This window comes from Diuraphis noxia, unplaced genomic scaffold (genome assembly GCF_037042655.1).
Source record: "Diuraphis noxia isolate RWA-SAM2 unplaced genomic scaffold, SU_Dnox_SAM2 contig0001, whole genome shotgun sequence".
Taxonomy (NCBI): Eukaryota; Metazoa; Arthropoda; class Insecta; order Hemiptera; family Aphididae; genus Diuraphis; species Diuraphis noxia.
In genome coordinates, this window is record NW_028301711.1 from 52,184,288 (window position 1) to 52,450,762 (window position 266,475).

The window sequence follows — 266,475 nt, forward strand, 5'->3', positions numbered from 1 at the left end:
TTTTGACTCTGTGAAGTATACCAAAAAAAAAAATTACAAACAATTTACCGCCCCAATAAAACTTCTGCACGGGGAAAATTACCTTTCCCCCCCCCCCCCTTAATGTGCCCCTGGAAAAGGTCTAGGTACCTATTATAAATTTATACATAGGTACTAATTAATTTCATAAAATTAAATATACACACGCAGCATCAACCGACGATGATATAAGCGCTACCAACGATGTTTAGAGTTTTGAAGATGTGAACCGGAGAGCGCAGCGGTTCGTGTTCAAGCAGCGACGTTACGATCGCGTACCTGTTGCATTATAATGACTAGTTGTTAGCACTTGTTATTCAACCGTCCCGCGGTTATGTTCTTTATAGTTGTTTCTATAAAAATAAATAGTACCTAAAAATATTATAAAAATATAATTTTTTTTTTTTATTTCGAACAAGTGACTGTTAACGATTTTTAAAATTGATAACAGCATCTGTCTGTGTGTGCGTTTGTGTGCCATTGTATTGTTTCTTCTTATTATTATTATTATCACCACACCGTCGTCGTCGGACGTCGATCGTCGTAACTACGAACAGTACGAACTCATAAGTGGTTCTCACGGAAACTACACGGACGCGCTACGCCGTTTGACAACGTTAGCAATATCGTCCCGAATCTTTCTTTGAAAAATCGACACTTCTCCGTACTGCTGGTGCCTGATTTCACGCATCCCGTGACCGCTGTCACCGTCCAACGACGGTGCAGATAACACGAGACAAGACCAGGATTCGGTTTAGTTTTCAAAACACTATGATGCAGGCGGACAAGTATGAATTTTGATGCCGAAACCTCGGTGAGTTTGAGACGAACTTCTTTTCAATTATAAAATTCTATTCCACGTCACTGATTTGCGTGCTCGGCAACACTGCAGGAATCCCGGTGTAGGAGACTCGAAAAGGGCCAACTCAAAAGTAGGACGTCCCAATTTTAATTTATTCAATCGGGTCAGTGATGATTTGGCAGGAACCTATTTGTAATAGAGAAAGCTGTGCAAATCAAACTATACACATAAGTTTGGTTTACCATTTCATGTCTAGGGTGCTTATGATAATCGATACAAAGTGCGAGTGCCTATGTTTAAATTAATAGTTGAAAAATAAAAAATAAAATTTAATTGAACTCAGAACTCGTAGAGAATTAGAAATTGTGATAGATGCACTCACTTTATGGCTATTTTGAGAATATAAGTCATAGGTCCTTTTTTTTATCTACCTATCATTAAATCAACCAACAATATAAATTATGTACTTATTATTTTGGTTTTTAGCAGCCAACATGGAAATTATGGGGTGAAGAAAGAGAAGAAGGGGCTGTCTACACAATTTATTTAAAAAAAGTCCGGTATCAAAATCCTACAAAAACACTACTGTTGGTACGTTATTTTATAAACTAGTACCTAATTTGTTTTTAATTTATACCTGTTGGTTTATGATATTTTAATAAATAAATTATCTTGAATTTATTTTAGGAATCTGATGATGAACGATCACATTTAGAATGGGAGACGATTAGAGTAAAGTTCATTAAAGCTGGAACAATTGAAAAATTGGTTAATAGTTTAGCATCAGATGATGGTGAATTAGAATCTACATTTGTGAATATATTTCTTGCCACCTATAGAACTTTTGCATCACCTCATCATGTTTTGTCATTATTAATTGAAAGGTACCTATGAATATTGTTTTATTTCATCATAATGTTTTATATAAATATTTCTTTAAACATAGTATATTTTGTTTTATAAGCTAATAGTTGCGCCTATGCTGTGGACACACTGAAAATTGCTGTCCTAGAGACAGATCATTTATTCATATTCATTTTATTATTTAAATAAAATATCAATTTACTCCGATTTATTTTGTGATTCTGTTACATTTGTTTTGAATTTTATACTTTCTAGCTATTCAAGAAAATTAATTTAACTATTTATTATATATTTGAAAAATAACAGTTTTAGTTAAGAGGACGCTACACCCGCATGTGTCGTCTCCGTCTTACACGCGACTACATAACAAATTTTTGTTCGCTGGATTCAATATTGTGCTGTTAGTTTTGATATTAGAGTGAAGTGAATTATCAAGCGTTTAGGTAGGAACATTATCTATGTTCTCATGTTGGTTTTTTACAATATTTTAATTTTTAAATGAGTTATGTGAATTTTCAAATATTCACACTTAACATGCCCATAACTCATTTAAAAATTTAAATATTGTAAAAAAATCAACAGGAAAACACAGATAATGTTCCTATCTAAAAGTTTGATAGTGGGTCAATTCGCTCTAATTTCAAAACTAACAGCACACTATTGAATTTAGCGAAAGAAAATTTGCTATGTAGTACACGCGTAAGACGGAGACAACACATGTGGATTTAGTGTCCTCTTAAGGTAAATTAAAAATCTTAATAACTCGTATGTTAGATTCTGTAAACATTAAGATGAAAGATACCCTTGGAATTTATATTGAATTTTAGATTATTTATGGGGTTGAAAATTAATGATTTTGAGTGCTGTTATATTCATATAATCGAATCAAATTCATATTTCAATATTTTATATATTATATTGCAATAAAAATTATAAGTTATAACATTTTGTAATTTTACTATGCATGTTTTTATTTTATTCTTCTTAGGTATGAATATTTAGTAAATAACAAAGAAGCCTTATCAGAATCAATGATCGAACCACATAAAAAGTAATTTTTTGTTAAAAGTTTATATGCTCTTATATATCTAGTGTTATATATATCATTACTTTATAAAATATTTATTCAATTTTTATATGATTTGTATAATATTATGCCATGGTTATAAAATAAGTTTTATAAAAATAAAAATATAACCAAAATATAATTATATTTTTCATAATGTAAGTATAATATTAAATGGTATATCATTTTAGGACTGTTGTATCTGCATTACATGTTTGGTTGGATTCATATCCTGAAGACTTTCGTGATCCACCTTTACACACTTGTTTACGATGTTTACATTCCTTTACTTTTACATATTTGCCAAAAACTGAACTTCACATAAAAGCAACATATAGACTTGAACGATTCCTTAAAGAATGTAAACAATTAGGTTTGTTAAATTTTCTATTATTTTTTTTTTTTAATATTAAGCTAATTGTTTAAAAATTCTAGACACTACTACATTTATTAGTGATGATTTTGACTTAGTTATTGCAAACTCTCCACATTCTCCTTACAATTTTCCAAACATAGCAGAAAGGCATTTTGCTGAGCAGTTAACTCGAATGGACCGTGTATGTTATTATGTTATTACCTTATTTTATGTCAATATTTCTAACCTATATTTAATTTACATAGGATGTCTTAAGAAGTATGGTTGCTCATCAATGTTTAGGCGCCGTTTGGTCTAAGAATAAAAGAGCAGGATCTGCACCAACAGTCCTCGCTACAATTGATCAATTCAACGCTGTTTCACTAAGAGTTATCAGTACTGTGATATTGGCGATCAATTCAGATAGACCACGTGTTATTGAAACTTGGATTGACATTGCTCAAGTATAGTAATGATAATATTTAATAAGTTTATAAATTATCTTAATTATTTTTATAGGAATTAAGGGTGCTTAAGAATTTTTCCTCATTAAAAGCAATTATATCTGGCTTACAATCCAATTCAGTATTTAGATTAAAAAAAACGTGGCATTCGGTTCCTCGAGACAAGGTAATACTGATCAAATGAACTGTTTAAAATAATATTGGTAAAATATTTTAATACATAAATGTACATGAAAAAAATCCCTAGGTGGAGTTGTTTCAAGAACTTGCACGGATATTTAGCGAAGAAAATAATCAATGGGCGCAACGAAAATTATTAATAAGGGAAGGTACTGCGAAATTTGCTGACACATTTGGACACAATGATAGACATTTACAAAAAATTATTCAAAAGCAGCATAGTACAATGAGTGTGAGTTATATTGTGCATTTTATATACAACAAATAATATCCAATTATAATTTTTTCATATTTTAATAAAATAAATGAAATATTTTTAGAAGTTAAACATTGGAACTATACCATACTTGGGGACATTTCTAACTGATTTGACCATGATTGATGCTGCAACTCCTGATCTCTTGCCTGATGGTCTAATTAATTTTGATAAAAAAAGAAAAGAGTTTGAAGTATTAGCTCAAGTATGTACATACTTTTTAGATTCTGTCTTAATTTTTGATTTGATTTTAACTATCAGTTACTATCTTAAATATCTTAATTGTTTGGATATTAGATTAAACTTCTTCAAGGAGCAGCAAATTCATATAACATAACTGAAGATTCGGTATTTGATCAGTGGTTTCATTCAATTTTAGTTTTGGATGATAGAGAAGCGTTCAGAATTTCTTGTCAAATAGAACCATCAGATAATATACCATCATCATGTGCTAATTCATTAATAGGAACTGGAAAGAAACAAAAGTATATTAAGTATAGTGTGCACAAACTTTTAAATTATTAAATTAAAATATGTATGATTGATTACTATTCAAGCATATTTGTTCACAGTTATGAGCATAAAAAGAATGATTCAATTTCAAGTAATTGTAGCAGCAAAAGCTTGTATGGATTATCTGATGATGGTTTGCACTCACCAAACAACTCTTTAGATAAACAGGTAAAAATAAATACATCAATGATGTGGCACTTGGCCTTAAACTAAATTATTATTGTTAGTTAATCCTTTATATTGTGCTACTCAATAGAATATTTTTTTTTCTTGATTCCAAATATATGACTAGTATATTGGGTATGTAGAAATCCCACTGAATATGTGAGTATTATGATCCCGGGTCCTATTAACAAAACAGTATTTTATGAACCAATTGACCTGGTGTACCTTGTATTGCCAACAGTCAATGAATGTAGTAATACAATATAATACAATATAATACCTTTTAGCTACACTTAATTTATGATTTTAAGTATAACATAATAAAACGAAAACAAAAAATTGTATTAAGTTCAATAGTTCATTAGGATAATATAGGTATATAAAGAAAATAAATATAATAAAACTATAAAAATCAAGTATTTCAATGGTGTATCGCAAGCCTTAACCTAATATAAGATCCTCTGGGTAGCGTCATTTTTAAAAATATTCTTCTATATAACTAAAAAAAGTCGTGGATTAAAAAAAATTTTGACTCCAACGACCAACCAAATTTTTTTTCATAATAATATTTTTACTACACGGGTTTTAAATGACGGTAATTTACTCGACAACGACAACGACGACATTCGTACGATTATTTATATAATTTTCAGATAATGCCAACTAGGATTATTATTAAAGTACAACTGTCGTTCTCGCTCGTTTCCTACAGGGAATACCGTCGATATCCGATGCCGCCGTTATGTTTTTATTTTCCAAATATACACGGCGACCTGCTATCACATGCTGCTCAGTGAACAGTGAAAAAATATTATTACATAACTTTATTTAATGCGATTATTAAACGGTTCAAATGTTCAAATGAATATTTTTTTTATTTTTGCATATATCTATATGGTCATATATTTTATTTGTCACTAAATATTGTTTAATATACTAATGCTTGGACAAAGTTATTTTAAATCACACTAAAATTTATACTTAAAAATAAATATTGAAAAAGCGGAAAAGTGGATGTTGCTCTACTGTACAGGTTACAAGTGGGTTACTGTAATGGATGATATTAACAGGATGTGTTACTGAAACATGTAGCCATAGAACGCTCAGGAGATAACGTTGTTAGTCTTATAGCCGCCGTTTTTACAGGCCGTAATTTATCTACGGTTTTCTTATAAAACATACTTTACGGGTTCAAATAATATGGGTTATTGAGTGGTTTTATTGTAAAAACATCTATGAACAAAATTGTAGAAGAGGTTCATATCTGGTTCTGCAAGCAGCCCGATTTTTGGTATCTGTAAGACTTAGTATAATATTTCATATTTAATAATGCTTTTTTTTACCTTTTTTCATAATAAATAATAATAATTAATACAATAAAACCACTCAGTAACCCACATTCGTTGAATGCGCAAATGTGTTTTTAAAGGAAATTTTTCGTATACATATTTTGATGAGACGTCCTTTTAAAGTAATTGTAATTAAAAAAGTAAATATATTTATATGTTAATATAAGAGAAAAAAATGTGTGTTGTATAAGTTTGTATTTATGAATATTTTGTATCATAAAATATACATAAAAAAATCGGATTGGAATATTATTTTCCCGAATAAAATTATTATTATTATTATAAAAGCAGTTAAATACTGAGAAAAAAATTATTTGCTACATTTAACTCGAAACAATTAAATATTTGTTTAATTTTAATTATATTTTGCTATCAAATAATATTATTTTAATACTTTGGACTCAAATATTTGTTTAATATCTAAGGTGTTACAGAAATACCTAATAATTGTTATAACTTTATCAATATTTAATTTTTTTTTATATATATATATTTTATCAACAATAAAATAATTGTAAATAAAATTAAAATGTAGAAAAAACAATTTTAAAAATCATAAATTATAAAAGTTAAATACATTTATTAGTTTTGTCGGTTACACAAATTCAAAGTTAATATTTAATCAACATTTCAGACCAACTAGCATAAACCTGATAAGCTTACAAAGAATATTAATCATACAAAATATTCATTTTTTGAGTTTCAGGATTCATTACTAGACCTATCTTCTTCATCGAGTAGCTATTCTTTGCAATCTTTTGACATGTCATTAAATGGAAGCAATAACACTAATATATTAGTTAAAAATAGTGTTAATAACTCAACATTTAACACTTCGTCAGATTTTTATATTATTCGGATAACGGTTGATGCTGATAATGTGGAGACTGACGGTATGTAAAAATGTTAAATTAAATTATATTTTTAAGCTTAATGTAAATACTGGGCATAATTATATTATACTGTTATTAGTTATTTTTGAATAGTCTTTAAATTATTTAAAACATAATTGATTTTAAAATATGATCAAAATCAATATATTAAAAAAATATTTTTAATTTCTAAAAATCTGACTTTTTAAGTTCATATAATACCAGTAAGATCAGTGGCGTCAAACTATATTTTAAGAAGGGGAGCAAATGAAGAAGTAAATGTATTGCTATTCACTTGGTTCAAATATGCATTTTAAAAATAATAACAAGACATTTTTTATATTTTTAACTGATTTATTATCTTGAATAAATATATGTAGGTACCTCTACGAAATATTCGGGATTACCCATGATTAAGAAATTATTGTTTGGATTAGAAAAATATTAGTAAGTTTAAGAGGACGCCACACCCGCATGTGTTATCTTCGTCTTTCAAGTGCGTAACATGGCAAATTTTATGCTCAGCAGTTCCAATTTAACTCCGTTAGTTTACAACTTAGAGTAAATTGACTTCTTATAAGAATTAAAGGTAACATTATTAACTAGGTTTTCACAGAGGCTTTTTATTATATTTTAATTTTGAATTGAGTTATGAGTATTTTAAGATATACAAGCAATTCGCAGTTTTAAAAATACTCATAAGTTGCTTCAAAATTGAAATATAATAAAAAGCCTCTGTGAAAACCTAGATAATAATGTTACCTTTAATTCTTATATGAGGTCAATTTACTCGTAAGTTGTAAACTAACGGAGCTAAATTAGAACTGCTGAGCATAAAATTTGCCATGTTACGCACTTGAAAGACGAAGACAACACATGCGGGTGTGGCGTCCTCTTAAAAAAACTTTATTCAATGTAATCCGGATGTAGTCCAGTCTCATCTAGTCCGGATTAGCGAGACTTGTAATCAGTTGTATAAGCATTTTTATTAAATGTATGGCTGACATAGCTTTGTTTTAGACCAATAGAAAAAAAATTAAATGCCAACAAAATCCGAACTCTACATAAGAATTTTTGTGTTTTGTGGGTGATCTGGTTGGCATAAGTGTTGAATATGTAAGTTTCATAGGCAACATATTACCAAATCTGCAATATGATAAATATTGCAATATTGGCTCCACTGAGTAAAATTATTTGATTAATTTACCCAATAATGGATATTAAAAAATAGATAAACTAAAATCAAATTAATAATATTAACTCTTGTTCAGTGAATTTTCTAACTTTAACTATGACTAAAATTTACAAGTTATTCTATTAAGTAATTACAATTTCTTTTAATCACATAATAACCTAATTTGTTTAAGTTGTAAAGGCATAAAATGAATTTGCATAATATGTAGGAGTCATTTTCACCATGGGCTAATTTATCATTGGTCAAGTATAACTTTAATATAACCATAACAGAATTTTTTAGGGAAATTTTTAGTGGTTATTAATATAATCTAAATAAAAGAAATAAAGATTGCGCAATTTTATTTTATAAATAAATAAGATTAATTTAATTTTTATGTAAAAATATATTAACAATTTAATCTAATATTTCCTTGTTGATTCCTTAAAAACATTATAAATTAACCTAGTGTTGAAAGATTCTTGTAAACAATTTCAAAAAAATAGATTGCCCATTAATGTATGTAAATATAACTTATTGACGATCTATGTAGTGTTAAGCTTTTTGGCTCCCAGGGGCACTAATATAAGTTGAGAAGTCATTAACAGCAGTTAATCAAGATTAAGGCGCCCCAATACATACAATGTTTGAATTGAACCTGTAATTTCACTATGAGCCTTGACCACTGGTAGAATTAAACATAGTTTAACCTAGTTAATCTATCAAATATTTACAAAAATATTTTTTTTTAAGTAGCTGCATGTAACCCACAATGAAAATAAAAATTATTTCTTTAAAAAATGTGATTAATTACACCCAAAATGTATTTGATATACATTGTAAGATTTTTTTTTTATTAAGAAATATAAAATCTGTGCCCTTGGGGACAATAAAAATTTGTGATAAGCGTAAAATTAATAACAAAAAACACGTGAGAAAAGAAGCCAAGTGAAAAGTCACTACCTTTTTTTTTAGTTATTCATTAAGTACATTAATGTACTTAAAAAAAAATGTTGTTAGAAAATTAAAAAATATGTATACTCATTTTTTATTTATTTTAGGGGTTGTATTATACAAAAGTATTATGTTGAGTAACAATGAACGAACACCACAAGTTATTAGAAACGCTATGCTGAAATTTTGTATTGATGATGATCCAGAAAACTATACATTGTCTCAAGTTTTACCTGATAAAGGTTTGTTTAACTATTTTTGTATTTCATGTGTATATTCTTTACAAAATTTATTTTTCGATTTTGATATTTCAGAGATGATTTTACCAATGACAGCTAATGTGTACTATGCAGTAAATACAGAATATGATTTGAACTTTTTGTTACGTAAAAAGACATGGAAAAACAACACTATTCCTAAAAAATAAATATTTTCTTAAAACTGATGTGTGATATGTTGTTAAACATAATTAAGTTTAATATTTTATGTAATTGACTGTTTTGTGTATATAAAAGAAAAAAGACAATCAATAAAATTATTAAAAATCCTGTAAATAATGAATTTTGTTTGAGTATATTAAAATAGTATTGCTAGGATTAGGGTACACAGAAGTTAAATAAGGTGTACCAATGTATCTTGTAAATACTGATTAACATAAGTTTTCTCAATAAATAGATTTTTTTCCGTGCATACAATTATCATAAGTAACATTTGTTTTAATGTTTTCATTTATATTATTCATCTGATCAATTGAGCAACTTAAAATGTCAAATAACTGTTATTACATACTAGTAAAAAGATGCATTCCATTAATTCGCTATCAGGGAACAAGTTTATCCTTCATAATAACCTTGCTGAAATAAGACAGTGAATTTTGTAAATCTTGAAGACTAACAATAGAACTATATTTTTATTTTTTTAAATTGATGCCTTTCAGTTTTAGAGAACTTAATATTAACAATTGAAATTAACAAATGTAATGATACTTTTTATATCAGATAATTATTTAGGTATACACAATTATAATTAATCTAACAGGCAATATAAATATATTTTAAATATATATATGATATATTACTATATCAGAGATACAATAGTTAGTCAAAATGTGAAAAGTTATTCATTATTATTAGCTATTGACATCATCCATACTAGAAGTTAATTGATAGCTATTTTAGCCTTTCTTTTAATGAAACAATTTGATGGAAGGTTTTCTAGAATAGGTACATGATAACAGTGATTACACTATTACAGATTTTGTTTATATTAATTATTAGGGATATGACGATAAGTGTGCAATTTGGTGTTTGCTAACTTGACTTCTTCGTTTACTGTTTGGTAGCCTATTAGGACTTCCTAGTAGAAATTTAGTTAATAATTTGTTATTATTCTGTTGAAAATTTATATTTAATCATGGTAAATCTGGGTGTCTGTAGTCTGTCTATGTAGAAACGCCACTGTACTGTATTTTATATATTATTATAATAATACATTTAATATTTCCTATTGGAAGTCTTGTTAAGTATTTGAATAGTTGTAGTTGTAATATGCTCACATATCATGATTGTAAATTTATTATTATTATTTTTATTCAATAAAATAAATTACGGTAAAGTTGTCGCACGCAGGTAACCATTAAACCCCAATAAATGTATTTAATCACCGATGAAAGGAACGATTTGTATTGTCTGGTCACATAGGAACCCAGACGTAGTTGTGACAATGTGTCGCCACACGTGTAATTTATTTCGTGTACCGTCGGAGACAAAGGATGTACCAATGAGGGTCTCTGCTACCAAGGATAACGGTAAGTCTTTAGAAACGCAGACGCCTTTGATGGAGCCATAGACCTATTATACTTAGTTAATAGGTCTATGGATGGAGCCGCCTGCAAATCTGGCTGGCTTGACCACGTCGTTTTCTCTCATCAGTGTATGAACACCTATCACGAGTGTAAGGGCACCAGTAAAACAACCAAATCGGATCATGCCAGCAACAATTTTTAAGCGTTGTTCTTATTCCAATTTGAGTGTTTAAAATCTTTTTTTTAACCCTATTAAGTCACCTGAATAAATCAAATACAGCTGCGAATAAGGTAAGGTGCATGAGCATTATAATCTTACGTATAGTATATATAATATCATAAAAAATGTTAATTACTTACTTAAATCACATATTAAAATATAGTTTAATTTAATTTAATACAAAGTCCCGATAAAAATGAATGAAAATATATCAAAATTTAAGTATAAATAATAAATATGATAAAATTGTATTGAAAAATGCATTAAAGTTACATAAAAAGTCATATAATAAAATAATAAAATGTAATACAGTAATAAATAGTCAATAATAAATAAGTCAAATAGTCAATAATAAATACATTTAAGGTACCTACATAATTATAATAATAGTATTTTGGTAAATTTTCCAGTAAACTTTCTTTTCTATTATTTATTACTTATTATGGTAGATGACAAATATATAATAATATGTACAAGCATTTTATTCATTACACTTACACACTAAAATACGAAGCACAACTGACTTTTTTTTCCTAGTATGGGACTTTTTTTTCCGATTACCATTAAAATCAACTCGCTCCCCTATTCATAAATTAATTTTATTATAATTATTGACTATAGCCTTAATTGTAATTAATTAATTAATTTAATATTAACTTTCTCTCCCTTATTAATTTCAATATAACTATTGACAGGAGCCTTAGTAGTATTAGTTTATAATTAAATATTATTTAGTTGTTTTAATTAATAAATTAATAATTTGTATTTCTTTATTTTTGAGTTATTACAATACTGACTATTATTTTGAGAACTTTGTAGTTGTGATAATTTTTTTTTTTAAATTTTGATGTATGTTTTTTAAAGGAGAGTTAAAATCGAGTTATTTTGAAATATGTTGGTATCCCCTGCAAAAAATATCTTCGCACGCCCATGAGTCAGTACTCCTAGTAAAAACACCAAAACCCAAAGGTTAACACAATATTGAAGAAAATATTTTCTGTGTCGTAACTTTTTTATTTGTTTGATATCATTAATAAGAAAAAAGTTATTATATTTTTAAACTTTCCAAACTTCAATAACTTTTGATATATTGGTCTTACAAAAAAAATTAAAACTCCTTTTTTATGATGAACATTTGGTTTCTTAGTCTTAGTTATACCGAATCATCGACTTTTCGGTTCTTTCCTGTGCGAAACACTTTTTGCCATGTTACGCACTTGTAAGACGGAGACAGCACGTGCGGTGTAACGTCTTCTTAAATACAGATATTTTGAAAAGTAAGAATTTAAAATACAAATAATATGTGGGTACAAAAAAAATTTGAATACTCTTTGAAAAATACTTTAAAGACTGACATCAGGTCTCAGCCCTCAGCTGATATAAGAATGTATTAATTAATTTCCTGGATTTTTAATTTTGACAGCAATGATTCATTGACTTTATTTTTTCAATTAAAACCAGTGTTTTTATGGGCTAGCGACCCCATTATAATTTTGCTACTCCAAAAATATTTATATAATTTAATAAAAAAATCCACGTCAGTGAGTATTTTACTATTTATTTTATTTATCTTTAAGCAGTTATTAGGAAAAAATACGTTATTTGTGAATTTTATAAAACTGTAAGTATAATAATTATTTTTAGAATTATTTAGGAGGAACTGAGGAAGTTATGTGTAAGTGATACCCACCCATTATGTTAATTGGAGAAGGTGAAGCACATAAAAATGTTTGCTACCCTAAACATTTTATGTAATATAGTTACGCTACTGATTAAAACTAAATCACAAGTACCAACAATACCACACAGTTACTTTTAGTTTTATTTATCTTGTAATAATTCCTCCAATGTACTCGTATTTAATAATATCTATAATAAACTCTTATAAATTATAATCTTGTATAATTCTAGACCCACATGTGTATATTTAGAAACGCTTTAGCTTATGTTATTATTTACAATCGACGGTGCACACCGATTACGGACGGCACAAAAATGTATTTTTATAATAAGATTCTTGGACACTGTACACTGTCAATAAACGCAAATACATCTATTATTAATTACATAAAAATTAAATTTTAAACGTCCAAATTGAGTTTAATATAGGTAGGTAGACACTATTTTTATAGACAGTAGATATCAGATAGTAGATACATGTTATATTGCTATGCAATGTAGTATGTACTAGTATGTGTGCGTAAATACAAATATTTATTATATTATTTATTAGTTATTATAACAATTGAGTTATCGTGATTTATTTGTATACCTAGTACCTACTACAGTTATATTACTATAGATTACAGATAATATTATATACGATAGACATATTATTTTACTTAAGAGGACGCTACACCCACATGTGTTGTCTCCGTCTTACAAGTGCGTAACATTACAAAAACTGTTTCCCACGGGAAAGAACCGAGAAAGATACAGTTATAACTAAAAAACGAAATTTTCACCACATAGAAGGAGATTTGAACATATTGAACATAAATTATTTATTTAATAATTATATAAATATTAATAATATATAATTATAATAAATTATTTAATTAAATTATATTTAATATTATATTTATTATATAAATAAACACATCAAGACAACACAATATGTGGGTGTAGCGTCCTCTTAATAGGTTAATCGTTAATACTTAATGTGGAACCGTTGATTTATTAGAATTAAAAAGTTTTAAATACATTTTACATAATACAACTAGTACGGAGAGTTAAGGTCGCCACACACTACAGCGGTGGCGGTAAAATTCTTTTGTCTTGGCGGTGCCGCCGCGGTGGTGGTAAAATTGTCCCGCTTCATTTTGCCGTAACCGCCACCGCCACCGCTACAGCTGCTGTGTGTGCCGTGTGGCAACCTTTAGTCTTGTGTAATAAAATTCTTATTATTATCGTTTTCCGTTTGCCCCGAATTTGTCGCCAACATTTCTATCTATTTTATTCGCATACCTCATGGCGTTTGAAAGCCGTACATGTGCTGCTTGCATTCATAAAATCGTATTCCATTCTTACCTTAAGAGATCTCGAGAACAAAAAGAATTTCTCATTCTTTTCGTTTTTTTTTTTTTTTATAGGTATTTGTGATCTGTTCACGTTGTAAATGTCTTTTAAAGGCTGCTGGTATGCGGTAAGCCTTCGTGACCGACATGTCAGAAATATATGGTTTTTTTTATTCAAAAAAACAAGCTGATACCCAAACCCGTCCACTTCGTTGTCCATTAAAAATATCAAAAAAAAATTATTCAAAATATTCGTTTAATTCGTTATTTATTATTATCCGTCGTAGCTAGTGCACCATATTTATTCTCTATATATAGATGATGTTCAAATGGATTTACCCTATCTTAATCTCCATTAAATATTTTTAACAAAGTCATTTAAAATGTAATGCAGGACCAAGATTGCATTCAATAATAATAATTTCTCGAAATTTTACCTAAAGGAAAAAACATTTTAAAATCGGTGCCTATTAAAGTAATAACAAATTGCTAATTTCTTAATAAATTTTTAATATACAAAAATATCTTTATATTAATTATTATTATTGTATCTATTATTTCTATAAAAATTTCAAATTTGCAATTAAAAAATTAAGCGATACTTATCAAAATAAAATATAGCTTATATATCCATAGGATAGTAGAATTTAAATTGGTTTAAGCAGTTCCAGAGATTAAACACAACAAACTAACAATTTTGAGATTCTTCGAAATATAGACAGTGATGATTTGAAAAAAAAATTATCATGAAATTAATTAGCACTGAGTACATGACGTATTTCGTGCGATCGAACGAAATTGACTAAAATATACTTCAATAATAATGAGCATAAATAAAAATAAAATACTTTAATTTAAAGGAAAAAATGGCGCTATAATAATGCAAACAATTATTCATAATTTATAGTTAAATCTTAAATAAATTCAATTAGAATATTCATATTGTTTTATTTTAGTCTTCATTGCTTCAGGGCGTAAATTATAGGTTAAGTTCCGGTTTTCGACGCTCCGTAAGACCGTAAACGTAGAGTATACGCGTAGTCATTCAGACAACAGACTCAATCGAATGTCAATTGTAAAATAACAGAATAATCGTAGTATAAAAATAATATTATACTGCTAGTCAAAAAGTAGTGAATCTCGAATCGTCTAAGAATAAAGGAACCGTATTTACCATTTCACATACATTACGCATCACGATCATTCTATTTTAATTATTCTTGGCCACAGGAAATCCATTGATATTTCCTGCGGCTTGAAATACGTATAGAAAATAGAAATGTATACATTATTTTAAATAAAATTTATTACCTTACGATGAATTCGGTAACAGTTATCGTCGATCGTCAATCGCGTCGTGAATGGAAATTAATTTCAATTGTAAATTTGAGGTTTTAATATAACAATTTAAGTGTTAAATGTATTACAGTAGATACAGTGTCGGCCTGGGATCTAAAGGGTCTAAGAGGAAAATTATTCAAAAGGTCTCTCAAAAAAATAATTTTATTTTGAAAGCTTTCATTTTAGTAAAAAAATTTCAAATGTCAAGGTTAAAAATATCTAAATTACAATATATAACAACAAAATGTAATATCTATAAAAATTATAGAATTGAACAAAACTAGTTTGTTACAATTTATATTAGTAACCCTTGTAATTTTTGTGGGAGGGGTCCTTAGATATTATCTTAGAAGTTATAATATATTATAATATATATTATTAAGAAAATTAACAATCTATGCTAGCCTAGGACCCCCCCCCCTTGTAAAACCACCACTGGTAATTATCCTAGGTAGCCGTTTTACGGCACCAGATAAAAATGTTCGTTTATAAATTATTTTATTTTAACAATAAACAGTCAACATAAAATTGTATTGAACTAAATTATTAATAAAATTGATTAAAAATAAATAAATATACAAAATCAAAAGAAAATTAACTCAAGTGACTTCATGCTAATAGACAATAGACTAAGTATTTATTATTTTCAACACGGTGATTTTTCTGCACACGCAACAAAGTATAAATAAAACGAAAATACAATATAAATTATCAACAGTTTTTATTTTGCAGTCTGTAGGGAACACCGCACAGACGGTTTGCGCGCACACTTACATACTATATAGTATATATTATAAATAACAATATACCCAATAATTAATATGATGTATTTTCCAGTTCTGAAAATAGGCCTTGTATTTAATCGTCAATCGATACTGGTTTGTTACAGCTCCGCCATCCATTATCATTAATAATAATATTACACCGTACAAATAATATAATTCGGCGGAAAAACGTTAACATATTTTTATTTATTTAAAAAAAAAAACTAAACTAAAATTTAATGTTTAGATTAAACAAAATCAACCTATTTTGTGAAGAAACAGTTATATTTAAATCTAAAATAAAATTTTTATATTTAAAAAATTATATATTATGTAATTAGTAATTACGTTCTAATGTTCTATATAATACAGTTTTGATATTATAATTTAGTAGAATAGAAATCAAACTAAAAATGTATTTGTTTAACTTATAAATAAAACAAAAATCTATCCATTTAAAAATCAAATATATTAATTCACTTTAAAATATAAACTAAAAAATATAAAAATAAAAACGTATCATATAATAATTAATTCCATAAAAAATATTTTTTTAGTCATATTATGACAACATATTTCTATTATTAAAAAAAAAAACTATTAATTAAATTAAATTAAAATTTTTTATCATTATTATTATTTTTAATTTATTTATTTTCTGTTTTTTGAGTTATTACAATATTATATTTTATGTTTTAGTAACTTAGCACTTATCTATAATTTTATTAAAGAATCGATCTATAGACCCAGACAGTTTTTTTTTGTTCTTTTCCTAAATCAACTTTCCGCTTTGCCGTGCCGCTTAAATTCTGCCGCGACATATTTGTTATTGTTTGTTATTGCCTACCTAACTTTCAAAACAATTATATTTAAACTTTAAACAATATTTATGAAAAATTAAAAAAAAACAATTTCAAATATTCATTTTCACATTAATGCTCACCTATTTAAATACACACATGAGCGTACAAATTTATAAGCCACGGTACTGATAAATATCAATATTGAACTGCTAAAGAATAATATTCAAAATAATAAAACGATAAGATAATATTATTACCACGTTATGGTAAGGCGATCAGCGAACGTGAGTGCGAGCACAACGCTAACATATCTGGCAACATTGGACTTTAATAACTATATTGGTTTATGTACCAACAACATATTTTAATGTTTTTCTGTATTCATTTCCGTGAATAACGGAATGAAGCAAGCATATATATAATATTGTCAAAATCGAATGAAATATAAACTAGTTGTTCTAAAAATGGTAATTGTGTGAGCGAAATCCTCATAGCGTCACCAACGACAGGTTAATCGGTAAATACTGGACTCGAAGAAATCTATAAATAGTTATTAGGTATCAAATATTTCCCATGTTAAAACAATTTTCTATTATTATTATTTTAATATTTTAAACTGATTACTGGGGTGTGCAATGAAAATAAGAAAAATTCAACTGAAAAATATACAGAACTCTGAACATTGACAGTTGGTATTAAATTTTACTTTTTACAAGATAAATTTTTGTGGAATTAATTTGAAAAAAAAAAACAATTTTCTAAAACTTACGGAGACCGGGATCCCACAGAAATTGGGGGCCAAGTGCAAGTTCTCCATATGCACTTGGCGTAAATCAGGGCCTGTTCGTCTTACAAGTGCATAACATAACAAATTTACGCTCAGCAGATCACGTTTAGCTCTGTCACGGGCTACTAAATATCAGTATAAGTTAATATTGTCGCATATATGTAAACCAATGCAGTATAAAATGATGATGTTATGCCATTTCTAAATATCTAGTCGTACAAGATAAATAGATTAAATCTCTGACCTTTCAAAATGTATAAATTATAAACCATGTTAAAAACCAAACTATAAAAATTAGATTGTTGAGCCAGGTGCATGTATTGGAAATTCTGAACCGGTAGACCTTCTGAAATTCGGCGAATACACTTTTTTGAAAACAACAACAACATCTGCGAAATGCTAAGCGGTCAGAACAAAGGAGCCGTCAGCGTCTTTATAATATAAGGAAGCCTGGATCACTGCACAATTATATGTATCATAACTCCCCAGTGGCGTATTTAAAGTTTTTCCGCCTATAGGCACTTTCCAATTCGCTGCCTTCCCCCCCTTCATCCTTCCTACAATTTAATTTTTAAATTAATTACTACATAGGTACAATAAAATTCTGTCTTTTTTATAAGAAATCGAACCCGCGTTGAATGCGCGTGTTTTGTTATCTATGTGCTCGTACTGTGTTGCGTATGTGTATAATATTAATATAGTTGTAGGTACATGTAGATAGATGATTAATACATTTTGAGCGAACAAAAATTAGTCGAGTTTGATTTCATCAAATGAAAAATACTTTTTATAATTAAAAAAAACAAATCGTTGAAATTTACCGCCCTCCAATGTTGCCGCTCTAGACCCGGGCATATAGGGCCTGTGCCTAAATACACCTCTGTAACTACCATAACCGCTAAGACCTGAGCACCTTCACGCCGCTCAACCTCGTGAACTCACACTAGTCACACACTAACACACACCAACACACACAATTGTACGTTAACGTAATTTTGCTTATTAAAAATAAACGATCATTTATATAATAACTTGGACTTTGTCTATCAAAATCGTCACATAATTCGTCACTGGAAAGGCCGCAAGCAACAGCTCCGTTAGTTTAAACATTAGAGCGAATCGGCCTGTTATGAAACTTGATGTTAAAAACATTATCCGTGTTTGAATGTGGGTGTTTTACGATAGTTCAATTTTGTAGCAATAGCAAGTTATGCGATTATATAAAGTGTAAATTAAAAATCGTCGTAACTCATTTAAAAACTAAGTTATCATCAAAAAAACCCACATACAAATAATGTTCTTACCATCAAGTTTCATAATGGGTCGATACACTTTAATTTTTAAACTAACGGAGCTAAACGTGATGTGCTGAGCGTAAATTTGCAGTTACGTTGTAAGACGGAGATAAAAAATATGTGTGTGGCGTCCTCTTAAGAAGACGTGATAACCCGCATGTGTTGTCTCCGTCTTACAAGTGCATTATATTATGGTAAATTTTACGTTCAGCAGAACACGTGTAGCTCCGTTAGCTTAAAAATATTAGAGTGAACTGACCTCTTATAAAATTTAAAGGTATCTAGACAACCTCATATGCTTTTTATTTTATATTAAATTTAAAGCGAGTTATGAGTATTTTAAAATTGTAAATTTTTTGAGCATCTTAAAAATACTCCATAACTTGCTTTGAAATTTAAATATAACAAAAAGTATATCAAAATATTTTATTAGTACTCGTATTATGAAAATGTGAAATGTCTTGTGTGGATTATAAATAATATTATTTATTACTAACATTACATCATTCAATAGTCCGCAGCTATAAATAAATAGTTTTGACTGTTGTGTATTTCGTATTTCAGTACTTCTCACTTATAGATTATCATTCGATTATTTATAATGTAAACATTAAATAATATAATAAACTAGTTCAAAGCAATGTTCGAAAGAATCGTTCGGTGATTAGTTATTAGTTATCAGTTATTAATCATTTTGATTATACGATTATTTTTCTTTGATTACTAATCATTCGAGTATTAATTCCCATTACTCATTACTATGAATATGACGTGTCAACACCGATAATTATTACGGATACCTAATTAAAATTTGCTTGTAGTTTTTATCGAATCCATTTGGATTTTTGATATGTCCAGCCGGATAAATTATCATGGATTTCCGATAAGGTTATTATAATCCGCTGAATTACCTCCCTTCCGCCAGTTCGACCGGATTGACGAAACACGCTTAAATTAGGAACGCTTAATTCTAGCGGCCGACCAATTAATTGCCGTTACAGTTGTATAATATTACGCGTATTATTCATCACGTCATAATCATTTAATAATATTGTTCTATCGTACCAAGTTTTCTGGCACGACGTTGTCGCTCGGCAGTTGCTACCACTGTACTTTGGCGAACGGAGTTCCGTACGGACGCATGCGCACTTTCGTTTCTGTGTCCCGCGAACAGCCAGCGCTAGCTAGTCGCAACTTTCGTCATTCTCGCAGATCTGTCAGTCATCCGACATTTTCGAATTTTCGGTTGACTGTTACTGACGTTCGTCGCACGTGGTTGCAAATTTTGTTTTTGCTTATTGCGCAGACGTTTTTTTAATCCAGTTTTACTCGCAACACTCAGGTATGATTGTTTTATTTATGTTATAGCATTATAATTATGTTGTTAATCTTATCTTGTTTGACTTCAACGTCCGAACGGCGGCCGTCGGGGAAGCACACATGTTGGAAAAAACGTGGTTTTAATTTTTTTCCAAATCATTTTGCGTGTGCTACACGCTTCGTGCGCTAATCGAATTTTGTATTTCCCACGTTATTTTTATTGTATAGAGCTATGTCTTGAAAGGTTTTGATGAGTATTTTTACATTTTATTTTTCGTCAAAATTCGTAGGAACGAAAAAAAACGTTACACCGAAGGTCAAATGTTATTTTAGTTGTTGTTTTGATTACTTAAAAATGTTTATAAGAAATATCACGTCTAATTTATTGTTGACAGGTTTTAAACTCTAATATTTCAATTTTTTTCAAGTACAAAAAATCTTGGTAACAATTTAAAAAGTATGAATAAACTTAAATGGTTAGATTGTACATTTTGAATTTTGAGGGACTGCAGTGTGCATTCATCTCTCCCAAGATATAACGTCTATGTAAATTAAAAATATAACTTTATAAATCATCTATAGTTTTTGACCATTTTAAAGTCCTACAGGATAATTATAGGTTATTTTAAAAATATATTGGTACATCATATTAATATTTTGTTTTTATATCATACAAATATTGGATAAAATAAAAAAGGAATGATATATGGACGGTGGTTGGAAAATGTATATTATTTACTTACATTAATAGAATATATATATTGGTATAATCTATCTTAACTAATTATTCTAAAAAAAAAAAAAAACATTGAAAAAAAATATTATATTTTGTTTGCAACTACCTATGACCCTCATATTCTCAAACCTATCACTGATCACTGAGTCTCTACCTCTCTACATACAATATAATAACACTTAAATGTATGTCTTTTAGTTACTTACAATATTTTTTATGGTAACCACTATTTATTTTTATATAAAATTGCATACATTCTGTCTAATGTTACTTCTATGTATACTATTGTATAAAATAATCTTATGAATACCTAAATAATGAATGTAAGATGAATTAACAATAATACCTTGTATAATTAATAGAATAATGTAATAATATTTACATACCTATAAAAAATCACCCTTTTTCAGGTATCAACATGTTATCATTCTTTTGTTTTCTGCGAGCATTAGCTGAATAAGGCTTTAATGGCCTTATTGTGTCAATATCAGTACAATTTTTGATAAGACTGCTAAATAAAAATTTAATATTGAATATAATCTTGTAAATTATTTCGTATTTTAATGCTTACCAAATAAGATAAAATATGTGTTTAGTACTCAAAATACAAAATATTTTTTTCCCTTTTTACTAATTTTCTAAAATTGTGTGAACGAGTTGATGTGGTGAAATGATTTTGCCAAAATCTCCTTGGTCTTCCCACCTTCCAATTGCTGGGTTTCCAGTCAACTGGTCTGAATTAATTTTAAAAATATGTATTTAAAGTACATTAATGTTTCAAACAAATTAATACATATAATATATCAAATTATCAATATAGATATTGGAATAACGTAATATATATCAATAAATTATTTTTTAACAACTTAAGTTTAAAGCAATTTAACTCTTCAAAAGAATTACAAAAAGTTCAAGTTTCATCAATTAGTATGTAACATATTAACAACTAATATTACACTGATAATTATTACTGTAAAGCATAACTTTTTTTGTTGTTTCTCAATTCTATCTATTTTTGTTGTCATATTTTTAATTTCTATTTGATGTTGGCAACAGAACATATAAGGGATTTAAGTACTTCTAAAAACAAACAAAACATTATTAATTAGATATTAACATATATAATCCAAAATGTATCCGCTCTATTTTATTTATTTTAGTTCTACCCATTACTATTATTACTACTCATTATTAATAAATTAATATAAATAAGTAACTATTAAAAATTACCATTTATAAAAATTTGTTTTGAATCATTAGTAACATTATTCTCATTCATATTTGAGTTGGTTAACTTTTAGTGTGCTGGATCCTTAAAAATAATTTGATAAGTACCTACAATAAATATTAAAAATAAATAAATTCTAATCTTACTAAGATAATGGCTATAATATTATAATAGTGTGTTTTAAATTATAATTACATTCACTTGTTCTATTGTCACTGATATTACATTTAAATAAGTCATCTTGTATTTTATTGTCTCAAGGTGTAGATGTTTCATTAACATATTTTATGTGCCATATTGTTATTTATTTTATAATTAAAATATAGATCACTATCAACTAGTCCTTAAATTTAAAAATTTAAAATTGAGTTTTAATTTAAATATTATACATCCATATTCATTTAAACATTACTAATTTGTTTCAGTATTTTTGATATGATCAAATGTTAATAACCTATATTTTAAAAATAAATATGTTATAGGTACATTTAGGTCTAATTATTTACTATTAATATAATATTAGACTATAATAGAAATAACAACACATAACTACAAAATATGGAAGGTGTACAAGGCTGCCCGCAGACATTTTTCTCCGGGGGGGGGGGGGGGCAGAGTAAAAATATTATACACTTAATATAAATTCTGTTTTTTATATCACATCATAAAAGAAATATTTATTATAATATAGTAAGTGTATAATATTATGTTGTTGTTATAAATAAGCCTGTATAGTAAAAAAAAAAAAAAAATAATAAATTCATGATTCATTGATCATTATTGTCAAATAAAAATTGAACACACTGTTTCCATGCAGAAAAGCATAATTGTATGTGAATTCAATGTTAGATAGTTGACTTTTTAAAATATCACTATGAATGTACATTAGTTAGTTATTACATTATACATATATTATAATTAAAGACAGGATTTTGCATAAAACACATGTTGCTATTTTCAACATCACATGCATGCAGTCAATGAGAGTCCACAAATCATTACTTGATTGATTAAATATCAAAATGATATTTTGCATTTTTTTGCATATCTGACATTAATGCATGTTCTTCATATTTTTTGCATATTTTAACAAAAACCGTACAAATATGCACCTAACAATCCCAAAAGGTATTGAGCAAAAAAAAACACAGATCATAGGTATGTTTATATAATATCAAACATTTTTTGTCTCAAGAATATTCGGACGCTTTAAATAGTTCCATAGGTTGGTTGTACCTAAACTAACCTTGAAACCTCTAATTTGTCCCTTGCAGACTCGTTAAAAATTTTAGAGCAAGTGGAAAACTCTATCATTGAACTTCCTAATAGTGCAAATAATGAAATAATTAAATTAAAATGTAAAAACATTTTGAATAAAAATTAAGGATTAATGGTTTTAAAAGAAATTTCGAAAATACTTCAAAGTAACACTGCTAATTTCAACGATTTATCTGTTCCAAATTATTCGCCGGATATACTAGCCAATCTTAAATATGCTCCAATCACCAGTGTTGATGTTGAATGCAGTTTTTCATACAACAAGTACATTCTTACAGTTCGCCGTCATAATTTCACAGAAATAAACATGGAACATACTTTGATAACTTATTGTTTTTCTAATTAACTTACTACCTTAAATTGTTCGTACATTTTTTCTATTTATATCATCAATGTACCTGCTATTAATTTTAATAAAATATTTTTTATAATACATATATCAATGCTTAAAAATTAAATTACAATAAAAAAATCACATTTTAGTAATATATTATACATATTACTTTTTGTTTATGAAAAATGTAATACAATTAATAAATAAATATCAAATGTAAAATGAAATTTTATTTTGCATGTTTTGCATTTTTTCCTTGCATAATTTGTCTTTTTTTAGTGCATGTTTGCATGCATATTTTACAATTTAAAATGCATATAAATCCGGTCTTTAATTATAATTCTACAAAAATCAGTTTCTAAAATCTACATTTCTAAGTACTGTAGGTACTCGCATATATATTGTATTACCTTTGCTATTTTTATTAATTCCTCACTTCAGTTTGTGTAGCGCATTATTTTGAAAAGCTGTTTTTTACACCTAGGTAGCCATTATTACTGTTCATATTATTATCTTCTATGGAAAATTTCAATAATTTGAAGTATTAAAATAAATTATTAAACTATTTTTAAACAAATAGATATTACTTTTATTTTATTCACATCATATTCAGGCGAAGAATTAAGGATTGATTGGTTCTTATCTATTACAATTGAAGATTTACAATTTTCCCCTCGTTTACCCAAACTTTCTACTAGAACTTTACTTTTCACATTTCAATCTTCTAATAAATTTTTTTTTTTATTAGAATTTTCTATATTCAACAGATCAGAAGTGTCCTTTGATTGTTAATTATAATATGCTTCATTTAAGTTAGCTAAGATATATTTTAAAATAAATAATACATAATTTAAATTGTAATGAATTCGTAAGAGAACTCTATACCAGCATTTGTTGTTTTTGTTTTATTAGTTCATAACATAACAAATTTTACGCTTCAGCAGATCATGTTTAGCTCCATTAGTTTAAAATTTAGAGTGAGAGTTGACCTCTTATAAAAATGAAAGGTAACATTATTATGGAGTGCTTCTCATAGGCTTTTTATTATATTTTGATTTTAAAGCTAGTTATGAGTATTTTAAAATTGTAAATTGTTTGTATAATACATATAATACATTGTATACTCATAACTCGCTTTAAAATAAAAATATTAAAAAGCCTATGAGAAACCCTCCATAATAATGTTACCTTTAATTTTTATGAGAGATCAATTCACTCTAAATTTTAGACTAAACGTGATCTACTGAGCGTAAAATTTGTTATGTGACGCACTAAGAAGATGGAGACATCACATGTGGTTGTAGTGTCCACATAACTTATATTTCTTGTTAATAGCCGTGCTTCATATTAATTAAACTCAATTGAGTTAAGTGCCTGAACAGCACTCAACTGCTAATTAAGAGCTTATTTTGAAATCTTTATTTGGCTATGTGCATAATTTATTTTAAAACCAAAAATTTGTACACATTCAATAGTATTTTCATTGTTAAAATAAACTAATTTTCCACATTATATAAATATTTAAATCAAATAAAATTAAATTTCAACCCATCAATTATTTAAATAAAATAAAATTAAATTTCAACCCATCAATTATTTAAATATATTATGGTTTATACTTACTACACAAATATGATATTAAAATTATTAATAATGTGTTTAGTACTAGTCAAAATAATGTACCTATCCCATTACAATTATATTGTAAGTATTATGTTATATTGTATTAATTTATATACTTAACACCATATGAATATTACATAAGTTAATTTATTTATATTCAGTAGTTGTATTATTTGTATTTTTTGTATGTGCAATATTATGTACAACTTCTATAATTTTCATTGCTATATTAACATTATAAATATTTTTAAAATACATTCATTTTGCAAAATATGCTGTATGTGGTGTATTTAGTATGTCCAGTCTTAAAAATAATAAATCTGAGATCTCTAATTAAAATGTAGTTACATTGTGTGTCAAGTGTGTATTCAAAATTTTTTATAATGGATGATCCATTAATATATTTTTGGTCTATTAGCACTATTGGTGTTTAACTTCTAAAAATAAGGTGTGTCCACAGGGGCTGCACCTTCACCCCCTTTAAATTTAAGGTATGTCTGTGGGACTGGTATAATCACAGATTTACGTTAGGATCTGTGATCGACAAATTGTAGGAACAGTTTCCGCTTGCGTCGTCACCATCTCGTAATAACAAATAAATAAATAAAGTTTAATAAGAAAATTATAATAATAACACATTATGTAGCACCAGTGCACCTCAGATATGTTTGCACTCGCCTCCATTTATCGTGACCGCTGTTACTAATTGACATATTATATTTATTATTTATATCTAATTTTATTTTAATTGTTTATCGACTGACATCCGTTATGTTATATAATTTAAAATGGGAACAATATTATTTTTAAATTCATCATAGACATAATAATGACGAATTTGAGAATACCAAAAATTGTTTAAAAGGTGGGAGGATTTAATTTAATTTAATTACCCCTTAACCCCTGGGTACGCACCAGGTTGCACCTCCTGTGTCAAAGGTCTAGATACACCTATGTCAGAAAATTTAATTAATTTATAGCTATATATTGTATAAATTAGAAAATACTTGATAATTTAAAGTTAACTACCTTACTAAAAATTAAAAATAAATATTTACTTATCAATTATTTATATAATATATACATCTATATCTATATCATAACATTTAACATACCATATTATGAAAATTAATTAATAAATGTATTATGTAGACCATGACTAAATATAAAAGGTATGTTTGCAACAATACATATTTGAATCTTGTTAGCCCATTTCCACTGTTTTCTATGTGTATGGTTCTTCGATTTTCATGCTTTAATATATGCGACCAATGATTGGCAGAAAATGTAATGCACAGGAAAATTGAGGATAGCTTAATTTCGTTTTGTTCATTCATTATCCATGTTTTACAACCATACATTGAATTCAACATTTTTTTTCTTCCAATCTCAATATTAGATTTTATTTATTTTTTGTATAAATACATTTTTCGGTATATCTATTTGTTGGATAATATTCTTGAATTTTAAATTTTATTTTTTATCCAACCTACAATATTACTACCTAAGTAGTAAGTACTAATAGTAAAATAATATAAGTTAATATAATGGCAATATAAATGTATAATAAAATATACCTACTGAGTAATAATATAGGCTGACAGAAACCATCTATGAGAATTGATTTGTGTATTATGGAATGTTTTATCATTGAATTCAAATTAAATTGTTAAGTGTTTTGTTGTTTATGTTGAGCCACTGTTTTTAATTATACTATCTTAAATTAATTATTATGTTATCATATATTAGACATATTATTTATGTATTCTAATTTCTGCTGTGTCTAGATGGCTGACCATCTAGATAGGTATGCCCGACCATTGTCAATAGCCTATGTATTCAAATTAATAGAAATACAGTTATATATTATTTTGGGCATAATTTAGTCTTCAATCACATTTTACTGATAATATGATCTATACATAATAAAGTATATTATAATTTGATATTGTGATATCAATTTGAAACTATTAATGTAAAAATAAACCATTGTATCAAAATTGTATTTGTATAACGTGTATAGTACAGTCATGCTACAAAACCTCAAGTTTTAATGTTTATAAATGCTTTAAAACAATTTTTTTTAACTACAAGAGACAAACATTATTATTTTATTTAAGCTATTTTTCTCTGAAAAACAATTTTCGCCAACATATAGGTATTTGAAAAAACTTGAAAAATCCAAAATTTAATTTCGTATAAAATGGTAATATTAATATTATATTACACTGAAATGTTTTATTAACTGGCATTATAATAATTAATAACAAAAACTTATATTATAACCAGTTTTCCATTTGTGAATCCAATTTCCACAATCGTGTCAAATAAAACAATTGCTTATGATTTTTAAACAAGAATAAGAAATTAGGGTATAAATTAGTTATAATAAATAATATATAAATGTATAAACTAATTATAAATTAGTCATGTATTTCTTTACATCCTACCTACACCAACACTGACAAAGATATTATTAATGTTTACAGTTATTTGCTGACCTGTTATCGCCACAATTTATCAAATGTTTAAAATATTAAACTACTCCATTGTGAGTTAGACAATTAATTAAATGTGGTTAATAATGATATGTGAAATTGTTTAACTTCTATAGGGAACATAAAATCATTCTAAACACTGAGACTGAATGTGGTGATACTGAAATTTAACCTTAAATATTTTTTGTGTTTTAGGTACATTAATTATGTCATTTATATTAGGTCTATTAGGGTAAAAACGCCTACAATAAATGCCTTTATAAATCTTGTTAAAAATTGTTTTTTGGCAATAAGCTTGAAATGTGATTCTCTATGTATGAAAAGTTTTTTTTTAGATTTTTTATCATTTTGTTTCAAGTTGAAATTACAAAATCACATAAATAATATTCCTAGTACCAAAATAATATTTAATAATTGTTGTATTCTATTGATATATATATATATATATATTATGAAAGTTGTTGACACTGGTCGGCCGTTTATATTCTTTATCTTACCAACTATTGTCAGTTGAGTGTACCTTATCTTACTGACCATGGTTAGGTGTTTGTTTAGACACGGTATATAATTATTATTTAACCAGTTACATTTATATTAACTTCCCATTTATGTTGTGAGGATCTCAAATAACAGCACCATACTTAACAATAGGACTAACAATAATTGCACAATAAAGCACCTTTTATGGTTTTTTAAAACTAAATATTTATATTCTTTTCAACCAGTCTTTGTAAATGATTTGTTTTCATAATAATATTTAAAAAAATCAAATACATAAATATACTAAATACAAATTTATGTGTACAGTAAGTTAAACAATGCGTCATCATAGTAGCTTATTGATTAAGCTCAGTTAAACAACATTCTATGATATTTTATACTTATGATAGTATAATATTAAAATTAAAACTTAATTTTAGAATTATCATTGCAAATGGAGCCCATAAGACCATCAAGGGGAAAAGCTCGTGGGCGTCCCCAAATTCCAACCAATCAACCTGGTGCACCGGGTTTATCAAATTTACCTCCTCAAGGAATAAGAGTACCTAGACCAACCATATCGCAGCCTATACCTTCACAAACACCAGTTACAGGTGCAATGCCACGTCCACCTCGTCCAATGCCACCACGACCTACTGGCGCACCACAGCAAAGAGCTCCTAGACCACTAGGTCCAAGACTGGGAATGTCTGGTGATAATGTACCAAGACCTGGGATGTCTAGTGATAATATATCAAGACCTGGGATGTCTGGTGATAAAATATCTAGACCTGAGATGTCTGGTGATAATAAAGGCATTAAACAAGACCCTATGGCAGGAGTAAGAATCTATTTAAAATTTCATTTTATTTACATATATTTATATGCAATTTTATTTTAAAGGTACAACAAGTTACAGAAAGCCTTAAAAATTTGGGCACAGGTAATGTATCTTTTATATAGTTTGTGCTAATTCCTCTTTCGCTGCTATGGACTTACTACCTTAAAACATACTATTACGTTCTTTTGTCCATAAAATAATATAGATCAAAAAATAACTAAAGAATTTAACAGTAAAAAAAAGTCTTTTAACATTTAAAATTTAATTTCTAGTGAATACCGATATTACACTACTTCTAATAATAGTATGTTGTAATTTGCTGAGTGTATTTAGGTCCCTGGTTATTGTGATAATTTTTAAATTCCAGCCAATGCTTAATTTTTAACTACTAATTAATGTGACTTAATAAAATAAAACTTATCATTTAAGAGTATGAAAAATATTTTAATTTATTCAGTTGCAAAAGATATTTCTGGAAAAAAAACTTAGCTGTAGAAATGTAAAATTAATAAATTCCAAATAACAACCAACTTGTGTCTCATAAATTTAAGGAGATGCACTAGTACCGTTAGGGCGTGGAGCAGTACGAGGGCGAAGACAGATTGATCTGGAACATTTTAGGACACCAAGACCTCAATCTTCATTAGGTGATATTGGAAAACAAGGTAAGGTTTTACTATAATTTCATTTTTTGTAATATCTTGAAAATAAATTATACATTTGTGAGAGAATCGTCAAGGATGTTAAGTTAAAACACATTTAAAATCAAAAGATGCATATTTTATTACTTAGATGTAAAGGATATAATATTACGCCAAAATGTCATTATTTCTCCACAACATTTTTGCCGCATTTTAAAACCAGGGCACTAGTATTCAAAAACATGTATCAAATTTGATTTCTTCTACCTATTTCCTGAACAAATATGTAAATACATAAAGCCCCAAGCCCTGGTTATGATTGTGTAGCCCACTCGTTTTTTCCCGCGAATAACAGTTTTTCTATATTATACATTTATAAGGCTGTGATAATACATGTGGGTGTAATTGTGGCCTTTTTTGAAATCAAAATGACGAATGTGTTTGACTAGCAACAATTTTTCACCGACTAAAAATTATTTTGACCTATCTAATACTTATTTCTAGACTTACTTCCTTTATTTATTTTTTTTATTTTGTAGGTATGTTATTTTTCCATATCAAAATTAATTTTTTTCATATTTAGTAACCATTTAAAAATAATAATGTACAAAAATATTAATATGTCATTGCATAGTAATAAATTTAAATAAAATAACGAAATGACCGAGTATTGTGCATTTGAAAAACATTTATATCTTGAAAAGTATAAGGTCAAATATTCCTTAAACAAAATCTGAGCCCTAGAATAGATTTTTATATACTTAGACCAATGATACTTATTTGTTAACTATTCATGAATTAATTCACTAGAATTACTTTAAATTTTCTTGTTGTGATATTGTAAAATAGTATAATAGATGATTGTAGTGTCTTGATTTTATTTAAATCTTATAAAGTAAAATTTAAAACAGTATTAATAGTATTTACATTGTGACTATGTTTTATGTATTTTAGGAACTTCCGGACAGCCGGTAAAATTGTTGGCAAATTATTTTCCTATTACTTCATATACAAATTGGTGTTTGTACCAATATCGGGTTGATTTCAATCCAGAAGAAGACAGAATTAGTTCTAAAAGAGGGTTATTAGCTCAGCATCGAGAACGTTTGGGAGGATACTTATTCGATGGAACAATGTTGTTCTCTGGAAGTCGATTTGATCCACCTGTAAGTTGTTGTATAAAGTCAATGACAAACCAAATATTTTTAATTAATAGGTTATTTTTTTCATGGTATTAGCTGATAAAATATCTAAAAGTATTCTGCCAAGTGTGTCTTATGACAAATTATATAAATGATTGCCACTAATTTATGTTTAAGGAATTGTTATCCCACTATCATAAATAGACTTGTAAAAGTTTAGTGTGTTTATCAAAGCATTTTAATGTTAAAAATCAATTTAAATATTTTGGCTTAGACTTTTGAACTTACATCTACACGTCGCCAGGATGATCAAATTGTAATAATTACTGTGAAATTCACAAATGTAATAGAAACCGGTGATTATGCCAACATTCAAGTTTTCAACTTACTCTTGCGTAATTGTCTTCGACATCTTAAACTAACATTGATTGGAAGAAACTTTTATGATCCAGATGCCAAAGTAAATAAGTAATTTTATAAGAATTTTATTCGTTATTTACTGACTCCTTGTAATTGCTTTTAGATTGATATGTCTCAACATAAGCTTCAGCTTTGGCCAGGTTATGAAACAACTATTGGAAGGTATGAAGATAATATTTTATTATGTGCTGAAATATCAACTAAAGTCATGCGCCAAGAGACAGTATTGGACTTTTTAAATCAGTGTGCTAATGATAGAAATCGAAATAAAGATTGGATGGTGAGTTTAATATGATTTTGTAGGATTACAATATAATTGTCTTAACAAATAATAAAATTATTGATGTTTTGAATTTTTTAGATAAACTTTAAAAGTGGTGTCGTTGGTACTACAGTTATGACAAAATACAATAATGAAACTTATAGGATTGATGACATAGATGAAAGTTCTGACCCTAATTCTGAATTTACTAAAAAAGATGGGTCTAAAATGACTTATGTACAATATTACAAAGAAGTACATTTTTATATAATTAATGTTTATTCTTTGAGACCTACATTACATATTGATTATTGTATTAGAAATGGAACATAACAATTCGTGGCGGCAGACAACCAATGTTGATTTCAAAAAATAAGAAATCTGTTAGACGATTTGGAGTTGAAGATACGTTGGTATACCTTGTTCCAGAACTTTGCATTATGACTGGGATAACTGATGCCATGAGGTACTTATATAAATTAGTATTTTGATTCTTAATATTTTAATTGATGTATATTATTATTTTGTTTAAAAATATAGAAATAATTTCACACTTATGAAAGATATGGCCATACATACTCGTGTGAATCCCAAAGAACGCATGGATAGATTAACTAATTTCGCAAATCGACTTCTTTCTACACCTGACGTAAATTGTTTTCATTATTTTATATCTATAACTATATCAATTCATATGATTAGTTTTTGTTTGAATTTTAAACTCTTTTTTTATCTTAGTCTGTTAACGAATTGAAAAGATGGAATCTGACATTAAGTAACAAGCTGGTTGAACTCACGGGTCGTACTTTACAACCAGAGCCAATCCAAAGTCGTTCTAAAGGCTATAATGGAGGCGAAGAAGCTGATTGGACAAAACATTTACGCTCTTTACCAATGTTTACTTCTGCCACTGTAAAGAATTGGACTATTCTAGCTCCTAAAGATTGTTGTAGAGAAGTAGAAGCATTTGCTCAAAATCTTGCAAAAGCAGCTCAAGGAATGACATTTTTACTACCCAAGCCTGTCATGTAATTAATTTTTTATTGCATTAATTTTTGAAATTTAATCAGTATAATTTTTAGAGTCCCCATGATTGATGGAAGATCAAATACGTTTTTGAATGATCTAGAAAAAGTAATTAATGAATCAAATCCATCATTGATTTTATGTGTAATTCCATCATCCCGTGGTGATATTTATAGTATGATTAAAAGAAAACTGTGCATTGATAGAGCTGGTAAATTTTTAATGCATATGATTTTGGTTGTATATAATTCAATGTATTATGAATATTTTCAGTACCATCACAAGTAGTACTTTTGAAAAATGTGCAAAAAAACAATTTATCTGTTTGCACGAAAATTGCTATTCAATTAAATTGTAAACTTGGAGGTGCTCCTTGGCTTGTTACTATCCCTAAAAAAGTAACTTTTATTGAATTTACAATTTTAATTTCAGTTTTAATATTTGTATTCATTAATTTTTTTAGGGGATGATGATAGTTGGTTTTGATGTGTGTCATGACAGTCAAAGAAAAAATGTATCATTTGGAGCCTTAGTATCAACTATGAACGATGCTCATACTAGTTACTTTAGTTGTGTGGAACCTCATGAAAGTGGAGAAGAGCTTTCTGTTCATTTTGCTACTGGCATAAGCAGTAAGTATCTGATTATTCTTCCAAATGTAACTATTTACCAGTTACTATCCGAACAAATACACTTAAAACTAAATAAGTTAACTACAGTCAAGTTTATATTTCACTTACGATGTAGAATTAGTGTACTACCTATCTAATTTTTAGATCTTCTTTTTAGTTGATTAAATATTTTAAATAATATTAAAATTTTGATTTGACTCTTACTACTCTTAGCTTTTGATCCTGAACTTACGACATGACCCTCAGAAATGGTATGCCCTGGGTAAATGCGTTATTTATTATTTAATTACTTTTGTACATTGAATACAATTATGCATTCTCGTTTGTGAGGTTGTGTAAGTTTCGTAGTTTTCTATGTCAGTAAAATTGTATGTAATATTTTAGGATTTAACTGCCAACCACTAAACTAAAAGAATCCATAACAGCCTATCTATTCGAAGAATTAGATATGTGTGAAATAATTATATTTATAAAGTCACTAATCGTAAAGTTTTGATTTAATTTGAGTTTATTTTTAAAATTGTATAGTTGTTTAATTTATTTGTTTTTCCTCCTGATTATAGTAGAATTGTTAAAATAATATTCAGAATTCTGTAAATGTTAAGCTATTATTACAGCGTAGGCACAAGCAAAATAGTTGTAAAAAATGTATTTTATTATTTTTTCAGAGGCATTGGCCAAGTATAGGACTAAAAATGGCGCATTACCTACTTCCATAATCGTATATAGAGATGGAGTTGGAGAAGGCCAAATATCTCATGTCCATAAGACAGAAGTTAGACTTTTGCAGGTAGGTTGTTAAAATTTTTTTAAACTGTATATATAGTTGATAAACTTTTATTTTTTTTTGTAGACTGCTTGTGAACAATTTTATGGTGCAAGTTCTGTCCCATTAGCATTCGTTATAGTCACGAAACGAATAAGTGCACGATTTTTTGCTCCTAGTAATAGAGGCCCTGAAAATCCAAGACCTGGTACAATTATTGATAGTGTTGTTACAGACCCAACTAAGTATGTTATACGTAAATTATTTAATCCAAATATGTACATTTTATTGAAATGGGTTTAAAATAACTTAATTTAATTGTAACATTGGTGTATTATAGTTATTGTTTTTATACTGTTTTTGTTCACTTACAGTTCGGCACTACTGTGTAGCAGTAGTAGAAAAACAACCAAAAAATAAAAGTTTAATGCTCAAATATTTTGTATTGCAGGTACGATTTCTTTTTGGTGTCACAACATGTAAGACAGGGAACAGTAACTCCTACACATTACCAAGTGATTGAAGATACATTGAGACTTCCTCCTGACATAATGCAAAGACTTACATTCAAGTTGACTCATATGTACTACAATTGGTCGGTTAGTTCACCTTTTTATGATCTACTATTCTTATAGCATATACCCATAAATGTTGTTTAAATTATTCTTAGGGTACGGTTCGGGTTCCTGCCCCATGTCAGTTGGCTCATAAGTTGGCATTTCTCACTGGACAGAGTCTCAGACGTTCGCCTAACATTGGATTGGATGAGTTGCTGTTTTTCCTTTAACATACTTTTTTTTCTTCTTATAATATTGTTTATTGTCATTCATTATGATTACTATATGTGATTATAATTTTTTTTTTTTGAAAAAATATTAAAATTTAATTCTGTCAATCTTTTTTCAAGGGTCTTATAAAAGAATATTTTATTTTCATTTTTAGTAAGTTACTTATTATTATTATTTTTTTTTTTTTTTGACTCATTCTATAATTCTTTTAAAAGTTTAAACAGTTATTTTATTAATTAATAATAATAAACCTTTTTTGTTCTCTTATGTATTGTGTAGCATTTTAATTATTTGTTTTTTTTTGCTTAAGATATTATTTTATTAACTTATTAAAAATATGTGCAATTTGTTTTTTCATGACAAAGATTTCCACTCAAATGTTACGTGTTGTTCAATCATGAATAACATTTTTTTAATTCTTACAGTCATTGATAAAATGATGGTGCTTTAAAGGATGTAAGTGCACTATTTGTTTTCTCTCTAGCCCATGCTCAACATAGATAAAACGCATTTGTGCAGAATCGTTTTTCCTGTATTTTTAAGTTAGCTCAGAGTAAAATCACCCATTATAAAAAAGAGAATGACATTTATTTTAAATTTTATTGTTATTTGATTTTGTATTCGACTTTCAAACTAAATTAACAAATTGTGTAAATTAAAAAATGTATTAATTGTTTTAAGACTATTTAGATTGTTGGTTATTCCTTCTAAAAAATTATTCTCCATCTTTTTTGTAATTAGTGATTTTACACTAAGATACTTAAACACATGGACCATGTTCTATAGCATATTTATTATATCTACCTTCTATATATCACTCATAATTTATTATTTCCATATTAATTACTTTCTAATATTCTTGGACTATCGATAGTAGGGAGGGAGGAAGCTTCATCTGAAGCAGAAACTTTTGAATTGTTTTTGCCATTTGTATCCTTGAGAAAATTATGTTAACTTAGTTATAACATCTCATTTTATTCAATGTTAAAATTCATTCATTAAATGAATTAACAAATTTTGTTCATTATAAAAAAAAAGAAATTATTACTTTTGTTTGAATGAGATTTGCTATATAAATAGTTTTATTATATTTTAAAGCTTGGGAAACTACAATATTGATAATTTTATTCATTGTTAGGAGTAAGCTTATAATTTTTTTTTATGATTTTAACAAATTTGATCAATATTTAGTAGTATCTAAAATAATACAGTGGAACCTCGATAACTTAAACATCAATTAAAAATCGAATTTTTGATAACTCAAATTTTTTTTCGCCCACTATTGATTCGAGTTATCGGGATGCCACTATATATTAATGAAATAGTGATTAGAGTTTATATTTATAGAAATAGAACAAGATAGAGTTCTAGAATAAATTAGGGTGGGTTTTGTTACTTTTATGTAACTTTTCAATACCGCCAGAAATTTTAATTTAAGCTTCAGACGTTTCATAAAAATTATCTATGATGAGTAAAAACAATAATTCTCATAAACATACAATAATCCAGACTTGTTGCTCTATAATATTATATTCAATTTATCATCGTTTATATAATAAAGTTACAATTTACTCGTCACTCAAATAAAATTGTAATGAAATTACTTTTTAAATAAATAAGTAACAACTTATGGTTTTCTCGTTAAAAAAAGCAAAATTTCTAAGTAATTTATTTTCATTCTACAAGCACTTCACTAGAAATATAGTATAGTAAAACAAACAAACTAAATAGGTATAATTAGAAAAAAACGTAAAAAAAGATACATATAAATATTAAACACAAATACAAAATACAGACTTACAGCTGCTGACTGATGAATGCAACTGTGTAAAAGAGTTTGTCATCAAAAACCAACCACTGGTCGTTGTATGTAGATTTAAATAAATTGAGATTACAAAAATAAAATAAAAAGTTTTTGGTATTATACCTACACGCATTCAATTGAATATCTACACTGCTCAACAGGTTTACCTAATTTCGTCATCTAGATTCAACTTTAGAATTTTTAAAAAATCCACATAATATAAAATTTGACGAACTTCAACTTAATTTTTTTGAGTGGTCAAGTATTGAAAATTTTTTGAAATGGAATTGATAGAATATCAGGGAAGTAATATTTGGAGAAATAAATTTATTGATTTGAATAATGAGCTGAACAATAATCATAGGTAGTGAAATTGGTTGGAATATTAAATCAGAAAATTTGATTCTTAATGAGTAGAAAAGTCTTCCAAATTCAATTGCATCTATATGAAAAAACTAACTTTTTTTATCGACAATGTTTGGAATGTTTGGATCTACTCATGCGTGTGACCATCGTTATTCTTCAATGAATTTTATTAAGTCAAGAAGTCAACTGTAAGGTGAAGCTTGTGTTCAACTATAATCAACCAGTTATTGATTCATTATAGCCAATAAAATGCAGCAACCAATTTCTCATTAAAAATGCATGTATAACAATTTTATATTTTAACATTTTAATATTTTTTATTTTAATAAATTAAATTTTATTACATACTTACGTTGTTACGTGTTACTTATACATTTTGTATTTAATATATTTAAATTGTTTGATAATGTAATATTTGACTTATTTTTTATCATTTAAACTATGGATGTATGAATTTTTAAGTATAAAAAAGGGTTATCAAACTAGTTGACACGCAGGAAAACAAAATTTTTATTTGACACATATAATACATTAAATTGTATACAAAAAGTTGGCTACTGACTTGAGGTTATTTGAGGTTTCATAAATCAGTAGGTAACCAATAATTTAACAGTTTATAATGATTCGTAACCACAAATATGGAATTATATCTTGCCTCAAGTAGGATACTTAAACAGTCAAAATCAATTTTCCATTTACGTTTAACGGAGTTGACTTCAGCATCCTAAACCTACAAATCACCATTTTCTGAATTTGAATTGGATAAAACATTTCCCCCGGCCCACTTGGTTTTAATTTTTGCGAGTGCGATATTTGAGCAGGAATGGTGGCAGGAATTGGCAAGAATGGAGCACTAAATATTGACGTTGGAAAAAGTTGAAAAATCGAAATGGGTGGGGAGGTGGGGTTGGGGAAATGTACGTTATTTTATTTGTATTACTGTAATTTTTAAGTTATTGTTTTATTAGGTAATAACACGATAAGGTGATCACGATAATCGATCTGATCGTAAACCAGTCAGATAATTTTCTCACTTTCAGTTACTCGGTCGAAAGTGAAGTTAGCTAAAAACTTAGCTAGAACCTACGTAGGTAGTCTAGTATGTGTGTAAGCACAGAATTAATCAATTTTTCATAATTTATTCTGTGATGTAATTATCATCCCGTGTTGCTTTTTTCGTAATTCGTAGAAGTTAAATAAATATTATGTCTATGTGCACACCAATGCAGAACAGTGGCGGTGCGTTTGAACATGATAATACGTCATCACTATATGAGCTAAATAAGATAGCCAGTTAGCCACCAACTATTTCACCAATAAAAAATGAACAAAGGATAGAAATGAAGAAACTGATGATCCAGATATGAACTTTCTAAAAAGCTTACTACCAGATATCAAAACATTAAATTCTAAAGTAAAAAAAAATTTGAATATTACATGATGAAATTAGTTAATGATGCTAATGAAAAAATGTAAATGAGTCAACAAAAACAAAACACAACATAACAAATGGCACAGTTTAAGTACAAAGTAAGTACAAACAATAAATTAGTTATTCTTATTTATATGATTATAAAAATTAAAAATATAAACATAATGTATCTATTATATTTAAATATAATTTTTTTTATTCACTATATTAGAATAAAATGTAGAAGTTAATAAAACTTAGTGTAACTTACCTGAGTGTAATTAACAGTAGCTTTACAACTGATATGGATAAACGAAAATTTGTGTCTTTTTTGTAATTTGGGCGAACCATGTCTGAAAGTATATTGAAAGATTCTTGCGACATACTGTTAACATTTTTTAATATAATAATATAATAATTTTTTAATATAACACGTGTTTTCATGCACATGCTGTAATTGGGCTTAATGCCCGTTTATAATTTAAATTTAAAAAAAAATTGCAGTTGACCATTTGGACCACAACATTGAAAAAAAAAATATTTATCTTATATCTTAAAAGATTTATAGTCATTTTATTTGTAATTTTTTCCCCTCAGGTATGAGATATATAGTTATATCTATCCACGGTTTCAAAAAATATATATGTATTTCACTATCTCACATTTCTTAATTTTTAGCGTTATTTGACACTCATGAATACGAGACAAAGAAAAATATCAGTATGAGAAATGTATTTCTACATTAAAATATTTTCTTCATTCACATAATATAAATATAAATAATCATATATTATTCTATAAATTATTTATAGAATAATAAATAATATGTTGTTAAAAAATAAATACATTAGTAGGTATAAATAAATAATTAAACTAATTTTAATTTTTATAACATTTTTTAATATAGGTAACAAAATAATGATGATGCTGTATCGCAGATAAAGAGAAAATATTAAACTTTTCACACTATCTCCAACATAAAAAATCCCGAATACGCCACACAACTACACAAGTTGCAAATAATTGCAATATTGCTATATGATATAATATAGTGTTTTTACAAAAATGTAGGTGGGACTAATAATATATAATAATATATTGTATTATTATGTACATAATTACCACAGCAATAACAATGATGAAATTAAAACACGAGACGCCGTGATTTCCAAAATTTTACTTATAAATATAAATTGTAATTATTCACACATGTAAATTGAAAGTGTAACACGAGGGATAGGTATAGGTACGACGTATCTTTAAGGTATATTTTATGATGAAGTAAAATTTTAAAATGTATACGTTCGTTAATTTAACTGCATAGTGTACATTATAAAGTATAGTTAACAAGGTGAATTATTTCGTATTTTAATGAATTGCAGTGATGGTAAAACCCAATCATCGGACACTAACCACAACATTTTTAGACGCAGGAAACTTGAAAAAATTAAAGAATAATCTAAAATCATCAGGCATCCGAAACAAGTAAGTTATGAAATATTATTTATAATGGCGGTAAATATCTTGTCATTTGTTTTAAGATTTTTGTATACTTACAATATTTATAGGTAGGTATTATAGGCATTAACCCAAAGGGTTCGATAGGACTATACAACTAAAAAAATCATAATTTTTTTTATTGTGTGAAAATATAGTGCTTAAAAAAAGAAAAATTTTAGTGGTATAAAAATGTTTGTCGGACAATTGCTTCGGTGTTTATTTATAAGTCGCGTAAAACGCGTGACGTCATAAACTCACACCGTCTGCCGGGCCGTATCTAAAATACACGCGTTGTAGTTATTTCGCTCGATTAAAATAACTATAGAGAAAAATTGATTTAAGGTATAACCTGGGTTGGGCAAGATATACAAAAATCAGTTGGTATCGAGATACTAGATACAAGATACTTTGCTTTGGAGTATCGCGATACTAGATACTCGATACTTGGCTTTGGAGTATCGCGATACTCAATACTTCATACATTTTAATAAAATTAGTCACTGGTTTTTAAAAAAAATATGTTTATTATTATGGGGATGACCTCCTTCGTTAAATATGGCAAATAAAATAATAAAAATTGACACTTAATTCAGTAATAATAAAACAAATCAATTACGACATAACTTAATCTCGTGGTCGTCAACGATGCTATAATAACCACAATACAATTACAGAACAATTAAATAATAATTATTATATCAATAATAATTCTACATTAAAAATTATACAAATACATAATAAAAATAATTTTAGTAATAACATAATATCCTAAATCCTAATATATAATAAATAATAGTTTATAATTTAATGATTTATCGGTACTGAAAAATAATTTCCAAGGGCAAGATACTTAAAAAGCAGTATCGATATACTAGATACGAGATACTTTGCTTTGAAGTATAACGATACAAGATACTCGATATTTCATATAATTGTATCGAGATACAAGATACAATTGTATCTAAGATACGTATCTTAGATATTTGTATCGAAGATACTGCCCAATCCTGGGTATAACTTACTAAAGTACATTTATAAAAAGATTATAAATATCTTTAGATGATAATAATATTATTATTTTTACAGTATTAAAATTTGTTACAGGATAGTTTATAGGAAAGATAAAAAAATAGGGAATAGAGTTGTTATTCCATCATGTGTGGTCAAAAAAATGCATGAACGTTATCCTGAGAAGAACGAATTATATGTTGGTTTTCAAAACGCGTAATTCGTGTAATCCATTAGACATTTAACATTATAATTAATAATATATTATATAAAAAAAATAATATAAAATATGTAAGTTGTTTTATTGTAGTATAAACCTACTATATACTTACCCGTATTCAATTTTATGAACCTACCTTATTTGAATTAGTACCTGGGTATATTTTATTGGGACGCTCACAAATTGCCTTCCATCTGACACTCGAATTGCCTCCCGAAAAAAAAGTAGTTGGAAAAGTAGTGACCATCTTGTACTAGAATCACCTACGATAGTTATAATAAATCGATTTAGGTATAACCTTACATATTAAATTAAACTGAGAAAATAATACATAAAATAAATATTTTGGTAGACTGTCAGGTGTAATAATAATAAATAATAATACGTAGGTATAATGAATAAGTTTACTATTTTCGAACTGGATTACACTTATTAGTTTTTAAATAAGCAGAACATATTTTTTTTGTACTCGTCCATCGCTTAACGTCATTGGCTAAAGTTGTTTGGAATCCAAACTTTAACCATCACAAATTAAAATTGTTTTGTCTTTTTTACTAATTACACTAATAACGTTAATTTTTATAACACTACGTGTAATTGTTATTTACGAAACTGACTGTGTTGAACGGTGATGACGGACTAATCTTTAACTGATAATCAGTGATCGACAAGATTGTTGCATTTGGCAAATTAATCTGCCTGGGAAATACTGTAAGTCTTAAAATAATATTTTTGAACATTATGGAAATCGATATAATCGATATCATCGATAGTAAAAACTATCGATAATCTAAGTATACTATGGGAGACAATTCGAGTAGACTGTTTGGGTATAATTAAATTGCCTCCGAAAACATCCGAAGGCAATTCGAGTGTAACCTTTTATTGTAAGGTTTGTTTTACATAATATTTATTTTAGTTCTTAAACTATAAATTATAATAACAAATGTTGTTTAAATTTTAATTAACAGTGTATAATATCATTTAATATAATATATTTTAATTTGTTGTCTTTCTTGTAAACTGTCCTGAAACACGTTTTAATACTGTAAAAATCATATGATCATCTAAACTTTAGATTTAGATTCTAAAGAAATGTATAACCTTTTTATAAATGTACTTTAGTAATTTATACCTTGTATAAATGTTTCTATATAGTTATTTTAATCGAGCGAAATAACTACAATGCGTATATTTTAGATACAGCCAGGCGGACGGGACTGTGTGATTTTATGACGTCACGCGTTTTACGCGACTTGAAGCAATTGTCCGACAAAAATTTTTCTTTTTTTAAGCACTTTATTTTCACACAATAAAAAAATTAGGATTTTTTTAGTTGTATAATATAGTCCTTTAAATATGCAATTAATACAATATATTATACAAACGCGCAGGCAATTGAGTCATTATCTACAGACGACCTACAGAATAATCAACGACCTGGAATCGGCGCAGGCAGAACACCGTTGGTATCCGAAATTCGTACGACCTGCACATAAGGAGTACGTGAATACCATCGAATTCGTCCGACTTGTTGCTGATATCGTCTCCAGGCACATTTTGAATGCCGTGTGTGGAGGCAGTGAGCGCTTGCCAAAATCTGACAATGATGGCATAGCCGAACAGCTGTTGAACGAGTTGTTGAGTTATAAAGGGGTCGCAGACGAAGGTACTTCGAACCATACTCACGGAAATCACATCCTTTCAGGTGTGGCGAACGCAGTGGCCGAGTTGTTAGTCTCGGCCAAAGAAACAGGCGGTTTGCCGGGGATCGTAAATGCTGCGAAGACGACTCTTAGTCCCGAAGCCGAAGCCGATCGTCGACGGCGTGGGGCCGCAGCGGCTGCATTGTTAGCATCCGGTAAACTCAACTACGACTATTGCAACACCATTAAGTCAAATCAACGGACACAGACATCACAGAATAAAAAGTATGAAATCCCAAAGTTTGTAATGCGAAAATTGAATTATAGACATACTGAAGCCACCGCTGAGGACGAAAAACGGACGTCACAGGACGGCGTGAAAAACAATACAAATTTCAGAGCGGTAATAAAAGCTCCGGTTCGTTCGAAATTAGATAAATCGGAAAATGGAAAGGAGCAGAGAACTGAAAGTACAAAAAACGTCACACTTAATGGCCGGCTCAAAAAAACGGTCGACTCTCGAACAGACCAAAAACGACCGACAAATGTAATTAGGACAAGCTATGTATCGAAAGTGGACGCTCGGAAAACAGTAGGTGAAGTCGTCAAATCCAGAAACAGCAGAAATATCCTTGCAATAAAGACGAGAAGTCGCATACCACGGAAAACGGCAATCGGTGAAAACGCCGTAAAAAATACGAAATTGATAAAACAGAGCAAAGTAGTAAGCAGTGTGGGTTCACAATTGCAGAAAAACATATTTAAGAACAAACGGGTGGAGGTGGATGAACCGGATAAAGCACGCAAAGCTCAGATCGAAAAAACGATTGGCTCTCTAACACACCAAAAACCACCAACAAACGGTATTAAGACAAAAATCGCGTCGAAAGTGAACGTCCAGAAAGGCGAAGACGTCAAGTCCGGAATAAATAAAATTGGTGACAACTTCGAAAATAACATGCGATCACAAAAACGGACCAGAGCAGTGATGAAAGACAACCGGAAAAAAATTGACGATTCGGTGCCCGCATTAACTACGGATAATAATCGGAAACCGGTAACGTCCGAAGCGCTGCTAAAAGAAGTTGTGAGAACGAGTGGAACTCGGAGGAAAATCGATCCGTCGACTACCGTTGGGGAAAATAACAAGCACAGAAAGTTGTTTGACAGCAAAAGAAACATCCTTGGTGCTAACGGTGTTGCGGAAAAATCAAAAACCACTGGGACAAGAAACATTAGCTCTATTGAGAAAAAATCAAACAACTTAAGGACCAGAAATGTCGTTGACAAACCTCGAATAGTCGAAAAGAGAGATGAAACAACAATTTTGAAAACGTCCGCTCGCAACGGGATAAAGGAACTGGTCGATACGGGGAGAATATTTTCGGTGGAAGAGATTATCGACAGCCCACGTAAATCTGAAGGTGTACGAGGCTATGGTGGCGGCGGTGGTAGCAAGAAGGTGGAATCATCGGAAACCCAGATCTCTCCGACGATTGACTACCACGACGATACTTCGTTAACGGCCACCCGAGACCGGATAAATGAACCGATTGATTCGAAGAAAATATTATCAGTTTCAGAGACTATCGACATTCTACGTATATCTGTAGACGTACGAGACGATGATGGCAATGAAACTGAACGTAATCGTATCAGTGAGTGGAACCAGTGTGAAACTGAAAATAAAACGATTAAGCCAACGGCCATGGACGAGGCTGGCAGTCGTCGTATCGATAACAGCTGTACGAACGACGATATATTATACAACCTACGTATGGCTCGTGTTGTGGGTAAATCAGAACAATCCCAAAATAAAGTGAGCTATGAGTCATATTATACATGATATAACTTCCTATTTTATCATTTAAAGGATACAACTATTCTGTTTATATATTTTATTGATCTTAAGCGCAGGAATTAGTGACACCGATCAATGCTTGCATGCTGAACACGTTTCGTGATCATGACTGAATAAAACCTCTGCAGCACTGTATATTTTTATATTTAATTCATAAACATTTTATTAGTAACTAATAATGTTCGCGCCAAGCTATTAGCGAATCGTGGTGTGCAATTCTGTGCGGCGACGACGACCGTCTCCTATCAGCCCATACACCTCTCGTTCCGTTAATTGTGAATTATTATAATTGTTATGTTTATTTAATATCTTTGTGTTGTTTAATGTAAGTTATCGGTCAGCCTGTTGCTTTATATACTTATTATATTATCTTTATTGAAAACTGTTGTGTACATTCTGCGGCCAAGGCCCTTATTATTATTACTATTATAATTTTTTTTTTTTTGATATCATTATAATTATTTACGTCGTATTGTTGAGCATCAACGTCCGTCCAGTCTGTCGTTTTTTTGTTTTTTTTTGTTGGTCCGCTATTACAGCAGCCTATAGTGAATTTTGTTGGTCCATTATTAAAGCTACCTATTAGTTATTAGTATTAGCTATTAGTATTCGTTATTAAAGCGAGTTTTTGTTTTTCTGTGAGTTCGCTAATAAAGCGATCACCTCAATTATTATTTTTATTGTGCACACGGTTGCATTATTATTTTATTACTATTTGTTATTCGTGTTTGAGATAGATAAATAAAGACATTACAACCGTAAGTCTATACTTATTTCTATTATTATTATTATTATTATCGCCACCACACCTGGCAACGTTTTGTTGTCAACGTCGGAGTTGTCGGTCGTGCCCGCATAAGTCCGCCAACAACGACCTTACGTTGTGTGAGAGGCCACCCAAGTCGTCCAGGTCATCGTCGGTCAATCATCAACATATGACTTCAGTAGATATAACGATAGTTCTAAGTACTGTCCCTGTTTTTTGTGAGCTCTGTGGTCATTTCACCAGATCGAATCGACCACAGAGACTCCTTCCCCATAATTAGCTTGGACCGTTCTAATTCCTTTGGTAGGCCTCTCCCGTCCTGGTCGTTGTTGTCGTCGTTCGTAGAATTGCCTACCCGTACAATTTCAGGCGAAGACATATATAGTTGCCTACCCACTCCAATAGTCGGCGTTAGTGGTGGCATTGTCCATATTTACAGACATACACTGTTCTCGGGTATCACCGAGTGGTCCTTCGGATCACATCTATTTTTAGGGCGCTTACATATAATAATATTTAAAATCATTATATATTTATATGAAATTTAAAGAAAATTTATGTCGTCTCAAGATTTCCTTAATCTTTAATACTGTCTATAGGAAAAAGATAATTATTTTCTTATAATTTTTAATATTTGATGCATAAATATTATTTTTAATCTTTAGAATAAGGTTGTTGGAACACTAGTTTTCGTACTTAGTAGTTACGTTTTTTAAATTTAAATCCTTTCCTCATTATCCTCAATAAATTATTCAATAAAATCGTTTAAAAAAAACCTAATGAATTCGGAATTTAATGAATAATTAAAAATTTTGATTTACTTGTTCTATTAGGAAACCTACCTATATCAAGCTATAAAAAAAGGAAGTAAATATGAAGTAACAGATCTTACCAAGGAGGAATATTGTAAACTGAAAAATATGTAAGACAGTATGTTAATTAAATATATTTATTTAATAAAAGTATGCTAATTAATTGGAAAGTAAGTAGCTCTAATTCAAAATATAATAATATTTATTGTTTATATTTAAATGGTACCTATATTGTTATATATTATTATACATATTAATATGGTCTTTGTAATGCAATATACCTATGACTATAGAATGAAAGAAATTCTCTTTTAACATGGTGTAAAAAAATTAAAAATACGCTTACATTTTTAATAAATTAGAAAAAAAAGCGGGTAAGTGGATGTCGTTCTTCAGTACTGTAGGTTACAAGTGGGTTACTGTAATCATTACAGCGTAATGAATGGTATTAAATTTGAATCCAATGATGTAATATCATTGTATTATTTGTATACGAAAAACAATTCTGAGTGCAGACGGTTTATCTGTCTAGGATATATTATTATTATTAATAATTATTAAAATATTTGACTTTTCGGTTAAAATTAGTTTTCGATAATATTGTAAAAATCGTGAAACTCATCTAAGCCAGATAATTCAGGCCATTCAGGGCTATGAATAGTATTATGTAATTAAATGGGCAGTACTCATAACTCTCTTCTTTTCCTCACAGAGGTAAAGTCACTTACATGAGGAAGAGTTAGGTTACTTCTGACTAATATTGATAAGAAAAATCCAAATTGTTTTGTGATGACAAATGGCTGTCAAGGTTAGCAATATTATATACATATTTAAAACATTTAAATATTTTAAACATGAGTCTGTTAGGATCAAACACACAAGGCTGAGCAAGTTAATGATATTTTTTAACTCAGTTAAGTTAAATTAAAATCTAAATCAAGTTAATCCAAAATGTTCTATCAATTGGACTAAGTTAAGAGTTTACCGACATTTAATATTAACTTTTTAACTCAAGTCAAGTTAGTTAAAAAAAAGTTTCTTGTTTTCATTTATAGGTAAAATTAAAATACTCAGTACCTAAAATTGTTCATGTCATTAGACCAAAGAACTATTATTGTTTTATGTGCTCCAAAAGGTAACACCACAAAGTTTGTTAGCATACTTATAAGTTATAACTTATAAAATGTGTACCAGCAATTTTTATTCCTACAATAGTTCACATAATTTAAAAATAAATGTATAATTTTTATAAATAAAAAAAATTCATTTGAAATTGTATTTATTGTTTTTCTGCAAACATTATAGTAAAATAAGTAAAATAAGTATTAATTGTTCATTATTTTCAATTTTATGATAGTAAAATAACATTACAAACTTTACTTTAAATTATACATTTAAATTGTATAAATATAATAAAATATATTTTATATAGCTAAAATCTAAAACTATCTTGTAAAGACAATAATTAAAAAGAAAAAAAAATGATAATACTTAACCAAATAAAAATACAATATTTAAAAGGTCCATAGAAAAAAAAAATTAAGATATTATATAGGTATTATTATAATTAGGGCTCGGAAGTTATAGGGAGTTAAAAAAGGCAAAATATGCACAAAAAAATTGTGAAATATGCATGAAAATATATTAAATATGCAAAAAAATGTACTACGTATATACAAAAAAATAAATATTTTTTATGTTTGGCTTGTATTTTGTGTTTGATGTATTGTAATTTTTCAATCTAAAAATATATACAGAATAAAAGTTGTTTGAAAAATTATATTAATTTATTTTTAATTCATTAAACATATTGATTATTGTAACCGTCATACCTGTATTGCAACCAGAACTTTTTTGATATTTTATATCTAGATTATTATCTCAAACGAACGACGGTTGTCTGTAAGTACATTTTTGTAGCGCGAAAAACTTCTTTCAACATCCGATGAAGTTATGGGTGATTATTTAAAGTGAGCCAAGTCATTCCCATTTAAGTTTTCTGGTAGTCCTTCCATTGACATTGCTTCACCAGTTAAAATGCTTGATATTTTGTTTCAATCATTAAAACCACAGTTTTTTTTCCAAAACATTTTTTAATTTTTCTTTGATTGCAGTGCCTGCCTCGTCAATAATGTGCTCTAACTTATTTTCGACGGATTTCACTGTCGCTATTGACTCATGTAACGGGTGTTTTTGTTTTTCGAGTTGTGTTATTGTTTTGCAATTCACTTTAACTTCACAGATCTTACAAAATAGAATAGTACCGTCTGTTGAAAAAAACATTGTCGCTGAATTCTAAAACTTTCTAGTTTGTGAAATTTTCGGCGTATTATAATTTTTTAAAACACTCAGGTAGATTTTACAGAGCATCACGGGCGAATTTATTACACGCGACAGTTCACACACGACTGACGGGGAAAATAAACTTGACGTACGTTACCCCAGCCCGCCCCCCCCACCAATTTGATTTTTGCAATTTTCTTCGCGCCAGCAATTAGTGCTTAATTCCTGCCGCAAACCCCGAAATTCCTGCTCAAAAACCGCACCCGTAAAAATTAAAAAACTATATGTGCGGCGGGGGAAACATTTCTCCACTTTTTTAATTCTTTTCTTTAAAATGTTAATTTATATATGGCGTTTCTGAGGAAATATATTATAAATTGTCATAGGACTTTAAATTATCGAATAAAATAGTGTTTGCAGTTAAAGCTTACAAATGATTATGAATTACAAGATAACTGCTGATTTTTTTTATAAAAAATTGTACTTCAAAATTATTATGCATTGGTAAATAGAAAAATGTTTATCTTACAATGTTATAAAAACTAAATCACCCCCCCCCCCCCCAAAAAAAAAAAAAAAAAAATTGAAAGGAACATAGTTTATCTAAATAACAAGTTTGGAAACCAAAATAATATGAGTTAATATGCTTTTAGCAGGGCTGATATTTTTTCTTTAGAATCTCTTTAGTCTGGTTAGCTTTAGCTTAAACCACTAGTACAGTAGTACCTATAATTTAGAAAATCTACTAGAATAATTTATTGAACAAATAAAGGAAGAGTTTAATTGCAACACCAGAAAGCAGTACATACCTACTGACAATTTTTATTACATTAATTATTACAATGTTAAAAATGTTGATTAGTAAAAAATAAAATTAAACTCCTATACTTTTTTAGTTTTATGACATAAGGAAATAATTTAGAAATTTAAATAAATTATTAATCATAATAAAAAAAAGTTAAAATATTTCAATATTCATGATATGTATTAAATAATAAATAGGTATGTATACTATATTTTACCTTTTATTTACCTCCTGTTGCTATTAAGTTTAATGTGTGGACTGCACAGCGCTGATGTGGAGGTAATGAGAAATTAAAAGTTTTCTCTATATTTACATTATTTAGTACATCAGAAATTTCAATTGATCTTGGAGTTTCTAGTTCATCAGATTTAGAATTTTCCTGTATACTATCACTAACACCATTATCATTTTTGATCACTCTAAAAAATATATTAAAATACACCATAGGTAATATAGTAATATTTGAAATCATGAAAATATGCAAATAAAAATATTGCAAATATGCAATAAATATTATAGTTAGTTAGTAACAACTTCACATTTTAATTATGTAGTTATACAATATACACTAAATATCTTTAATCGCCTAGGTATTATTAAACTCTACTATATAGAGGAAGCTGCATGCATGTGTTGTCTCTGTCTTAATAACGTACAACTTAGCAAATTGGCGTTCAGCAGAAACTGTGCAGTCTGGTTAGTTTTAATATAACAGTAAATTAATTGACCTATTATCAAGTTTTAAGGTAAGAAATTATTTATTACTTCTTGTTGGTCTTTTTATATTTTAATTATAAGCTTTTAAAAATGATCATTACTCGCTTAGGTCAATTTACTGTAATATGAAAACTAACTACATTACACAGTTTATGCTGAATACAAATTTGCCATGTTTTACATTAGTAAGACGAGATGTGAATGTGAACACATGTGAATGTAGCGTCCTCTTAACTATTAAGTTCTAACAAATACTATATAATTTAATAGTATCTGAAAGCTTTAAAAAAGTTTGCAGCATTGTCCGTAACTATGAGAGTAGATTTTTTATGAATTTTAAATGCACTAAGGATTTTATCAATATTATAGCTTCTGCAATATTATCATATGTATGTCAACCAATCATTCTTCTGCAAGCAAGTCCTTTAGAATTTTTTAGTAAAGTTTTAGGTTCAATCCAATGTACAGTGAAGCCTATGCATAATCTACAATAACAAAAATAATTAGTCAATGTAATATATGAAAAAAAAACATTTTGAATGAACAAACCTGTGAAATATACTCCAATAATCAGCTGTTAAGCACACATATTTTATATTTTCCAAGTCATTTATTAGTTGAAAAATCATTTGTTCATAAATGCATTGCACATTGCACATAAATGTTTTTCTTGAAAAAGGAACTTTATTACTGAAAATTTTAGTAATTTTACAGTATCTTAAAAATGTGGAGGGTGCTCTATAAAAGAAAAAGAAGACACAGTTTGCAGCATCAAATTTAGCTTGAGTTAATTTTTTCACAAATATTTTTCCAACTTCTTCTATCTTTAATTGTTGACTGCATTGATTTAAATTTATGTTTGACTTCTTCTTTGCACTGTTATTAAAATTATTCAAGTCATTAGGATGAAAAAGCTATATAAAAAGTAAAAACATTAAATATTTGGAGGATGTCATAGCAATGTTTGCTATTTGTTTTCTCTTTCTTTGACTCATTTGTAACATGGCGGGTTTGCATTTACTAGAACGCACCTTATGTTGTTAGCTCTAGTAAGGTAAATTGACCTATTAAAATCAAACATAAAGCTAAGAATATTATCTGTATTTGTATGTTGGCCTTTTTAAAATATTTAAAATTTAAAGCGATACATTATAAGTATTTTTTAAACTGTAATATTTAACTAAATTGTCAAACTTGGGCAAAAAAGTTATGCTATAGACTTACTTCATAGCGGTATCTAATAATTTAATTAAAGTGAAATAAATATTTTGTCGCTTGCTTAACAGTATTTAAAATCCTTTAGTAGTGACGGAGCATCAAATTATAAATGTAAGAATTAATTTTATGTTTAATATCTATCGTTTTGCTAACATCCAAAAACTTACACAATTACTCATTGAATAAGATATTTATATAAAAAATAATAACAAAATATGTTTGGATGTGTGTGAAAAGTACTACTCTATAAATAATAGTAATATCAATTATTCTAATCCTGAATAAATATCTGTAAATTACGGTTTACATTTTTAGTACAACTTGGGCAACTATTATTCAACCATTTAACCATTTTAATGTAATTTACAAATTATAAGACATCATTAACAAACAAGAAGGTTATTTAATATTGTATACATTATTATAATAAAAAATAAATAAAGATTGCTACGACTTACCACGAAACCGTGAAATTGTGGGAGTTATGGATCTGTATCACATAGCAAAATTAGGTGTTACAGATTACCTCCTATCCCACCAAGTGTGTTAGTAATTAATTTGTAAAATATTTAAGAGATCTGAGGACGGGATTTTTCTAACCGAAGGTTTTAGACAATATTTTGCAGATGTAGCGAGGAGATCAGCTACCTCGTTGCCTGAGATTCCAAAATGGCCTGGGACCCACAAAAATTCGATTATTATATATTATATATCAGTTGAATACAATTCGAAAGCGCAACTTTTCATTAAGAATAAGGGGAGATATGGCTGCAAAGATTGAGATAGAATTAATGTCGCTAAAAGCTGATTGGGAATCTGAGACTATCAAGCAATTTGTAATGTTTAAAGATTTTTATATACTCAAGAGCTGTTGTAATCGCAAAACTCAGCCGTAAAGGAACAAGTGACATGAGGTAATGTATCGGAATATTTGACCATCCTTTCAGTGATAAAGAATGAAAAGCCTGCAGAGTTGGTTGACACTGAGGCATCAAAATTAGATTTTATAAATTCATTGAAAATGTGATTAACTAAGAATGTAGACATATTGTTTCTTACAGTGTTTTATTTGCAGTCCTTATAAAGAAGTAATATGTGAATACGGGGAAGATATGTAAGAGCTTCAAAAGGGGTATCAAAACAATAAAATCGTTTTTGGGGTAAAATGACAGAAGAGGTGAAGTGATTAATAGAAAAGGTAATGGAAGTAAAAATTGAGAGTTTTGGGGACGTATCGCCAACGAGTAGCCAGAGATGAAAACATATTAAAGATTAAATTAGAGAAATTCGAAATATGCTTTAACAAAAACTTCCTGCAAGTCGGCGTGACCTAGTTTCTATAGGATGACAAACATATTCCATTTCCACAGTACGAAGGTAATAAGTTAACATTGCGTTCAGCTTGTTGTGATATGATCGGGACGCAGATGTTAACAGAAAAGAACCTTAATTGACTTAAGAGTGAATTATAGATTTGAATACTAATAAAAGTGACGAGGGGTTAGTACCCCACCAAGTGCCTACTAATGCTCTGAGAAAATTGGACCATTTAGAAATTATACATTTAAGATGTTTGAGATGAGGAACCCATCTAAGTTTTAAGTCAAAAATGAGTCCAAGATATATAATTTAATTGGATGGATTGATTACCTTGTTGTTGATGTGAACACGGAGTAAATCAAGCACTCTAGTAAATATCATTAATTGAGGGAGTGACTTCAAAAAACGCAGATGAAAGTTTATTGTTTAGCGAATCCAATATAGAATTTAAATGGAGAATAGAATAATTAAGAGATTTATTTACTGAGAAAATGACAATGTCGTCAATATAGAAAAGGCATAAATAATCGTGGGAGATAATCCTTTACTTATAGGGGCCATATAAACATTGAATAGAATAAGACAACTTTCTTGTGGCAGTCCCATATTTGATGAGCCAGCGTATTTTGCACTAGCTGGGGATGTGGAATGTAAAATCCGAACATGAAATAATTTATGTATGTAGTTACAGAAAACGTCGGAAACATTAAGATCCTGAAGACGAAATTTAAGTTGGAATATGGACGGAATCGTATGCACCTTTCACATAAATAAATGCAGCCGTAAGATACAATTGCAAAAAGTATCATAAATAGGACCAACAAGATTAGAAAGACATTCTATGGTGACAAGACCTCGTTGAAATCCTAACATGGGATGAGCCTCGGGTACTAATTTAATCAATTTTTCAGCATACGTTCTGTTAATTTGCAAAAACCCGATGATAGAGCGATTTGGTGTTACGCTAGATGTTTAGGATCAGTTTTAAGTATGGGGATTACATTGAAAAGTCTCCATGATTCAGGGACAATATTATTTAACCAAAGCCCAAAGGTCATTAAGTACTTTTAATAGAATGTCGAATGCTTTGATCGGAAGATGCTCAAACAGAAGTGGAGAGATGTTATCCAACCATAACTCCCCCCCCCCTTTCGAACACACACACACACACACACACGATTTGCATGAGTAAATAGCGAGAATCAATTCTTGGTGATTAAAAGTGGACAAAAAATGGGACAAAACGTAGCCAGATAACTGGTATCCGTTGGATTATGTATCGAGAGAAATTTCCACTTTGGAGGATACATATGATGGGGAAATCTTATTACAAAAATTCTCGATCCAATCCTGGTTGTTGGCCGTAGGAGGTGAATGGATGAATTTTTTCAATTTTTTCGCAGTCGCCCAAAACATAAACAGAGACGTAGTAGGATCTATTAGAACAACGTGATATGGCACACGAAATACATGTGCCGACCGTAAATGCAGTTTTAAGTCCGGTCGTTTATACTGAAGATGTCTGTTTATTTTCTTATATATATATATACAAATTTACAATTATGAGGGAGTCGGGCTAAGTGATAGATTATCACTTACGGACCCCATACAATAATAGGTATGTTTTTCTTTCAGCCTATATAATATTAATGGGAAGGGATCGAGTCTCGGCACGCCAAGTCCGCTTAGGCAAGTGGCGTTCGTTCGTGGTACTCGATCGGGAAAAGAATCGTGGCCTAAGCAGGCGCGATGGAGAGGTCGTGTTGGACTAAGTCGCCATGAAAAGGTCGATTTTTGATTGCCTCGTTAAGTAGCCGTCTAAAGATCAGCTGTTGATCAGCCCTCGGATGTGGGTCTTCAGTTTCTAGTCCATGGATTAATGACTTCCTTGGCCGGACGATCGTGAGCCTCGACCGGAAAAGCGTAGCCTATGTAGGCACACTAAGGAGTCAGCATAAGCCTTGCGGTACGTTATGAAATCATCATGAGAGCGCGGTGTTCTGAACTTTTAAAAATCAAAAAAATCGTGTCTTTACAGCAACGGTGCATAGCTTCCACCATGGGGGACTAGTAGAAAATGTATTTTTATTTATATGCTTTAGTGAAGTAGATTTTTTTTGTTGCACATAATTATACATTCATAAAGTTATTATAAATTTTTGAGCGGTGAGGACTCTTATGTGAACGATTCTAAGAGACTAGCGACCTGATAGGTAAATTGATACCAGTCTGTTGCATAGAAGTTGAATCTAGTAGGAGTATTATGGTTATTGCGTGAAGAATGAATATACGAAGATTTATTAGGTATGCTAATAAGAATAGGAAAATGGTCTCGCTTTCAAAGGGGTCTAACTACACGGACAAAGAGGAAGACAGGGATATATTAGACGAAGACACCGAGATGTCGACTATAGTATTGGGATACGGAGGATGATTGATTCTAGTAGCATTATCATTATTAAGTACGCAGATGTGATATCGGAGATCGCGGAGTAGATCAGATTGTCTCGAAAATCAGAAATGGAAGACCTCCAAACTGGATGATGGCCATTAAAATTTCCACCCATAATGGACGAACGACTAATGAGAGAATATATTAATGATAAGTTTCAGAAGAAAGGTTGGACGATGGAGGGATATATATTGACCATAAATCAAGACTTTTGTCGTTGATCGTGATCCCTAACCTATTGAATCGATAGAGTGATATTCAAACATGTACCTACTTAATATTATCGTTAGGAGTTTGAAATTAATGGATTGATGTGTGGTGATGGTAACCTCACCATATCCATCTAATCCATCTTGGCGGGTAACGTAGTTATTAGGAATAAATATGAGAGAGTTCGGGAAAAGCCATATTTTAAATAGAAGAGCGCATTGACTTTTCTGTCAACATAAAAGAAAAATTATTATGACGTGCTTTAAAACTACGACAGTTCCATAGTAAAATCAAAAACTTGTTCAAATGATCATTGATTTTTCTGCGATCCATTCTGTATGGAAGATAATTAATTAATAACATGAGACTCAATTATATTACTAAGAGAAGAAGTTGAAGAAAAATATGCTGTGTTATTAATTAATATATGAGTAAGCTAATTGAGATGATACAAGAGGCAAGAGATGATATCAAAAAGTACTTAGGTAAAGCATAAGTATACTAGGACTTATATATTTTATATAGGTACTATTTGGGGCGGGGAAATCCTTAGAGACAGGAGCTAGGCGAGAAAATTGTTTAGATGAAGGAATACAGTTATTTTTCTTAAGAGAAAAATTATGATTATGACTTTTTTTGTTTTTAACCTTACATGAGATTCTGCAATATTGGGAAAGTCTCATCTAAACTAACAATGTCGTTATTGCTCGATTGTTTTACATCATTATATTTAAGTCTAGCAACAACATAAGACAAATTAGAAGATTTATTAACAATATTATTTTTAATAATGAACACCGTATCCTTATAGGACACATTTTTCAGTGGCCATAATCATCTTTATGATTTTTTGATGAGACCATTCCGTACATTACCGACCAGTAGCTATATATATATGTCAGGGCTTTTACAGAGGAAAAAAGACGGGTCTCTTGGGTTGTCTCTTTAGTGGGGCAGTTGGAAAAAGAGCGATCGGGTAAGCCACAATATAAGCAGTTTGCTTTGCCACGACAAAATTCAGCAGTGTAATCATAACGGATACAATTTTGAAATATTACCGGAGATCGGATGCTGGGTGAAACATTAAATAGTACCTTATAAATTGAGACTTTTTCTGGGGGCTTTGGGGAGAGAAACTTCAACTTTACCATTTAGTTGGTGAGGCAGGATTTTACCATTTGTGCTGGTTGAGATGCAAGGGAGGCTGACCACTTGCACCGTTAAGTCTAAACCTTCCCAGAAATCTTTAGGAAATTAAATATCGAAATTTATTACCCCGAATGAATAACTAAGTGTAGACGGTATGTATGCTTGCAAACCCATACTAACTCTACCGATGATGAGCAGATATTGACGGAGATAGTAGAGTCGAACGCAACTTTTATCCTTACACCAATTGGATCAATACGCAAAATACCATTGAATTTATTTAAAAAAAATTTGCAACTTTCATAGGGTGTAGCTTTTCAATATTGTTTTTATCCAAAATTGCTTCTATTATAATAATATATGGACACCGGTAAATTTGTCAGAAAATTTACTTAAGTTAGAATCGTGACTTTATGAATTAAATTGTTCCGAGAAAGCGTGTGAAGGATTTGAATGGTTTGATATTATGTTGGTATTCATAGTAATATAGACGTACGTTGCACCAGGTATGTACCTGGTATTCCACGCCTGGAATAATTGGCCTATTAAAAAATGTTGACTTTTTATTTCATCAATAATTAGCACGCAATTAGCATGCACGACATTGGTGTCTCCGGAATAGTAAAAATCAACGGGCGGTGCTGGTGAAACATTTCGCCAACACCACTCGACTAAAAAAAGCAATTTTTTATATTTTTATATAACCTTCATTTAGCACGAATTTGTACAACTATCGCCGAAATTCGCACGATCGTCACATCCATGCCAAATCTCCAGTAATTTATTGTAATTCAAATTATAAAAAATCAAACTTAAATAAAAACCACAAGTGGAATATAAAATCTATATTTAATAAAAAAAAGTTACAATAATAGCAGAATTTTTCAGAAACCTCACAACAATGTTCAAATGGACTTACTGGACACTTGTTGGACCCCACTTTTTAAGTGAACCACCATATACATATTTTGTACTGCCAACTTCATACCTATAGCAATACATTTTTATTGAAACCGTTCAAAAACCTTCCAACAATGTTCAAAAGGACTTGTTGAACATTGTTGGAATTTGTTGCAGCCTACCCTCCTCCCACCATTTAGTTATTCAGTCATTAAAAAAAAATTTATAAATTCTCACCAAATTTTATTTAAAAAAATGAATTGATTAAATAATCAATATTTGATAAGAAATCAAAAATGTTGTAAAAAAACACTGTAATCATAAAAAATGAAGCTAAAAAAATAATATATTTAGTAAAAAATTTAAAGTGTTTTTTTAAAATATTTTTGATTCCTTATCAAATATTGATTTTTTATTGAATTAATATAATATCAAATACATTTTTTTATCAAATATAAATTTTTTTATTTAATATATATTTTTTTAGCATTTTTTATAAAAATAGAATATTTTTTATTCATCTTTAACTTTCAATATATACCTTATAAAAATTAACTGATTAAAAAATCAATATTTGATAAGAAATCAAAAATGTTGTAAAAAACTGTTATGAAAAAAAATGAAACTAAATAAAGAATTTAAAAAAAATATATTTAATTTTTTTATTGAATATTTTTTTTTTTAAATTTGCATTACACATCGGCTTGCAAATTGCAAAATTAGTCATGCAAATTTATGCTAATTGCGTGCTAATTATTGATGAAATAAGTTAAAAATGTTTAATGGGCGGTGCTGGTGCAACGTACGTGTAATATAGTCATTAGCGACTATCTATTTAATTATAATATCTATTTGCTAACTATCTACCATTCTAATTGCAGGAGTTATTGCATGAATTATCTATATCCATATCGACGGAGTGGAGGTCGGCTGAAATATTCGGAATGATATCCTACCCTTATTATTAATGTGTACCATATTAGAATCATTAAATTGAAATTGTGTACCTGGAGGTAGTTGAAGTTGAGAATTTTTGACGATAATGAGTTGAAAATTCGGCGAAATCGGTGTTGAAGGAGTACTATTCGACAACTTGTTATTTTTTTGGATTTTTGGAGGTTAACTTGAGTTTGAAATTTGGGATGTTAGGCTTATCGCCTGCTCCACCCGAAGTGGACGACAAGCGTTACACGACAGAGAATATACACAACTTAATTAGGTAGTGTTATCCTGAAAATACCGGTATAATTACTAATGTACAGATAGATAACGAAAACGATACTGTCACGCACAGAAGAACGCTACAACGGTTGAAACTGAATTGGTATTTAGGGGTATTCCTCTATAAAAGTAGTGAAAATGTCCCCGTTTCCGAAAAAATTTCCTCTTGTTAGAGTTGTCTGTTTAATGGACGTATCACTATAATTTCACTTATTAGCCTAATTCTTGAGAAAGGTTATATTCATTATCTAACATCACGTTATGAACCTTAGAAACAGAGCAAAAGACAAAATGTCATGTGGCCATGTTAATTATTATGGCGTTGGTTTTATTTATTTATTTATTTTAAGTGATTGCCATTGGTTATATCATATAGATTTTAATAGTAATAATAGGCATAATTTTAGACGTAAATCTCTAATCTCATAAGCTAACTACTGATACACTGTTTATAATCGAAAATGTGCGGATAGTTTTATTGTTATAGCCATTTATAGTTAGTCGTAAGTTTATCTCGAGACCTACCCAAGGTTTTTTTTTTATAGAAGCAATAAATCTAGGAATGTTGTCAATGACAAATGAGAGAGTTACCCAACAGTAGTGTAGACATGATTTCTGATAATAATTCATATAATGTATTTTCATAAATGAAAATAAGGGCTAATAATTCAGTTGATAGACCTTTTATTCTAGGAAACAAAAAAATTAAAAATAACAAAGGACAATTAAATGTTTAATCTGCAAGAGTATTTTTTAATTATAAGTATGTAAAACTATATTTTTAAAAGTGAATTTTTTTACATGAAAAAAAAATAAAAAAAAAACTTACAGCTATTAATACATAAGAACATATTAATTTATCCATAAACATAAACTGCAGCAATTTCAAACATTACAAATAATAAATTTGAAGTATATATTTGGTTGACTCACCATAATAACGATAGAAAATAATGACATTTTAAATAATGAATAATAACTGAAATCCTTTATTTTATGTTTATAGCTACTCTAATTTCAAAGTTCTAATTTTATTTTATCCAACATTTATGAATATAGATAAATCATAGGTTTATTTTCAAGTTCAGTAATTGCATTTAATACAGTTTATGGGTGTGCATATATTTTATATAGTAATTTTCTTTGAAATTAATTTAAGAAAAACCTCAATTCAAAATATGGCATCAAATCAAATAAAATTAATAAATAATTATTTTTTTGTATTTATTAATTAGTTGACAACAATCTCTAAGGATTTTCAAGACAATGTTTCATATAAAAAATATATAACAAACAAAATATCATGATTTTCCTTAAAATATAAATTTTAAAATTTGTACCAAATTCCTATTTAAATATTAAACTATCTCATACATAATGAATACTTACAAAATTAGACATAGATGGAGATTTAAATTTTATTATTTAATTTTTTGGATTTTTGAAAGTATCCATCTCATATATCAGATTTTTCTAGTCTTGATATTTATAAAGGTAATTCACTAGATTCCATAGCAACATTTTTAGAAGCCTTAGCTTTCTCTAATTTTTCAATTTGAGATTCCAAAATATTATTCTGTCGCTTTAGATTATCAATGTCTTGCTGGTGACTTAAATTTTTGCGCTTCATATATTGTATGTAATCAGCTGATTTTTGTAATATCTGTGCACGGCTAACAACTTTTACACCTCGTAGTGATGGAACTGAATCTCTAAGACTTGAAAAGCTGTCTTTGATATGGTCACGTCTTTTGCGTTCCAAAGCATTATGGTGAGCACGCCTTTCTGCAGTGTCCAGATCAATGTCACTATAATTACCACTCATCTTAAGTCTATATATTTTTTTTTAATCTAAATAAAAAAAATCCTAATTAATATGAAAATATTTAATGTATTAATGAACAGCATTTTGTAAAAAATCTATACTCAAAATGTTTATTTTATGAAGGGAAGGAAAAAATATTGCATCAAATAATCTCTAACAAAAAGAATACAATAAATTATTGTGTTATTCAACAACATAATAGTTAAAATCAAGAGAATGTAATATTACTTAATTTTGAGATCACAGTGGTGCCAAACTTGGAGTTCAAGCCTGATCACGACCAGACCAAATTTTTAGGGTTGGTGGTTATGGTATACGAGTAAAAAATTAATTAATCCTATAAATTATAAATTACTGACAATGTTTAATAATAATTATTATTTAAATTTTAAATAGGTACCTAAATTATATTGGAGAAAAAATGTGCAAATTAATGTTATTTTAACCAATGTAATACACTATTTAAATATAGTTAACAGAACATAGTATACAGGTGGGGATTTTTTGTTTGAACAAAATTATCTAAAGAAAAATAAATGGAATAATAAACTTAATTATAGAATAGACATATTATCTATGTATTTCATTGTCATACTATGCATGCAATAGTGTAATAAAACTATATACTATACTGACATACAACTAGACATACAGTGGCGGCGCGAATAGCTATTTTATGAGGCGGCCGCCTCATACAAAAGTGAGGGTGGGTATCCCAATGACTCCAGGACCTATAGGGCTAGTTTATAATTTACACTCACATAGTCACATAATCACATACCACAAAAATACTAGGGTAAATATTAGGTAATCTTCGTTACATTATCGAGATATGGATTTATTAGGTACTTTTGCCTCATGAAATAAAATAATTCACGCCGCCACTGTAGGGTGCCTTGCTATATTTAATTTATACAAGCAAATCAGGAAAACATTTATTTTAGAATACAGAAAATGTTAAACTGTAATTAATATGAAAATAGCATGTTGTCAATATAATTATCATTACAGGTATTCATTACAATTTGCCTACATCGTAATTCGTAATAACTTGTTTTTGTTGCATAGTTTACCATGTAATGGTTTATTTTAGTTGACTTCAAATTTTAAATGTCAATGTTGTTTAATTACCTAAAATCTAACATATCAATCTCTCTTAGTCTAATTGTGTGTCACTTATATAAACTGTTGCAGTAATTTATTATATCATTAGTTATGTACGAGATTATTAATGTATTGAGTTAATGTGAATTGTGAAGTGTTTCATACTTGTAAGCTATTTTAGTTGTTCATATTATGCATAATATTTTAAAATAGGTCCCTTTTCAAAAAAATGTTTTGGTGAAAGGGTGGTTATTAGTCTTAATATTATCAATATATGAGTACTTAACTGTCAAATATTATATTAGAAAAATAGTGAAAATTGCGAATACATTTTTTTTGCATGGTAGAAATCTATGGGTGGCCAATTAGAAATTCTGCCAAAATAGGCGTTTGAACTATGATTTTCTGCCTACTTCTGGACATATAGCGCCACTAGCAAAAAAAAAAAAAACTATTATAATTTTATACATTTTTCAAAACATATAAAAGATGAGTACTAACTAAAGGATATCATACAAAATCAGGGGTGTTTGGTCAATAACACAATATACAGCATGCCCCACAAATATCTTAATTTGTACCTTAGATTGAAATATGGTTTGCTTTAGTAGTTAGTGGGTACAAAAATAAACATTTTGCTAAATGTATTGATTTTACAATGATGTGTTTTTTTGTGTCTCTGTACAGCATAACTAGTCGAAATAATCATTCTATTTTAAACTTTGGGGGTGGTTTCTGATGTAAAAGTGAATATCCTTGGTGCATTATACAGGTCAAAAGTAAACATTTTCCAACAATTTTCAAAAAAATCTAGAAAACAAAAAAAAAAAAATGACAGAAAAACGGGAATTTTTATGCAATATCAGTTTTCGACCAACTCGATTTTTTTATATGGTTGTAAATGATGCGTACATTTTTTAAAGTTTATATTTTATTATTATAGTAGGTACCTATGTAATATTCTTAATTATATAATTCCTAATTATAAACTACCTACTAGATTCTTTCAATATATGTATGTTTGATAATATTTTTTTACAATAATAATAAAAAAAAAAAAAACATTAAATATCTACTTAAGTATAAATAAATAAATTTATTTAACATTAGGTTTCCTTGAGTTTTAAAAAATAATATCAATAGATGAAATATTAATATTTATGGCCGAGTTGTATGATATTTTGCTATATTTTTATAATCATAATTCATAATAAATTTAACAATAACACAAATTGGTCTGTGTGTGTGTGTTATTAGCCAGTATTATAATAGTGAGTGCAGCATTAGTCTTATAGTCGCTTATAGTCTTGTTTACCAACATTGTCTATAAAAAAAGTTACATAGGTGTATCTAAACTACAGATTAGGTTTAAAAAAATAAATTTTTTTTCAGTGGGGGGAGGGGAGAGAGGGCTAAAAATATGTTACCACAGTACAAGAAATACTGTGCCGTGTACAGTATAAAGTTCCACTTTCTCCCACCAAAAAAAAAAAAAAAAAAATTATGACGGTAATAATGAAATATTGTGCCACAGTAACGTATCAAGCTCACAGCATAATATTATGTGTCTTCCGACTGCCATTGGCATTAAAACACGCAAGTACAAAACGAAAGAAAAATGCATCAAATACTTACATCAGTATAATTTTCACAGACGAAGACTAGAAGTCGAAGGATACTTTTTGTGAAGTGAAAATCTTGTGGTGTATGCGGTTCACGTTTTTTGAAAACTGAAACGAAGAGAAATAATTGAATTTATTCGGCTTGTTACTTGTTAGTATATTATAAAAATATCAAATCAAATCGCATTTGATATTAATAAGCTATGTTCTTATCATAACATCGCCATACCACGATGTAAAGAAGGTGTATGGTGATAACATTTCGCTTGTCCGGGGGAAAAAAAGGCCTCTGTTTCGATGACAATATTGTTATTTAATATTTAAAATTTAAATACTGTCTACAGGAACACCACATGCTTCGAAGACCGGTTGTTTCAATGATGTCCATTATATTAACGTTTGTACATTAAATTTTAGTGAATAAATAAATAACTATTGTTTGAAAAATACCGGTGTGTGCCCATGTATATTTATTGTCTTATTGGTAATTATATCGATAGCTTATTTTGTTCATACCTATTGCATCAATTGAATCGACTTACCGATTTAACTTCGAATTTATTATTTAAATTAACTTATCGATAAACTTTATCGATTTATGAAATATTTTATTCAATTGCTTATTAGTCGACAATTAATAACTATATCAATATAAATTATAGAATATAACGATACAAATCACAGTAAAAGTAATCATTTCTGTACATCTACTTCTTGTCTAAAAAAAATTCAAAACTATTTATATTTACCTTTCAACTTTATTTATTACTAACTGATACAGTGCTATCCGTTGCCTGCTTATAATTCAAACTCTATATGACTCAAAATTTGTGTACAAACTTCATATAAACATTCATTATTTAATACCTGGTGTAGTGACGTTCAAAAATTCCTGTGAATTTAACCCATCTTAATCTTCATTAAAGATTTCTAACCCAGTCATAAACAACACAAATCTAAAATTATATTTAATCATTCTAATTATTTTTCCCCCAAATTTTTAGCTTGTATTGATAAACAATTTTTCAAAACAAAATTAGGTACGTAATAACCTATTGTTGATTTCTTATTCATCTAATTTAAACTAAATATTGTAAATAACCAATAGCAACCCTATAATGAACAAAAATATATCACTATTTATTGTTATTGTTATTTCTATTAATTCATGTATTTAATCTCAAATGTGTATTGAAAAAATTAAAGGCCACTTACTACTTAGGTATCAAGTTAAAATATACCTAATGTATTGATCCTATTGGTATACTGTAGCTTCCTGTTGGTATTTTTTTTTTTTTAATCTGTTACGTAGTTTCAGGGATTACTGTGAACAAAGTATTTTTCTTAGTTAGATTATATTTACATCTTATTCAAAACTTATCTAATATTTGAAGGTAGCTTCTCTTATGAATACTCAAATATGTTTAAAATATATAAAACTCTACAATAATAATAATAACCTAAATAAGTACCTAAATATAATGATAAACATGATTTTAGTCCTGAATTTGATTTTTGTTTTTATGAAGATGAATTCAAATATTTAAGAAGTTTCCGAGAAATTTATAGTATACATTTGGGTTTCAAAATTGGATTTTTACGTTTTGTAATCTTGTGTACTACTCCTCCTGGCACTTAAATTTCAAAATGTGTCTTTTATTTAGTTTTTAGTAATGTTATTATATATAATTATAACAGTTTTATACAAACAGGATAACTAATTTAACAATAAAATAGTAAGCCAGAAAAATACAAAAAAATTTAAAAACATCTGTTATCTTAAAAATTTTATGATAAAACCAGCTTCTAGGATAAAAAAGTGTCATTTCATCATCTTATTTAAAATGAAATGCACAAATATAATCCTTACGTTACATTTTTCAAAAATGTGCTCATGAAATCTTTCTTTCCCAAATGTTTAACAGTTAAATAGTTATTCTTAGATACCAATTTTATTAAATAATGATTACTAGTACAAAATGCATTAGTGTATGGTAGTGTATTATTTGTTATTTGTTAAGTGTTTTTACTTTATTTTTATTATTATGCACTTATCACTTATCATAAATGATAAATAGTTATTATAATACAATTTATAGTTTTTACCCAAGGTAAATATTAACCCTTATTGTTTTTACATATAAATATATATATATATTTGATTTTGTTTTATCTAGTCCAATTATTTTTTTCTTTTTACTGAGGATAAATTATATTGTGCCGAATTCAGTCAATTATGTATTTACTTTTTATTAATTAGTGAGTTTTTAAAAATTAAATATTTGTATTAAAATAATTTTGATTTACTATTGATTGCGTTATTGATCATAATTTATGATTTAGTTACGTAAATATATTCCCAAAAATATATTAAATTATTTGACCAAGGCTTGGTAAGTATAGTCTTAACTCATTCACTTAAGTTAATATAGAAATATATAAGTTAAATTTAAAATTTATAATTTCAAGTTTATTTTTTATTTAACTTGTAAAAATGAGAAATGGATTAGAAAAAAGTAACTTAATTTAGCTAAAAATCAATTACTTTATTTTCATATAACATTTAGAATTATAACTTTTTTTAAGCTGAATGTAAAGCATAGTAATATAAAATATTTTAAGGTCTTATAATTAAAAAAAAAAAAAAATTAGATTATTATTAAAATGAATTGCTGCAAGTACTTTAATGTTTTAATTAATGATGAATTCAAACAAAATAATTTTTATTACCTAATAGTTAACAACTTTTTGTTACTTAAGTGAAGAATTTATTGAAATTTCTATTTAAAACTTTTTTAAATTCAGTTTAAGTTTAAATAATCAGTTCAAATTCAATTGTTATTGTATTTTATTCAAATTAAACTTTGAATACATTTTCAGTTATAAGAGTAATTTTTTTAATCAATGGCTAAACTTTGTACAGAATATTTTTTAGATTTATACTATGTCTCTAAAATACATAATTTTTTTGGGCCGACAAAAATTATATTTACGAGTATTTACCTGAAGCATTCATACAACATTGCTGTTTTATTATAGACTACACTGAAATTAAGGCTCACCAGATTTTAGGCCACGTGTGCAGTAATTTAAGATAACGCCACCAGCCTCACTTCCTCTGGATGATTCCCAAGTGAACACAGCGAATACCGATGTTAGAGAATATCTATAAGTTAGGTTTGAAATTACACATGTATATATTAGGATGACATAATATATAGTTATTCGGGGATACAATAGATATTAGATGATGACCTGGAATTCGGGTCCTTGCTTTGTCGTGAGCTGATCTGCCGTTTCAATGCTGAGCTGCTGGTGTGGCTGATATGCCACGTCCTGAGTACCAAAAAGGACAAGAAGGTGATGAAAACGGATCAAGAACGCAAGGCGTAACGTTTGATATGAATTGCCAAGACTTTTAACAAGTGTGTAATTAACGTGGTTTATGAATTACATTGAGAATTGAGGTTATTGACAATACGAACAACAGTCGACATCAACAAAACCGGGAAAAAGAATAATGACCACAGGGTGATGTGCGCAGGGACGCACACAACAGTCGTACCGGCGGCCTAACACTTAATAGTCTTGCCAACAACCAGCAGTGCTGGTAATATCACACGCTACAGTGACAGCGGGGTGTGTGTAGACACTGCGTGTATTGGCCAAATTGGGTGATCGTGGCCTTGAACCTTGAACACGGTCTCTACTCTTTAGGAAAGTGTGACATACGCTATCAAACATGGATGACTACGAATTGGTTCCCGGGTTGTATACAGGTAACGTATGAATTGGTTTCCGCAAGCTTTCATGATAATATACATTATACAACCTTGTTAAATTAACTTTTCAAATTATTATATGACTGTCTAGAATTCAAATAATTTCGAATAGTTCAAACACTATCTGAATACCTAGGTATGGTTAAAAATATCGCTCAGTATAATATATTAATATATACATAATATACGCTACATACGTATTTGTCAATAATAATAATTGTGCTTGAAATAAATAAGTTATAATAATGTAAATAATTATTATACTTATTATTACCCACCCACCCACCCACCTGACCCACCCAAAAATAGTTCTGGGGAATTTTCCCCAGTTCATACCCGTGTTCGGCGCCACATTATGTAATAATAAGTCATAAAAGGTAAATAATATTAGAAAAAAATTGGTGTGGTAAGAATTTACAACGCACACTTTTAACGAACTGTAAATTTGATATTTGGCCCTCTTTCAATTTTTTAATATTTTCATCAATAAACTTTTCCTTTTCAGAAATTGTTTTTGACTTTAATTTAAGTGAGCTTCTTTGCTTTATATATGTTTCGCATCGTACCGCTTTTAATTGTTCAGTCAATAAAAAAATATTTGGGTAGGCAGAATAAAATCTAGAATTCAGTTTTCAATGAAACAATTTATTGTATCTGTGCTAAATCGGGTTCACCGATGATAACTGGTAACCATCGACTACGTCTTTTATCATGAACATAATATAGAATTTGGCGTTTAACGGGCAATTAAGTGCACGGATCAACCAGTTTCTATATAACGTAAATCTTTCCTACATATTTTAATAGTTATTCTGCTATTCGAGGTGGAGACGAATCTGTTCAAAGATCATCAACATCGGTACAGCCATTCTTGAGTTATAAATGGTATAACTAATCCGACTTAGGGTTATATATGCATAAAATATATATACAAGACTCGTTTACTAAAAGGTGGTTGTACTAACATTGTATGTGATGACTGCAGACAGGTGGAAGCAACGCGAAAACTTTAATGACATCGACAATATAGGTTTCTAAGTTTCTCAAAAATAATATTACATAATATTTTAAGTTTCACGATTCGGTATCCCTAACTAGGTTACTGCGGTTTATAGTTGCGTCTTTACCAGATTTAACTTACGGTCAGATTTTATGTGAGCGTCCAAAAACTTATTCCCAAATTTACAGCTCATGGTTGTCATTTATTATCATGGTATACTATTTTGTGCACCACAGTGCTTAATAATAGATCACAACTAACCCATAAAAAAGTATAAAGTAATATAACTAAATGAGTGTTAAGTGCGCATAATTAAAAATTGAACGTCAATAGCAAAAACTATAATGAGGAAAATGTTTCAACATATCAAATTTATTCTGGACACGATATACATAAATACATATGTACCATACATGGTAAGAACATTTCTCATGTTACGTTTAAAGTTGTTGGTTGTTGTCTTTCGCTGGTGGCTTACTAACCACGGCCAAGTAACAGAACGCTCCACACTTAGGTACAGGTTGTGCAGCCAAAAAGGCACCGCCGTCAGGGGATTGTCTGTACAACATGGGCTTTTCAGTCTCTTCACTGGATAAATCACACTCCCAGGCACCAGCGCCTTTCTTTCCGTCCTTGCCACTAGCGCTAGGCGAGCTGCCCGTCAACAGGTATGTCAGATTGCTGAGCGGCAACGACGGCGGATATTGGTTGAACGGTGCTGGGATCTCACCCTCCTGGACAGCTGTCACCAAGTGGAACATGAAATCATTTCGGAGTTTCATCTCAGCGACTGTTTTATTGCTCGCCAACAGTTTGTGCACCCATCGGTTTACGTTGTGTTTTTCTGTAATGAAAAAACAGTTATTATGAAGGAATGGTAAATGGTGATATATATTACATAGCAACTACATACTTCAGTATGCAAAAGAAGTGGCATCATCGTACAATAAATCATGGTTATATACATAGGTGTTATAGCTTGACGAAATAGTAAATACAAAAAAATGAATAAAGATATTAAACTGAGACGGTGGAAGTGTTTGTGTTCCGGATGGTAACATTTTTAAAATCTACTAAAATGGACATTTTATGTCCTATACGATGCAGAGGCAAAGAGGGATCCATATAACGTAAGGGACTCCATATATTAAAATTGTTTTTATTATCATGTTTGTATTATTATGATTCCATGACATTTCACCATATATTTTTTATGCCCTTGTTATAATTTATATTATTCCTTTTTTGTTGGTGAAACCTCAAACAATTATTTTATTTAAATAACAACCCCTTTAGCTTCTCAAAATTAGATTTTTTTTGAAGGCGCAATGGTATTATTCGTCTATAAAGACCAAGAGTAACATTTCGTAGTTCATACCTATCTTTGTCCAAACTAAATTATAACTATAGTCTATAGTAGCTTACCTATGACAAATACTTATTATCAATTGTCAAATTAATTCCCCCCCCCCCCACTGGGCCCACTGTCATACCCGCTCACAGATATTTAGCGACGCTTAGCCATATCCTAGCTGATTTGCACGCATTCAGGGATAAAGAAAATAGCTATTGTATTTTTTCACATGCGGGCAACGCAATGAGTGAGAACAGTATGATTGGAATGAAATCGCGAGGTACTCGCCCGCACTAGCTAGGACATTATCTTAAGAAAATATTCTTTTATGTTACCATAAGAGGTACTGATAAAACAAAAACATTTTTCGTGCTAATAAGTATCTACCTAAACTTACTATTTTGATATAGCCTCAAGCTCAACTATACTCTATTCCAAATAAGTCAGGAAAAACGATAACGCGTCCGGTTTCGCGCAGGTGTGTCACGTGATATACCATATGTATATGTGTCGTCGACGAGTGCCGATAACTATAGCCAGTTATAGCGGACCTGCTTGTACGATTTTTTACAGACTTATTTGGGATAGTGTAAAGTCATATAACAATAATTTATTCTGTGGTCAATAGTCGTACTATCAAGTAAACTTTAAACGTTTTCATAATAAATTACAATATTATATTTCATAACTTATAAGGTTCATCATCGTATTCCGTATGCATATTGTTAATCTTAATTTCTGAGGAACTAACTTACTAATTTGGTGTCAATACAAAGAAAATTGTTTAAAAAAAAAGGTATTTTAATATTGCGATATTATTAATTAGTTGCATTAATGTTAAATAAGTTATCCCTGAAATATTTAATTTTGACGCGCAAATCGTTATTATTCATTTTTCATATTTACTAAGCTTTTGTAACTAAAATTAAAATGTGTGTTTTCTTCCGATCTGTATTTGATAACTATACCTCAAACTACATCCCCACTCAACATTAATGAAAATATATTTTGTGATTTTGGTGACATAGACATTGGCGTCACTGAGTCCTCCTCATGATGTAATAAATTTTACAATTAAATTTTAAAATATTGTTCGTGTAATAAGTTCAAAAAATATTATAATTTTTTTAAGGACGTCCTTAAGTTCTTCACAATTTTTGCGTACTGTCACTGATACCGAATACGGTAATTTAACCAATATTGCCCTATTTATAGCTAATTTATTTTTATACATATACACAATAGTTATGAACTTATAACTTAACCCTATAGGTTGTGTGGCTTCAAGATCCTAGCGTATGAATTTTTGGGCGGTCATAGTTTCCGACAAAAAACTCGATTTTCGTTTCCACCAATCATCGTTTCCGTCAAAACGAAAAAGGTTAGTTTTTCATTTCCGCCAAATCTATTTCTACCTATATTATTGAGCTGAAGTTTGAGAATCCCTGGTCTATCTGTAGTTATTTTTCAACTGCTATTGTAAAAATATGTTAGGAGCCGTGTATTTAATTTTCAAATCTTAGATATAAAAGGAAAATGTTTTATGAATTTTTAACATCAAATAATTTACGAATTTTCGTGATTTTTACGTATATTGTCAAAATTCAAACTTTGAATGCTTATAAAAAAAAATTGTGACTATATATTTCTTTTATTTTTCAATTGCTATTGTAAAAATATGTTAGGTGCCCAATAAATTCGTAAAAATACTATTCGTCATTTTTTTTACAAAATGTTAACATTCACCAAAAACAGATAGTGCATATCAAAATTTACCAGTGAATGTCTACATCTAAGAAGAAATTTCGGTGAATGTCAACATTCACCAAATGTCGACGCTCGCCTTAACATATATATATATTGTATTCACCCTGTGCTGTTTTCAAATTCTGCATCGACGTCTTCAACAGAAACAAATTGTAGTTCATGTCGTAATTAAGTTCAGCTGAGTCTCCTAATTTCTTTGCCATTTTATATGATATTATTTAATGAGTTTTTAAAGATGTGTTAAATTTTTAAAAATTAGCTATGAATGAATGGATTTTAAAAATGTCTTTTCTACTAGACTGCTGTCAAACTAAGATGTTTGTTAAGCACTGTTACCTGGCAATTACAACTAGACTTATAGTTTTAAATTGTTTATAATGAAAGTTTGTTTATAACAATATAGCCAATTAAAACAATATTTAGTTATCTATATAAATATATATCTTGTGTCTCGGTCTTCTCAGGCTTTTCCAACTTACACAGTAAGAAAACGGTAATACATTGGTGTTCCTCGTTCTGTTTCCTGTGATATATAATTCAGGATCAAAGGAACGGATTATTTGACACTTGAGAGTAGTTTTGTCTTGACAATTCGTAGGCTAATATCTGGTAGCATCTTACCATTGTTGAACGTTGAGCGAGAAGATTAGAGACTTCATCATTTGTTGGAAAGATCATTTTTAAGGATTTTAAGAATATTTTCAATTTTTAGTGATTAAGAGGTTTGAATAGTAAGAATAATTTCCATTAAGTCACTTTTGGAAGAAGATGCAATAGAAACAGGCTGCTGTCGAGCAGACATAATCTGGCTTCGAGTGTGGAGCTTCAAAGTAGAAGAAGAAATGACAGTCTTGGTATCTGGAAGTTCTGTATTTTTATTTTTATTTGCTGTTATGTTAGTAATTTTCCAACAAACTAACCAGTAAAGTCTTTTGGAAAAACATAAGGATAGTAGATAATATGCCAGAAGCCGCAAAACGACAACTGTTAAAAGATTCCCGAATGATTGATATTGAACCTTTTATGACTATTGTTTTTAATGGGTTACTTAACTCTACTCAACTATTCACTTCGCCATCTCGTGATGTAAGTGAATTAACTGTCAATCATAGTCCGCTGAAAAAATTATCTTACAAATTATATCGTAGAATAGCTTTTTAACTCAGTTAATGACAATAATATAACAAAGTTCTGAGCAGTCAGGTTTATTTTTAAGTCGTTAGATGCTTTCAGTGGAGTAGTTAGGATTGTGAAATGAAAATTGAGGGTTAAACACCCCTTTCCACTATACCACTAGATGCATTGATTCAGATCCTGAACGAATATTCTTCTAGGATACTCCTGTTGAAATAGTCAAATCGTTTTTGATGAATGTTTCTTGCTACAATTAGTATGCACAGAAATTTTTGTTGCTTTCTCTGGAAAAGCAACTATTTTGTTGAATGGTGGAAAGGAAGCTCCTCCTGCTTTTTCCCCACTGAACTAAATACATGGAACGCGTATTATGTATAATTCTCATACATGTAAAACGGTCCTATATGCGAGCCGCCATTTGCATTCCGTTTTGATTTTTCACATTAATTGTAACCAACTTCAACTATTGATAAAAACAGTATATTCTGGTTTCGGAGATAACATATAATTTGTATAAAATCATAATAAATAATTAACAACTATTATTCATTTTATTTTATTTTAAACTTGTTTTAATTCTTAATTTATTATTCTCATGATTTACTACCCAAGTCTTTATGATTACTTACCTATTACTAGGGCTAGGATTTATATGCATTTGCATGTTTTTTTCCTTTAGTCCAAATTGATTGGTTGTCAGATTTGTTCACGATTTGGCTTATTCTCGTTTAAATCGGACCAATTTTTTTTTGCATATTTTGGACATAATGCATATAATTGCATATTCATAATTTTTTTTAGAATTTGATATTTTTTAACTAACATTTTTAAATTTTTATAAGTTATTGTTAATTTTAAATGGTAATTCACGAAACCGACAGTTTTTGGTTTATCCGTTGAATTTTTGTAAATATATAGCATAAATACTACCTATTTTATCTTAGGTCAGATAATATCCGTTTGATACCTTATCGTTGGTCGGACGACCGGTAGAATTACTTACACATTGTTATACAGTGAGATAGCACAGAAAAATTGTATTAGTACGTCGTTTGTTGCGTAAATGTGCGGACGTTTATACTTAATAATTTGAATGGTTTTAATAACAGTGTCCAGTATGCCGAAAGTTCTAAGTGAAAGTGCCAAGTAACGTCTAATAAAACTAATATTACATGTAATAATATGAGTTAATAATAAGTAATAATAATAAATTATGAATTATAATAAATAATAATAAAAATTTGTTTTTGCATATTTTGGTAAATAAAATGCATATTTTACAATTTTGTATTGCATATAAATCCTAGCCCTACCTATTACTATTTACATATTACATGAAGCATTTGCCATTTTACTGTACATACATTTTTTTACACATTTTGAAAAATTGCTAACCTCGACAGTACTTTCCTTTTATTTTCACCTATCATATCATTCATATTTTTGTTTATTCTTTTGGTTTCATGAAATGTTCTTATTCTAATATAACATAGCGAGATTGTTTTTATTAATTGTGTTGTGTGGTTGAATTCTGTATTGAAATTATGATTATCCAATGATGAGAATAATTGATGAGTCACAAGTCGTCCAAAGACGGATGCAGCTAGATTTTGAGCAAAATCAAAATTGTTCATTTCAGCGATATCATGTATGGCTCTTTTATAAAGCAGTTCTGTTGTACGACAAACTGTAATGACATCTGGTGCAGGAATGATATGTCCACCTCGAGTCTTTTGTAGAATTAACTTGATTCTATTATCGTGCAGATTACCACTATACAAAGCTGCATTACAATCTGTACATTTGATCCGTTTTCATAGGCGAAGAATTGATCAAATTTGAGGGGGGGTTAAATGTTGCTTTGCAAAGTAAGCCGTGGGGGCTTCGCTCCCACACCCCCACTCTAATATCTATCATGCTTTCACTCTTCAGTACGCATCATCTACTAAATTACTAAATTACAAAACTACTAAATATGAATTACTAACTATATAATATTATGCACTTTAAAAATTATTAATTTATTATATAATAAATATTTTATTATTTTAATACAATAAATCTATTTTTATTAGCAAATATATCAATAACTTTCTCAATATTGATATTGATATCTTTTTCAATGTACAATATTGAAGAGTTATTAAATTTTTCTTGCAGCATACTCGTGCGTAGCCATGTCTTGACTTTGCGCATTGCAGAAAAGCTTCGCTCACATGTAGCCGAGCTGATTGGTATAGCTATGGGTACCTGTAGAAGCTTGTATAAGTTGGGAAACACACTTTTAGAAATATTTTGTTTTATTGTATTATAATTTATTTAATTTCCTGATTGCAAGATGATGTTTTTTGCTACGGTCATCTCTGACTGAATATTGAATTTCGATAAATCCAATAATCCCTGAAAATAGTTAAAATGTACTAATGACTTTTATCATAAAACTAAAAACTGAAGATTTACTTGATAATGATCAATAAAAAATTGACTTTCTTCAAATTTTAGTTGAAAAAAATTATCAACAGATATGCCCATTTGTAAACTGTCTTTCGAAAATCTTTCTTTTAACTTTGTAACTAGTGTGTCAAGAATTACATAGTACGCATTTATTCTGTAGAAATCTTCAGTTGTCTGTACATTACTTTGTGTAGGTTCTGTGTACTGTGCACTAGTGCTAGCAGTGACAATGAAATTTTTAAGATCATTTGGTTCTTTCCTATTTCTTTTATTTCCTGAATTTTAAATTAAAATATAATTAATACAATAATCATTTTTTATTAATAACATAGTTAAGTAATCAATTAATTAAAGTATACCTTGGAATGGATTTTCAATAGATATATTATTGACTGTTGCAAATTTATATATATCCGACCAAATTTCAGCAAAACATTCACTGGTTTTATAATCCTCTAAGGATTTGATTATAGATTTAATAATAATTGCTGAATTTCCAAGAGTTGAAGATTTTTCTTGCAATTTGCATGTTAAAATATTAATTATTGTTAAAAATTTATGTAAAAGAAACAAATATACAACAAATTGTCCTTTCCTCATATTGGTTATAATTCCTGAAAAATAATAATGAAGAGGTACACATTAACTTCAAATTAACTAAATGTAAGTATCCATAGGCGCCAGGTTTTGTAAATGCCAATGGGGGCCGAATTTGCTACATATTAGCCTTAACTTTTGCTCTTCAAAATAATTTAAATATGTGGTTAAAGAGTAGAGACGCGGGAAGTGGACTACTTATATCTATATTTTTAATTGTATCCTCTTAAATTTTAAATCAGGGGAACACTCAAAATTTTTCATTAATAACGGTTCCCCTCAAATTTTTAGTCACTTAAAGTCCTAGTTTAAACTAATTCAAATATGTAAAATATGATAAAATAAATACTACCTGTAGTATAACACAAAATAAATTAAAAATATTTATTTACTTTAATTTATTTAACATTTACAATGTTCTCGAATCTCGGATATATTATTCTGTAAACATGATTTGGGAAATTCAAATCTCAATCTTTTCAATGGGGGCTGAGCCCTGACTCCATCTTTTCAATGGGGGCTGCGGCCCCCGAGCCCCTATGTAGTCGGCGCCTATGTAAGTATCAATAATCTATATATTAAAACATTAAATACAATAATCAAAATATTTACCTATTGCTTCATTTACATCTTTATCAGATTCATTTTTAATCTCATTTATTAATGTATCTACTATTGCTTTAAAACTGGACATTACAGCTTCACAATTTCTATAACGGCAATTCCACCGTGTGTTGCTTAACCTTGTAATTGGCTTTTTTTTAACAGCCAACTTATTTTGAATATCGATTAATTTTTTATTATTAGTTGGATATGAAAAGTGAATATGAAGGGCCTCTAATGTGTTAAAAACGTTTCTGGTTTCCTGTAATTTAACATTTGAAATATTATTAAATTGGTTTTTATTTTAAAACAAAACAAATTTATTTAAAAATAAAAATATAAATAGGTAGGCAATTTAAAATAATTAATTCATACCTTTAATATTTTATACATATCTAGAACTACTAAATTAACTTTGTGTGCCATGCAGTGTGTAAAAATTGCATACGGATGTTTTTCTTTAATCTTTGCTTGGACACCATTATATCGCCCCAACGCTGGCCCCATCGTACGACTGGGCTATAATTGCCAATTGAGGGTTTAAATTACATTGCTTGAGGTAATCTAACATAGTTTTACTTAAAGTCTCTGCATCTTGTTTATATGAACAATCAATGAAACCAATAAATCTTTCTTTGATTTCTAACCCTTTGCAGTATCTCAAACATAAAGCCATTTGCTCATCTTTAAAACACCTGAAAATATCAAATTAAATTTTAATTGATCAAATTTCCAATTTCCAATTAACATTTTTAATTTATTACCTAGCTTCATCGCACATTATTCCAAATATGCTCACTCTTCAACTTCTTGTATTATAATATCATTTAATAAACCTGCACAAATATTAATAAGCTCATCTTGAACTCCATGACTAGTATAATTTGTTTTCTCTTTATATTTCTGGGCAAATTCAGGATATAATTTAAATATCATATTACTGGCTTCTTTAAAATTTCCTAAATATAATTATAAATTTAATTTAATTATTAATAAAAAAAAATTACTTTCCATTTCATACCTTGATTCATGGAGCTGGGAGCCTGTAAATGCTAGTCCTTGTCTGCACAAAAACAGTGTCACTTCACACAAAGTTCTTATATATCTACGATTACTTTCAATAAGTAGCTTATGTTGAGAAGAAACCTGTGACATTACACTACCAAAACTGCAGTTTTTTCAATGTTTTTATGTGACTGCCATTTTTCCATATTAGTCAGATGATATTTTGTTGTTGCATGAGAATTAAGTCTACTTCGATGGCCTTTTTTAGATCCTCTTGAACCACTTAGCTGTATTAAATTTAAACGTAATAAATAAAACAAATGTATTCAATAAAATTGTTTAATTATTAAAATGTTTACTTTATTCCATTTTTTAAAACCAATTTTGGTAAATGTATCTTCGGTATTGTTCCCAGAACCATAAATACGACAAACAAAACAGTACAAAGCGTCATTGATGATACTATATTCAAGCCATTCAAAGCAGTCGTAATATGATGCATTAAAACTACGGATTTATTGACCAAATTTTGTCATTGGATAAGACTGGAGCATAAATTAAAAGTAGTAGTCACTATAGTCACTCTATACATTTTAGCATGCAAATTACTTTAATAAAAAATAAGCTACCTAAGCAATATTGCCAATATTTATCTCAAATACATAATATCTACCTTCATAATTGGACGTGATGGACCAGAGTTAATATTACCCAATCCCAAATCATTTATATCACTAATATGGAGTCGCGGAGAATCAAAATCAATATTCGATGACGAGTCGCCGTCGGAGTGTACTGTAGTTTTTTCAGGAACTTTAGGTTTTTTTTAAATATTAAATAATTCAAAATAATTCGACATTTTAATAAATAAATAAAACACTTATGAAATTACTGAAGTACTACAGGTTACAGTAATACACAGTTATACAAAGTTATACACAGTTTTACAAAATACAAATAGGTATAACAACAACGAAAAGTACAACGTGACACGTGTAGGTAATATTTACAATATTATATTATATTCGAGTATTCGACCGAAATTACGATTTACAAGTTTACAACAACAGTCAACAACGCAAGACGCAACACGAAAAACGAAACGGTCGAAACAGCAATCGGCAATCGGCACATTAATAATGTTTATTGGAAATTTCTATTTTTGTCATTGCGATAATGCGATAACAATCCGTCGCGACGGTCAGCCGGTGCACACCGATGACGATTAGGTATAATATGGTATAATAATTATTATTATATTGACATTTATTTTGACAACATTTCGGGAAAAAAAAATATTTTGTAAAGTTCCAAGATTTTGTTAATCGTTGTAAAATAAGTATCTATTTTAATATTATATACTATGAAAAATGTTTGATAATTTTTTATTATTGTTTTGGGGGGGGGGGGCTAAGCCCCCCAATCACCGCCCATGTCCATTTTATGATCTAAAATATATTATTTGTTTAAGTACAATTATAATATTATGAATAAAACTAAATACCTACCATTCGAACTACATATCCGACTATTAACCCAATGGCATTATCCATATATTCACTTAAAACAAAGTAATTTGGTGGCATCTCAAGAGAGATAAGTTAATTTGCTTCTATATCATTCATTTCTGGTAAGGTATTACAGATTACAGATATCTTCTTCAGTAACTAAACTATCACTGTCTTCAAAATCTGTATCAAACTTACTTTGATATGTTATGTTTAAGGTATCATTTGGGTCAACTAGTGTATCTGAATAACGTTGTGTCTTAGTTCGAGTAACAAATAATATTTGGGTATTATCTATGGCTTCTATATTGCCAACCGATGTTTTAACTTGGTGGTGTGCTAATAATTTTTTATATGTCGCACTAAAATGACGTGGAGTTGGATTCACACACCAGCCTCCCTAGCTCTTACTGCATTAAAAAACAACTCAATATGGTGATATTTTATATGTAAGGAGATATTTATAATAATCATTTTTTGTTGTAATTTCATCAAAAATTTTAACTATACTCATGGATGAAATAATTACTCCTAAAAAACCTGTTTTTTTTATGTTCTACCATAAGTTTTTTATCATAGCCCCATGTCAAATTGTTCATATACTCCACTGTTTTTTGTAATAGAGGTTCCCAAATATGTCTGTTGGATGTTTTCATTGGTGCCTTGTGTCGACGACCATGTGGATTCCTAAAATTTAAAATATCAAACCAATTATCAACAATTCGAATAAATTCTGTAGTAGCTTCACTATCTTCAAATCCTTTTAAATTTAAACTATGACAAAAATCAATGGCATCAGCTACACTAGCACTAAGTGTCTGCGCCGCAATATTGACTTTCATTGGTCTTTCTCTCCAATCTAGATGTAATTTTTTGAGTTTATTGCCAGCGTGTAGACCTTCTGTCTCTTGTAAGGTAACCAAACGTTCAATAAAGCTCCAATAAATTTTTTACCGTCTGGGTTGTAAATCACACGCATTGAACTCCATGTATTTCTTATTAGTTTTAAAGCATGACAAGGATCCAAAATACATTTTATTGTTCTTGTGACATCTGATGGATGAGGAAAATCAATTTTCATGTTCTTAGATGATAATTTTGCTCCAAGTATTGAAGCCATATTAATATGTGTCGTTGGTCCATCAAATGTAAGAGAAGGTATTTGTACTCCTATAATTATAAAATATATATACATATATTAATTTAAAAAATATTTTTAAAATATATATACATACCAATTTCAAACAACTTTATTAATGCCTCCTTAACAATGTTAGCAGTGTCTTGAGCAGTCATACCCTTATGAAAAAAGTATCCAATAGGTACCTTCCAGTGAGAATCTAATGCAACTACTAACAACACAAGTACCTGAGTTGCTGCTTTCAATGTAGGATCAGATGTCTCGTAATCTTTACCAATACTGCTAAATCCATGGCAAAATTGTCCGTCCCATTCTATTTGTTTTTTTATATGCATTTCATCTAGCATTAATGAACAAAAAAGGGTTTAACTGCTAGCTTGATACTCTTGACTTTTAATTCTTAGTGACTTAAATGATTCATCAGTGAATCCTTCTTCTACTTTTATTTCATGGTACCAAGATCTTAAAGTACTAGGAAGTGGTAAACTTTGTCCAAATTCACTAAGTATAAAGTTATAAGCTTTTGGTGAATAAAAGTTTAGTGTTAATGCGAATGCTTCTTAACTCTGGGGTAAAATGTTTTTTTTTTGTATGAGTTTATTCACAATTTCATTAATTGATGATAAGAAGTTATTTTCTATGAATGAAGATACTTTTTCTTGTAAACCACATCTTATTTTTAAATTTCTCAACAAAGTTTTTACTTTTTTAACTTGTGTTATATTCCGTTTTGATTTCCGAAGAGCATTTTTTTGCAATATATTTTGTCACATGTTGTTTTTTGATTGTGGATTTAAACTTCTTTCTAAGCTTACCGGGTGAACACTCATACGAATGGTCTAATAAAATATCTCGTTTTGCCTTACTTCTAGGAGTCAACTCTAATAAATAAATTAATATACATACAATCATCAATAATAATATATTTTAAAAGCTTTAAGAATTAAAGATTAATTATTTAACTAACCCCATGATGATTGGACAGTAGTTTGTAGATTGTTAGTTGTTTCACTGTTTTCACAAGAGCAATCAATTAGTAATTTAGATTCTTTTTCCAAAATTTCAGCAATTTTATTCTCATAGTATGCTTTTAAACTTTTCAAATGGTTTCTTGTATCACAAATGGAACAAACACTATTGAAATCTAGTGACTACCAAGTAATATAATTAATATAATTCAATAATTTAAATTTAAAATTACCACCAAAATAGTTAGGTTAAAATAAATAATTTATTAGGTAGTATATTTTATTGGTATCTGTGCAATATTTAATCGCTGTTTATTATTTTTTTTTGGTGTTAACATAATACTATTTTCATTGATGTAATAATAATCCTAATTTTATAATAATAAAAAATATCTATTAATTTATAATTTATTTACTAGTAAATATAAATATGAAATAATACTGATCTATACATTTAATACCTCTTTTACTAACTCATTAACTGATTCATCTTTATTAATGCCAGGCGATATAATAGAACTTGAGCTAAAAGTTAACTGCTTTGAGTTTAACTTCAATTCATCATTATTAATGTATGGAGTTATTACAGCACTTGGTTTATTTTCCTTTAAATATTTAATTAATTTTATACTAGGTAATTAAAAGTCATAAATCTAATGAATTATAAAGTATTATATTTTGTTTACCAACAAACACGTTAGAAATGCAGTTGGTTTTAGTTTTTTTGTGTATGCATTTGAATTTTGAAAATCATTTTCTTCAAAGTGTTGTTCACACACAAAATACAATTTATTTGGTATAGATTCTTTAAGACCAATTGCTTTAATCCATTTTGTACGAGTAGGATCAGATAGAGGAACTCTGTTATAAAAGTATAAAATGTGTTTTTCTACAATTTTCATTAGTATATTATTTTATATATTTCACTAAGTGACGTCAGACTCACCTAAACATGCTAATGCCTTTTTTATTAGCTTGGGAGCAAACACAACATTTACGAACCATCATAAATTGATAAATTATTAATCACAAAATATAAGTTAAGTATAAACTATTATTACATAGGATTATGGACGAAGAAAGGACTCCTAATAATAAAATACACATTAATAAGTTGTCAAACACAATATTATATTTATTTTTAGTCATTGCATTGATTAAAATGATTAAATAATATAGTATATTATACTATACATGTAATTTTTTTATCATAATATATATTGTATTGTAATTTAAAAATAATTATAGTACTCAATTGAATATTGATAACAAATAATAGAATACTATTTATATATACAAGCCTAGATGTTAGATATTCATAATTCATAATAATATCATACTATTAAAAAAATAGCAATTATACGATAATATCAACATATGTACGTTCCGCATTATAAAACTTTAAAAGTAAAGCGGGAAATTATGATTAACAACTTTCATGGAGATTATAACATTTCATTATCTCTTCCATGACTCGGAGAATGCATAATATGGTGACTTCCTATCTGAACCATATTTTAAGTAATACATGCGTTCCATAAGACTCTATTGTGCAACATATCAAAGCAATGTGATACAGCTCATATAGTTAAGGAATGTATGTTGATAGTTTGGGAAGACGTTATTGTGCCTCAGTACCTAGGGATGAATTTTAGGCATCGGTAGAAGTTTCCGGGAAATCCGGAGTAATAAACTGCTTATAGATAGGATGTTTATCTGTCCTTCTGTCAGGGGACATCAGGAAAATACTACTTGTTATTAATCCTTACGGGTGAACACGTGAGTACACCTTAAAGGCGAATCTGAGGTAGAAAATTTGTGCTACTCACTTCTTTAAATTTCAAGTGTGGATTTACATGAATATGATGACGGTAAAGTGAACATTTCAAAAAGTGTATGTACTGTTTTAAGGATTTGAAAAGTTTTAGTGAGAAAATTTACCCAAATTTAAATACTTTCCATTTTAGATTTTGAGTAGAGCGATTAATATTATTATTATTATTATCTTTATAGACGGAAAAAAAAACTCCATTTACAATACAAATATATATAAATAAAATCGTGTAGTGACACAGATACAATTAAATTAAGTACAAATAATATAAAAATTCACAATCAAATATCAATTATATAATAAAGAACAAAATATGAGGTATACAATTCTATAATATATTGATTATATTATAATGATATGTGTTTGTAAACAATAAGTTGACGAAATAATGCTTTGAATTACATAATTTTGAATTTAATATTTTTATCAGAACACCTAAATATTTTATTTATTAGAATAAAAGGCAACCAGCTATTATAGAGTTGATAGATAAATAAAAATTATAATTTAAAAATCAAAATGTAGGTACATACCTAAATCATAGGATATATGAGAACAAAACATTGTATGATAACATGAAGTGTGATAAAGAGTCTATGACGAAATGTACGGGTAATGTAAGCTTTGTATAAAATGCACAATACGTTATTATTTGAAATTAGACATTTAAACGTATAATATGGGTTTATACTGCAGCGCCGCAGCTACACCATTTTGGGCCCGTATGTAAATAAATGAATGGGCCCTCACCCCTCTTGAAAATTGAAAAATTAACCTATTGACTATTATAAAATTAATTTTTCCAAATTTGAAAACATACTTTGGAATTTTGAGTTATTACCAATACTCCTTCGCATGACGCGCTTTAATCAATTGCAACCAAACTACCAAACTATTTTTAATTTCAGTTATTTAGGCTGAATAAGAAACGTTAATGTACAATAATGTTGTGTACAAAACAAAACCGATCTATTGCTCAATCTGTATTAATAATAATTATTATAACAAAATAGTTTTATTTTATTTCTTTCTATAAATTTTTTAATTTTTATTATTGGGCCCTGGGACCGTGTATTTGACACACGCAACACACCCGGTTATTGCGGCACTGGTATATAGTCAACCAATTTTTGTTTAAAATATGTATGTTGATTGAGGACAGAGACCTTCTTTCAAATATAACATTATTGAATAAGTGGTGTGTTAGTAAAATGCAGTAAATTGTAGGTATTTTTAAAATTGCACAGCAAAAATAAAGTAAACAATATTATTTTAATATATGTGATTAATGTATAAATACACATAGTATTATTACCAATATAAATATACCCAAAATAATCTGTTGGTATTCCAAACAATTCGGAGAAGACTTTTGCCATAACTACCACGTATATAACCTTGTGCATTTTCAACCCGTGATTCAATTAGTGAAATCGTGAAAATTATTGCATGTATTTACTACTTATAGTAGCATGTGTAGACGTGTAGTGCTGACCATGCCGAATCTTATATATATGCATTAACTGTCCCGACACGGCGTTGCCCGCATATTAGTTTTTTTTTTGGCATTTTCGTAGGCCGTGTATAGTGTTATTACTTATTAGTTATTATGTATCTATGAGAAAATAATTTATTTTTTTATTTGTAGTTTATGAGTGGTTTTGGAGATCATAGCGTATAGTTAACTATTGAGAATGTCAAATTAATATTCATATAATGTCACTATTGTCACTAATAATAATTATAATTAAGTTAAATTAATTATATAATTACGAGTATATATGCGTCTGGCAAAAGGTGAATTAAGGTTATTGTAACTACAACGTGCATCCACGCGATTGACAAGTACACTTTCGGAGTCCTCACCGCCCATAAAGTAAATTTGTAAAAATGTATATGGTTCGTTTGGCATTGGTAGCAATGAGCCCACCCTATGATAAACTTAGCCTTTGATTTTGAATGTTGAATTAAATTGTTGACCATTTGCAGCATTATTTTTTAACTATTTCTGTTGCTTCGAACGATGTCATTTGGAAACATGAATTGAATGTTCGAATTGACTTCAGGAGCAGGTTAGAATCTGGATCCTTACCGATAAGTAAACCGTTCAATGGTTCAGGTGGTGTTTCAATTTCCGGTAGTTGCACTTTTCCTGACGCGCAACACATACCAGCTGGCTCATTTTTGAACTTCAGCGCATTACAATGTGGACATTCCTTGTCCATAGCACCAATCTCTACTTTCAAATGAGCGTAATATTCAATATCGGGCCCATACTCGAATGCTAGACAAAGGAATGAATTGGATGTAAATAAATGTTGGCGTTATCGGTCATTTGCTCTGCGTGTGTCAACTACGAATTGACGCGCTTCTAATCGTCTTATTTGATTTTGTTCAGCTTGTGCCTCACGCAATCGCACCATGTTCACACGTACATTTTCATTGTTTGGTTGGATTTGTACGTCTCTTCTTTGTGCTCTTCTATCTCGCATGCTTGTACTTTTGGTCGTTCGACGGGCCAAATCAGACCCCTTGCGTCTTGCTGGCATTGTACAAAATACACAAATCGATACAATTAAAGTTCATATTAAACTAAATAAATAAATTTATGTTTATATCTATGGAAATACGTCAGACGACAGCGGCGACAACGGCGGCCATTAATCAAATATATGAAACAGCGATTAAATATAAAAAATAATAATAATAATTTAATATGTTTGGTAACCAACGAACACTGTATAAAAAAAAAATATTGTCGTAGGTTAAAAAAATCCCTGTATGAGCCACCCTTTAAAATAAAAATAGGGGTGTGAAAAATAGTTTACATCACTCTTTGACACCTACTTAATATACACAACAAATTTCATGAAAATCAGTCCAGCCGTTTCGGAGAAGTTTGGTAACAAACATTGTGCACGAGATTTTTATACATATATTTATTTTTTATAGGTATGGCAACGAATATTGTTTTCCGATTACGTCAAATCATTATATTTTTATAAATACTAGTATTTATAATCGAAGCTAATACCCATCATGTTAAAAACTAACCTAACCAAACGAATGAAGTTAAAATAATGGCATGTCAATGTAGAAGAAATTTACCTCGGCAGCAAGACGTGTTTATAGATGATGGAAATGAAGAAGGGGCCCTAGCAAAATCAAAAAGGACATATTTAACACACACGGAATTGGCGATCCGGTCACGTATGGTTTATTATTCATTAGTACCTAATCCTGGATTGAAGTTCCACTTGAAATCTCTGCCTGAATGGAAGAAAGAAGGACTGAGACTGAATATATTTCTCTTGGAAGAAGCGGCTAACATGTGTGGATTGAATGGTCAGAGACTCTCAAGGTGGTACTCAGTCAGCAAATGGGCAAAGAAAAATAATAGCCCACTAAGCTTGGAAGAGTTTCAGTGGATAGTGGAACGTTATGCCCAAGTGGACAGGGACACAGAAAATATCCGTTCATTAGTCGAAGAAAATTTAAAGAAAAATGGCAGACGATTCAAGTTTGACCTCAACGATTCAAATAACTTCCGATTAATAAACCCAAAATACAAGCCAAAATGTAAACCAAATAAAAAAATAACTTATTGCCCATGTGTAGGTTTGGTGAATCCAATGTTTTATATAGTGATGGATCGAGCAGAGAAAATGCTGAAGAAAAACATGACACTCATCCCTACCAAGTCAGAAACCAGAAAGTTTTGGCAGATATAGATGATATGGATCCATTACAGAATCTACTTAATCTACACACGGATATTTTCTGCTTTGGTGGGAAACTTGGCTTGTATTTTGGGTCCAATACCTAGTATATATTCAAATCAGCTTAACAGCGTTAATAATATGTATACATTTAATAAAAATTGTGTTTAAATGGAAAATAATTTTACTCTGCTTAACTTAACTAATGTTTTAACTAATAAATATATTTTTTACTCACATTACAAAAAAATAACAGTCCAAACATTAAGTATAGTCGGTATAGAACACTCTTATTGCAAATCAGAATATATAATATAAAATATTATTCTTAATATTAAACGACTCCATTGACTCTTTATTTGAGCTATTTACAGAAAGTACTTAATTCAGCTTTAAAGTGAATAAAGGAACGTTATGGCTTTAAAAAAAAAAAAATTGTTGAGTGGTATAAAGGTTAGACAGCATTGAATTTAAAACAGGATTGACCCCCTCCCCTCCCATCGTACGAACCTGCTACTAACTATCATAATAAAAAATTAAGAATTATTATTAAATTTAAATAAATGATCGAAACATTCAGTGATTGTGAATTGACAAAGATTTAAAATATTAGTCCTACTATCCTACTATCTCTAGTTACTGCTAATTAATTATGTACCAATAATTGGTAACACTCTCAAAATTCAACAAGACAGTTTAAACTTTGGAAACAGACCCAAATTGACCACGCCTAGCCTAGATACAATGATATACATTAGGTACTAGATTCTGAAACTCAGCAAATGAATTTCATCCAAGATCCTTTTTTAAATAAAAATTTACTTAAGATATGATTTAAGAACTGCACTAATTGCGTTGGTGTAAATAAATTATGTTTCTTCCCATTTAATAGATTAATAGGACTATCACCAACATTGAACATTAATAATATTATACTTTTAAAGGTAGAAAATACATTAAACATAATGTTTTTCATTGTTTTATGATAAAATTTTGTTTTCCAACGTTTTTTCGTTATTACATAATATGTTTATAATCAACATCAAATCACAATATATTGTTTTCCATTGTTTCATTAATTCTTAGGAAGCAGTCCTTTGAATTTTACCAAAGTTTGAAAAATAGGACTTCTAAGGCTTACATAATTTTATAAGATCGTCAGAATTTGTGTTTTCGAACAGTGGAAGATGTAAAATTCAAGGTTTTAGATGCAATAATCTAACAATTAAAGTGGCTCAAGTTGTTTGGTTTAAGGAAATAGCTACTTAGGATAAACTCAAAAGAACTTAAAACAATTGTTTTGACCACATCATATTTCCACATATTCAAAGTCAGCAAGTATTCATAAGCAAACAGTAGAAAGTAGTAACAGGCAAAATAACAAAATAATTGTTTGTAAATATTACCATTAACTAGGTCATGACATTGGAGTGTGTAGGTAATTAATGTATAACAATGAGAAAAGAGGAAGTCAACCAAATTCGAATTCAGAACAATCAACTTCGAAAAATGAGACAGGGTCGAATCAGAGTGGCGAAAGATCGGTCCAGGAGATCAAAGTAATAACCATACAATTTCTAAAATCACCAACATTTTAAAGATCATGTTATACGTCGATCAATAGAATTCGATAATCATAATTCAACATTTTTTCCAAACAAAAGTAGATGAAATAGAATTTGTTAGTCTATCTAGGAGTAGTTATATTAATTTTAATAGTACCTACCTAATGATAGGTAAGATAATTTTTCAATTGTACAAACAAAATAAAATTTCCCTGAATTACATAAACGCATTGTTGATCAAGAATTTGGTAGATGAATTACTGAATAAGACATTAGGTGAATTGTAAAAATTAAATTATATAAGTATTATAAGTATTATAAGATGTATAATTTTTTTTTTTTTTTAATAAAGTAATAGGTTACTTAAAAATGAGGTCATGAGCTTCTATTTAACATAGGAAGTGCTGTATTAATAAACATAAGTAGTAAGTACGAACGTACTAGTTAGTAAACAATTAAGAAATGTAATATACTAATATGATTAAACAAATACTATCACGAAAGAAACTAGTTATTGTAAATTAGGATTAACGAAGTACAATCGCGAAACTGCAGATAAGAACTTTTATATAGGAGGGATTGTCCTAATTAGATATATAGATATAAGGTAGAGTTTGGCAATATGCCTAGCAACCAGAAGAAAATACAAAAGGAGTTGCAATAATGCAAACTTGGCTCAAAAAGAAATAAAACATCTAGAATATTAGGAGGCAAGGAAAAAACTGAAGAGAGAAATAAAGAAAAGCAAAAAAGAGAGCTGGGATAACTTATGCAATCAGGTGGAAACTGATCCGTGGGGGTTACCATATAAAATTGTGACCAAAAAAACTGATGGTAAGAAGAGCAATTCCTGGACTAACACTGTCCGGCAGACTAGAATCTATAGTAGGTAGATACCTTGTTTCCTCAGGAAGCGATCTCAAAGTGGCCACCAAAGTTTTCAGAACAATTTTTCTCAGAAGTAATCATGGCTGAAGTAATAGAAGTCAGTTCCAAAATACCATTGGGTAAGGCCCCAGATCCATCTGGTATACCAGACATGGTTATTATGGAAATAGCGGTGAGGAAGTCACAGACTCTAAGTAGAATATTCAACTTGTGCCTTAAACATAGATTCTTTTTTAAGACGTGAAAGTCCGCAAAATGAGTACTTCTTCAGGAAGGAGACAAACCACTAGAGCAGCAATCGTCATACCGACCGATATGCCTCTTCAACACAGTAGGCGAGCTATTCGAGCGTATCATTAAGTGACGACTACAGACATATCTATAGAGCATTGGCGGCTTGAGCGAACGCCAGTATGGGTTCAGGAAGGGGCGGTCTACAATAGATGCTATTACTAATGTCTCAGAAATTGTAAAGCAAACAGTAGAGGGACCGTGTCGTCGGAGGAGGCTCTGCGCGGTAGTGGCATTAGATGTAGCAAATGCATTTAATTTGGCAAAGTGGGAAAAAAATTAAAACAGCGCAGTCTTGTTCTGGAAATCATCCGCAATTACTTGTGCGACCGAGTGGTAAAATTCGGTGAGGAAGGATGTCAGACTGTAACATGCGGGGTTCCACAGGAGTCGGTTTTCGGGCCACTCTTGTGGAATGTGATGTACGACGATCTCCTCTGAGCAGACTTTGAAGAATCAACTAGATTTTCGTCATCAACACTTGTGGCCTTTGCAGATGACGTAGCCGTAGTAGCAACATAGCTCACAATACCTATCATAGAGGAAACTATGAATACAATCTTAGAGCGAGTAGCTAGTTGGATGGATACGAACAGCCTTAAGCTATCTATAGAGAAGACGGAAGATATAATGCAAAGGTCTAAAAGAGGGTACGAAAAACCCATCTCTGTGATCAGAGGAGTTCCGGTACAACTCAAGGAACAAGTGCGATACCTTGGAGTCCAACTCAAGGAACAAGTGTGACACCTAGGAGTCCAATTAAGTAGAGCCTTGGGATACAAGAAGCTGGAAACTGTCGCGGCGAAAGCATCCTCTGTATCATCGGCCTTATCAAGGTTGATGCCAAATGTAGGCGGTTCAAAACAGCGGAAACGACAGCTTCTAGCGACTGTGGTAAATAGTCAATTGTTATACGCCGCTCCAGTTAGGGCGGACGCTCTAGTTTATAAAACCAACGTAAACATAATCCAAAGTCCACTGAGAGCCATCACTTATTAAGGGCGGCGTTGGTCTATCTCTATATGATGGTCTCCATGGCGGCGATAATGATGGTAGCAGGGCTTATTCTGGTGTACTTACTGCCCAGAGAAAAGCAGAAAATATATACAAAAATAACAGAACCCGGTCAAAAAGAAATTAAAGCAACAGAGCGAGAGGAAACCTACAAGATATGGCAGGAGGAGTTAGAAGCGGCTGAAATGGGGCGGTGGACATGGAGGATCACCCAGGAGGTTAAGCAGTGGTCAACCAGGAAATTTGGTCTAATCGACTACCATCTAATACATGTGCTGACGGGTCATGGAGGTTTTGGTCAGTACCTACATAGGTTCAAGAAGCGAGAAGATCCAAGGTGCGTAGACTGTTAAGTAGACGATGATGACGCAGAACACACAATATTCCGATGCGATCGCTGGTGGAGGCAACGAAGGAAGCTTGAAGGGCGGATTAGGGGCGTTTTCGAGCCGGATAAAATGATCGGTTACACGATCAAGTCCGAGAGCAACTGGGATTTGGTAAAGAGGTACTGCCACCAAGTGCTTTCAAAGCGAGAGGATGAGGAACGCGAAAGACAGTTACTATTTAATTAGAAATTAAGCAAAATATGCGCCGAAGGCGAAGCTAAGAGGGATAGTGCCTTTATTCGTTGTAGATTATTATTTGTTTGTTTGTTGTTAATAAACGATGTGGGTACGAGGGGAAGGACTGTCCGCAAGGGCGATGTACTCCTCGTAGCGCCACGATTCACCACCACCAAAAAAAAAAAGATATAAGGAAGAGGAGTAATAAAAGACAGTGAGTGGAGAATGGAGACAGTGTGATTGCTGTATTATGTTTAATTAATAAAATCCTAAATGATAAATTTACTGCAGAGTACAGTAACATATTGTAACATATTGGGTATCTCAGTCCAGTGCCTGATTGGCATTTGGCATCATTTTAGATTTTACTAGAAGGGTCAAACCAATTAATAGCTACTATACAAAATATAATACCTAAAATGTAATTGAAAAATCAAAAAATTTTAAATGGCTTCTTTTGTAGAGGTTTTTTTTTTTTATCGCGGATATATCTATAAGAGATTATTTTATTTGAGAATTTATATTGTATTATAAATTATATTATTCAGTATTTAATCAATATTATATATTGAAGACAAACACGTCTAAGTTTTAAACTACAAACCATAGTAATAATATTAATCACTATCTTGACAATGATTTTTTAGTATCCACATTGTTTTGTTTTTTTTCAAACAATAAGACAGTACATAAAATTATATGGGCCAATTGCTTAATTTACTCCCATCGCCTTAAATTATGCCACTGGTTAAGTGTCATTTCCTAAATAGAAACTTACAATTTACACATGTGCCGGGCCTATAGTCTACCTATGGATTTCACCATACCTACTAATAGTATTCATATTATATGTATACGATCAGTAGCGACGCTATTCTAGAAATTATAACGTGTTGCAGAATGCTGGTGATCACGATGTACAGTATATCATATCACAGTTATTTTATGTACATTTGACGAATAAATAGTGAGTGAATTATATATTATGATGGTCACTTAAACATAATTTTGTTTATTAAATTGTAGTAAGCCAATAAATAAATATTTATTTTTTTTATGCAACAATGACAGGCGTGGCACAGTTATAGTAATATTAACTAATAATTATCAATTAAAAAATAATCAGAACTAACCATCCAAATCTCAAGCCAAAAACTTAACACCTTTTCTTCCACCTTCCAAGTTTATAAAAATTACTGATGCATCATAAACACAATAAAGTATACGATTATGCTATCATTATTTGCGATAATGAAGATTAAATAAGTTGATATAAATTAGCTGTTATTATTATTAAAATCAACATACTAAACTTTTGTTTAGAAACATAAGAACATATAATTAAAATAATGACGAAATTGTAAGGCTCATTTGATATTTTATTAAAAAGAAAAACAAAACCAAAATCAAAAAGTGTTAAAAATAATTTTTGAAATTACAATTTTCAGTAAGCTATAGCATGATTTTTTTCTTTTATTTTTTTTTAAACATATCAAAGTAATATAATTTGTTTTTATTAATAAATAACATAAAATTTAAATTGTATAACTCATAATTAGTATTTTAAAAAGCGCGAGGTATTAAAGGAATAGACACAAATGAAAAGTAATTAAATTAAATACCAATCAAATACAATATTAATTTAAACACACATTTTGGCACAAAATTATATCGTAACTGTAATGACTCAAAACAAATTCAACAACATTAAAAATAATACATTATTATAACATAGTAATTATGAAACGAAAAGCATTTTAAAAATCAACGGCTTTAAATCATACAAAGGAAAATCATTGAAACATGTAAGAATATAATAAAATTACATAAACTTAATTAATAATACTGAATAGAAAAAACATGAACTAAAAAAAAACTACACTGTTTACACAACATAGATAGAGGTATGATTGATCTTTAATAAAATAAATAATAATAATAATAATAAAAATAATAATAATAATTACTAAAAGTACCTTGGTGATAACAAATATGTGATGACTAGGTCGTTTTGCTTATAATATTTAGATATACTTATTATAAATAAAATCATTAATTTAGAGTAATAAAAATAATAATAAACGTTAAATAATTAACTTTTGGGATGAGATTTTTAAAGTTTGATAAACAGAATAACAATAATAACTAGGTATATATTTGATTACAATCAATATTATATAAAATTAATTATTTAAACATAAATTAATATAGTTTAATAGAACACGTGATTTTCACACAAAAACTATAATAATTTTAAAATGATTAAAAAAACGATACGGTAATATTACATGTTACACTATCTACATCTATATAATAAAATAAAAAGACTTGGAAAATAAATAAATAATCAGTGAACTCTTCATAGCCACGAACAAATAACATTGTTAACGCAAAAAAATAATAAGTATAATAATTATAACAAATACTGGGAAGTTTTCAGCACCCAGAAGAAAATTGAAACAAATAAATAAAATTGACAAGCCCACAATATAATGAACGTAGTATTATAATTAATTTAATAAATTTAAGTGCATAAATGTTCTTTATATAAGTGGTAATCATTATAACTAATGATAATTGTGTATTAATAAAATGTAATGTTTGTTGTATGTTTTCCTATAACACTATAATAATAATAATAATAATAATAATAATAATAATCATCATAATAATAATAATAATAATAATAATCATAATAATAATAATCATAATCATTATAATAATAATAATAATAATAATAATAATAATAATAATAATAATAATAGTAATAATAATAATAATATTAGTAATAATAATAATAATATAATCCCATTCGGACAACGTAAATTGTGCATAATATAATACGAATATATAATATAATATAATATTATATACTATTAACAACGCAGTTTTAAACATTAAAAGTAAATAATATAATGTCATGTTGACACATATTTACGCCTTTCTATAAGTATAATACATAAATATATAGATAATTAATCACTAATGGTATATATATTAGAATTTTTTTTATATTTAAACCTAAGTTATTATCACTAATAGCTTTTATAATAGTATATTTTATTATAATATATATCATTTGTTTATCTTTTTTTTATTATTACTCCAAAATAGGTACGTTGTCATCGTAATCGTATAGTCGTTCGGATTTCAAAGAATTCAAATGAACAAAATCATTAAAAAATTAAGCTGTATAAACTACGGTCTTTGACCAAAATATGAAAACACCTATAGGTAACACGTTTATCATTATTGATAAGCATATTTATATCAATAGCTGTAAAAAAAAAAATGCCTAAAAATCGTTTATAATTATTAAATTGCTTTTATGAGCATAATCGTAAATAGTATAATATAATATTATAAATAAGAAACGTTAAAGACATATTATTTTAAAATATGTAATCTAAAGATATAAATATGATCCATTCGAACCCGTATATATGTATCGTTAATGTACTGTTGAAAACAAAAACTAAGCAGATCCATATCAAAATTTTTGTACTAATAATATATGATTATTATGTCTCAAATATTGTAGAACAGTGTCGGTGGAAGGGCTGCTCGTCGTGAAATTACGTGATATTTTAAATTTGTGCCGTTACAATATATAATATATGATATGGATCATATATAATACCTAATATGTTTTATTTTAATACATCATAATAATAAACATTTTCCATAAAATTATTCGGCGGGCTGTGTTTATCATGTACTTATATTTACAGGGATCGATGAGATAATATTATTAGTTTTACGTATTTTTTATTGTTTGCTATTCGTGGGGAAAAAATTAATGTAAAAGTGTAGCAACACGTCTTGCATTATTTAGAATAATTGCTTTCCGCTCAAATCTAACGCACGGAACTATAGGTATTAGATGTACGATTTACAGATTAATGAATGTTTTTTCAGAACAAACAAAACTGTTTAAAAGTTTATTCTGTTGTTTCTAAAACGCAGACGATTAACAGGAAAAAATGTGAGTACGTGTTAGGTCTCGAAATTTCCATTAAGTATCGTTGGCACATTATAATATATTATACCAAAATACGAATGTAAGTTTTAAAATTCAACGTCAAATTACACACTGAAATTCAGAATCGATTGCATCGTTTAAACGTTTCCCACACGGTATTATTATAAGATTAAACCAGTCGAGTAAACAATAATATAATATTGAGAAATAAAATATATTAAGCAACATACAAACGCGTAATATATATTTATAGAATCACAATTTTAATACGCACACGAATCAATCGAATTTCGATGAAAATCAAAATAACATCAATCGAAATATAATCAATAAGTTTGTGTGACACCAGTTGATCCATGCAACGACCGATATATTTCAAATGGACCACATTTAAAAATCAACTGTTTTCAATCGTTTTCCTATACAAGTTAACAACGTAACATGCGCTAGGTAAAGGTTTGAAAAGTTCAAAAAGTGGCAACGATTTCAATGATTAAGTGCGAGTGCCATGTTTTGGCGTCAGAATAGCCACTATTTTAGCGTTTATTAACGTAAATATAAAGATGCCCAAAATAACAAATGTCAGCAATGCTGAAGCTGAAACACACAGAGAATAATATCATTAAGTGCACCCACCCGCGCCATCAAGTACGTCATTATCGTATGTATAAGCGGAGACTTGAATCGTTGGTAATGCGTTATTAAGTGGAAAAATCTTATGCTTTTATATTTGACGATCGTCACGAACTCGTTTATTATATATAACCTATATACAGGGTGTATTTGAAGGATTTTTCAACGAAATCACATTTATTTAAACATGCTACCGGCTACCTAACCTGATACATATTGAATAATTTTAGGATGACGTATCACTGTCGCATAATATTACGTCTTTTGAACATTAGTACATTACATACATTAGGTACAATGATACGTAAATACACATGAGAGCTACGAAAGACGATAATCATTTACCTTACCTAGAGTATGTTCGTCGTTCGACCGAAAGCGGAGTATATCATACACCGTAGGAGAGCGAAAGAGATCGTTAGTATTATTTTATTATTATTATTAATATTCATATACGCGGTACGTATTTATAAATAATTTAAATAAAATATTAATTTTTGCTGTTGAACAGAAAACAGATTCTATATTGTACATACCGTTCCACAATACGACCCTGTTCTGCAGCAGGTTATACGTTTAAAAACGAATAAAATAGAAGAACGTTTGTAGCATATTATTCTACATTATATGATAGTTTATACTATAGGTTATCGTTTATGTACGGGCTACGAGTATGGCCATTCAATAAATTGTCCTTTAAATTATTTTGATATCATATTTTAACACATAAAACATAACAATATGTTTGTTCGATTATTTATTTACTAAATGGTCCGTGTCTTCGTTATATATTGCATACTTTACTAAAAATTAAACATTTAAAGGCCACTTGAATGAACACACTATTATGTCTAATCTGAGAAATAAATCATTTAAATCATTTTTTTTAAATAAACTTGTTATAAATTTTTTCTTTTTCTTTTTTAACGAAACACTAGCTTACAATAAAATTTATATTAATAATAGGTATAACTATAATCTATATAATATATTATATTATACTATGACTTAATGAGTTTGTATTTAAATCTAAAAATGATTGTTGTTCGATGCAGGTAACCCAACACTAATTTTAAATTATAATTTATATAACATTAGTTTTAAGTCCATTATGGACGATCCGCTGACAAAGCATTTGAGATCCTCGGGACGTATTTATAATTTATAAAAAATAATAATATATAATATGCATATAAATAATATAATATTTATAATATGTATATGTATATTTTATTCAAGGGGTAAGTATATATTTTATGAATACGTCCAAAGTTTCGCGATGTTTTTTTTATTGGACTATATATGCGTTTAGGCAACAAAATAATTATTAATTGATTAGAAAGTTCTAACGTTGCTTACTATATAATAACATATTATAATAATATTAGATCATAAAAAATTCGTTGGTAAGTATTAGAATTTCACGTCAAATAATATGTGTTATCGTGTGAATTCAATTTCGGTCATATCATTCGGAATTGTATGTCATAGAGAATTTTTGATGGTCACTTTGCATAGACGTTTATAATGGTAAACAAAAACAAATAGGTAGCGTATTAAAAAATAATAAGTATCGTAATTCACGGTAAATAAACATTAAATTAACATAAATACAATATATTAAATAATTGAGTGACATTCGAGAGTGATTATACGATCGATAATAATATAGTGACTAGTTTGGTTATATAATAAAATGCAAAATAATACTGTTTAATTTACGATAGAATTCTAGATCATTCCGAGCACGGGTATATTTTACTTTAATAATAAATAAGGTACTTTAGATTCAGCTAAACTAATCAATATTGCAGGATCGATTGATTCGCTTAATTGATCCTAGACTAGAAAAATATTAGAGTGATAATCTTATTAGAAGTTATATATATATACTATATTAGAGGCAACTCGTGAGTAATAATACCAATATGTAGACTTGTGCGTATCACATAACAATCATTTTTGTTTATTGCAGATTGTTCGATAAATTTCTCTTCGAATCGGGTTTCAGCTGTAAGTACAGTAAAAAAAAAAATTAATATATTATAGTCTTAACGGTCAGTGAGTGGTAATAATCACAACCAAATTATGATAAACAATAAATTCTTCAATAGATTAGTCTTTTCCCAAATTTTTATTTCCAGGCGGCTGGAAAAATACACCTTATAGATATTATATCACTGGAAATGAAACTAAAACGAACTTTGAAGTGACAATTTGACGTCCAATCACGATCATGATGTATTAATTTATATTGTATGTTTTTATAGTTTTGCTTATTACACATATAAATGTTTCATGATAAAAATAAACAGATATTGAGATGATTTTTGGAAATTATAAAAATTATAATTAACTTAAGAGTTTTTTTTTTTATTGACAAATATAAAATTGAACTAATTAACTTATTTATAAAAAAAAGTCACAAATTTGTCACAAATTACAATTGTGTATAGTTTTGTATACCAGATTTCCAAAGATAACCGCATATAGATTCCCAAAAATGTAGTTTTATATGAAATAAAATGTGGCTCTATTTTGTTGTACATGACTTTGGGACTACACAAAAATAAATTTTTGGAGGTAAAGTTTAATTAAAAATATATATATATATTAAAAATATAATACTCAATACTAACCAAGATTAAATTTTTATAGGGTTATTATTATTTAGAAGAATCTGAAGATTGAGAAGAGATGAATTTGCTTGGATTAAAGTCGAAATTGACAAATGAAAACCCTTGAAATTCTTCTTGGTTAATTGATAAAGTTACATCCACAGGCACAGGTGTCAAAACTGGTTCTTCCTTAGTGAACTCAGCGTCAAAGTTCATTGCGTCTTTTTTATTTTTCTAAAAAGGCAAATAAATTAATTCATCAACAATAACTTCATTATAAGTGATTCCTAAAAGTTTAACAAAACAATATATATTATTCATATAAATACAAAAATTACAATTTTTGGTTTGAAAGGTGGTTTGACACGACGATTTTCTAAGGCATCCCAATCCAAATCTCGAAAAAATGGATGGATTCTTATAGCTGATTCTGAGCCATCAGCCACCACACAGCCGAGGCGCTTGTTACGGTTTTTTGTCATGAACTAAATTGATGATAAAAATGTTATTAGTATAAGTGTTAAGTATACAGCATTTTTCAAAGTGGCTTGTCATTGTAATACGTTTTAATAGGCCTTAAATCTATGATAGAGCTGTAATAGTTACCCCTTTTAAAATTGAAACTGCTTCTTTACTGAGCCAGACAGGATAAAGAACATCATCGTGCAAAATAGATTCAAAAAGATCATCTTCGTTGTCAGCTTCAAATGGTGGTTGGCCAGCCATCATCTCATACATGAGAACACCCAAGGCCCACCAGTCGACACTTGCACCATAATTTAATTCTTGAAGAATCTGATATAAATTTAAAAGTAATTAAAATAAAAACTATAATAACAGTTTAAATTTAAAAAAAATAAATAAATATTGGTAATTTTAATACTTCAGGAGCTATGTAATCAGGAGTTCCGCAAAATGTGGTAGTAGTTACTCCATCAGTTATGCCTTCTTTGCACATTCCAAAATCAGCAAGCTTACAATGGCCTTCGTTGTCCAATAATATGTTGTCTAACTTCAAATCTCTACAAATAAAATAAAATGATTAGAAATGAGTTAAGTACATAAATTATTATAGTAAATATAGTTTGAACCAAACCGATTTTATTATATGATCATATTCTGAAGGTAAATGGTGGCCAAGTGTAAATAGAATCAACCTTTTAATTAAATAAAAATACTTAGTAGGTACCCACCAACGTAGTCAGATTAATCTGTACACAACAATTTGTTTTTGAAGTAGGTACTTCTATTAAACTTATTAAACCAAATACGAAAACTTGAATATCTACTTAAGTCTCAATGCTCAAGAATGATTATATTTCACTTTAAAGTAATCGAAGCTTTATTAATTATCAAATCGATGGTAAAACAGTAATATTTAAATAGCATGATATACGATAAAGTTGGCACAAACAACACTCGACACAAATTTTGGACGAGTTTTACATTAATCGACTAGGTATACAGAAAATATTATTAGTACACTTTTCAACGGACTTTTCAGTTGTCATAATTGCATTATAATGTGTAGCTTAACTTAATAACTGCAACAGTTTATGTGTTTCAGTAAAAATAATATGTACTTTAAGCAATTTGGGAAGGTATCCCAAACCTATTTAATATTTATATAATTGTACATGGTAGCTTCAACCCAAGGGGCCGGGTGTACTATATAATTCGTCTGTTTCCTGGTGTGTATTGAGATATATATATATAATTAAGTATATCAAATTTAGTATTGGGCTGGACATCAAAGAAATCACTATACATCAAGTGATTCCAAACAAGATACAGTTCCAAGAGACCACGTGGCCATGTGGGTTGTGTTAATTTAAGGTTTATACCTAATAATTGTATGAGTACCCATATGACCGTATCGTTGGGGACTAACTATGTATATACCCCAGACGTAAAATCAATATGTTTCTCGAAAAAATTGAATTGTTTACCTATAAACTACACCGTGCCGATGTAGAAACTGCAAAGCAAGCGTCACTTCTGCTGCGTAAAATCTGGCGCGTAGCTCGTCGAATTTCCTAGCCCTCTGAATTTGAAACATCAGATCGCCACCGTTCACATATTCCATAACGAAAAACAAACGATCCTATAAGGACACAAAATATTGTCAATGCATTTAAAACAATTAATAACTCGAAAATTAGCCGAGTATTTAAAATTAAATTGAGTGTATGCCGTAGTGTACCTTGGTCTGAAAAGAAGAATGTAAAGCAGTTAAAAACGGATGTTTAGCCGCGAGAGCTAAAATACGTTTCTCAGTCATGGTGCAATCAACGTCGTCATCTTGCACAATCACGTCTTTTTTCAACACCTGAACAACGAACAAATCATCATATTATAAATTATTTGTTTGTTTACATTGTTATTGTGTATCAGTTATATAATAAAATATGTGTCGCACTTTGACAGCGTAGACTTCATCAGTTCCTCGTTTTTCAGCCAACATAACTTTGCCAAAACTTCCTTTACCCAACACTTTTATGAAAGTAAAATCTGTTACACTCATTTTTCGATTACCTAAGTTAAAACAGCTCATGCTTTGGTTCACTGAAAATAGCATTTAGAAAAACGTAAATTTAATAGTGAGCATGTAAATATGATATGAATAATAATTTTTAATTTTTACTTTTGGACATTTTGTCACTATTTCGTTTGTCTTGCGGAGAATTCTTATCAGACATTATGCCCAATAAGGTATTGGAAGATTGCTGACTGAGATCACGGTGCAAACCACTTCCACTTCCTGAAACACTGCTGATGCTAAAACTACCATTTCCACCAGGCCAGTCCTACAAAATGATATTGATTCAAAGTTAAAAAACCTCTTTTTTTAGATTATTTTATGATAATAAGTCGTCTTTCATTGTTCGTACAATTATAAGGTCTAAAAAATCTCATTTGACAAGCTGGACATTAACGAGTCCACACAAGTTAAACTTTTATTTTATTTTTAGAATATACGGGCAGGACCCTTTTGTACATAACAGAGACAGGTATAATAGTTTACAAATAAACAAAGAAAGAGAGAAAAAACATATACATACATGAGTTATAGAGAAGGATACATGAAAATGTTTAAGTGTGAAATAACAAAGTGTATAATATTAATATATGAGTAATAATAATAGATACAATAATAGTGAAATATATTTAACTAATAGCTAAAAAAGAGAAAAGTGGAGTCCAAATTGGCATTATGCATTATACGTTTAATAGGCTCATTTGGCAAGCAGTTGGTAGAACAAAAAGGAACAACAAATGTAGTGATTGAACGAGTGGTGCGTTTAGGTACTTTAAAGTTAGTTGAGGAAAGTAACGTTGGGAAATCAACTTTACCATCTAACAGCCCTTTTAAGAACTTGCCACTCATTATGCACCTGCGCTCTGACGGTGATGCTAAATCAAGTTGAATGGCAACAGGGGAGGAATCATGTGATGGACATTTGATGCCCAAAAAGTAGCTAGTAAATCGCAAGAACCTGCTCTGTATCCTTTCAACCTGGCATGAATTTTCGGCAGTATGGGAATCTCAAATAATAGTACCATATTCAACAATTGGTCGGATTCATGAACAATATAAAGTTTTCAATGACGGAGTTAAATTAAAATCCTTTGACAATCTCATTATTATGCCCAAAACTCTTAGAGGTTTACAACAAACCATTCCAATACAAAGACCCGGGTCAAGGCTACTGGATAGTTTGAATCCAAAATCCATCACAAATCTATCACAGCGAGAAATAACTGAATCATGGATAAGATATGAGAACTTTATAGGGAAACGGGTCCTAGTAAACGTTAAGTTGGTAGTAGCTTTTTCTACAATAATAAAGTATGTACCTACCCAACTAATTAATATTTAAACGAATGCTAAAATAATAATAAACTTAATATAAGTTGATTTTTTATATGATGTGATGTAAGCTTAAAGAGTAAGTTACGTCTTAAAATATGTTAATTTTAAAATAGTGTAGTTTTATCATACCGAATATTTTTTCTTATGTTTTAATTTAAAAATTAAAATATTTTGTAATTTTTAAATGGTTTTATAATATAATAAACAGTTGAGTAATGAGAGTAATATGCTCCAAATATAAGTATTTTATGAAAATAATTATTAAACATTTATAACTATTATAATCGAACTTTGTACAAAAACTAAGTAAATAATACTCGTATTTTAGATCCGAGTAGCATGGTGATGAATGTATTGATTTTACGATCAGTTTTATCTTTTTGTATACGTACATGATTTATAGTAGAAAAAATGTCTAGATTTTTACCTTCAGTATTTTTCCAGGTAAAAAAGTGAATCTAGCTGGAGTTTAAGAAAAATATAATTTGGGAAAACGGTAATTTTTACACGAAACTAGTTTATGGCAAAATCAATCTTCGTCTTCGCTCACAATCTTTTTTCGAATGAAATGATAAATAATTTAACTCAAACTTAACACATTTCTATCACAGAGCCTTACTCAACAATAAAGTAAACTCGGCACTTCCTGTGTAGCAGAGCGGCACCTACTTAAACCGTTGTTCAGTATAAAAACATACCAATAATACATAATAATTAAATTGACTCAATAAACTTAAACTATAGTCTATACTTTATATCATTCTAAAAATGTTAACTAGCTCAGGTTTGTCATTTGCAAATAAACAATGAGTAACTTTAAAATTAATATGGAATGGTTTAAATCTTACAACATTTTTGCTGACATTCAAACCACAGCTTCGTAATGTATCTGCCATCTCACGGGGATTAATGCCACAGTTATTTGCGACATTTTTCACACATCTCCTGTGTACATTTAGAGTACAAACTGGACACAAACATAATATTCGAAAACATTAATAATTTTTTTTACATATATAAATCGCAATTTAAAAACATAAAATTATAAATTATAAAAACCTTCGCATTGTAGGCCTTGTCTGTAGATTCCGTAAAGTAGTGAACCACAATGATCACAAAATGTAAATATTTTATAAGTATGTGGTTTGAATCTATGAGGAACGTTGACACTGAACCGCTGAGATTGGTTTCCCTGACTTAACTAAAACACAGAAAAACGCATTCGTATACATTATACTATAATACTAATTATAGGCTAGAAGTTATGTGGGTATATAATATGTATGATTTTAATAAGTATTTAGAATAAATATTATATATATATATAATCTAAAAAATATTTAAAATTGTGTATTTAATAGGTACTTCACAAAAATAATATTCCGAATAAAATGTTTAAGATACTACAAGTACAAAAAAATATTTTTTGTTTTAAATACTAAATAAATTACAGTACTTGTCATTGGAAAAATTTGAAGTTTAAGCCAATGTTAAAATATATTGTATTTAACTGTGATAATTTACCATTTAGAATATAACAACAGTGGCATATTTTAGGTGATTTCTTGGGGCGTGCAATCTAACATTTGATGAATATACATAAAATACTAAAATAAAAATAGTAAATTATAAAATAAATTATAATATCAATATTTAGGCCCCTCGGTCGGAAGGTGTCCAGACATAAAAGAAAGAGACCCCCTCATCCCCACAAAAAAAAAAAATACACCACTGCATAACAATAAATATCAAAATAAAAATTTAATTTTAATACCTACTTTAGTACTTTATTCGGAATAAAGTATTTGAAATACCATCAAACGGATTCAGAATAAAACATTAATTGAAATACTTTTGGAACCATATAAAATTATTCAAAATAGGTATACTTGAAAAGTATGCCGAATGCTTTATTCAGAATACTACCTCTCAAGTCTGGCATATACGAGTACATAAAATACAACGAAATTAAATCACCAACCTCTTTCTTTCCGAATCCCGGACAGATTGTTACCACTTCCATATGACACCGCTTGTGGACCACGCACGTGCAAACTGTAAACGATTACATTCATGATCATTAATAGTTTGACATTTGGACTACTCGGAAAAACTGAAATATCGTATATTTTACATAGAAAAAACCCGGGCCAACTTTTCATGGACATTCACGATACATATTCTATTATTGCAATATGTATTGGATTTAGCCTAACGTTGCACAGTGATAATAAATACATTTTTGAGTATAGAATAAATTGAAACCCGAAATTTAATTTGGAAATATTTGCATATTTCGAGGATTTTATTATGTTAGGGAATATTTTACGATTGTCGTGCTTTTTTTTTTGCATATTTTTGAAGATGTTTGGTGAAAATCAGTCAACAATTCAATCTTCATATCATTCATATAGCAATAATGGGTAGTAATAACTCAGACCTAGGGTTACAATTTATGGTAGATACTAGATACCCACATGTTTGGTAAATTGCGTTAACCGAAAATTTACGTCATTGATAAAATCCATAGATATCTAATTATCGTTTTAAACCATATATATATACCCATGTGAATCCCAAAATAATATTAATTATAAAAACATGATGTAGGTAGATATTATTTTTAATTTGTGAGTTATTATTGTATTATATGAAATGAATTATTTTCACAAGAATAAGCAATCCCGAGAAATTTACAGTTTCACAACTCTTCAGTCCCACCGTAAAAAAAATATTTATTGTTGAAAATAATTTTGCAATGACACTGCCATTGCATGATACCCTCGAGGACCTAGCGTCACAACCGTTATATCAGGGGCGTCATTTGGTGGGGTGGGGCAAGGTGTGCAACGGCACCACTAACTTAAAAAATGTTGACAATTGGCCCACCATTAATACTCCAATGCACCGTTATAATTGATATGATTTCTATAATAAAAACAGTACCAATATCCATTGCTTCAAATAAAAGGTTTTTTCATCCCTCAAAAGAGTAAAAACATATTTACGAACCATCACGGACGACGAAAGATTAAATTATCAAATGATTATTGCAGTTGAGAATGTAGAAGCAAGTATAATACTGATTTACTACAAAAGGTTGTAAATGTTTTTGCACACATAAGAACCCGTTAATATCAGCTTATTTAAATTTGAAAATAGTTAATATTTTGATACTTAGTAGTTTGTATGAATGATGTTTAATTTTGGAATTAAAGAGTATTTCATTATTCATTACACCTTATTTTTCTTTTTTTCAAATACTAGTGAAATGGTTTTAGCTCGTTGCTTTAATTACTTATAATTTATAAACTTTTAATTCTTTGAATTGCTAGCTATTTAAAATTTGCATTAGTCGTTATAAATAATTTCAATTAGAATTATAAAAGGGAAGGAAAAAATATTTACATAGGTTTGTATAGGTTACCTACATATATATTAATACATATATTAATGGCCTAGTGATAATATCAAAAATGGCCTACCTAAAAGTTTACACACCTGGAAAAAACTGAAATGACTCCCCTGCGTTATACGAGTAGCTATACACTGGCCCACGACAAATAATAACCAGTTTTGCGCATGCAGACGGTTTATTTAAAGCTGCCTCATTTAGTACAGTACCTACAATCATAATTTTTAAATATCCCGTATATGAGATTGATCTGTTATAGTTTTATCAACATTTCCCATATCATACAGTTTGTAGGAAAATAACGTACCGAATGACCTGCAAATAATGTTATATATTCAGATATAACGTAATTTATCGTAACAGATACATATTTTGGTAAATATGTAAAGATTAATTAAGATATGAATTTATGTTATTTGCAGAATTGAGGTTATTGTTTCAGAGTAATTGTTTGTTTTGTATAGTTAAATCCAATTTAAAAAAAAGAAACGTTTCCCAAGAACAAAAATGTTTTCTCATTTATGAATTTTATGTACAATAAAATGTAATATTAATATAGTTGGTATTATTATAGAAATAAAATGAAGTAATAATAAACAAATGTTGTGCATATTTTTACATTTTTAAGAGCATAAAAAAACACACATTTTAATGTATTTTAGTGCGCTATAAATTCTGTTCCCTAATTATGTGGATTTCGAATCGATGAAAACTTAAAAATATTCACATGCGAGTTGATGATATTTATGAAGATAATTTATGTTTATAATCATTTTCCTGAACACCGCCTGGTATAGACCATTTTTATTTTTATTTTTTTTTTTAATTAAAAATCCGACTGAATGTTAATCTCAATTTGCTCTCATCGTCAGCAGCCGACGAGTGTTGTATTATAATTATTATTCAAAAATATATATTATACGATTGGACGTTTAGACGACATTTTTAACACTATTTTTCCTCGAGTTTCGACTGTATCATATATATGTACATCGTATATGCATATTCTTTGCTCGTTATATATAATAGGAAACGTATACGATATATTTCAACGTAATAAGAAAACTTTCATCGATATAATTTACTTGACAAATTACAACGGTTCACAATTTTATAACATAACGAAAAACATTTTTAAGTTTTAACAATGACTGACATGACTGTTTACTATAAAGCTCAGAAAACAAATTTAACATATATATTTATAATAACAAAAATAACCTTAAAACAGTATAAAAAGTATTTGGTTGAGCCCAGTTCTGACGTGATTACAATAACGATCTAAAAACAACGATAAATTAGGGTAATTGAAAAATGGTTCTGGTCGAAATTTGAAACAATAGGTTATCAATTCGGCTTACTACAATATTACCATAATGATAATTTTTTAGTTTGTCAAGCTCAGAACGTTTTTAACAAAATCGTAAGTAAAAAATTTTGAAATCTTTATTATACATAAGGATATTGTATAGAATAAAATAGATCATTAGTTAAAGGTTTTTTTGAAAATAATAAAGCAAAACTTACACAATTATATCTTCTCAAAATCTAAGTCTGTAGATTAATTTAAGTTATTCTTTTTAATTTGTATACGATAATATACAATAGTCTAAAAGTATTTTTCAACTAATATACAAATAAATTTAAAAAAAACAAAAAAAAATTTTGAATGCACATGTTAGTGAGTCATGTTCTTGTCTCTCGTGGATTTAATTTAAAGAAGCGTACGAATTAACAAATAATATTTCCTAATAAAACGATGTGCACAATTTTTTATTTTATGAAAAAGATCAGCCATGTATGATGAATAGTACCTACACTAAAAAAATTAAATTATGTTTGCGTTAAAACATGTATTAATTAATCGTGCATTAGTATAATTGCATCCATTTCCACGTCGGGGTTAGGCGTTTCTCATAATAAGTGATTTATTGGGAATAATTGTTAAAACTTAAAGTTATAACTTATAACCAATAATCATTCAATGCATAAGATAACTTATATCTGTACTATGCTATTTACTCAATTATTATTAATTGTCCATCCCTAATATCTGTGTTGAGACTTTGAGGTGAGATTCGTCTTTAAATTCAAAACAAATTTTAATTCATTTTGATTGAAGAACTATTCTTAATGACAATTTTAATACAATCCAAAATTCATTAGTGATTTTAGTTTGGTAATTAATCAAAAAAAATTATAATATGCGGAATTTATGTATTAAAAAAAAAATAATAATAATAAATAAATAAATAACAAATGAAGAATAAATCCAGTAGCAAAATCCTTTGATGATTTCAGGACGTGTTAAATAATTTTCAGAGAATATGCTAACCTGGTTGATTAATAATAACTTTTTATTAGGTTAGTATTAATATTGGAATAAATAAAACAATTTTTAATGTATAAATACAGTTAAGTTCCCGAGAGACATTTCGTATAGTATATAATGCATATGTATATATATATATATTTCGATGACAAACATATATTGGGGGAGTCCAAAAAACTTCAAACGCCGTCGATTTTCGTTCATTGAGTTTGCTATTCTAAAATTAATATTTATGGAATATGTGACAGTCAAAGCTTTATAGGAGCTAAAACGTAAAAACGATAGTAGGTAGCTATTTATATACATAGGTAATCAAAAATATTTGATCCTATACTTATTTTTTAGATTAAAAATACTACCTACCTGCCTTTTTAAACATTACGTGCAATTCACCAATAAAGTCACGAAAAGGGAATATGTTTTGTAATTTTAATATAGCGAGCTTGCAGGGGAAAATCGATGGGATTCGGAGTTGTGTAAAATAATTGCAAAAGTATTTTAAGTCCTACATTAGTTTTCAAACGCCAACAGTGTATAAGTCCGAGAGCGCAGTTGGGAATAAAAAAAAACCTACGAAAAGTTACTGGCAGGACTCAATAAACTGCACGTAAACCTTGTTTTAATTTGTTCTTATGACAACAACAAAAAAAAGTTAATTTTTTTACATCGAAGACAAATTTAAACTGTATTAGGGCGTGCGTGATTGCGCGAAATTGTCCTTTCGACCGTTCTGACAATAGCAGTAGTCCCTAGGCCTAGTATGTACCACCTGTGTTCGGTTTCCAATCTATTATCTGCATACAACTTTTTATTAATCGAAAAAGCATTAACCGAAATGCACATATATAGGTACCTATGTATAAAAAAAAGCACGTCATTGAAGAACCAATCTCGATATTAAACATTTCGTAGAATTTGTGTGTTAGCTTTTTACGCCCATTGAGGGTTAAAATTAGATTTTTGTCATCCAAATTCTTTATATATATATAATTTATTTAATATAATTCAATATAATTGTATAAATTAACGCTCTATGTGTTTATTTGAATATTTAATTTAAGTATTTCTACTTTTAATTAAATATTATTAATATTCGCAATAATTTTTAATAAATTTAATTTCGAGGGAAAACTGTTCCGATCCCAATAATAATTGCTTTGAAAATTAATACGATAACATCCACCAACAGTCACCACCCTTGATATCCAAGAAAAAATATGATGTTTTTAATTAACATTATTATTATTATTATTAATTATTTAAAAATTGCAATGTGAAAAAACATAACACCAATAATATAAACTAAAAAAAAAATTATACATTCTAAATTATTATTTTGAAGTTAAACTCACCTTGACATTGATATCCTTGTTTGCCAAATCCCCTTAAAAATAAAATGCTTAAATTAATTTTTAATATAGGTAATATTAATATTATAATGGTTTTGTAGTAGGTATATAGGTACTCCAAAAATATAATTTCATTAAAATTTCATCGTTAAAAAACAAAAGTATTATTAGTAGTTGGTAAATATAGTTTCAATTATTAATCGATAAAACATGGCAATATAATATTTCACGATCAATTAGTAATAAAATATATCGGTTAAAATTAATTCAAATATTATTACTAAGTGTTTATTGATGTATCAATGAAACCCTCGAATTATTCATCATTGTTTGCCATTAATAAACAAAACTAATAATTATTTTATTTTGTGCTTATTGTAATTTGGCGTACAACTAATAATTAATAATAATATTTAGGTACCTACCTAATATATAAGGAAAATCACTATAGTTATACCCGCCTACAATATTATATCTTTAAAAATGAATTTATTCAAATTCTGATTTTTAGTATATTTAAACTTATGATGTATCCCAAACTTATTTAGTTAAGACAAAAATTTTGTCCTTATGTAAATATTATTAAAGTGATTATTGTTTTTATTATTTTTTATAAATCGAAATTCAAACGAGTAGGTATATTGTCAGAATGATTAAACTTTAATTACCAAGTATAATAGTCCATGATAATAGATTATACGTGGGGGCTTTGATGATTTGAAATTGTGATAGTTATTACAAGTTTATTAAAATTGTATAATTTATAATTATTAAATTTAATTTATGCATTAGTCTAAATATTACATATATTTTATATTTTATGCAAAACAATTATGGACTTTTATCTTAAATACATGCATAGGAAGAGATAATAATTCAGAAGCACATCATTAAAATTTCGATTTAGACGAGTCAACATTTTCAAAAAAATTCATCTGATTAACAATTCACTATAAAAAATTAGTGATTCTTATTTTAAAAAGAAGTTTTAAGATACAAGATGGTATACTCCTTGAGTTGCGCAAAATCGTCCAAGTATATTCAAACAACAAATAACCTTAATTAAAAACTATTGTTATTATTATTGTTATACTATGGATTATGATTCTATTTATCTCGTGAATATTAATCGTTATATACAGTTTTCTAATAACGATTATCGATGTTTATTTGTTATGAAAGAATTAAGTATAATATTTAATTTTTAAGAGCCGACTTAAGCTGATAACTATATATGAGTTATAGGAACATGATATTTTTAATTTTGTTTAAAATCGGTGATAAGACGCGAGATTTTTTTCTAATCATTCTGTAGTGATAACATTCCATATAAGTATATATATTACGGGCAAAAGTCAAAATCGGGCAAACCTCAGAAATGCCCGGGCAAAACGCGAATTGCCCACAATTCTTGGGCAAAATGTCATATTTCGGCTTTTGACCGGGCAAACCTAGTTATGACCAACCTCATTTGGGCAAAACCGTTTACTGATTTTTATCGTAAGGGTACAACCGTAGTGTATTAAATACGTTAGCTAATATTTAATACAAATAATAATTTTTATCGTACGATTTTATTACGATTATAGATGACCACGCGTATCTTGTTAATTTATCGCTGTTATTGTATTTTATCAACTCGTTATATTAAAGGTACACGAAATACACCTTATCTAAATGGTACAATATTGTACTGTAGTTCGTATTTTTGTGAGCTTATATTAGCACGTCTTTAGCAATGGCTAACGAAATGTGTGTGTCTGATTTTAAAACTAAATTTGAATTAAAACTTAAAGAAATTAAAAAAAGTGAATGTAGTGCTCTAATAAGTGATACAAGATACGATGAACTCATAAAAGAGGTAGAACAAGCGAAGGTCAATTCAAAGAAAACAACGAGCGAATACAGAAGACTAAATAGATTTGACGTACTCACAATCGGTGAGTCTAAAAAGTTAATTGTTCCACCAAGTAACACCAATGGTGACATTATTTATTTTGTAAAATGCAATGAAATGTTCGATATATTGCACATGGCTCATATAAATTATTGTGGTCATGGGGGTCGAAACCGAATGGAGCATTCAATAAAACAAAAATACAAAAATATTACCAGGGATATAATTTTATTATATTTACAGTTATGTGAAATATGTAATAAAAAACACGCTCATCCCAAAAAAGGTTTAGTAATAAAACCAATTTTATCTAAAACTTTTAATTCTCGTGCACAGGTCGATCTGATAGATATGCAAAGTAATAAAGATGGTGATTTTAAATTTATCTTGGTTTACCAAGACCATTTTACTATGTTTGTTTCTTTACGACCTTTAAAAACAAAAACTGCAAGCGAAGTTGCATACAATCTTATAGATATTTTTTGTATATTTGGAGCTCCGCGCATACTACAATCAGACAATGGTAGAGAGTTTGTGAATCATATTATAAATGATTTAGTTCTAATGTGGGATGGTTTAAAAATTGTACACGGGAAGCCACGTCATTCACAAAGCCAGGGGAGTGTTGAGCGAGCTAACCAGGACATCGAAAAAATCATTTATGCTTGGATGGAAGAAAATCAGTCTAAAAAGTGGAGTGAAGGATTGAGATTTTGTCAATTTGCCAAAAATAGTGCTTATCATGCTGGCATCAAACAACCTCCATATGAAGCTATGTTTGGAAAAAAAGTTAGTCTTGGATTAAAAATGTCATTTTTAACCAATGATATAATTAATAATGTAAATGACGAAAATGACTTACTACAATTTGTAGAAAATGAAAATGAGATGGAGGTATTAAATAAAAATGATAATGAGATGGATGTATTAAATGAAAATGAGATGGAGGTATTAAATGAAAATGAAAATGAAAAAAATTTAGACAACCTATCTGAACAAAAACAAAATTTTAAAAAAGCACGGGAAAAGGCTAATAATGGATAAGTGGCGCAAGCAAAAAAAATGAAATTAAGGAGTCAAAATCAATTTCCACCTCTAACAGTCGAAACGACAGTGAAAATTCCAGTGCCTTGTATTTATAGAGGAAAAGTCGATGCAAATAATGTGTTAGGTGTAATATTAAGTGTTACTGATGATGGATTCTATAAAATAGGAACCAAAAATGGAATTTTGTCATCACTTTATGCCTGAAACCAAATATTTCAATGCAAGGAACAATTTATTAGTAGCAATGATGTACCAAATATCGAAATACCACTGAGGACTGCTAGTACTCAAAATTCATTAACTGGAGGACAAGGGTTTATTTTTTGTTCTTGCAAAACTAAGTGCACTACGAAACGATGCAAATGTAAACAGCAAAATATTTTGTGTAGTTCTAAATGCCATGGTTCTAATATGTGCAGCAACAAATAAACAAAAATATTATTTAATTTATATTAAATATTAGCTTACGTATTTAATACACTATACGGTTTTACCCTTACGATAAAAATCAGTATACGGTTTTGCCCAAATGAGGTTAGTCATAACTAGGTTTGCCCGGTCAAAAGCCGAAATATGACATTTTGCCCAAGAATTGTGGGCAATTCGCGTTTTGCCCGGGCATTTCTGAGGTTTGCCCGATTTCGACTTTTGCTCGTAACATATATATATACATATATCAATCTCTACGGTCCCTCAAGCTTATTTGCATTTTTTAATGTTAAAACATTTTCGGAATTTCGAGCGCATATTTTTATTCTATATAATAAATAATAATTGAGCTGAAATATTATGTTTTGAATTAAAAATCTATATTTGAAAGAAAAAAAATATTTTTACAAATATTATTTTATGCACGTTCTATGATGGAAGAGGAAAAAATCACAACTAAAAATAAAACCAAAAATTTAAAATTCCGATAACAATTTTATAACGCTATTAGAGTTATATTAGATTAACCGTGAAAATTATATTATGTTGAGAATTTAACATCTAAAAAAATATATATAAATATTAAGCAGTTAGCTATTTAAAAAAAGGTAGCTAACTTTTTGACGTAAATGATTTCACACACTATTTATTTCTATGATTTTGGAATACAAATTGAATACGTTCACTTTTATTGTGTTGTTGAAATGTTAAGTCACTCAAACAAATTTATACATTTTAACACGTGTTGTTTTATATTTTTTTAGTTTTTTTGGACATGAAAATGCAATCGCTACTCTATAACAATTAATTTATAGTCAAAAATATGTATCTGCAGTATAAATAATTTTATTTCTTTCATATGTTATAGGTTTTTATGCAATGTAAGGTATCTGCTGTATAATTACTACTATCTAATACGTCTGTTGACCTATATTTTAGGCAGGTACAGTAAAAGCGAGAAAATGGAATCAAAATATAAATACGAAATTTAAATATTATGAGCACATATTATTATACAAATTTACGGCTATTAACATTTAATCTTTGAATATGAATTGAATGCCATTAAAAAGCTTTACTGTTTTGTATGGTATCATATATTTATGGAATACTTTTAACACATTAAGCGTAACGTTGAATGTTACCAGGAATAAATTGTGTTAAATCAAACAAGTTTCAAAAATGTTATTTTGAGTTTTAATTCGATGTATTTGGTAACGATAAAAGCATGACGAAAATATTTGTAATTTAATGCTTGTAAAATATTACATATATATTAAAATAAAAAATATGTTATGAGAATCAGAATATATAATTTAAAATGTATAGGTATGGTCCTAATGATTTTAAATAAAAGAGAATATTGTGATTTAAATAATAGTCTGATATAATTATAAAAGCTTAACATTAACATTTTTGTTTGATCGTATGACATACAATTATTAGTAAATAAAATGATAAAATGAAAAAAATGTCGGATGTGACTCTATAATAGCTAATAATTAATAGTAAATTAGTTTTCAGTTCATTTTATTTATCTATTTTTTATTCTTATTTATACGATGCCAACAGTGAAGTAAAAACTCGATTTAAACACAAAAATTAAGAAATCATATGATCGGCATTCGGCATTAATCGCCGTTTATACATAAACAGAAACTACAAATAATACATTTTAAGTACAATGATATACAGTACAGGACTGATCTGCAATTATATATTAAACATAACAATTAAATTATATTCAAGTCTTGAAAGTTTCAGAGCTTCAAGAACAATATATAAACAAAGACGATAGGAATACAATAGCTATATATATCTTATACATTAAAGCGATTTTCGGATATAATTCTGCACTTCTGCAGCAGATGAAACGTTTGAAATAATGAAAATACAATTTAGTACTTGATGATATTCTAAAAATATATATTTTACATAGAAAATATTTTAAACTTTCAATAAAATGTTCAAGATATATATTATACGAGTGCATATATATATATATATTTATAATATGATAGAAACGCCGTGAGTTTAAATATTGATTTTACAGAATTTAATGTACCTATATTATATTATATGAAAAATGTAAGTTTTTAATAATATAATAATTGCAATGTTACAAAAATAGTATAGACATTTAAATGCATTAGTCACTTGATAAATAATAATATTTACTCAATTTATGTTGACATAGACATTCATATAAGTCTACCATATTTTATTTTCAGGAAACTATAAGCACTCTAAACAAGTGTTTACGGATTTTCATGTAGTTGCTTAAAAAAGGATTAAATTATTTTAATCCTGAAATAAAGATTTGTTGAATAAAAAATAAATATATAATAAAATTACTTCTATTCAGTTTTATTTTATAAAATGCAATTCAAGAAGCATACAAATCAAAATCAGAAAAATCAGAGATGGCCTGCTGTTTTATAGAAAAGTATTACCTAAGCATGGCATTTTAATATGAAAATTATTATATACTAGTATAATAAAAATATAATTTCATTTTTACTTGAATTAAAAAAACATGTTTTATCGAGTTGAATTTAGATACTTCCATTCCAGAATCACAAAATATAATTGTTCGAATAATTATTATTAATGCTATAATTTTGCAGTACTAATAATATCATCGTAATAATATTGACACTGGATATTATTTGACTTAAATATTTTCGACTTGTATATGAACGTTCGATTTGAGTAAAATAATATCCAGTGTAAATTACTACGTTCATATACAAGTCAAAAATTAATGATAGGGTAATATTATATTACAGAATAATATGTGTTTCTATTTCACAGTTATATTTGGATTCTAAATAACAAAAACATTTTTTATTTTTTTTATGCGTCTATTTTATCGTACGGACACATACCAGGAGATAGGTTTTCATTTGCAAGGTTTAACCATGACAATACCTAATAACTATACGTCGTATTAATAACTAATACCTTAATTATTAAAAAGTGTTTGTATTACCATATGAAATTTCTGCAATGTGAACAAAACGTTGGCTGCCTGAGGAATGTCGCCATAAACTTATGTCCGTTCACCTGATGTACTCGTCTCCTCATGGCTCCACGTCTTCGGTTTAATAGGCCTTGTCGTTCCTTGAATTCTAGTGGGCGAACTGGTAAATCTGATAAATGTATTTCTATTATAAATAATGACCAATATGCTTTGAAATTTCAATTTTTCAAAATTAATTTTTCCCATGTACTTAGAGATGCGCAAAAAAAGAAATTTGAATTAATAGTACCTATTTAAATAACACAATAGGTTTACCTTTTGAATTCCATTTCAGATCTATTCGAAGATGCAATTTTCCTTGCGGTTCTAAATGCACCTAAAAAAAATAAATAATAATGAAATATAAAAAACGAAGTATAGAATTTTATTTGAAAACATATTGTTTTATCATGGGTATACTTAAAGTACGTATTCGTTAAGGTGGGTATTATTATCATTATTTGTTGGTATTTAAAAACGCAATGAAGTATATTAAGTATATTAATTGGTATTTTATTGGTCATATATAGACATATAGTATATACACAAAAATGTTGTAGGTATTTCAACTTTTAACAACAAAAGACTGATTAAACCGATTAAAACTCGAAACAATATAGTTTTGTATCAATAAAAGTTTACGAGAATAATAACGGATTTAACTTTAATATTCTCTTACAAATTATTGTAAGTAATATAATGTATAAGCTGATTAATTTTAAATGAATAGCGTTCTATAATAAGTCAGTACTTAAATTAATACGATATAAGTCATAAAAATCAGTAAATCAAACTTCCCGATGTTGAAATTTCAAGAACACAATGGGGAAACTGAGAGATTACGTATATATATATAATATATATATATATATATATTTACATATAATTATGTAGAACGACTAAAAGTGAAAACATAATATGATTTTTAATATTATTAAATTATATCATTTATTGATGATATCACATTGTGAATTAAAAATGTCGTACGAAAATACTTTACAAGTGCGAAAAAACTGAAATCGAAAATAATAGATAGAATTGACGTCATAAAATACATCATGTAATGACTGACGTGGATATTTAAGGCCGCTCCTTCTTCACTCGTTCTCGGATGGGTGACCATCACCAGAATATTTTAATAACGCGACGTAACATTTAATCGTGAAATAATCACCGGCATTAAATAGTGTCATACCAAAATCTCTAATGACATTTTCCTCAAACTGGTCTCGTTTCTTTTATAATGGATTTCTTTAACGATCGATGCATTATAGTATATATACCGTTAGATATTATCTAATATAATATGTTAAAAATACTGTTTTAAATTTGATATTTTTACATTTTTATCGATAACCCTGACATTTCGGTTAACATCTCATTTTCAATAATTAATGTTTTTTTATTATTGTCATTTGAAATAAAAATATCAGGTAAACTATTGGTAAATTTGGAAAAAAATTTTGATTAATATTTTTGTGAACACATAATTGTTACGAAATTAATTGTTTTCGAAGTTAAATATTTTGATTATTTTTATATTTTCAATAAAGTGGTTATATTTTTTCACAAAATCAATTTAAATAATTATGTTTTATTTTATCTGAACACAATCTCGAGGCATTCAATATATTATGTAATATGGCTTTGCACTTCAATTATTTTATAAAGTGAATTAAATGGTCGAAAATCGAATACGTTGATAAAAGATAATGGCTGTCAATAGATCAGAAAACAATAACCATACAATATATTGAAATTCCGCCCAAAGGGTTAATATTATAATTTGAAAGCGTTTACATGACAGGGTTTAAACTGTTTTGGATTTACCGATTAGGTTATAGGTAATCGAATTTGGCTTTTGTTTTCATAATTAATATCTATTATCTGATAAGAGAAGATATTTTTGAATAACAAATTAAAATTGTAATTAGATCACAGGGACAGATTGTTTGACCGGTTATTTTTGAAAAAAATAATCTGAAGACTTTATTTAGAAAAATAAGTCCATATGCTTGGCAGAGTACAATAAAAACATTCCCGCCCAGAATCGTTTTCGTAAGCTGCGTTCTGTCACTTGTATATTTAATTATAACATCGGGCAACTATATTATAGTCCACCCACTCCAGTTTGGTACGTCAGCGTGTGTATTATATTATATACACACGCATCATTGGTATGTCTGATTAAATAATATAATGCTAATGTACTTATACGGTAACTGCAGTGGTCGATTTCGTTTAAAGGGATAACATTTTTATTGACACAAGATATATTCATTATCTACAAAATTAATATAGGTATACGAGGTCAAAATTGATGTTTTTCCCAACGGATAAGTATTAATTATTATAAAATCAAAAATTATGATTTAAATGCGTATTATATATAGGTATATACATCACAGCAATCAATCTGAAAGACGATTTTAAATTTTTTTAACAACTCATTGATGTATCATATTATGCGCTGTATTCATAAAATTTTAAAATTAAAAATTTTTTCGTTTTAAGTTGATGAACTTTAGTATTAGGTACATTTCTTTGAAATTTTGAGCAATAACCTTTAAGTAAACTTATCGGCATTTTAATACCTACTCTATCCCATTGGTAAAATTATTATTTTGATACAACTCGATTGACAAAATATATTGAAATATATTTAAATTTATTACATTTTCTAAAAACCACGTTTATTCAAATATACAATTTTATAAGTTTTCTTTAATATATTATTTAAACACTACACGTCAGAATCTTCATCGAAATGTATTGCTAGTTTATTTTTAATCATTTATTTATTGAACGGCAGTAAAGTTAAAAAAAGTATAGACTAAATACGCAAAAAAAACCTGCAAATACCAACAAATATATTAGACTGTTTATAATAAACTCATCTGTGTGACTGTGTGAGTACAATATTTATTTAAGTCCCAATCTGTTTTTATTATTTAGTTTAATAATTCGTTCGAGACTTTATATGCGAGAACAGTTAATTGAATAAGAATCAAAAATATTACATAACTATTTAGCAGTGATTTAGTTAACCTGTTTAAAACAGTCACAATTTTATTTTTAAGCGAATTGAATTGAATTCATTAATAAAATAATGTACTAAATCTATGTGGGTGTAAATCTTACGATGTAATATACATATAATGAGCATTCCTCCGCAAAAATATTCAACTTTTTTGCGCGTTCAGAATTTGCTATGCAATTTCCAATAGTAGGTATCTCGTGTTTTAAAAGTGGTCAAACGTAACGTAACCCCCCCCCCCCCCCCCACGCGAGGCATCCGTCTCCGCGTAGGCGTTTCAAAACTAATACAATTTATTTACAAATGGTAATCTTGGCGAGTTTTTTCATTATTAATTTAAAATTAAAACTTTGACATGAAATAACCTTTTAAAAGATATCGGTACACTATACGTAGGAAATGGGTATAATACCCAAACGTGGGCATTAATTAGTTTAAAAGTTATTTGTTTAAAATGTTCTAACCTAACTAGTTGACTAATTTTGTGATTAACTTAATATTTTAACTAGCATTAGTCACCATCTTTGCCATAATAACTTAACTTTTTCAGTTGGTTTCAAAATTAATATGTTAAGTTAAAATCAATCGTGGTTAAATTTATAATTTGTTTAACACAGATGTTAGCGGTAATGTATGTAATGCGTTATTTTTCAAAATTCCTAATTATGCTCGTTAATATATTAATTACACAATTTTACTAGTTAATATACAGTCATAGGATACCAGTTGGGTTTTCGCTAATGTATATGAAATTAATATGGTTAGGTAGATGACCGAGATTGAATTAGATAAGTCCATTCGTTGTGTAGAATTGTAAGTTTATGTTTGTAATTTATGTAAATAAAATTTTAAATACAAATCTATAGTATTGTTAAAAAAAAAATAGAAATTTAGAATTTTGTTTCCTTAAAATATACTTGTTAGTATAATGTTACTTCATTATGTTAAACAATAAAATGGAAAAATAATTCATAAATAGTAAATAATTTATTACTTAATAATAATAGCTTTGATTACATCACGATGTTTAGAAAAAAATAATATGAACAGTAAAAAAATAAATATTCAAATTTATTAAGATTTTTGAATTATATCATAATGCAAATATAATTGAAAGATATACTTTATAGGGCAATGAGTGATAAAGTGTACCCTGTTTCTTGGAACACGTGGTGTAGGTAGATTCAATAATAGTTTTAAATACATTAACTGAACCGTTATTTTTAGTTTATAAAATATCTAATTAATATGTAGAATAACTAGTTGAAGTATGTATTTATGGATTACATTTAATACATTAATTGAAAGTACCCGGAATTCTATAGAATAACTAGTTATTTTATAGGATTACTGAATTTCATACATTAATGTTAACATATATAATTTATAAATACACACACACACACATATTATGTATATATTTATGTTAAATTAATTAATGCATACTCGTATGTCGCATAAACACACGTTATTTCAAAATATAAATTTTGCGTTCCCAGTTAATTCAGTTCAGTAGAGCTAAAGGATCAAACTGAATTTTAGTGGCGAAGGGAGAGGTAATAATAAAAATAAATAATTTTGACTATTTTGATCAAACACGGTTTTGATAATTTGAGAACGATAGCAATAATATACAGTATTGATAAAAAAATAAATAAAAATGTTATATTATGCTATAGGTATAGAGGCAATCAATAATAAAGCTGTGATTTCCCGCTTTGATATAAACTCGTTTAATGAAAAACCTCGTGCGTACGTGATATCATTTTATTTTAAAAATTTAATACGCGCATTCGGACATAGAATATCTTTTACGCGTTTCATATTTTAAATTATAGCATTATATTATATACGTATTGAATGTTAAAAATCTGCTATATAGTGGGCTGCAGTTGTCAGAGGGATATGAAAATACACAAACAGGGGAGGATTATACCCCCTTCAGAATATACGCACACTCATATGCATCTACGGAGGTGGACCTGTGCGGTTAACCAGAAAGAGAATTTTGATAATATTCATGAAAATATTTTAATCATCATCATCATCAGCTGGTAAACCGAATGCATCACATCATCTGCAGCTCTACGGTATATTTAATTTGCGGTAAATGGATTTTAAATTATACTGGACAAATACTCACATATGATTAATTAAACAAATAATAACCAGCGCGTTATGTTATTTTTTTTCAAAACGAGTGAGCCTACTTTTGCGAATAAATATACAAAAGAAGATTAAAATAATACGGTGCAGTAGCCTTCGGCCGTAATAAATGCGTACGTTCATTTAGTTTATTTTAATCGCAATAATATTTTATCGACAAATGTTCGGAAACATAAATATTTCACTGTACGGCTGTGCAATTTATAATAATATAGATTCAATTTGCATGGTCGAGCGCGCGTTCGATCCGTTTCTATATAGTGTTATTCTGCAGCACGCAGTTTACTGATTTAATTTGGCCCGCGCAAAATCTGTGCATAATAATAATAATAATAATAAAAATAATAATAATAATAATAATAGTAATAATAATGATAATAATAATAGTAATAATAATTATAAAACAAACACAGTCGAGCGCGGTGATAATAATTAATGACGGTATATACAAAATAACGCGATACATAATATAATAACAACTACCCTTAATTTTGACGCAAGCGCGGGCACATAACTTTTCGGAAACGCTGCCGTCGACCCCTGCGCGAAGTCTCGTGCGCGAAGCTTATACCCAGGCCATAGTAGGTTATTATTTAATAAAATCGTCCGGACTACTACTACAACGACTGTACAACATTGTATAATAATATACGACACGGCGTTGAAGCGATATAGAGACGCGATTCGTGCAAAACTGCGTTGTAAAAATATGTACGCGAATTCGTGTAATATGCTCCTCCGTCATCGTAGATCCGCGACTATATTATAATAATTGGGTCGCAGCTAGCCCACTGTTGTTGTATAATAATATGAAATATCGCACACGACAGGATTATTCGCAAAACATGGTCACCGCCATGGAATATATTTTAAGGACGCTATATATTGTTAAATACCGTTATTTGAGAATATTGCGATTAGAATAATGTTTATCACGAACACTTTTTTGAAAACGTTAATAACGTAGGTACTGTATATCTAAATCGAAATTCCAACGAATGGTTTTTTGAGTTATTAACCTTTTATGTAGGTATATCAAGGACGCTAATTCCATCATAATGCGTGTTGGAAGATAAGGGTCAATTCGCAAATTTTAGTCATTAACAATATTAATCTGTTAACCTTTTTTTAATTCGTTAAAATTACCAGAGTAACTATCATTATACTAACTAGATTATATGTACATAACAATATATTTTGAATATATGTGAAACAATTTTTAAGGATTATATTATATTAGCATAAGTAGGTATTTATGTTTTAATAATTCAGAAAATACAATATGTTCAAATCTCGAATTATATACACACATATTACATACCTTCTTACCAGTTTACAAAAAAAAGGTTCTGTTTTGAAACTAAAAAAGTGTAAGTATCATTCTTAATTAACATTTAAAAAAAAAAACAAAAAATCTAAGTTATTAAAAATATAATATATTTATATATATTATGGTTCTTAAAAATTCTAAAAACAGAATATGAATAATTTCATTATTAAACGAAATAACGAAGGTGAACATAATATCTTTAATTTTGTGATATTGCAGCATTATTACCTTGTATGTAACACATATCGTGATAATATATGCTGGCAAAACGGCAATAATTATTACAAAATTATAATATTTAACGTACTCTTCGGGTAATTAAATTAAAATCTGTTATATTAATTATAGTTGTATGAAATCAGGTGTACCTACGAGTAGTTTATTACTTCTTCGGGAAGCATATGCTACCCTTTATATACCTTAATTTACAGCGGCCCGGAGTATAATATTATAGTTAAAGTTCTCAGAAAGTATTGACGTACCACCATGATCTTTGATCTGGAATTTAATGTACGAATTCTATGCTTCGAGCATGTCAGAATTGTCAAACTTTCATTATTTTGCAAAAAACACGAAACGCGAGAAAAAGAAGAAAAACCACGCCGAATACGCTCGTGGTACTAAGTTCATGTATTTTGATTAGACAAATTCAAATAAAATTTTTATAATCGTAATTTGCAGACTTTATGTTTTATATTTTTAAAGCGTTATTTATCTTTTCGTAACGTTTATACTACGTATAGATACGGTTATATATGAAATTATTCGGGTTTTAAAATGTCCATCATTAGTCAGTAGTTATCGATACCTAACGCTGTTCTATAAGACTATAGCTGTTCTAACGTTCGAGTATGAATTGTGTGTAGAACGACGCACTTAGTGCAGTGTGAAATGCCAAGTGTGTAATACAAAATTTTTTTACAGTTTTTTTCTTCAATTAATGGACTATAGGTAATATTTTCATTTGTCGATACCAATTTGTTGTGATGTAGTCTGTACCCTCTGTAGATATAGAAAATAGAAATTGACTCCTTCGTGTTTATGTATGTAGATTAAATACACTTTCTTTGGGAGGAGGGGATAGGGTACCCTCCGACGTTAAATAAAAGCTTTAAATAAAGTATGTAATATGAAAAAAATAAAAATATTTTAGCCTCCAGTGTTCACTATTTTATATAAAATTTTCAAAGAGAGTCAAAATGTGCAGGTGTTTTTGTGAAATAGCGTTTGCCTGTTATAGGTTCGAGTGAATATAATTTACCCATTTGCTTTGCTCAGATTTTAAGATGAGTAAGTTAAAAACAAAACCCATATAATCAATTAGGTAACATTTTTGAAACAACCATCGAACTTCAAACACTACCCGCACTTGAATATTCGTGCGCTTAAAATATATGTTACCCGACATGAATATTAATTAACGCAGCTATTTTAGTATGTTGTACAGGTAAGAATATACTAGCACTATTTGATTATGACTGCAAATAAACGTGGTCCAAAAGTAAAACTTTTAATGAAACATTGTTTTTGAGCGCAAAGGGTTAAAGTTTTGATCCAGCAATTTTGAACTTTTAGCTTTTAGAACCATTGAAAATTCAAGGAATTATGAGCAACTTAATCTTAGTTAAATTTAAATATATAGTATCAAGTTGATATACATGGATAATAATATAAATCAGAACATGATCACGAGTGTAGACCATATTATATAGTTATTGGAACTTCTACTGAATTAATAACATTCGTCAAAACTTTGAAACATTAAGTTATAACCAAGATAAATACCTTATACCAACAAAACGTAAAGTTTTTATACTAATTACTAATTTTAAAAAGTTTTTCGTCAAAAAAGTATTAATATTTTCATAAACTTGCTGTTTATCCATAAATTTATATTATACAAATTTATAAAATTTATGAAATAATTAATCGATATTTTTAATCATATTATTTTATACTCTGATTTCTAATAAATGATAATGCAATAAAATTCCATTCTAAACCGAACTGGGTCCCCGGGAAACTAGGAATATTCCCAACGGGACACAATCGTTTTTAATAAATTTAATTTCGTTTCAGATTGATTATTACAAAATAATAAGTGCATGGTTCAGTCCAATAACCATATAAAAACCACATTTCTTATTTCTACATCACAGCTATAAATATATCGTACAATGTATATTTTTAAAGCCTGCATAACCACGAATATGTTTTAGCTAGCACGTACGTATTTGTATACATTTCAGTGCTCCCATATAGCAGCTATAATGAAATAATTATTATAGACGACAATTTGACCTAAAATATTAAAAAAGGAAATCTTATTTTCTATAATAGAAATTAAATCAAGAAAAATTCTTATAAAAATATATATAAAACGTTTCATCAGCAATATCAAAGCAACACTCCTCCATCATATATCCATTGGATTCCTCCATTAGTTTGCATACTTATCTGAGTCTGCAATTATTTTTGAAACATCACATTTTGTTCACAAAATTCAAGGTTTGTTTTATTCAAGAATATATTGTATAGGTATTTAATGTTTCAAATCAAATTATAAATTATTCTTTGTATTTATATACAATATTTTTCTTAAATATTTACACACCGTAAATCGTATTATTATATTTCGTATTTTCATGAATAAAACATAAATAACAAATTATGAAGTTTGCGAGCAGAAATGGAATATTGGAATGCATCTACCTCCATACCCTACTACCCTACTACTAATGCCCTACGACTATACGAGTTCCTTTCCAAAGGTATTCGAGATGCTGTGGCTGTATAGTTATTATTGTAGGAATAAAACTTACAGGAAACGTTTTACAATTCAAAACATTATTCCTAACCGTTAATCCCCTTCAATACGTGTGCATTCGCATGCCACTAAATTTTGTTGACCTTTTTAAAAATCCTGCAAAAGGGATGTATAAACATCATTGATTGACAACATAAACGAATGCAAATTCGACGAAAAAATTGTATTTTCACAGTCGGATGAAATAATGAAGGTTGTTGGGTCTCAATCGATTTGTTCGCAAAGTTCGAATGTAGAGTAGGTAATGGCAGAGATTTATTTTTTTTCGAACAGACAAAATGTATAATATATACACGTCGATAATATACACCAATACAGAATACATAATTGTAATTTGTTTACTCTTTTATTTACCTTTCGGTATAAATTTAGCATTTGATTTTAATTATAAATCAGTTACAGTTCACTCGTAGGGATATTTTTTATACATTGCAGGAAAACGAAATTACTTTGATGTGAGTGTATATTTATTATTTAGGTACCATATATACTTCCAAAACTAAGTATAATATTATACGAGATAATAAATGGATTCTACATCACATTATTTATTTAGGAATTAAAGACATTTGTTGACAACGAAAAAAACCTGGTAGATACGGCCTCTATGAATAAAGATAAGTATATGTTTGTTCAAAAAAAAGGTTTTAAAAATAAAAATAAATAGTTGGCATCATATTTTTATATTAAAAATGACTAAAAACAACACTTCTATCCTAACTGATTTTACATAGATTCATTTTAACTTAATGGAAAAATTAAACGATCTTCTTTAAAAACGAATTAAAATGTGATTAAGAATAATCAAAACCGAACTCGGGATCTGAAAAAAGTAAGTTCAAGAATGTGTTCAGTTACTGAACTTCAGTATGTACATAATATTAATGAAGAAACACCAAGTTATGCAAAAAATGCGGAATGCGAAATATTAAAATAATATTTAATTTTACTTGCCAGTAGTATTACGATTTACGATTATCATTGAACCCGTTTTAAAGGAATAAAAAGCACCCTTTTTTAAATCCGAAAGGAAGGGACGCAACGAAGAAGTTCCGATATATTTGTTGTATTGGTTTTACGGTAATAGTCTTTATTTTTATTATCCATTTCCGCAAACACTTAGGAGTATTCAAAAAGTTACATGAAGCACCTTAAACGATCGGAAACCAAGAATGATATTTTTGAAGGGGTTATTTTCCAATTGTCACCCCATAATAGTTTCCCCGAGTATGAGGAAAGACGGAAACGTTAAGAAATATGCGAGCAAAGCACGATTTTTTTCGAGTTTTGTTCAAAATCGTTTATCGGATACGACGACTTATCCCGTTCTTATAATATCGTTTAAATTTAATTCCGTATCACGCGGTAGCCAAGGAATACCATAGAAAATTTAAATGTTAAATTTGAAAAAAATTATTTTCACACTCATTTTATTCTTAGGAGATGAAGACAGTTTTAATTGCAGTATGACGTAGGTTACAATTATAATAATAGTAAATAGGTAGGTTTGATAAATGTAAAATAAATAAAATATATTATTTTGCTCAATTCTTTCACATTTTTTAATGTGTCCTCATTCGAAATACAATAATAATAAGCCGAGTGATATCGCGTTTCATAATGTCCACGGATCAATTGTGACTTTCGTTTCGCAATAACTATAATTGAGTCGATAGTAACAGTTTATTAAAACATTATTTTAAGATACTTTATTTGCCTACATTGCTACATCTTATAGTCGTCGTTGTCTACAATAATATTATATTATTAGAATTATTTAATTAAATCTCCATATGACCATATCCTTATCTTGCAACTACAACTATTATAGTATAATATAATAAATCCTCATTTTCTAATTAGTAAATTTAAAAACTATATTTGAAGTTGTACGCAAATGTTTTCTTTGTCTATAGTGGAATGACTTTTTGAAAAATATAATCTACCTATACCTAGCAATTAGGTATTCAGTATAAATGAAGTTTTCCAAAGTGTCTTGATAACTATTTAATAAGATCAGTTGAAAAATTGTTTTAAAACGTTTTCATTAGGTTTCCAATAATCAAGTATGTACATATAGATACATGTACTATATATATTTAAATTCTTTTAAATATGCTTATGTACTGTGTATATTACTAATTTTTTGTACGATTGTTTAAAGATTATATTATAGGAACGTTTCGATAAAAAATAATTTAATAAGGAAAATTATTTTATGATAATTTAAAATATCATGAGCATTTAGTTGTACTAACTATCAAAAACAAAATCAAATTAATTTTTTAAATGTTACAAATTTATATATACTATACAATACTTATACATTTATCATATATAAGTATTTTTTTGATAGATTTGAATACTTATAGAGATTGTTATTATTATTATTTTTGAAAATTTTGCACGAACTAAAATGTCGTGTATTTAAAAATATAACACATTAATAAATATAATAATAATAATAAGCAGTCAGTAACTTATGTAATTTCTATATTCAAAAAATGAGTGAAATGTTTTTTTGTACTTAATACGATTTCTGATTTAAGTTTATGAAGAAGGAAAATATTGCATTCACATACCATTAAAAATAAATATTTTTGACAATAGTAAATAAAATATATTTCAATTCAAGTTAGAGGGTTGAAGTTTATTAGGCTGGTAACCAAATTTAATGAGTTAACCATCAATATTTTCAAAAATAAAATAAAATAGCTACCGACATTTAAAATACATTATTTATTTTATTGTTTGTACAACATGCACTCCTAAGGAATTTTAAATTGTTATAACAACTATCCATAAAAAAATAACGAAACATGTAATTTTTGGATGATTCGATTTTACCGTTCCAAAAAATTGTATAATATACTGAAATGTGTTCAAAAATTTCTTATATACATATACAGTACCTATATAGTTAATATGTATATAAGGTATTTTTAAATTTTTTTTTTATTGTTACAGCATCAACTACAAGGTTGTAAGGTATTTTATATATATAAATATTTAAGTTTTGTAAATAGTCTTTAGGTGTATATATAAATATATATACAGCGTCAAATGTCGACAGACACGAATATTATCGACTGTCTGTTTTTTTTTTAATTCCATTGTTTACTCTTAAAATAACAGAACAGCAATAACAGAAGAAATTACTAAAATACGCTTCGGTCTATATATAAAAGATGGATTGCTACCCTCCTTGCTACCTTCTGACGATGAACGCCTTTGGACTCGTAAATAATGTGCAAAAAATAGGTAGTCAACTGTCAAGACGAATGCTGCAGTAGTTTGCTTCCTTTACTTGTTTGTAATTACTTTTTCAGAATTTCGACGCTTTTGAATCCATCTATATAATACCAGTTATTTCCCATTTAGTTCTCAATGTTTTCTAAACAAATATTTTGATTGTTAAAGTCCAAAACGAAACAAACATCATGTTGTTATGTATAGGTACACAAATACAATATAATATAGCAAAGTACGTGCAGAAGAGTAATATAGGTAGATGACTTTCATCTGTATGAGTATATAGGTAGGTAACCTAAGCAAAATATAATAATGTGATGAGTTATTAGTTGTCTATATCATAGGCCCAATCACTGGATTTTTCTTGTATATAGCTTTTTCGTGGTATACAAAAACCTTTTGAGTTTTGGGAATTGAAACCACCTGTGAGTAACATCAAAGAAATATTTCAAACATAAATATCTCCTATATATGCATAGAGTCCCCGCTGAAAACTTATTACTTATTATATAAAGTAACGACTACGTCAAGTTAACTACAGACATAATATAATCTTATATATATATATTTATAATCATAATATATTGAACATACCGTAAACATAGTTACAATGGTAAAGATAAAAACACATTAGAGTGTTATTATTTAGATGAGCCACAACAACATAGATAATTGGTTATAAAAAAAGAGTTAACATATTTTTAATTAGAACAATATCATATAAGATATTATAAATAAAATTGGTAGATTTTAAATATTTCAAAATGTTTCCATGTTGACTGGATCAGGACCATAGAATGTTATTATTATAACCTAATCAAAGTAATATATACAATCATAATGTACTATAAAATATGATGCAATGCCTACTTATACCTACATTATGTAGAAAATTGGATAAAAAAAAATAATGACGAGAATTATTTTGAGTTTCTAGTAATATAATTAAATTTTTAACAATTTCAAGATTTTCCTGACCTTTCCAGACTTTTTTCTAAGACCGAAACAATCATGTTTCAGTTTTTGTTTTTTTTTTTTAGTAAATGAATTATGCAGTTAGTTTATACTTTATTGCGGTGATAATTTTAGATTCAGTCTGAGTAAGTTTTGTTGAAAAGAGGGTGGATTTTATATTGAGTAAAAATTAAGGTATCGTAAAAAAATAAAAATAAAAAGACAGAACTTTTATTCGAGTTATAAAAAAAATCAAAATCGACGAAATGGAAATCTCCAACTTTGCAGTCTATAATACCTGTCTAATCGTCCAACTAATTTTGCATTCAAGTTAAACAACTATTATACTTTCGATATTGAAAATTATTCACAGCAGCGGTTTATAGGTGTTATTTATTTTAAATAAGAAAGTGTTTATTCGAACTGCAATTAATTTTTAAAAAACAGGACGCATAAATAATGCTAAGCTATATAAAACTCAATTTTAAAAATCTATGAAAAATTAATACTGCATTCACGACATTAATAATTTACTTAATACTTTAGAAATATAAGTAAATAATAGTTTTTATTAATTTCTGTCAAACTAATAACAATGAAGCCATTTAATTTTTGCTAAAATTGATAAACAGCCATTTCGTGTATTCAATTCCATTATAACTTATGAAATATGTATATAATTAATTTCAAAAAAACGAATTTCGAGAAACCATTGGAAGTATTTTTAATAATGTTTTCAAAATTATATCAACAACGAATATAATTAATAATGTAACATAAACCTTTTAGTATCTATATTATCTAGATAGCTTTATTTTTTTAAATTTCTCAATGAAATCAAATTCAACAAAAAATATAAATAGGCACGAATATAATATAAATAACAGAACATATCGAATTATAAATCATATTTAATAATATATGAGACCTCACATAAAAGAAAATGTATCACAAATGCGGTTGAATAATTTAAAAAAAGGCATGGGAGTGACAAGTTATCAGTTTATCACCTTAGTTGCCTCTAGAAATTCAATTTTTTTAAACTTAATCTGGAACATAGATATGTCATAAAAATAAAAATCGAATAGGTACCTACTGTAACACACATTTATACACAATACCGTATTTTTATCTCGATTTTGAGTATCGACTTCTGAAATTTCCGATAATAATATAATATAGGTACCTATGTTGAACAACTTTGCTACCTATATATACCTATATGATTATCAAACGATTTTACGGCAAGGGTTTTAATTGGTTTTTTTCTCGTTAACAAGAGAGCGAATCACAGACAGTATTATTTTTAGATTGAACTGCATTGACTTCGTTAAAAATTTAAATAGGTAATAATAATAATATAATATATATATATATAAATATATGTTTTTTAATCTATAACATCAATTTAAAAAACCACCTTTAAGTTAAATTTTATAAAACTTCAACCTGATTTACAAAAATGTCTTCTTTGAAAAAAAAATTTTTTACACACACTTCGTCTCAATTCGCTAACTATATGGGCTCTGACTCAAGATCGAGTTGTTTTGTAAAAACTAATAAGAAAATAACGGTAAATCTTCGGATTCAAATATTTAATTTGTTCAGAAAAGCTGGATATACGGGTGTTTACGTTAAATAAATTATAAGTACCTACAAAAAAACCACAGGACACAGTATGGTTAAATAACGAATTATATCCAAACAGAAAACCCAGCACTTTTTAAATCTTAAGAAAAATTTAAAAAATAATTTAAATAGATATAATATTGAACTTGTAAAATGTTATGTCTCAGTACCTATCTTAAATGACAAATGTTGTAAACTAAAAAAATATTAAGAGAATATCAGCGCACTATTTGTTTTCTCTCTCTGGTCCGCGTGCAACATAGACAAAAAATATTTACTACGCAGAATCGTTTTTTTCTGTTTTTAAGGAATCTTAGACTAAAATCACCCATTACAAAAAAGATAGAGAATAATATTTTTGAGGGAATGACATATCGATATTATATATTATTGTTATTTGATTTTGTATTTGACTTTTAAAATAAACAGAAAAAATTTTGTAAATTGAAATTATGTTTTAATTGTTTTAAGACGATATTTAGACAAATCGATATGCCATTCCCTCAAAAATATTATTCTCTTTTTTTGTGCAATGGGAGATTATACTCTAAGATTACTTAAAAATATAGAAAAAAATATTCTGCGTAATTGCGTTTTGTCTATGTTGAGCGTGGGTCAGGGAGAGAAAACTTGTGCGCTGATATCCTCTTATGTTAAAAATATAATATTTTTGTTAATCTTAAAATGTATAGAGTAATTTATTGATGTTTTTCGGAGATTTTGAGGAATAGGCTAATTTAGAAAAAAATACTTCTTTAAACTTTAAAGAATATCTTAATAAGTTGTTTTTAGAAGAACTACGTTAATAAGATTTTTGGAACTTTTACTCAGAAGTATGTATACATATCTAGTAATTACAAAAATAACATTTGATCAAAAAATCTTGAAACCTGATAAAATAATATATTTACATTGAACCTCATTTTATTCTTCAATTTATCGATACAAATGTCAATTAATAATTAGGATAAATTTACTATTGATTATTCTAAGTTATGAAGTAAAGTTTTTAATAGCATTTTAAATAAATACAGGGTTAGTATGAAATATGAATAATGAGGGTGATTCGCCAAGCATGTTCAACCTCGATTTTCCCCTTTTATAATGATATTTTTCAAATCCTGATAGATATTTGGAATTTTTTAAACATACTATTAGACCTTTTTTTTTCAAATTCTTAATTCTTTTATTTTACTAACGAAGGAGAATCATGTGGCAATAAAATCTGTTTTTTTTTTAAAGGAGAAGCTTCTTTTTTTAACTGTAAATTATTTAGTGAATATTTTTTCTGAAAATTTTAATATGCCTAATTCAAAATTCAGACAAGTAATTTCTCAGTCATTAAAATCTTTATTCTAAAGACAATAGTATTTTAAAAATATATAAAACAGAAGTAGTATAATTTGATCTAGTATTTACTATACTTGAACTATTTTTATAAATTATGAATGTTGATAAATTAATATTAATCACCGGCATTTTTAATTCACAATAGCCTTAGTATCTTCCAAACCCATTTTCCTTAATACACAAAGTTAAATAAATCAAAAATTACATGTTTAAATATAGATTCTAGACGCCAACTTTATCTAAAGAATTACATCTAGTTATAATAAATAACATTCAAAAAGAAGGGTTTTCATTTGAAAAGCAGAAATTTGAGTTGCCAAGAGGCACTTCTTAACTGCAATGAAAAAATTCAAGAATTTAAAAGAATGGTCATTGAGTATATTTAAAAATTCCAAAAACAATAATTATAATTAATTAATCATTAAAGGATTATGTGTGGCAGGATTTTGTTTCTAATGATCTTAGGTGGTCACCCATCCAGGAGCTAACAATACCTGCCAATGCGTACACTCAGAATGCAACTAAGGGTAAACACAGAACCGTACCAAGCCACATTTAATATTTTTGTTCTAGATGATTTGTGGATCAATAGGTTTTTTGATATTCAATATTACAGTGGAACCTCTATAAGTGGAATTTTCGATAACTCAAAAGAATGCCTTGGCCCCTGCCTTACAATATATGATATGTGTGAACTTCCGTAAGTTGAATTTTTGATAGCTCGTTTTTTTTCGCCTCCGACTGATTCGAGTTATTGAGATTCCACTGTATTTCCAATATTATGTGAGTAAACAGTTTTATTTTTTACAATAGAAATAACTGCAACAAATTTTTGAATAGCCTAGTTTTATACTTGTGTATTGGAAATTCAACACATAAGATACGTATATGGTACCTATCATATCTATTATCTACTTTAAGCAGGGCCCTGTAAAGATGAACCTCTACAGTTCCTTACTTTAGAATAATACGATAATAATGTATCATATTACTATCTGTATACAATTGTTGTTGAAAATAAATAAAAATAATACATTGCTAAAATATAAAACATGGAATGGACTATGATACCAGTATAAAAACTTGTTTTAAGTAAATTTATACATATTTTGTATTATTAATTACATATTAATTATAAGATAGTAAAAAACACTATAATTATTAACTTAAGCACTTGTAGCTTTAATATTTAGATTATTAATTTATTATAGTATGTGCCTAGATATATTTATTGGTACAACTGATATGAATATAACTCAATCAAGTAGATTAATTTAATTTATAAATTATCATTAACAACCTAATTAAAGTTCAAAAGTGTTTTCACGTTGACAGCATTTAATTTAGTAGAACACATTTTAAAACACAAGTATTTATATCAATAAGCCCTATTTATATAAACTTAAAACTCATGCAATACAAATATCATTACAAGAATTTAGATATTATGTAGGTAACCCTATTTCATCTAAATTATTAATTTTGTTAAATGTTTAATATTTTTCTTACTTATATATTTTGAAACCCATAAAATATTAGATATTGGCAAGACTCCTAAATAAAAAACTATTATTGAATCATGTACTAAGAAAACATATTATAAATATTAAAATGTTTCAAAAATAACAAAATAGTTGAATATTTAAAAGAAAAATGTTTATATATTTGGGCAAGAAATTTTATCTAGTTGCGGTACCTAAAATAATAAACAAAAAATAAAAATCAATTAACTTGTATCTTACAATACTTTGAAAATTTAATTTATAATTATTTTAACCATTATTATTAATTTTGATTAAAAGTATATCACATAGTAAATAGTACATACTAAATATAACATTAAATCTTTAAATATGATTTAATTTGTGCTGTGTAATTATAAATAAAATTGATCCAGCTTAATTACACAAGTTGCAACAAATCAAAAGTACCAAACTATACTCTGTCTTAAAAAAGAATAATCAGTCGGCCAAGTGACTATCGTCAGTCTCGCCAACGATCAATTGTTAGCATGATCACGTGGTTCTCAAAACACCAATCGCATTATTCACAATGCACAAACAGTGATTGTTTTCTTTTGAGACAGAGTATATAAGGAATAATTTAGTTCATCGCAATAAAGAAGAATTGTAAATTAAAATGCAAACAATATCTAAAAGGAGCAGTAAATAATGCATACAATTCCTATAAAAGTATAAACAATTTATTTTAAGAATTAAATTAGTAATTATGAGAAAGAAAATTGATAATCAAATAGGTATTTGTAAAATCTTATGTCAAAAATATGTATGTATAAATGTGTAAATATTTGTATCTAAAAAAAGTTAGTATATAATATGTACTAAGTACTTCTAATATTAAAAACCTATATCAAATACCAACTAATTTGATAGGTACCTACCAACAATTTTTCATTACTAATTTAAAAACAACAGTTTATTAATTTTAATATAATTTTTATTTTAAACCCATGAAAGGTAATAATGGACAATTAGGTACATTACACAAATAAAATTATCACAGTGATAAGAACTATAAGGTAAAATGTATCTGAAATCAATTATTGATTACTAAATACTAATACTATTACTTGTAATTTATTAAGTGTATAATATAAAATGTATACCTAACGGTTATACTAAAGTATATTAAATATTTTTTGTTATTTGTTTTGTTCGAAAATTATATTAATCAAATTTTTATTACTGCAATGACAGAATTATTACTTTAAAATGGGAACCTCAGTAGCTGAATATTATATTAAGAATTTAAGAAACTTAAATTGATTTTTTAAAATTTATAATGATAACATTGAAACCAATTGCAAGCATCCACTAAACCACTTTTATAAATAATTAATAGGTACATTAAATAGGTACAACACAGATTTAAGGTCAATGAATATTATGTTAAAATTAACTATCATTAATTTTCAAAGCATTAAAGATTTAAAACTTATTAGGTAAAGATACTGTCAATTATTAATATAAATTTTATTAATTATCTAATTATATATTTTTTAAATGTTATGAATCACTTAAATTATTAGTTATATTAATTTTGATATTAAAAACAAAAATATTGAAATATTAAACTGTAAGTAGGTACCTTTATATTACACTCAACACCAATAAATGTATTTTGAAATGTCTGAAGTATCGGTCTCTTTTTAAATGTATCCGATAAATTCTGACAAGTAAAAAAAATATTGGTAGACAAAAATTGCTCACCCAAAATTAATTTATTCAAGCAATATAGGTAGGTATTTGTTAGTTTTTAGAATAATAATGAATCAGTTTTTTTTTTAATGAATGAATGATAATAGTTCAACAAATATAGGTATTATATCCATTAAATTAAGTGTATCAGAGTTGATCTAGTCAATTAATATTAAGACATTATATTTTAAGAATAAAACACATACATTTTTATACATAATATATACTAATAAAATTATTAAAATTACAATATATTTGTTTGAGAATTAAATTACAAAATTGTTTAAAGTAACCTATAACTAATTTAGTTTAAAAATGATTTTTTTGACTTAAGATTTTACACTATTTGAATAATAATTGACTATAAAGAATAAGTAAGGAGGTAAGAACTACTACATATTATTATTGCTTATTTATTTAATACTCAAAAAATTTCAGATTTAAATTGTAAATTAATTATTAAAGTCACTTTAATAAAAAAAACAAAAACAGACGATACAAGAGATTGTTCATGCACCTTTAGAATACAATAAAAGTAATATTGGTCTCAATGATTTATTTATCCTACATTTCATTAGGTACCTAGTGTTTAAATTAAATATATTTTCAAATCAAAACAATAGACAAACTACAACAGTAATAGAACATAATATTATTTATTAAAATCAAACAACTACATAAAAATTATAAAAAAAAAAATAAATAAATAACTGATAAGTTGTAAAAATCATAAAACAACACTTCTTTTATATTAGGTAATAAAGTAAACAAAGGCAATATTGTTTAAATACTTGCATGCATAAGCAATAGGTAACACTGATAGAAATCCGGTAAATAATTCAATCTATTCTTCCACTTATCTATAATTGTAGAAATTCAACTCATACCTAACAAAAAAATATAATTTCTAGATTTACAAATAAAAATACATAAACCTAGAAGTTATAATTGGATCCAATAGTCAGTTTATTTAAATGACACATATATATATTTTTTTAAATGTATTACCCAATTATAACACAATAAAAGGTAGAATACATACCCAAAATTCTTGATCTTCTGATATTTCACGTTGAATGAGTTCACTGAATGACAGCTTACAATTGGCTACAAACAAGTCTTCAATGACAGCATCGTGGAACACTGTCAATCCCAGTCGGTTTGCATCGTGAACGTCTTGAGTGAAATACTCGTTCCACACAGGATCATAAGTTTTGGGCACAGTGGATGACCGGAGCAATATGTTGTCGTCAACGTCAATGCTTACATAAGCGTCCAGCAATGGGTCTTCAGGCTTTAAAAAAGACATGTTCTTGAGACGTGTCTGCAGGTCAGTGGGCCGCAGGCCAGAAGCCTCGCAGAGCTTTATGCGTATGGTGCCTGTGAACGTCTGGTCCATTGAAACGGTCGAACGGTCGCCATCATCTTTCTTCTCGACGCCAATCATAGTGGCGTATGTAGTGTGCGGATACAGATTTCGACGAGACAAAAAAAATTCAACGATTTTAACGGTAGACTATATAATATAATTATAACGTGAATATTATTTTCGCACAAATAAATTAATAACGAGCAATTGGATAGGTATTAAAACACGGAGATGTTATAAATTATTTGTTTTTTCTTTCAAAAACGACCAATAATTATAATATTATAATAATTTATTACGATGGATGGCGCGTGAGGCCCTTACTCGGCGGTGGTGACGAGAGTATAATAATAATATTACTATAATATTAATATCACGCGCGACATTCAACGACGGCGGCAGCGGACGTAACGCACCATTGTCTGCCGTCCGACTACTAACCGCGGCGGCCGCGTACGGCGTACGTAGATGTACGTCGACGATCTTTCCGGAGCGGCGGCGGCGGCGGCGGCGATACAAAGAACACGACGAGTCGACGACTGAATTGATAATAGCTGCTCCGTCCGACCGACCGACATCAACCGCGGGCGCCCATTTTCGTAATGCTCCGGTCACATCCTTTTTTTCCTTCTCACCGCACACGCTCGGCGGCGGCACACTCGCGCGTCACGGGCACCGTCACCTATCGATGTTTATACATTTATCCGGTATTCCCCGTCCGGCCGGATTACGTACCGACGTGCCGCGGTACGACAATTGTCGATTTCGATATTCGATTTTCGACGTCTCGCCTACCGAACCGCCCAGTTTGGGCGGCCACGCCATCGCCGATGCCGAACAATCGAAACCGTGTTCGCGGGGTGGAAGGGCTAGACATAGACTATCGCCGATAATATCGATTCCGCGCGCACACGCACGCACACGGCCGCCGCAGTAGCGACAACTGTCGCGGGACGCGCGTTCGGGGCGGTGCTCTAATTTGATAATGCGAACAACTGAGTTTCGGCCACCGTCCACTACCGCCCCCGCTACCGCTGTACACAGGACTCGGCGGTGTGGTCACTGGGAACCCGGGTGGCCGGGTCCTCGTCTGAAACGGCGGCAGGCGCCACACCGATTCACGTCGGATGGCGCCAATTTCATTATGAACAGACGTTGCACAAAGACGCGTGTACCTATATTAATAATAATAATAACATACACGCGAGAGACCCTTCGCGAAAAATTTGATGATCGGGCTTGTGCAAACAACTTAACGGTGGTGTTTGGTTTACGTAACATTTTCTGGCCGTCCGATGGTGTTTACAATGTTGCGGGAAGTCACTGCAATATTGTCATCTTGGCCTCGGAGATTGGAAAACAATTAGCGGAGAAGCACGCAAAAATTCCGAAAACATAACAGAAACCCGATCCCACGACCTCCGATCTTTCGTCCTAATATGTACGCTCATATTAGATTTATGCCGTACTTATAACGTATAGTGGGTATAAAGAGCAATTTTGTGCTTACGTGGATCGTTAAAAATACAAACACTATATTATAAAACCCTTATTATGGCGGTCGTTGGTCAGTAACTACATATTATATGGAACCAAATTGCAGGGCAATAGGAAATATTAAAAAACCAAATGCGCAGTTCACTTAAGTCAACCCATTTTTTGTACAATATTTATATATATATATATGTATGTATATGTATATTGTACATATTATTGTGCCATAAAATAATATAAATATTTGTACGTTTTCAAATTTACTTCTACTCTGTCGTATTCTATATTATAGATGTGTGATTTACGTCTAAAAATTACATTATAGGGCTCAGCGTGGGAATTAAAATAGAATACTATATACAGTAGTCACTCGATAATTCGAAATTCAGGGGACCGAGCTAAAAATTTGATTTATAGAGTTTTTCGATTTACTAAGTGTTCGAATAATCTAGGGAAAAGAAAATTAATTCGAATTAAAGAGAGGTGAAAAATTGTATGTTGTTTTTCACTTGCTTCAACTGCCGCGATCATTTTTTTGTCAGCGTTCGACAGACATTTATAAACTTTACGGAACCCATATTCCGACTGACTGCGTTTTATTCGATTTCAACAACTGTTTGCAGAGGTTTATATTGGTAAAACGGTACGATTAAAGTCTTGATTATAGGTAGGTAAAGTACGATAATATATTTTAATAGCCGTCGTTATTAGTTTAATTACGAGTACTTCAAATTGATTGTACATAATCTTTATATATATTAAATATGGTAAATTCAAAATACATGTAATCGCGTTTAAGGAAATTTGAATTATAGAGGTTCTGAAAAAAATTCGAATTTTCGAGGAGTTTGGAATACGTGTATTTTCTTCTAATTATAAAGATTTTCTCAGAGGATTAAGCGTTTAGTTCGGTTAATAGAGTTTTTCGAATTATCGAGGTTCGAATAATCGAGTGGCTGCTGTATATTAAGTAATTTTTCACCCTCACGCAACCCCACCCCCCACATGTGTTGCACAACTTTTTATTACCACTCAACCCTATACTTTCGTCAGTGCTCCAATAAGCGCTAATGTATATGTTAGCGTTAATGTATGAAATTCAGTAATCCTATAAAATAACTAGTTATTCTATAGAATTCCGGGTATTTTCAATTAATGTATTAAATGTAATCCATAAATACATACTTCAACTAGTTATTCTACATATTAATTAGATATTTTATAAACTAAAAATAACGGTTCAGTTAATGTATTTAAAACTATTATTGAATCTACACAGATGCGGATCCAGGAAAATTTAGCAGGGGGTGCTCAAAAAAAAAAAAATTGTTACACCTTACTATTTATTTAAATATTACCATTTTCTATTTGATTTATTATTGCCAACTTTTTTTTCATAATAATTGTTATCGGTGCTTTCCGCCGTTGACGGGTATCGTTATACACACGAGTATACTTCGAAAACAATTAACAATAATAGTTATTATTGTCATAGTGCACTATGACGGCGATAACAAAAAGCACCGAAATTATTATTATTATTAATTTAATTTTGAAAAATAACAAATTATATTATAATTTATAATATAAATTTATTTTGTTGGTGTTTAGATGACAGGGGGTGCCTGAGCACCCATAGCCCCCTCTGAATCCGCGCCTGAATCTACATATGCTACCATATGTGTTCCAAGAAACAGGGTATACTTTATTACTCATTTCCCTATAAAGTATATCTTTCAATTATATTTGCGTTATGATATAATTGAAAAATCTTAATAAATTTGAATATTTATTTTTTTACTGTTCATATTATTTTTTTCTAAACATCGTGATGTAATCAAAGCTATTATTATTAAGTAATAAATTATTTACTATTTATGAATTATTTTTCCATTTTATTGTTAAACATAATGAAGTAACATATTCAACCAAGTATTTTAAGGAAACAAAATTCTAAATTTCTATTTTTTTTTTTTTAACAATACTATAGATTTGTATTTAAAATTTTATTTACATAAATTACAAACATAAACTTACAATTCTACACAGCGAATGGACTTATCTAGTCCAGTCCCGGTCATTATACCGCTAACATGATATATTATAAGGAATGATATAAACGGCGGGACCTTGAACTTTTTAAAGTTTTTAATAAAAAAAAATGAACCGGTATAAGTAAGCTTAACACACCAATAGAAAAAGTAGGTACCTACCTATGTTACCTATGTATTATAATATATACATAGAGAAAGACATAGGTATAAGTTACCTATACATCATGATAATCTCATTAGTCGTTTAGAATTAATTAAGTACTACATTTTAAATTAATTCTCCTGTTTGACGTTTCAAGTGTATTAATTAAAGACTAATGACTGCACATCAATATTTAATATTAATATGTTTTTAAATATTAGACATACCCTAACAAACTTGAGATAACTTGTTCTTATAACATTGTTGAACTTTTAACAATAATTTACGATTTAAATCATTACGTAGATTGCGGTATAATTGGTTTATAGTTATAATTTATAGCTTGTAACAGCTATGATAATGTAATGAAAAAATAAAAATGAAATATTTCTATAGAGTTTAAATTTTTTCAATACGCATGCCTCAGAAGTCAAAACATAGACAAAATACATTTTATATATATTTATAGATAATGTGGGAATATAACCTCTCCTAAACCCTATATTTTATTTGAGCCTGTACTGTATCCTTATTTTCCGATCATTGTCCGAAGAGCATATATATTATTATAACATTGAGAATACATATGGATATGCGGATGAGGGGGAGAGACAAATAATTTGCAACACATTAATTGCTGTCCCCCTTAATTAGAATTTAATGTACACTCATGGTACATTTAAATATTTAAGTTGAGGTACATGTCACTTTCTTTTGAAAAATTCTTAACACCCCCTCTCCACACCAAAAATTTTAAAATGATATTCGACCAGCAAAAATAAAATAATTTGGAAATAGCAAAAAACTCTTATGGAATTGCGATCCAAATTGTATCCTTAAAGTTGATTCCAAAACAGAGATAATAATGGCTAGGTATTTTACTATATTATAAGTGCCTAAAGCGTATAGCTATAACCAGCTAGGGGTGTTCCCATAGGGTAAACTACATATTATATGCATATGCTCTCAATCATGATCGATGTTATACCATTATTATAAAATATTTGTGTAAAGATTGACGAAATATACGTAATATAAAGAAGATGTATACAAAATGTGGTTTAATTTTTTTTCCATATTATTGACACGCTATTTACCGGCTGGCGGCTTTACTCCTATAAACAATAAGTATATAAAATTATAAACCATAAGAAAATTATTTTTATTGTATTAAATATTTATATTTTATGATATATATTTGCAACTATAGTATACTATAGTATACTTTCAAAAAAATCAATGGTAACACCTCTGGCTATAACTCATATAATATATTAATAATTAAATACCTAATATTATATTATACCTATTAAATATAATTTATAACTTTATAAGTGTATAACGTTATTGGTTATCAAAGTACCTATTTATAGATTATAGGTAATACCTATCTTATATCTTCCTAATATCTCCCCAGTCACCATTCGTATAAAATATAATGTATATGGGTAATATTAATAAAACTCAAAGCGTGGAAATATTTTTTAAATCCGTGTGGGTGGGCCGCCGCGGGCACGTTACCTAATTCACCTATTTATATTTGAGAGCTAGCACAGATTACTAGATATACTATTGTATATCGACGTCTTATAATAAGACTCTCGTTGTATTGGCCCACCCGTGTCGTGCTACGAATATTATTATGCCACTGCAGTAGGTTCTGCGACAATAATTGACCCAGCTATATAAAATAACACTGCCATACTTTCGGCCGCGCGGTCGCCGCAACAGACAACCGACTAATTTATTTTAACGATTTTTACAGTATTACTGAATATAGATTATGCATAATTATTATTGAAATATACGTGCATACAACATAATAATTTTAGTAAGTAAAAGGTAGATGCTATATTGTTGTATACCTAAAAGCTGATAATATTTTTATTTTTTTTTTCAGTATCGTAAAATTTTAAAATATTAAGATGTGAAAATATTCTATATTAGTTTTAATTTTCAATTGAATAGCTATGTACTTCTGTAATAAACAGTAGATATTGTAAAATATTAATCTGTACCAAAAGTTAGTATATTGATAGTTTGTCGATTTGCGACTTGCACTCATCTACGTACTAATATACATAATAGTTTATATTATATACGCAAAGCAGGGATTTAACTATTGAAATTAGTAAATATTTTTGCAGTAGAGGAGCAATTGTCAGCAGGATAATTAGATAGGAAGGTAGGTACTACTCCAAGTTATGTCACTGGTATTGTGTGATGTATAATATAAGTTTTTAAGTCTAAATAATGAATGATAATATATATTTGTGAAAGTAAACTATGAAAAAAATTAACTTGAGCAACGAGTTAGGAATTAGTTAAGCTGAGTCAATGTTCAAAGTTCAGAACCATAGTTTCCAAATAGCATACCAAACTCAAATAATGTTTAAAGTTAATAGTGAGAAAAATAATTAATGATTTTTTGACATTTAATTTTGATGAATTTTGTCAAAATATCAACTTTAAATGAATAGGTAATTATAAAAACAAACATGCCTATGTATCCTTAATTTTTAACTGCTTTAATAACAACATACTATGAGTAACCTTGTCGTATTACATTTACATCGATATTTATGAAAAATAAATTTTTTTTATTAATTTCAAATTTCAAATGTCTTTAAATAGCATATTATTTAATCAACAAATTTTGAAAATTATACCATGTATACCTTACCTATACATACTCGTAAAATGATAACATAAATATTTGGTGAAAATCTTTCTAAGATTATTTTGTTTTTGGTGGTACTAAAAAATAATGAAAAATACAATATCAAAAACAGGTTTTGCGTCAAGCCGTTAACATTCATAATTTTTTTTAAATTTTTTTTTCTTATTTTTCCAAAATTTTTTAAAACTATTGTGCATTAATTTTGACTTTTTTCAAAGGTATAAACTAGTTCCAACTTATACCAGAAACAATACAAACGTTGAAAAACTAAGCATTTTATCGACCACTTTTCATGTAAACAGACACAAAAAAAAAATTAAAAATTAAAACACACAGGATATTAATACAGAATAAAAAATGGTGTGTCAATTTATAAAATAAATTAATATAAAATGGGTAGCTATATAAACACTTATTCACTGTCCGTTATAAATTATAATATATATTAAACACTAAATATAAACTGTGATATAGTATAGACGTATAGTCAATAACTATAATATAGTTAATAGAATTAAAAATTCTACAAGTATCTATCTACTCGTCAATAAACAATAAAAACAAAAAATTAAATTAATTGATAGGTAGATATAAGTACCTCCTGTATTATATTATATAGCTATTACAATATTGTAATTTCTCAATATTGCAGGGCTCCTATAGGTATATGACATAATATGTATATACCTATGTATCTGTGCTTCGAGTTTAAAAAAGGAATTGCCACGTCAAAGTTCACTCAATGCTTTTTTTTTCTATAAAGGCACCTAATTTATCACACCTCTACCCCTCTTTAATCACTTCCGCGCGCTTATCAACCAATATAGGTACTATACATACATTACAAAATGTGATTTTATAAGTACATACAATATTTTTTATTCATTGATAATGATAATATTCTATTATGCTTAAATAATTTGGTTTTCTATGAAACCTAAAGAGCTTTCTGTGATGATAAAAACTACCATTTTATTCAAATAAATAATACTACATTTTTCTACAATAAATTAAAAATTTGCTGATGATTTTGATAATAATATTGACGAGTATGTTTTTGAGCTATTATTTTTTGGTACTCAAGATAAAAGTCATAGCCCTTAATATAATGATGATTAGTATTGGTTTAACAAAAAATATAAAATAGATTAAAATTTATTTTATTATTACTTACACATAGCCACATAGGTATCTAACTTATTATACTTGAATAATTTTTTATAAATTATTGGGTGTTTATTCTACTGACTACTATATATTATATAAAAAATTTTATGTCTATGTAGCAGATAAACCCCATAACGTATTAACGTATTAACGTCTAAACTTTTAGACTCATATAAATTATAAGATCTATATAACTCAGAAATTATATAATTTTCCAAAAAAACCTTCTCCTTATTTGATTTACAAGTTTACATCGGAAAAGAGATTTTATGGTTTGAAAAAAAAAACATAGTTTTGTATCGTATTGCTAAGTCCTTAAGGCTTAAGTTGCCTCCTATTAAAAAATCCAAAAATCAGAATTTAGATAAAATTATTAATAAAGTAAAAATGAGAATGAGCATATCTGGTGTTCAAGCGCAATACGCCATATTATCACCTATGTATTTAGTGCATACCTAGCTACTAAATAGTTGATGTACATATTATATTATACGTATAGCAATATGTTTTATAATGAGAAATCATTAATTCTCAATAACGTTCCAAGACATTAGACCCACAATCCATATACACAATTCAATAAACATATTATATAACAGTATACACAGTATACTATAATATGCCGATAAATCGAGTATTCAATTCAATACGTATTGTACATGCATTATAATTACATCGCTCCAAATATGTATACCTAACTCATAATGAGTGTGTACAGTATACAACCGAACTATTATAATATTCCGAGTCCTTAATTATTCAGCACATTAATATATAAATGCATGAACATCGAACGGACAGTTTTTTCCACCCATCAAAATATTTGAAAGAACAACGTAGGTACTTTATAATATTATATATTACTGTGTGAAGTGTGTACAATATAATTAATATTTAACTTATGAAGGGCCAACAAAGACGCCGTGTGTTGTCACAACTGATACTCTGTGTTAATTGCTAAAAAAATATAATACCAATAATAGCATTATGTTTTACAAACGTTCATTAAATACGACATCCTATGTGTAATATTTATTTATATAGACTGTCAGATTTATAGCACTGCAGAAGTATGATGATTTAACATTAAAAAGGAACTATTTTTATTTGTAAATTATATATTTATATTATTTATAATTGTATTATAGTATAATGTATTGTTACACGTTACACTCGTACACTGTGATCGATGACCAATGATAACTTCTGCGATGTAACGAAGACCAAATTACATAGGTCCCTGTTGGCTGTTACAATAGCATCGTTAAGTTATACTGCACAATTTTTAAGCAAAAAAATTCGTCGATTTTTGTTTTACATAGCAGGTGGTTGGTGGTTTATAAGATATATTCGTATTTTTGGACCTTGTCGATTGGGACATCTGATGGGACGTATACTGGCCACTGGGCAGTAGCTTGGCACTGGAAGTAGGGCATTGACCAGGGGTGCAATTTTATCGAGTGACATTCTCAATTTAAATAATATGATAATTTACAAAAAAAAGCAGTTTAATTTTAGCGTAATCGGATGAGGGGACGCAAGTTTGATTTTCTTTCAGGAGCGTTATACTTGCGTCTTGCCCCGAATATAGATATAATTTTAAATAAATAGAGGAGGACAATCCTGTAAGATATATTATATATATATACTGGTATATGGTGCACGGTGTACTTACGTGACGTATGCGATCCCTATTTCATCCCCTATCCATGCAATCAGAAATGGATTAAAACAAGTCGGAGTTTGGATACCAAACTTTCCAATATAGATGCTAAACAAATTCTATTACAGATAAGCCATTTTATATGTAAAAATAGTTTCATTCTGCTTTCTGCGTAATATCTTTCCCGAGAACCTCCACACCAAAATGTATAAAGGTAGCTGGTACCTATGTATTGTATTATTATGTGTGTTGTAGCCGTATAATATATATAAAACGAACGTAAATGTTATAAGGATTTTACTATTTTAGTTATTCTTAACCTAACCGTATTCAAATAACCTATACGATTTTTACTTGAATATATTATGCATCAACTTAATTTTTTCGGAAACCAGTAAAGGTTGTATAGATTCAAATATTCAGGACTGGATATTGCGGGTACTCGGTAGGCACTGTCAATTGTATAGAATAATTAAATAAGCTATATATGGGTCATATTTTTATTTTATATATTATAAGAAGATAGGAAGGATATTTGTGAAGTTGAAGTTAAAAGTTCTAATTAACCAACTTTGACTGTATTAATATATGGCGTTATAAATATTTGTCATATATTTTTTTATAAACGTATTTTCCCCATTTCTGTAGGTACTAAAATAGCTAAATAATAAGTTAAGTAATAACCAGGTATATTAGTAATTGTTTATAATATAGTATAGTATAATTGATTATCTAGCACTTCTAATCTTGAGTTTACCATTCCGACTATAATTTCTTTTTTTAAATAGTGTATAGGTATTACCTTATATTATTTCACGAAGCACAATCGTGTTGCGTTTTTTGTTGGTAAAAAGGTAAAAAGCGTAATCGTGCTGATTTGCTGGGCGCAATCTTGTTGCGTTTTTTGCATGTAAAAAGGTAGGACAGGCGCAATCGTGTTACAGCTTTTTTAATTTTTTATATTCGCATAACTTGCAACATTGAACTATCGTAAAAAGACCACATAAAAACTCAGATAATGTTTTTAACATCAATAGTTTCATAATAGGTGAATTCATTCTAATTTTTTAACTAACGGAGCTAAACATGATTTGCTGAGCGTAGATTTGCTATGTTATTCACTTGTAAGACGGAGAAAACAAATTACAGTATTACGTCCTCTTAAGAGATAACTGTAATAAATATGAAATATTGGAACAAATTCAATGAATTTGGACACTATTCTTATTGCACCATTGTTCCGAATTCATTTAAATACCTACAAAGGTTTCTGAACATTTTTTTTTAAATTGCTTGGAAATTAAGTTGCATTTATGCCACAAAATAGTAGTTATATATACCATATATTTAAAAAATAGCTATTATTGGGGGAAGGGGGTAAAAATATACTGCCTGGGCACAAAATATTAAAATAGATCACTGGAAACACGTGAATAGATTTCGTATTTCAATACCCACCGTCCTTTACTATCTATAATTAACCATTCAGAATTCTACAGATACGAATATTATAAATAATTAAACTACTTTACGCATTGTTTAAGAACCACTGTCTGTACAAGTGTACATCAATAAATATACTTTGTCTTTGAAACTCGTTTATTTTTTACACGTGACAAAAAATTGTCTATAACAAAGTAGCTATAATCCTCGTTTCTTGGTACCTAGTACCTGATCGAACGATACCTAACTGCAGTGCTAAATCGATCAACTTCGACATTCCTATGTCGACTGGATTCAATAGTACATGACAAGACAAGATATTATCCATTTATGTACTTACCTATATGCGTATTGATACTAAGCATTTGTATAGACATTTTTCTTAATAATACCTAGTTATTACATCCAGTAAGAATTATTAGCTATTTTGTATTTTACTAATATATCATACAGACTTAACATTTTTCCAAAAATGTGTCTACGATTTTTCAGTTGCCTAAATTACTCATACGAATTAAGTATAGTTTTATAGATACCTATATCCACTATTATAATACATAGGTATTTATCATAATTTATCATTGGTTATAGATAATACTTACATGAATGGTCATGACGGCCCACTTGAACTAAATAACCTTGACATTGGCGTCCCGTTGGTCGAATGCTAGTCACGATTCCTTTTCATTTTTTTTGAAATTTTTTTTTTTAGTAAACAATTAAAACAATTTTAAAAATAAATTAAATATAAAAAAATGGGTGAGAGGATAACCCTGCTTTTATGTACATTAGGTGTCTAGAGAGTCTATGTAATGGATTTATTGATCATATGGATGTGTTAAATTTGAATTCAATAATCATTTTATGATATTATCATTTATCGTGATTGAAATAATTTATTTTACTGCCTAAGTAATAAGTTCTACAGTACTTAGGTTAAATTAATTTTTGCCGAAAAAATATAATTTATTATAATAAAGTACTTTAAAAGTCTCAAGTTCCAACAAATAGTATTTTTAAGTTACAAAAAAAATTCTAAAATCGTTAGGTACCTATTATTGGTTTTAATATAGCGTAATTACTATGAGAATCCTTGTTTTTAATTTTAGATTCTTAGGTATTGGAAGAAGTGTCACTGGACACTCCCTTCCCTCAAGCTTCCACCTCTTGTAACTATCATCACATTTACTTATTATATAAATTTGTATATAAATTGTAAATTTATATTATAATAACAATAAAAAAAAATTAAAGATTCTTAGCCATAAAAATTGAACATTTTATAATTTCAACTATAAAAATGTTGAAAATTTCCAAGACTGATATGATGAGTCATACATTTGAGCTTTAAATACTTATAAAAAATAAAACGTGCCAAGGATTTACAGCTGCTAGTATAAAAATTTATGAGGAACCTTGTATATAATTTTCAAACTTTTTTATCCCACGAACAAAATTTTATTGACTTTATAGAAAAAAACGGTGATGTGGATGTCGTACTGCTGTATAATAGCCTACTATTAGTAAGTTGCAAAAAGGTTAGTGTAATGGATGGTATTAAATTTTAATTCAATGATATAATATAATTGTGTATGAAGAACGATTATGGGCGGAGACGGATTGTCAGTCTAGGATATTTTATACTATAGGTATTAATTATATTGTTATTATTTTATTATTTCAAAATCCAAATTTGAAGTTAAATAAACTATAAAAAAGCTGTATTTATATAGATAGATTTTTTTTCATCATAGAATTAACTACTTAGGAATCTTGAATCAAATTTTTAAATCATAGCAACCTATCATAAGAAAAAATGTAACAGAATTTAACTAGAAAATAATTTGCAAGTTTTCACAATTTTGACTAAATTTGTCAAAAATTTAAATCAGAGTTGAGACGCTCATAAACAATTATTGTGGATATTATTTTAAACTATAGAGAAATAAAATATGTAAAGTGACAGGTGCCCAGAAGGGTAATACCTATAATTCTTTTAATACTTAGATACTTTCTACTGCTGATATTATTATAATTTCACACAAGTGCAGAGCCCTCGTATTATTTTTAGGTTCAGTATCTACCTAGTGATTTTTTAATAATATTGTCTTGAAATCATTTAAGTCACATGCATTACTCATTTGTTTGACTACAGATAAGTTAAAATCCATTATCCTTCAGATGATCAGGTATCAATAAGACAATAACTAAATATAATTTATAATTCATAATCAAAATAGGCTATCTTTAATGTTAAATTAACAAAGATTATCATTGATCTGTAATACATTTGAACTGTGAAATTTGTCTTAAAGTAGTGAAAATTTGATTTGCTATCTGTTGATATTTAAATAACATAATATTCAGTAAAAATGATTGAATATTAATTTTGTTTGTACTAATTGAATACTCCTTAAGTCATATTTGATATTTATTAGTGTATCAATTCATTATATTTTGTTGTTTAACCAAATGTTGTTAAAAATTGAAATAACACAATAACATACATATACAATATACATGCATAAATTATTTGATTGGTTGATAAGATTTTTTTTGTTACAATATAACTAAAATTACAAAATACCTAGAAGAAACAATATACAAAAATTCATAAAAAAATGACTGCTTTATTTTTACAAAACGAACAATAAAAAATATATTATTCTATGAGTTTCTTAATTCTTATAAAATGTAAAGTACATATTAAGCTATTAAAAAAAAGTGAGTAAAGTTACCATTTTTTATAACTGAGAACTATAAACATCAGAGCCTAGAAAATATTTGTTTATGAAATCAGATTAATACCAATTGTAAATTTTGCATAATACTCTAACACAACATACAACATATAATAGAAGTTCTTATTACAAAATTTGCACAAAAAACAGTTTAATTTGAACAGAATTTGAAATCACAATAAATTATTTATATGTAGGTAAAATAGAAAATTCAAATTTTTCCTATTTTTTACTAGTTTACAAATAGTAACATTTACAAAATAAAGATAAGCTTCTGGTATGGATATAAAAAAATTCCAGTAGATAAGAATAAATAATCAGTGTATAATTATTTTTATGGCAGTACAAACTGAGCTTATAAAATAAAATTTGCACAAATTCAATTTAATAATTGAGTTTAAAAGTCATTGAGTCTTACTATGCAAAATAAAAACAGTTATAACTTATAAAAATCCTTGTGGCAATTTAATAATTCCCAAAAAGGTGTTGAATGGTGAGCCCAGATATAATTTATCATCAACCACTTCAACATCACATATTCCAGTAACCTTTCCATCGGTAGAATGGTAACTTGATAATATTTTGCCTTTTTCATTAATTTTTAAAATAGTGAGCCGTTGTTTGGAAATTGATTTGATGAATGATAGAGATTCAAAATGTCCAATCTGAAATAAAAATGTTCACACTTGCTTTTAAACTATATTATTGTGCATTTAATAGGCATTTTTTAAAACAATAAGTATCATTATAAAAGGCTATCTACATTGAATTTAAAACACTATTTTTATATATATATATTTACGTATAATTTAAAACAATTTTTATTAATAGGGTTTACTTTATTAACTAACATTTTAATTTTTAATATATATAAAGAATTACTGAATTGAATTAAATGATACTTTATTATATAATAAGTTTAAATTATAAATGATAAAATTTAAAAGTATCATAAAATATGATTGGGAAATCATACAATACATTTTAATTTACAAAATATATCTAGAATATAACTTAACTGTTATGTATATAAATGTGAAAAAGCCATACTGAATGTACTATGAAAAATTAAATTTTTTATATTGTATCATGATATTTGATAAAACATAAAAGATTTTAAAAAGTACAATATAGATAAGTATAAATTATATATTTACCCAATGAACAGCTTTTTTGCAATATAAATTGGTATATAATGAATTGATCTTTTGTAATGTAAATTCAATTAATCCTAATGATTTGGTAATCATCATTCTAATAGTTGGATATTCACCGATATTATCAAATATTGGAATTCTTGGAAAGACTAATGGAATATAAAACGACCCTTTACCATTCTTTTTAATATTATCTGGCATTCCAGGTAAACCATCAATAAATATTTCACTTTTTCCAGCTTTGGGTCCTTTCAAATAATACCTAACAAATAAAACAGATGATTTTATTTTTAATATATATATACTATTTAGAGTATCCCTCAAGAATTTACCCATTACAATATCTCTAGATATAATGGAAATATCAAAATTCTGGTTTTGTAATAAGACTAACGTGGATAAAAACAACAATTATTTAATATTTTAATGTTTTAGTAAAAAAAGTTTAAAAAATTATTTTTTCATTCAGTAATTTCCAAAAAAATTCACTACAGCCATTTGTAAAGTTTATTTTTCTGAAAATATTGACGTTTCAAAATTTGATTTTCGTTAATTTCCTGATAATACATTTTTTTTTTAGTTTCGAGAAAAATTGCAAATTGTTTAAACACCATAGAGTTAACAAACATGTGAAACAAAGCGCAGCACACGTGCAGCCAGCTGAATGCTTTCCGTGAGCCTAGTTATAATCATATTTTATTTCTTCATAACTAGAAAAAATATTAAATATCGGGAAATTGATGAAAATAACATTTTGAAATGTCAATATTTTCAGAAAAATAAACTCTACAAAATGGCTATTGTGAATTTTTTTGAAATAATTAAATAAAAAAATATATTTTTAAGTTTTTTAACAAAACATTAAAATAAATCAAAAAAATGAAATAATTTTGTTCTTATCCCAGTGAGTCTTAAAACAAAACCAGAATTTTGATATTGCAATGGGTAAATTCTTGTGGGACCCTCTTTATGTATCTATAACATTTCCATGAGTAACAAAATATTGCTCACATACTTATGTATACGATATTTTTCAGTTTCGGCCACCAAAACGAATGATTCATCATCTGATAATTCCACGCCATTAGCAAATTGAAGATTTTTGATTAACACTGTATTTCTTTTGGTTTTTGGATCATATTTCAATAGTCTAAAAAAAAAAAAAACTGTAATTTATTGTTATATCTAAATAGTTTATTGGCATAATTGTAGATATAGCAAGTTTAATTTTATACATTTTTTATTTTTTTAATATCAGCTAATTACTAGAGTAATAAATGATTTTATTAATTAAAAGCATTAATAATTATAAATGTTAAATGTTGCTTTGTGTAGGTATATCTAGAGAATTTTTTACATCGGGTCATTTTATAGTTAACCAGCTACTTTAGTTATGACAAAAATTGTTGAAATATCTATTATTTAAGACAGTTAAAGAATTTTACAACCTATTCATTTTAAGTTTATTGTCGTAATATTTTTTCAAATTTTTCAATAATTCAATTAAAACATAACATATCTTTGGTTAGAAAAATTATGCCATGTTTTTTGTTAAAATACAGGAAAAACATATTTATTAACCTTCCAGTTCCATCAACAAATAATGTATAAATTCCATCATGTAATTTATAGTTTGTATCAGAGTCTGTCCAATACATAGTATCATCAGAAGCTATTACTACTGAATTTGGTAATTTAGGACGTATACCATCAATAACTTCATCCAATGAAACTAACTGCTCTTTTTTGCCTATTATATAAAAATAAAAACAATCATCATTGTGCAAAAAGCATGTAACCAGTGGTTAACAGTAAAAAAAAAAGTTATTTTAAACATACCATACTGATCTGGATTTAAATTCACTTTAAAAATACCATAATATGCATCAGCTACATATAAAAATCCTTTTTTATCCACATTTAAGCCAAGTGGACGTCCACAGATATGTTCTTCGTATAATCCATCTAACACAAATCAATCAAATTCAATAACAGAATGAAATAATTTAATATACATTGATTAAGTACATACATTATCTAGAACATTTTAATACAATGTTAGGTACACAAATTTAGTTAAAATTGTACAAATTACATATTTATTGAGTAATATTATCAGGTATTTATAAAAAGAATTTACTTACCACAGACTTTTCCAAATTTCACAACAGGAACTATTTCATTATCAACAATTTTAACTACATGACCATAATGCAATGTTGTATATAAAGTATTATTATGATACAACAGACCTTCCGGTCCAACAATTTGACCTTCAAAAAGTTTTGATACTCCTGATAGCTTTTCATTTAAAGCTAACGGCCCTATCAAAGGTCTTTGTGGTGTGACACTGTAAACAATTTCAATAATAATATTAACAATAAAATAGTATTATATGTTAATATTATTATATTGATATATTAAGGATTAAAAGCCTAATATGCCTACTAACAATATATTATGTTGACTATGTATTGGTGGTATTAAATATGCATTCAAAAAGTTTATTGAAAATCATTTTGATAGGTATTTATTGATGATTAATTATTGACACAACAAAATTGATCACATATGGAGCCCTTTACAGCTTACCTGTATTTGGTGAAAGTGACGTTGTTATTTAAAGGCAGCAGGGTGAAGAATCCGACTAATGCCAAGATATAAATACTCAATTTTAACGTCAATTTTGTGATTGTCTGTAAATGAAAATTGGATATAATATTTGAGATTAAATAAAACTATTGTTATGATAGGTAGCTACGCAGAATAAACTAATGACAACGGACAATAGTGGTATAGCTCATGGGTATGTTTTACAATGTTGTCCAGCTGTAGGTCGTCATTTAGGTAGGTAGGTATCTATTTTGAATTTACCATTTTTCGGCCGTTGGTCCTTGATACGATGTAGTTGTTGAGTTACTTGTGAGAACGTGTTATCGAATTAACTGTAGCAACAACGACAGTAGAAGTAGAAATAGTGGAAGCTAATCATTAATAAATTATAAAACGAAAAAAAAAAATCGATGTGGACGTTATCTAACTTTTCAAAGTCGCACACAGGTCACACACAATAAATAATAATGTTATGCACACCTATAATATTATTATGACGAATTTTAGATTAGGTATTAGCATTGATTATACATGACGTATAAACGTCCTATTCACTACAAGCCAAACAACACTGGTTACAACTGAGTACATTCTCTTTAGTAAGCAATAGGACCTACCTGCCTCGAGCTGCCTATCTGTGTACTATGAATTATAATAACACCGCGATTCACGCAAAACAATAGTAACAATATTAACAACGACCACTTCCCTGTACATAGTTCCTATAGTGACTTTCTAATATTGAGGTGACGAATTAATTATGCTTATAACAGCCATAGCCTTAATTGGCGTAATATACTGTCGCGACTAATGCAACAGTACGTATAGCATTATGATTTATGGCGTGTAGTAGGCCTAACCAAATAAATAGCAACGCGGGAGTGCGATCACCTTCATAGGCAGCTAATTAGTAAAATTTTTGTTATTAGAAACGACTGGTGATCAAAAAACAACACACATGATAACAACCAAAACGGTTTTCAAACAAAAACACGTTTTCGTTCTTATTTTACTGATAAGTGATAAGTGGCGTGGAGGTGGACATTTTAATTTATCACGATAATTCAACTCGCATATAGCTCACTAGCTCAGCTAGTTCACTCAAATGAGTTAAATCACTAAATCAACTGTAATTACGATTTTCAATTATTTGGCTCTCCTGAGGCCTACCTATGTAACTATAGGTATCAAATATAATTAGTTGAAGTAGGCAAGTAGCGTTATACTGGGCTTTCACTCATCAAGTCGTCAAGCTTTGTAATGATATTGTTTTATATTTTCATACGGCTTCGGGCTCAAAAGATTAGACCGGTTGGCATCCGTGAGAACATTCGGATTATTATTTGGCCGCTGCGATGGGCTTGACGCCTAGACCGTTTATATCTAGACTACAAAAAAAGGTGACCAAGGCAACAAAAAAAGAACAAATCCAACCAACTCAGAAATCAATATTGCATAATAATGATGTAACGACCTGTATGATAATGATTAATAATATCGGATAAGGCAATTTAGCGATTTTGTATATACCTAACAATAATGATTCATTTTTAATTACTTGTTATAACTTATAAATACCTATAATAGATGTAACATATATTTACGTATATTTTTGGTTGAAATCGTAAATATCGTTAAAACAAAAAAAGAAATGGATTAGATGTCTATTATAACTCGTGTATCTTTTGTGGTTGTGTTATACTCTTCTAACTATGGCACAAACTAGTGGTGTCTATACCTAGATTCTATAATAAGTCTAAACAATTTAATCGATTATACAAGCGGAATTTTGCTAAATGCCAAAATGTATCTATAACTCAATTTATAAAACAGTCTAGTTCTGTTCCCATTATTAGCTCGACTCGTTAGATAAGTAGGTAGGTTATATAATGTATTAAGTCAATATATGCATGTGCACTTAATATAGCGACGACTAATAACGTAGTAACGTGTTAACATGGTTAAAAATATAATGTTTTAATTAAAAAAAAAAAAAAAAACATTGATATTAACATTATAAAGGGAGTTAAAATAAAAAATAAAAATTTAGTATTATCATTATACAAAAGTTAGTTAACTTAAATCAAAAAAATTGTTAAATTTAGTTTCATTTACTGCATAAATATAGGGTATGTTATACCTTACCTATAATACGCATTTACATTGTAATATAAATACCTACATGCACCGGCAATGTGCATTGTACATGGTCATGTGTATCGCCACTTCGCCAGGGTTGGGTGAGATACTCAAAAAGGAGTATCGAGATACTAGATACAAGGTACTTTCCTTTGGAGTATCGCGATACAAGTGTTAACACTTTCCCCCTCCCAGATAGTGATAAGGTATTGGCTGAACTAATGTCCGGATGGGCAGGGTAGTCAGTTGGTTGGAGACCCGCAGCGGATGGTGTTCCCGTGTAGGTTGTCCTGAGGCCAGACTGAGCTTGTAGTGAATAGTGATAGTAGTCCAAAGTCGATATAGAAATAATTTGTTACGTTGTGTAGAATTAACTTAAAATAAATAGTTTATGAAATTTAACGAGTGTGTAGTTTTTTTTGCTATAAGAAGGTTTAACACAAGATAGGTACTAGATACTTGGCTTTGGAGTATCGCGATATTAAATATTCGATACTTGGCTTTAGAATATTGCGATACTTAGAGATACTCGATAAATTTTAATAAAATTAGTCCCTGGATTTTTAAAAAATATGGGGACGGGTACTTCATTAAGCAATTAGAATGACAAATAAAATAATAAAAATTGACACTTATTCAGTAATAATAAGTAATAAAACAAAATAAAACACTTACTTTATCGCAAAAGGTATACTATAACGTAGTAACTATTAGGTACACTATTATACAAATATACAATATTACGGATATCTAATGAGGTACAGACGTAAAGTCCAATTCAATGTGCGTGTGTCACAGATATATATATATAAATATATTAGGTATATACAATATACATCACATATATAGCTATATTTTATGATTTATCGGTAAAATTATTTCCAACAATCTATAATATTAAATAAAAATATTAATTTATAGATTATTATTCATTATTATTTTGATAATTATAAAATCAAAATTGTATCTTGTATAAATCATTTTATGAAATACTAGATACATTGACTAAAAATGTATCACGATACAAGATACAAGATACAATTGTATCTATAAGATACTGCCTAACCCTGCAGTGTATCGCCATATGTATAGGCACCATTAATCAACATAATTATTTACTATATACCAGGGGGCAAGGGTGCCTACTTGCGGCTTGCGTCTAATAAAAAAAAAACCCCAATATTTACTTATTAACGATAAAATACGATAACTTTATTAAAATTATAAAATGTATTTATAAACATTTTGGCTCTTTATATCATTAAATCATTGTATTTATCCACGTGATTTTGGACGTATTCATGTTAGCGACTCTATACTCTATACAGAGATAAATTTAGGTAATAGCCACGAACTATGTATAAAACTATATATAATTATAACTATATCTTAGTTCGTAGTAATAGCCAATAGGTATCTAAGGTTTACATAGAGTCTAATGAGTCTATATATAGTCATTTTTCAGGAGCTACGGATTTGCCAACTTTACCATAGACTGTAGTCTATACCAGCGTTTCTTAAACTTTTTTATCCGTGGAACCCTTTTTGATGTCCACTTTTGTCGTGGAACCCCTACTGTTTTTAGCTTTTTAGATTTTTTTTGGATTATATTTGCAAATAAATTATAATATTAAGTAGAAGTATAGATTATTGAATATAGAATTAGCTGATAGATTATTCCATATGGCTTATATATCATTATTTAATATACAAGTATTTTTTCCATAGTGGATATTTAATGTAATTTTCTTGAACATTTTTCTAAAATGACTTAAGGTTCGCGGAACCCCGAAGTGATCTACGCGGAACCCCAAGGTTCCTCGGAACACAGTTTAAGAAACGCTGGTCTATACCACAGCCTTAGAACTTTAAAAGATATCTGTTAAGGACGTGGTTTATACTATTTTATATTCATGTGTGCGTCATGTCTATACCTACAATTTTAGTTTAATTTTTTAATTTCGATAAAAAATGAAAAAACAGTGATTCTATATTCTATATTTAATATTAAATGATAATGCACCAAGTGTGTATGTCTCCACTGTCGACATGTCAATGGAAAACTCTTTATAACGGAAAAATGTTTAGTTCCATGCGATAGAGAGGTTTTACTATATTATAGTATGGATTTATGGGTATATCCGCAGTTCGATACAGTATTAAGGAAATAGAAGATAATAAATTATAAAGTAAAACAATATCAAAATATAAAACATATGGTACCTTTATGGATTAAAAAATAATGTGATTTAATTGTACGTTGTAACGTATTGTCGTATATTGACCAGTTGATCTACTTGCAGGTGTTAAATGATTATAATAATAATAATACAATCAATAAAAATAAAATATTCAAGCTCGTATATATTTATATATATTTAACCATATAGGTATATAATGGTTTATATACTGGCATACTGCCTATAACGTGAAGCTAAAATTAATATCAATTATAATAATAATATAATGTATATTTTTATAATTGGATTTTATCTATTACCTAGTCGAAAGTTTTTAAAATTAATTCCATTAGGTATTTAAATTTTTTTAGCCGATTGTAATTGAATAGGTTTATGTTCAATTATCCTTGTCGATAAAAGATAAAACTAGATTAGGCTTATCGCTTATGGCTCGCAGCTTGTGATCTTGTTTTTTTAACATTCTTTGTTTAAAGTAGATGTAATGATTCAAATCACAAATACCTATCGTTAAAAAAAAAATGTTTGGTGGGGGAAAGGTCAGGTTACACATTTTCATTTTTATAATTATTTAACCTAAAAATAAGATCATGTTAATTAATCTATAGGATTTTTTATTTTCTTATTAAAATCATGAATACCTATTATATAATATTAAATTTTAGATCATATAAAAACATGTAGGTATCTACTTTTATTATGATATGAAAATAAAATCTTATTTTAAAAACGCTAGTCTGTTTGAGCACTTAACGATAATGTAATTCATACAGGGTATCCCGCGAGGATTTACCCATTGCGATATCTTACGAAATAATGGAGATATCAAAATTCTGGTTTTATAATAAGATTCACTGGGATAAGAACATAATTATTTTTTGATTTATTTTAATGTTTTTGTAAAAAATTTAAGAAATATATTTTTTTATTTAATTATTTCCAAAAAAATTAAAGATGGCCATTTTGTAGAGTTTATTTTTCTAACAATATTGACGTTTCAAAATTTTATTTTCATTAATTTCCTGATTTTTAATATTTTTTCTAGTTTTGAAGAAATAAAATATGATTATAAATTTATAACCATTATTAGGAACACGGAAAATATTCGGCCGGCTGTATGGGAATGCGCGCGGCGCGGCGGGTCACATGTTTGATAACATTACGGTGTTAAATAATACGCAATTTTTCTCGAAACTAAAAAAAATATTAAAATTCAGGAAATTAATGAAATTAAAATTTTGAAACGTCAATATTTTCAGAAAAATAAACTCAACAAAATAGCAATCTTTAATTTTTTTTTGAAATAATTAAATAAAAAAAATATAGTTTTTAACTTTTTTACCAAAACATTAAAATAAATTAAAGTATGAAATAATTGTAGTTCTTATCCCTGTGAGTCGTATTACAAAACCAGAATTTCGATATCACCATTATTTCGGGAGATATCGCAATGGGTAAATCCTTACGGGACACCCTGTATATTCGTATGGCAATGCGGGCTGCATGGTATCTCTATATTAAAACTTTTAATATTATCAATAAAACTACAGTTATATATTTATATTCATCTTCCATATTGACAGAAACCACTTTCACTCCATAAAAAATATTTAATATTTTTCCTGAAATTTTGGTGGTTGAACCCCCCTCAACCTTTGTGTACGCACCTGGACATGGTAATTGGAGTACTTTACCCAACACAATAAATTTTATCATAGCGACCTCTTAGATTGCGTACCAATCGTACTACGAGTATAGAATAACACATTTATCGGTTCATCAAAGCGTTCACGTTTTATATACATATATATGTAAGAATACTAAGTGTAGTACCTATACTTGTCTATATGAGTTTAATTAGGGTTATAAAAACGAAAAAGAGACAATAAGTCAAATTGTAAATGTTAATTAGATATTAATTAAGAATAATATTTCAATATAACCAGAGCCGGATTGGTTAGGCGAGCTACCGAGAAAATCTCGGCGGGCCGCTTAAAGTTAGGGCCGGTAGTGTCAGAGTGTGCGTGAAAATAAATACATGTTAGAATAAGTAAATAAGTTTGTATCGATTTTAGACGTAATAAACCAATAAAAATAATAGAGACCCAAATGTGAATGTAAATGGGCCGCTTAGAAGGGAAAATCTCGATGGGCTGATATATACCAATCCGGCCCTGAATGTAACTACATAAATAAACACACCACACTAATCCACACTTACCTAATATCTTTATGAAAATAGTTTTTGTACAATAACAAACTCAAGTTTTATATCCATACTGACTGTATTTCAGACCAAAAATCAATGATTTGTGAATCTATCAAAATCGACAAATAGAGAGCCAGATATAGGCACCTACCTTTACTAAATTAAACATTTCAAACACACGTTACAATTTTCATAATTGTCCACATATATATTGGCGATTACAATTATTATTCACGAATAACCAAATTGATTACCATATATAATGCAGGTAGGTTATATATTTATAATGTATGGCAGAGTAATGAATTGTATAAATACGTCACATACTTACATTTCATTCACCTCTCATAAAATAACACTGCCATCGACAGAAAAAATATCATCGCCATGTCAGACACGAAATTGCTTTAAACAACTACTTAAAATGATCTCCTAATTTCGATATTTTAACCGTCGATATAGACGTTTCATTATTCATAGTATAACGAACCACTAAATAGAACTGATTAAAATAATTTGAAACAATTAGGTTAGGTATTCTTAAAATTATTTTAAAATCACAATAAATAAAAAAAATCATGTTAAATTAACATTATAACTCAATTTTTATACACTTGAAATTATCAAAGAAATATTCTGCTTTGGAGTAATAAATTAAAAATATAAGCTGTCATTCAAAAAAGTAAACAACTAAAAAAATAATATAAATAAAATCATATTTTTTTTATAAATTTTATTTTACTACGATGCTAAATTATGTGGTGGGTACATATAACATTAATGATTACAAAAAAGATGGTCATATTTAAGAAAATCACGCATATGTATATATGTATAATCTAATATTATAGAATTTATAATATTGAGGTCATACACACTGGTTCAGTTAGAAATATTAAAATTTATTTCAAAAAAAAAAAAAAAACTCGTACCTATTCGCATAATATGTAAGATTACTTTTTATCTCTAGAAAATTTAAATGTGTTAAATTAAAACTAATATTTAATATAAATCAATAGATCATGCAATTATTTAAATATTAAATTCACAGCCGTGCAAATTATAAAATACATAAATTAAATCGAAAATTAAACTCGATGTATTTTTTATTGTTCATCATAGCTTATATACTGGTTTACATTATTTTTTATTTTTAAAAGTTTTCTGTAAAAGGCGGGTTAACAATTTTGTAAATATATTTATCTATGTTTAAAATGTGTTCACAAGCATTATTAAAATATAAGGTATAATCGGTAATATATCAATATTGGTACCTATTTTAGAAAGTAAATAAATTAAATTATTGTAAAATATATCATAAAAACATGAGATAAATTGTAGTAAATAAACTTTGAACATAATATAATATATATTTTTCACAACATAGCAGGTACATAATAGGTAAACAGGTGAAATTTCCTTCGATATATGCAAGGTTAATTTAGATTTAAAGGTAGTAGGTAATAGGTATAGTATGATTGTAATGTGATGACGACGTAAATATTTTTGATCGGGATTTGGTCATATGTCTGGTAAATGGTCGAAATGTTTTTGCGCCAATTTTAAAGGACGAGTCAAGTCAGGGCTTTGATTGTTGCTCGGTATCTGTGGAAACAGCGTTGATGCGATGTTCACGTAATGTCCATTCTGTGAATAAAAATCAACCCGAAATGTTAACTAATTATTGGTAAGCTCAATAAGCAGGCAACAGGTGAAAATCATGAATACCCACTATTTATGCGTTACGTTTTTATTATTATTTCCAGTTTAAAATGCATTTAAAAATCTATTATTATGTAAACTATACGAAAAAAAATATACTTGAAAACTATTAACGCATATTAGTATCTAATAACGGAAAATTAAAGTCACTAATATGATAATTTTATTTGAATCGGCAAGCGATAATCAAGGATGTATAATTGGTAATAGGGTTGACGGTATATGAATCGGCACCGGTATGGAACGATATTACGTATATCGTATTATGGTACCATAATACCAGTACCCTACATACCCACTGTAATACCAGAAAATTGGAATATAGGTATGTAGTAAGTATTATGTGGCACTAATACTTCGGTATTGAACGGAATGTAAGTGTTTTAGTATTATGGTATACCGTTTTAGCGATGTTTGAGTAATCATCGTATTACCGATTAACTAACACAAAGATATAAGAAGGCATATCAAAAAACTGTCATAGTGTAAATTATGTTATTTTTCAAAAATTTATCTTAAAAAAATTGTTGTTTCTGTGCTAGAAAATTAATTTAAAATATGCTTTTTGTTGCTTACTCCTTATAGTTCTTAAACTACAGGTCATTAATAAACAAAAAAAAAAAATTTATATTCAAATTAATATTGTGTGGATAAGTATAAATCTATTTTCATTCACTGTAAATATTTTCAGCTGACACTCTTTTATACATCAGCTTCATATTTTGAGAAGAATTTGAGCTACAGGTGGTTTGATCGTATTTGTTTCATGTCATCAGGGAACAGTTTTTTTTATCACAATAATATAAAGTTTTTAATTTTTGGTAGCTTTTGCGAGACTATTGTGCACTCTTATCTTTATACTTATAGTAACATAGACTATAATCGTTTTATCTCCTCTTTTCTTTCTAAATATCATTATAAGAATACATTAATCACGGTAAGAACATTATATACTTACCTTTGATTTTTCTCGAAATGTTTTAAGTTTTTCAAACTCGTATAAATCTCCTTCCGGATACTTGAATGAGAAATTATCGAAAAAAGGGTGTCGTAACAGTTGATCACATGTCCATCGTCTTAATGGATCTTTTTCTAGGCACATCTAATTAAAAAACAATATACTGTTAAAATGATATTATGGCACTGTTAATCAACTATTATATTTTCTTAATTTTTATTATAAGCACATTTTTATTTAACAATGTTAGACCATGTATATTAATTACTTATGAAAGATAGAAAGATAACTGACTTGACAATGGGTATAAAGTGATAATATATAGTTATAAATCCACGGACTTCATGAATAACAAAATGTGTTAATAAATATTTTTAATATTGGCATAATTCTAATGAGTTTACTTTAATAAGCTACCTACTAAAATAATTAATTTTTATCACTATTCGTTATATGCTTAGGTGGTTCGGTTAGCTTAAAATATTGATGCAGGGCTGGTGCTACAAATTGCTAGTTCCGTGGAAAATTATAAATTCGATTTCCTTTTTTCGTATAATTGTGAATTGTCAATTGTGACCTATTATTTTTTACTTATCACCTTAAATTCTTGTCCAATCTCATTTTGTGGTAAAACTTATTCCACATACTTACATTACCACCTTTTCTATATGATTTAGTGTAATATTAAATTTGTTAATCTTTTAATATTCATAAATATAGGTACAACATAATATTATAGGTATTATTAATAATAATCAGTGCATTATTTTATATTTACTGATCAACGATAAAATTACCAATAGGTTAATATTTTATTATCTATTACTTGTTAGGTTCCTGTACCTACTGGCTACTATAATATTAAAATTAAAATAAATTAAGCCAAAATTAAAATAATTTTTTCTTGACTTATGGAATATGGAAAATTCTATTAGGTTTTTAAAATCAAACTTGTTTGTTATTTCTTTTTCGACGGTTTTTATTGTAGCCTGGCAAATTAGTTTTTTTTTTTAGAAAAATTGTAATTCTCATGTAATTTTTAATCATTTTAAGGGATATGACCGTTTTCAACCAAAAATGTACTCTTCCCCTTTCGGCCAAAAAAAAAAAAAATATTGAAAATAAAATTCAGAAAATAATTTAAAATATAAGAATATCTATTTATTAATATTATTTTTTGTGTTAATATGTCAAAATATTTATAATATTATATAAAAATAATAAAATAATAATCTACATTTTTTGTCAATAATGTGTATAATTATAATAAATATAAAGCCAATGGTTCCGTCATACAGGCTTTTTTTTTCTAAATAAAAAAAAAAATATAATACATATTATATAAAAAAAATAAACTAATGGGTATATAATAATTGTTGTAAAATAATGGAAAATATTAGTAATAATAATTAATATTATATACTTTATGTTATATACGTAATTATAAATTTTTATGCTATTCAGAAGAGGAGAGGGATAAATTCTCGAAATATAACTCGGAGAAATTTATGATTACAAAATATTTTATTATTTATATAATAATTATAATCAATGATATTTCTATTATTTTAATGCAAATATTAATTGTACATATTATTATTTAAAATTAAATAAAAAATTCAGTTACTTTAACTGGTTTCGACCTTGATGCATAGTAATTTCGTGAATCAAGGTATTTTCTAATTCTAATAAAACTTTGGAGACAATACGTTTATGAATACGTTTGTATGTAATGGAATCATATCATAAACATAACTAAATACGAGTAGGATAGTAGGAAATAGTAATGTAGGATACTTCACAGAATATAAACTAGAAAAATGTTTTGATCGACATGATAATGGACAGATAAGATTAACTTAAAACTATAATATACATTGATAGAAATGTATAAAGGCATTCCACGAGTATTTCCTTTATGCATTTTTAATGTAAATAAATAATTGTCATAATTTATGACTTATATCTTACAATTTTAACAGTTATAGATATCTACTTATTTTATTACTTATCACATATGAACAGTTTGTAAAATTTTCGAAATAAATAAAACAAAAAGTTAAGCGTAGCCTATATAATATAAACAAGTAAATCCTTGAATAACATTATATGTTTTTAGGTAAGTTAGTATTTATTCATTTAGATTGAATATTTTAAATGGTATAAAATATAATTAAGACATTTTAACTAGGTACTTTTCGTTTCAAATTTAAAATATATTATCGAAATATCGTTATATCGTTACATGGAAATGTATAACAGTCTTACAGCCAATATATATATTTCTGTGTTTGTGACCCACTTAACGTAGATATTTACTTAATCATATTTGAATATTTATGGACAAAATGTCAAAAGAAATGTTAATTAATAAGGTAGGTTATAGAGAAATGAATAACATAAAAGTGAAAACAGTTTTATCAGTATGTATTCAATGGACACCTAACAACCATACATTTATGAGTAAATAACTCAAAATAGGTACTCTTATTACTCTTTTTTCTTAGCAAAAACGATTTCATTACATTTAAAAATGTATGTATAAATATAAAAAATGTATATTATTGATTATTTATGTATTAGATAAGATAGGTAAAAATAGCTCAAATACTGAGGGGTTGATTTAAATCCCCTATAAATCGATTTAAAAAAATTAATAACCGGATGCTTAAATCCCATTTATAATAGTTACCGACATGCAAATAACAATATATTTCTGTAACAGTGGCATACGTAAAAAAAGGTTTGAGTGTTTTTTTTTGAATAACAGTTATTTAAGAGAAAAATTTTTTTTTAATCACATACGATTTTTTTTATGAAAATATAATATGATGATTGACATTAAAATAGAATAAGAAAATAACCATAGAAAAACCAAATATTTCGGGTGGGTGTTTGAACACCAAAAATATCGCCCTGTGTACGTGCCTGTTAGGTATATATTTTTATTTCAATGTACAATATGACTAGTCGTTTAGAATAAACTAACTATGTCATAAATATTTATGTTGTTAAATAAATTTGATTCAATATTGAGCATAAATATAATGAAGATAAACGAGTCAGGTCCATAGTCGACTATTGATCCATTTCGTGGTACTAAAAGAACGGAACTAACTGAGCTAATGGGTATAGAACTATAGTTAATTTATTAGTTGAAATAAATTTAAATGAATTGTAGTGATAGTGCCATAGACACAAATAAAGGGATTTATGGGACAATAGTGGGAATATAACTCCTAACTTCTCCTCTTGGGCCAGTGCAACACAATCACGAAATTATCACAAGTAATAATAGAAACCGATATTTAATAAATACGAGTAGCGGTAAAACATAAAAATACATTTGAATTTACCTTACCAATTTGTACGTACCATAATATAATAACAATTGTACGATATATGTAAATAATAAAACATAGGCAGGTGAGCTATATTTGATTTACTTGAATATATCTATATTACATATAATTATTATTCATCAAGTAAATAGTACTAGAGTATAGATATATAAAATAAATTGCCGCAGTTTGTATAATGCTTAAATGTATCTTATTAGTTTTGACACAGTTTGTACTCGTATAATTGAAAACATTTTTTTTTTGCAGTTTACATATTGAATTTTAGAAAAAGTGAGATTTTGCCGCAGTTTAGATATAGCTGAAATATAGGTGTTATTTTAACAATTTTCCCTCCAAATATTACGCACCGGGCTTAGGACTGACAAAAAAATAAAATTGTTGGCTTAGTTAAAAATTGTTTCATATTAAGTCATTAATAAAGACAGTTTTAAGCTATTACAAATTTTACACTATTTAAAACTATTGATACATGTAGTGGCGTGCTAAAGGGGGATCAGTGTGTCATATCCCGCTTTGGATTTTTTCGTAATGAGTTATTATCTATATGAAAAAAAAGATTTTGTTTGTAGATTAGATCGCGGTCCTGTATTCTTATAAATTCGATATGCACTTGCGTCATGTTTATTGTTTCCGCATAACACGTTCAATGACACCAATATGTTTGGTCTAAAAAATCGGAGCTGATTTTACTACTACAGTGGATTCCGCTTAATGTGGGCACGTTGGGACCAGCTCTGTCTGCCCACATTAAGCGGTTGCCCATAAAAACCGAAATTAGTTTAAAAAAAAAAAAAAATTATTATACAAAAAAGTTTTTATTTTTATTATCATATAATTTATATATCTTTTATCACTCCCGGTCATATTGACACATAATAAAACTGTAATCCTGTCCGTTGCTTTTTTTGAACCAGACAGAATGTCTTTTTTGAAACATAAAGAACCGTCGGGTGTCGCTCGATAATACAGTCCAGTTTCATCTGCATTAAATATGTTATCTGGGGAAAAGTCGTTCAAAATTATTTTTAGCCTGTCAACTTTCCAATCATTAGAGGCAGATTCATCAGCACTTGCTTTTTTCACCATGCACATGTTTGGATTTTATCTCGTGTCTATTCTTCCATCTGCTTAACCAACCATCAGTAGCAATAAACTGATTGTTACCAATTTTCTGGGATAATTCTTCGGCTTTACATTACAATACACAATCTCGTAGATATGACGAAATCCGATTAAATTTGTCGTTTTTAGATATGTGTATATACTAACGCTATGATAAAATAAAATTGCCCACATAAACCGAATCAAGTGCCCATATTACGCGGTTAGATTTAACATTGTTAATATACATTTGTATCGGGACCAGACCTGTTTGCCCACAATAAGCGGATGCCCATATTAACCGGTGCCCACAATAAGCGGATTCCACTGTATTAGTATTTATAACATACAGTAATATTGCATATTATTAACGTCTAATAAATTATACCTAATTAAATTTAGAATTCTTCTATTAAAATATTATTTATAAATTATAAGCAAATATATGTAGGTATAGGTTCTACAGACTACAATGATATACATGTTTATACATGATATTATATCATACTCGAATGTACGTACTATAATGCATATTTATAAAAATAATAATAAAGCAGACCGCCTGTGGCTGATGTCGACGGTCGACCCGTGGCCAACCGGGCGATAATTCGTTATGACACGGCAAATGGAAATTCTCCTTTGATTAAAAATTAATTTAATGAATTGTATAATTAAAATGATATATTAAACTTGCGTGTTTATAAAGTATTTACAAATGTAAAACATTTTTTCTATTAATGTTTCAATTTTGCTTTAACATCAAAAAATGCACTAAAAAACTTAAATGGGTTTATATTCAATAAAAACAAAATTTTGTATTTAAAACTTATAAAAAAACACATTAATATGAAAAATCTAATAAAAAATATTTAAATACAATACAATCTTAATTAATTAACTTTAGATAATTAGTTTATCGTATCTTATCTCTTATCTTTACCTTAATGTGGGTAATAATCTGTTGTAACTTGTATGTATATATTTTGTGTTTACACGTGTCAACAATAATTTCGCAATTTCGTAACATAATACACGTGTCAACAATAATTTCGTAATTTCGTAACATAATACACGTGTCAACAATAATTTCGTAATTTCGTAACATAATACATATTTAGGTATTTTTAATTTTTATTTTTTTTTAGAATGAATGTGGAAAAAATGACTTAAAAACCACAAAATACATTAAAAATTTCCAAAAATGCTATAAAAATGCATTAGTCTTAAAAATGCAAAAAATGCAAAATAAAAGTTACATTTTTTAATTCTCTGATGTATGAAATGAACTTTTTGCTTGGAAACCAATGTTTTCGGATATTCAGAAAAAAATGCAATTTGCATTCAAATCCGTTCCCTATTGATAATGTAAATATAAAAGTGTGAAGTTTAAAATTGAAAATTACAATTTGTTTCTTAGTTGTTCATGCCTTCATGGGGATAATTTAAATTAAAATATAAATTCAGTGGAAGGGAGTTTGGGGGTAAAGCCCCCTACGTGGTTGTGTTAAGTCAAAAGTGAATATCCCCCCTTTTAAAAAAGCTGAGCACGCCAATGAATACATGACATAAAATATTAAAAACTAAATTCTTTTTTAAATTATAATATTTTTTCAAATAGAATACGATAATTGTTAAGAATGCCATATATTAATGCAATCAAATTTGTTTACCTCGAACTTTTTAAGATCGAAATCGAAATCGTCGATACTTCGAACATTTAACTTTAATTTTGAGTTAACCTTGTCTAACTGTATTTTTGATTATATAGCATAACTTATTAATAATAGTATTGTAAAATTGTTAAAAATATGACACCTATATTTCATAGAACGCAAATATCTGATATTCTGATGCACCAGTTTTTTGAATTTTTTTTAGAGTATCTAGGTAAGATTCAGGGAGTTAAACTTTTAATTATTTTTGAAAAATAATAATTTTTTATTGTTTGTATTTATATATTTTTTCGTCATTTTTATTGGTTTTCATTTCGAATTGAAGAAAAAAATATATTTATTTGATAAAAGGAGATTTAAATGAATAAGTCATCATAATAATTCTAAAAACTTTAACTCTTTTAAATTTCTAGTGTAAAAAACCAATAAGATTTTAATGATCGATGAATTTATTTTCGAAAAAAAATTTAATGATTGTACTTAAAACTATCTATTTAATTTTGACTAGACGCGTCAACGTGATATAGTTTTATATTATTAAATATCTACTATCAACATTAAATATTAAATATATTTAATTATAGTCACCTTTAAAAAGTCCAACAAATGTGGAATGGATAATGTTTGTTTGGGTAGCTTTTTTTCAAGTGGTTCAATAATTTCTGGCTGTGGTAAACTCATACCTCGAAAAAATTCATTCATTTTGAAAATGTGCATGTGTCTAGCTATTAAATCACCTAAAAATTAAAATTAAACACTGATGGTTATAATTGTTATAATTAAATAAACATAAGAAAAATATCCAAATGGCTCGGTTAAAGATTTTGAGCTTGTTTTTAATTAGTAATATTGGAGACAGCTATATAGGTATAGCTGATATAAAATATAAAATTCTGACTTATATATTAATATATTATATAAATTATGAAGAATATCGTATAAGTATCTTTTCTTAAAATGTCTTTGAAATTGAAACTAAACATTATGTTTTAAAATTATCTTTCCATTAATAAATCAATTTTATTGATGTAGGAATTAATTTAATTTTTATTAAAAACATTTTTTTCTAAAATATTATAGCAACATAACAGGAAAAATTGTAATTAAAAAAGTTTCATCTCTAAGCAATTGATTGAAAACAATGTTATTCACATTAAATTTAATACCATTGATAACATTAGCTGTTAAAGTGATAATAGTTTTCAAATTTTCATTAAAATTATAGACGATTATAAAAACATAGATTTAAATTTGCTACGTGCTACATTAACCCTTAAAACGTATTCTGCTGTTTCATATAATAAAAAATTATCATTGTCTATTGATACTTATTGATAGTACAGTAGTCACTCGATAATTCAAAATTCAGGGGACCAAGTTAAAAATTCGATTTATTGAGGTTTTCGATTTACTGAGTGTTCGAATAATCGAGGGAAAAACTTTGTTCACCTGCTTCAACTACTGAGATCACTTTTTTTTGTCGGCTATCGACAAACACCTTGTACTTTACGGTCTTTGCGGGACCCATATTGCGACATAACTATACGTTTTTTTCAATTTCAATAAAGGTTTAACCATTTTAGAGGTTTATTTTGGTAAAATGATATGATTAAAGTTTAGATTAGGTAGGTAAGATACGATAGCATTTATTTTATAAACTATATTATAATATTTAACCACCGTAGTTATTAGTTATTCATTACGAGCATGATGAGCATGTTAAATAGATTGTACATAATATTTATACATATGAACTTACATATAATCGCGTTTAAAAAAATTCGAATTATAGAGGTTTGTGGAAAAAAAATGTATTGTAGAATGTGCCTCACCGACAGACATTTCGAATTATCGAGGGGACCGGAATACAGGTATTTTTTCTAATATTATAGAGGTTTTTTCATGGGACTTAACGTTTAGTTCGATTTATGGAGTTTCTCGAATTATTGAGTGACTACTGTATTGAAGGGGTGAGAAATTTTGATAGGTTAGTAAGTACACTGTACACACATTCGTGGATCGTGTCGTATAATAACATAGTAAATCATAATATTATGGTCATTGATATTCAAAATTTGATATAACAGGGATAAATATATATCACTGAGATAGACCGGCTACTTTATATCATTATTGTATATGTATATAATTTTTCATAAAATACAACAATTTTATACGAAAGATTATAATTAAGTACCTTAATGCTAGGTATACATCAATATATTAATATTATTATACACAATAACACGATGAAATAGGAAGGAAGGAATACCTACATTAAAATATACGAGAGGTAAATTAGATTTTTGTCAACAATCCACGTGTCTACCCTAAACAAAACACTGCCATTGATTAAGAAAATCAGCAATGTCACTGCAATTTGCAATAATATACTTATCACTGCAAACACAATATTTAATTATATATAAATATATATAACCTATCCAAATACCCATTACCACCATTCGCGAAAGCTTCTGCGGCGAGAGTGTTTGCCTTGCAACTGACATGATAAATACCTAACATCATTAAACTTCGCAAACTATTATATGAGATTGTGCTGGAAAAGCTTTAAATTATATACTTTTATGTTCCATTAGTAAATTCGATTAAAAATCCATGGTTGCTATGAGTTTATGCGTCTCGCATAGAAGTTTAATTTGCAAAAAACCCTTTCGGCTGATTTTAAATGTATTGTTTTAGACACATCATGGCTATGTATTTAATGAATTGTTAGACTATACCTTTTAATGGCTTTTGTAACGTTTTGAAATGTCAACCTGTCAAAAACAATGAAAATGTGTGAATTCTGCTGAAGTTTAGAATTAGATTTTCCATGTTCCTATACCTATGTCACATTATTAACATGTACGGTTTTAACATGAAATAGAAATTTAAAATAAATGCACTCAATATAATAGAGCCAAAGTTTAGCCTTGCAGATCAAAAAAAAAAAAAAAAAATTAAAGTAATTCTTATATATATATATATATATATATATATATATATATATTATAAATAATTAAACAAAAATAAGAACTTAACTAATATTATGTCTTAGAATGCTTCATATCAGTTTGTATAATATTATTAATATTATTCATGAACTATTTTAAATAATGAAATATTACCTATATAAGGGAGATTTTTTATGCATGTTCAGCCTAATTTTATGTTTAAATTATACATAGAATAAAATTCAAATTCTGATTTTTGGAATTTTTGAGTGTATAGTGAAATAGATATTTTTGAATACTTAGATTTTAAACAAAATTTAAGGAGTTTTTGTATGTGTCTGTGTACACAATAAAATGTCGAAATAATGCTTTGATTTTTAACTCCAGTAGCTTTTTTAGTCGGAAAGTGAATATAGTTGGTCAAATTTTGAATTTCCCAATAGTTTTCAAAGGGTAAAACACGATTGCGTACGTTCGTTATCGGCGATACCTTTTTAAGCAACACGATTCTGTACGATTTTACCTGTTTTTAACTACATGATTGCGTACGAAGTTTTAAGCGTTATTGCCAATTTTCATACCGGTATACAGGGCCCCCAATACTTTAAGGGCCCGTTGAAATGTATTTGTAATTTTTAAAATTTTAGTAGAAATACTTATTTTATATTAATTAATATTGTAGAATAACATTTTATGAAATATAATATATATTATATAGTAATTTAATATTTAACCATTGATTAAGCTGAGCTCAAAGCCCGCAAAATAAAATTTTAACTTAAAAAAAATATATTAAATATAAATTAAAATATAGGTACTTGTTTTTTTTTTTTTAATTTAGATAATATTGTAATAAAAAAATAGAAAATACATTATTAACGTTGGATTGCTTATGAATGAAATAAAAATGATTTTTTTTTTTTTGGATTTTTGAGACTTGTTTGGAGTTTTATCTGTTTTTGAATCAAAATCGGTGTTATTTTATGAAATTATATTTTTTTGTCATTCGAATTATTAAGTAAGTTGTAAATGTATAGATTATAAGTAAATAAACGATTACACTGAAGCAACGTCCTTTTTTTCGCATATTTTTGCACATGTCCATTTCCTCCAGAAATGTGGGCTCAAGAACCAATTATGAATCATCGGTGAGCAATTTACACAACGTAATATATTTTTAATATTCTTAATTGTTTATTTATAATTTGTAGTACCACAAATGAACCTGAAAGCTTTCATAGGACTTATAATGGACAATTTCACAGTGCTCATCCTCCAACACATGTTGTTATTCAAATATTGAAAGAAACCCAAATGCAAACCAGATCGATAATACAATCAGTTAATAATGGGAGAGTAAAGAAAATGGCAAAAAAAGACTTGAACAGGATTCAAAATACAATAAAGGATTATGATGAGAATAAAATTCATAAAAATGTTATTCAGTATTTAAAAGTAGTAGGCTATAAATGTCAAGGGATTAAAATTTAAAGATATTTAAACAATTTATAACAATTTAACAATTTTTTTTTAAATTTTAAACAATTAGTTTATTTATTTATTTTTTTATTGGTCTTGAAATTTACAGTAATTTCAGCTTCGACAATTATGGGCCATTAGCGTTGGATTAATTTATATGATTATTAAGAGGGGGAAAAAAATTGTTAATTTTAATATACAAAATAAATATGTAACTTTTTGGACATTTTGTGTCTTATAATTATTTACATGTCAAAATTGTTGTTGTTAACTTTTTTATTTATTTATTTACGATAATTTTATTAAAATAATAATTGACGATTTATTTTATTTATTAATTACTTTTATATTATTAAGTTAACCTCATTTTATTTATTATTTTATTATTTATTTTTTTTATGAATTATTATAGAACTGTAAATGTATTCGATATTTATTATATTATTATTATATATTATATTATATTATTTTTATTTATATACGATGAAATTGGTAAATTGCATACAATTTCATACGCAATCGTGTTTATTTATTTTTTCTGAAAGGTACTTTTAACCCATCTACAAACATAAGCAATCGTGTTGCCAAAAAGGACAAACGGACAAACGTACGCAATCGTGTTCTACTCTTTTCAAAAACACCGGAAAAAAACAAAAAAAAAAAAAAATGAAAGAAAAACGGGAATTTTCATGCAAAATCAATTTTTTAGAAAATCAAATGTTGATATTGGTGTAACATTAAAACAAATTACTATAGACACATGAAATTTTCACTGAATGTTTAAACCTGGCATTTTCTATATATGATAATATTTTGAAAATATTTCGCATCTATTGAAATTATTTATAGACATTTAAAATTTTCAAAATTTTTGAACTTTTTAGTTTTTAATTCTATAAATAACAATAACATTTTATTCGTTTAGTAAAAAAGCTTCAACTTTTAATACAACATTCCTAATATATTGCATCAATAATAGTTAAAAAATATTAAAAATATATGGTCACAATTTTTTTTAATAAGCATGTAAAGTTCGAATTTTGAAATTTATTCGTAGGTACTTAAAATTTCTAAAGTATACTTTATTCTCTAATTTTAATAGTTTATGTCGTTAATGACTTATATTAATACATTATAATAAATTGTATATACCTACAGTGAATAACTGAGTAAGTCGGGTACATAATGAATTTAATTTCATTAATATGAAATTATTATTTTATAGTTATTTGCATTTTTTTGAAACAATAGCAATATAATTAATATAGGTACCTAGACAACCTAGTAAAAAACTATAAAATATTCTAGACTAACAAACCGTCTCCGCTCAGAATCGTTTTTCCTATACAATGATATTATATCATTTAATTCAAATATAATACCGCCCATTACAGTAGCCCACTTGTAAATTATACTGCACAGCAGAACGACATTTACTTATTCACTTTTTCAAATTAGAATCTAAAACACGGTTTAAAACAAATTCTGATGAAGATGATTTTTCTGAAAATATTGAAGTATTGCAATTGAAATTGCGAGTTATTTTACTTTAAATTCTTAGGATAATATAGTCTAATAAATATACTTTATAAATGGAAACGAGCTTGTTAATTATAATTAAGTCGATATGGTATAAAATATAAAGTATTTGTCAATAATTGGATACTACTTAGTCCAATATATTTGGGTAATTAATTTTTATATTATAAATTTCTTTTTACACCCAATAAATCAAAACAAAAGTAAATCATATTATTTTAATAGATTTTTTTTTAATAGAAAAAAAATAATTCTTAGTATTTATAGTAGAATAATTTCAAATTCGATTATAATACGTAGAAATTTTACAAAATCACAATTCTTGCATTAAAACATGTAGATTTTCGTTCGAAAAACCTAAGTTGATATCTCCACAGGACGCACCTTAAATGATGTGAATAAATTTAAGTACATTACCTACTTGTCAAAAAATATCGTCTGTTATTACAACTAAAAATTTCATAATCAGAATTTAAACTTGGGCCAACCATGTTTTAAAAATCTCTCATTATATAAGTAGACATCAAAACTCTAAGTTCACAAAAAATAAATCAAGCATTTATAGAAATACAATTTCAACGCCCATAAACTTCAACCATTAAATTGTATTTGATAAATCATAGACTGTATATGAAAACGAGTTTTATGAATACTTAAAAAGTTCACACACGATATATGTATTATAATATATTATATTAGCTGGTATATAAATATATTACTGTAAATGTCCTATCTTAACCATATATTATGTAGCCATTGGGCATTGACCTAGAAAATGTTATACTGAATCCTTGCAGTATCCTTTGTATAATTTTCATTTAAATACAATTTTAAACGTTTATAAAATGTTATCTTAGTTGCGTCTACAATGAATTTAAATATTTTTAAGTTAAAATATACTTAAAAAGCACGCTAAACAAAAACTTTTTCCAATGTTAGTTTATTTTTATTTATATTAAATTTCGAATAAATGAAAAACTAAGTAATTTTACCTAACGTTGATCGTATTAAGTATAGTTGGTCAACATCGGATTTTCCCGGCCACAGAGCTTCTCCTCTAATGAGTTCCGCACCAACGCAACCTGTAAACAATTAAAAAATCCTTATATCTTTTTTAAAAAGTAATAAAACGTTATACTAATTTTTATAAATCTTTATTCAATGTACAACTTAGAATTGAAATAAAGACTAAAATAAGGTTGAATTGGATTTTATACCTATATAAAGCACTTGTTTAAAATACGATGCAGATATTTAGTGGGTGGATAATAATTTAGCAAAATACAGTGAAATCTGACTTAATCTGGATACCTCCATCAGCAGACAAAATGATCAGGCAAGTCCCGGCAAAAAAATAAGTATTCCAATGTGCTTTGCTTCGACCTATCTATAGGGAAATGTTTTTATTACGGACAAGGACAGTAATATTTCCCCCTAATGGCTGATACCTTTAAACGAAAAATAATCTAAGTTCAAACTCATATTTAATTACAACTGTATGCACAATACTATATAAAACAGTGTCGGACGCCACAAGTTTTCAAAAAAATCGAAGTTTTTATTTTGCTGTAACTCATAAACAAATAATTGTAAATACTTGAAATTTCACCAAATGTTTATATTAGCGTTATCTAATAAAACGTTATCTATTTACGATTAAATTTTTCAAATATTTTGACTTTTTTAAAGCTATTTAGTATTTATAGACAACTAAAATTTTCGGTTTTTCTAAGTTTTTTTTGAAATTCAAAAAATCTTTAAAATTGAATACAAGGATTATTATAAGTTGTACTTGTCGTAGTAAAAATATATCAAAAATCGTTAGTCACAATTTTTGTTTATAAGCATTTAAAGTTCAAATGTTTAAAAAATATGTCAAAATCGATATATTATATATATTTATCAAAATACACTGGAAATCGATATTTATACATTTCTAATTAGTATTAGGTTAATTTAATTGTTTATTTTTCTCTATACTAGCATAATCTGTGTTACAAATGTATGATATACGTTTTTATATTATGATAACTACATGCAATGCTAATGGAAAAAATTGATTAACCTAGCCGTATGGAAATAATATGCAACTCCTTCAAAATCATGCTTAAAAATTAATCACTTACGTCTTACATAAAGAAAAATATATATACATATTATAATTTAAATATAGGTAATATAATATATCCTAGACTGACAGATCATCTCCGTTCAGAATCGTTTTTCGTATACAATGATACCGGCATTGCATTCAAGTTTAACACATCCATTATAGTGACCTATACTATCCATCTCTACTATACAGCAGAGACCCACTTGCCTAATTTTTTTTCTCATTAAAAAGATACGGATTCGATGACTTCAATTAAACTAAAGCTAGTCTACAACGGACACTTATCTATAATGGATACTTTTGATGGTCCTGTAATTGTCTGTTATATATAGGTTTCACTGTAACTATATAATAATAAAGGTTAACAGTTATTAATTATGCTGATTGTCTTAACAAATATATTAACATTTATGAAAAAAATTGTGTTTTGTTGATAGTTATATCGTTATAATTTTTGAAGTCTTACTTCTTAATGACAACAAGTAGGTATTTTAATTTTATGCTTCAGAATACGTTCACATAATTTTGTTACATAAAAATCGAATTTTGATTAGGATGTTAATTTGTTAATAGGGTTCGGATTTTGAAGAAATATATTAACAAAGTTAAGCGCTCAATTAAAAAACAATAACAGTCAAAAAATGGAATTTTTATAATATATAAAAAAAAATAATATTATTATTATTATTATTATCTTATTATTATCATATTAATATTAACCATAAATTTATGTTATTGTATTTTAAAACAAAAATGTTCAAACATCATATTATATTTTAACGAACTCTAATCCGGAAAAATTTCAATTGGCAGTTTGGATTTAAATTATTCTTATAATCCATTTTCTAGAAGTATACGAATGTTTTACAGATAAATATGTAGATAAATTTTATTATTTCAAAGTTCAAAACGTCTTTTTTAAAAATAATATTTATATACAATAATTTATTTTCTGAAAAAATCTATATTGCTGCTATTCAAATTAAAAACTACTCTTATTAAAATTATTGATTACCAATCAATTTAAATTGGCACATAAAAATCAAATATTGGAATAATTGAATAAATAAATTAGTTAATTATATAGCATGTAATACGTATTGCAGCTTATACTTACCAATCGCCCAAACATCAACGGAAGGACCATATAATGTATCACCTACTAATAATTCAGGAGATCTATACCATCTGGTAGCCACATAGTCAGTATAATTTTCTCCTGGATCTGAAAAACAATTTTATTTTTTGTAATAAGAAATTTAATTAATAATATAGTGTTGTACTAAATATTAGTTAAGTACTGATAAATAGCTAATTAAAATACGCTATTTAGGTAGGTAATATTTTTATGTATTAGGTATACGAGTATACTTATCTTACCTAACATTGAAAAATATTTGGTGTATTGACACAATTAAATTAATAAATAAAAAAAATATTCTTATCTTCTCATGGTAAAAAATATAAAAGATAAAAAAATATTTATATTTATATTAAATTAATATAAAAATAATTTATAAAAACTCACAAAAATTATACCTACCTGTCCTACCTTAAGGCCAATTTCCATAATATTCTGTAATTATTTATCAATTTAATTTTATTGAAATTTTATTGATAATATTTTACTAATTTTGAATTTATATTTATGGAACAAAAATAATTTCTTATATTATTATGTAATCAAAATTTTCAACTTTATGACTTATGTTATGACTAAAATAAATTATGTTACAAATTAATCATCTATTGTTAATATTATTCTAATTATTGAAAATGCTTAATTTAATATGATTTTATCATACTGACTCATTAGTCTTGCAAATCCAAAGTCACAGAGTTTCACCACCCCTTGGGATGTGAGTAATATATTTTCCGGTTTTATATCTCTGTGTATACAATTGTGTCGATGACAGTACGCAACGGCTTGTAAAGTCTGCCAAATAATTTGCTTGGTAAATATTTCTGGACAGCCATATGGATGTCTTTCGAGCTCGTGGAGTACTGTGTGCTCACAAAACTCAAACACCAAATGAAGTTTTCTTTTTCGGCGGAACACCTCGAGTAAATTCACCAGATTTGGATGTTTCAATGTCTGGAAACATGCATACAATTTTTCTATCAATGTAATATGCTTTAAAGTTTTAAAAATTAATCATTGCCGGTTTCAAGGTGCATGGTTATACTAAAAAAATAGTCTTGGTCATCGTATTTCTTGAAGGAAGAAATGATATATTAAAAATTAATTTCAATTTATTATACAACAATCAGATCTATTTGATACACCTTTTATAGGTATTACCTAGTAGTAGGTAAGAGTAACCTACCAATATGGAACAAGTTGACGTTACTCTGTTTCGGAAAATTAATATATTACATAAAATCTAGTAGTAACATAAATTATTCATTATCATTATTGTATTATTTTTTATAACGTAATATCACATTATTTATAAATCATAAGCTATTAATTTACGGATAAAATAATATCGTTGATTTTCCTAATAATAAAGAGTTGATGATAATTATTTTTATTTATTTGCTTGTTAAAATATTTTGTATGGATTTGAAAGTTCAGTGTAAAACCAAAGTAATAGCAGCACAATTATTATAAACTAATTTATGGCTCAAGTTTCGAAGGTTATTGGTTATTTGATAATTACATTTAGGAAGATGAATTAAAAATTCTTAAATTTTCCTTTTAAATACTTCAATAATAGTTTGACCGCTATAAGAAAATTTTATATTCGTAAAATGTTTTTCAATTAGGTTTCATAATATATAAATAATATCGATTATAATTTATATGGAAAATTATCCAATTTCGATCATATCATCAATTATTTAAAAATTTTGGATAACAATCGATTAAAATTATAAATTTTATAAAATAACCGCACATGCCTAGGTTTAACTGTAATTGTGTGCTAGATGTAATTTTAAGTTTTCATCTTGTAACACTTGTAACAGTAACTCGGAAGTGTAGTAAGTATTTGACAAAAACTCACTTTTAACATGCGTATTTCACGTAGAGCAATTTTTCGAATTAACGGATCGTCCTCGGATTCAACAAATTTTTTTATGGCTACTATGTTACCATTCTCTCGATTTCGACATTTAAAAACCATACCATAACTCCCTTCACCCAATTTGCCCAGACGCTCGTAGCGTTCCATTAATTTCAACTTGGAGCTGGATCCATGTCTGAAAAATGAACAAATTATTATTTGTATAGATATTTGATTGAAAACTATAAAAATAATTTATTTTAAATGGCTGATTGAAAATGATTATCATTTTATCATTTGTAAAATAAAACAATCGAATTCTTTTCTATACAATTTGATACATATATATTTATGTATATTTTATAAACTATATACAATTACTCTCTGGGAGGGCAACTATATATAATTTAAAAAATTGATATCAAGATAGAGTTATATGTTTTACTTGGATTTGAATATGTTTATATTTATTAGTCGACAGTAGTAAAATGTGGAAAATATAAATTCTAATAAGACAAAAATTTCAATGCTACACGCATAAATTAAATGCTTGTAGCTGGCTAATAATTATGTTAATTAAAAATATTCTATATGATTCTTTTATGACATTTATATATTAATTTAAATAATCTAATGAATTATTAGAAAATAAAATTATTTATAAGTAACAACCTTATTCATACTTAATATAACTGCGTAGTTTTTAAATTTTTCCAAAATATATACAATATTTTTAATCTAAATTAAATTATTGATGATAAAATAACTTTTTAAATATTTACTGGCTATACTTAAAACAAAAAAATAAATAAATAAAAAAATACGGCTTAGATATACTACTCCTGAGTTAAACTAATTAAAAATTATTAAAAATTTTAAACAAAATGGAATTGAATTAAAAGTTTGGTAATGTACACTACACTTAAATAATTGTAGAGGTATTTTAAAATCAACACGTCATATAATATTTTATTTTTTTATTTTAAAATGATATATGATACATGGTGGTAGAAATTATAGAATATACAGCAATTTTTAATTGAATTATTTAGTTATAGTCTCGGTAGGTATCTATTAAAAATATGAAATAGTGAATTATTTTAAAATTGGAAACTTATACAAAATAAACATATGTAATATGCCTCAACATGATTAAAAAAAAATCTAATTTTAAATAGGTACCTACACGTTTTTTTGCTTTTACAAAATATGTCTTTGAGAAAATATATTTTATTAGTTATATTTTCAATAAATAACAAAAACAAAATAATAAATAGAAATTATTTATTTTTATTTTTCAATGTGCAATACTTCAGGATTAAACATTCATAGAATTAAATAATATAGTATTTACATTATTGTGTATCAGGTGAATCATTAATTATTTTTGTTAATAACATTAAACGTAAAAATTTGTATTATATATCAGATTCTGTCACATTTGGAATAAGCGTCTACCATACAGAAGTCATATTATGTGAAATATTTATAACGAGTAATAATCTAACTGACATTACACTCTTGTACATTACCTATACATAGACAATTCGAAAATGTAATAATTTGTCTACTTTATTCGTAAAAATATTGAAAAAAAGATTTTACCTTCGTGGAAGCAGCGGTAAGTTATTTCCATACAGCCACAGACTTTTATCGGGCAAACATTCGCCCATATATAAGTAAAAATTACGACTCCAACAGCAACAGCAACTTCACAACAAAAGGCTAAATCAATATTATTGATTTTTAGGTCACTGCGGTTTTGTTATTATTTCGGTAAAGTAGTTGTTATGTTGAATAAATTATTAGCAGGTACACATAATCAATTACTGAAATATTAACTAAACATTACAGTTTTAATTTTAACTTACATTTATGTGATAATTGTACCTGTATGGATGATAATGCGCTAAATTAAAAATTATTTTTGTATAATTAATTCAGTACAATGATAAACTTAATATTCAAGGATTTCAATATCAATCGAATTATAATATAATTCTGTTCATTGTTTTTATCACGTTGATATATATAATATACAACATATTTTTATTCATAGGTACGGAATGGATTAAATACACATGCACATTGCGTATACAACTATACAACATTATAATTCAAATTTTAAGATACGCATCAGTATACAGACTAAAATAGAGCCCAAAACAGAAATAAATAATTTAAGATCCTAAGATATTTTTTTAATAAAATGTATATCTTCAGACGAAAATGTTTGACCTAAGTTAGCCTTTGAATGTAATAATTTTACAATGATGTTTGTTTTTTATTTAATTTTGTTCGTGTCTGTCATCACTTTTTGAAAAAACAAAAAAAAGCTTTGATTTTATACTTCAGCATATTTACCAATAGAAAAGTGAATCTATTTGGTACCTATTTTGGGAGGGGGGGAAGTAAAAAGTAAAAATTTCAATAATTTTCACCATTCTTGACACCATTGATTTTGTTTTTTTGGTATTACTCAAATAACCGTATTTACTATTTACCTACTTGAAATTTTCACCAAATTGTATTCAATCAATTTTCTTACATTTTGATATTTTCAAAATATTTTGACTTTTTTACAGCTATTTAAAGCCATGAGAGGTTTCCGAATTTTTTAGTTATTTTCGATAAATAATATTTTGGTTAGTTAAAAAATTTAATACAACGTTCATAAGTTGTTACTGGTGTAATACAAAAACAAAATTTACCATAAATTCACAGTAGTTAATTTTTATGAGTTTCTGAATTTATATAAAATACTTCAAGGTCACTAAAACTTGGAAATTATTTTGTGCTGAAAATAATTCATTTTTTTTATATCTAAGATTTAAAAATTGAATAAAGATTCATCTTTAACATAACAGAAAAAGTCACTTAAATTTTTTATTAGTGTATTATGTTAAAATATTTGTTTAATAGATATTCATCTGATTTCTCATCAAATCATTTTCTTATTTTTCTGTAATTGAAGAAAATTCATTCACCTTGTCTATACATACGAATGTTTTCGATTTTTTTATAAACATTGATTTAAATTCAAGTAATTTATATATATATATATATATTAGGGTGGTCCTTATTTTTCATTTTTGATTTTTTTGAGATTACCCCCCCTAAAAAGGTTCAGTTACCTGAAAAAACCATACAAAAAAAGTTTCATGCAAATTCTTTAATTTTAACCCGTGCCGCAAAAGCTCCAAAGTTACAAAAATAGAACATTTTCAATATTTTAAATTTTTTTTGATATTCTTAAGCATAACTCTGGAAATAAAAATGTTACAAAAAATTTGTTAATATACAATGATAGAAAACTAAATTTACTGAAATTTGTTTCATATAAATTAGATTCCAAATATTTTATTTTTTCAAATATTTTGATCAAAAAGTAAAAAAAAAAAAATCTTGAAAATCGAGATATTTCCATCAAAATAACATATTAATAATTGTAAAAACAATTTACAAAAAATAATAAAATAATGACTTAACACTTAACATTTATATTTTTAACATATTTTAAATATAAATGATACAACTAAATTTATGACTGTGTAACTTGGGTAAGTGTTTCTTTTCTATGGTCAGGATATTTTTTGCAATAATCACTAACAACTTGTAGTAAATATTGTTTTTGAGATTCATCTTTAGTTATTTTGTTGTTATAATCTTCAATAAGTTTTACTCCTCTTTCTGCACATCATTTATAACTGGAATATTTTTTAAAATTGACAGAGCTTTATTATAATCTGCATTATTTGCCCACATTAAAGGGTCTTCATTCAAAAAAGTGGTGTTGATGGCAAATCGTTTAAATAGATTTTTAGTATTGACACATATAAAATCATCAATTTCCTTTTCTAATAACTCGTTTGTATTTTTTGCAGATATAATTAAACGTTGTGAATTTGAATTTAATTCTGATGTACATTCGTCGTTGTTTAGAGCATGAATCATTTTTCTTTTAGTCTCCAGTGGCACAGCCTCATCGAAAAAAGCAAATGCGCACAATTCCGCCGATAAATACCATAAGTGACCGCAAAACTTTTTAGCTGCATTTTGAGATAGATCTTTATCTATAGAAGCATAATGTAAAAGATTTTTCATAAAAGTCAAGTCTTGTAAAGGAGCTTTGATTGAAGATGGTGAATTAAACCATACTTTTATGTATAACCATACAATAAAAATGCAAATACTTCTTAAGGCACTTTCTTCTTTGTGTGTTAATCGAAACTGTTCACGAAATAAATATATTTTTAAGCTATAAATAGCTTTCGCCATCCACCGAGCATGATGGATGGCACCTGGTATTTTAAAGCTAGTATCATTTGAAAGTTTTCCGCCCAAAAAAATTACTGTTAATTCTAGTAACTCTCGATAATCATCTCTTGGCTGCTTTTCTAATAGTTGATCCTTAGAAAATTTAATAATTTCGTCACATACGTCATTTACAGAATCCATTACATTAGTATTAAGTATGCCAGAATTAAGATTGTTAGGGTTAATTGTTCCCCATGCTTGTTGGAACCTTTTAAAAATTGCAACGTCTGGGCCCGATGTTGCACCAAATTTCAAATCGAACACACTTTTCAATATAATTTCATAAATATGATGGCGGCATGGTAAATATATTATTCCGCGTTCTAATAGTTGCTCAAGCAAAACACAAGCTCCATTTAAGCGATCTGTATTTGATGCTGTAGTATCAGAACAAAGTGCTTGTACATTTTCATCTAAACACCAATCTACAAGCGTTTGGTATACTGCATTGGCTTGTTCAAGTCCAGTTCCACTATTTAACGCCGGGACACCTATAGCAGTTGTTCACGACCATTTACTGACGCGATTATAGGCAGCCTATCGACTAAGCCTTTCCCGGTTAAATTTGGAAGAAGTTTTCCGTCCCAGTGTATAACAACTGCGTCTTCCTTGCCTAAGTTATAGTCATGACGTATTTTTTCAGCACGTTGCTTACGTTATTTTATGCGAGAGCGTCGTATCGATGATCGGTTTACAATAAGTTCATTAACATTATTACCTAAAGCTTCTGCAGTAGCAATGAAAATAGACAAAAATTTTTATTTTTAAAATTCAAACTCAAATATCTTTGATAATAATATATTTAAAAAAAATGTATAGGTATAAAACTGTTGTAACAATAATAACGTACAATTAATGTCTTTAAAATTTTTTTGTAAAATCATTCTTTTAAGAGTTATGATTAATTATATTCAAAAACTAACGATTTCTAACATTTTTTCGTTATTAAAACTTTAGAGCTTTTGCGGCACGGGTTAAAGTTGACCATTTCGTCTAAAAAAATTTTCTCATGCTTTTTTTAAGTAACTGAATCGATTTGAGGGCGGTAACTTGAACATTTTGCAATTTTTTTTACTTCATCTATAACGGAGGACCACCCTAATATATATATATATATATATAAATACTATAAAGATAATGTTACCTATAGTTTTTAAAAATAAAAACAACAAAAGTGTCTATACAAATATCAATGAATAAATGAAACATTTAATCTAATAGATACTTGTTATGAACAGTTTTCACAAATTTTAAAATTTTATTAATAAGTGTAGATTAATATATTGATTAATAATTATTATAATTTACGCACAATTAACCCACATATCCTATAAATTTATTACAATGGTCCTATTATATTTATTTTTAGCAGGTTCTTACACAAAATTAAATAACTCAAAAATTTCTCGCTTGGATTTGGTCATTTGGATCTCGATTTATTCATTCCCTAAATGGTATTCGATTCACCTAACTAATTTACAAAAAAAGGAGAATTCTCATTTTAAAAAATAACATTAAATCGTTTAAAATGGTATACTTTTCTAAATAAAAACTCCTACAAATCTAAAATACTTCGTTGATAATACTTAACTAATTAATTACAAAATATTTGGAGACATTTCTGTATTTAATTTTTAAAGATGGGCAGTCGCCGCATACCCCAAGTGTACGCTTATTTATGTGCATTTTAGAAACTGGGAGTATAATATAATATTCAATCCATAAATTATTTACATATTACATTACTTATATGGTTGACTGCCGACGGCTGATCGATACCAATGTATTATTTACACAATAAACTGTAAGGTTTATGACCAAGAGGTATTTATTAGCGAATGTAAAACTGTAGTTTGTTCTCCGGGATCACCATCCCTTAACATAACTACACTAACTATATAGTATATAGATTGTCGTACAGCCACCTACTATAATATAAAACTTATCTGACATATTTAACGAGTATTATTGTTCATAACATTGTAAATCACTGAAGTAGGAATTTAACCGTAGGTATCTCTAAATTGAGTAAAACTGAATCATTGCTATTTAAATTATTATTTGTAATACCATCTACCAAGTAGGTACCAACTGGAAATATGTCTATAATATGCATATGATATGTTATTGCAACCATCCCAGGATATTTTATATTTACTTTTGTCATTCGGAATTCAAAACATCTATTTTGGAGTTTGGAGTAATTCGTAATCATTTGTAATAATTAATTATTACAATTTTGAAACATTTTACCCAATATATAATTTAAAATATTATATGGTTTTGTTTTTATTAAAAATGTTATTACTATAATTTACTATAATGACAATATCTTTATATAATTCTGTTATTTTAATAAAATATGCAATACATGTAGGTACAGAATACTATACAATACTAAAATAGGTATGTAGGTCGATATGACGATAAATATTATAGTTATTTGATTTATTTGATATACCTATAGCTATAGGTATATATAACGGGCGGAATCAAAATAATACAGTAACTTAAAATTATTACACTTATTACAATAAGTAATAAATATCTTTTGGACACAGAAAACTAGTACAACAATAACAGATATTATATAAATAAAATTGCATTATATATGATACAAATATAAATGTAAAGTATTATATAGATATACCCAATGCTTATGCATTATTATATTTTTCGTTTACTGTAAATATTTACATAACATAAATGTTATATAACTTAAATTTGTAACATCTAAGTATTAGTAAAATAGTACATTATGACAGTATTTTTTATATTAATATTATATCTGAAAATTTCCCTATTACAATAATTATTTTTACGTATTATTATTCCATAATTTTACTCCATCCAACAATTATGATTTTATACAATGTTAAATGAGAAATTATTATAATACATAGAGTAATATTTGCATGCACGCAATCTTAAATTGGTTTTAATTGATAAAACAGTATTTAACGTAACATATTGACTTAAATAATTATCTATAGTTTTGAATATATTAATTGATTACATTATTTATATTTATTACAAAATAATTAATAATATAATATATTATATTCTTTTTCAATATTCAATTTCTTTTTAAGATTATTAATAAATTAAACTATAATATATAAATATATGAGACATTATAATTGATAATTATCTATTTATTTATAAGCCATTATTTAATGCTGCTTGGTATAAATAAAACGTACCTATATGGCACTGTAATACAGTCAGCGCCGGCGGAAGGGTAGGGAAGAAGTGGCATCTGCCCAGGGCGCCACCATTTTAGGGGCCTCGCGCCTTGTATATGGTATTTGATGATTTGTAAGCTCATAATTTTGTTTTTAAAGTTGAAAATACAAGTCCCGTCTGCCGCCTACAGTTGCGGCTTGTGGGTTTTTATATAACCTAACCTATAAGTACTAGGACGTGCGAAGAACATTTTTTTTCCCTTAAAAAAAAATGTCTAGGGCAGTAGGGCTCATGAAAAAAATCTGCCCCGGGTCCCGAAAAAACTCCCACTGTCACTGATTACAGTTATTTATTGGGGCCTCTAATTATGTCGGGGCCTAGAGTTACAGCTCCTCTAGTTCACCCTAATAGTGGGGCTCTGGTTATTAATAAGCCGATAACGACATACCTACCTACTACATATATTACATAGTGCAGTTGAGCGTTGTGACTTGTGAATACTGTCGTGGTACATTGCAGGGATTAAAATTGTGTGTAATACGAAATTAAAAAGTGTGTACCTACTGTCCCGTAATAAATAGTAACTTATTTGTTTTCAATTAAAAGATCATATAGGTAATATTTTCAAGGTCGATACCATTTTATTGTGAAGTAGTCTGTACTCATTACTACTCAATGAAAAATAGAAATTGACTACCACATATGGCTATGCTTATGTGTATGGATTAAATACAATTTTTTACCGATAGTCAACTCCAATTTTTATTTTTATTATAAAGTGTAAAGAAAAAATAAATATATTTTAGCCTCTGGTACATGATATAAGTATATATAACTCTGGTTAATTAACTTAAAAATTAAAACTACACTAATAAATGTTTATAACAAAATTATTAACAACTAGTTATAAATTTGAATTTGGAAATCTGAAAATATTTTAGAAACAAAAATTGCAAATGTGAGAGCGCACCGTAGTTGTGTATAGCACGCGTTGGAAGGTGTAAAATGTTGGGCCGATAGATACCGCTGTCGTTATCGAATTTATTCTAAACCAAATAAAATTGTACAAATTGTAAGGTCTTGAGGCCAATACTGTTGGATTAAATTTCAACAAAACACAATGGGAACTTTTCATCACTTTTTTGAAACGTTGTGGCTATTGTGGTTCTCATTTGAACATTTTTTTTAGCATTATTATTTAAGTACAATAAGTAATAGTAGGTAAATGATTCAATTTTTTTCGTACTTCAATAACTTTTATGACGAGAAGCTCAATGTAATTGGTAAATTCATTAGGTTAAAATTGAAAAACCAAAAGATTTCCAAAAGCGTAGGGGAAAAAAATGTATAAAGAGTTTCTACTCATAGGTAGGTACTCAAAAACAAATAACCTTAGAAAATCGTTCTCACCAAATCTTTAACTATATTACTACTTGAAAATTTATCTACAGAAGATTTCTCATAAGATATAAGTATTGCATGTTGTCACCTAAATATATAAAGCATCAAGGCCGTAACTGGCAAAAAATTTCGGGGGGGGGGGTCCAACATTTTTTTTAAATATAGATACTAAACACTTTTCATTTCTACGTTAAAAATATAAAATTTTATTATTATCATTATTAAAAACATAGGTCATTATTATAATATTCAATTTACATAAACATAATAGTTGATTGTTTTTGTTTAATATTAAATTTACAAAATTATTATTAATTTATAGTCTATGAGCATGCAATATATGTCGATTATTTCATATTAGTAAAATAGCTCTATCTTTTTGAAGAGCAAATTTATTCAGGACGTCTTCAGGATCCACTTTAATATTTCTATGAACACTTAATAATCAGCGTTGAGAACGTTCTCTCGGGTGTTGCAGTTGAAACTGGTAATGCAGCTAAAACTTTTAATAAAAAGTATATACACGGAAATAAATCAGAATTACAATTGTTTAATGCTTCAACGGCTGTACTAGGACGATCGTCCTGAGAATGTGAGATCCATTTTCTATTCCATAGTTTAATTTAATAAAATGATAAATTTTATCTTATTTTAAATTACTGCTTTAACAAAAATATGCAATTATTATATAATACAATTTATAGTTTATAAATTATATTCACCGCTAAAATGTTTCTACTTTTAAAAATTTCGGGGGGGGGGGGGTCCGGCCACCCCTCAGTTACGGCCTTGTAAAGCATATTATAATTTAAACTCGGGTATTTATTTGTAATATTCTTAGTTTCTTACCTTTAAATAGGTCGATTCAATGTAGGTATTATTTAAAATAACAATAAAATACCCAAGTAAAATGGATTATAACAAACGTAGATAAAATCGGCTTTATTGTGTATAATTAGACCGAGACAGGAAAACAGATTATTATGTGGGTATGACGTAGGTACCTCTAATTATTTTCTTTGATTATTAAAAACATAATAATAATATTTATATATTATTCTATATTGGCATTTGGCGTGTTGTAATTAAAAGCATTTAACAGCAGACAACAGTGCCTGCAGGTATAGTAAAATAATATAAGAATTAAAGTCATTTTGTGGTATTATGCACGATTTCGGGGTGTTCTATGCACGACAAAGTTTATAGATGATAATAAATATGACGCTATGATTGATTTTATTTATTAATCCACACGAGATACTATAAAAATGAAAAAACACGTTAGATTCGTCGAGACGTGAACCATGATTCGGTCAAAACACGAACTAGTTATTATAATTTTAAATATTATATATATTTTATAATTTATATTTCATACCTCAGCTCATGGGTGGCATGGGTCAAAATCACCATGATTGACTAATATAATTTATAATGTTAGTGTAGAGTGTAGACTATAGCAATTAACAGAATGTTTAATTTTACTATGATTCGAAATCGGAAAACCTTATCTAACCTGTGATCGTTTAGTCGTTCGACTCATTTCGGGACGTTATCAGAAGCGGAGTTTGGTCTTAACTCTTAACGGCATTAATGGGTTAGTCTTCATTTTCATAAACACGGTTATGAAGATATTGTTATTGCCAGTTATCACTTATCGTTTATCAGTTGATAGTACTCATTGCAAATTGTTACCTGTTGGATGCAATTATAGAATGTAGATGGTTTATTGTTGCTGTTTTTGCTCATCACACTTTTTAATTTGGTGATTTTATTATAGTGTTGTGTTTCAACTTTCGATCAATGTTGTGCTCACAAATTTACCCATATATGCCGACTGATATTTAATTGTTATTACCGAAAAGTAAGAAATACTTATTTGTGTTGCTTTATAGTATAATCTTATACTAACTTATTGAACAAAATAAATGTCTAATTTGTATAATTAATACTTACCTATTTGGTGCCGTCAAGTTGGTTAAATTTTTTATGGTACAGGAAAATGTTACCATTACTTTGTTTTCTTAAGAGAACACCACGTCTGTGTGTGTTGTCTTCATCTTACAAACGTATAACATGGCAAATTTTATGTTCACAATAATACTTTTTACACTATAAATTCTAAAATTAGAGTGAATTTATCTGTTATACAATTTAAAAGTATGATTATGATTTAGTACAACAGTCGCCAACCGGTGGTCCGTAGGAAAATTTGAACATTATTTGCCATATTATTTTATTAATCTCTCAGCGAAGTATTTTTTTATACTAATTTGGTATAAGACATCAATCTGCTAGTATTTATGTAAAAATCTTTTTTAAGCTAAAAGTGGTCCAAAGAATTTAGAGTATGTTTTTAGTGTCCTGAGAGGTTCAAAAGGTTGGTGATTGCTGATCTAAAACATCTAGGATTGAAATTTTTTTAAGTAAGTTATAATCTTTTTGAAATTACTTTTTTTGTATATTTTAATATGATTATAACTAGAGGGATTGTATAAAAATTTTCTTAAAAATACCAAAAAATTCATTTATGACCTAAAAACATTAAAAAAATATCAAAATACGCCCTTTGTACAGGCTGATTTTAACCAATAGTCTATAACTAGTGTTTTAATTGTTGTCCTAAACAGTAATTTGTATAGGACTATTATATTATTCATTCTGTTATAAATAAAAATTAATATCTACTAACATAGTTCAACTTCTTAACTATGCTTGAATAAAATATAATACTTTTATATAGTATACTACCAGTGATGTAGTCCTAAAAATTTTTATGGGTACACGCCTGAAACATTGTAAAATAAAACGTGGGGGGCTACGCCCCCCACACCCCCTAATTAGTACTCGTTCATGTTTTCTACTAGTGATTATAACATATTTGGTGAACAAAGCCACAATTTTCATTTATAAATAGCATATTAAGCCATCGACCAACATAAAATTATGATAGACAAAATACTCAGGGTAGATAGCATATTGAACAAGTATCCACTATTTTATCTATTTATCAGTTGTCTATAATATAATATACAATAATTCCTACTACAGAATGATTGATAATTAAACTCATGATCCATAAATAATGTTTAAAAATAAAATACTTGATAAAATTAAAAATTGTATAATTTAACACAAAATATAAATTATTAACATATTATGAAATATTTTAAATACATTTTAAATAGTTAAAGTAATTGCCATAGTTTATATTTTGGATCTTCAGTTGCAGTGCTGGTATTAACTTTTCTTGATTTGTTGTCATCAGCATCTCTATGGGAGGTTAACCAACTTTGGTTAACCACGGACTTTTATGATCTTTTCTTAGTCCGTGAAATAAACAAATTACGCTTATCTTTTTTTACTTATTAAATATCAAAATTTAATAAATATGTATATTATTTGATGGGTAACGTTAATTCATCTTATTTATGTTCCGTGTACCCGCGTACTACGATTTTCGTTAAAGGTACATGCATAATTATAAAATTAGGAGGTGGGTACACGCCGTGTACCCCCGTGTACCCTCCACTACACCACTGTATACTACCTATTATCAATACAATAAAATTGTTGTAAAAAGTTTTTATATATCTGTAATAAATTAAAATTGTTATAATGCAAGCATTTGAATTCATGTTTAATTGAGGATTCTGTTTAAGGTATATTTGTTGTTATTATATTATTTTTTCAATTAACAATAACTATTTATACCTGTTTTAACAATTGAATATATATATATATATATATATATGTATAATATTTTAGAATGATAATTGTAATAATAAAATAATTAATATGATGATTTAGAGCTCTGTTTGTTTGTTTTCTCTTTTTGGTCCATGTACGATAATTAATTCATGTAAGATCATTTTTTTTGATGTTTCAAGAAATCTTAAAGTAAAATCATTTACCATAAAAAAATTAGAGAATAATTTTTTGTTAGTATTAATGTCTTATTAGTAAATTTAAAAATGTATTTTTATTTTTAAAGTTATAAATATATATTATATATTATATATATATATATATAATATATTTTTAAAGTCAAATAATAATGAAGTATAAAAAGGATAGTATGTCAAACCTTAAAAATGTTATCCTCTATAGTGTTTATAAATTTGATCTTACTCTAAGTTAACTCAAAAATTATAAAAAAAAACAAATTTATCTGATTATTCATGTTGTCAGTGAATCCTGGAGAGAAAACAAATATGCACTGACGTTCTCTTAAAAAGGTTACATAATTCAACAGAATGACTTATTAAGCTTGATTTTCACTTTCTCTATCACTTCCATCACTTTTTTTGTCTTTATTGTTTATGTTTTTGACCCGGTTTTTGATGACAGCTCCACAGCCTAAAGCTTAAGTCATCCTCTGATTTTAAAGTAGAGATACAAAATACACAGTACAAACACAATGTTCTTATCTTTAAATTTTAAAAGAGGTCAATTCACTTTAATTTTTAAAGTAACGGAGCTGAGCATAAATTTGTTATATTACTCACTTTTAAGACGCAGATAACACATGCCGATATGATGTATTGGAATTATCTTAACTAATAACCCACTATGTGACAATAATCATTAGAAAATATTGAATAAGAATTTTACAGTTCCATTTTGAAATATTATTTAGATAGCCCTAATAATCTGGGCAGGGTTCACCTTGTTCAGCAATTTAGTACAATGACCGGTCAATACATGAACAATTTGAGTATTAAAATGATGTTTCTTACATTGCCAAAAATATTTAGGCATTGCGCACAGTGCCCAGATTTCCTACTTTGCCCGTAACACGTACAATATGTAATAAATGCATTTTATTTTCAGATCAAATGGAGGTCTGTGTTGATAGTGTGGAATCTGCCATTAATGCGGTTAATGGCGGAGCTCATAGATTAGAGCTATGTAGTGCATTAAGTGAAGGAGGATTAACACCATCATTGGGACTTTTTAAAACATTAAAATCCATGATTTCAATCCCTATTTTTGTTATGCTTAGACCAAGATGTGGCTATGATTTCCAATTTTCAGATTTAGAAATCAGAGTTATTCTTAAAGATTGTACTTTATTCAAAAATGCTGGAGCTGATGGATTTGTATTTGGTGCTCTTACTTCAACCGGTGATATTGATATTGATGCATGTGCTTCGGTAATTTTAACAGCTCAGCCACTACCTGTTACATTCCATCGTGCATTTGACATAGCTACTCAAGACCCTATCGATATGGCACAAAAAATAGCTGATTTGGGCTTTAAACGCTTACTAACCAGTGGAAGAAGTCCTGTAGCGTTTGATGGAAAAGTTTTGATTAAAATTTTAATTGAAACCATGAAAGATCGTCTAATTATAATGCCTGGAGCTGGTATTCAAGTTGAAAATCTTAAAGATATCCTGGTCACTACATTAGCGCATGAATTTCACGGATCAGCAAAGGTCTTGAAACAATATCCTAATAGAAATAATACAAAATGTCATCCAATTTATAAAGAAGCCCCCATATATGTTACGGATTGTGATACTGTTAAAAAATTACTTAATATTTATAAAAAACATTTAAAACTAGAATAAAAGAAAAGATATAACTAAAAAATATATCAAAAATAGTTTAAGTTACATATTTATTATAACATTTTAATTTTAAAGTAACTAAATATAAATATTTATCTTTAATGATGTTACTGTTGGTTTGTTAAACAATAACAATAAAATATAATTTATCATGCTCAATCAAAATAAAATATTTCTATTTATTATTTTGTTTTGGTTCATATAAAATTATAACAATGAAGAATAGTTTGACTTCATTCTACTACAACTATAGTAGATTATGAGGAAAAACAGATTACACAATTTAATGAAAACAATATTATGGGGAAAATTACATTCTTTTCAATATAGTAATAAGAAAAATGTTAAGAATTGTTTAAAAAAATAAAATTGTAAAACATGAATTAAAAAATTATTTTCAGTACCTTAAATTAAATTGTGAAATAAATATTCTCTAAAACAGACATGTTATTTTCTGCAAGGTGTTATTCATCTTAAATGTTATCATCATTAGTATTTTAGGACTACAATGACACTAGAATCATTTATTGTTATATTTTACCTAATATAATTTTTATGTAATTATCTATGTATACAAGGTTCTTAATAAGTGGTTGATTGTGGAAACAACAAACAAAAGTTGAGCGTAAATTCATACTAAAAAGTTAGAACTTTTATAAAATTCGGTTAAGTCACGAAAGTTTGTTAAATATTTTGAGTTAAACATTTTTCTATTTACATCTAAGATTTGAAAATCTAATGCTAGATTTCTTATAAGTTTGATTGTCTTTTGTAAAAAAATGGATGTACTAGAAATTTAAATTTTATTATTATGGTCGTTTTAAGTTCAAATTTTTACGACAGAAGACATTTACTCAATTTTTCATGGAACGATTTTCTTATTTTGTTTTAATTCAAAAACAAATAAGTGTAGATATCTACTAGTAAAAATTTAAATGTACCTACACTAAATATTTATTTTATCATTTTCTATGCTTGATACAATTTAAATATATTTTGACACGTTTTGAATTGTTTACAGACATTTAAATTTGTTGGGTTTTTTGTTTTATAAATGTCAGTAAAATTGTATTCATTGGGGAAAAAATAACTTGAAAAATGTATGATAATATAAATAATGATAACAAAATTAATTTAACCTACATACTTTAGTACTAAATACTAATGCTTTAAATTAAAATAAATTACTTTAATCATACCTAATAATGTTATAGATTGACCGACAGTCTCGCCCTGAAACTTTAAAAATACTTCCCCTATACTATTATATTTTATAGTTTTATATATACACAATGGTGCTTTCCAATGCAATTTATAACATTTTAAAATCATTAAAATGTATTCACCTTTCTGTATTAATTATTTACTATTATAAAATATTTACTTTAATAGATAGATATTATGATATCATTGATTATTGATATCATTAAATGGTATTAATTTACTGGCTGTATTGTACTCTTGTCACCGTCGACGGTCGTAATCGCAACAACTGTAATATTTTAGTTGACATGTTATGCGAGAGCGTGACCGAAAGCCGGATAACGTGGTCAACGGATCGACGGCTGCATTAGATTTAGCCAAAAGATAATCGTTGACTTAACTATCAATTTGTACAATGCATTTTATATATCATTAATTCAGTGTTCTTCTGTTGATATTTTGTTATTATTTAAAATCGACCGAACATCAAAAGTCTTCGTTCAGAATAGTTTTTTACTAAAGTGGTGCTCAAGGCAACGGTAGGGAGACACTATTCTCAATCTATTTTCACCCCCCCCCCCCCCCCCCCACCACCATAACAAAAAGCTCTCTTTCACAACACAATTTTTCCAAAGTTATTTATTTTTTTTTTAAATCATATCCCCAATACAAAACAGAAATCATTTATTGTTAATTTTAAAATGTAAGTATAATAAAAAAGTAGTACCTATAAATATAATATATTCGTTCCTCTACTTTCAGTTGTACCTTATTACGATACTTCTTTTTTTTTGTACCAGATTCAGTTGTAGCATATACTTAGTGTAGGCTTGTTTTTTCCAAATTCATTGAAAAAATGTATAGACGCTAGAATGTTGTCATCCGATAACCACTTGGAACCGATTATGCCAGCCTTCTTGCCAATCGTTGGAGTACTATATGATACTGGTTACACAGTTTTCGAGTGAATTTGGGTTCAATTCCTTTCCCCGACCTTGAGCTTATCTCCTACGGATGTAATTAATGTACATTAAACATTTAAGTTATATTTAAAATTTAAATATTATATTTATATTATTAATAAATTTATTTAAATTAAAAAATAATTTACATCAAAATATTTTGAAAATGGCATATACTCGACTGGTGCTCGTTCTAATAAAGAATCAAACGTTTCAACTATTTTTTCTGGTCGCAAAAATGCTAAAGCACCGATCATCTGAGCTACGGAGATCTTTATGCTTCGATGCTCTGGATTATTATACTGACTTTGTAATTCTTCTGCCTGGATACGAGGATAAAGACTTTGGCAAAGATGAAATAACAAGCGTGTACTTCAACTCCAATTATTTTATCGTCGGATTTATTATTGACTATTCAAAATCCGTCATCACAAATGGTGATTTTACAATATTTATTCTAAATTTTTGTGCCTCTTAAAGTATGACTTCATATACTTTGAAATACTCTACTTCTTCTTTTGATTCCAGTAAAGCGTAAGTACACCAACGGAAGTCCAATAACTGTTGAAGTGATCAGTTCCATTAGTTGTCTGTGTAGTGGATTCTGGTATGGTAAGCAACTGAAAAAATAATTTTGGAACAACTTTAAATCTTCTGTCAACAAACCAGGTGGGCCATTCATTAAAAGTCAAATTGTTTTTTGTTGCAAAAATTATTATTTTTCCATATGTTAACTGATAATCAATATCGTCAAATGAATCGTATAATAAAAACTGTTCTCCTGTAATAGTTTATTTAAACTTAATTGATAATCCATATAATTCGTTCATACTTCGAGGGTTCGATGGCATATTATTTACACGTTGTCGTGTTATTGCCTTCCTTATATTTTGACGCTCAGGAAGTTCTGCTGAAATTCCAGTTGGTTACTGTTGCAATTCTGTTTTCAAGATTTGTGCAGGGGTACTACAGGATAATCACTTGCTCTTATTTTTATATCTATCATAACTTTTAAGGCATAAACTTCTTCTAAATTCGGCGCGTGGTTGTGTATACAATTTTGAGGGCCTTTATGGATTATTATATTTTGATCAGAATTAATCGTTAAATCCCAGAGAATTCGCTTTTTTTATGACAACTCAAATAAAATTGACCTTAGTTTTCCGAATGTTTATAATAAAGATATCCATCAACATAAAGAAGCTTTCTTCTTCCATCGAAATTTATCATTTCGACCATTATTCTAATGAATACCTACACCGGGTTGGTATAAATACGATTTAATTTAAAAAAATACACGTTGATATATGTAAGTTTTATTTACGAAAAATTTACGAAAAATCACTCATTTGAAAACGACTGTGTGCGCCAAACGATAAGGGCTATTCGAAGGACCACTCGACTAATCGTCGAGATCAAATATAAGTGCACGCCTTGTTTTGTTTAGGTAGGCAACTAAATCGACTCAATGTTACCTTAGGCCGATAGGCAACCAACTATGTACGACGCCGATGACGTGGACGGGAATTTAACGTATTAGGAATAAGGATGGCGCAGGTTAGTTATGGGGAAAGGTTCTTTATTGTGTCTATCCGGTCTGGTGCAATGAGCTCTGTGCTCACAAAAAGAGGTAAAACTTAAAATTAACTTAAAATTATTGAAGTCTGGTTCTGGTGGTGGTCTGCCGAAGATGTGGATAGGACTGTCGGACTCGACGACCTGGGCGATCTCTCATAAAACAGTCAGTTGCTGGTGGACTTACGCAACGGCAATCCCAACACGGATACTGGCCAATCTGATTGGAGGACGTGAGGTGACATAAATTTATAAGCAACTTACGAGACTGAGTTTGTTGTAGAAAATTGATTTATTTGCCTTCACAATGAAGTTACGATTTTACAATTATAATATTGTCAATGAATCACGATAACAATTAATAATGAATATGCACGCAATGCGACTTACAGTCAAAAATAAAACAAAAAACAAAAAGTTACGACGATGCTGCAAGAATGCGGTAGACAAGAAAAAAAAACTTACATACAACAAAAATAATAAATAAGGGCGTTGGCCGCAGAAAAATAGCAATAATAAAGATAACCACATTAAATGATTGTATAAATTGAGGCAAAAAGACCGAATATATTTGATTATACGAGTACAACATACAAAGTACAAAAACAAAGAACATAAATATACATAATTTAAGCATAATAATTGTAGCCTAAACGGCTGAGTGGTGGATGGAGGAGACGGGAGACGAAATTACGAACGAGTCGCCGTCGTGCATATTACTTGGTCGCGATAAGCAAATTTAATGCTTTGTGCGATCAACGACTGTCAAAATGAAACTATATCAGGTACAAGAACATTCGATAACCGATACCTAACGGATAAATATCCGATTAACCAAGCAATAACAATGATAACACACACTTACCACTTTGTCTAGACTAATATTTTAATAGCACATTTTATTTTTATGTCAACTATCATTTATTTTGAAAAATATTAAACTTGTAAAAATATATATTGGGAGAATGTTTGTATAGTAAATAGTAAAGTTGAAAAAACGGCATTACAACCTAAGGCAACGGTTTGAGGTGCTTACGTCCTCCAATAATTTTCGCAGCCTGGCATTACGCCCACTTACCAAGAAATTCACGGGAAGAAAGGAGTTGTGTCCGCTCTACTAAGTCATGTATTTATTAAAGCTGACTAGGTATTTATACATATATAGTGATGAAGGAAATTACAAAAAATTTGCATATTTTTTAGAGCATTTAAATATTTATAGCAGATGGTAAGTTATAATTCTATACAAATTTTATTTGTATACCATAAGTGTCTATATTTACTGAATTTAATACTTTTAAATTTTAAATTTAATTGAAGTATACAATTTTTAGTTAGCATCAATAAAAATAAAAATAAATAAATTTAAAACAAAAATTAGTTTTCATACGACTGGTGGTTTTTACTTTAAAAATCGATTCCAAGTTAGAATCTGAATATTATTACTTATTATTAAGTGATCATTCGTATCAAAGAATAATTGATTTATTTTATAGCTAATTAGTTATAATAATACTATAAAATAAATTCATGGTTTGAAAGAGGTTGAAATTAATGGAGTTGAATATCTGAAGTCGATTTATTTCAACCTATAGTACCGGGGAAAATGTTATAACTTTATAAGGATCATGGATTTGAACACTCCACTTGATTGTCCACTGGACTAGACTTCTCGTTAACCAGGAGATTTGGACTGACCGGACATGTACAAAGGACTAAACGGTTGTTGACGAGATCTGAGTGGTGTTCAGCTGTCTAAACGAGTTCCACGTACCTTTTAAGCCTGGGTCAGGGTTCCTACGTAGTCAGTGAAAAGTTCACCGTGGAAATGAACTTTACTCAATAAATAAACTGAATATGACACACGTCTTGCAGATATGTCTCCAACAGGAACCAAACACATTGATTTCTGTTGCAAACTGTGGCTTATAAAAGACATAAAATCTAATTGTATCCGAGAAAAATTGGAGTCCAAATCAAGATGACAGATAATGATTGTAGTGACGACCACATTCACCCTGTTGTTTTGAAAGCAGGAGCTGAGAACGTCGTAGAGACTATAAAGACCCGGATGCGGCTTTTCTCTTGATTCCAGTGATGTGTCATTTTGAATATATAGTTATATACTGTTAACTCTCGAAACGACTAGGAAGATAATTTTTCCACCGTTCTAGGCAACTGAGTAATTGTGAAACGAGCTTTGAATTTTTGGTCACAATAGTGCGGCTCAACATTAAACGATCAGGGTGAGTGACTAACCGAATATATCATAACATAAAATCCAAAAAAACAGGTAACTCACACAATCGCTGTCATGTCAATGTTGAGACTACAAATTACCATCGGCATGGAATTCTATTTGCAAACAGCTCCAGCTGTTCTACGAGGAGGTTAAGTCATCAATGAAGTTGAGTCCGGTAGCTACCATTACATCAAATATCAGTATTATCTAAAAAGATCCTGTCATCTGCGCTTGATCATGAAAAACTTATAGTTATGAGGCCTTATCAAAATCTGAATACCTAAAGTCACCATGAAACTCCTGCATGCCATCAAGGATACCTTAGACAGGTATGAAAGCAAGCTGACTAGTAGTCTTTAGAAATAACTTTTAAAGATCGATATATAATCTGTGGAGGATTTATCAGTGTAAAGAAAACCTGAGAGACCACGTTCAACTGCATGTCATCATCATATCGGAACTTTCCAAAGTGAACAAATGGCTACACGCCGGAAAAGTCTCGAGGTTAGAAGAAGTACTAAACGAGGTTATACTTCACGTCTCTAGCTGCAGACCTCAAATACTACTGAACATATAGAACACGTAACTTCAGCGATGGGAATTTCCAGCCTTTTGGAAGTCAGCGACATTAGTTCTGTTCCACTTGGGGTGATAAACCCCATATCTTTTACTCTTCGAGTTATATGCATTTCTATTTGTTTGACTTCACTGGGAAAATTCTTGATAGGTTACTTCGAATTATAATAATGACTACTAAGACACTATCAGTTAGGTGTCTGAAACTAGTATGGGTTTCTGCACAGCCTTTCTACCGAGGAGGCGAGGACAAAATCGAACGTGTGTTGCATACAAGCCATTTGGATGACATTTGACATGCACTAACATAGTAACTTGTACGCTTCCATCTTCATCAAGGTTCATAGTGCCTTCAACATTGCTCTGTGGTGGAATTTTAATGTCATACTCAATATGGTGGACTGTAATTATATACCTAAAGTAAGCTCCACTGCTACATGGATAAAATATGGTTACTGATTGAAGACAATTAACTACCTACATCTAATAAATTAATATTTCTATTTCTAAAATATCTTGTCATCGGGTTTAAAATATTAAACAGTTTTTTTAATAACATATGGCTGTTAAAACAAATCTTTCCGACAAAAAGAATTCTATTAAACCCGTAGCTTTAGATCTGGCTTTGAAATCAGAAATCAGATCATTTCCACTAAATAAAATATATTATTTTCACATTTCTCAAAAAAATAATATTTATATTCCTATATATATTTATATACCTATAACACTAATAACACTAAATATACTCATTCATACATAATTTTCAAATTAATTTACCATAATGGGTTACGTGAGAGTTTAAACTGTATTTTATATCCCAATTTTTTTTTTTTCATTTTTGAATTGACAACGCCGTGGGACTACTTTCTTCTATGGTGCAAATAAATCTAAATTAATTTACAATTATTAGTAATTACGTTATATATTATTTCTGTTAAGATGTCTTATGATATTAAATTGGTTTCTTCACACGTATTTTTATCTAATTTTGAAAACGTTAATTTAATTCAAACAAATAACAATAAATTAAAATTGATCGCAACATTTTTAAAGTATATTATATATTTTCGAAAAATAAAATCTATTAAATGAAATTGCAAAGAACTTTGCACAATTGTGTTAGGTGCCAAATTAACTCTTTAAAAATTGCTTTAAATAACTCTAAACTGTATCTGCTACTAAATATTTTTAACTAGACAATTATTTTAAAATGGTCAATTTACAAAACGCATACTCAATAATTGGTATGGACATTTTCATCATCGACACTCAAAAACCAATCGAAATTTATTAATCAGAAATTAATAAATGAAAAATTAACATGTGTACCAATTATATTTAATACGATAATTTTATTAAAATTAAGAACTATGAATACAAAGTGAGAAAATATATCACATTTCTAATATTCAGCACTTAGGTATGTTTCAGACAGTGTTCTGTCATTGAGTTGCTTTGAATTAATACCTTGTTGAATATTTTTGAAGGACCAACAGAGATTATTCTTCCGTATGTGTCCTCTGGCGTGCTGTAAGCTGGCCACTTTGTTTGAACCATTTGTTGCACAATCACATGGATACTGGATACTGTCTCTTGCCCACGTACGTTCTCTTGCTACACTTGATATCGTTCATTTAAATATTTTTTCTCTAATTGGAAATTTTACCATTAATGACACCGTCCACTGATTAAATTTAAATTAATTAATTAAATTCTTTTGGAGTTCTGGGATTATTGATTTATGCATATAACTGATTACTAATACATAATATATAATTTGTTGTAAAATTATATAATCACAAGACTTTTTTGATTTAAGTTCATTAGAGATTGATGTTATCGCTAATTTTATGAGCCAGAATTTGTTTTGCTACCATTTAAGCTATAATTAAAAAAAATTAAATGAGAAATCGGAATCTTGAATATTCAAAATTTTGTTTTATACAACAGACAGTTCCTAAAAGTTGTTAAAATGTTATAAATTGCTTATTATTTTATTCTTTATGTTATTCCATTTATTTTTTTAAAATTGTTGTATTGGATTTATTTTGTATTAGGTAGGTACTTATCAGTTATTATTATTAATAAACATTATAATTGATCTATATTATCCCGTGCACTTCATTGCCCCCTAAAAATACTAACACTTGTGACTTATTAATTCACTTATAGACCCCTGTTGTATATATGTCGTATCTATATCGCGTTATTGTGCGTTTCGCGAAATGGACAACGTTTGCATCCATTTCGCGAAATGGAACCGCGGTTTCTCCACTTCACCTAATTACACAATATGGATAATATTTCGTGAAATGGATACCTAAATCATCATCAACGGAACTTGTTCCGTCATTTGGATGTCCATATAGCAAAACTTAAAAAACCTTTATTTTTATATATTATAATATACTAGCTGCTGTCGGAAACTCGCTGTCCTGAAACTCGGGGATAGGTGAGACTCGCTGAAGTGGGCGGTGGAGGCTAGTGACGACAATGTCGTCGTAGTTTTACATATAAAAATTGTTCCTGTTTAAAAACAAAAATTTGAGGAGGTGATAAGGATTTCTGATAATGCTTGGCGAACGCGTTACGAAGGCGGGAATGTTTGAATTTCGAGTTTGAGTGTCTAGATATATTCTCACATCACCTATGGCCTATGCAAATCGGCCATTGAATAATACGGCCTCCCGTCGCATGTCCGATGCTTTTTCGTATGTAAAAAATCGTCAATTTGAAATCAATGTTTCAGTGTCTAGCAAGTTAATCTCCTCAAGTGAATATCGATTAACATATATGCAGCAGCTTGTCAGGTAGACCCTCTGTTCCGCGGCAATACATGAAATTCGGCTACTTTGGTAGTATAAACCTATTCTGTACACGCATAATATATTATTATAAACATTTTAGAGCACACATGATTGTATTCGCCATGATAAACCCTAAGCAAATTTTATCATACACAGAGAAGTAACGTAAACCATACACACACACACATATATATATATTATATACCAGCCATTGAATTATACGGCCTCTCGTCGCATGTCCGATGCTTTTTCGTATGTAAAAAATCTTCAATTTGAAATCCATGTTTTGGTGTCTAGCAAGTTAATCTCCCCAAGTGAATATCGATTAACATATGTGCAGCAGCTTATCAGGTAGGCAATCCACCTGCGGTGGATTGCAGACCCTCTGTTCCACGGCAATAAATAAAACTGCGCTACTTTGGTAGTAGATATATATCTATTTTGTTCACGAAAAATATATGAATAACAAAACGCATATAAACGTATTTAATCTGATAAACCAATAGCATTTGATCATATAGACAGTCAATTTTATAAATAACACGCAATTCGCAATAGAAATTCACGATGAATAATAATAAAGTATTAAGTGAATTAAGAAATTAATGAATATCACAAATAAAATGGTGTGCATGCCGTGTAGAAATTCTTATGATTAACCGAGTATGGTTTAGTCACAAATTAGTAATAAGTATTAATACAATGATGATTTATTTTAATGTGTTTCTGTTACATTTGCATTGATGAAATGAGTAATATAAAAGATATTCCTTTTATATATGTGTTTTTCTTCAAGGTGTTCCTATATAGTAAATTTTTTTTATATACCTATATCATCGAACCTAACTTATATTAAAATTATATACGTCATCATAAGTTCGAACAAATTACTGCTGGTAGTTGTGTAGCCTATAGGTTATTGAATAATACTGAAGACAACATATTGTATGTTTTAAGGAATTGGAATTTATTTAGTGTAACCAATGGCTTATTTTATATTATATACTACTATATACTATTTTGTATACTATACAGTATACACACACATAGCTTAATTAAATGGTTTTTTTTTTCTTGAAAACGGTTTATTATGGAAGACGGATCGTAAATGGTTAGGTACCCATCAATTATCATTTATCGTCGTTGTGGGATATCCAAATACATTTAGGCATATAGCTCTAATTGGTTTTCAGTGATGGTGGAGCAACCTTCACTAAAAAAAGAACTAAGTAATAATATAACAAAAAATAATTAAATAAAATTCGAAAAAAATGCAAAAGATCTCAGGTGGCTATGTTATTTAAATGAGCCACCGCAATAACTTAGCTAGTCCTACAACTAACAATTTTATTATTATTAATTAATTAATAAATAATACGATGTACGCGTAGATATAAGATGCGAAGTGATTAACGGTACTAAGCGATATCCAGAGACCACAGTATTTTCAAAAACACTTTTATCGATATCATTGATATCAATAAATAGATCACGCGTAGTTATTAAATATAACAGACTAAAAACACGGACTACCTAGTATTCAAGTATTTATTGTAGGTATAATATGCAACAGTAATTCGAGTGACAAATTATGATCATTAGAACATTGGAAAATTATGAAAAAAAAAAAAAACGAAAAAAACATTAGGACATCGGTAAATTAAAAAAAATACAAAAAAAAGATCAAACAAATTTAATCAAATTATTAATTGTTATCATTAGAACTCCTTCTTTCCTTAAGAAGTCGGAGAAAAATCTGTCAAATTTATTATTCTCCGCCGCCGGGATCGAACCCTATACCCTAACATCTAATGCCTAACGCCTAACCTACTGGGACATCCTACCGAGATACTGAAATGTGGAAAAACTTTAGCATTTAAACCGTTTTAATTTAGCGGCGATTAATACTAAAAACGTTTAAACGTGTGAATTATGTGTCAGTTAACCTTATAATATAGTAGGTATGTTTGTTTTTAATCGATGTGTTTATACTATTTCGGTATAGTATATCCATCTATGATTCTGTTCATATTGTACTAAGTTATGTTTCTATTCACTGTTTAGTCATAACATTTAGTTAACCTACCATTATTTTATTGCATATTGTAACTAACAAAATTAATCAAGAAGTCATGTGAATACACATCAATTTCTTTTTTGTTAGGTATCAAATAAAATCAAAACATATTGTAATATATACAAAATCATTGTGTATATTTTAAAAATACATATACACGGCTAAATAATTAAGTTCTAGGTAAATGTTAAATAATTTACAATTAGTCGTTACTTCTAAATGTAGTGTAATATCAATATATTATTTTTTATTTATTTTGATAGTCTATGTTTAAATAATTTTATTAAAATCAAACTATTGAAGTCCTTTTAACTAAATTTGCTTATTAATTTATTCTAATTCTAATGATTTTTACACAATTTATCAAAATAAGGGAGTTTAACATAATATGCATGTATGTATACTATTTAATAAAAATAACATTTCATTTTGTCAACAAACTGTTTTGTGACTATACTATTATATTACAATGATGTACATTTATAGGTTTAGTTAAATAATTAACCTAACCAATATAGATTACCTACTTATAGAATCTACCTTGCCCATAAATAGCATAATTAATACTGTATCCATTTCAGTACATATAGACTTTCATAACTAACACCGTCAAGGCGTCAATGAACTAAAGTGTTATTTAGATCTATCACATATTTAATAATTTATTTTGATAGTCTATGTTTGAGTAATTTTATTAAAATCAAACTATTGAAGTTGGTTTAACTAAATTTGCTTATTAATTTATTCTAATTCTAGCGATTTTTACACAATTTGTCAAATTAAGGAAGTTTAACATTATATGCATGTACCTGTGTATTATACTATTTAATACAAATAACATTTAATGTTGTCAACAAACTGTTTTGTGACTATACTATTATATTACATTGGTGTACATTTGTGGGCTTGGTTAAATAATTTACCTAACCAATATAGATTACCTACTTATAGAATCTACCTTGCCCAACAATAGCATAATTTAATACCGTATCCATTTCAGTACGTATAGACTTTCATAACTAACACCGTCAATGAACTAAAGTGTTATTTAAATCTATCTAATATTTAAAAACAATAGGCTTTTCACAGTAGCTAACTTACCTATAAACAGTAATATTTAATAACACACTGACAATAATAGAGCCGGCGATGAACCAAAGCGTTAATATAATTACCAAAATATGCTTTTTCTGGTAAATTTGGGTAGGTATTTGATTATCACAAATGTATAGACTACTCATAGAACCTAAATTATTTATCAACAATAATATTTAATGTTTTATCCGTCCCATGAATGACATTCATACAGCCGTTAATAAATAAAACTGTCCATATTATTACTACTGGTGTAATTTAGTAACTATTTAATTACCACAAATGAATAAAAACTACATTGCCTATAAGTAATGATATTTAATAATGCATCCGTAGCAGTACATACTCACTTTTACTAAATTATTAACATTACCACCAAAATATTCTAAATATGGTATAACCGAGTAGTTATTTAATCAATTTAAACATAAAAACCCTAAAGAGATTACATATACACAGATACTACGGTTGTCGATTAACCACCGTCGTAGACTACTCATTACACCTATCGACAGCAATTAATATTAAACACCTTATCCTTAGCCGTCGACGAACAAAAGTGTAAATAAATATTACATATTATTATATCACATGTAGTCGCACCTTTTATGTGCTGTGTTAAATATTTGGCTACTAACCGAGTAGCCGTTTTTGTAATAATTTATAAAAAGTAGGAACACTCAAACACCGTCGACATAAGCTTAAAATAAGGATCTCGAACAGGCAAAAGACAGAATTAAACGTATTTAAAACAATATTTATTGAATCAAACAAAAACAGTATAATATTTATTATTATCAGTACAATAGGTAGGTACCGCACGTCTACGGGTTCGAAAATGAGTATACTACGCGAAAAAAAGAGCAGTCGGCGGTCTTAAAGACGAAAAAAAAAAACGATAAAAACGAAAGTCGGCCGCGTTTTCGATTTTAAAAGAAACGCGCTTGAATTAAACGTAAAAAAAAGGCGACGGAAAAGGGCGTAAAAGCAGAAAAATCGAGTAAAAAGTCGAAAAAAAATAAGCGTAAAACGTTTCGAAAAATCTAAAACACGATGTCTGTGACTGATGAGTGATACGATAACCGAAAAATCGTGATAGCTCGGCCGCCGCCGCGAGGAAGTAACGCGATTGGCCGGTCTTAAGAAACCCATGGAAGAAAAACGTAATTCTTCCATGGGTTGCTTAGAGCGATATATATAGGGATTCACGTTTTATATTATAAGACTAGCCCTCCGTGCTAGCTGGGGGAGACCCCCAGACCCCCTTGGTCGGTGAAAAGTGGGTACCGATGGCGGACGTAGAGTCGTTTGAATTATTAAAATCATTGCTGTACTCGCCGGACAATAATAAAAAGTCGTAGCAGGTGATAACGATTTATGATGAGGCGTGGAGGTATCGTTTCGAAAGCGGCAAATTTGAAATTCCAGTTTAACAGTCGATACGGTCCAGTCTTGTGCTGTTATGAATGTCGAAACGAAAAGCGTAAAGCCGAATGCCGTATTTAAATGTCTAGCAAGTCAGTCACGTCAAGTGAATACCGATTTCGGAGACTGTATGGTTAGAATTTTGTACATAGCGCATGTAATGTTGCACTACCATAATGGTAGACGATATGAGTAGGTAATACGATTGACGTCGCGATATGTGGATTTATAATAAAAGGTTTTTGTGGTAACCCATCGAAGGCGGCACTATTTGAAAACCGTGTTCGAGCGTCTATCAATTCGTATTAGAGAGTCGGTAATCAAAAGTCGACCCACATGAAACGTAAAATATAATATCATATACAATATCTTAATATCATAATTAATCAGCCACACTGTCATTTTTGTCGAGTGCACTAAAACAATACAAATTAAAGGATAAATGTTAAAAATTACCAATAACAATGAAATGAAACCGACGGACTACTTGTGTTGGTAAGAATGAACGTAAAAATGTCCGACGTGCCAATGACATAAAGTGAATTACACACATACCTTCTTCTTCTTCTTCGGTAAACTCGGCCACTATGACCATCCCGACATACATCCTGGCCTCCAGTTTTCTCTATTCGATGCCTGTAATCTCCAATCTTCTCCTCCACCTAATGCTTTCACATCATCCCTAACTCCATCCTCCCATCTCCGACGTGGTCTTCCCAGCGGTCTTTTTCCATTAGGGTTCTCCTCCAGTACCATACGTATGAGTGGGTTTTGACTACGCCAGGCATGCCCAGCCCAAAGCAATATTTTGTTCTTTATCGTTTCGAGTATACTGGGTTTATGAAAGAGTGTCTCTAGTTCATAATTTTTCCTTATTCTCCATTCCCCACTAAGCCTGTCCTTTACTGGTCCAAAGATCTTCCTCAGTATTTTTCTTTCCAGAACTAAGAGTTTTCTTTCATCACTTTTCCTTAATGGCCACGCCTCAGCTCCATAAGTAATAACAGGTCGTATTAATGTGATGTATAATTGTAATTTTAACTCTCTTGAAAGTGATCTTGATCCCAGTAATTTCGCAAGACCATAAAGGCATTTATTTCCTGACTGAATTCTTGTTCCTATTTCTATTTCGATTTCATTTCTCTCTGAAAGTATGGATCCTAGGTACTTAAATTGTCTTGTTCTTTTGAAATTTCGGTTGTTGATGTTAAGAGTTGGATATAATCTTATAGTGTCTCGTCTTCCTACTACCATATATTCCGTTCTGTCCTCATTGATATGGAGTCCAACTTTCAGTGCTGCTTTCTCCAGCCGGTTTAATAAATCTTTTAGTCCGTCTTGTGAATCCTCCATGATCACCAGATCATCTGCATAAGCCAGAAGTCCTATGGAAGTTTCCTGGAATTTAACTCCTTCTTGCGGTGTAATATTCATCTCTCTTACGACTTTCTCTACTACTATATTAAATAAGATTGGTGACATAGCGTCTCCCTGTCTTAATCCCGATTTAACTAAAATTGGGTCTGATTTTGTATTTCCAACCTTAACTTTGACAAATGTATCCAAAATGCTTATCCCAACCAATTTTATAAGCTTGTCCTGGAAATGGAATTCTCTCAATATGTTTATTAAGCTTTCTCTATGGATGCTATCAAAATCTATGAAAATAACGTGAATTTCTCTATCGAACTCCCAGATTTTTTGAAATATTTGTCTTAAAATAAATATCTGGTCTGTGGTCGATCTTCCCGGTCTGAAGCCACCTTGGTAATTGCCAATAATTTGTTCTGCTTTTGTTTTTATTCTTGTTAATAGGCAATTTGAAAAAATTTTATACGCCACGTTTAAGAGGGCTATCCTACGATAGTTATTGCAGTCTTGTTTACTTCCCTTTTTATGAATTGGACAGATCACCGCTGTCTTCCACTCTTTAGGCATTTTTTCAGTTGTCCAGACTTCGTGAATTACCTTCCATAACCACATTACGATTTCCTCTCCGCCTTCCTTTAAGAGCTCTGATTGAATGTCATCCTCTCCGGGGGATTTGTTATTCTTTAGCATGTTTATCTGTAATTTTATTTCTTCCAAGGTCGGTTCTTCAGAATCCTGTGATTCTTGGATTTCCTGATTAAAATTAAAATTAAAGGTTTCATTCGGTTCTTCACAGTTTAGCAAGTTTTCAAAGTAGCTAGCCCATTTCTTTGCCAACTCTTCATTTGTAGTTATCAGGGAGCCATCATCATCCCTTAGAAATCTTTCTTTCTTTTTGTATCCACCTCTGAGATCATTCACTCGCTTATACATATCCCCAGTTCTGTGTGTTTTATAATCGACTTCTGCTGTTTCTAATATGTTTTGAACGTATTTTCTCTTTTCACATCTCAATATCTTGCTGGCTTCTTTTTGGCGAGTTCTAAATCTTCTCAGTGTTACTTCGTTGTTAGTGTCAATTAACCACTCTTGTCTTGCTAATTTTCTTCTTTGTACAGCTTCTTCACAAATCGTATTGAACCATGGTTTTGTTTTCGATACTTTTTTTCCCAAGACTTTCGATGATGCTTCATTTATGCTTTCTTTTACATGTTCCCATGTTTTATCAACATTTAAGTTTCTTTCTATATCTAGTTGTTTACTTTTAATAATATTCTGAAAGCACTCTACATACTCTTTGCATATTTGTTTGTCCTTTAGTTTATTTATATCGGTACGTCCTTTGTTTGTTAGATTACCTTTCTTATACTTCTTAATTTTTACTTTCATCCATATACCAACCAATAGGTGGTCCGAGTCCATATCAGCTCCCCGTAAAGTTCTTATATTCAGGATACTATTTTTAAATCTATTATTTATTAGGACATGGTCAATTTGGTGTTTATGTCTCCCATTCGGCGAGATCCATGTATATTTATGTATGTCTTTTCGTTGGAACATAGTACTTTTGACCACCAAACCCTTTCCTAAAGCGAAGTCGATTAATTTAGTACCATTATCGTTGGTGCTGGAATGTAGGCTGTAGTTTCCAATAGTCGATTTGTAGCACTCTTCCCTTCCTATTTTTGCATTGAAATCACCTAATACTAATTTTATATCACCTTTTGACGTGCTAAACGTATCTTCTAGTGTTGCATAAAACAGCTCTTTTTCTTCTTCATTCTTATCCTCAGTTGGAGCATGCGCGTTGATTAATACCATGTCAAAATTGTCTGTTTTAATTGTTAAAGTTGTAATTCTCGGATTTATATCTCTAAACTCCTTTACTGAATGTATAATTGATTCGTGCACAGCAAAACCGGTTCCCAGTTTATGACCTTTTTCGCATTTTCCGTTAAACATACCTAAACAATACCTACATCATCAAGAGTGTATAGTGTAGGTACATGATAAATACCCACGCATGGAAACGCCATCGACACCGTCAACGTTTATACAGATCACACAAAGTCGAACCAAAACTGACATTTTAACATTTTAAAAGCAAACAGAAACAGTTGTTTTTAAATATTATTTGTACATGGTACATTATTATTATTATTGCATTACTATTATTTTAACGTCAAAAGTAACATGACATCATAATATTATGGTGGTATAGAGAGTGGAAAATAACTTCTAAAAGGCAGTGATTGAAAAATATATGTGAGGGGCTGAAGGCCTCCCAATTTTTTTACTCTAATTGCGTCTATGTGCAATACAATTGAAGTACGGTTAGGTTAAAATACAGATATAAGAAGATGAGTTGATTAGTTTGTACATTCATATTTATAAAAGTAAGTGTAGATACTATAAATTATATGGTAAGTCTGAGCCATCTGAGGTGAATATTTGTATCATGTGAGTACTATGTAATTGTATGAAAGAAAGTCCATTATAAACTATACTGTGAAAATGTATAAGTGTTTTGTTCATTTGTTAAAAGTACAATAACTGTAACTCTACCTTTTATTGAGTGCGTGTGTGAACTATGCAATAGAAACATAGTTCAATATCAATACGGTCAAATTATTCAATTGTATTTTGTTTTGAGCAGTAAAACAAAACAGAAGAACTACTTTTTTGACCACTGATAACTTGCTTTATCTTACATATAAAATCAGCAATTTTCACGGCGTATATAGTAATAAACGTTATATAACAACATTAAGACCATAGGCGTGTCCACGGGGGGTGCAGGGTATGCAACTGCACCCTCTGCGATTTCAAGTGGCACCATGAATTAAGAAAAATTGTTTAAAAAAGGTGGCTAGGGCTCATTAGCCCCTTGGGTACGCACCAGGTTGCACTCTCTGCGTCAAAGGTCTAAACACGCCTATGATTAAGACAACAAAAAATACAATGCGAATAATATATTGTTATGAAATATGATATTAATATGTTAATAGCAATTCATGGTGATACATAATAATAAGTTAACTTAAGCATATACGATGTACAGTTAGTTCTAAAGTATAGGGAGCATTGAAAAAAGTATAGCATGTGGAATGATGAAATCCGTAGTACACATCTTACAATTAATAAAGAATTCAGTAGAAAGCCATTTAGCAGAACTCAACTGTTTGTAGTTAAAATACCTAGGTACCGATGTGTTATGTATGTAGGTACAGACAAACAACTGTTTAAGAAAACATATAAGTATAAGTTGATATAGTTGTGAGTTGTAACACATTTAGTGTAGGTGTAAGTGTGTGTGTCTGTCATAGGCGCTGTAGTGGGGGAGGGGCTGTAGGGGCTAAGCCCCCTAAAAAACATTCAAAGTCCCCCTAAAAACCACGCAAAGCTTTATATTAAAAAAACAATAAGTGATTACTATTGAAAAAACGAATAATAGAAAACTTGTTAACTTTGAAGGATCATCATTACTTATAAATCAATATTTGTTTGAAGTTATACCTTATGAATTGAAATGTGAGATGATTGTTTTGAAAAATATGATGAAATGAGTTACTATAATATATCTAAAGATACAGTTCCAAATCTTTTTGAAATGATTCAATTGGCTTTCACTCTTCAGGTCAATTCCGTCTACTTGCAACGGCCATTTTCTGCAATGAGAAGAAATAATAATAACCTCAGATCTACTATTATGTCAAAGGAACGGTTTTCGAAATAAGCAATACTTCATATTGATAGAGATGTTATATTGTGGACAACGAAATTATTTTAAATAGAAAAATAAGAATATAAAATGTAAAAACTGTATTAAATCTGTTACCTATACTTATAAAAGTTCATTATTGTTTTATTTTTAAGTTTTACTTGCCTGGCAATTAGCACATTTTTATAGAGGATAAAGGATAACATCTGATAGTCAGTGATTGTAAAATATATGTGAGGGGCTGTGGTGTGTGTGTGTGTTCGTATGTACACAGTTTTACCTAATTAACACTAATACAATCATAATGTTGGTTAATCTACTTGTGACAGTAAATTTGAGACAAAAATTGTTGAATGTTCTCATGTGTTGTTAACTGTACAGTATAGTCTATACTATATGCATTAAGTGGGTAAGATTTATGTTTTGCAGAATATTTATATCAGATACTCATAGTATCATGTGAGTACACCTACAGTGTACTTATATGGAAGAAAGTCCATTTTAATATACTGTGAAATGTATAAGTGTTTTGTTAATTTGTTAAAGGTACATTTAAAATAAAAGTGAGCTATAACTTATAAATAACTGTAACTCTACTTATTGTGTGTGTGTGTGTGTGTGTGTGTGTGAACTATGCAAAAGAAACATAGTTCCATACAGTTATACCTCAACAACATATTATTAGGTACTTTAACAACATAAAATTTTCAATTGTATTTTATACTGAACAGTAGAACAAAACAGAAGAATGTTTAATTGGTGTGTTCATACATACATATTCATAATCTTTATAATAATTTACTTATAAGTGTTTAATATGCCTATGAGTTTTGCAGAAACAAAATTTGTTGTTGACTCTACAACATTAAGTGTAGGCACCCATATGTAGTGTAATTAACTTTCAACAGTATGATTGGAGTGAGAAATGTTTATGTCTTGAGTACAGAATTTGGAATTATGAAATCCCTAGTACACGTCTCACAAATAAAGATTCCAGTAGAAAGCCATTTAGCAGAACACAACAGGTGGTTTTAACTGTTTGTAGTTAAAGTACCTATCGATACCAATGTGTTATGAGTAACATTAATATTGTGTAACACTATTTAATGTAGATGTGTATGTGTGCGTTAGTATGTAAAATACAATTAAAACATGGTTTTACCTAATTAACATTAATGCAATCCATAGACAAAACTGCTATAAGATGAGTTATAAAATATTTGTTAATCTACTTGAATGAGCTAATGTGTTAGTAACTGCAGTAAGTGTAGGTACTATACTATATGTATTAACTATTAAGTGAATTTATAAATTACATAGGTATATGATTGTAGCATCTCATGTGAGTAGAGTGTACTTGTAAGAAAGAAAGTCCATAATGTGTTTTGTTCATCTGTTATTGGTATATTTTAAATAAAAGTTAGTTATAACTTAAAAATAAAGTAACTCTACTTATTGTGTGTGTGTGTGTGTGTGTGTGTGTGTGAACTATTTACCTAAACAATATTAAAATACGGAATATTCAATTGTATATTGTTTTGAGCAGTAGAACAAAACAGAAGAATGTTTAATTGGTGTATTCATACATGCATATTTATAATCTTTATATTAATTTATTTATGTTGATTAGGCTGAAACAATAAGTGTTTAATATGCCTGTGAGTTTTGCAGAAACAAAATGTGTTGTTAACTCTACAACAGTAAGTGTGGCACCCATAGGTATATGAGTTGTGAATAATTATCAACAGTATGATCGGAGTGATGCGTGCCATAGTGGCATAGTGGCGGAATTAGGAATTTGTCTTAGGGGGGGATAAACATACTTAGATTTTCAAGTACAAAATCTGGGAAAACTATTTCATCAAAAATTCTTAAACTAATATATATGTACACAAAATGTATTAATAAATGTGTTTTAAAATTCTACACAATTTAGTACCTATACAATATTATAATAATTTCTTTTAAATTAAATAATAATTTCCTAAAACCTAACGCCTAACGGGACCTACCTACTATTTGAGTTGTTAAACGTATGAAAACAACTACTCTTAAGCTGTTTTTTTCTCTAACGAATAGCGAATTAAATATTGTTAAACCGATTAACTTTGTATGAATTGTGTAGGTAAAAAAACATTCAAAGTCCCCCTAAAAACCACGCGAAGCTTTATATTATAATATTGAAATATTAAAAAAACAATAAGTGATTACTTTTGAAAAAACAAATAATAGACAACTTGTTAAAATTAAACTTTGAAGCATCATCATTACTTAAAAATCAATATTTGTTTGAAGTTATACCTAATGAATTGAAATGTGAGATGATTGTTTTGAAAAATATGATGAAATGAGTTACTAACTATATTTAACCGTCGAAGAAAATATATCTAACGATAAAGATATACAGTTCCAAATCTTTTTGAAATGATTCAATTGGCTATCACTCTTCAGGTCAATTCCGTCTACTTGCAATGAGAAGAAATAATAATAACCTCAGATCTACTATTATGTCAAAGGAACGGTTTTCGAAATAAGCAATACTTCATATTGATAGAGATGTTATATTGTTGACAACGAAATTATTTTAAATAGAAAAATAAGAATATAAAATATGTAAAAACTGTATTAAATCTGTTACCTATACTTATAAAAGTTCATTATTGTTTTATTTCTTATTTTTAAGTTTTACTTGCCTTGCAATTAGCAAATTTTTATAGTGTATAAAGGGCGGTAAAGAACTTCTAAGAGGCAGTGATTGAAAATATATGTGAGGGGCTGAAGCCTTTGGTGTGTGTGTTTGTATTGTATTTGTATCTACATTATGCAATTTAAACACTAAATATATAATACTGTATGCAGAATATTTATATCAGATACTTGTAGTATCATGTGAGTACCTACAGTGTACTTATATGAAAGAAAGTCCATTATAACATGCTGTAAAATGTATAAGTGTTTTGTTATAAGTGAGTTATAACTTATGAATAACTGTAACTCTACTTATTGTCTGTCACACACAGTGTGTAGATGTGTGTGTGTGTTTGTGTATGACCTATGCAATAGAAATATTCAATTATATTTTGTTTTGAGCAGTAGAATTTTCGCAGTGTATAATAGCAAAAAACGTTATATTGTTGTATAACAACATTAAAATATACATTACACATTATTTTTTAAATCTATATAACATAGTGAAATTAATTATCAGTGCCTACTATACTACAATACATTATTAATATGTTAACAGCAATTCATGGTGATATATAATGTTAAGGTTACATAAACAAATTTCAAATATTAAGTTAACTTAAGCATTTACAACGTACAATTAGTTCTATCAACACGGCAAATAAAGTATTGAAATAATCTAACGATATAGGGATCGTTGAAAAGAGTACAGCATGTGGAATGATGAAGCCATTTAGCAGAACTCAACATGTATTTATGTATGTATTTAAGAATTTGACACTAAGGGGCAAAAAAAATAATAAAATACGCCTCATTAATCATTATAAAAAATACAATTAGCTGCCCTCTCAGCTGCCTGGGGCAACAGTACCCTGTATCTGCCCCCTAAATACGGCCTTAGTTATGTATATACAGACAATCAACTGTGTAAGAAAACGTATAAGTATAAATTGATATGGTACCTAGTTATGAGTAGCTAGGTAAATTTAAAATTGTAACACTGCAGCTTATTGTAGGTGTGTGTGTGTGTGTGTGTTTTACCTAATTAATATTGATACAATCATAGGCAACATAATCAATAACAGCAGTAGTCAGTTGAACAAAACTGGTATAAGATGAGTTATGAAATTTTAATATTTGTTAATCTACTTGAATGTGCTGAGGTGAGATTTATGAAAGAAAGTCCATTATAACTTACTGTGAAATGGATAAGTGTTCTGTTCATTTGTTAAAGGCACATTTAAAATAAAAGTGAGTTATAACTTATAAATAACTGTAACCTTGCTTATTGTGTGTGTGTGTGAACTATGCAAAAGAAACATACAGCTCCATACAGTTATACCTTAACAACATATTATTGTACATATTATTCAATTGTAATTTATATGAGCAGTAGAACAAAACAGAAGAACGTTTAATTGGCGTGTTCATACACACATATTCATAATCTTTATAATAATTTTTATTTATAAGTGTTTAATATGCCTATGAGTTTTGCAGAAACAAAATTTGTTGTTGACTCTACAACATTAAGTGTAGGCACCGATTACAGAATTTGGAACGATGGAATCCCTGGTACACGTCTCACAAATAAAGAATTCAGTAGAAATCCATTTAGCAGAACTCAACTGGTTGTTTTAACTGTTTATAGTCAAAGTACCTAGATACCAATGTGTTATGAGTAACATTAAAATTGTAACACTACTTAATGTAGACGTGTATGTGTGCGTTAGTATGTACAATACGATTAAAACACGGTTTTACCTAATTAACATTAATGCAATCCACAGCCGAAATCAATTACAGCAGTAATAACAAAACCGCTATAAGATATAAGAGTTATAAAATATTTAATAAGAAAGTCCATAATGTGTTTTGTTCGTCTGTTGTTGGTATATTTTAAATAAAAGTGAGTTATAACTTATATAAATAAATGTAACTCTACTTATTGTGCGTGTGAACTATTTACCTAAACAACATTAAAATACGGAATATTCAATTGTATATTGTTTTGAGCAGTAGAACAAAACGGAAGAACGTTTAATTGGTGTATTCATACATATACATGTTTATAATCTTTATATTAATTCATCTATGTGTTCATCGGTCATATAATAAACGGTCAATTTGGAATTGTAAAGCAGTAAAACAACACAAATAAGAGGATAAATGTTAAAAAGTCCCAGTAAAAACGAAATGAAACCGACAGGTATTGTTTGTTGCTGTACACTGAACAATAATTATTGCGAAACGGACAAATCATTACAGTTATTATAAAAACTTGAATAAAATGCAAGAACTTTATGCTGCCGTGGTTAAAAGGGCAAAAGAAGTCGAAAGAGTGAAAAAAAACGCTGACGACGCGATAAGGACCGCGGGCCGAGATAACGGCGGTGGGCCGAGGACGACGTATAAACGGTACGGTTCCCCAAGGACGTCGTAAGAGCCGTCACGGGGAGCGCCACCGTCTTAGCGTTTTATAATATAAGACTAGCCCTCCGTGCTAGCTGGGGGAGACCCCCAGACCCCCTTGGTCGGTGAAAAGTGGGTACCGATGGCGGACGTAGAGTCGTTTGAATTATTAAAATCATTGCTGTACTCGCCGGTCAATCAATAATCAAAAGTCGTAGCAGGTGATAACGATTTATGATGAGGCGTGGAGGTATCGTTTCGAAAGCGGCAAATTTGAAATCCCAGTTTAACAGTCGATACGGTCCAGTCTTGTGCTGTTATGAATGTCGAAACGAAAAGCGTAAAGCCGAAAGCCGTATTTAAATGTCTAGCAAGTCGGTCACGTCAAGTGAATACCGATTTCGGAGACTATATGGTTAGAATTTTGTACATAGCGCCTGTAATGTTGCACTACCATAATGGTAGACGATATGAGTAGGTAATACGATTGACGTCGCGATATGTGGATTTATAATAAAAGGTTTTTGTGGTAACCCATCGAAGGCGGCAATATTTGAAAACCGTGTTCGAGCGTCTATCAATTCGTATTAGAGAGTCGGTAATCAAAAGTCGACCCACATGAAACGTAAAATATAATATCATATACAATATCTCAATATCATAATTAATCAATTAATCAGCCACACTGTCATTTTTGTCGAGTGCACTAAAACAATACTAATTAAAGGATAAATGTTAAAAATTACCAATAACAATGAAATGAAACCGACGGACTACTTGTGTTGGTAAGAATGAACGTAAAAATGTCCGACGTGCCAATGACATAAAGTGAATTACACACATACCTTCTTCTTCTTCTTCGGTAAACTCGGCCACTATGACCATCCCGACATACATCCTTGTTGCCTCCAGTTTTCTCTATTCGATGCCTGTAATCTCCAATCTTCTCCTCCACCTAATGCTTTCACATCATCCCTAACTCCATCCTCCCATCTCCGACGTGGTCTTCCCAGCGGTCTTTTTCCGTTAGGGTTCTCCTCCAGTACCATACGTATGAGTGGGTTTTGACTACGCCAGGCATGCCCAGCCCAAAGCAATCTTTTGTTCTTTATTGTTTCGAGTATACTGGGTTTATGAAAGAGTGTCTCTAGTTCATCATTCTTCCTTATTCTCCATTCCCCACTAAGCCTGTCCTTTACTGGTCCAAAGATCTTCCTCAGTATTTTTCTTTCCAGAACTAAGAGTTTTCTTTCATCACTTTTCCTTAATGGCCACGCCTCAGCTCCATAAGTAATAACAGGTCGTATTAATGTGATGTATAATTGTAATTTTAACTCTCTTGAAAGTGATCTTGATCCAGTAATTTCGCAAGACCATAAAGGCATTTATTTCCTGACTGAATTCTTGTTCCTATTTCTATTTCGATTTCATTTCTCTCTGAAAGTATGGATCCTAGGTACTTAAATTGTCTTGTTCTTTTGAAATTTCGGTTGTTGATGTTAAGAGTTGGATATAATCTTATAGTGTCTCGTCTTCCTACTACCATATATTCCGTTTTGTCCTCATTGATATGGAGTCCAACTTTCAGTGCTGCTTTCTCCAGCCGGTTTAATAAATCTTTTAGTCCGTCTTGTGAATCCTCCATGATCACCAGATCATCTGCATAAGCCAGAAGTCCTATGGACGATTCCTGGAATTTAACTCCTTCTTGCGGTGTAATATTCATCTCTCTTACGACTTTCTCTACTACTATATTAAATAAGATTGGTGACATAGCGTCTCCCTGTCTTAATCCCGATTTAACTAAAATTGGGTCTGAGTTTGTATTTCCAACCTTGACTTTGACAAATGTATCCAAAATGCTTATCCCAACCAATTTTATAAGCTTGTCCTGGAAATGGAATTCTCTCAATATGTTTATTAAGCTTTCTCTATGGATGCTATCAAAATCTATGAAAAGAACGTGAATTTCTCTATCGAACTCCCAGATTTTTTGAAATATTTGTCTTAAAATAAATATCTGGTCTGTGGTCGATCTTCCCGGTCTGAAGCCACCTTGGTGATTGCCAATAATTTGTTCTGCTTTTGTTTTTATTCTTGTTAATAGGCAATTTGAAAAAATTTTATACGCCACGTTTAAGAGGGCTATCCTACGATAGTTATTGCAGTCTTGTTTACTTCCCTTTTTATGAATTGGACAGATCACCGCTGTCTTCCACTCTTTAGGCATTTTTTCAGTTGTCCAGACTTCGTGAATTACCTTCCATAACCACATTACCATTTCCTCTCCGCCTTCCTTTAAGAGCTCTGATTGAATGTCATCCTCTCCGGGGGATTTGTTATTCTTTAGCATGTTTATCTGTAATTTTATTTCTTCCAAGGTCGGTTCTTCACAATCCTGTGATTCTTGGATTTCCTGATTAAAATTAAAATTAAAGGTTTCATTCGGTTCTTCACAGTTTAGCAAGTTTTCAAAGTAGTTAGCCCATTTCTTTGCCAACTCTTCATTTGTAGTTATCAGGGAGCCATCATCATCCCTTAGAAATCTTTCTTTCTTTTTGTATCCACCTCTGAGATCATTCACTCGCTTATACATATCCCTAGTTCTGTGTGTTTTATAATCGAGTTCTGCTGTTTCTAATATGTTTTGAACGTATTTTCTATTTTCACATCTCAATATCTTGCTGGCTTCTTTTTGGCGAGTTCTAAATCTTCTCAGTGTTACTCCGTTGTTAGTGTCAATTAACCACTCTTGTCTTGCTAATTTTCTTCTTTGTACAGCTTCTTCACAAATCGTATTGATCCATGGTTTTGTTTTCGATACTTTTTTTCCCAAGACTTTCGATGATGCTTTATTTATGCTTTCTTTTACATGTTCCCATGTTTTATCAACATTTAAGTTTCTTTCTATATCTAGTTGTTTACTTTTAATAATATTCTGAAAGCACTCTACATACTCTTTGCATATTTGTTTGTCCTTTAGTTTATTTATATCGGTACGTCCTTTGTTTGTTAGATTACCTTTCTTATACTTCTTAATTTTTACGTTCATCCATATACCAACCAATAGGTGGTCTGAGTCCATATCAGCTCCCCGTAAAGTTCTTATATTCAGGATACTATTTTTGAATCTATTATTTATTAGGACATGGTCAATTTGGTTTTTATGTCTCCCATTCGGCGAGATCCATGTATATTTATGTATGTCTTTTCGTTGGAACATAGTACTTTTGACCACCAAACCCTTTCCTAAAGCGAAGTCGATTAATTTAGTACCATTATCGTTGGTGCTGGAATGTAGGCTGTAGTTTCCAATAGTCGATTTGTAGCACTCTTCCCTTCCTATTTTTGCATTGAAATCACCTAGTACTAATTTTATATCACCTTTTGACGTGCTAAACGTATCTTCTAGTGTTGCATAAAACAGCTCTTTTTCTTCTTCATTCTTATCCTCAGTTGGAGCATAAGCGTTGATTAATACCATGTCAAAATTGTCTGTTTTAATTGTTAAAGTTGTAATTCTCGGATTTATATCTCTAAACTCCTTTACTGAATGTATAATTGATTCGTGCACAGCAAAACCGGTTCCCAGTTTATGACCTTTTTCGCATTTTCCGTTAAACATACCTAAACAATACCTACATCATCAAGAGTGTATAGTGTAGGTACATGATAAATACCCACGCATGGAAACGCCATCGACACCGTCAACGTTTATACAGATCACACAAAGTCGAACCAAAAGTGACATTTTAACATTTTAAAAGCAAACAGAAACAGTTGTTTTTAAATATTATTTGTACATGGTACATTATTATTATTATTATTATTATTGCATTACTATTATTTTAACGTCAAAAGTAACATGACATCATAATATTATGGTGGTATAGAGAGTGGAAAATAACTCCTAAAAGGCAGTGATTGAAAAATATATGTGAGGGGCTGAAGGCCTCCCAATTTTTTTACTCTAATTGCGTCTATGTGCAATACAATTGAAGTACGGTTAGGTTAAAATACAGATATAAGAAGATGAGTTGATTAGTTTGTACATTCATATTTATAAAAGTAAGTGTAGATACTATAAATTATATGGTAAGTCTGAGCCATCTGAGGTGAATATTTGTATCATGTGAGTACTATGTAATTGTATGAAAGAAAGTCCATTATAAACTATATTGTGAAAATGTATAAGTGTTTTGTTCATTTGTTAAATGTACAATAACTGTAACTCTACCTTTTATTGAGTGCGTGTGTGAACTATGCAATAGAAACATAGTTCAATATCAATACGGTCAAATTATTCAATTGTATTTTGTTTTGAGCAGTAAAACAAAACAGAAGAACTACTTTTTTGACCACTGATAACTTGCTTTATCTTACATATAAAATCAGCAACTTTCACGGCGTATATAGTAATAAACGTTATATAACAAATACAAATACAATACAAATACAAATAGCAATTCATGGTGATACATAATAATAAGTTAACTTAAGCATATACGATGTACAGTTAGTTCTAAAGTATAGGGAGCATTGATAAGAGTATAGCATGTGGAATGATGAAATCCGTAGTACACATCTTACAATTAATAAAGAATTCAGTAGAAAGCCATTTAGCAGAACTCAACTGTTTGTAGTTAAAATACCTAGGTACCGATGTGTTATGTATGTAGGTACAGACAAACAACTGTTTAAGAAAACATATAAGTATAAGTTGATATAGTTGTGAGTTGTAACACATTTAGTGTAGGTGTAAGTGTGTGTGTCTGTCATAGGCGCTGAAGTGGGGGAGGGGCTGTAGGGGCTAAGCCCCCTAAAAAACATTCAAAGTCCCCCTAAAAACCACGCAAAGCTTTATATTAAAAAAACAATAAGTGATTACTATTGAAAAAACGAATAATAGAAAACTTGTTAACTTTGAAGGATCATCATTACTTATAAATCAATATTTGTTTGAAGTTATACCTTATGAATTGAAATGTGAAATGATTGTTTTGAAAAATATGATGAAATGAGTTACTATAATATATCTAAAGATACAGTTCCAAATCTTTTTGAAATGATTCAATTGGCTTTCACTCATCAGGTCAATTCCGTCTACTTGCAACGGCCATTTTCTGCAATGAGAAGAAATAACAATTACCTCAAATCTACTATTATGTCAAAGGAACGGTTTTCGAAATAAGCAATACTTCATATTGATAGAGATGTTATATTGTTGACAACGAAATTATTTTAAATAGAAAAATAAGAATATAAAATGTAAAAACTGTATTAAATCTGTTACCTATACTTATAAAAGTTTATTATTGTTTTATTTTTAAGTTTTACTTGCCTGGCAATTAGCACGTTTTTATAGAGGATAAAGGATAACTTCTGATAGTCAGTGATTGTAAAATATATGTGAGGGGCTGTGGTGTGTGTGTGTGTTCGTATGTACACAGTTTTACCTAATTAACACTAATACAATCATAATGTTGGTTAATCTACTTGTGACAGTAAATTTGAGACAAAAATTGTTGAATGTTCTCATGTGTTGTTAACTGTACAGTATAGTCTATACTATATGCATTAAGTGGGTAAGATTTATGTTTTGCAGAATATTTATATCAGATACTTATAGTATCATGTGAGTACACCTACAGTGTACTTATATGGAAGAAAGTCCATTTTAATATACTGTGAAATGTATAAGTGTTTTGTTCATTTGTTAAAGGTACATTTAAAATAAAAGTGAGCTATAACTTATAAATAACTGTAACTCTACTTATTGTGTGTGTGTGTGTGTGTGTGAACTATGCAAAAGAAACATAGTTCCATACAGTTATACCTCAACAACATATTATTAGGTACTTTAACAACATAAAATTTTCAATTGTATTTTATACTGAACAGTAGAACAAAACAGAAGAATGTTTAATTGGTGTGTTCATACATACATATTCATAATCTTTATAATAATTTACTTATAAGTGTTTAATATGCCTATGAGTTTTGCAGAAACAAAATTTGTTGTTGACTCTACAACATTAAGTGTAGGCACCCATATGTAGTGTTATGTAATTAACTTTCAACAGTATGATTGGAGTGAGAAATGTTTATGTCTTGAGTACAGAATTTGGAATTATGAAATCCCTAGTACACCTCTCACAAATAAAGATTTCAGTAGAAAGCCATTTAGCAGGACACAACAGGTGGTTTTAACTGTTTGTAGTTAAAGTACCTATCGATACCAATGTGTTATGAGTAACATTAAAATTGTGTAACACTATTTAATGTAGATGTGTATGTGTGCGTTAGTATGTACAATACAATTAAAACATGGTTTTACCTAATTAACAATAATGCAATCCATAGCCAAAACTGCTATAAGATGAGTTATAAAATATTTGTTAATCTACTTGAATGAGCTTATGTGTTAGTAACTGCAGTAAGTGTAGGTACTATACTATATGTATTAACTATTAAGTGAATTTATAAATTACATAGGTATGTGATTGTAGCATCTTATGTGAGTAGAGTGTACTTGTAAGAAAGAAAGTCCATAATGTGTTTTGTTCATCTGTTATTGGTATATTTTAAATAAAAGTTAGTTATAACTTAAAAATAAAGTAACTCTACTTATTGTGTGTGTGTTTGTGAACTATTCACCTAAACAATATTAAAATACGGAATATTCAATTGTATATTGTTTTGAGCAGTAGAACAAAACAGAAGAATGTTTAATTGGTGTATTCATACATGCATATTTATAATCTTTATATTAATTTATTTATGTTGATCAGGCTGAAACAATAAGTGTTTAATATGCCTGTGAGTTTTGCAGAAACAAAATGTGTTGTTAACTCTACAACAGTAAGTGTGGCACCCATAGGTATATGAGTTGTGAATAATTATCAACAGTATGATCGGAGTGATGCGTGCCATGTCAGTGGCGTAATTAGGAATTTGTCTTAGGGGGGGATAAACATACTTAGATTTTCCAGTACAAAATCTGGGAAAACTATTTCATCAAAAATTCTTAAACTAATATATATGTACACAAAATGTATTAATAAATGTGTTTTAAAATTCTACACAATTTAGTACCTATACAATATTATAATAATTTCTTCAAAATGTAAATTTCGAATATATTAGAATTAAAATTTACTTTTAAATTAAATAATAATTTCCTAAAACCTAACGCCTAACGGGACCTACCTACTATTTGAGTTGTTAAACGTATGAAAACAACTACTCTTAAGCTGTTTTTTTCTCTAACGAATAGTGAATTAAATATTGTTAAACCGATTAACTTTGTATGAATTGTGTAGGTAATAAAACCTATTCGGCATGCGTAAGCCCCATAAATTGAAGTTATACCTAATGAATTGAAATGTGAGATGATTGTTTTGAAAAATATGATGAAATGAGTTACTAACTATATTTAACCGTCGAAGAAAATATATCTAAAGATAAAGATATACAGTTCCAAATCTTTTTGAAATGATTCAATTGGCTATCACTCTTCAGGTCAATTCCGTCTACTTGCAATGAGAAGAAATAATAATAACCTCAGATCTACTATTATGTCAAAGGAACGGTTTTCGAAATAAGCAATACTTCATATTGATAGAGATGTTATATTGTTGACAACGAAATTATTTTAAATAGAAAAATAAGAATATAAAATATGTAAAAACTGTATTAAATCTGTTACCTATACTTATAAAAGTTCATTATTGTTTTATTTCTTATTTTTAAGTTTTACTTGCCTTGCAATTAGCAAATTTTTATAGTGTATAAAGGGCGGTAAAGAACTTCTAAGAGGCAGTGATTGAAAATATATGTGAGGGGCTGAAGCCTTTGGTGTGTGTGTGTGTGTGTGTGTGTGTGTGTGTATTGTATTTGTATCTACATTATGCAATTTAAACACTAAATATATAATACTGTATGCATTTAGTGGGTAAGATTTATGTTTTGCAGAATATTTATATCAGATACTTGTAGTATCATGTGAGTACCTACAGTGTACTTATATGAAAGAAAGTCCATTATAACATACTGTGAAATGTATAAGTGTTTTGTTATAAGTGAGTTATAACTTATAAATAACTGTAACTCTACTTATTGTCTGTCACACACAGTGTGTGTGTTTGTGTATGACCTATGCAATAGAAATATTCAATTATATTTTGTTTTGAGCAGTAGAATTTTCGCAGTGTATAATAGCAATAAACGTTATATTGTTGTATAACAACATTAAAATATACATTACACATTATTTTTTAAATCTATATAACATAGTGAAATTAATTATCAGTGCCTACTATACTACAATACATTATTAAACAAATTTCAAATATTAAGTTAACCTAAGCATTTACAACGTACAATTAGTTCTATCAACACGGCAAATAAAGTATTGAAATAATCTAACGATATAGGGATCATTGAAAAGAGTACAGCATGTGGAATGATGAAGCCATTTAGCAGAACTCAACATGTATTTATGTATGTATTTAAGAATTTGACACCAAGGGGCAAAAAAAATAATAAAATACGCCTCATTAATCATTATAAAAAATACAATTAGCTGCCCTCTCAGCTGCCTGGGGCAACAGTACCCTGTATCTCCCCCCTAAATACGGCCTTAGTTATGTATATACAGACAATCAACTGTGTAAGAAAACGTATAAGTATAAATTGATATGGTACCTAGGGAGTTATGAGTAGCTAGGTAACTTTAAAATTGTAACACTGCAGCTTATTGTAGGTGTGTGTGTGTGTGTGTTTTACCTAATTAATATTGATACAATCATAGGCAACATAATCAATAACAGCAGTAGTCAGTTGAACAAAACTGGTATAAGATGAGTTATGAAATTTTGATATTTGTTAATCTACTTGAATGTGCTGAGGTGAGATTTATGAAAGAAAGTCCATTATAACTTACTGTGAAATGGATAAGTGTTCTGTTCATTTGTTAAAGGCACATTTAAAATAAACGTGAGTTATAACTTATAAATAACTGTAACCTTGCTTATTGTGTGTGTGTGAACTATGCAAAAGAAACATACAGCTCCATACAGTTATACCTTAACAACATATTATTGTACATATTATTCAATTGTAATTTATATGAGCAGTAGAACAAAACAGAAGAACGTTTAATTGGCGTGTTCATACACACATATTCATAATCATTATAATAATTTTTATTTATATGTGTTTAATATGCCTATGAGTTTTGCAGAAACAAAATTTGTTGTTGACTCTACAACATTAAGTGTAGGCACCGATTACAGAATTTGGAACGATGGAATCCCTGGTACACGTCTCACAAATAAAGAATTCAGTAGAAATCCATTTAGCAGAACTCAACTGTTTGTAGTTAAAATACCTAGGTACCGATGTGTTATGTATGTAGGTACAGACAAACAACTGTTTAAGAAAACATATAAGTATAAGTTGATATAGTTGTGAGTTGTAACACATTTAGTGTAGGTGTAAGTGTGTGTGTCTGTCATAGGCGCTGAAGTGGGGGAGGGGCTGTAGGGGCTAAGCCCCCTAAAAAACATTCAAAGTCCCCCTAAAAACCACGCAAAGCTTTATATTAAAAAAACAATAAGTGATTACTATTGAAAAAACGAATAATAGAAAACTTGTTAACTTTGAAGGATCATCATTACTTATAAATCAATATTTGTTTGAAGTTATACCTTATGAATTGAAATGTGAAATGATTGTTTTGAAAAATATGATGAAATGAGTTACTATAATATATCTAAAGATACAGTTCCAAATCTTTTTGAAATGATTCAATTGGCTTTCACTCATCAGGTCAATTCCGTCTACTTGCAACGGCCATTTTCTGCAATGAGAAGAAATAACAATTACCTCAAATCTACTATTATGTCAAAGGAACGGTTTTCGAAATAAGCAATACTTCATATTGATAGAGATGTTATATTGTTGACAACGAAATTATTTTAAATAGAAAAATAAGAATATAAAATGTAAAAACTGTATTAAATCTGTTACCTATACTTATAAAAGTTTATTATTGTTTTATTTTTAAGTTTTACTTGCCTGGCAATTAGCACGTTTTTATAGAGGATAAAGGATAACTTCTGATAGTCAGTGATTGTAAAATATATGTGAGGGGCTGTGGTGTGTGTGTGTGTTCGTATGTACACAGTTTTACCTAATTAACACTAATACAATCATAATGTTGGTTAATCTACTTGTGACAGTAAATTTGAGACAAAAATTGTTGAATGTTCTCATGTGTTGTTAACTGTACAGTATAGTCTATACTATATGCATTAAGTGGGTAAGATTTATGTTTTGCAGAATATTTATATCAGATACTTATAGTATCATGTGAGTACACCTACAGTGTACTTATATGGAAGAAAGTCCATTTTAATATACTGTGAAATGTATAAGTGTTTTGTTCATTTGTTAAAGGTACATTTAAAATAAAAGTGAGCTATAACTTATAAATAACTGTAACTCTACTTATTGTGTGTGTGTGTGTGTGTGTGAACTATGCAAAAGAAACATAGTTCCATACAGTTATACCTCAACAACATATTATTAGGTACTTTAACAACATAAAATTTTCAATTGTATTTTATACTGAACAGTAGAACAAAACAGAAGAATGTTTAATTGGTGTGTTCATACATACATATTCATAATCTTTATAATAATTTACTTATAAGTGTTTAATATGCCTATGAGTTTTGCAGAAACAAAATTTGTTGTTGACTCTACAACATTAAGTGTAGGCACCCATATGTAGTGTTATGTAATTAACTTTCAACAGTATGATTGGAGTGAGAAATGTTTATGTCTTGAGTACAGAATTTGGAATTATGAAATCCCTAGTACACCTCTCACAAATAAAGATTTCAGTAGAAAGCCATTTAGCAGGACACAACAGGTGGTTTTAACTGTTTGTAGTTAAAGTACCTATCGATACCAATGTGTTATGAGTAACATTAAAATTGTGTAACACTATTTAATGTAGATGTGTATGTGTGCGTTAGTATGTACAATACAATTAAAACATGGTTTTACCTAATTAACAATAATGCAATCCATAGCCAAAACTGCTATAAGATGAGTTATAAAATATTTGTTAATCTACTTGAATGAGCTTATGTGTTAGTAACTGCAGTAAGTGTAGGTACTATACTATATGTATTAACTATTAAGTGAATTTATAAATTACATAGGTATGTGATTGTAGCATCTTATGTGAGTAGAGTGTACTTGTAAGAAAGAAAGTCCATAATGTGTTTTGTTCATCTGTTATTGGTATATTTTAAATAAAAGTTAGTTATAACTTAAAAATAAAGTAACTCTACTTATTGTGTGTGTGTTTGTGAACTATTCACCTAAACAATATTAAAATACGGAATATTCAATTGTATATTGTTTTGAGCAGTAGAACAAAACAGAAGAATGTTTAATTGGTGTATTCATACATGCATATTTATAATCTTTATATTAATTTATTTATGTTGATCAGGCTGAAACAATAAGTGTTTAATATGCCTGTGAGTTTTGCAGAAACAAAATGTGTTGTTAACTCTACAACAGTAAGTGTGGCACCCATAGGTATATGAGTTGTGAATAATTATCAACAGTATGATCGGAGTGATGCGTGCCATGTCAGTGGCGTAATTAGGAATTTGTCTTAGGGGGGGATAAACATACTTAGATTTTCCAGTACAAAATCTGGGAAAACTATTTCATCAAAAATTCTTAAACTAATATATATGTACACAAAATGTATTAATAAATGTGTTTTAAAATTCTACACAATTTAGTACCTATACAATATTATAATAATTTCTTCAAAATGTAAATTTCGAATATATTAGAATTAAAATTTACTTTTAAATTAAATAATAATTTCCTAAAACCTAACGCCTAACGGGACCTACCTACTATTTGAGTTGTTAAACGTATGAAAACAACTACTCTTAAGCTGTTTTTTTCTCTAACGAATAGTGAATTAAATATTGTTAAACCGATTAACTTTGTATGAATTGTGTAGGTAATAAAACCTATTCGGCATGCGTAAGCCCCATAAATTGAAGTTATACCTAATGAATTGAAATGTGAGATGATTGTTTTGAAAAATATGATGAAATGAGTTACTAACTATATTTAACCGTCGAAGAAAATATATCTAAAGATAAAGATATACAGTTCCAAATCTTTTTGAAATGATTCAATTGGCTATCACTCTTCAGGTCAATTCCGTCTACTTGCAATGAGAAGAAATAATAATAACCTCAGATCTACTATTATGTCAAAGGAACGGTTTTCGAAATAAGCAATACTTCATATTGATAGAGATGTTATATTGTTGACAACGAAATTATTTTAAATAGAAAAATAAGAATATAAAATATGTAAAAACTGTATTAAATCTGTTACCTATACTTATAAAAGTTCATTATTGTTTTATTTCTTATTTTTAAGTTTTACTTGCCTTGCAATTAGCAAATTTTTATAGTGTATAAAGGGCGGTAAAGAACTTCTAAGAGGCAGTGATTGAAAATATATGTGAGGGGCTGAAGCCTTTGGTGTGTGTGTGTGTGTGTGTGTGTGTGTGTGTATTGTATTTGTATCTACATTATGCAATTTAAACACTAAATATATAATACTGTATGCATTTAGTGGGTAAGATTTATGTTTTGCAGAATATTTATATCAGATACTTGTAGTATCATGTGAGTACCTACAGTGTACTTATATGAAAGAAAGTCCATTATAACATACTGTGAAATGTATAAGTGTTTTGTTATAAGTGAGTTATAACTTATAAATAACTGTAACTCTACTTATTGTCTGTCACACACAGTGTGTGTGTTTGTGTATGACCTATGCAATAGAAATATTCAATTATATTTTGTTTTGAGCAGTAGAATTTTCGCAGTGTATAATAGCAATAAACGTTATATTGTTGTATAACAACATTAAAATATACATTACACATTATTTTTTAAATCTATATAACATAGTGAAATTAATTATCAGTGCCTACTATACTACAATACATTATTAAACAAATTTCAAATATTAAGTTAACCTAAGCATTTACAACGTACAATTAGTTCTATCAACACGGCAAATAAAGTATTGAAATAATCTAACGATATAGGGATCATTGAAAAGAGTACAGCATGTGGAATGATGAAGCCATTTAGCAGAACTCAACATGTATTTATGTATGTATTTAAGAATTTGACACCAAGGGGCAAAAAAAATAATAAAATACGCCTCATTAATCATTATAAAAAATACAATTAGCTGCCCTCTCAGCTGCCTGGGGCAACAGTACCCTGTATCTCCCCCCTAAATACGGCCTTAGTTATGTATATACAGACAATCAACTGTGTAAGAAAACGTATAAGTATAAATTGATATGGTACCTAGGGAGTTATGAGTAGCTAGGTAACTTTAAAATTGTAACACTGCAGCTTATTGTAGGTGTGTGTGTGTGTGTGTTTTACCTAATTAATATTGATACAATCATAGGCAACATAATCAATAACAGCAGTAGTCAGTTGAACAAAACTGGTATAAGATGAGTTATGAAATTTTGATATTTGTTAATCTACTTGAATGTGCTGAGGTGAGATTTATGAAAGAAAGTCCATTATAACTTACTGTGAAATGGATAAGTGTTCTGTTCATTTGTTAAAGGCACATTTAAAATAAACGTGAGTTATAACTTATAAATAACTGTAACCTTGCTTATTGTGTGTGTGTGAACTATGCAAAAGAAACATACAGCTCCATACAGTTATACCTTAACAACATATTATTGTACATATTATTCAATTGTAATTTATATGAGCAGTAGAACAAAACAGAAGAACGTTTAATTGGCGTGTTCATACACACATATTCATAATCATTATAATAATTTTTATTTATATGTGTTTAATATGCCTATGAGTTTTGCAGAAACAAAATTTGTTGTTGACTCTACAACATTAAGTGTAGGCACCGATTACAGAATTTGGAACGATGGAATCCCTGGTACACGTCTCACAAATAAAGAATTCAGTAGAAATCCATTTAGCAGAACTCAACTGGTTGTTTTAACTGTTTGTAGTCAAAGTACCTAGATACCAATGTGTTATGAGTAACATTAAAATTGTAACACTACTTAATGTAGACGTGTATGTGTGCGTTAGTATGTACAATACGATTAAAACACGGTTTTACCTAATTAACATTAATGCAATCCACAGCCGAAATCAATTACAGCAGTAATAACAAAACCGCTATAAGATATAAGAGTTATAAAATATTTAATAAGAAAGTCCATAATGTGTTTTGTTCGTCTGTTATTGGTATATTTTAAACAAAAGTGAGTTATAACTTATATAAATAAATGTAACTCTACTTATTGTGCGTGTGAACTATTTACCTAAACAACATTAAAATACGGAATATTCAATTGTATATTGTTTTGAGCAGTAGAACAAAACGGAAGAACGTTTAATTGGTGTATTCATACATATACATGTTTATAATCTTTATATTAATTCGTCTATGTGTTCATCGGTCATATAATAAACGGTCAATTTGGAATTGTAAAGCAGTAAAACAACACAAATAAGAGGATAAATGTTAAAAAGTCCCAGTAAAAACGAAATGAAACCGACAGGTATTGTTTGTTGCTGTACACTGAACAATAATTATTGCGAAACGGACAAATCATTACAGTTATTATAAAAACTTGAATAAAATGCAAGAACTTTATGCTGCCGTGGTAATACGTCATATAACAATATGTCACCGTTACCGGGTGGGGCAAAGTATAAAATTAAAACAAAATTACGTAAAAAAAAATGCAAAACATGAACCGGACGCACGATCGTGGTTGCCGCCGTCAAACCGGCGCTCACGGATTCGATCTACACGCCTACAGCTAACTACGCCTAACGCCTAAGGGGACCTACCTACTATCCGAGTTGCCGATCGATACGAAAACAACTACCGTTAAGCCGTTTTTCGCGGAACGAAAAGCAAATCAACCGTCGCTTAACCGATAGACTCCGTACGAATCGCGTACGCAATAAAACCTGTTCGGCGCGTACGTACAACGCGGCTTTCGTCGATATATATAATTTAATTAATAACGGGCGACCAAACGACTCGAGGCGGCACCGTTTGCCGTCGAACCGATCTTGACGCGGAAACCGAACGGGGTCGAAGAGGCGCGTTAAAAGGGCAAGAGAAGTCGAAAGAGTGAAAAAAAACGCGGACGACGCGATAAGGACCGCGGGCCGAGATAACGGCGGTGGGCCGAGGACGACGTATAAACGGTACGGTTCCCCAAGGACGTCGTAAGAGCCGTCACGGGGAGCGCCACCGTCTTAGCGTTTTATAATATAAGACTAGCCCTCCGTGCTAGCTGGGGGAGACCCCCAGACCCCCTTGGTCGGTGAAAAGTGGGTACCGATGGCGGACGTAGAGTCGTTTGAATTATTAAAATCATTGCTGTACTCGCCGGTCAATCAATAATCAAAAGTCGTAGCAGGTGATAACGATTTATGATGAGGCGTGGAGGTATCGTTTCGAAAGCGGCAAATTTGAAATCCCAGTTTAACAGTCGATACGGTCCAGTCTTGTGCTGTTATGAATGTCGAAACGAAAAGCGTAAAGCCGAAAGCCGTATTTAAATGTCTAGCAAGTCGGTCACGTCAAGTGAATACCGATTTCGGAGACTATATGGTTAGAATTTTGTACATAGCGCCTGTAATGTTGCACTACCATAATGGTAGACGATATGAGTAGGTAATACGATTGACGTCGCGATATGTGGATTTATAATAAAAGGTTTTTGTGGTAACCCATCGAAGGCGGCAATATTTGAAAACCGTGTTCGAGCGTCTATCAATTCGTATTAGAGAGTCGGTAATCAAAAGTCGACCCACATGAAACGTAAAATATAATATCATATACAATATCTCAATATCATAATTAATCAATTAATCAGCCACACTGTCATTTTTGTCGAGTGCACTAAAACAATACTAATTAAAGGATAAATGTTAAAAATTACCAATAACAATGAAATGAAACCGACGGACTACTTGTGTTGGTAAGAATGAACGTAAAAATGTCCGACGTGCCAATGACATAAAGTGAATTACACACATACCTTCTTCTTCTTCTTCGGTAAACTCGGCCACTATGACCATCCCGACATACATCCTTGTTGCCTCCAGTTTTCTCTATTCGATGCCTGTAATCTCCAATCTTCTCCTCCACCTAATGCTTTCACATCATCCCTAACTCCATCCTCCCATCTCCGACGTGGTCTTCCCAGCGGTCTTTTTCCGTTAGGGTTCTCCTCCAGTACCATACGTATGAGTGGGTTTTGACTACGCCAGGCATGCCCAGCCCAAAGCAATCTTTTGTTCTTTATTGTTTCGAGTATACTGGGTTTATGAAAGAGTGTCTCTAGTTCATCATTCTTCCTTATTCTCCATTCCCCACTAAGCCTGTCCTTTACTGGTCCAAAGATCTTCCTCAGTATTTTTCTTTCCAGAACTAAGAGTTTTCTTTCATCACTTTTCCTTAATGGCCACGCCTCAGCTCCATAAGTAATAACAGGTCGTATTAATGTGATGTATAATTGTAATTTTAACTCTCTTGAAAGTGATCTTGATCCAGTAATTTCGCAAGACCATAAAGGCATTTATTTCCTGACTGAATTCTTGTTCCTATTTCTATTTCGATTTCATTTCTCTCTGAAAGTATGGATCCTAGGTACTTAAATTGTCTTGTTCTTTTGAAATTTCGGTTGTTGATGTTAAGAGTTGGATATAATCTTATAGTGTCTCGTCTTCCTACTACCATATATTCCGTTTTGTCCTCATTGATATGGAGTCCAACTTTCAGTGCTGCTTTCTCCAGCCGGTTTAATAAATCTTTTAGTCCGTCTTGTGAATCCTCCATGATCACCAGATCATCTGCATAAGCCAGAAGTCCTATGGACGATTCCTGGAATTTAACTCCTTCTTGCGGTGTAATATTCATCTCTCTTACGACTTTCTCTACTACTATATTAAATAAGATTGGTGACATAGCGTCTCCCTGTCTTAATCCCGATTTAACTAAAATTGGGTCTGAGTTTGTATTTCCAACCTTGACTTTGACAAATGTATCCAAAATGCTTATCCCAACCAATTTTATAAGCTTGTCCTGGAAATGGAATTCTCTCAATATGTTTATTAAGCTTTCTCTATGGATGCTATCAAAATCTATGAAAAGAACGTGAATTTCTCTATCGAACTCCCAGATTTTTTGAAATATTTGTCTTAAAATAAATATCTGGTCTGTGGTCGATCTTCCCGGTCTGAAGCCACCTTGGTGATTGCCAATAATTTGTTCTGCTTTTGTTTTTATTCTTGTTAATAGGCAATTTGAAAAAATTTTATACGCCACGTTTAAGAGGGCTATCCTACGATAGTTATTGCAGTCTTGTTTACTTCCCTTTTTATGAATTGGACAGATCACCGCTGTCTTCCACTCTTTAGGCATTTTTTCAGTTGTCCAGACTTCGTGAATTACCTTCCATAACCACATTACCATTTCCTCTCCGCCTTCCTTTAAGAGCTCTGATTGAATGTCATCCTCTCCGGGGGATTTGTTATTCTTTAGCATGTTTATCTGTAATTTTATTTCTTCCAAGGTCGGTTCTTCACAATCCTGTGATTCTTGGATTTCCTGATTAAAATTAAAATTAAAGGTTTCATTCGGTTCTTCACAGTTTAGCAAGTTTTCAAAGTAGTTAGCCCATTTCTTTGCCAACTCTTCATTTGTAGTTATCAGGGAGCCATCATCATCCCTTAGAAATCTTTCTTTCTTTTTGTATCCACCTCTGAGATCATTCACTCGCTTATACATATCCCTAGTTCTGTGTGTTTTATAATCGAGTTCTGCTGTTTCTAATATGTTTTGAACGTATTTTCTATTTTCACATCTCAATATCTTGCTGGCTTCTTTTTGGCGAGTTCTAAATCTTCTCAGTGTTACTCCGTTGTTAGTGTCAATTAACCACTCTTGTCTTGCTAATTTTCTTCTTTGTACAGCTTCTTCACAAATCGTATTGATCCATGGTTTTGTTTTCGATACTTTTTTTCCCAAGACTTTCGATGATGCTTTATTTATGCTTTCTTTTACATGTTCCCATGTTTTATCAACATTTAAGTTTCTTTCTATATCTAGTTGTTTACTTTTAATAATATTCTGAAAGCACTCTACATACTCTTTGCATATTTGTTTGTCCTTTAGTTTATTTATATCGGTACGTCCTTTGTTTGTTAGATTACCTTTCTTATACTTCTTAATTTTTACGTTCATCCATATACCAACCAATAGGTGGTCTGAGTCCATATCAGCTCCCCGTAAAGTTCTTATATTCAGGATACTATTTTTGAATCTATTATTTATTAGGACATGGTCAATTTGGTTTTTATGTCTCCCATTCGGCGAGATCCATGTATATTTATGTATGTCTTTTCGTTGGAACATAGTACTTTTGACCACCAAACCCTTTCCTAAAGCGAAGTCGATTAATTTAGTACCATTATCGTTGGTGCTGGAATGTAGGCTGTAGTTTCCAATAGTCGATTTGTAGCACTCTTCCCTTCCTATTTTTGCATTGAAATCACCTAGTACTAATTTTATATCACCTTTTGACGTGCTAAACGTATCTTCTAGTGTTGCATAAAACAGCTCTTTTTCTTCTTCATTCTTATCCTCAGTTGGAGCATAAGCGTTGATTAATACCATGTCAAAATTGTCTGTTTTAATTGTTAAAGTTGTAATTCTCGGATTTATATCTCTAAACTCCTTTACTGAATGTATAATTGATTCGTGCACAGCAAAACCGGTTCCCAGTTTATGACCTTTTTCGCATTTTCCGTTAAACATACCTAAACAATACCTACATCATCAAGAGTGTATAGTGTAGGTACATGATAAATACCCACGCATGGAAACGCCATCGACACCGTCAACGTTTATACAGATCACACAAAGTCGAACCAAAAGTGACATTTTAACATTTTAAAAGCAAACAGAAACAGTTGTTTTTAAATATTATTTGTACATGGTACATTATTATTATTATTATTATTATTGCATTACTATTATTTTAACGTCAAAAGTAACATGACATCATAATATTATGGTGGTATAGAGAGTGGAAAATAACTCCTAAAAGGCAGTGATTGAAAAATATATGTGAGGGGCTGAAGGCCTCCCAATTTTTTTACTCTAATTGCGTCTATGTGCAATACAATTGAAGTACGGTTAGGTTAAAATACAGATATAAGAAGATGAGTTGATTAGTTTGTACATTCATATTTATAAAAGTAAGTGTAGATACTATAAATTATATGGTAAGTCTGAGCCATCTGAGGTGAATATTTGTATCATGTGAGTACTATGTAATTGTATGAAAGAAAGTCCATTATAAACTATATTGTGAAAATGTATAAGTGTTTTGTTCATTTGTTAAATGTACAATAACTGTAACTCTACCTTTTATTGAGTGCGTGTGTGAACTATGCAATAGAAACATAGTTCAATATCAATACGGTCAAATTATTCAATTGTATTTTGTTTTGAGCAGTAAAACAAAACAGAAGAACTACTTTTTTGACCACTGATAACTTGCTTTATCTTACATATAAAATCAGCAACTTTCACGGCGTATATAGTAATAAACGTTATATAACAAATACAAATACAATACAAATACAAATAGCAATTCATGGTGATACATAATAATAAGTTAACTTAAGCATATACGATGTACAGTTAGTTCTAAAGTATAGGGAGCATTGATAAGAGTATAGCATGTGGAATGATGAAATCCGTAGTACACATCTTACAATTAATAAAGAATTCAGTAGAAAGCCATTTAGCAGAACTCAACTGTTTGTAGTTAAAATACCTAGGTACCGATGTGTTATGTATGTAGGTACAGACAAACAACTGTTTAAGAAAACATATAAGTATAAGTTGATATAGTTGTGAGTTGTAACACATTTAGTGTAGGTGTAAGTGTGTGTGTCTGTCATAGGCGCTGAAGTGGGGGAGGGGCTGTAGGGGCTAAGCCCCCTAAAAAACATTCAAAGTCCCCCTAAAAACCACGCAAAGCTTTATATTAAAAAAACAATAAGTGATTACTATTGAAAAAACGAATAATAGAAAACTTGTTAACTTTGAAGGATCATCATTACTTATAAATCAATATTTGTTTGAAGTTATACCTTATGAATTGAAATGTGAAATGATTGTTTTGAAAAATATGATGAAATGAGTTACTATAATATATCTAAAGATACAGTTCCAAATCTTTTTGAAATGATTCAATTGGCTTTCACTCATCAGGTCAATTCCGTCTACTTGCAACGGCCATTTTCTGCAATGAGAAGAAATAACAATTACCTCAAATCTACTATTATGTCAAAGGAACGGTTTTCGAAATAAGCAATACTTCATATTGATAGAGATGTTATATTGTTGACAACGAAATTATTTTAAATAGAAAAATAAGAATATAAAATGTAAAAACTGTATTAAATCTGTTACCTATACTTATAAAAGTTTATTATTGTTTTATTTTTAAGTTTTACTTGCCTGGCAATTAGCACGTTTTTATAGAGGATAAAGGATAACTTCTGATAGTCAGTGATTGTAAAATATATGTGAGGGGCTGTGGTGTGTGTGTGTGTTCGTATGTACACAGTTTTACCTAATTAACACTAATACAATCATAATGTTGGTTAATCTACTTGTGACAGTAAATTTGAGACAAAAATTGTTGAATGTTCTCATGTGTTGTTAACTGTACAGTATAGTCTATACTATATGCATTAAGTGGGTAAGATTTATGTTTTGCAGAATATTTATATCAGATACTTATAGTATCATGTGAGTACACCTACAGTGTACTTATATGGAAGAAAGTCCATTTTAATATACTGTGAAATGTATAAGTGTTTTGTTCATTTGTTAAAGGTACATTTAAAATAAAAGTGAGCTATAACTTATAAATAACTGTAACTCTACTTATTGTGTGTGTGTGTGTGTGTGTGAACTATGCAAAAGAAACATAGTTCCATACAGTTATACCTCAACAACATATTATTAGGTACTTTAACAACATAAAATTTTCAATTGTATTTTATACTGAACAGTAGAACAAAACAGAAGAATGTTTAATTGGTGTGTTCATACATACATATTCATAATCTTTATAATAATTTACTTATAAGTGTTTAATATGCCTATGAGTTTTGCAGAAACAAAATTTGTTGTTGACTCTACAACATTAAGTGTAGGCACCCATATGTAGTGTTATGTAATTAACTTTCAACAGTATGATTGGAGTGAGAAATGTTTATGTCTTGAGTACAGAATTTGGAATTATGAAATCCCTAGTACACCTCTCACAAATAAAGATTTCAGTAGAAAGCCATTTAGCAGGACACAACAGGTGGTTTTAACTGTTTGTAGTTAAAGTACCTATCGATACCAATGTGTTATGAGTAACATTAAAATTGTGTAACACTATTTAATGTAGATGTGTATGTGTGCGTTAGTATGTACAATACAATTAAAACATGGTTTTACCTAATTAACAATAATGCAATCCATAGCCAAAACTGCTATAAGATGAGTTATAAAATATTTGTTAATCTACTTGAATGAGCTTATGTGTTAGTAACTGCAGTAAGTGTAGGTACTATACTATATGTATTAACTATTAAGTGAATTTATAAATTACATAGGTATGTGATTGTAGCATCTTATGTGAGTAGAGTGTACTTGTAAGAAAGAAAGTCCATAATGTGTTTTGTTCATCTGTTATTGGTATATTTTAAATAAAAGTTAGTTATAACTTAAAAATAAAGTAACTCTACTTATTGTGTGTGTGTTTGTGAACTATTCACCTAAACAATATTAAAATACGGAATATTCAATTGTATATTGTTTTGAGCAGTAGAACAAAACAGAAGAATGTTTAATTGGTGTATTCATACATGCATATTTATAATCTTTATATTAATTTATTTATGTTGATCAGGCTGAAACAATAAGTGTTTAATATGCCTGTGAGTTTTGCAGAAACAAAATGTGTTGTTAACTCTACAACAGTAAGTGTGGCACCCATAGGTATATGAGTTGTGAATAATTATCAACAGTATGATCGGAGTGATGCGTGCCATGTCAGTGGCGTAATTAGGAATTTGTCTTAGGGGGGGATAAACATACTTAGATTTTCCAGTACAAAATCTGGGAAAACTATTTCATCAAAAATTCTTAAACTAATATATATGTACACAAAATGTATTAATAAATGTGTTTTAAAATTCTACACAATTTAGTACCTATACAATATTATAATAATTTCTTCAAAATGTAAATTTCGAATATATTAGAATTAAAATTTACTTTTAAATTAAATAATAATTTCCTAAAACCTAACGCCTAACGGGACCTACCTACTATTTGAGTTGTTAAACGTATGAAAACAACTACTCTTAAGCTGTTTTTTTCTCTAACGAATAGTGAATTAAATATTGTTAAACCGATTAACTTTGTATGAATTGTGTAGGTAATAAAACCTATTCGGCATGCGTAAGCCCCATAAATTGAAGTTATACCTAATGAATTGAAATGTGAGATGATTGTTTTGAAAAATATGATGAAATGAGTTACTAACTATATTTAACCGTCGAAGAAAATATATCTAAAGATAAAGATATACAGTTCCAAATCTTTTTGAAATGATTCAATTGGCTATCACTCTTCAGGTCAATTCCGTCTACTTGCAATGAGAAGAAATAATAATAACCTCAGATCTACTATTATGTCAAAGGAACGGTTTTCGAAATAAGCAATACTTCATATTGATAGAGATGTTATATTGTTGACAACGAAATTATTTTAAATAGAAAAATAAGAATATAAAATATGTAAAAACTGTATTAAATCTGTTACCTATACTTATAAAAGTTCATTATTGTTTTATTTCTTATTTTTAAGTTTTACTTGCCTTGCAATTAGCAAATTTTTATAGTGTATAAAGGGCGGTAAAGAACTTCTAAGAGGCAGTGATTGAAAATATATGTGAGGGGCTGAAGCCTTTGGTGTGTGTGTGTGTGTGTGTGTGTGTGTGTGTATTGTATTTGTATCTACATTATGCAATTTAAACACTAAATATATAATACTGTATGCATTTAGTGGGTAAGATTTATGTTTTGCAGAATATTTATATCAGATACTTGTAGTATCATGTGAGTACCTACAGTGTACTTATATGAAAGAAAGTCCATTATAACATACTGTGAAATGTATAAGTGTTTTGTTATAAGTGAGTTATAACTTATAAATAACTGTAACTCTACTTATTGTCTGTCACACACAGTGTGTGTGTTTGTGTATGACCTATGCAATAGAAATATTCAATTATATTTTGTTTTGAGCAGTAGAATTTTCGCAGTGTATAATAGCAATAAACGTTATATTGTTGTATAACAACATTAAAATATACATTACACATTATTTTTTAAATCTATATAACATAGTGAAATTAATTATCAGTGCCTACTATACTACAATACATTATTAAACAAATTTCAAATATTAAGTTAACCTAAGCATTTACAACGTACAATTAGTTCTATCAACACGGCAAATAAAGTATTGAAATAATCTAACGATATAGGGATCATTGAAAAGAGTACAGCATGTGGAATGATGAAGCCATTTAGCAGAACTCAACATGTATTTATGTATGTATTTAAGAATTTGACACCAAGGGGCAAAAAAAATAATAAAATACGCCTCATTAATCATTATAAAAAATACAATTAGCTGCCCTCTCAGCTGCCTGGGGCAACAGTACCCTGTATCTCCCCCCTAAATACGGCCTTAGTTATGTATATACAGACAATCAACTGTGTAAGAAAACGTATAAGTATAAATTGATATGGTACCTAGGGAGTTATGAGTAGCTAGGTAACTTTAAAATTGTAACACTGCAGCTTATTGTAGGTGTGTGTGTGTGTGTGTTTTACCTAATTAATATTGATACAATCATAGGCAACATAATCAATAACAGCAGTAGTCAGTTGAACAAAACTGGTATAAGATGAGTTATGAAATTTTGATATTTGTTAATCTACTTGAATGTGCTGAGGTGAGATTTATGAAAGAAAGTCCATTATAACTTACTGTGAAATGGATAAGTGTTCTGTTCATTTGTTAAAGGCACATTTAAAATAAACGTGAGTTATAACTTATAAATAACTGTAACCTTGCTTATTGTGTGTGTGTGAACTATGCAAAAGAAACATACAGCTCCATACAGTTATACCTTAACAACATATTATTGTACATATTATTCAATTGTAATTTATATGAGCAGTAGAACAAAACAGAAGAACGTTTAATTGGCGTGTTCATACACACATATTCATAATCATTATAATAATTTTTATTTATATGTGTTTAATATGCCTATGAGTTTTGCAGAAACAAAATTTGTTGTTGACTCTACAACATTAAGTGTAGGCACCGATTACAGAATTTGGAACGATGGAATCCCTGGTACACGTCTCACAAATAAAGAATTCAGTAGAAATCCATTTAGCAGAACTCAACTGTTTGTAGTTAAAATACCTAGGTACCGATGTGTTATGTATGTAGGTACAGACAAACAACTGTTTAAGAAAACATATAAGTATAAGTTGATATAGTTGTGAGTTGTAACACATTTAGTGTAGGTGTAAGTGTGTGTGTCTGTCATAGGCGCTGAAGTGGGGGAGGGGCTGTAGGGGCTAAGCCCCCTAAAAAACATTCAAAGTCCCCCTAAAAACCACGCAAAGCTTTATATTAAAAAAACAATAAGTGATTACTATTGAAAAAACGAATAATAGAAAACTTGTTAACTTTGAAGGATCATCATTACTTATAAATCAATATTTGTTTGAAGTTATACCTTATGAATTGAAATGTGAAATGATTGTTTTGAAAAATATGATGAAATGAGTTACTATAATATATCTAAAGATACAGTTCCAAATCTTTTTGAAATGATTCAATTGGCTTTCACTCATCAGGTCAATTCCGTCTACTTGCAACGGCCATTTTCTGCAATGAGAAGAAATAACAATTACCTCAAATCTACTATTATGTCAAAGGAACGGTTTTCGAAATAAGCAATACTTCATATTGATAGAGATGTTATATTGTTGACAACGAAATTATTTTAAATAGAAAAATAAGAATATAAAATGTAAAAACTGTATTAAATCTGTTACCTATACTTATAAAAGTTTATTATTGTTTTATTTTTAAGTTTTACTTGCCTGGCAATTAGCACGTTTTTATAGAGGATAAAGGATAACTTCTGATAGTCAGTGATTGTAAAATATATGTGAGGGGCTGTGGTGTGTGTGTGTGTTCGTATGTACACAGTTTTACCTAATTAACACTAATACAATCATAATGTTGGTTAATCTACTTGTGACAGTAAATTTGAGACAAAAATTGTTGAATGTTCTCATGTGTTGTTAACTGTACAGTATAGTCTATACTATATGCATTAAGTGGGTAAGATTTATGTTTTGCAGAATATTTATATCAGATACTTATAGTATCATGTGAGTACACCTACAGTGTACTTATATGGAAGAAAGTCCATTTTAATATACTGTGAAATGTATAAGTGTTTTGTTCATTTGTTAAAGGTACATTTAAAATAAAAGTGAGCTATAACTTATAAATAACTGTAACTCTACTTATTGTGTGTGTGTGTGTGTGTGTGAACTATGCAAAAGAAACATAGTTCCATACAGTTATACCTCAACAACATATTATTAGGTACTTTAACAACATAAAATTTTCAATTGTATTTTATACTGAACAGTAGAACAAAACAGAAGAATGTTTAATTGGTGTGTTCATACATACATATTCATAATCTTTATAATAATTTACTTATAAGTGTTTAATATGCCTATGAGTTTTGCAGAAACAAAATTTGTTGTTGACTCTACAACATTAAGTGTAGGCACCCATATGTAGTGTTATGTAATTAACTTTCAACAGTATGATTGGAGTGAGAAATGTTTATGTCTTGAGTACAGAATTTGGAATTATGAAATCCCTAGTACACCTCTCACAAATAAAGATTTCAGTAGAAAGCCATTTAGCAGGACACAACAGGTGGTTTTAACTGTTTGTAGTTAAAGTACCTATCGATACCAATGTGTTATGAGTAACATTAAAATTGTGTAACACTATTTAATGTAGATGTGTATGTGTGCGTTAGTATGTACAATACAATTAAAACATGGTTTTACCTAATTAACAATAATGCAATCCATAGCCAAAACTGCTATAAGATGAGTTATAAAATATTTGTTAATCTACTTGAATGAGCTTATGTGTTAGTAACTGCAGTAAGTGTAGGTACTATACTATATGTATTAACTATTAAGTGAATTTATAAATTACATAGGTATGTGATTGTAGCATCTTATGTGAGTAGAGTGTACTTGTAAGAAAGAAAGTCCATAATGTGTTTTGTTCATCTGTTATTGGTATATTTTAAATAAAAGTTAGTTATAACTTAAAAATAAAGTAACTCTACTTATTGTGTGTGTGTTTGTGAACTATTCACCTAAACAATATTAAAATACGGAATATTCAATTGTATATTGTTTTGAGCAGTAGAACAAAACAGAAGAATGTTTAATTGGTGTATTCATACATGCATATTTATAATCTTTATATTAATTTATTTATGTTGATCAGGCTGAAACAATAAGTGTTTAATATGCCTGTGAGTTTTGCAGAAACAAAATGTGTTGTTAACTCTACAACAGTAAGTGTGGCACCCATAGGTATATGAGTTGTGAATAATTATCAACAGTATGATCGGAGTGATGCGTGCCATGTCAGTGGCGTAATTAGGAATTTGTCTTAGGGGGGGATAAACATACTTAGATTTTCCAGTACAAAATCTGGGAAAACTATTTCATCAAAAATTCTTAAACTAATATATATGTACACAAAATGTATTAATAAATGTGTTTTAAAATTCTACACAATTTAGTACCTATACAATATTATAATAATTTCTTCAAAATGTAAATTTCGAATATATTAGAATTAAAATTTACTTTTAAATTAAATAATAATTTCCTAAAACCTAACGCCTAACGGGACCTACCTACTATTTGAGTTGTTAAACGTATGAAAACAACTACTCTTAAGCTGTTTTTTTCTCTAACGAATAGTGAATTAAATATTGTTAAACCGATTAACTTTGTATGAATTGTGTAGGTAATAAAACCTATTCGGCATGCGTAAGCCCCATAAATTGAAGTTATACCTAATGAATTGAAATGTGAGATGATTGTTTTGAAAAATATGATGAAATGAGTTACTAACTATATTTAACCGTCGAAGAAAATATATCTAAAGATAAAGATATACAGTTCCAAATCTTTTTGAAATGATTCAATTGGCTATCACTCTTCAGGTCAATTCCGTCTACTTGCAATGAGAAGAAATAATAATAACCTCAGATCTACTATTATGTCAAAGGAACGGTTTTCGAAATAAGCAATACTTCATATTGATAGAGATGTTATATTGTTGACAACGAAATTATTTTAAATAGAAAAATAAGAATATAAAATATGTAAAAACTGTATTAAATCTGTTACCTATACTTATAAAAGTTCATTATTGTTTTATTTCTTATTTTTAAGTTTTACTTGCCTTGCAATTAGCAAATTTTTATAGTGTATAAAGGGCGGTAAAGAACTTCTAAGAGGCAGTGATTGAAAATATATGTGAGGGGCTGAAGCCTTTGGTGTGTGTGTGTGTGTGTGTGTGTGTGTGTGTATTGTATTTGTATCTACATTATGCAATTTAAACACTAAATATATAATACTGTATGCATTTAGTGGGTAAGATTTATGTTTTGCAGAATATTTATATCAGATACTTGTAGTATCATGTGAGTACCTACAGTGTACTTATATGAAAGAAAGTCCATTATAACATACTGTGAAATGTATAAGTGTTTTGTTATAAGTGAGTTATAACTTATAAATAACTGTAACTCTACTTATTGTCTGTCACACACAGTGTGTGTGTTTGTGTATGACCTATGCAATAGAAATATTCAATTATATTTTGTTTTGAGCAGTAGAATTTTCGCAGTGTATAATAGCAATAAACGTTATATTGTTGTATAACAACATTAAAATATACATTACACATTATTTTTTAAATCTATATAACATAGTGAAATTAATTATCAGTGCCTACTATACTACAATACATTATTAAACAAATTTCAAATATTAAGTTAACCTAAGCATTTACAACGTACAATTAGTTCTATCAACACGGCAAATAAAGTATTGAAATAATCTAACGATATAGGGATCATTGAAAAGAGTACAGCATGTGGAATGATGAAGCCATTTAGCAGAACTCAACATGTATTTATGTATGTATTTAAGAATTTGACACCAAGGGGCAAAAAAAATAATAAAATACGCCTCATTAATCATTATAAAAAATACAATTAGCTGCCCTCTCAGCTGCCTGGGGCAACAGTACCCTGTATCTCCCCCCTAAATACGGCCTTAGTTATGTATATACAGACAATCAACTGTGTAAGAAAACGTATAAGTATAAATTGATATGGTACCTAGGGAGTTATGAGTAGCTAGGTAACTTTAAAATTGTAACACTGCAGCTTATTGTAGGTGTGTGTGTGTGTGTGTTTTACCTAATTAATATTGATACAATCATAGGCAACATAATCAATAACAGCAGTAGTCAGTTGAACAAAACTGGTATAAGATGAGTTATGAAATTTTGATATTTGTTAATCTACTTGAATGTGCTGAGGTGAGATTTATGAAAGAAAGTCCATTATAACTTACTGTGAAATGGATAAGTGTTCTGTTCATTTGTTAAAGGCACATTTAAAATAAACGTGAGTTATAACTTATAAATAACTGTAACCTTGCTTATTGTGTGTGTGTGAACTATGCAAAAGAAACATACAGCTCCATACAGTTATACCTTAACAACATATTATTGTACATATTATTCAATTGTAATTTATATGAGCAGTAGAACAAAACAGAAGAACGTTTAATTGGCGTGTTCATACACACATATTCATAATCATTATAATAATTTTTATTTATATGTGTTTAATATGCCTATGAGTTTTGCAGAAACAAAATTTGTTGTTGACTCTACAACATTAAGTGTAGGCACCGATTACAGAATTTGGAACGATGGAATCCCTGGTACACGTCTCACAAATAAAGAATTCAGTAGAAATCCATTTAGCAGAACTCAACTGGTTGTTTTAACTGTTTGTAGTCAAAGTACCTAGATACCAATGTGTTATGAGTAACATTAAAATTGTAACACTACTTAATGTAGACGTGTATGTGTGCGTTAGTATGTACAATACGATTAAAACACGGTTTTACCTAATTAACATTAATGCAATCCACAGCCGAAATCAATTACAGCAGTAATAACAAAACCGCTATAAGATATAAGAGTTATAAAATATTTAATAAGAAAGTCCATAATGTGTTTTGTTCGTCTGTTATTGGTATATTTTAAACAAAAGTGAGTTATAACTTATATAAATAAATGTAACTCTACTTATTGTGCGTGTGAACTATTTACCTAAACAACATTAAAATACGGAATATTCAATTGTATATTGTTTTGAGCAGTAGAACAAAACGGAAGAACGTTTAATTGGTGTATTCATACATATACATGTTTATAATCTTTATATTAATTCGTCTATGTGTTCATCGGTCATATAATAAACGGTCAATTTGGAATTGTAAAGCAGTAAAACAACACAAATAAGAGGATAAATGTTAAAAAGTCCCAGTAAAAACGAAATGAAACCGACAGGTATTGTTTGTTGCTGTACACTGAACAATAATTATTGCGAAACGGACAAATCATTACAGTTATTATAAAAACTTGAATAAAATGCAAGAACTTTATGCTGCCGTGGTAATACGTCATATAACAATATGTCACCGTTACCGGGTGGGGCAAAGTATAAAATTAAAACAAAATTACGTAAAAAAAAATGCAAAACATGAACCGGACGCACGATCGTGGTTGCCGCCGTCAAACCGGCGCTCACGGATTCGATCTACACGCCTACAGCTAACTACGCCTAACGCCTAAGGGGACCTACCTACTATCCGAGTTGCCGATCGATACGAAAACAACTACCGTTAAGCCGTTTTTCGCGGAACGAAAAGCAAATCAACCGTCGCTTAACCGATAGACTCCGTACGAATCGCGTACGCAATAAAACCTGTTCGGCGCGTACGTACAACGCGGCTTTCGTCGATATATATAATTTAATTAATAACGGGCGACCAAACGACTCGAGGCGGCACCGTTTGCCGTCGAACCGATCTTGACGCGGAAACCGAACGGGGTCGAAGAGGCGCGTTAAAAGGGCAAGAGAAGTCGAAAGAGTGAAAAAAAACGCGGACGACGCGATAAGGACCGCGGGCCGAGATAACGGCGGTGGGCCGAGGACGACGTATAAACGGTACGGTTCCCCAAGGACGTCGTAAGAGCCGTCACGGGGAGCGCCACCGTCTTAGCGTTTTATAATATAAGATTATAATCAAATTATATACAAATTATTATTTATTTAGACAAGCTTGTGAGTTATGACAACGATAATTACATTTTAAATTACCTTTAAAACAAACACATTTTTTAGTTTGACATTACTTATACAATAACAACTAAATAAACATTTAAAGTCGGAGATTGTGTTGTAATCCCGGTTCCAAAGGTGGATAGAGGTCCTGCAGACTCGGCTAACATTATTGGCGTAGTGATCGACCAGAAAAATGACTTTAACTTTTTAGGAACTGAACATGGCATAATAAAAGGTTGGTATGGTTCTGGAAATATACAACAAGCCACATCAAATTTCATTTACATCAATTAAGTGAATAAGACAAAATAAATGGCATTAAGAGAATTGTCTCTTCTTTAACTGGAGGTCAAGGTTTTTTTAGTTGTTATTGTAAAAGTAAATGTCAAACTAAAAAATGTGTTTGTTTTAAAGGTGATTTAAAATGTAATTATCGTTGTCATAACTCACAAGCTTGTCTAAATAAATAATAATTTGTATATAATTTGATAATAATATATAATAATATATAAAAATAAAAGTTTTTTAAGTTTTGCTATATGGACATCCAAATTTAATTTTATGTTTATTTTCATTACTGACTGGTTATTATAATATTGTGTAACTTGTTTTTAAATCAATTTGTTTCATGTGTTCGTACAGAGACGTATGCGGTAAAAAAAAAAAAAAAAAACACAGTGTTTGACAGTCAAGGTAGACAAGACACTGTTGTCTGTTATACTTACTTTCTCATCTAGTATTCGTTATCATGGTCAGTTTTTTCGAGAGTAAAATAACCTTAGAGTTATGGAGTGTAAACTCTGTTGAATTTTATTTAGTTGTATTTTTCTGCAATTATCATCACCGTGTCACCAAAAAGGAGAAATTAAATAAGTTAAGACTGTAGGTATCGCTAATTTACTCATTCGATAGTTTGAGAATCGGGTACCGAAAACATATCTCTTATATACACCAAGCTTCTGCGTGGCGTATACGACAAAGTAGAGCCTAACGTCATTCGTAATCCACTATTCGAATTTCGTGTAATAGGTAATTGTGTTTTTGTTTGTTTGTGTTTATTTTAATTGATTAAATTACCGCAGTAAAATGTTGTGTGTTTTACACTTAACGCGTTTTGAACGTTTCATATCTCTTATGTATTTTTTTGATTCCAAAAACATAGTGTTTATTATTCTAATACATTATGATACACAATATTCTTTGTTTTATTTTTTGATGTGAATATAAATAGTTATGTTGGTATTTCGACACAGGAACAGGCGTTGGTATAATAATAATGTCCATGTGAGAAATAAGGATTTTCAAGAGGAATTTAAACTTGTACGTCTAATTGCTTGAATTCTTAAAAACAATCTTACCAAAAGTCCAAAACACTTATAAATGATTTTTCTTGTTTATTTAAAATTTAAATATTTGCCATTGATAACAAAAATATATTATTATTATTTAGTTTATTTTTTACTGAAAAGATGACGCCACTTTGATTTCATCACCACCATTTTCCTCAAACCCCGTAACTTTCTCCTGACAAGCACAAACACAAAAAAAAAAGAATTAGCAAAATCGGTTCAGCCGTTCACGTGCGATGATCAAACCTGGTAAATAGCGAATCATTTTTGTATATAAGACTATTATAGCTGAATTCGTGCAATTCGTGGCTCGTTAAAAATCCTACCACTATATGTTTCAAACCGTGTGTTAAATTCGTTACCCTGTGATACGTACTCTACGTGACAACGTTGCGTAATAACAGATTTCAGTATACAATTTACGTGTTTATTTTCATTAGATATATTAATGAATTATAGATATACTAGCCCTCCGTGCTAGCTGGGGGAGACCCCCAGACCCCCTTGGTCGGTGAAAAGTGGGTACCGATGGCGGACGTAGAGTCGTTTGAATTATTAAAATCATTGCTGTACTCGCCGGTCAATCAATAATCAAAAGTCGTAGCAGGTGATAACGATTTATGATGAGGCGTGGAGGTATCGTTTCGAAAGCGGCAAATTTGAAATCCCAGTTTAACAGTCGATACGGTCCAGTCTTGTGCTGTTATGAATGTCGAAACGAAAAGCGTAAAGCCGAAAGCCGTATTTAAATGTCTAGCAAGTCGGTCACGTCAAGTGAATACCGATTTCGGAGACTATATGGTTAGAATTTTGTACATAGCGCCTGTAATGTTGCACTACCATAATGGTAGACGATATGAGTAGGTAATACGATTGACGTCGCGATATGTGGATTTATAATAAAAGGTTTTTGTGGTAACCCATCGAAGGCGGCAATATTTGAAAACCGTGTTCGAGCGTCTATCAATTCGTATTAGAGAGTCGGTAATCAAAAGTCGACCCACATGAAACGTAAAATATAATATCATATACAATATCTCAATATCATAATTAATCAATTAATCAGCCACACTGTCATTTTTGTCGAGTGCACTAAAACAATACTAATTAAAGGATAAATGTTAAAAATTACCAATAACAATGAAATGAAACCGACGGACTACTTGTGTTGGTAAGAATGAACGTAAAAATGTCCGACGTGCCAATGACATAAAGTGAATTACACACATACCTTCTTCTTCTTCTTCGGTAAACTCGGCCACTATGACCATCCCGACATACATCCTTGTTGCCTCCAGTTTTCTCTATTCGATGCCTGTAATCTCCAATCTTCTCCTCCACCTAATGCTTTCACATCATCCCTAACTCCATCCTCCCATCTCCGACGTGGTCTTCCCAGCGGTCTTTTTCCGTTAGGGTTCTCCTCCAGTACCATACGTATGAGTGGGTTTTGACTACGCCAGGCATGCCCAGCCCAAAGCAATCTTTTGTTCTTTATTGTTTCGAGTATACTGGGTTTATGAAAGAGTGTCTCTAGTTCATCATTCTTCCTTATTCTCCATTCCCCACTAAGCCTGTCCTTTACTGGTCCAAAGATCTTCCTCAGTATTTTTCTTTCCAGAACTAAGAGTTTTCTTTCATCACTTTTCCTTAATGGCCACGCCTCAGCTCCATAAGTAATAACAGGTCGTATTAATGTGATGTATAATTGTAATTTTAACTCTCTTGAAAGTGATCTTGATCCAGTAATTTCGCAAGACCATAAAGGCATTTATTTCCTGACTGAATTCTTGTTCCTATTTCTATTTCGATTTCATTTCTCTCTGAAAGTATGGATCCTAGGTACTTAAATTGTCTTGTTCTTTTGAAATTTCGGTTGTTGATGTTAAGAGTTGGATATAATCTTATAGTGTCTCGTCTTCCTACTACCATATATTCCGTTTTGTCCTCATTGATATGGAGTCCAACTTTCAGTGCTGCTTTCTCCAGCCGGTTTAATAAATCTTTTAGTCCGTCTTGTGAATCCTCCATGATCACCAGATCATCTGCATAAGCCAGAAGTCCTATGGACGATTCCTGGAATTTAACTCCTTCTTGCGGTGTAATATTCATCTCTCTTACGACTTTCTCTACTACTATATTAAATAAGATTGGTGACATAGCGTCTCCCTGTCTTAATCCCGATTTAACTAAAATTGGGTCTGAGTTTGTATTTCCAACCTTGACTTTGACAAATGTATCCAAAATGCTTATCCCAACCAATTTTATAAGCTTGTCCTGGAAATGGAATTCTCTCAATATGTTTATTAAGCTTTCTCTATGGATGCTATCAAAATCTATGAAAAGAACGTGAATTTCTCTATCGAACTCCCAGATTTTTTGAAATATTTGTCTTAAAATAAATATCTGGTCTGTGGTCGATCTTCCCGGTCTGAAGCCACCTTGGTGATTGCCAATAATTTGTTCTGCTTTTGTTTTTATTCTTGTTAATAGGCAATTTGAAAAAATTTTATACGCCACGTTTAAGAGGGCTATCCTACGATAGTTATTGCAGTCTTGTTTACTTCCCTTTTTATGAATTGGACAGATCACCGCTGTCTTCCACTCTTTAGGCATTTTTTCAGTTGTCCAGACTTCGTGAATTACCTTCCATAACCACATTACCATTTCCTCTCCGCCTTCCTTTAAGAGCTCTGATTGAATGTCATCCTCTCCGGGGGATTTGTTATTCTTTAGCATGTTTATCTGTAATTTTATTTCTTCCAAGGTCGGTTCTTCACAATCCTGTGATTCTTGGATTTCCTGATTAAAATTAAAATTAAAGGTTTCATTCGGTTCTTCACAGTTTAGCAAGTTTTCAAAGTAGTTAGCCCATTTCTTTGCCAACTCTTCATTTGTAGTTATCAGGGAGCCATCATCATCCCTTAGAAATCTTTCTTTCTTTTTGTATCCACCTCTGAGATCATTCACTCGCTTATACATATCCCTAGTTCTGTGTGTTTTATAATCGAGTTCTGCTGTTTCTAATATGTTTTGAACGTATTTTCTATTTTCACATCTCAATATCTTGCTGGCTTCTTTTTGGCGAGTTCTAAATCTTCTCAGTGTTACTCCGTTGTTAGTGTCAATTAACCACTCTTGTCTTGCTAATTTTCTTCTTTGTACAGCTTCTTCACAAATCGTATTGATCCATGGTTTTGTTTTCGATACTTTTTTTCCCAAGACTTTCGATGATGCTTTATTTATGCTTTCTTTTACATGTTCCCATGTTTTATCAACATTTAAGTTTCTTTCTATATCTAGTTGTTTACTTTTAATAATATTCTGAAAGCACTCTACATACTCTTTGCATATTTGTTTGTCCTTTAGTTTATTTATATCGGTACGTCCTTTGTTTGTTAGATTACCTTTCTTATACTTCTTAATTTTTACGTTCATCCATATACCAACCAATAGGTGGTCTGAGTCCATATCAGCTCCCCGTAAAGTTCTTATATTCAGGATACTATTTTTGAATCTATTATTTATTAGGACATGGTCAATTTGGTTTTTATGTCTCCCATTCGGCGAGATCCATGTATATTTATGTATGTCTTTTCGTTGGAACATAGTACTTTTGACCACCAAACCCTTTCCTAAAGCGAAGTCGATTAATTTAGTACCATTATCGTTGGTGCTGGAATGTAGGCTGTAGTTTCCAATAGTCGATTTGTAGCACTCTTCCCTTCCTATTTTTGCATTGAAATCACCTAGTACTAATTTTATATCACCTTTTGACGTGCTAAACGTATCTTCTAGTGTTGCATAAAACAGCTCTTTTTCTTCTTCATTCTTATCCTCAGTTGGAGCATAAGCGTTGATTAATACCATGTCAAAATTGTCTGTTTTAATTGTTAAAGTTGTAATTCTCGGATTTATATCTCTAAACTCCTTTACTGAATGTATAATTGATTCGTGCACAGCAAAACCGGTTCCCAGTTTATGACCTTTTTCGCATTTTCCGTTAAACATACCTAAACAATACCTACATCATCAAGAGTGTATAGTGTAGGTACATGATAAATACCCACGCATGGAAACGCCATCGACACCGTCAACGTTTATACAGATCACACAAAGTCGAACCAAAAGTGACATTTTAACATTTTAAAAGCAAACAGAAACAGTTGTTTTTAAATATTATTTGTACATGGTACATTATTATTATTATTATTATTATTGCATTACTATTATTTTAACGTCAAAAGTAACATGACATCATAATATTATGGTGGTATAGAGAGTGGAAAATAACTCCTAAAAGGCAGTGATTGAAAAATATATGTGAGGGGCTGAAGGCCTCCCAATTTTTTTACTCTAATTGCGTCTATGTGCAATACAATTGAAGTACGGTTAGGTTAAAATACAGATATAAGAAGATGAGTTGATTAGTTTGTACATTCATATTTATAAAAGTAAGTGTAGATACTATAAATTATATGGTAAGTCTGAGCCATCTGAGGTGAATATTTGTATCATGTGAGTACTATGTAATTGTATGAAAGAAAGTCCATTATAAACTATATTGTGAAAATGTATAAGTGTTTTGTTCATTTGTTAAATGTACAATAACTGTAACTCTACCTTTTATTGAGTGCGTGTGTGAACTATGCAATAGAAACATAGTTCAATATCAATACGGTCAAATTATTCAATTGTATTTTGTTTTGAGCAGTAAAACAAAACAGAAGAACTACTTTTTTGACCACTGATAACTTGCTTTATCTTACATATAAAATCAGCAACTTTCACGGCGTATATAGTAATAAACGTTATATAACAAATACAAATACAATACAAATACAAATAGCAATTCATGGTGATACATAATAATAAGTTAACTTAAGCATATACGATGTACAGTTAGTTCTAAAGTATAGGGAGCATTGATAAGAGTATAGCATGTGGAATGATGAAATCCGTAGTACACATCTTACAATTAATAAAGAATTCAGTAGAAAGCCATTTAGCAGAACTCAACTGTTTGTAGTTAAAATACCTAGGTACCGATGTGTTATGTATGTAGGTACAGACAAACAACTGTTTAAGAAAACATATAAGTATAAGTTGATATAGTTGTGAGTTGTAACACATTTAGTGTAGGTGTAAGTGTGTGTGTCTGTCATAGGCGCTGAAGTGGGGGAGGGGCTGTAGGGGCTAAGCCCCCTAAAAAACATTCAAAGTCCCCCTAAAAACCACGCAAAGCTTTATATTAAAAAAACAATAAGTGATTACTATTGAAAAAACGAATAATAGAAAACTTGTTAACTTTGAAGGATCATCATTACTTATAAATCAATATTTGTTTGAAGTTATACCTTATGAATTGAAATGTGAAATGATTGTTTTGAAAAATATGATGAAATGAGTTACTATAATATATCTAAAGATACAGTTCCAAATCTTTTTGAAATGATTCAATTGGCTTTCACTCATCAGGTCAATTCCGTCTACTTGCAACGGCCATTTTCTGCAATGAGAAGAAATAACAATTACCTCAAATCTACTATTATGTCAAAGGAACGGTTTTCGAAATAAGCAATACTTCATATTGATAGAGATGTTATATTGTTGACAACGAAATTATTTTAAATAGAAAAATAAGAATATAAAATGTAAAAACTGTATTAAATCTGTTACCTATACTTATAAAAGTTTATTATTGTTTTATTTTTAAGTTTTACTTGCCTGGCAATTAGCACGTTTTTATAGAGGATAAAGGATAACTTCTGATAGTCAGTGATTGTAAAATATATGTGAGGGGCTGTGGTGTGTGTGTGTGTTCGTATGTACACAGTTTTACCTAATTAACACTAATACAATCATAATGTTGGTTAATCTACTTGTGACAGTAAATTTGAGACAAAAATTGTTGAATGTTCTCATGTGTTGTTAACTGTACAGTATAGTCTATACTATATGCATTAAGTGGGTAAGATTTATGTTTTGCAGAATATTTATATCAGATACTTATAGTATCATGTGAGTACACCTACAGTGTACTTATATGGAAGAAAGTCCATTTTAATATACTGTGAAATGTATAAGTGTTTTGTTCATTTGTTAAAGGTACATTTAAAATAAAAGTGAGCTATAACTTATAAATAACTGTAACTCTACTTATTGTGTGTGTGTGTGTGTGTGTGAACTATGCAAAAGAAACATAGTTCCATACAGTTATACCTCAACAACATATTATTAGGTACTTTAACAACATAAAATTTTCAATTGTATTTTATACTGAACAGTAGAACAAAACAGAAGAATGTTTAATTGGTGTGTTCATACATACATATTCATAATCTTTATAATAATTTACTTATAAGTGTTTAATATGCCTATGAGTTTTGCAGAAACAAAATTTGTTGTTGACTCTACAACATTAAGTGTAGGCACCCATATGTAGTGTTATGTAATTAACTTTCAACAGTATGATTGGAGTGAGAAATGTTTATGTCTTGAGTACAGAATTTGGAATTATGAAATCCCTAGTACACCTCTCACAAATAAAGATTTCAGTAGAAAGCCATTTAGCAGGACACAACAGGTGGTTTTAACTGTTTGTAGTTAAAGTACCTATCGATACCAATGTGTTATGAGTAACATTAAAATTGTGTAACACTATTTAATGTAGATGTGTATGTGTGCGTTAGTATGTACAATACAATTAAAACATGGTTTTACCTAATTAACAATAATGCAATCCATAGCCAAAACTGCTATAAGATGAGTTATAAAATATTTGTTAATCTACTTGAATGAGCTTATGTGTTAGTAACTGCAGTAAGTGTAGGTACTATACTATATGTATTAACTATTAAGTGAATTTATAAATTACATAGGTATGTGATTGTAGCATCTTATGTGAGTAGAGTGTACTTGTAAGAAAGAAAGTCCATAATGTGTTTTGTTCATCTGTTATTGGTATATTTTAAATAAAAGTTAGTTATAACTTAAAAATAAAGTAACTCTACTTATTGTGTGTGTGTTTGTGAACTATTCACCTAAACAATATTAAAATACGGAATATTCAATTGTATATTGTTTTGAGCAGTAGAACAAAACAGAAGAATGTTTAATTGGTGTATTCATACATGCATATTTATAATCTTTATATTAATTTATTTATGTTGATCAGGCTGAAACAATAAGTGTTTAATATGCCTGTGAGTTTTGCAGAAACAAAATGTGTTGTTAACTCTACAACAGTAAGTGTGGCACCCATAGGTATATGAGTTGTGAATAATTATCAACAGTATGATCGGAGTGATGCGTGCCATGTCAGTGGCGTAATTAGGAATTTGTCTTAGGGGGGGATAAACATACTTAGATTTTCCAGTACAAAATCTGGGAAAACTATTTCATCAAAAATTCTTAAACTAATATATATGTACACAAAATGTATTAATAAATGTGTTTTAAAATTCTACACAATTTAGTACCTATACAATATTATAATAATTTCTTCAAAATGTAAATTTCGAATATATTAGAATTAAAATTTACTTTTAAATTAAATAATAATTTCCTAAAACCTAACGCCTAACGGGACCTACCTACTATTTGAGTTGTTAAACGTATGAAAACAACTACTCTTAAGCTGTTTTTTTCTCTAACGAATAGTGAATTAAATATTGTTAAACCGATTAACTTTGTATGAATTGTGTAGGTAATAAAACCTATTCGGCATGCGTAAGCCCCATAAATTGAAGTTATACCTAATGAATTGAAATGTGAGATGATTGTTTTGAAAAATATGATGAAATGAGTTACTAACTATATTTAACCGTCGAAGAAAATATATCTAAAGATAAAGATATACAGTTCCAAATCTTTTTGAAATGATTCAATTGGCTATCACTCTTCAGGTCAATTCCGTCTACTTGCAATGAGAAGAAATAATAATAACCTCAGATCTACTATTATGTCAAAGGAACGGTTTTCGAAATAAGCAATACTTCATATTGATAGAGATGTTATATTGTTGACAACGAAATTATTTTAAATAGAAAAATAAGAATATAAAATATGTAAAAACTGTATTAAATCTGTTACCTATACTTATAAAAGTTCATTATTGTTTTATTTCTTATTTTTAAGTTTTACTTGCCTTGCAATTAGCAAATTTTTATAGTGTATAAAGGGCGGTAAAGAACTTCTAAGAGGCAGTGATTGAAAATATATGTGAGGGGCTGAAGCCTTTGGTGTGTGTGTGTGTGTGTGTGTGTGTGTGTGTATTGTATTTGTATCTACATTATGCAATTTAAACACTAAATATATAATACTGTATGCATTTAGTGGGTAAGATTTATGTTTTGCAGAATATTTATATCAGATACTTGTAGTATCATGTGAGTACCTACAGTGTACTTATATGAAAGAAAGTCCATTATAACATACTGTGAAATGTATAAGTGTTTTGTTATAAGTGAGTTATAACTTATAAATAACTGTAACTCTACTTATTGTCTGTCACACACAGTGTGTGTGTTTGTGTATGACCTATGCAATAGAAATATTCAATTATATTTTGTTTTGAGCAGTAGAATTTTCGCAGTGTATAATAGCAATAAACGTTATATTGTTGTATAACAACATTAAAATATACATTACACATTATTTTTTAAATCTATATAACATAGTGAAATTAATTATCAGTGCCTACTATACTACAATACATTATTAAACAAATTTCAAATATTAAGTTAACCTAAGCATTTACAACGTACAATTAGTTCTATCAACACGGCAAATAAAGTATTGAAATAATCTAACGATATAGGGATCATTGAAAAGAGTACAGCATGTGGAATGATGAAGCCATTTAGCAGAACTCAACATGTATTTATGTATGTATTTAAGAATTTGACACCAAGGGGCAAAAAAAATAATAAAATACGCCTCATTAATCATTATAAAAAATACAATTAGCTGCCCTCTCAGCTGCCTGGGGCAACAGTACCCTGTATCTCCCCCCTAAATACGGCCTTAGTTATGTATATACAGACAATCAACTGTGTAAGAAAACGTATAAGTATAAATTGATATGGTACCTAGGGAGTTATGAGTAGCTAGGTAACTTTAAAATTGTAACACTGCAGCTTATTGTAGGTGTGTGTGTGTGTGTGTTTTACCTAATTAATATTGATACAATCATAGGCAACATAATCAATAACAGCAGTAGTCAGTTGAACAAAACTGGTATAAGATGAGTTATGAAATTTTGATATTTGTTAATCTACTTGAATGTGCTGAGGTGAGATTTATGAAAGAAAGTCCATTATAACTTACTGTGAAATGGATAAGTGTTCTGTTCATTTGTTAAAGGCACATTTAAAATAAACGTGAGTTATAACTTATAAATAACTGTAACCTTGCTTATTGTGTGTGTGTGAACTATGCAAAAGAAACATACAGCTCCATACAGTTATACCTTAACAACATATTATTGTACATATTATTCAATTGTAATTTATATGAGCAGTAGAACAAAACAGAAGAACGTTTAATTGGCGTGTTCATACACACATATTCATAATCATTATAATAATTTTTATTTATATGTGTTTAATATGCCTATGAGTTTTGCAGAAACAAAATTTGTTGTTGACTCTACAACATTAAGTGTAGGCACCGATTACAGAATTTGGAACGATGGAATCCCTGGTACACGTCTCACAAATAAAGAATTCAGTAGAAATCCATTTAGCAGAACTCAACTGGTTGTTTTAACTGTTTGTAGTCAAAGTACCTAGATACCAATGTGTTATGAGTAACATTAAAATTGTAACACTACTTAATGTAGACGTGTATGTGTGCGTTAGTATGTACAATACGATTAAAACACGGTTTTACCTAATTAACATTAATGCAATCCACAGCCGAAATCAATTACAGCAGTAATAACAAAACCGCTATAAGATATAAGAGTTATAAAATATTTAATAAGAAAGTCCATAATGTGTTTTGTTCGTCTGTTATTGGTATATTTTAAACAAAAGTGAGTTATAACTTATATAAATAAATGTAACTCTACTTATTGTGCGTGTGAACTATTTACCTAAACAACATTAAAATACGGAATATTCAATTGTATATTGTTTTGAGCAGTAGAACAAAACGGAAGAACGTTTAATTGGTGTATTCATACATATACATGTTTATAATCTTTATATTAATTCGTCTATGTGTTCATCGGTCATATAATAAACGGTCAATTTGGAATTGTAAAGCAGTAAAACAACACAAATAAGAGGATAAATGTTAAAAAGTCCCAGTAAAAACGAAATGAAACCGACAGGTATTGTTTGTTGCTGTACACTGAACAATAATTATTGCGAAACGGACAAATCATTACAGTTATTATAAAAACTTGAATAAAATGCAAGAACTTTATGCTGCCGTGGTAATACGTCATATAACAATATGTCACCGTTACCGGGTGGGGCAAAGTATAAAATTAAAACAAAATTACGTAAAAAAAAATGCAAAACATGAACCGGACGCACGATCGTGGTTGCCGCCGTCAAACCGGCGCTCACGGATTCGATCTACACGCCTACAGCTAACTACGCCTAACGCCTAAGGGGACCTACCTACTATCCGAGTTGCCGATCGATACGAAAACAACTACCGTTAAGCCGTTTTTCGCGGAACGAAAAGCAAATCAACCGTCGCTTAACCGATAGACTCCGTACGAATCGCGTACGCAATAAAACCTGTTCGGCGCGTACGTACAACGCGGCTTTCGTCGATATATATAATTTAATTAATAACGGGCGACCAAACGACTCGAGGCGGCACCGTTTGCCGTCGAACCGATCTTGACGCGGAAACCGAACGGGGTCGAAGAGGCGCGTTAAAAGGGCAAGAGAAGTCGAAAGAGTGAAAAAAAACGCGGACGACGCGATAAGGACCGCGGGCCGAGATAACGGCGGTGGGCCGAGGACGACGTATAAACGGTACGGTTCCCCAAGGACGTCGTAAGAGCCGTCACGGGGAGCGCCACCGTCTTAGCGTTTTATAATATAAGATTTTACAATAGCTGGGACGGGTCCGAAGGCCAACCCGCTTACAAAAGTGGCGTCCGCTCTATGAGTCTCAAACGGTATGCGTGGCCGTAACAGGCGCCCTTGGAGGGTCTATGCATGTATAGGTGTTTTGAAAACACAGACTTCTATACTTACTAGATAAGTAACTCTTATAATATTTACATTGTTATCAGTGAAGCTCGCACGGGGATGACCGCCATCTTTTCGGTTGGCAAAACATTGGTTGGCATGTACAAAATGTATGAGGAATAAATGAAATTATAAATTTTTTTAAATGTGATATATAACAATAATGACAAAATGATCTATGTAAAATAATTTTTTTTTGTTACAAACAACAAGTCTAGAAATAATAAAATACAATACAACATCAATTAATATTTACCATAAGTACATATTATATAATATTGCATACTATTTGCCAACCGAGAAAATGGCGGAACCCGGCTTCAACTAATGCACGGAGTTACTTATCTAGTTATTAACTGTGTTTGAAAAGGACGATTTTCATTTGTTCCCCGTGGTTATCCGACGGTATTAGCCGTCGGCCGGGATGGGTTGAGCTTCGACGTCGTTGGAATTGGTGTCCCCGTGGCTTTGGTAAAACTATTACGGCATTGCCCGTATTCACGCCTTGACGCGGATTGTCAGCACCACGATTAAAGATAATATGGTTGCACAACGAAGCACAATAAAGTGACTCTTCGAGTTTCCTTGTTATCACAACAAGTAGAACCGAGAACTGGCGCTCCAAACGTTAAAATATTGAATCACAAATTTGAATAATTTGAATTGATAATATTATACTACCTTTCATCATATTATCTTCATATTACTAATTTAGTAATTTATGTATGTTATAAAAAGTATTAAAAACACAGAATGATAGATACTGTAAGTCTGTAACACATTTATATTTTATTTATATTATGTTTTGACACAAATTAAAAACAATATATTTTTAACGATTAATTAATAAAGTACTTAGGTACGTCACTTTCTGTATGTAATGTAAATTATAATTTTAGCTAACTACCTTCGAGTTTTGATAATTTTTTTTTAGTTTTATTTTGTTTTTTATTCATCTGATTTTTAATATACCTATGTATACTGTCTCATTCTCATTATGACAAACGTACACATATATCAGTTAGCATATCAGTTTGATGCACGTTACATTCAAATGTCAAAGTAAAACACCAAAAGTAGATATTTCTTTACTAGAAGTACAATTAGGGACACAACACTTCATTTTGATGGTATATTATGATTCGTATAAATACTTCAAATTGTAACATTAAAATTACGAATCACGAAATCACAATTGTAAAAATCGTTGAAAAGTTCGTATTTTTAATCACGTTTACTTTTTCATATTTTCGCGGGAAAATATTGTGCAGTGTGCATATTATCACTGTTATCACAGAACATTATTGAATTCAGATGCCTAGTACTTAATTCATATTCTATGAGCGCTAGTGATAGTTTCTAGGGTATCGTTGATAATAAAAGAATTTATGAGCTCCATTAAATTGTTTCTCATCATAGTTCGTTGGGCAACCATATTATCTTTAATCGTGGTCAGCACTTTGAGGACGTTCGTCAGGTGTCTGTGGGTGAGACAATGCCTGATAGCTGATTGGCCACGAGTGGTGCTGAACAACATACACGCCGCTAGACGTATGATATAGGTAACCCGTAATTCGTTGCCGGTGTGGTCTACGTTTTTGGCGGTCTTACTATCGTCCCGCAGTTGGCCTCGTTGGTGCGCTTGATAACCCGTTCTACAGCAGGCTGTTCAGCTTCGCAGATCGACGTTGACCGGGTCACTGGTGTTGTATTTAATATATTTTAAATAAGTTACTGTTTGACATTTTTTATATCATTTATTTTATGTAATATAAAATAGTAATACTTTGACATGAAACGTACATTACACAGACTATATTGACTATGACTAACTGACAAAATATGATATCACGTAATCATGATATTATTATTATTATTATTATTATAACAGTGTTACCTTATTATAACATCTTCCTTCTTTTTTTTTTTTTTTAAATATAAAATAAGAATACAAGAAGAAAATAATAATAATAAAAAAAAAAATTATATAATAAACATAATTATACGAAAACAAATATATACCTATATAAAGATAATGAACAAACAAATACATATATAGGTATATATGACGGATTCGGTCGATGTTTATTCGATTTCTCCAGGCTTCGTTACGTTCTTACGAGGAGATGTTGATTGTTTGGAGGTTTGAATTTAAGCGACATACATTGGGGAACGCACCGGTATACCTATATCCGTTCACCGCGACCGCTGTCTTCCGGTTTCTTATTAGCTGACGGTTCTTTGGTTAGGCAAGCCGCAAGCCCAACTACTCTTGTTTCAAAGATCACTTGGTTATAACGGTGTTATTTTCCATCAGCAGATTCTATATAGGTATCTGTCAAAAGTCTCATGTCTCCTTCCATGTGATAATATATATGCTGGTCATTAGAATGGCCGTTTTAGTAGTGTGTATAATGTGTGTATTTGTTCCATTAAAATATTTTGTATGATCAAAATCATATTTAGTTTTATATTAAACAATTATTAATTAAGTACATATATACAAAAATATTATAAAATAATTATTATACTTTATGATCATGTATGATATCTATGATGCTATATAATATTGTTTACAACATTCCTGAGTAAACAATATTATTTAATTATGTATTTAATATTGGTTAATATGTGTAATCTATATCAAGTACAATAGTACAAACATTTTAGTTACTTGTTTGCGGAATCGAACGGACAAACGTCGTAATGACGCATATATAGTACCATAAGTATAACGTTTAATTTGAACAACACTGATGTCATTAATAAATAGTTACAGACTTTTTGAATTTAACTTTTTACAAATTTTAAGCTACGAATGGCTATAATTAAATAAAAATACCAGAACGTCCAGAACCACTGCATGTTATAAGATATTTTGTTTGTTTAGTTGTTGTTGATTTTTCATGTCTGTTGTGATTCTGTGTAAACGATATTTAATCGAAATACTACTTCAATTTTGAACTTAAGTTTTGGGAACGCGAATCTAGGTCAACATTTAAAATTCCAATTTGTTAAAAAGATAAATTAATATAAAATTGGTTTTTGGCAAAATATATTATTGATAAGATTGTTAGTAGTTAGTGATGAACAACGTTGATTTAGTCATCATGCAGTGTTGGTTTTACTAATGACGCCAGACCAGGATTGAAGCAAGACACACATTGCAAGAATCTTGCGGTCTTGCAATGTTTACTGTATATTTTTTTAAACGATTTTCCTAAAAAACCACATTTACATACTGTAGGTTAAATGAAATAATTTATTAGGAACGTCATACAAAATGTAATATTGCATTTGACGTACACCACAACGTTCGGAGAAATAACAAATAATTTAATTATTGAAAACAAGGCAAGACATAATTTTATTATATAATATTGATTATAAAATAATTGTATAACAAATAGAAACGTAAAGGAATTATTTTAAGCTGCTGACTATGACGAAATTGTTGATGACATTGTGTGAGTACAAAAACATATTATCATTATTAAAACATCAGCCACTGATATCTACAGATGATACTGTGCATTTTTAAGTCGAAATATTTATTTAGGGGCGTAAATACAACTCACTATTAAATACAATACTAATAACAGATTCAATCATACATCATGTATGTATGATACATGGTACTTGGGGTATATGTATAAGTATATTACTATATTGTACTAGTTTAGTTTTATCTTCGAGATATTAAGCAATTAACAAATTCTACAAACTCCTAGCCTAAATATTTTAGTATTTAATTTTAAATAATGCAAGAGCCTTGGAGCAAGACCAAGACCATAACTGCCATAGTTTTGGTCTTAGTCGTTGTTTGCTCATTACTAATTTAAATTTTTGGTGGAACTTTAAAAAAAATAATGTAGCTACATGAAATTTTCATTGAATGGTTATACTAGCATTTTTTTTAAACTCATGTTCAGCTATTTATAGGCACATACAATTTTCGATTTTTTAAATTTATGTCGATGAAATAAGTTTTATTTGGTTGGAAAACTTTAAAACTTAATACATTGTTATGGATATTACGTATATTAATATATATATATATATATACAGGGTGATTCATGAGGCGTAAAACACTCATTATTTATAAAAACTATTTACTTTTTTCAAATTTTTCTTTTCGACATTTTAGATCTATGATGTTCTAAAACTATATAAATTTTTAATATTTTTCACCCTTATATTTATCAGGCAAATCACTATCAATTTTTGATTTTTAAATGGCAACCTATATTAACAATATCATAAATTAATAAGGCTTTTTTTTAAAATGAATTTTCACGTTTAAATTTTCATTTTTTGTTAATCCGTTGACGAGATATAGTCTCCCAAAGTTGGATGATTTTGGGGTGGTGTTTTTGTTTAAATGTGTTATACCATGCCAGTACCGCGGCCGCAGCAATTGGGATTTTTGAACTCTAGCGTAAAACAATACACTTTTCAAATAAATTCAGTAAGTACGATAGTTAAGCTAAAGTTGTGCCCCAAAATAGGTAAACATATTTACACAGGACAAACACCACCCCAAAACCATCCAACTTTGGGAGACTATATCTCATCAACGGATTAACGAAAAATGAAAATTTATTCAAAAAATAGCCTTATTAA

General features: G+C 29.0%; 9 protein-coding genes and 2 pseudogenes across 16 annotated transcripts; 3 read left to right on the top strand and 8 right to left on the bottom strand.

The window, feature by feature from the left end:
- Positions 1-461: 461 nt before the first annotated feature.
- On the top strand, positions 462-9,589 carry Rgl (Ral guanine nucleotide dissociation stimulator-like). 7 transcript variants are annotated; one of them, XM_089216446.1, is made up of 15 exons: positions 462-832; positions 1,307-1,411; positions 1,508-1,704; positions 2,673-2,735; positions 2,942-3,123; positions 3,186-3,307; positions 3,372-3,569; positions 3,625-3,735; positions 3,817-3,981; positions 4,073-4,210; positions 4,303-4,499; positions 4,578-4,686; positions 6,733-6,925; positions 9,140-9,274; positions 9,347-9,589. In XM_089216446.1, exons 1-15 carry the CDS (start codon positions 809-811, stop codon positions 9,457-9,459), a joined length of 2,052 nt encoding a protein of 683 aa, XP_089072572.1. In that variant the 5' UTR covers positions 462-808; the 3' UTR covers positions 9,460-9,589. The 7 variants fall into 7 exon arrangements, with proteins under 7 accessions (XP_089072572.1, XP_089072576.1, XP_089072571.1 ...); XM_089216450.1 differs by having other exon boundaries at positions 463-832; positions 3,222-3,307; positions 4,070-4,210; XM_089216445.1 differs by having other exon boundaries at positions 465-832; positions 1,310-1,411; positions 4,070-4,210.
- Positions 9,590-10,991: 1,402 nt separating this feature from the next.
- LOC107168571 (piwi-like protein Siwi) lies at positions 10,992-35,345 on the top strand. Of its 2 annotated transcripts, none has more exons than XM_089216671.1 (18): positions 10,992-11,127; positions 29,001-29,401; positions 29,464-29,503; positions 29,953-30,066; positions 30,997-31,208; positions 31,459-31,644; positions 31,708-31,884; positions 31,966-32,121; positions 32,187-32,332; positions 32,407-32,515; positions 32,605-32,894; positions 32,949-33,103; positions 33,166-33,290; positions 33,356-33,524; positions 34,193-34,314; positions 34,378-34,535; positions 34,742-34,889; positions 34,961-35,345. In XM_089216671.1, exons 2-18 carry the CDS (start codon positions 29,015-29,017, stop codon positions 35,075-35,077), a joined length of 2,811 nt encoding a protein of 936 aa, XP_089072797.1. In that variant the 5' UTR covers positions 10,992-11,127; positions 29,001-29,014; the 3' UTR covers positions 35,078-35,345. The 2 variants fall into 2 exon arrangements, with proteins under 2 accessions (XP_089072797.1, XP_015373520.2); XM_015518034.2 differs by lacking the exon at positions 10,992-11,127 and adding an exon at positions 20,216-20,405.
- Positions 35,346-55,787: 20,442 nt separating this feature from the next.
- Positions 55,788-58,712, bottom strand: LOC149060884 (uncharacterized; annotated as a pseudogene).
- A 1,243-nt stretch (positions 58,713-59,955) lies between these two features.
- On the bottom strand, positions 59,956-63,456 carry LOC107168576 (protein max-like). Its single transcript, XM_015518038.2, has 2 exons — positions 63,312-63,456; positions 59,956-60,598 (listed from the first exon to the last, which is right to left on the bottom strand). The coding sequence occupies exon 2, from the start codon at positions 60,570-60,572 to the stop codon at positions 60,234-60,236; it is 339 nt and encodes a 112-aa protein (XP_015373524.1). The 5' UTR covers positions 60,573-60,598; positions 63,312-63,456; the 3' UTR covers positions 59,956-60,233.
- A 5,064-nt stretch (positions 63,457-68,520) lies between these two features.
- On the bottom strand, positions 68,521-71,404 carry LOC107168572 (uncharacterized). Its single transcript, XM_015518035.1, has 2 exons — positions 71,305-71,404; positions 68,521-68,924 (listed from the first exon to the last, which is right to left on the bottom strand). Exons 1-2 carry the CDS (start codon positions 71,402-71,404, stop codon positions 68,521-68,523), a joined length of 504 nt encoding a protein of 167 aa, XP_015373521.1.
- A 2,974-nt stretch (positions 71,405-74,378) lies between these two features.
- Positions 74,379-74,867, bottom strand: LOC149060885 (uncharacterized; annotated as a pseudogene).
- Positions 74,868-91,941: 17,074 nt separating this feature from the next.
- Pkc98E (Protein kinase C) lies at positions 91,942-136,869 on the bottom strand. Its single transcript, XM_015518039.2, has 16 exons — positions 135,892-136,869; positions 115,363-115,423; positions 115,057-115,216; positions 108,695-108,726; positions 103,577-103,650; positions 102,655-102,796; positions 102,444-102,562; positions 100,366-100,528; positions 100,141-100,286; positions 99,925-100,050; positions 99,671-99,825; positions 98,605-98,743; positions 98,328-98,516; positions 98,060-98,206; positions 97,743-97,955; positions 91,942-97,114 (listed from the first exon to the last, which is right to left on the bottom strand). The coding sequence occupies exons 1-15, from the start codon at positions 136,294-136,296 to the stop codon at positions 97,770-97,772; spliced, it is 2,244 nt and encodes a 747-aa protein (XP_015373525.1). The 5' UTR covers positions 136,297-136,869; the 3' UTR covers positions 91,942-97,114; positions 97,743-97,769.
- A 12,602-nt stretch (positions 136,870-149,471) lies between these two features.
- LOC107168573 (adipocyte plasma membrane-associated protein Hemomucin-like) lies at positions 149,472-154,149 on the bottom strand. Its single transcript, XM_089230768.1, has 9 exons — positions 154,144-154,149; positions 153,990-154,094; positions 153,352-153,455; positions 152,904-153,109; positions 152,599-152,724; positions 152,341-152,509; positions 151,775-151,909; positions 150,760-151,021; positions 149,472-150,267 (listed from the first exon to the last, which is right to left on the bottom strand). Exons 1-9 carry the CDS (start codon positions 154,147-154,149, stop codon positions 150,046-150,048), a joined length of 1,335 nt encoding a protein of 444 aa, XP_089086894.1. The 3' UTR covers positions 149,472-150,045.
- A 6,857-nt stretch (positions 154,150-161,006) lies between these two features.
- Positions 161,007-181,691, bottom strand: LOC107169726 (cyclin-dependent kinase-like 4). Its single transcript, XM_089217836.1, has 8 exons — positions 181,436-181,691; positions 179,831-180,026; positions 178,632-178,917; positions 177,940-178,047; positions 175,702-175,791; positions 169,323-169,471; positions 162,599-162,742; positions 161,007-161,565 (listed from the first exon to the last, which is right to left on the bottom strand). The coding sequence occupies exons 1-8, from the start codon at positions 181,501-181,503 to the stop codon at positions 161,440-161,442; spliced, it is 1,167 nt and encodes a 388-aa protein (XP_089073962.1). The 5' UTR covers positions 181,504-181,691; the 3' UTR covers positions 161,007-161,439.
- An 8,622-nt stretch (positions 181,692-190,313) lies between these two features.
- Positions 190,314-194,412, top strand: LOC107169727 (copper homeostasis protein cutC homolog). Its single transcript, XM_089217483.1, has 2 exons — positions 190,314-190,598; positions 193,568-194,412. The coding sequence occupies exon 2, from the start codon at positions 193,573-193,575 to the stop codon at positions 194,308-194,310; it is 738 nt and encodes a 245-aa protein (XP_089073609.1). The 5' UTR covers positions 190,314-190,598; positions 193,568-193,572; the 3' UTR covers positions 194,311-194,412.
- A 14,448-nt stretch (positions 194,413-208,860) lies between these two features.
- On the bottom strand, positions 208,861-211,608 carry LOC149060886 (uncharacterized). Its single transcript, XM_089230769.1, has 2 exons — positions 210,162-211,608; positions 208,861-210,062 (listed from the first exon to the last, which is right to left on the bottom strand). Exons 1-2 carry the CDS (start codon positions 211,606-211,608, stop codon positions 208,861-208,863), a joined length of 2,649 nt encoding a protein of 882 aa, XP_089086895.1.
- Positions 211,609-266,475: the final 54,867 nt, after the last annotated feature.

Bases quoted from the DNA above. Each gene is read 5' to 3' on its own strand.
- Rgl (XM_089216444.1), top strand. From the start codon at position 809: ATGAATTTTGATGCCGAAACCTCG. The intron at 1,412-1,507 runs GTACGTTATTTT...AATTTATTTTAG, and splicing joins CTACAAAAACACTACTGTTG to GAATCTGATGATGAACGATC. The intron at 4,500-4,577 runs GTATAGTGTGCA...ATTTGTTCACAG, and splicing joins AAGAAACAAAAGTATATTAA to TTATGAGCATAAAAAGAATG.
- LOC107168571 (XM_089216671.1), top strand. From the start codon at position 29,015: ATGGAGCCCATAAGACCATCAAGGGGAAAAGCTCGTGGGCGTCCCCAA. The intron at 29,402-29,463 runs GTAAGAATCTAT...TTTATTTTAAAG, and splicing joins AACAAGACCCTATGGCAGGA to GTACAACAAGTTACAGAAAG. The intron at 31,209-31,458 runs GTAAGTTGTTGT...ATTTTGGCTTAG, and splicing joins GAAGTCGATTTGATCCACCT to ACTTTTGAACTTACATCTAC.
- LOC107168576 (XM_015518038.2), bottom strand. From the start codon at position 60,572: ATGAGTGGTAATTATAGTGACATTGATCTGGACACTGCAGAAAGGCGT.
- LOC107168572 (XM_015518035.1), bottom strand. From the start codon at position 71,404: ATGGCAAAGAAATTAGGAGACTCAGCTGAACTTAATTACGACATGAAC. The intron at 68,925-71,304 runs GTGAATACAATA...TTTTCATTACAG, and splicing joins GAATTTGAAAACAGCACAGG to AAAAACACAACGTAAACCGA.
- Pkc98E (XM_015518039.2), bottom strand. From the start codon at position 136,296: ATGATTGGCGTCGAGAAGAAAGATGATGGCGACCGTTCGACCGTTTCA. The intron at 98,744-99,670 runs GTAAACAATTCA...TTTTATTTGTAG, and splicing joins CGGCACGGTGTAGTTTATAG to AGATTTGAAGTTAGACAACA. The intron at 97,956-98,059 runs GTAATTTTTGTA...TTGCCTTTTTAG, and splicing joins CACCTTTCAAACCAAAAATT to AAAAATAAAAAAGACGCAAT.
- LOC107168573 (XM_089230768.1), bottom strand. The intron at 153,110-153,351 runs GTAAGCTGTAAA...AATTGTTTACAG, and splicing joins GTCACTTTCACCAAATACAG to TGTCACACCACAAAGACCTT. The intron at 152,725-152,903 runs GTAAGTAAATTC...GATTTGTGTTAG, and splicing joins GAAATTTGGAAAAGTCTGTG to ATGGATTATACGAAGAACAT.
- LOC107169726 (XM_089217836.1), bottom strand. From the start codon at position 181,503: ATGGGCGAATGTTTGCCCGATAAAAGTCTGTGGCTGTATGGAAATAAC. The intron at 178,918-179,830 runs GTGAGTTTTTGT...GCATGTTTCCAG, and splicing joins GTGAAATACGCATGTTAAAA to ACATTGAAACATCCAAATCT. The intron at 175,792-177,939 runs GTAAGTATAAGC...AATTGTTTACAG, and splicing joins CGTTGATGTTTGGGCGATTG to GTTGCGTTGGTGCGGAACTC.
- LOC107169727 (XM_089217483.1), top strand. From the start codon at position 193,573: ATGGAGGTCTGTGTTGATAGTGTGGAATCTGCCATTAATGCGGTTAAT.
- LOC149060886 (XM_089230769.1), bottom strand. From the start codon at position 211,608: ATGTTTAACGGAAAATGCGAAAAAGGTCATAAACTGGGAACCGGTTTT. The intron at 210,063-210,161 runs GTAAACAAGACT...AAACAAAAGCAG, and splicing joins TCCAATTCATAAAAAGGGAA to AACAAATTATTGGCAATTAC.